Genomic DNA, 288,358 nt, shown 5'->3' on the forward strand with positions numbered 1-288,358 from the left:
CAGTCTTAGTTATGACAAAAGTATGGCACACCTGAAGCCATCTTGATTGGAATAAAGTGGTAACACTTAAAGCATTTAATTTACAAAGGAACAAAATGAGGGGGTTCCTTTTGCCATAGAAATTATGATTAGTGCTGCAGAAAGAAAAATTAGAGCACATTTTGACTTCTCAAATCCTCTTCTATTTCATAAAAAACTTCTGACATGCAGACTGAAACATGCACTTTGGATACCAGCAGCAGACTTCCCTGGTGAGCAGTAGCTTTACTACAGTGATCTAATGAGCAACTAGAGTGCTAACATTCAGAATGTATGGCACATGTGTGACACATCTGAATGCCTTCTTGATGGAACCAAAGTAAAAAACTGAAAGTATTTCCTACTGAGGAGACTGCAGTAAATGAGGAAATTAGGAAACTTCATAACAAATAAATCGCCCAAGATGGCCACCAGAGACAAAAGAGCCCAAATGTAGCCCAAATATCACCCAGATGTAGCCCAAGTATAGCCCAATGACAGAATATCCCAGAATGTTCTTAAGAACAACTAGAGCGCTTACTGTCTTACTTATGACAAAAGTATGGCACACCTGAAGCCATCTTGATTGGAATAAACTGGTAACACTTAAAACATTTCATTTGAAAAGGAACACAATGAGGGAGTTCATTTTGCCATAGAAGTTATGATTAGTGCTAAAGAAAGAAAAATTAGGGCACATTTTGAGTGACTTCTCAAATACTCTTCTATTTCATTAAAAAACTCTGATAAGCAGACTGAAACATGCACTTTTAATACCAGCAGCAGACTTCCGCGGTGAGCAGTAGCTTTACTAGAGCGATCTAATGAGCAACTAGAGTGCTAACATTCAGAATTTATGGCAAATGTGTGACATATCTGAATACCTTCTTGATGGAATCAAAGTAAAAAACTGAAAGCATTTCCTACTGAGGAGACTGCAGTAAATGAGGAAATTAGGAAACTTCATAACAAATAAATCTCCCAAGATGGCCACCAGAGACAAATGAGCCCAAATGCAGCACAAATATCCCCCAGATGTAGCCCACATGTAGCCCAATGACAGAAGTGTGCAAAACACTTATTTTTTGTGTATTTTATATGGTGCAGACTTGTCAGGTATTGGAGTGCTTTACATGAGCATTGGTTACATCACACAAGATCAAATTCATTTTGGTTGTAGACATGGGGAGATTAAGTCATTTGCTCACAATCACAGAATGTTGAGCTGAAGCAGAAACTCCAACCTGGTTCCCCAGTTGCAAAGTCTGCAGCTCTGGAAGTAACACCACATCCTCTCCCCTAAGTGCAACATGTAATCAAGTGGTCAACTGGATAAAAAACCATAACGATTACAAATAATTTAAAAGTTCTTTGTCGCTATTTGAAAACTCAGAAAATATGTCCTCATTTTTGTTTTTTAGAGCATTAACCATAATTTTGATGCAAATAAGACCCTCTCATATATGTAATTTCTATAGGAAATGCTCTAGGTATTACAATTTTGATTACATCAAGATGACATCAGGCGTTCCACACTTTTGTAATAAATATAGCATGTTAGCAATCTAGTTGTTCATTGGGATACTGTTGAGAGGCAGAGGCCAGGGGCACGGACTCTGAAAATTGAAGGCAGGTAGGAGAGTGCAGAGGCAACAATTTGACCACACTGGGCAGGCAGGAAGGGCAGTGGCAGCACAACAGACTATGGAAGGCAGTGGAAAGGGGGGCAGGGGCAACGACCAACAATACAGGACTGGCAAGAGAGGCTGTGGCAATATAATAGACCATTGTGGGCAGAAGGAAGAGTTCAGAATGTTCGCAAGTATGGTACATTGGATCATGGTAGGCAGGAGGAATTGGGGTAGGGACATGGACTCGGATAACAGAGGACAGGAGGGACATGGAGAGGTGCACCAAACTGACCCTACAGGGCAGGCATCAGGGTTTGGAGCAGCACAATACACCACACAGGGCATGCGGGACGGGAGTGTAGCACAACAATCCATAGAAAGCAATAGGGAGGGGACAGGACCATGCACATGGACAACAGAGAACAGAGGGGAAAGAGGCAATGGTAGCTAGCTGACCATAATGGACAGACAGGAGAGAAAGCTGCAGCATAACAGACCATAAAGGGCAGGAGGGACGGATCAGGGGCATTACAATGGAACAGACAAGCCAGGAGGGAGGGAATAAGGGTTTGCCCATGGAAACAGAGGGCTGGGGGCAAGGGGGCAGGAGCAGCAAGATGACCATGGAGGTCAGGCAGGATGGGCACTAAAAACAAGACACACCATGGAGAGCATCAGTGAGACTATGATGGCATACACACGGACCATGGAGGGAAGGTGGGAGGTGGTCAGGGGCAGCTAGCTGGACACACAGGGAAGGTGGGAGGGGCCATGGCAGCACAGAAGACCATGCATGGCAAGCGGGAGGGTTAGTGGCAGCACAATGGCTATGATGGGCAAGAAGGAGGGTGCAGGAGCATGCACAAAGGACTATGGAGGATAGAAGGGAGGGTCAGGACCTGGGCACAGACAAGAGTGTTCAGGGGAAGGTGCCTCAAAACAGACCGCGCGGGGCAGGGAGGAGGAGCAGTTGCAGCACAACAGACCAGAGAGGGCAGAAGGGTGTGGCAGTAAAATGGACCATGGAGGACAGGAGGAAGGGGATAGGGGCATGACATGTGGACAGGCAGGGTGGAGGTGGCAGGGACAGGTTACATTCATATGACAATGCTAGGCAGGTGGGAGGGGAGTGGCAGCTCAACAGAACACTCAGAGTAGATAGGAGTGCCAGGTCCATGGAACAAGGTGGGCTAAAAGGACGGAGCAGGGGCATGCACAAAGACATCGGAGGGCAGGGGCAGCAAGCTAAGCACAGAGGCTAAGCAGGAGGTCAATGATGGGCCATAGAATTGGGCAATGGAGGGCAGGAGGAGTGGACATCATGCTAAATGGAGGGCAGTGGCAGCACATCAGACCATGCATGGCAGGAGGGAGTAGGCTAGTCCATGGATTGAGACAACAGAGGATAGGAGGAAGTGGATGGGGCAGCAAGCTAACTGTTCAGAGAAGGTGGGTATTAGGAATTTTATTGTTTTTAAAATGTGGGTCTGTGCAAACTACTTAAAATATGAACAAGTATGCAGCATAATCTCACTTTTATTCAGGAAGAAGAGGACGTTTGTGACTGTGACTCTGGGCTCACTTGGCAGAAATACCCCCTCACCCTCCACCCCCATCGCAAAATGTAATGCCCTTGAACGGGTAGGTGGACGCAGTGTTATATAGAACATAGTCCTGAGAGCACGATTGAAAATGAAAACTAGATATAGTATATGGTATAAACTATGCACCAAAAAGTGTGATATAAGATGAACCGGGGCGTGAAATATAATATGCAATAAATTGTGCGCAATGACAGATTCATTGGAGAGCGTGAGATAGCACAGGCACTAGCGCGTGCTATGCGATATGCGCCTTGGAGTGTAATATACACAGGGCAGTGTTGTGTAACCTAACTAGGCTCTAAAGTTGTAATATAAAATATGTGCTGGGGAGTGTAACGTTGCATATGCACTGTGACAAAGATATGGATCCCAGATTGTAATATGTATGGCATAGCGCTGTGCGTTATAACATAGGCATCGAGGAAGGCACGTTAGATGGGGCAATATAACCTGTGCAAAGGCAAGTGTGGCATGACATATTCACGGGGTGGTGTTACAGTGCACATGGGCTAGAGAGTGTCATAGCATACGCACTAGCTGGTGGAATACAACACAGAGGTGTGTGGCACTCGGCAGGCACTGGTGGGTGTAACACAGCATTGGGCTCAGCCAGGAGCACCCTGTGACTCTCAAGTGAGGTTTGTCTCCTTTCCAGAAAGTAAAATAAAAAGTATTACACATTCGGCGGTGGATGTGTGTTTTATTAACCGTGAGGGGGGTTTCTTGCATAGTTTAGTTGAATTTTTGTTGAATCCCCTTTGAATGGCTTGGTGTGCGTGTGTATTAAATGTGCCCGTCAATAGCTACTCATGTTTGTATAAATAAACGACAAGGGTGTCTACTTGGAGGGTACCCACCGGCGGGGGCACCAGGATTAGGCACGGTAGGGCGTCAGACACGTCAGAGCTTCACTAGTGATGTAAATACATTCCACGTGGATTCATTGTATGCATAGTCACCTTTTAATGAATTACACGCAAATCGTCATGGTGATAGGTACATACGGTTTGTCCAGAATGTCCTAGGTGTTTCTATAAATATATATATTTTTTAAATATTAAAAAACAAAGGCCGGCCCCGGGGGATGTGGTCCCCGGGGCCATAAGTGGCCTGAGGAGGGGGGCAATGTAGCCCCCCTCCTAAAGAATTTAAAAAAAAGGCCATGACCCGGGGGTTGGGGTCCCCGGGGCCGATTAAGGCCTTGGGAGGGGGGGCCACGTGGCCCCCTTCCAAATTTTATTTTTTTCAACAAAAAAAATTAGGGTGCAGGCCCTTGTGGATGGTGTCCCCAGTACCAATACATTTGAAAAAGAACTGGGCTACACAGCCCTCCTTCTTAAATAAATAAAATAAATAAAAGACCGGCATCGCGCCGGAAGCCATGCCCCCTCCTTGCAGCACTCTGCAAACGTGCCCCCTGGCCAGTTGGAGAATTAATTCCCCTTCAATACTGAGGGCCCCTGAGGGCCAACTAGCCCAACAGGTATCTCCAGTATGCGTCAGGGAGCTGCGTTGCAGACAGGTGTTCTGAGGCCATGCGCCTTTTTACACCTCTATGCTACGCAGCTCTGTGGCGCTTACTGGAGGTACCTAGTGGGCTAGTTTGACCCTAGGGACCCTTAGGATTCAAGGGGACTTAATCTCTCAATTTAGAACAGCCACAGGGCGCGTTTACACAGTGGTGAAGGGAGGGGACGGGGCCTGAGGTGACGTGTGCAAACACGCCCTGTGGCATGTTTTAAGTTGGGGAAATAATTCCCTTTCAAACCTGAGGGACCCTGGGGGCCAACTAGCCCACTATGTGCTTCCAGTAAGCGCCACTGCTCTGCGTTGCAGAGAGGTGGTGCAGGCCGTGCCCCTTTTTACACCTCTATGCAATGGCACTTACTGGACGTACCTAGTGGGCTATTTTGCCCCTAGGGACCCTCAGGATTCAAGGGGATTTAATCTCCCAACTTAAAACGGCCACAGGGCGTGTTTACACAGTGGGGAAGGGAGGGGACGGGGCCTGAGGTGCAGTGTGCAAACACGTTCTATGGCGCGTTTTAAATTGGGGAAATAATTCCCCTTCAATCCTGAGGGACCCTGGGGGCTAACTAGCCCACCAGGTGCTTCCAGTAAGTGACACTGAGCTGCGTTGCAGAGAGGTGGTCCAGGCCGTGCCACTTTTTACACCTCTCTGCAACGCAGCTCTGTGGCACTTACTGGAGGTACCTAGTGGTCCAGTTGGACCCTAGGGACCCTCAGGATTCAAGGGGACTTAATTTCCCAACTTAAAACAGCCACAGGGTGTGTTTACACAGTGGGGAAGGGAGGGGACGGGGCCTGAGGTGACGTGTGCAAACACGCCCTGTGGCGCGTTTTAAGAGGTAGTTTTAATCCCCTGCCCTATTATATACTAGGGGCTTACAGAGGAGGTCATGCTAATCACAGGGGGACCCCAACGCATAGTGTTCCCTAGTGTAAGTAGGTGTTTGCACTGTATTCTGAGTGTCTTTTAACATAGCACTGGCTCTAGGACTGTTTAGTCAGACTCAGTTACCACCAGTATCCGTCTGAATAAGATGAGGGTACAGGATGATTTTGCAACAAGGCTTCTTTCTGCTCTTCTGTTTGTCCTTTCTGCACGTTATCCTTCTTCCTGCACTTTTCTTTGTCTTTGCACTGCTGATGACGTCACATATTACATCACTCATGACATGGTCAGTGACATCACTCATGACATCACTGATGACATCTCAAATGACATCACTGATGACATCACTGTTGGCATCATCCTTGTGATAGAGTGGCAGACCTCCTCTCCCCCTAATATAACCTTTGATACACACATTCAAAAATAGAAATCTAAAATGTTCAAAACCATGGACATACCAATACCAGTTACAATAACCTATTCAGAAATTCTAAGATCACATACACATCCACTCATTCACCAACAGTCCTATACAGACACTCATACATGTACTCACTCATCATATGTACTCATACACCTATACATCCTGTTACACAACACCACTCATCCATAGAGTTACTCACACACATAGTCACTCATGCTAATAAAGAATCAAACATCCATTTACTTGCATATACAGTTATACACACACCACCACACTTACTTCTACAGAAACTTACACATACTTAGTCTTTTAAACAATCACTTATAGAAACACATACTTATTCATACAGGTACTCTCCCTATCTCTCACTCTCACATATACTCACTTATATACACCAATAGTCACATTTACTAGTTTAAAACATATGTAGTTACTCATAAAGACACTATTGAGACAGTCATTCACTCACTAACACACCCATGCACACACTCATCCACCCATACAGTCCTGCACACATACTGTCTTTAACACATAAAAACAGTGAGTCACTCATTCATGCACCTATGCGCCTCCATAATACCCCCACCGAACCATACAGACACTCAGACACTCATACTGATACTCAAAAAACCAACTAATAACCTATATAGACACTCATGTATCTACTCAGCAACCCATGCAGCCACTTATACACAAAGTGAGAGACTGATACAGATATTTACATATTTAAACATTACTCACTAAGCCATGTATTCACTAAGATACACTTAATCAGTCAGTTATACAATCAATTTTTCAAAAACAAATCATCCATTTAGACATTTATATACCCATGTATTCTTCCATCGACCTTGAGATATACATATTTAAAACATATGTAATTTTCAGAAAAACACACATTCACTGGATGATGTCATCAGTGATATCATCAGTGATGTCATTTGAGATGTCATCAGTGATGTCATGAGTGATGTCACTGACCATGTCATGAGTGATGTAATATGTGATGTCATCAGCAGTGCATTGCGGGTGAGTTATAGTTAGCTGAACTAACGATAACGGGGGAATTTCAATGGTTTTGTATGAGTGAAAAGTCCAGCTAACTATAACGCCAATGAAACCTATGGTTTTTTCAGTGAATTTTTAAGGTTTTTTTAGATGCTAATTCCTAACTATAACGTGCCTGAAACCTATGGTTTTTTCAGTGAATATATATATATTTATATTATACTCACCTCTGACCAGAGGTGTTTGACAGATGTAACAGTATGTTACATTTGCAAATTGGCCATTGGGGAAAAAATGTGAATGAAAACATTGTCTCCTATTAAAATTTATTTCGTACTTAATTTAATTGGTTTTTGAGTTTAATTCATGATTTCTTTGGGAACTCCGTGAACGATTTGCACAAATAACTCCTTGTTGAATGCTGAGTATTGTTACTTACACATGCAAGTTATTGCCAGTTTTAAAAGCATGTGGTAACACATTTTTTATAGAGGCAAGATTTCAGAAATTCATGTTGAAAATGAATACAAGATACCATGTCAGCCTCTTTTTCATAAACAACAGAAATGTATCAGAGTGTACCACAGGCAAATTAGGCATTGCAATGCTGCAGTGATGTCAATGATTCAAATTGGTTTCTTAAAAAGCAGGCATGTAGCAATATTCTTAGATAAATTGCTCAGAATAAGCATTAGAGCATGTGTTATAAGAGCCGTTGACAGCGAGGCTGTGGTGCGGTTAAAGGGTGAACTGATGCTAGTATATTAGCGGGCAGTTGTACCAATATTTCATGCAGCATGGCAACTTGTTCGATTGCGTGAAGGGGAGAGATCAGAAATGTGCCATATCTTCTAAGATACTGTGGGGGATATTCAGAAAGAAGAGGCGGTGAGAAGCATTAGCCTCCTTGGCTTAACGCCTCTCACCGCCACTTTGGAAACGCCAGGCTGCCTCCTATTCACAAGAATGTGGTGCAGCCTGGCGTTTCCCCCTTCGATGGCACTAAGTCTCACGACTTAACGCCAGAACAGGCACCCTTGCACCAGGGCGTAAGGGAAGGTGTCCCTTCCTGTGCATTAACAAACCGAAAATGGCAGTTTGCTTTTTTCATGTGTGTTGCTACATGCAAAAACGAGGAGAAATAAAGGATTTCTCCTCGTTTAGCCACATTAAGACCTGATTTTTCTAGGTCTTAAGTTTGGCGCTGCCACCTATTATAACCGCACTTGATAATAGGCAATAGCTTCAAACTCAATGGGTGTTGCGGTGGTACGTCCACCGCAACACCCACTGCAAGCCCCCTTTCACGCTAAGTTTAGCGTAAAAGTGGCCCGATTCTCAAGGCAGCGTTAAGCCACTTAACGTGGCTTTAAGCCATATTGTGTGGGTTAACGCTGCCTTGAGAATAGGGCTCTGGCCCTATCGCCACGGGAACGTAAAAAAAAGTGATGTTCTTGTGGCGATAGGGTCTTGTGAATATACCCCTGGGTATTTCAGCTCTCTCCTAGTGCTGCCTCCATGCTGCAATGGTGCCTTTCTTACAAGCAGTATTTTTTATCCAAGAAGGGATATCTTCCAGCACAAAAACTACCCTAAGAGGCAATTTCCTATATGTGATGCAGAAAAAAGTTGACTCAATTTGTGTGTCTCACAAATCATGCGAACAAGTGAAAAGACAACTATAAATGTCATGGTCATTATTTAATTTGTGTTGTCTCCTAATAGAAAATCTATGACAAGCGTAAGGGAGATTGTGTAGGAAGGAATACAACCTTTAAGCTTATATAACTGCATTTTGCTATCAGGTGTAGATAACTTTTTCCAGATATATCAGATGTACCAATTATTAACAATTATCTGTTCATTGATTATACTAATATTATTCACAGGGCAGGGAGTGATTTTTTTTAGCTCAGAATCCTATCCATTGGCAGTCTAGGTGTGGTGGCAGAAAGGTGGTGGAGACATGAGGGGTGGAGTATGACATCAACATGTACATTTTTGCTTTAAAATCTCTGTAGCAAAGGCATTGGAAATAAGAGGAATTGTGAGAGTAAATCTCTTCTGGCTCGCCTAATTGATCACTTACAGGCTGCACTTTGAATAATCTGATTGGGTTAAGGATCCTGTTGCAAAGCTCTTTGTGCAACCCAGCAACTTTCAGTGGATAATAATAACAGCTCTATAAGTGAGGCCTTTGTGTTAGGACAGCTGAAACTGAAAATTATAACCCCCCTCACACCCTGCAGGTTGCTGCTCTGAGCAGAAAGCTGAAAACGTGTGGATGCTGATGAAAGTTCACAGTGTCTGCAAATTGCAAAAAGAAAAGGTCTGTTTATCCCTCTTGGGGCATTCCAGATCCCAGATCATTTCCAATAATTGCTGTCAGATGGATCTCCCAGATTTCCTGCCCTTATTGTTCAATATTTAAAAGGCAGATCTTGTAAGTAAGACTCGAAGAAACTACAGAGGTTAGACAATGTCACTGCGCTCATCTGCATGTGCAATACCTCATATTTTTAAAGTATTCATTAAATACAGATTAACATTGATGATTCAGATAACCTCACTGCCAATAGAATCCCTAGTGGAAATTGCAAGAACTGACATTATTGAGTTGCAGCTCTCCTTCCTGGCATGGCTTTAAAAATTCACACTTTCATCAATTGATTAACTTTTAATTTGACATATTTCATAAGATTTACTTGACTAGTCGACAGGCGTAATTACTTCTGTCCCCAATTTGTTGATGTTACTTTATTTTAATCTCTTTTAAAGTGAAATGTGGTTTACATTTATATAGCCTGAATTACAATTTACAAGCTCATTATGGAAATATTTTACACATTTCTTTTTTTTTCTCTGCATATGATTGAAAATGTTTTATTTTGGTTCGTCGAAACAATTGTTCTTGTCCTGCCTGATGCAAAATGCAGACAGTCCACTCAGCATGCCAGTAAAAATATGGAACTATTCTAAGTTCTAACATCACAGAATAAACTGGTTACACAAATCCAACTGCACAGTCTAGAAGCCACACAGCATGGATATTCATGGACACATTTAGGTTTCTGATTATGATCATGTCCAGAAAATACTGCAGAAAGAGCTGAGCATGAAGTACCTATATCAGCAGCCATTTTGACTGGCTGACATATCTGGAATGAAAGAAATTAGAAAGGCTGGTAGTACCACTGGTCACCACAGAAGCAAAACAGGTGCTGAAGACATGTTGGATTCTTACCTGTGGTGTGATGTATGGGGAACAGTCGGAACACCGTGGTCTGAACCACAAGTGTTCCAAATACGCAAGTTCTACTACGCATGTGCATGGTGAAGGCAATGCGCGGCAGGGCTTGCATATGAATGGAAGCAGGAAGAGATCGTGGTGAGGTAAGTGGGGCTGGGGTGGGAGTTGATTTGTGGGCTGGCGGTGGGTTGGGGTTGTTTTAAGTGGGGCTGGGGGATCGGGGTTGTTTTGTGGGCTGGGGTAGGTCAGGGTTATTTAAAGTGGGGCTTGGGGTACTTTTGTGAGCTGGGGGGTCGGGATAGTTTTGTGGGCTGAGGTGGTGGACAGGGGTATTTTTGTAGCCTGGGGTTCAGGTAGTTTTCTAGGCCCGGGGGGTGGGTTGGGTTTAGTTTTCTGGGCTTTGGTAGTTTTCTGGGCATGGGGAAATCAGGGTTAGTCTTCAGGGCTAGGGGTTGGAGGTAGTTTTTAGGGCTGGGGGTTGGAGGTAGTTTTTGTAGTTTTCATGGCTGAAGGTGTGACTAGTTATCAGGGCTAAAGGGGGTGGGGCATGTTTTTAAGGCTGGGGTCAGGTGTAGTTTTCAAGTCTGGGGGGTCAGAGTAGTTTTTAGGGCTGCAGGAGTGCTGGGGTCGTTTTATAAATTGGGGGTTAGGAAATTTGGCCTCAGGGCAGGGGGAGGGGAATGGGTAGTTGGTGTAGTTTTTAGGACTTAGGGGAGGACGGGGTAGTTTTTAGGACTGGGTCAGGGCTGGCCAGGGTCAGGGTCAGGTTAAAGGACAGGGTTAAGGGACAGGGTCTTGGGAATTTGGGCAGGGGTAGGACACATCATGAAGGTTGCGCCTCATGAAAATTTGTGGTAAAGGCATGTGTGGTAAAGCAATGGGTGGTTAAGACGTGGTCATTATTCAGACCCCATGGTTTAGGCATGCAGGGTTGTGGAATATGGTGTTTCGTCATACAACCATGAAGTATTACTACCTCTTCTACTGGTATAATGACTGTAGCAGCAGGACATTTCCGGAGGTATTTGAATGTCCAGACACGTAATATATTTGACAGTTTGTCCATGTTCCATAGGTACAGAGCAGTTCACAATGAGGATTCTAGATGTAAAATGATAATATCCAACTATTTTAAAATATATGTCCCTATTAGAATGGCTCATGGAGCATTTTTACAGGATAATTCAGAACATACAGAGTTAGTTTGAATTTCATAGATGTCTCATAATGGTCTTAACAGCCAAGATGTTGGCACTTCACAGTAGTATTTCCCCCTTGGTTAAGGAGGATGATTACCCTTTGAAATGCAAAGATCATGCTAGAGTAAAAAGTGATTTTTAATCATGTGAATTCATGCTGCATGCATACTATGGGGCCTATTCACGAATGTGTCACTTGTTGCAGTGCTCACCGCCTGACAGGTAAAAGGCAGGAATACATTGTATTTTAGGCACTATGGCACATTCCTTCCTTTTCCCCTGCGCCGGCGCCCTTTCGGCAGCTTAACACCAATGCAGGCACCCTAGCACCATGGTGAGGAGTGCCTGCATTGTATGATGGATTGTTTTAGTGCGAGGGGCGCTAGTGGCGCATGACCAAGATGGCCGCACCCCTGTGAGGCCCCGGCAACCTGGCTCTAATATTCTTCATTAATCCTCTGCCTCTGCTGTGCTTTCTGCGGGCGGACACTGGGCAACCGGCAATTTACATCTCCCGCAAGCTGCGGTGCCGCTTTCAGCTGACAGCCTACGCTCGGTGCGGTGATTGGAGCTGTGGAGGACGGATAGCAGTGTGCCCCTGTGTCCCACTCGGAGCCCGGCTCGGCGGTGCTGCAAACTCTAGTGCTGCGGTTCCCCACGTGGGTGGTAGGCCCTGAGGCACCCGATCGTGGATCAACGGGGAAAGCAAAATACAGCCTCACTGAACATTCCATCCATAAGTGTGTGGACCACCGACTGCGGCCGGCGGTGAGAGATGGAGGTACGGGCGGGTGTCCCCTGTGTTGCCCGCTCTTCAAAGAATTAACGACCCTGAGTGACGGCACATCGTTGAGCCGGGCCCAGCCAGCTTCCCTTTGGTGACCGGATTTCTGAGGGAAGGTGGTAGGTGTGAACCGCGAGCTGCAGCCCCGGAGTCTCCGCAGCCTCGGAGTGTAGCCGACTCATGGTGTTGTGGGGACAGGCTGGGACATACTGCGGCCCCACTTGGACTGCTGGCACTATCATCTGTGCGCCTCATCTCTCTCTCCTGGCGCGCTGGCCCTTATTGAGCCCTGTGGGTGCATGGAGACTGGTCGCTCAAGGGAACACTATTCGCTGACCCCCCCAGAGACGGCACGATTGGGTGATACTCCCACATACTGCGTGAACGGCTCTCGTGCAGAGACTGACGAGACACTGGCTGATGCTATCCCCTATAAGGAGGGCCAGGCTATTTTGTTCCACATCAGAGTTGGGCAGGGGGCAGCAGCGCATTCCTTGGCGCCCTTCTCCTGGGCTGGCTGCCGGAGAAGCGGTGGGAGACCCCGGTAGAGAGTGAGATTCTGCGACTGCCTGCACTGTGCTGCGCCCCGCTCCCCCTCCACCATCCTTGAGCCCGACAGGGTGCAGCTCCCCTGGACACTCGACTGGGATGATTCATATGACTCCGGCGTCCGACATGGGCAAGCCAGATGGTCGGCAGACGCGGCTGCTGTTTGACGCAAAGAGAGCGGCCACGTGCTCCAATTCAGAAGGCTCCAACTCAGCAACAGGAGATATGGCACAGGCACAGCGTCCAGTGCAGGGAGATGAGGTCAAGTTTCTGCTCTTAGCCCTATAACACAGCATGACCGATCTGTCCGGGAAGATGGGCACCATGAATACGCGTCTGGACTTTCTGGTCCAGAAGGTTGACAAACACGATGGGCAGCTAAAAGAAGCGGAGAGGAGCATTCCGGATAACAAAGATTCCACCTTGAAGTTACAGCAACAGACCTCGCACATGGACAAGCTGTTCGAGGTCATCGCAGCAAAGAATGAGGATTTGGAGTCCCGCAGTCGCCGCAATACCATCAGAATCATGGGAATTCCGGAGAGCACAAACACGGGCCGTATGGAGGAATATGTGGAACGCTTATTACTTGGTGAGAGTTAAGGAAATCTGTTTTCCCCACAGTTCATAGTTGAGCGAGTGTATCGCTCCCTGGGACCCTGGCCTCCCCCTGGAGTGCCCCCCAGACCAATCGGGGCCCGTCTCCTGAATTATCGAGACCGGGACGCCGCTCTGAGGCTGGCTAGGGAACACAAGAACCTGCAATATGATGGGGTGGAATTCACCATCTTTCCGGACTTCACTGTGGCACTGCAGGGGGCAAGGCGTAAGTTCATGGGAGTTAAACAGAAGCTCCGGAAAGTTCAGATCGAATACGCCCTCCTGTACCCGGCGCACCTACAGGTCTCTCATCGAGGGAGGAGCAACATCTTCACCAATCCACAACAGGTGGAAGAATTCCTTAAATCCATCCAGTGTCACTCTCCCGGAGGTGCTTCAGAGGATCGAGTTTCTCGGTCTCCCTCCCCTCAAACTGGTCACTGACTCTCTCTGGCGCCCTCGGCAGATCTCGCTATGCATGATCCGTGTGAGCCCCCCTGATGTACTTTGTTTGTAACCCTTCTGCAGCATGGCAAATGGTAAAAACTCTCTGTTGAGCCAGGGGACCCCCCTCCTCCCCCCTGGTCAATTCTTTCCCGCTGGGACTCTGTATACAACCCGGCCCGGGTGGTAAGAGGAGTGATTTCTGTGCTCCCCTAGTGACCCCCCCTATGGGAAATCCCCCTCGCCAATGGTTGGTTCTATTTGTTTTAACTCTTCAAAATGTCTTCAATTGCTTTGCAAGCTTCTTGCTGACTTGGGATGTGGGTGGGCGGGCTATTCCCGGCACAATTTGGGTACTGTGGTGGGTGGGGGTGGGGAGAGGTTTGTTATTGTACTTCAACGGTTCCAACATGATACATCACCAACTGCATATCCTGACACATATGACACAGCTTATAGGCAGATCTTCGCATAGGGCATCAATTATCACCTTTTCACATCAGGACCATGGCATCCAACACTGACTCCTGGCAGATCAATCTACTCACGTGGAATGTCAGAGGCCTGGGAGACCCCCATAAACGCAGACAACTCTTAGCCTACCTAGAATGACACCAAATACACATAGCCGCATTTCAGGAAACTCACACCACCCCCCACAAATTGCCGTGCTTTGGAAGTTGGTCGGCGCCGATAAGGATAGTCTCATCGTACTCGTCTTACTCCAGGGGCACACTACTACTGATTAAAAAAAACACTCCCTTTGTCTTGGGCGGCTCAGCAGGTGACCCCTCTGGTAGGCATTGCCTGCTGTGGGGTAGTCTAGGAGGACAATCAATCACTTTGGTCTGTTGCTACGGCCCTAACACAGATGACCCCAATTATTAAACCTCGCTTTGGGGGCAAATCCTGGGAGTGGGCTCCATGCATATATGTTGGGGAGGGGATTTTAACATGACACTTTGCCCCACACTAGACCGTTCTCACCCTCAGCCATACCACTACACACGAACACAAGAAACTTTGTCACAGCTCCTCCAAACTCATGGTCTGGTGGATACCTGGTGTCATGGTCACCCGGGGCAGAGAGAAGGTACAAATTACACCACCGCTCTGGCCGCCTGGTCACGCCTGGTCACACCTGGACTATTGGTTTGTCTCCCGGGGGTGCTTCCTTGGATAACCTCCGTGACCCATATGGCTAGAACATTCTCTGACCATTCACCCGTGCTTTTGCGGTTGACCCTCTGCTGCTCCGCTGCTCCTCCTTTCAGCTGGAGGGTGGTGCCTGAGGCACTCCTGGACATGCCTGGACACGGTCTTTCTGGCTGAAATGGGAATGAAGATCTCAGATTTTTTTAGCCGTAACAAGGGATCTGTTTCTATCATTGGCACACTCTGGGAGGCTTTTAAGGTTACTATTCGTGGCTTCTGTGTTGCTAAAAGCTTCGCAGTGCTTCGGGACATTTGGCGCAGCTTGCGCAGACTGGAGACTTTTAGAAATGGATATGTGGTGCGATCCAACGGGCACCCGGAGAGCCGACCTTAGGACCAAACTCACCGAAAATATGGATATTGCAGAGCGGGAGGCTCGCTTTAGAGAGAAATATTTTACTGCCCGTCGCTATGGGGAAGGTGAGAGGCCAGGTAGGGCACTCGCCGTGACTCTACAAAAGCCAAGATTTCCTAATTATATTTTAGAGGTGCATGATGCGTCCGGAACATGCCACAGGGATAGTCGTGCAGTTCTTGATACGTTTACCACCTTCTATGAGACACTGTATGCCACCCGGCGCTCCACGCCCCCAGATTTCAACCCCTTCCTGAAAGATATTGCTTTGGGGTGGTTGGGAGATCACCGCCGGGAATTTCTAGCCACACCCTTTGAGACAGACGAATTTAGAGAAGCGATTATGAAAATGAAATCGGGCAAGGGCCCGGGATCTGCTGGTCGAATTCTCTAAGTCCTACATCGAACAGTTCATCCCCATATTAAGGCAAGTTTATGACGAATCACTGGAATCTCAGGTCTTGCCGGCTTCGCTAAGGGAGGCCCTCATTGTATCGCTACTAAAACCATACAAGCCTGCTGATCGATGCGATCTGTACGAGCCGCTATCCTTGATCAACACGGACGCGAAGATCCTGGCCAAGATTTTGGCGAATATACTTCGGCTCCTAATGGAGAACCTGGTGCTGCCAGATCAGGCGGGCTTCATACCGGGGAGGGAGACTTCTCATAATTTGCGTACACTGTTCCCAGTTATGCACAGCGTTGACCTGCAACTAGTGCTTGTGGCAGCTTTTTTGGATGCCACAAAAGCCTTTGACTAAGTAGAATGGGATTACCTGCTTACCATACTACAGTGCATGGGCCTCCCGGATGGGTTTATCTCGTGGATCCATCTTCTTTATGCCTCCCCCACAGCTTGTGTGCATATAAATGGATATGTTTTGTCCTCCATCATGCTCACAAGGGGTACTCAGCAGGGATGTCCCCTCTCCCCGTTATTGTTTGCCCTTGCAATTGAACCCCTCGTGGCGAGACTCCGGCAACATCATCCGGAAAAGGGCCTTTGGTGCTTCCAACATCCCATATTGGTCCCATTATACGCGGACCATGTTACTTTATATGTAAAAAACCCGATCCAAAATCTCAACCCACTTTTGCGGGAATTCATATGCTTCGGTGGCCTGTCCGGAATCACCATCAACTGGACTAAGTCACAGGTGTTCCCACTCACTACCGCTGCGGAGCCTTTCCCCAAAGACTACGCCATGGAATGGTGTCTTGACACTGTGAGATATCTGAGGGTACAGATCACTAATGATCATGAAGAACTCCTACGCTGCAATTATGAAGGTACACTGGAGCATGTCACCACCTGCATCACTACATGGATAGCCCTCCCTCTTACGATGGCTAGATGCATTTTGCTTATTAAAATGATCATCCTCCCTAAATTCTTATATTTATTTTTAAAGATCCCGCTTTACCCCGGACGGCCCTTCTTTAACATGCTCCGATCGGAGCTCATAATATTGGTCTGGGGGGTAAGCAGCCCTGGTTACAGTGGGTGATACTCACACAGCCTTATTCACAGGGCGGTTTCGATGTTCCCAATCTCGAATTGTACTACTTATGTGCCCAGGCGCACTTCGCGCATTATTGGTTTCACCCCCCCAGATACACACCCAAGGTCGCCACAGAACATTTGCTGGCGCATCCCATCCCGCTGGACGGGATTATTCTGTCTGACCCGGAGAGCAGGCCTGGAGGGCCTTCTTCCGTAGACTGCACTATTAAGGCCTGGCAACATATACTTAAGGCACCAATGCTTTATTCTCCAAGGCTCCCATTGACCTATCCTCTGAGGATGCCCCTTCTCTCAGAGGGAATATTCTTCAAGACCGAATCCAAATTCCAGATCACTACCTGGGGGGACCTTTATCTAAACGGCAAATTTAAAGATATGTCACAACTGTTTCACAAAGCACAGGCGTCCTCAATGGATATTTTTTTGTACATGCGACTGAGGCAGGGTATTAGGGAATATACACCGTCATACCCTAGAGAACCCCCCACAGTTGCCCCGCTCCATAATACGCTACGCACCACTGAGGCCTCCCATCTGGTCTCGACCTTATACCATAGCCTTTACACAGATATTGCCTACAAGCGCTGCCAGGCCCGAAATAATTGGGGCATGGAGCTGGGTTATGATATTACAGACCAGCAGTGGGACTACTGCTGCAAGCAGAGATTGTCTCCTCAAATAGCGAGCTCCGTATCACACACTATAAATTCTTGCATCGTACATATTACACTCCTGCCCGGCTGCATTGCTATGGGCTCAGGGATGATGCACACTGCGATAGATGCAAGGCAGATAATGCTGATTTCTTACATCTGGCATGGTCCTGTTCGGCAGTACAGTTATATTGGGAGCAGATATTCGAAGCCCTGGCACACATGACACTGCTGGAAATATAAATCTCCCCATTGTTGGCGTTGTTGGGGTACATCAAGATGATTCCAGCTCCCCAGCGTGAATTTGTCTCCTTCAGCATACTTGTGGCCAAGCGCAGGGTGGCCTGTAGGTGGGGCAGGGGTAGGGCGCCAAAATGTAAGGAATGGCTAGGTGATCTGATCCTGTGGTAAGAGCAACTGAACACTTACGCTGAGTCCCTCCATGTATCATCCAGACCTCGAGATATATGGGCCCCTCTAACAGTGTACTTAATAGAACACCCACTCACAGCGTCTACTGAAACGAACTCAACACCGCCTACAATGTTTGTTCTCGCACACGCACAACTGGGGTAAGCTGTTCTGTGTTATGTACAAGAATTTATCGATTGCATATTTGATTTGTCCCCTATGGCTGCGTATCTGGACTGTCCTTCCAGGATGTCGCCACTTCTTCCTTCACAAACATGGACATGACCGTGCTAATGCCCTTGGCTGAAACTAAGAAGCCCAGAAGAAAAGGTCTTTAAGTCTATCACCAATAATGCATACATCATCTTCTTTGTATTGTGTATTGTCGTGCTCAAGTGTCTGTACAAATGCTGGAACCAAATGTTTTTTGACATATTTATTTGTCATTGTATAAAACATAAATAAATTCCCCCCCCCCCCAAAAAAAAGAATTGTTTTGGTGCAGAAAGGGACACCTTCACCTTCCTGCACAAAAACATTCATGAGAGTCAGATTCCTCCTTCTATGTGTGCTGCCGAATGCAGCATAAGTAGGTAGAGGAAATAATGAGGTGAAACAAAGTTCCCTATCCTTGTTATTCCTCACCTGAAAAGGCCATGCTTTTTGGCACATTCCCAGGTCTATCAGTTTTTGTAAATCTAGGAATATGTCAAACACCATGGGAGTTGCATGGGAACACCCACTCAATGCCCATGGAATGCCTTCCCGGGACAGAATAAGCCAATGCAGTAATTTGCAATGTGTTGCCTTACTCCAGATTTATGGAGCCACTTAGGGCCACAAAAAACATGCCTGATATGTTCTTTGGACATGTGTTCTGAAATTGGACTCTACTGCACATGGCTGAGCCATTAACAGTGAGTGGCAACTCTTGGCATGGTGCCTAGGTGAAGGGCATTAACAAAGGCTGTGAAATTTGGCCCCACCTGATTAAATCGACAAATGTCCATGCACAGTGTTTCATTGCTATGACAAGAGACTGAAAATATCATTACAAATCTAAAATTTTTAAAGGTAATCACTGATTGAGTATTCAGTAGCAAAAAACTTTTTTTATTAAAACCATGATAATTTCCTTAACAAACTCCAGTTGAAAGTTACAATATAAAACCTAAAAAAACACTAACATTCTGGAACACACGGCAAACATACGTTTAAGAAGACACTCTGAATTTTTAACAAATATCAGAATAAAAATTGCTTAAGACAGATCTTTTATTGTACGAAAAATTGAAAAAAAATGTATTGATGTAGTATGAAAACAGTGTATATATAAAATGTTTCAAACGTGTATGCAGAAAAGCAAAGCAAAATAATTAAACAGTATTAGGCAATACTAAGTATGGGAATTTTCAAATTATTTCTCAAGTTAAACTGAAAAAGCCACACAAAAATAAAAACATGTTCTTAAGATTCACGTAACAATAAAAAATACTTCAATACAATAAACGTCAAAAGAAAAAACTCCACACATAGATATTGAAAATTTTCCTTAATCAATGATTACTTTAATTAGTAACTGAGGCACTTGTGCCTTTGAACTTATCAATTTTGAGTCACATAGCAGAACTTTGATGCAAAAGCTGTATTCATTTTGCATTGTATGACCTACATAAGAGAATTAAGTAAATAAAATGTTTCTTGTCACCAACCAATCAGTATCTTTCTTATTCAGCTTCTTGTTAATGACGTCAGTTATTAAAACAAGCAACTCTATCACAAATTAATACAAATCTCAAGTCATCTCTTATTTATGTATCCATAATTTACAGCCAAAACATTTATTAACGGATACTGTTTTGGTGTACTACCAGTATTTTGTCAGGTTAATGTCTCAAAATAGTATCACCCCATTGGAATTAGTAATATAGTATCTAGATCCAATGGGGCAATGTTTTTCTAAAAGGTATTTATGACATGCTATACATGTAAAGGGTATTTCTTTATATGATATTCTGACACACAACCAAGATTTCTATCTACAGAAAGTAGAATATAAATACAAATGTTGCTCTAAGAAATAAGAATAATATATATGCAAACAGTAATGATGCTTAAAAATGCAAAATTATGAAAAAGAATCAAAACATTATTTGATAAACCTTATTTTAAATGTCATTCTCATAAAACTGTAAGTGAAATCATCAATGATACATTTTTTACATTATGTATGCTTCTTAAAAACAGCCTCTAGCAAAAATAACACATTTAAAATCTGGTTATTTGCTGCTATCAGGTACCAACCGGGGGAAACAGAAGTTGCTTCCCATTATTGTTACAGCATAACAGGAAGTGCTTCATGAGGGTCTCTTAAGACCTGAGCTAAATAGAGACTGCTGGCAGGCGGTCTCAATTCCCTTCTTCTCTCTCCCTTGGGTCTCTATATACTCAAAGGAGAGGGTTTGTGTCAGGCTTCGCATCCAGCACGGCCCGCTGCAGAGCTCCTGTTCCCGCCCCCTGCCTCTTATGCGAGCCCCGCCTACTGACTCTCATCAGCTGGCAAAGGTGGCGAGTGAGGCAGATAAAAGGGAGGGGCCCGCAAGGGAAACACGCTTTGCGTTCCATCACGGACCCCGCCAGGCCCCCCTTATGGTTTTTCTGTCTTACCTGCAGTCTCTTGTTTCCTCTGATTGGGTACGCAGTGTAGGGATGCATTAGGGATTTCTCTCCCAGCGCCCTTCTGTGCTCTGTTTCTTCCAGGTTTCCTTCTCTGCTTCCGGGGCTTTGTTTAGCTTGTCGGCCAGTCAGTTTGTTTTTTCCAGCGGTGTTGCGAGTTCCATGCTGATGTATCCCGGTTCCTGTGTTTTTTTAGAAAGGACAAAGGAGGTATTCACAAAGAATCCCAGTCCTGAATTATAGTAGCATGTTTAGTAGTAGTAGTATAACTTTATTCGGTTGAATAACCATCGATGTACACACAACAAATAAAAGAAAAAGCACAAACAATCAATTCACAGGGGAAAAAAGAGACTGGGGGCCTGTATTCACCCAATACAGCATAATCACAAGTGCCATACAATATTTCAGTCAATTCATTAAAGCATTCATAATATCAATAAATATTCATAATTCCATAATTTCCCTCCAGGCAGTCGAAGTACACAGAAAAATGCAGTAAAAATATCTCATAAAAAAGTGCAAAACAAGCTAAAATATGTATTGCTTCAGATATCAATAACTAGGGCCTCAAGGTTCACTTTTTGATTATTTATAAAAACAACAGCAATTTGTCTCCTATACATATGCAGATTCTGTCCTCACCTATAATGTGAGGACTACGCAAAACTGTAGGAAAGTGTCTGTGCATAGTGCATAATGCAATATAAAATTAAACTACAGAACATAATGGAAAAAGTCAACCAGTAAGGCACATCATTCCAAAGCCTTTAAAATTATGGATCTCACATTGCTTCTAGAAATTGACTTACAGCAAAATACTATTTTTTGTGATGTATCACTTTTTAGGATCCTAAAGGCTTCTAGGTGACTGCCTGTGGCCATGCTCCAACAGATAGGAACTAGCCATTTGCGGCGTAAATAAAAATACTCCTTACAGAAAAACAATATATGTTTCTCATCTTCAGTAGCCAGATCACAAATGGGGCAGGTTTTAATTTCTTGATTTGCGGACCATTTACGTCTAAGGGTCCTCAGTGGTAGAATTCCATAACAAAATCTTATGTACAGAATCCTAGTTGAAGATGGAAAGAATAAATCTAGGAAATCTTCAGATAATGGAGTATTCTTATGGGCCAAGAGTATCATGGATACAGGGCCATTGTGGGTATTTATATTGGTCATCTATATAAGCCCAATACCAGATTGTTAGCAATTGATTATCATATTTTGAGATAAAGTTGGGCTCATCCCACAGGTTCTGCATTCCGAGTTTAGAACACCAACCAGAGACGGATTTAACCCAAGGGATTTCCCTTCTTCCTAGAAGATTCAGTACCTCTACCAGTGAGTCTTTAAAAACTACGGGGCAAATTTATAAGCCCCTTACGCCAGATTTGCGCCGCCGTTGCGTCACTTTTGTGACGCAACAGCGGCGCAAAGCCAGCACCATTCTGCGGGCTATTTACAATGTGACGCATCTAGGGAGATGCGTCACGTTGTAAAGCCCTGCGCCACATGTGGGCTTTCCATGCACGGGGCGCATCCATGCATCTATGCGCCACGGTGCACCGCATTGTAAATGCGGCGCATCAGTGGTGGTGCACGGGTAGGTAGATGCATCACAACTCTTCTGGCACATCCCTGCTGATTAGCAGAGATGCGCCAGAAGTAGTAAATCTGCCCCTACAAGTTCAGGTGTAGACCAAAGTTGGATCCAATATACTAAAGTTTTTAAGATAGCCAGGTCAGCAACTCTTTTTATCCCGATATCGAGGTAAGGTACATCAGGATTAGTGGAGAACTGGGTAGTAAACCTAATAGCCTTCTAAAAAACTGTTCTTGACAATAGTTAACAAGTGTAAATTCCCTGGGCTGTTGCTCGGTAAACTTCCGCAGCAGAGGAAATAGCACGCGACTTGGCTTGATTATAAAACCTTAAAATAGCATTGGATCTTTGTTCAATAATAATTTGGATTTCTCTAATTTGTTTGTCCACCTTATATTGTCCTTAAGTCTGACCCCCAAATAGTCAAAACTATGTACTCAACCAAGGGCTTCACCCCCTGCATGGAAACTGTGACTTACCTTTTTTCTCATTCCAAAGACCGTAAACGTAGTTTTGTTTATATTTAGTTCTAGGCCTCTTGAGTTAAAAAAAAATTAAAACGTGTCAATTAAAATTTGGAGGCCCATTGGAGATTTAGATATGAGAAGTGAATCGTCAGCAAAAAGTAAAATAGGTACCTTTTTTTTGTTCAAAATTGGAGAGTCATTTCTACAATGTTCTAATGTGTCCACAACATCATTAGTATACAATATAAATAGGGTAGGCACTAACACGCAGCCCTGGTGAACTGCTCTCTAGGGGAATATGATCCGTCAGTTCGCCATTTGGGCCCCAGCGAACTTGTACAAAGTTATTCATATGTAGTCTATTTATTAGATGCACTAAGTTAGCTGGGCCCCCATGTTTATCAGGTCTTGTAAGATAGGAGGACCATATCAAAGGCTCAGATTTATATAAATCCCCACGTATTATATCTGTGCCAGGGGCTTTGGCAGATTTCTGTGAATCAATCGATCTAATTGTTTTTTCTAAGGTAAAGACGATGAGAGGGGTGGAATACAGTATAGGCCGTACGTTTAAAGTGCTAGTGCTGTTAGGGGCCTGAGATTCACCAGAAGCATAAAGAGTAGAAAAATGAGACACCAATTTGTCCGGGGGAATATTATAGTGATGTAGATTCGTTTTCTCTGACTTAGTTTGGGTAACAAGGCGCCAGAATAGTCTAATGTCAATAATTTTTCCTGCTTACAAAATATTTTGCCATAAGTTATTTTCCCAAATCCTCTTGGCTTTCATCAAAGTAGATTTATAATGAAATCTTGCTGCTTTGACATTGACACTGTTCCCCACTAGTATAGCCTTCCTCAGAGCTGACTTGACTTACTTACAAGCCTGATTAAACCATTTCTCTACCTTCAAGGAATTAGAAGTCCTAATAGTACTATTTTGTTACAAGATTTCCCGTAGGCCATTAAACAGGCTAACATGTATGTCTAAAATAGGAATTACATCCTCACTCAGTCCTACATATGCTTAAAAAAACATGACATGAAGTTTATAAAGCTGTAAAAACAAATTCTTATTAGACATAACATTCGGCCATGAGACGTAGCGGCGATTGTTTTATTTATTTATTTACGTAATTTTTATAGCGCAACAAATACCCTAGGGTGTCTCGGCGCTGTGGAGCTACTGGGGTCAGTCATCCTCTCACTGGTTAAATAACCACGTTTTTAAGAGCCTGCGGAAGCTCATCAGATTCGGGGCAGTTTTGATGGAATGTGGCAAAAGATTCCAGAGTTTTGGGGTGGCCACCAAGAAACGTCTATCTCCCCAGGTGGCCGTTCTTGTGCGTGGAACAGTGAGGAGGTTGGTATTGGCCGATCTTAATTGCCGTCTAGGAGTGTATGGCTGAAAGGCTTCCGTCAGGAACCTGGGTCCTATGCCGTGTACTGCCTTATATGCAATGCAGAGGGCCTTGAATTTATTGCGGCTCTCTACTCTCAGCCAGTGGAGTTGACGAATGCCAAGAGTGGTGGAGTTGCGGCGAGGAATGCTCAGGAGAATCCTGGCTGCCGCATTCTGGATGGATTGCAGCTTTGTTATGACACGCTTCTGGGTATGGAGAAAGAGAGCGTTTCCATAATCCATTTTGGAGAAGACTAAGGTAGATACCAGAGTCTTCCCAGCTGAGGGAGGGAGATAAGGGAGCAGCTTCTTAATCTTTTTCAGAATAAAGAATGAAGACGACACAACCTTGTTTGTATGAAGGTCAAATACCAACTTGCTGTCAAAAATGACTCCCAGGTTTCTGGCTTTTTCCACTGGGACAGGTGGGTAGCCGAGCTTTTCCGGCCACCAGTTAGAAGACCATTCTGGAGAGAGTTTTCCAAAGGTCATAACCTCGGTCTTGTCCGAGTTGAGCCTAAGACAATTAGAGGCCATCCAGGTACTGACCTCAAGCATAGCTCTCTGGAAGTTGGCTGCCACAGTGCAGCCGTCCTTATGGATGCCCAGGACCATCTGGGTGTCATCTGCATAGGATGTTAGCCGTACTCCATGTGCCTTTATTACCCTCGCTAAGTCCGCTACATAAATGTTAAATAGCATGGGACTTAGCGAGGAACCTTGTGGAACTCCACAAGGGAGTGCAGAGGTGGGTGAATAGAAATCTCCCAGCCTTACAGTCTGGGTACGGTCTGCCAGGAAAGATGAAATGAGATCCTTGGCCAGACCGCTTATGCCCAGAGCTGTGACACGGTCGACTAAGGTGGCATGGTCGACCGTGTCAAAGGCCGCTGACAAATCCAAAAGGATGAGGACAGCCGCCCCCCCCGATCCATGATTGCCCTGATCTCGTCAGAGGCCTTAATCAGGGCGGTCTCTGTCCCATGCCCTTTCCTAAAGCCAAACTGCGTTTCATCGAGAAGTTGGTGGGTCTCGACGAACTGTGAAAGCTGTCTATTCATCATGGATTCGCATACTTTGGCGGCAAAGGGTAGACACGCAATGGGTCTATAGCTGGTGACGGCTGTGGGGTCTAGGGAGGGTTTTTTCAGAAGGGGTTTTATAACAGCCTTCTTCCATATACTAGGAAATTGGGCTGTCTGAAATGCAGTGTTGCAGATCTCCATAAGGGGGCTTGAAATCCCCTCTGTGAGTTTTTGCATCACAGAAGGAGGGCAAGGGTCCAAAGGGGAACCCGATTTAGTGGATGAGATGAGGGTGATAACGTCATCAAGTGAGGCAGGTGAAAAACATAAGAAAAAGTCATAATTATGATGAGAAGGTACCTCATTCACACTACCGCCTCTGTGTTCAGTTTTGGTATCCCCTTCAAATGAAGCATATATATCTGCCACCTTTGTGGAGAAGAAGGTGGATAAATCATTACAAAAGGTCTGTGAGGGCTCTACCCCAGGGCCAGAGGGGGGGGGTGGACAGGGTCGTAACAACGGAGAACAGCTCTCTGGCAGAGTTGGCAGCGGTTTCAATTTGTGCCGAAAAAAAGACTGTTTTTCGGGCCACAATTGCCTTTTTGTAAATCATAAGGGCATCTTTATAAATTAGTCTGGCTGTGGGGCAGTAAGCTTTTCTCCATCGCCTTTCTAGATTCCTACAGTGTTGGCGATGGACTCTTAAATCTTCATTATACCAGGCAGCCGAAGGAGATGCTCTGTTAGGTCTTGTGAGTTTTTCTGGGGCCACTAGATCGGCGGCACTTCGGATCCAATCTTGGAAATCTATAGCTGATAATGCTGAAGAATTTCCTCCCTGAGGATGGGAGGAGGCAAGGGAGTCTAGCATCTGAGGAATGTCAGCGTTTTTCCAAGCACGTGTCCCCACCCTAGTTCGGGGTCTCGGAAGAGAAGAATGTAGGGCCCGTATATTTTGCTGAAATATAATAGCCCTGTGGTCTGACCACGTGATGGGAATAATGTCCAACACAGAGATGTCAGGATCATTGGTGAACAGACCATCAAGGGTATGTCCAGCTTGATGTGTAATGCCCTTAACTAATTGGTGAAGTCCTAAATTAGCGAGGTCAGTCGTTAGTTGAATTGTATCAAGATTATTCTTCTCTTCCAAATGAAAATTAAAGTCCCCAAGTATCGTGTAATTTTCTGAGCCGACAACATTGTCATTTAGGTCAGAGAGAGTGGAGAGGAAGGCGCTACGAGGGCCAGGGGGTCGGTATAATATTATACCCTTTAGGGCTTGTTTGGGGTTAATGCTGATCGCAAAGGCAGCTGACTCACAATTAGCAGAGTTTATAGGATCGAGTGTGGTCCGGTATTTGTCCTTGTAGATAATTGCAAGGCCACCGCCTCTTCCTATGGGCCTATCATGTCTAGCAACGCTATATCCATCTGGGATAGCGTCGCAAAAATCCGGACCAGAGCCGGCATCTGCCCATGTCTCGGTAGCGAACAGTAAATCTAGGTTATGAGCGATGATAAACTCCTTGATGTGAAAACTGTGGCAAGGAAGTGAGCGCGTGTTGATAAGCGCGGCTCGACAGCCATGCGAAGGAGCATTGTCTGGAACGTGTGACGAGATATAATTAAGATCTAGATGGGCTAGAGGGTGGGAATGAGGAAGTTGGTAGCCACAGCCTGGACATGGGGGGTGGCTAGTGTCCCTCCCAACAGTGAGAGAGACGGGGGTACAATCCTTATGAGTTTTACCAGGATTCAGCTCTCTTAAATACAGAGATGAGTACAGCAGTCGGGGACCAGGGGTTATGGCCCTGGGCCGTGTCCGGCCGCGGACGGGCGCAGACGGGCTTGGCTTTGGCGCGGCTTCGGCGCGCGCCCGCTGCGCCAGCCCGCTGCGCCGTCTGTTATTAGTGCCCATTTATAGGCTGTGAGGAGGGTGGGAGGCCAGCGCGCCTAGAGCGCAGCCCCAGCCCTGACCCAAGATGGCGCCCGCCGCCGCCTGCAATCAATGAAAGCGGCTGGCTAGCGAAGGAAAGGTAGGATAGCGTGGAGAGGGGTGTTAGAGTGCCTCTGACTAATTCCCAGTTAATCTAATACAATAAAAATGCCCCCACAAAGATTTTCAGCACGATTTAAAAATGATGATAAAAACGAGTGCAGTCACGTTTAAAAGCAGCAATGACAGGTACTGGTCTCAGGTAGCTCGCAGCCCTAGTGCTCACACAGGGAGAGCTCAAAAAGGCAGCGAACGACTGAAAACGGCCAGCTAAATAGTCTGGGAGGGCGGGAGGCCAGCGCGACTAGAGCGCAGCCCCAGCCCTGACCCAAGATGGCGCCCGCCGCCGCCTGCAATCAATGAAAGCGGCTGGCTAGCGAAGGAAAGGTAGGATAGCGTGGAGAGGGGTGTTAGAGTGCCTCTGACTAATTCCCAGTTAATCTAATACAATAAAAATGCCCCCACAAAGATTTTCACCACGATTTAAAAATGATGATAAAAACGAGTGCAGTCACGTTTAAAAGCAGCAATGACAGGTACTGGTCTCAGGTAGCTCGCAGCCCTAGTGCTCACACAGGGAGAGCTCAAAAAGGCAGCGAACGACTGAAAACGGCCAGCTAAATAGTCTGGGAGGGCGGGAGGCCAGCGCGACTAGAGCGCAGCCCCAGCCCTGACCCAAGATGGCGCCCGCCGCCGCCTGCAATCAATGAAAGGGGCTGGCTAGCGTAGGAAAGGTAGGATAGCGTGGAGAGGGGTGTTAGAGTGCCTCTGACTAATTCCCAGTTAATCTAATACAATAAAAATGCCCCCACAAAGATTTTCAGCACGATTTAAAAATGATGATAAAAACGAGTGCAGTCACGTTTAAAAGCAGCAATGACAGGTACTGGTCTCAGGTAGCTCGCAGCCCTAGTGCTCACACAGGGAGAGCTCAAAAAGGCTAGGTTAGGTTAGATACCACAGGGACAGGTACAATAGTTATCTGGTATTTTTTGTCTTGCTTTAACGAGTCGCCAATCAAAGTTACTTCAAGGGGTTTATGCTCACTATCCAGGCGCGCCACAACTTTCATATCATACATAAGTGGCCATAAACTTACATCAACCAAAACATAGTCAATAGTACTGGTACATACCCCTATTTTGAATGTGACTGCCCTAGCTGGATCAGAGCGAGTAGGCCCATTACATGCTTTAAGACCCTTGCTTTATGTGAACGAGGCCAGTTCTAAAGCAGCATTTGAAAACCTTTTCAAGGGGGGTCTGTCAGGGGTGGTATGCCTAAACTTCATCCTCCTCTTTTGTTATCTCATTTAGATATAGTGAAGGTTCAAAGCTTATATTGAAATCACCTGCTACTATGATTTTTGCATTAGGATCCAAATTATCTATAAGTCCCTCCAAGAAGGATAGTGTAGGTGATCAGTCCAGTCCCTGGAACTCCTAAGGTAAATGGTAAAAATAGACAGACAGAGACCCGATAAAAAAGTCATGGTAATCCCCATCAAATCTAAATTATCAATCGCCATCAAGGTAGAGCTGCTGACACAGCCATTCTTACTTAAAATCATAAGCCCTCCTATGGCTCTCCCAAAGTGGGCTGCAGGTTTAGCTTCCACACTATAAGTAGTGAACCCATCAAGGAACACTTTTTCTGCCTCTCATGTCTCTTGCAGCAAGCAATTATCTTGATTGGCTATATATGCCATCCAATCTAGATCAACTAATTTTGGTCCCAAGCCAACTATATTCCAAGATAATCGCTTAAAAGGGGGAAAAGTATTGTTTCCAGACGAGGCAACTAATATTTCTGCTTGGTAGCATGTTTATAATAGAAGTATCTATTATTGCATGATACTGCATGAATGGGGACCCCCTCTAAGAAAAATTCATTTAAGGCCAGGGAGGAGAGGGGAAAAGACACAACATACAATAAGAACACTCCCTCAGGGCCTATATTTCTGTTATCATAAGAACTGAATAATGTATGGGCTCAATAAACAATTAAATCATTTCAATGACACTAACATATATGATTTGATTATCATTGTTTATTTTATTTTTTTATATATTTTATAACAATTCATTTTTTTCCTTATTTTATCTTTAAAACTTTTTGGGGATGTATATATTACAATACAAAATTGATACTGTTATCACATCAAATACAAAAACATATATAATGTACTACTAAACAAGGAAACCCCCAGAGAAAATCACATCAATACATCAAAAATACAAAACTCATTCAAACACATACAGACTCATACAACAATCATACAAAGTGCATCTGGGAAAAGAGGGGAGACTGTAGATAGCAAGATCTCCAAGACCAGGTTGAATAAATATGTTCAAAACAGTCTGAATATAGGGTCGACGCGCGTTTCGGTGGTGTATGAAGACTAGTAAGACCACCTTCTTCAGGACCTTTCCAGATAACCACACAAATCTCACAAAACCCAGGGGAAAAGAAATGAGATTGGCCACAAAGACAGCTGGCAGAATCGTACAGCGGCGTCTTATAAAAATGATATTTAATCTAAAGATCTTTTCTTGTTGTGCCCAAATTATGAGGCAACCGTAGTATCCGCAAACCAGCTTCCTCTGCAAAAAGGGGACCAGCAACGGGCCCCCGAAGGCAATCCCCACCAGCCTTTCCATGGCAGGTGAACAGCCATGGAAACGCTGATGGGGAGCCAGCATTGTAATCTGACTGGCAGTGCCTGCTAGGCACCACCGGCATGCATTACATGCTGAGAGCCTCTGTACTACCGGCGGGATAAAGGAGCCCACTGGATACGTGGCAGTCGGTGTTTCCGACCTCCACGGTACCGCTCCCCATCATAAAATGCTGGGCGGAAAATGGCCTCGCAATGGCGGTGAACCCGCCACTGACAGCCTCCATCGTAATGATCCCCAAGATTTTTTATTTGATGTTCGCCTAATTGCTGAGGGTTGTGTGTGCAGGCAGCAAAATACCAGTTTAACTTTTATAATATTTGTGAGGTGTGGGAATAGTAAGGCTGAAGGATGTGTAGGAGAGAGTTTGAATATGTTTTGTCAAATGTAAATGAAGTGGTGGAAGGAAGGGAAGGGTGGGTGCTGTTTTAATACAAGGCAGTGGGTGGGGCTAGTTGAAGCATTAATGTGTGTGGTTTTCCATGACTCTTTTCCCCCTGCAAAGTTCATAGAATTGGAATGGGATGAGATGAAGGGGGTATGGGCATTTGCATAGCAGGTGGGCTATTTCTGGTTTGGGAAGCTAACAGTATGTGGGGAATTTCATGGGTTTTTGATTTTCATTTCATAATCACAACTGATCTTTAACTATACATGTTGAACATTGCCCTTTTCAAAAGGTCATCCTCAAGCTTTTTGCCCTAACCCTACTGTTTGAATCCATTTTTGTTGGCTTTTAAGACTCTGCGTACTTTATAACTCTGCTAGTGCTCAAGTGCTTAAGTCTCCTTTAACCCCTTCCCCGCTCATGACGGAACCGCTCCGTCATGAGCCACGGTTGCCGTGTGCTCATGACGGAGCGGTTCCGTCATGCCACAACCGTTGGCGGCCGCTCCGCCCACGCGGCGCTGTTTCCCCGCCTGTGCGATGAAGTGGATGAAGTACAGCAGGGTAAAGGGATTGAAAGTAAGAGAAGTGGAGTGATGGTGAGATAAGGGGTATGAGGATTAGAAAAGGGGATAAGGGAAAGTGAGAGATGGGGAGTGAGGGGATGGAGGGATTTAGGAAACTGGAGTGAGAGAAAGGGAGTCAGGATTTCAATGAGGAAAGGAGAGTGAGGGAGAGTGAAGGAAAGAATGCGAAAAGATGAAGGGGTGTGAGATACAGACAGGAGGAAGTGAAGTAGGAGAATAGGAGTGACTATGAGTAAAGGATAGTGACAGTTAGGGAAGGTGAGGGAAGGAGAATGACAGAGAAGGTTAAAAAATTAACATAGATGGAAAATGAGTGAGGGAGAGAGGAGGAGTGGTAGAAACAGAGATGTTAAGGAAATTAAGGGTAAGACAGACAAAGGAAGATAGACAGAAACAGAGACAGAGAGCAAGGAACTGAAAAGGAGTAAGGCAGTTGGAATGACTGTGACATGTGGAGACAGAGAGAGAAACATGGTTGAAAAAAATAGTGATGGAGGCAGTAAACCTAGGGGAGTAGTAGAGAAGGAGTGAGGGAGTTACGAAAGAGCAGTAAAGGAAGAAGAGAGAGGGAAGGGGAATGAGAAAAGCAGAGTGAGGAGAAGTGAAGAAAAGGGATCATAAAAGTGAAGGGGTGAGAAATACAGATATTTTAAACTTACCTGACCAACAAAATAACGTAATTAGAAATAAATGGGTTTTTTTAATTACAAGAAAAATGGATTCAATTTCCTACATTTTCTTTCTAGATCTGAAAAAAAAGAAAAAAGGTAGTAATATTTAACAATACATTTTAGAATATAGTACACATACTTTCATATTTAACAAAGTAATTTTTTGCCCTTTTTTTGCTGTTTTCAGAATATATTGAATTTCACTGAAAATAGCGATATCAATTGTATTCATCACTTAACAGCGGGCAAAAAAATAAACAATCTGAAAGATTGTTTAAAAAAGCCCTGAATCTATCCTCAGTAAAACATACCTTGATAGAAATGTAACATATATATTAAAAATATCTTCTAAGAACAATAACTATTTGCAATAAATAACGTCTGTAAATCTTGTTGCTTAAGCACATACACCAAAAGAATATCTGTCAAAGAAGTCCACAATAGAAACATTTACCTTTCCATGAGGCCAAATGGTAATTTTTAAATCCTTTTTAGGTGAAATATCCAATGGTAATCCTATAAAATTGAAATAATGGTTTCTTCAGATGCTGCAATTTGTATCTAAAATTTTGGTTTTAGAAAAATTAAGTAGGAATGTGGTAATTCTGCAGGCAAACGTTGCTTAAAAATCAATTGAGAATCATTACACAGTGTCCAGCCTTTTCACATTTTAGATAAACTGTGTAATGACCAAAAGTTATAGAAGCTCCATCATGGAAAATTATTGCAACTGCAACAAAAGTCTTTCCTGATATTGATAATTGATTTCCTACAAACTTTTTTATTAAAGTGTCCAATTTTGTTCCATCAGCTCTACAACGCTGCATCATTAAAATTATATACTGTCCATATTTCTATAAAAATAACGTTGATAACATTTCTGATTTACATTGAGAACATTCCATGTTGTGATTTGCATCTTTAACTAATTTACTAAAAGTCACTAATTTACTCTCTGGTAATGTTAAATGTATGAACCTTTCAGAATCAACATTAGTGCTGCATGTGTTCATACAGTTTTCACAACAATGTTCCCATTTATAAGAGAGACCAAACATATTTTCTATTTCTACCCCTTCATCGTCCAGTACCATAAGCATATACATTAAGAATTCCTGTGCATCTTGCTGGACATTTTGTGTAAACTGTGTACATCCAGAACATACATCTAAAAGACTTCTATCATCAGAAGCACTTTCTATTTTAGTTTTATCATTACTAAACTTCTCATAAAGGAAACTCAGCAGAGAACAAAATCTTTTTTCATGATTTAGTATTATCTGCTCTTGCAAACTTTCAAGATAAAATACAACATTCAGCACTACATTAGCGTAGCAGTTGACACCAGAGCTATTTTCAAAATGACAACCAACAACCTCTTCAACATTGTCCTTTTTCTTTTTGCTTGCAATCACATCGTTCTCTTTTTGTTTTCTCTTCTGTACATCCTCATTACAGATATTCTCAATTTTCCTTTTCCGACAAACAACACGTTTTTCAAACACAGGATACTGACCTAAATGAGGAGCATAGCTTCTTCTTAATCTATTATACTCCTTTACACAATTTGCATCAGCACTAACTCTTGAGTCATCAAAGTCTATCATGAATAAACCAGATAATTTTTTCACTCGTGACAAAGCAACATATGCCATACCTTCTTTAAACACACTAGACCCAATGTTTACAAAAGCAATATCTACAGTTGATCCTTGAGATTTGTGAATAGTTACAGCAAATGCTAGAGAAAACGGAAACTGCTTCCTACGTACATATAAGTCTTTCACAAGCAAAAAACGAACTGAACAACGACTAATGTCTTTAACCTCTTCAATCTGATCAAATTTTATTTTTAAAAATTCAATTCCATCTTTTTTCTGGTAATTAACAAAACCCACAACTTTACCCATAGCTCCATTCACTAAACCTTTTTCTACATTCAAATTACGTCTTAAAATTACTCGACAGTTCATACATACATACAGATTCTTTTCTAAACCAGCTGTTTTCGATATGTTTTTCTCTAGAGAATCCAATTTAGTTTTCATTTTGCCTGTCAATATAATAGTTATTCCTTCATGCTGTATTTTATCCACGGCTTCCATTTTCATAATCTCTTCATTTTCCAATTTCAAAAGTTCTTCATTAAATATATAGCATTCATGTAGTGTTGGCATTAAGCAGATTACAGTATTTTTTTCTGCAATTTTCTTGTATATTTTCTCTGGAACTATTTGTTCTGTTGGAAACAAATTACATAGCAATCAACTCTGTAAAGCTTTTCTGCCATGTTCTGTGAGTAGTCCAATTCTGATATCTTTGAGAATACTTGCATAATCATCATCATTTGCTTGCCGCATATTGGTAATGATTTCTTTGTACTCAAAGTATGACCAAATATTCACATTACCTATACTTCCTAATGACTTTTTCGTGTCTTCATGTGCAAGAGTATTAAATACTGGTTGTCCTTTAACTGGAGTGAGCTGCAGTAGATCCCCAAAAACTATAACGTTTCCCTCCAAATAATACGTCATAGTCTGTCTTTAGAATTTGCTGCATTCTTAAATGCACAAAGGCAAGCATTAAGATGGTTACCATGCTTACCTCATCAATAATGAGAACTTTAATTTTCTTCAACACTCTTGAAACTTCAAAACATGCTTCTCTTGTTAGCTTGTGGTATTCTATTTTGTTCTCATGCTCTACTGGTAACATTAGCAAACGATGTAAGGTAATTCCTTTTATGATATATGCTGCTAACCCAGTTGGAGCAGTAACAACACAAGACAAAGTTGAATCAGTTTTTTTCTGTAGGTAGCTTCTAATTACTTTAATTAAGAAACTTTTTCCAGTTCCAGCTTGTCCACTCATATACATTCTGATTGGTTCAAATGATGTGCATGAGCACTCTTTATTTTCATGTAGTAATCCATGATCAATTTGTTTTGTGACTTCTTCATATATTTGTTGTTGTTCATCATTCAAATGTTGTTCCAAATTTGGTAAGTCTTTTAAATCTTCCTGAGCTTGATTCATAGCTGTTTCCACTTCAGTCATGGCTATTGCAGCTTCATTTTCTACGATTTGTTGTCCTAGGGGATCTTGACTAGGCCTGGGCGGTAAATTCCGTTCCGCTCGCGGAATTTGCGAAATTTGCGTAATTTCGCGTTCCGCGGAGAACGCGAAATTGCTCAAAAGTCTGCTTTCCGCGATTTCGCGACATTTTTGTTTGTTCGCGTTCTCAAAATGCGTGTTCGCGAGATATTTCTCCCCGAGCACGCAAACAGCAATTGTGAACAGGAAAAAAGCATCGCGAAAAAACAATTCCGCGTGCTCACGAAATTTCTGCGTGTTCGCGGAGATTTTTTACCATTTCGCGGAGATTTGCGTAACGCAATTACGCAAATTCCGCCCACCCCTAATCTTGACTGAGCGTACCAGAACTTTGATTGTCTTGAGAACTGTCTCTAGCTACTTCAGCTGCAATTTTAGCTTCTTGTTCAATTTCTTCATTTAACACTTGTACATAATTTGTGAAAGTACTGCATGCTATGCTATCTTTACATGCATTAAAGGAATCTTCATAGCTCTGAAAATCTCCAAGTAATTCATCCTCTGAACGCCATGGTTTAAACAGCTGTAAAAGTGCTAAGTAGTAAAATTCCTTTTTGTCAGTAGTGTCGCAACTCAGCTTCCTGTGATTAATCAAACTTCCTTTTGTTTGTTTCACCAAACATCCTTCCTCACCAATGACTTTATATTTTCCGTTGTTGATGTCTTCTGTGGCATTCCGTGTAAAAATGTAGTTCTGCAGCACTTCATAGAGACACATGTTCTCAAGATGATGACTTCTGTTTGGGTAATATGTGTCCAACATATTTGTTTTCAAAATGTCTGTACTTTCTGGTTCGTTCTCTACTAAATATTCAATTTCTCGAATAGATTTCAGTACCCGATTTCGCATTCCTGCAAGGCCTAAACTTACCCAAATTATTCTTCTGGATTTGGAGTACAGACTTGCAGATGATAACCTATCTGAGCATTCGTATGACCCAATTTCTCGATGCGATTACATCTTTAAACTGAAACTGTATAGCTTTTTACTGACAGTCTTCTCGTGAGCCTTCTCTTCCCACATTTCTTTCAATTCCGTTTTCTCAGATTTAGTGATGTAATATGTGACATACTGAGCAACAGCAATAGAATTGTCAGCTACATACTGAATATCCATGTTAGCATTCCACATGGATAAAATGACTGGGTTGTAGTCATTTATATATTTTGACTCTTCTTTTCTTCTTAGGCTGTAGGTATTTTTTGGAGATTTTCTTGTAATGGTATGTCGCACAGCTGACATAAAACTGTTTACTCTTCCTTTTGAAAGAACAGGTCGTGGAAATCCAAATCGACATTTTGTGTAGAATTTATCTTTACTCTTGTACTTTCGTCAACAGTATTTTCCACACCGATGACTTTGAAAACGTAAAACTTGCTCTTTTAAGTTTTTTTCTTCTGTGCTTTTAGGTATAGCACATGTTGCATATTCTTCAATGGAAGATAAAACTGCATCATCAGAATCTGTTCCAAATTTTGGGGCATCCTTGATCCACAACAGCATATGAATATGAGACGCACCTCTTGCTTGGTACTCTTTTCTCCAAAAGAAATCCACAACTTCTCCAAGAGGTGGATTTTTTTTTATTGCAGTTGAAGGACATCATAGCTTCAAATCTATGATTGAAATATCTGCAAACATTAACCGGATCCAATGAGCACAATTCTCCTGCTGTCTTGTATTGTATGTTTTCAATATTTGAATTTGCCTCTCGAAGAAAATCTAGTAAATCATCCCAAGCGTACTCAGCACAGCTTAGGGTAAGGAACCATGTCGGAGTTCCTAAATTCCGTAACATACATTTCAATTCTCCATGGCGTCGGTACCAATATTAATTAGTTCCACGCTGACAAGCCATCAGATTAATCAATTGAGATTCCAAATGATCATCTCGCTGTTGCACTTTGTTCATAAAATCCTTTGCAGACACATTATGTAGATGTACTCCAGTTTTTAAAATGTGATATACTGCATAAGATAGTGCAGACAAGTCACTTTCAAATAAAAGATGGAACAAATAAGGAATACTTTGACGAAATCTTGAATCTTCTGCATATAATCTTGTAGTCCGATACTCAGAAGCAGGAATCTGTACTGGATGTTCATCATATCGTCCACCTTTTCCTGTAGGAAACAGCTGGGGAATACAAGGAGCTTCCAAGCTCTCCTCCCATACACTCACGGGAGTTCCTTTTGCTTTTTTCATCTGAAAGAGATCAATAGTGTTTCCCATAACTTCTTTAGAATGAAGAGGATGTATGCTGAAATGTTCATAAATTTTTTCTTCTTTTGACTTATCCACTTTTTCAATTTGCCCAGTTGGTATTCCTGTGTCTGCTAGTAAAACTTCTTCATCTTCATCCAAACAAATTGATTCATAGTACTTATTATTTCTTTTCAAATATAAATTTGCTCTTTGTACTTTTCGTACATCTACCAGCTCCTGCCAAATTTTCTTATTCTTTGTAGGTACACCATTAACCAGAATAACTAATGGTTCAGTTTCCAAACTATCTGCATAAATTGTTTCAATATTTTTTTTCAAATCTAATGGCAAATAGACAACTCTTCCTTTTAAACTTCTTTGTAAATCTGAAGGAGGTAATTGACCTGTTTTGGGCTCCATAAAAACTATAGTCTGAAACGGATGGACACATTGAATGAGTATAGACTCATACTGATTTAAATCACTAAGTTCTGCAGGAATATCAACCAATTCTAAATTATTATGTGCAGCTCTAGCTGGCATTTTATTTTCTTCTAACTTGTTATAACAGTATTTACAAATACGCTGATCTTCACCCAAATCAAAACAATTTTCCAGAAACAAATATGTAGCAAAATCCTTCCACTCATAATTATTTTCTTTTTCACTTTTTTTATAGAGATCAACATTCCTTGTTTGAGTTTTATAATGGCTTCTCCGGCAACAAATACAAGTAATATTTGGTCTTTCATTAGAGATGATAGTAAATGTTGTCATTTGATCTTCAAAATTTTTACTAACAGTGGGTTCAACATTCTCTTCCACGTTTTCTTCAATAACTGTGTCATTTCCACCACTTTATTGTTCTGGACCAAAGTAACAAAACTGAATATCATCAGTAACCTTCTCTACATCTGATACAGATCCACGCAACAGAGCACTATTCCACTCATTTAACTTTAGTGCTGGTCTTTTAGCAAAATACAATCTTTTCACAAACTTTCTCATTTCAGTATGATGTACTGCCAGCATCCTAAAATGGTGAAAAACACTTTGACAAACTTTCCTAGAAAGACAAGCCAGGGAATGTCCTTGCAAACCAGTATTCTTTCTCACTCTGCATGGATCTAGTCTTTGAAGCACCTTAATCTTCTGTTTAACACTTTTTTTACTATATTCTCTTAGAAAGTCACGTAATTTATCAATAGATTCTTGTCGTACAGTACAAATACTACTGCAATTCCAAGTGTACACTGGGGCTTTAGGACGTTTCCCCATAACCTCATCAGCTAACACTTCTTCCTCATTTCTTGGAACCATTTTCTCCTTTTCCATTACACAACCATCTTTAACTTCATAACTTCGACCACTGGTATCAACTGCATGCAGCAAACTATTACTTTGAAGATAACTCTGTTCATTAAAAAATGGTTCAGTACTTGAACTATGCTTCCATTCTCCTAAGAACACAATACAAAAGGTATTTTGTTTCACTACTCTTTTCCTTTTGCTTTTTGACTTCATTACATTGACTATTTTATCTAATGTACGGATCCTGTTCAAAATTAAAATGAATAGTTTTCTTTTTAATTCCAAAGCCTTTGCAACAATTGATTCAATATGTTTCTTTTTCTTATAAAATATTGCTTTCTTCCTATATTTTTTCACATCCTTTAGCAAATTGAACACCACTCTTCTCTGAAACATTTTTTTACGAATGTTTTGAAATTCTGTTTTTCTTTTTAAGTCATTCTTTCTTGCTTCTGATTGTACATTAGCATTTAGTATTTTCTTTCTATTGTCTTGTTGTTTTCTTCTTGAAACACTATTTGCAGTGGATATACTTTGTACATTTTTTCTATGTTTGAGGATATTTTTTTAAAAATCCTTAATCTGCTTACCAGAAGACTTTTTCTTTTTTCCAACATGAGGTTCTTCAACTAATTTCTGTTGTCCAGTTGTCTTCAAATATAGATGTTTTTGCTGTTCTTTTCTCTTTCTTGATTTTATAGGCGTGTTTAATTTATTTCAGTGTTGTTCAGCAATACCTAAAGGAAACTAAAAAAAAATACCTTTATGTAATTTAAATATATTACTATATTTTTTTGAGCTTTTCAAATCCTATCACATGAGCTGCCCCTTTCCTACGAGTGCAAGTCTTACAGAACAAGAGCAATACGAATTAAATCTCTGACAACAATTCCTGTGTGCAGACAGACTCATGGTGTGATTCTAGGCAGAAAACGATATTTGATTGGCAATTTCAAAGCACATTTACTACTGGGGTAGAGCAAGTGATAATTACTGTAACAGCCTGACACATTTTCCTTATAGTTTAGAGAGGCAGAAAAGAGCACATGTCCTAACAGCTACTTGAGACCATGAGCATGTGGAACCTGGGTAAGTGATTAGACTAGAGCAAAGGAAATGAGCCTTGTTGATGTTGAATGTGTTAGCGTTACACACTGCTATCTGAAATACCACACAGTGCTGAAAAGTAAGCATGGGAATGCAGGAAAAGCAGCTGCCTGTGTGCTAAAATTGTGTTTCTGGAGACTGTGTATTGCAGGTGCAAGAGAGATCTGCATTGACACTTACACAACTGCATGAAGACTGCAGAGATATATGAAAGATCACCTGTGGTAAGGGTTAATTGGAGTTTTGAACATGTAGGAACTACCTCACCCATTGCAGGAGTGGAAGGAAAATCTACCCTGTTGTTTTCAAATGTGTTACCATTTGCCTCTCATCTGTGAGATAGTGATTTGTGCTGAATGTTAACCATCACAGTTCAAGAAAACAAGCTGCCCTTTTCCTACGAGTGCAAGTCTTACAGAACAAGAGCAACACGAATTAAATCTCTGACAACAATTCATGTGTGCACACAGACTCATAGTGTGATTCTAGGCAGGAAACGATATTTGTTTGGCAATTTTAAAGCACATTTACTACTGTGGTAGAGCAAGTGATAATTACTGTAACAGCCTGACACATTTTCCTTATAGTTTAGAGAGGCAGAAAAGAGCACATGTCCTAACAGCTACTTGAGACCATGAGCATGTGGAACCTGGGTAAGTGATTAGACTACAGCAAAGGAAATGAGCCTTGGTGATGTTGAATGTGTTAGCGTTACACACTGCTATCTGAAATACCACACATTGCTGAATAGTAAGCATGGGAGTGCAGGAGAAACAGCTGCCTGTGTGCTAAGAGTGTGTTTCTGGAGACTGTGTATTGTCAGATGCAAGAGAGATCTGCATGGACGCTTGCACAACTGCATGAAGACTGCAGAGATGTATGTAAGATCACCTGTGGTAAGGGTTAATTGGAGTTTTGAACATATAGGAACTACCTCACCCGTTGCAGGAGTGGAAGGAAAATCTACCCTGTTGTTTTCAAATGTGTTAGCATTTGCCTCTCATCTGTGAGATAGTGATTTGTGCTGAATGCTAACCATCACAGTTCAAGAAAACAAGCTGTCCCTTTCCTACGAGTGCAAGTCTTACAGAACAAGAGCAACACAAATTAAATCTCTGAAAACAATTCCTGTGTGCACACAGACTCATGGTGTGATTCTAGGCAGAAAACGATATTTGATTGGCAATTTCAAAGCACATTTACTACTGTGGAAGAGCAAGTGATAATTACTGTAACAGCCTGACACATTTTCCTCATAGTTTAGAGAGGCAGAAAAGAGCACATGTCCTAACAGCTACTTGAGACCATGAGCATGTGGAACCTGGGTGAGTGATTAGACTAGAGCAAAGGAAATGAGCCTTGGTGATATTGAATGTGTTAGCGTTACACACTGCTATCTGAAATACCACACAGTGCTGAATAGTAAGCATGGGAGTGCAGGAGAAACAGCTGCCTGTATGCTAAGAGTGTGTTTCTGGAGACTGTGTATTGTCAGGTGCAAGAGAGATCTGCATGGACGCTTGCACAACTGCATGAAGACTGCAGAGATATATGTAAGATCACCTGTGGTAAGGGTTAATTGGAGTTTTGAACATGTAGGAACTACCTCATCCCATTGCAGGAGTGGAAGGAAAATTTCCCCTTTTGTTTTCAAATGTATTAGCATTTGCCTCTCATCTGTGAGATGGTGATGTGTGCTGTATGCTAACCATCACAGTTCAAGAAAACAAGTTGCCCCTTTCCTACGAGTGCAAGTCTTACAGAACAAGAGCAACACAAATTATATCTCTGACAACAATTCCTGTGTGCACACAGACTCATGGTGTGATTCTAGGCAGAAAACGATATTTGATTGGCAATTTCAAAGCACATTTACTACTGTGGTAGAGCAAGGGATAATTACTGTAACAGCCTGACACATTTTCCTTATAGTTTAGAGAGGCAGAAAAGAGCACATGTCCTAACAGCTACTTGAGACCATGAGCATGAGGAACCTGGGTGAGTGATTAGACTAGAGCAAAGGAAATGAGCCTTGGTGATGTTGAATGTGTTAGCGTTACACACTGCTATCTGAAATACCACACAGTGCTGAATAGTAAGCATGGGAGGGCAGGAGATACAGCTGCCTGTGTGCTAAGAGTGTGTTTCTGGAGACTGTGTATTGTCAGGTGCAAGAGAGATCTGCATCGACGCTTGCACAACTGCATGAAGACTGCAGAGATGTATGTAAGTTCACCTGTGGTAAGGGTTAATTTGAGTTTTGAACATGTAGGAACTACCTCACCCATTGCAGGAGTGGAAGGAAACTCTACCCTGTTGTTTTCAAATGTGTTAGCATTTGCCTCTCATCTGTGAGATAGTGATTTGTGCTGAATGCTAACCATCACAGTTCAAGAAAACAAGCTGCCCCTTTCCTACGAGTGCAAGTCTTACAGAACAAGAGCAACACGAATTAAATTTCTGACAACAATTCCTGTGTGCACACAGACTCATGGTGTGATTCTAGGCAGAAAACGATATTTGATTGGCAATTTCAAAGCACATTTACTACTGTGGTAGAGCAAGTGATAATTACTGTAACAGCCTGACACATTTTCCTTATAGTTTAGAGAGGCAGAAAAGAGCACATGTCCTAACAGCTACTTGAGACCATGAGCATGTGGAACCTGGGTGAGTGATTACACTAGAACAAAGGAAATAAGCCTTGGTGATGTTGAATGTATTAGCGTTACACACTGCTATCTGAAATACCACACAGTGCTGAATAGTAAGCATGGGAGTGCAGGAGAAACAGCTGCCTGTGTGCTAATAGTGTGTTTCTGGAGACTGTGTATTGTCAGGTGCAAGAGAGATCTGCATGGACGCTTGCACAACTGCATGAAGACTGCAGAGATGTATGTAAGATCACCTGTGGTAAGGGTTAATTGGAGTTTTGAACATGTAGGAACTACCTCACCCATTGCAGGAGTGGAAGGAAAATCTACCCTGTTGTTTTCAAATGTGTTAGCATTTGCCTCTCATCTGTGAGATAGTGATTTGTGCTGAATGCTAACCATCACAGTTCAAGAAAACAAGCTGCCGCTTTCCTACGAGTGCAAGTCTTACAGAACAAGAGCAACACAAATTAAATCTCTGACAACAATTCCTGTGTGCACACAGACTCGTGGTGTGATTCTAGGCAGAAAACCATATTTGATTGGCAATTTCAAAGCACATTTACTACTGCGGTAGAGCAAGTGATAATTACTGCAACAGCCCGACACATTTTCCTTATAGTTTAGAGAGGCAGAAAAGAGCACATGTCCTAACAGCTACTTGAGACCATGAGCATGTGGAACCTGGGTGAGTGATTAGACTAGAGCAAAGAAAATGAGCCTTGGTGATGTTGAATGTGTTAGCGTTACACACTGATATCTGAAATACCACACAGTGCTGAATAGTAAGCATGGGAGTGCAGGAGAAACAGCTGCCTGTGTGCTAATAGTGTGTTTCTGGAGACTGTGTATTGTCAGGTGCAAGAGAGATCTGCATGGACGCTTGCACAACTGCATGAAGACTGCAGAGATGTATGTAAGATCACCTGTGGTAAGGGTTAATTGGAGTTTTGAACATGTAGGAACTACCTCACCCATTGCAGGAGTGGAAGGAAAATCTACCCTGTTGTTTTCAAATGTGTTAGCATTTGCCTCTCATCTGTGAGATAGTGATTTGTGCTGAATGCTAACCATCACAGTTCAAGAAAACAAGCTGCCCCTTTCCTACGAGTGCAAGTCTTACAGAACAAGAGCAACACAAATTAAATCTCTGACAACAATTCCTGTGTGCACACAGACTCGTGGTGTGATTCTAGGCAGAAAACCATATTTGATTGGCAATTTCAAAGCACATTTACTACTGCGGTAGAGCAAGTGATAATTACTGCAACAGCCCGACACATTTTCCTTATAGTTTAGAGAGGCAGAAAAGAGCACATGTCCTAACAGCTACTTGAGACCATGAGCATGTGGAACCTGGGTGAGTGATTAGACTAGAGCAAAGAAAATGAGCCTTGGTGATGTTGAATGTGTTAGCGTTACACACTGATATCTGAAATACCACACAGTGCTGAATAGTAAGCATGGGAGTGCAGGAGAAGCAGCTGGCTGTGTGCTAAGAGTGTGTTTCTGGAGACTGTGTATTGTCAGGTGAAAGAGAGATCTGAATGGACGCTTGCACAACTGCATGAAGAGTGCAGAGATGTATGTAAGATCGCATGTGGTAAGGGTTAATTGGAGTTTTGAACATGTAGGAACTACCTCCCCCATTGCAGGAGTGGAAGGAAAATCTACCCTGTTGTTTTCATCACAGTTCAAGAAAACAAGCTGCCCCTTTCCTACGAGTGCGAGTCTTACAGAACAAGAGCAACACAAATTAAATCTCTGACAACAATTCCTGTGTGCACACAGACTCATGGTGTGATTTTAGGCACAAAACAGTATTCCTGGGTGATACCAGTACACCTTAACTTATGGTAAAGACATACTCCATAATATCTTACAAGTTCAAGGCAGTTAAATATCTTCCAAAACATAAAATGTAAAACACAACTTTAAAAGAAGAAACGCATTTCTATTATTTATATCAAAATACACCACATACATCCCCTCTCAAATTCATAACTCCCCTTTAAAAGTAGTTAGTTGAGAAAGAAATGTGCCACTCACACAGCAGTTTATCAGAGCCAGAATCTCTGAGCTGTACTCCTCTCACCAAAACCACTAAATGGCAAAATGTCCCTCTCTTTTTTCACACATATACATGTTTACTTCAAATCACATTGCTTCCCACATTTTTTTAAATGGAAAAACACATTTCTATTGGTTGCAAATTTCAACCCTTTTCCAAATGATTCCTACCCCCAACATGACTTCTGCCTGCTACCATAGCAACAGATCATGGAACACTGGTGTGAGCAGAGAGGTCAAAAGTTCAGCACACAATGTTTCTAATCCAAAGAGCAAGAGTGCTTGACTTTTCAAACCTAACAGCATATCCAAAGTAATCTTCTGTGGAAACACATTTTTCTGAACCAATACAAAACATGCTTTTAAAAATTTAAACATACAGCCTAGTTTTTAGTGTTGAATGGTCTGAAACAGCCAATGAGTTCTTTTCATTAAAAAAAAGTATGTAAGCCTCCATTTTACAACTATCTTTCTTTTCATATTGCCATTCTACTGAAAGACACCTTCTGAGTGCATCCAGATCTCCTTGAAAGATGTTCACAGTGTGGATTGTAGGTCATAGCTATGTCTACTGGAGTGAAAAGTATGCAGACAAAAGAGGTATTGTGAAAAACCTTGCTTTGCCAAATGTAGACATTAAATGGATTGGTCAGAGAGGGTTAAAGTGGCACCAATTAATGCCTTTGGTGAAATCCTTTCTACATCTCCCACAGCCTGACCTTATAATTGTGCACTGTGGTGGAAATGACCTAGGCACTTTAACTGGGGTAGGTCTGGAAATGATTGTTAAGGACACCTTTGTGCAATTGATGTCACTTTTTCCACAAACTACCTTTGTATATTCTAATATATGCCAAAGGCAAAAGTGGAACTGGTCCAACCAATATTGTCCGCAGTTTGAGAAAGCAAAAAAGCACGTCAATAAGTCTGTTTCTGCTTTCCTCAGAGACTATGGTATGGGTTCTCTATACCACAACAACTTGCGTTTCAACATGCAAGGCATTTATAGAGGAGACGGTGTTCATTTCACAGATGAAGGGAACAGAGTCTTCCTCTTGAACTTTAGACTCTGCATCGGTACTTAATTGTAGGTACAAAAAAACACTCAATGAACACAACGGCTCTTTTTAGAGCCAACCAACATCTAAACACTTAAACTTGATTTTTGATTCTATTTTTTTACTGAATTTTTCGTCTCTATATAGAAAAAATGTAGAAATTATATCCACTGCAAATATTGTTTCAAGAAGAAAACAACAAGACAATAGAAAGAAAATACTAAATGCTAATGTACAATCAGAAGCAAGAAAGAATGACTTAAAAAGAAAAACAGAATTTCAAAACATTCATAAAAAAATGTTTCAGAGAAGAGTGGTGTTCAATTTGCTAAAGGATGTGAAAAAATATAGGAAGAAAGCAATATTTTATAAGAAAAAGAAACATATTGAATCAATTGTTACAAAGGCTTTGGAATTAAAATGAAAACTATTCATTTTAATTTTGAACAAGATCCGTACATTAGATAAAATAGTCAATGTAATGAAGTCAAAAAGCAAAAGGAAAAGAGTAGTGAAAAAAAATAACTTATGTAATGTGTTCTTAGGAGAATGGAAGCATAGTTCAAGTACTGAACCATTTTTTAATGAAGAGAGTTATCTTCAAAGTAATAGTTTGCTGCATGTAGTTGACGCCAGTGGTCGAAGTTATGAAGTTAAAGATGGTTGTGTAATGGAAAAGGAGAAAATGGTTCCAAGAAATGAGGAAGAAGAGTTAGCTGATGAGGTTATGGGGAAACGTCCTAAAGCCCCAGTGTACACTTGGAATTGTAGTAGTATTTGTACTGTACGACAAGAATCTATTGATAAATTACGTGACTTTCTGAGAGTAAAAAAAGTGTTAAACAGAAGATTAAGGTGCTTCAAAGACTAGATCCATGCAGAGTGAGAAAGAATACTGGTTTGCAAGGACATTCTCTGGCTTGTCTTTCTAGGAAAGTTTGTCAAAATGTTTTTCACCATTTTAGGATGCTGGCAGTACATCATACTGAAATGAGAAAGTTTGTGAGAAGATTGTATTTTGCTAAAAGTCCAGCACTAAAGTTAAATGAGTTGAATAGTGCTCTGTTGCGTGAATCTGTATCAAATGTAGAGAAGGTTACTGATGATATTCAGTTTTGTTACTTTGGTCCAGAACAAGAAAGTGCAGGAAATGACACAGTTATTGAAGAAAATGGGGAAGAGAATGTAGAACCCACTGTTAGTAAAAATTTTGAAGGACAAATGACAATATTTACTATCATCTCTAATGAAAGACCAAATATTACTTGTATTTGTTGCCGGAGAAGCCATTATAAAACTCAAACAAGGAATGTTGATCTCTATAAAAAAGTGAAAAAGAAAATAATTATGAGTGGAAGGATTTTGCTACATATTTGTTTCTGGAAAATTGTTTTGATTTGGGTGAAGATCAGCGTATTTGTAAATACTGTTATAACAAGTTAGAAGAAAATAAAATACCAGCTAGAGCTGTACATAATAATTTACAATTGGTTGATATTCCTGCAGAACTTAGTGATTTAAATACGTATGAGTCTATACTCATTCAATTTGTCCATCCGTTTCAGACTATAGTTCGTATGGATCCCAAAACAGGTAAATTACCTCCTTCAGATTTCCAAAGAGGTTTAAAAGGAAGAGTTGTCTATTTGCCATTAGATTTGAAAAAAAATATTGAAACAATTGATGCAGATAGTTTGGAAACTGAACCATTAGTTATTCTGGTTAACGGTGTACCTACAAACAATAAGAAAATTTGTCAGGAGCTAGTAGATGTACAAAAAGTACAAAGAGCAAATTTATATTTGAAAAGAAATAATAAGTACTATGAATCAATTTATATGGATGAAGATGAAGACGTTTTACTAGCAGACACAGGAATTCCAACTGGGCAAATTGAAAAAGTGGATAAGTCAAAAGAAGAAGAAATTTATGAACATTTCAGCCTACATCCTCTTCATTCTAAATAGGTTATGGGAAACACTATTGATCTGTTTCAGATGAAAAAAGCAAAAGGAACTCCCATGAGTGTATGGGAGGAGAGCTTGGAAGCTCGTTGTTTTCCCCAGCTGTTTCCTACAGGAAAAGGTGGACGATATGATGAACGTCCAGTACAGATTCCTGCTTCTGAGTATCGGACTACAAGATTATATGCAGAAGATCCTAGATTTCGTCAAAGTATTCCTTATTTGTTCCATCTTTTATTTGAAAGTGACTTGTCTGCACTATCTTATGCAGTAAATCACATTTTAAAAACTGAAGTACATCTACATAATGTGTCTGCAAAGGATTTTATGAACAAAGTGCAACAGCGAGATGATCATTTGGAATCTCAATTGATTAATCTGATGGCTTGTCAGCGTGGAACTAATGAATATTGGTACCGACGCCGTGGAGAATTGAAATGTATGTTACGGAATTTAGGAACTCCTACATGGTTCCTTACCCTAAGCTGTGCTGAGTACGCTTGGGATGATTTACTGGATTTTCTTCGAGAGGCAAATTCAAATATTGAAAACATCCAATACAAGACAGCAGGAGAATTGTGCTCATTGGATCCGGTTAATGTTTGCAGATATTTCAATCATAGATTTGAGGCTATGATGTCCTTCATCTGCAATAAAAAAAATTCACCTCTTGGAGAAGTTGTGGATTTCTTTTGGAGAAAAGAGTACCAAGCAAGAGGTGCTCCTCATATTCATATGCTGTTGTGGATCAAGGATGCCCCAAAATTTAGAACAGATTCTGATGATGCAGTTTTATCTTTCATTGAAGAATATGCAACATGTGCTATACCTAAAAGCACAGAATAAAAAAACTTAAAAGATCAAGTTTTACGTTTCCAAAGTCATCGGTGTGGAAAATACTGTCGACGAAAGTACAAGAGTAAAGATAAACGCTACACAAAATGTCGATTTGGATTTACACGACCTGTTCTTTCAAAAGGAAGAGTAAACAGTTTTATGTCAGCTGTGCGACATACCATTACAAGAAAATCTCTGAAAAATACCTACAACCTAAGAAGAAAAGAAGAGTTAAAATATATAAATGACTACAACCCAGTCATTTTATCCATGTGGAATGCTAACATGGATATTCAGTATGTAGCTGACAATTCTATTGCTGTTGCTCGGTATGTCACATCTTACATCACTAAATCTGAGAAAACGGAATTGAAAGAAATGTGGGAAGAGATTTCTCACGAGAAGACTGTCAGTAAAAAGCTATACAGTTTCAGTTTAAAGATGTCATCGCATCGAGAAATTGGGTCATACGAATGCTCAGATAGGTTATCATCTGCAAGTCTGTACTCCAAATCCAGAAGAATAATTTGGGTAAGTTTAGGCCTTGCAGGAATGCGAAATTGGGTACTGAAATCTATGCGAGAAATTGAATATTTAGCAGAGAACGAACCAGAAAGTACAGACATTTTGAAAACAAATATGTTGGACACATATTACCCAAACAGAAGTCATCATCTTGAGAACATGTGTCTCTATGAAGTGCTGCAGAACTACATTTTTACACGGAATGCCACAGAAGACATCAACAATGGAAAATATAAAGTCATTGGTGAGGAAGGATGTTTGGTGAAACAAACAAAAGGAAGTTTGATTAATCACAGGAAGCTGAGTTGCGACACTACTGACAAAAAGGAATTTTACTACTTAGCACTTTTACAGCTCTTTAAACCATGGCGTTCAGATGATGAATTACTTGGAGATTTTCAGAGCTATGAAGATTCCTTTAATGCATGTAAAGATAGCATAGAATGCAGTACTTTCACAAATTATGTACACATGTTAAATGAAGAAATTGAACAAGAAGCTGCAATTGCAGTTGAAGTAGCTAGAGATAGTTCTCAAGACAGTCAAAGTTCTGGTACGCTCAGTCAAGATCCCCTAGGACAAACAATCGTTGAAAATGAAGCTGCAATAGCCATGACTGAAGTGGAAACAGCTATGAATCAAGCTCAGGAAGATTTAATAGACTTACCAAATTTGGAACAACAACTGAATGATGAACAACAACAAATTTATGAAGAAGTCACAAAACAAATTGATCATGGATTACTACATGAAAATAAAGAGTGCTCATGCACATCATTTGAAACCAAACGTTTCTTAATTAAAGTAATTAGAAGCTACCTACAGAAAAAAACTGATTCAACTTTGTCTTGTGTTGTTGCTGCACCAACTGGGTTAGCAGCATATAACATAAAAGGAATTACCTTACATCGTTTGCTAATGTTACCAGTAGAGCATGAGAACAAAATAGAATACCACAAGCTAACAGGAGAAGCATGTTTTGAAGTGTCAAGAGTGTTGAAGAAAATGAAAGTTCTCATTATTGATGAGGTAAGCATGGTATCAAACTTAATGCTTGCCTTTGTGCATTTAAGAATGCAGCAAATTCTAAAGACAGACTATGACATGTTATTTGGAGGAAAACATGTTTTAGTTTTTGGGGATCTACTGCAGCTCACTCCAGTTAAAGGACAACCAGTTTTTAATACTCTTGCACATGTAGACACGAAAAAGTCATTAGGAAGTATAGGTAATGTGAATATTTGGTCATACTTTGAGTACAAAGAACTCATTACCAATATGCGGCAAGCAAATGATGATGATTATGCAAGTATTCTCAAAGATATCAGAATTGGACTACTCACAGAACATGGCAGAAAAGCCTTACAGAGTCGATTGCTATGTAATTTGTTTCCGACAGAACAAATAGTTCCAGAGAAAATATACAAGGAAATTGCAGAAAAAATACTGTAATCTGCTTAATGCCAACACTACATGAATGCTCTATATTCAATGAAGAACTTTTGAAATTGGAGAATGAAGAGATTATGAAAATGGAAGCCGCTGATAAAATACAGCATGAAGGAATAACTATTATATTGACAGGCAAATTGAAAACTAAATTGGATTCTCTAGAGAAAAACATATCGAAAACAGCTGGTTCAGAAAAGAATCTTTATGTATGTATGAACTGTTGAGTAATTTTAAGACGTAATTTGAATGTAGAAAAAGGTTTAATGAATGGAGCTATGGGTAAAGTTGTGGGTTTTGTTAATTACCAGAAAAAAGATGGAATTGAATTTTTAAAAATAAAATTTGATCAGATTGAAGGGGTTAAAGACATTAGTCGCTGTTCAGTTTGTTTTTTGCTTTTGAAAGACATATATGTACGTAGGAAGCAGTTTCCGTTTTCTCTAGCATATGCTGTAACTATTCACAAATCTCAAGGATTAACTGTAGATTGTGCTTTTGTAAACATTGGATCTAGTGTGTTTAACCCCTTGTGTGCCCCACCCTTTCCACGCCCTGTGCCGGGCGTTGAATTAGCGGGCGGGGTTCATGACGAGATAGTCTCGTCATGGGCACAGCGCAACCGCGGCCCATGACGAGACCATCTCGTCATGGGCACTCAAGGGGTTAAAGAAGGTATGGCATATGTTGCTTTGTCACGAGTGAAAAAATTATCTGGTTTATTCATGATAGACTTTGATGACTCAAAAGTTAGTGCTGATGCAAATTGTGTAAAGGAGTATAATAGATTAAGAAGAAGCTATGCTCCTCATTTAGGTCAGTATCCTGTGTTTGAAAAACGTGTTGTTTGTCGGAAAAGGAGAATTGAGAATATCTGTAATGAGGATGTACAGAAGAGAAAACAAAAGGAGAGTGATGTGATTACAAGCAAATAGAAAAAGGACAATGTTGAAGAGGTTGTTGGTTGTCATTTTGAAAATAGCTCTGGTGTCAACTGCTACGCTAATGTAGTACTGAATGTTGTATTTTATCTTGAAAGTTTGCAAGAGCAGATAATACTAAATCATGAAAAAAGATTTTGTTCTCTGCTTAGTTTCCTTTATGAGAAGTTGAGTAATTATAAAACTAAAATAGAAAGTGCTTCTGATATTAGAAATCTTTTAGATGTATGTTCTGGATGTACACAGTTTACTCAAAATGTCCAGCAAGATGCACAGGAATTCTCAATGTATATGCTTATGGTACTGGAAGATGAAGGGGTAGAAATAGAAAATATGTTTGGTCTCTCTTATAAATGGGAACATTGTTGTGAAAACTGTATGAACAGCCACGAGGTTTGAAACTTCAGAAGTGGAAGAAGAAGCAGGTGCGAATGGTTGTTGCTGGATAAAGGGTGGATAAAGGGTGGTCGGTCCAGGGACGTGAAGACTACTGGCAGACTACCCGAGCAGAGAAGCACACCGGAAGGGATCCACAGCAGCCAGAACCCGACTGTGAGATACGGACTTGAGAGCCAGGAGGCCAACGACTCCACGAGCCACCCAGCCGTGTTCCTGGGGTAGCGTGGTTCTCACAGGTGCATGCCCGGTTCCTGGGAAGAAGGAGATAGAGACACAAACACAGCCAAGGATACTCAGTGTAATTGGAGCTCTTGGACCACAGACTTCCGGTGGCGCTCCAACGGAGCAGCGGAGCTTAGTTGCAGCAGGAGGAGCAGCGGCTCGGTAAACGGAGCCGGAGCGGGAGCCGGAACCGGAGCCACAGCGACGCGCGGGGTGCAGCACAGAGCGGAGTGGAAGGCACTGTCTGTGGTCACTGTGACTTTTAGACTTGCAGGACTCCTAGACCTCCTGTGACCTCCAGAGACGCATACATTGAGGCCGCCGCCACTGCCGAGAGCCCCGGTGAGCCACGGGAGGACGGCCGCAGTGATCCGGTGAGAGCCACGGGGGGATTGATTTACCGAGCGGCTAGAAAAAAAAAAGTGATACAGAGACCTTCAGCAGCGATAGTCGGGAGGGTGTCACTGCTACCTCCCGCTCCTGACCTTCTTCTCCCCTGCTGCCGCCAGCCACTACATAGCCACAGCCATTACACTCTGCACCGAGACTGCAAGGACTCTCCCTCCTAGTCACACGAGGGGACGGGCGGCTACAGGTATTGGGGAGAAGTGGTGGCGGAGGTTAATGCCAGTCAGGGCTATCATTAGCCCACACAAAGCCGGTCAGAGCTCCCCTCCACCTCACATCTGGTCCACAGTCTGCCCCTGCTCCCCCCCTGACAGCAGTAGCCCTACCGTGCGGGAGTCGGCGGGCTTGGGAGGGTGAGCGGAGGTGGAATAGAAACCCGGAGCATTATCGGACGAAGGGCTGAAAACGGAGAGGATGCATAAGTCATTTGGCAACACCAGGGGAAACGCATTTTCTGAACCTGGGATTCACGGCCAGTTTTGAGTGCCAGTTCGAGAGTGAGTTGTGCAAGGAAACCAGAGGAGGCAGGTTTTGTGTTGGTGTGAGTGCTGAGTCCAGCCCTGCGTGAACACCACCGTCGCTGACCACAGCCCGTCGCTAATAGCGAAAATCTAAAAAAAAAAAAAAAAAATTGCTGGACTTAGCGGTGAAGCTGCGAGACTCAAGCCGTGTGTGTTCCAGCCCTTTCCGGCCTAAACATGAGGTCTGGCAAAGTTAGAAAAGCCCCAGGTGAGAAGTTAACAACTCTTAAGGGTACAGCCAAACGGAGAAGAATTGAAAAAACAACTGGAAACAAGGTAAACAACACCTTAAAAAACCCCTTAATTTCGCCAATTGCCACCTTGTTTGAAAAGTCAATAGCGAGCAAAAACCCCTCACAGGATATTCGACTCCAGTTCCTGAAAGATCCGGGCTCAGCACTGTTTTCTTCAACAGCAGACGCCGTGGGATTATTGACCCCAATGGTCCCAGTAAAAGAACTTGAAGCAAACGTCTGGCCGGTGAAATCACCCTTGAATCATGATGCACAATCCAGTAAAGATTGCCTGATTACTATTGCTCAAGACCACCAACTAAACGGTGAGCACAAAAAAATGTCAAGCTTCACTATATCAGCATTAATACATACAGCAAGCAAGGAGGACCTAGACACCTCAGAACAACAAAACTCTCAAGAAAACCAAATAAGTGGACCTCCTAGATTATGTATGGAAAGTGGGGAAATATTACAACAAAATCATACCCATTTACCCCACTCAAGCTTTGACGAGCCCCTTCAATCACGGTCAAACACTGGCCCATCTCAAGTCAGAGATCTATTGGTTGAAAAAGGCCCTGCCCATTGGATGAGCCAGGGACTACCTAATGCTGAGACCACAAAGCTTAAGGCGAATGAGGCTTTACATTCACTAGATCTGAGTAAAAACAGATCCTTATCCGGATTAACGGATCTTGCTGGAGAACATGCCTCAACAGACAATGAAACGCCGTATATTAAATCGTCAATAAATGAAGCAGACATGAATTCACATAAGGGCGAAGGATCCCCGATTCTCGTTGCCCCCCTTCTGCAAGCACTACAAACAGCGACGGCTACGTTAATTATGCAATCCGACAAATTGGATATCCAAATTGATCTAATGAACATAATCGCTTCCTACATAGCTGGGATAAACACAAAATTAGATAATCTTAACACCCTAATCAAAAGAGCCCAAGCTAACACCACCGACTTGCAACTATCTTGTCCTTGCGGCTCTATTCTTGACAAAATGAGCACCCTACCAATGGTCCTGGAACAGATCATTAATTTAAATAAACAAGCCATTAGCCGCGAAAGAGACCCTGACGGCCCAAAAATCACCATAACTGAGCCTCTACAAATAGGCAACAACAAGTCCTGCGCAAAAATGACTGAAGTACAGCCAGCTAAGTCCGTGATCAATATAGAGTCTAATGACATCATGGAAAAATCAATGACCGAGTCCATTATTGCTGAGCCGACAAAACAAATATTAACAAAAAGACAAAAGAAAAAAGAACGGAAAGCGAGAAACAAAAAAAAAGAGGACTCTTTTTCACGTACTAGCATGTATCCAATATTTACAAACCAACAAACACAAAAAACGACAGAGGGCTGCCAAAAGAGAAACAGTCATGAGGAAACTGGAGAAGTCAGTAGGCACTTTATTACAAATACTTCGACAAAAAAGGAACCCACGGCCTCACGTTTATCAGAAAGTCCTACAAACCACCCATTAACGCCAAAAACGAAGATAAATGACGCTGTAAAATTGATTAGCCTACCGCCAACGGGCACAGAACAAAAAACTTCCGTAGAAAGGGATAACATCAATACTACTGATCAAGAGGTAACTGAGCAGTCTAAAACTGCCTTAAACAGGTCAACTTTTCAAGTCACGGTGCCAGTCTTGGTAAATCGGAGCATACCAAGAGGGATATAAAGAAGCCCAAGAACGTGCTAGTAGTCAACCAGATAAGGTCTTCCTGGGTGAAGCCGAAAAGCTGGCTTCAATAGTTAATAATTCAAAAATAGCTCACCCAAAGGGAACACAAGATATTGCACAAAATTCTGGGCCAATACGTCATAATCTAACATCAGTCACCCAGCGTAATGTGGTTCAGACAAAACTGAGCTTTAGCATTGTGAATAAAGAAAACACGCAGTTAAAGCATGAGGCGGTAATGAAGCCAACGTCAGACAGCATGAAGCCACACGACGTCTGTTTGCAAATCATTTTTACCCCGGAGTACGTTACTCAAGGGAGTCATGATATTCTAAATAGAAGTAATATTTTAAAATTGATTAAGGAAATTAAGGATTTGACTCCCATTAAATCTTCTGACCTAGATCGAGTACAATTTTTAAGTAGCACAAAAGAATTAACAAATGAACAAACAATGACAACTTGGAAAACCGCCTCGATAGTACAATTAATACTAGGGAAATCGGAAATATTCCAATCGTGGGGTATCCAATTATCGCAACCAATCACTCCAAGATACCCGCTTCCCCTAAAGATAAAGAGTTGCCAACAATTTACAAGGAGCGTGGCGGACCTTGCATCGAAAAAACCAGTTTATTCTATTTTATATAACGCCAATGGCAGAAGTGAGGCAGATCCCATATGCGAAGGAACTGACATCGATAGAATGGGAGATTTGGTAGCGTCATCCGACGATTGGAAATGGCTTCCCGGTATGTTGAATAATCAGAAGAATTGACCGAACCATTCAGAAATAAATAAAGTAGTAAATAAAAACATACACATAATCTCATGGAATATAGCCGGAGCAAAAAGATTGTTGGAGGACGGTCTTGCCCCGGACGAATGGGACAATGCCGACATAATTGCTCTCCAAGAGACCTGGCTCCAGGAAGACATTGGATTGGCTGGATTTATTCACTATACGGTACCTGCGAAAAAAGGTAAAACGTTTGGCCGAGCAATTGGTGGTCTTTCAGTTTACGTGTCTACAAATCTAAAAATCAATTCAGAACAACTTAAATCTCCAGATCCAAGCATTCAGGTCGTAAAATTATCTGGGAAAAACGCACACGACCATAAAACATCAATCAAATCATCAAGCAAAAAAGATAAAAAATGATATGCTATGTAAGGAAATACTAAATCTACGAAGTACAGAGCCAACCTGAAACATTATATTAACAGGAGATTTTAATTCCAACCTGATATATACTCCTGAGGAAGACGAGATACTAACTGAAGAGAACACGCATTGGAATGTCCCTCAGCAGCTAAATGAAGCAACAAAGAGCCGAAAGGATACCCTAGCCAAACATCTGGTAACGGAAGTGGAGTACCTAGGCATGCGAGTTTTGAATGGAAGGACAGAGGATGATAGACCTCCGAAAAAAACATATTATGGGACATACACCCAATCAACATTGGACTTTACCATTGTTAGCCTTCAATTGTTCCCCCAATTACTTACCTTCTATATAGAATATACACCTATGAGTGATCACGGGATGCAACATCTTAAACTCAACTCCGTTGCAGAAAGACTTCAACGTGTCTGTTTTCTACAGGGCCAATTAGGTACACTTAACCTAAAGCGTATATATTGGAACAGCTTGAACGAAGAGAACTGGATCGCAATAATAGAGGTCATACTGAAAGAGTTGGAAAGTGTAACAATGGATAAAATTCAAATCTGGTCCCTTTTTTTAGAGAAATTACAGACAAAAATGAAACCACTTAAAATAGGGGCTAAGAGAAAGAACCCAAGAAAGAACTTGCCGCTGGAGCAACAAGAACTAAGAAGGGTTTTGCGAAGAAGTCAAAAAAACCTGCAACTAAACACTTACGACCAGAGCTATTTGGAAACCTTTTTTGCTCAAAGAAAGTTATATAAAAAAAAGATTTGGGAGCATAAAAAGGAGTCGAATGACAAATTCTGGATTAATTTGTTGGCTCCAGGACTCAAATAAATTTTGGAAAATCATAAACCAGCTAATAAGACCGCGAAATGTATTAACATCAAAAATCCAAGAAACTGAATGGGTAACTTTTTTGTCGTTAAAATTTAAAGAAAACCCAACGAAGGCTCTTGGGCAGCAATTAGTTTCCAGGGATCCTTATATGAATATTAGTAAAAATCAATGCCGTACTTATCCAACGACAACGGTCCCAAGGAATTCGGTACACTTCGCGACCACAGTTGGCTCCTACTCAGTTGAGGAGATAATCACCATTATTAGAAAGGGTAAAAATAACGGGGCACCAGAACCAAACGGTATCCCGCAAACTGCCTTTAAACAAGCACCTGAATTTTGGGCTCCAACGCTAGAAAAACGTTTTTCAGATGTTCAAAACTGTAATCGCATTCCTGAAAGTTGGAAAGGCTCTATCATCACGCCCATATATAAAGGAGGAGACAGAGCTAATCCTCTAAATTATCGTCTAATAACACTCCAGGACATAGAAGCTAAATATTTCTCATCACTCCTTCTTAAAGATCTGGTAAATTGGGCAGAAGACAAACTAAGGATCCCAATTAACCAGACTGGATTTAGAGCGGGAATTGGAACTATGTCAAACATACTGTCAATAACCATGATAGCAGGACCTTAACCTCTGTTTTATTGACCTTCAGGCGGCATTTGACAGTGTTGATCGTAAGCTACTATGGGCGAAGTTAAGAAGATGGGCCATACCGTAAGCGATACTTAGGGGCCTACTCTTGTTCTACTCTGAGACCTGGACACAAATAAAGCTAGGGGATGGGTCACATCTATCAAGAAATGTTTATACATCGATCAGATTAAAACAGGGTTGCGTCCTAGCACCACAACTATTTAACTTATTCATCTCTGACCTTTCAGACAAATTAAACAACTGTAATGCTCATGCACCGAAACTTGGCAACCTCCAACTTACTCATATGGCTTATGCCGATGACATTGTGCTTCTGAGCCTAACCAAAGTAGGCCTGTCTAGATTACTAGCAGTGACATCGGAATTCCTGGAGGCAAATAATTTAGCTCTTAATCTGTCCAAGACAAAAACAATGTTAATAACCAACCGCAGATCTGCGCATCTGAATATCATGCTTGAAGGAAAACTCCTGGAAAGAGTATCAAATTACAAATACTTAGGATATTACATCGACGACAAACTGAACTTAAACGCTCAAAAAAAATACATGACGCAAAGAGCAGGTGCCTTAATATTTGCTTTAAGTATACTTGCAAAAAAGCTGGAAGGTCCTTCGTTTACACCCTTATTGACAGTGATGGCCACCAAAGTTCTTCCTACCCTAGCGTATGCTAGTGTAGCAATGCATGGAAAGGACGCTGTTATTTTAAACAACCTCAGCACAAAAATCTATAAGAAGGTCTTAAAACTACCAAGCTCAGCTTCACCTGCTCAGGTGCATCTAGAATTTGGCGTAATGAATGAGTCACTGGGACGACTTTACACAAGTATTAGAGTATGGTATCGAATTAAAATGAATTCCACAAATAATACTATGAACCGATTTCTGTGGCAGTAATTAGAAAGCCAACAGAATTCAGCTGCTAATAAATATTTGACTTGTGCTTTGGAGCAAACATGCACCGCCAAACTTTGGGACAAAGATCTGCCATATATCTCCTTTAAACAGGCACTAAATAAGGGGGCTACATTTCACTCATTAATTACAGACAAAGCCATCTTTTCAGACCGCTCCCATTCTTGGTCTGTGATTAATAGTGATAAAAAACTTACCCCGGCTGCCTATCTGGAAACAACATATTCGGTCTTCATCAAAAAGAGGCTGATGGCCCTGAGACTCGGTAAATTACCAACCCTGGCAGACGAACCGGTCTGGAAACGACCAGACTCAGATGTCTGTCGTCTATGCGGCACTACAAAAGAAAATGTAATCCATATTGTATGCCACTGTAAGACTCTGAACCAGGAGCGTACGTACTTTTTAAAACACATTTTTAGGGTCAAGAGTCTACGTACCTGCAGGTCTGCCGTTATTGGTGCTTTGGACTCAACATCCCCCATAATTAACTGCAAGCTGATAAAGTCCCTGATAGCTTTTGAAAAGCGTTTGAAAGCAATATGAAATCTTAAAACAAAAAGGCTTTTTTATATTATTAATTGTTTTACTGACGTATAGTTGTTAAAAAACTTTTGTTATCCTTAGAAATTTTGCCTTTTAAATCATACCTTGGAAAAAAACAATGTTTATTTGTTTTATGTAAAGGACAATTTTTCTTTTAATTGTTTGTTACGGTCTTAATTAACTAAACAATAAACGTTTTATCACAGTATGAACACATGCAGCACCAATGTTGATTCTGAAAGGTTCATACATTTAACATTACCAGAGAGTAAATCAGTGACTTTTAGTAAATTAGTTAAAGATGCAAATCACAACATGGAATGTTCTCAATGTAAATCAGAAATGTTATCAACGTTATTTTTAAAGAAATATGGACAGTATATAATTTTAATGATGCAACGTTGTAGAGCTGATGGAACAAAATTGGACACTTTAATAAAGAAGTTTGTAGGAAATCAATTATCAATATCAGGAAAGACTTTTGTTGCAGTTGCAATAATTTTCCATGATGGACCTTCTATAACTTCTGGTCATTACACAGTTTATCTAAAATGTGAAAAAGGCTGGACACTGTGTAATGATTCTCAATTGATTTTCAAGCAACGTTTGCCTGCAGAATTACCAAATTCCTACTTAATTTTTCTAAAACCAGAATTTCAGATACAAATTGCAGCATCTGAAGAAACCATTATTTCGATTTTATAGGATTATCATTGGATATTTCACCAAAAAAGGATTTAAAAATTACCATTTGGCCTCATGGAAAGGTAAATGTTTCAATTGTGGACTTCTTTGACAGATATTTTTTTGGTGTATGTGCTTAAGCAACAAGATTTACAGACGTTATTTATTGCAAATAGTTATTGTTCTTAGAAGATATTTTTAATATATATGTTACATTTCTATCAAGGTATGTTTTACTGAGGATAGATTCAGGGCTTTTTTAAACGATCTTTCAGATTGTTTATTTTTTTGCCCGCTGTTAAGTGATGAATGCAATTGATATCACTATTTTCAGGGAAATTCAAAATATTCTGAAAACAGCAAAAAAGGGCAAGAAATGACTTTGTTAAATATGAAAATATGTGTACTGTATTCTAAAATGTATTGTTAAATATTACTACTTTTTTTCTTTTTTTTCAGATCGAGAAAGAAAATTTAGGAAATTGAATCCATTTTTCTTGCAATTAAAAAAACCCATTTATTTTTAATTAAGTTATTTTGTTGGTCAGGTAAGTTTAAAATATCTGTATTTCTCATCCCTTCACTTTCATGCTCCCTTTTCTTCACTTCTCCTCACTCAGCTTTTCTCATTCCCCTTCCCTCTCTCTTCTTCCTTTACTGCTCTTTCATAACTCCCTCACTCCTTCTCTACTACTCCCCTAGGTTTACTGCCTCCATCACTATTTTTTCAACCATGTTTCTCTCCCTGTCTCCATATGTCTCAGTCATTCTAACTGCCTTACTCCTTCTCAGTTCCTTGCTCTCTGTCTCTGTTTCTGTCTCTCTCCCTTTGTCTGTCTTACCCTTAATTTCCTTAACATCTCTAGGGCAGATTTATATTTCCTGGCGCATCCCTGCAAATCAGCAGGGATGCACCAGGAAAGATGCGTCACGCAAGTTTACCCTTGCGCCACCACAGATGCGCCGCATTTACAATGCAGCGCATCATGGCGCAAGGATAAACAGATGTGTGACGCATCTGATGGCGTAAGGGCGGCACATTGCTGGAGTCGTGTCGCAAGCACGAAGCAACTCCAGCAATGTTTAGGGGCTGCCCATATCTAACATGCTGCGTCATGCCTTACGCCCGCTTCAAGCAGGCGCAAGGTTTTGATGCAGCAGCGTCGGAAAAGTGACTGAGTGAAATCTTGTAGATTTCACTACGTCACTTTTCCGAGGCTTTTTCCGCTGGAACGCCCACCCTGCATACATTAAACCTGATGCAGGTTTAATGTGGCGCAGGGCTTTACACCGTGACGCATCTCCATAGATGCGTCATGATGTAAATAGGGCGCAACGTGGTGTAAAAGTGGCGCAAGTCTAACATAAATCTGCCCCTTTGTTTCTACCACTCCTCCTCTCTCCATCACTCATTTACCATCTATGTTAATTTTTTAACCTTCTCCGTCATTCTCCTTCCCTCACCTTCCCTAACTGTCACTATCCTTTACTCATAGTCACTCCTATTCTCCTACTTCACTTCCTCCTGTCTGTATCTCACACCCCTTCATCTTTTTGCATTCTTTCCTTCACTCTCCCTCACTCTACTTTGCTCATTGAAATCCTGACTCCCTTTCTCTCACTCCAGTTTCCTAAATCCCTCCATCCCCTCACTCCCCATCTCTCACTTTCCCTTACCCCCTTTTCTAATCCTCATACCCCTTATCTCACCATCACTCCACTTCTCTTACTTTCAATCCCTTTACCCTGCTGTACTTCATCCGCTTCATCTGTTACTCCCTTTTCCTATCTCAGTCCCTTACTCCCCTTTTCTCACTTCCCCTCCATCACTCTCCATTACTCCCTGCCATTCCCTTATTCATTCACTCTTCTTACCAGTATCCTCTACCCTTAGTCCTTTTGTTGCAGTCAGTCTTTCACTTCCCTTTCATGACTGATCATACTTTCCTTTTCTCACTCATTCCTTCTGTCCTTTCCTCCTCTTCACTCAGTCATTTCAATCATTTCAATCATTCATGTATACAATACACATTCATTCAATAAAATTACAACACAGTATATTAGGAATATAGCTCTTCTTGGAGAAGTGAAATGAGTTCTGAAAAGAACTGTTTTTTTTGTTTTGTATTTTTTTTTAGTTTTTTAACAATTTTGTATTTTTTTTTTATTTTTTTAGAGCACCAAAAAAAAAATGGTAATGAAAAACTGTTCAACAGGAACAAAAAAAAATGACAAAATTATTGGGCTGGAGCATGTGTGCTGCTGTATTCTGTTTTCAATCAAGTTTATGCTGCTCTCACCGTAGCAAATAACAGCATTGCACACATTGCAATGTATGTGCACCTTCTGGAAAAGGGGGCGGATGTCCAGTGGCCTGGTGCACGGTGAATCTGCGGCCGCAGATGATGTGCTCGGCTGAGCAGGTGGAGGATTGTCCCTTAGGGCTCTAGTTGTTTCTCGAGCATAGCGTATAGGATGCACTGTTTTGAAGTGCCTCAGCATTGAATAAATACTAAAGGAGTATTTCTTGCTCGGATCTCCTCTAGATAAGACACTTCCGCAAATAGTGCATGTCACCTTCGGCGCATTCACCTTCTTTTGGCCCTCTGGAAAGGTGAAATAATTCCAGATGAAAGAGTGTTTTTGTTTGCTCTTCATTGGTGGTTCCACAAAGGTCTCCTCCTCACTCCCTGAAGTTGGCTGCTGTTCTGCCATTTTCAAGTAAGATTTCACTCGAGTAGCTGTTCAGCAACCTTCTCCCAGGAAATAAGAAGAAATAGTGAGGGGAGTGGGTGTGGTGTTTGAAGATTCTGGAACAGACACTACTATGAACCAATGAAAAGTGTTGTTTCGTAATCACATGACTTGCCGTGCGCGCACGGTGCACGCACGTATGCGTGCACCAAGCACGCACGCATGAGTGCACGGTGCTCACACGCATGCGCGCACAGTGCATGCACGCATCAGAAATGAATTACTTTTAACCCGATTTCTAAAACATGAAAAGGAGGCAGGGAAGACACTCCCTGACCCCCTAGACCTTCTTAGGGGGTCCCTAAAGGACCTCGTAAATCAAAAAAAACATTTCCTTTAATAAAAAAAAATTGCCGGTGCAAAACACTTAAAAAAAAAACATTTTAAACTTTATAAGTTTATAGAAGATATTAACTATGCTGTTCAACTTTATCCAAATAAAAAAAAAAGAGCAGAGCCATTCCATATTACAGGATACAGTCATCTATAACTATATACATAGGTAGTTTATTGTAAAATAAATATATAAAAAATATAATAATACATAGATAAATTAGCATTTAAAAAACCTTACAAATTCACTTAAAAAACCATAGGTTTCACACACGTTATAGTTAGGAATTAGCATTTAAAAAGACCTTACAAATTCACTGAAAAAACCATAGGTTTCACACATGTTATAGTTAGGAATTAGCATTTAAAAAACCTTGCAAATTCACTGAAAAAACCATAGGTTTCACACACGTTATAGTTAGGAATTAGCATTTAAAAAACCTTGCAAATTCACTGAAAAAACCATAGGTTTCACACATGTTATAGTTAGCTGGACATTTCACTCGTACAAAACCATTGAAATTCCCCCGTTATTATTAGTTCAGCTAACTATAACTCGCGCGACCGCAATCCACTGCTGATGACGTCACATATTACATCACTCATGACATGGTCAGTGACATCACTCATGATATCACTGATGACATCTCAAATGACATCACTGATGACATCACTGATGACATCATCCTTGTGTAAGAGTGGCAGACCTCCTCTTATCCGAATATAAACTTTGATACACACATTGAAACATACAAACTAAAGTTTTGAAAACTATAGAGATACCAATACCAGTTAGAACAACCTATTCAGTAATTCCCAAATCTACATACACATCCACTCATTCATCAACATTTCTATATAGTCACTCATACATGTACTCAGTCATCATATGTACTCATACACCTATACATCCTGTTACACACCTACACTCATACATAGAGTTACTCACACACATACTCACACATGCAAATAAACATCCATTTACTGGCATATACAGCTATACACACACCAGTACACTTACTTCTACAGAAACATACACATACTTACTCTCTTAAACAATCACTTATAGAAACACATACTTATTTATACAGGATCTCTTCCAAACTCTCACTCTCATATATCCTCACTTATATACATCAATACTCACATATACTAGTTCGACACATATGGACTTACTCATAAAGACACTATTGAGACAGTCATTCACTCTCTTACTCACCCATACACACACTAATCCACCCATACTGTCCTGCTCACATACTGTCTTCAAAATACATACAAACAGTGAGTCACTCATTCATGCATCCATACGCTAAGTAACATCCCCCACATAAATCATACAGACACTCATACTGATACTCTAAAAACAAACTAATATCCCATATACACACTCATGTAGCTACTTACCAACCCATGCAGCCACTTATACACAAAGTGAGACACTGATACAGATATTTAAATATTTAAACATTACTCACTTATACTTGTATTCACTAAGGTACTGTTAATAAGTCAGTTATACAATTAATTTTACAAAAAAAACATCCATTTAGACACTTATTTACCCATTTATTCTTCCATTAACCTTTAGATATACATATATAAAAAATATTTATTTTTCAGAAAGTCACATATTCACTGGATGATGTCATCAGTGATGTCATGAGTGATGTCATTTGAGATGTCATCAGTGATGTCATGAGTGATGTCACTGACCATGTCATGAGTGATGTAATATGTGACGTCATCAGCAGTGGATTGCGGTTGCACGAGTTATAGTTAGTTGAACTAACTATAACGGGGGAATTTCAATGGTTTTGTACGAGTGAAATGTCCACCTAACTATAACATGTGTGAAACCTATGGTTTTTTCAGTGAATATATATATATATATATATATATATATATATATATATATATATATATACATATATATTACCTACTGGCGGTCGCCAGTAGGTAGTTATAGTTAGGACCCCTTTTCCATAGGAAATCCGCAACATTCTATTTTGAATAACTTTGGCGCCGGTCGACGAATCCTCACGAATTTTTCAAAATAGGTGGGGCGCTACGCTCCGCTCCTACCCTGAAAGTCTCGGGGGGATTCGTCAAGCGGGGGCTGAGATAAAAGGGGGGTCCCAAAACGCGTTTTTCCCATGCATTTTTCCATAGGACCTTTAGACAGGGCTACAGCCGGAACGGCTGAACAGATTTACTTGAAATTTGGCAGAGAGGTAGTCCTCAGGTCAAGGAAGTGCCTTTTGTAGGTTTGGTGTAAATCTGTTCAGTATTTCCTGAGAAAATAGCATTTAAAAGCATATATATATGTGGGCGGAGCCTAACCACACATCTCATCCTGAGATCTGATTGGCTGTCAGCACTTCATCCAAGAAGTGTTGGCAGCCATCTTGGGACCAATATACATGATAGCACCTCATTAAAAAGCATTGCAGTTAATAGAAGGTTTTAAGACTTTAGTTACATTATAAATCATTTGTTGATGGTACCATACTCATTTTAGGAATTGTGGTATGTTCTAAGGTGATTTCACCATGTGAAAAAGCCTTCTGCTGGGATATCATGATTGAGAGAAAAATATTTTCTCATGCTTTTACCACAGAGGTTTGGAAGGTGATCTATAAGCTAAACTGAGAGCTTATTTTCTGTAAATTCACATTATCTTTCTCAGTCATGTGAGAATGAAGTCTGACATTCTCAGTAAAACATGTACATCCAACAAGGGCAGAGACTGTCAGTTGATTCCTTTGTGTTCTACTGCAGCTTCCCAGAGTGTTCCAAAGAACTACTAGAGCGCTAACAGTCCAACGTATCACAAATGTATGGCACTCCTGAAGCCATCTTGATTGGAATAAAGTGGTAACTCTTAAAACATTTAATTTCAAAAGGAACAAAATGAGGGGGTTCATTTTTCCATAAAAAGTATGATTAGTGCTGCAGAAAGAAAAATTAGGGCACATTTTGAGTGACTTCTCAAATCCTCTTCTATTTCATTAAAAAATTCTGACATGCAGACTGAAACATGAACTTTCAATACCAGCAGCAGTTTTCCCTGGTGAGCAGTAGCTTTACTACAGTGATCTAATGAGCAAACAGAGTGCTAACATTCTGAATTTATGGCAAATGTGTGACACATCTGAATGCCTTCTTGATGGAATCAAAGTAAAAAACTGAAAGTATTTCCTACTGAGGAGACTGCAGTAAATGAGGAAATTAGGAAACTTCATAACAAATAAGTCTCCCAAGATTGCCACCAGAGACAAAAGAGCCCAAATGTAGCCCAAATATCACCCAGATGTAGCCCAAGTATAGCCCAATGACAGAATGTCCCAGAATGTTCTTAAAAACAACTAGAGCGCTTACTGTCTTCATTATGACAAAAGTATGGCACACCTGAAGCCATCTTGATTGGAATAAACTGGTAACACTTAAAACATTTAATTTAAAAAGGAACACAATGAGGGGGTTCATTTTGCCATAGAAATTATCATTAATGCTGAAGAAAGAAAATGAGGGCACATTTTGAGTGACTTCTCAAATCCTCTTCTATTTCATTAAAAAATTCTGACAGGCAGACTGAAACATGCACTTTTAATACCAGGAGCAGACTTCCATGGTGAACAGTAGTTTTACTACAGTGATCTAATGAGCAACTAGAGTGCTAACATTCAGAATTTATGGCAAATGTGTGACATATCTGAATACCTTCATGATGGAATCAACGTAAAAAACTGAAAGCATTTCCTACTGAGGAGACTGCAGTACATGAGGAAATTAGGAAACTTCATAACAAATAAATCTCCCAAGATGGCCACCGGAGACAAAAGAGCCCAAATGTAGCCCAAAATCACCCAGATGTAGCCCAAATATAGCCCAATGACAGAAGTGTGCAAAACACTTATTATTTAGTGTTTTTGCAGTGTTATATAGTGCAGACTTGTCAGGTATTGGAGTGCTTTACATGAGCATTGGTTACATCACACAAGCACATATTCATTTTGGTTGTAGACATGGGGAGACTAAGTGATTTGACCAGAATCACAGAATGTCGAGCTGAAGCAGAAACTTCAACCTGGTTCCCCAGTTGCAAAGTCTGCAGTTCTGGAAGTAACACCACATCCTCTCCCCTAAGTGCAACATTTAATCAAGTGGTCAACTGGATAAAAAAACATAAAGATAACAAATAATTTAAAAGTGCTTTGTCGCTATTTGAAAACTCAGACAAAATGTCCTTATTTTAGTCTTTTAGAGCACTAACCATAATTTTGATGCCAATAAGACCCTCTCATATATGTAATTTCTAAAGGAAATGCGCTAGGTATTACAGTTTTGATTACATCAAGATGATGTCAGGCGTTCCACACTTTTGTAATAAATATAGAATGTTAGCAATCTAGTTGTTCATTGGGATACTGTTGAGAGGCAAAGGCCAGGGGCACGGACTCTGAAAATTGAAGGCAGGTAGGAGAGTGCAAAGGCAACAATTTAACCACACTGAGCAGGCAGGAAGGGCCGTGGAAGCACAACAGACTATGGAGGGCAGTGGAAAGGGGGGCAGGGGCAACAAACCAACAATACAGGACTTGCAAGAGAGGCTGTTGGAGGGAAGATCTATTACGGGTCAAGGAAGCTAGAGGCGGTCCCCAGAGCCCCGGGAGCCACCACAGAACTGAGCAGGAGAGTGAGTCAGGGACAAAAGGGGCACCTTAATTTGAGCCGGGGTGCCTAGGAACGCTTGCTCCAAAAATGAAGAAAACAGACATATGAGACATGGAATTGGTGGCAGAATACAATGGCAGTTTAATGAGAAGATACAACTTCAAAGAAACCGCAGAATAGAGACATAAAGTACAAAATACAGAATCCAGATAATCATACAGCTGTCATGATATTCTCTGTATCTCAATTAATGTACTGACAGAGAGAGAGAGAAAACACATCTATAAATGCATCATGAGAAACAAGTTACACCAAGGAAAATGTTACCTAGGAACACTCATGTTTACTCTTAGAGCAAGCATTCCTGCAATTACAATACAAAATCTTTTAAATGCAAAAGTAAAGAGAACAATGGTTAAACATAACATGACATTTCATATAGGTAAAATAGAATAAGATACTTCAAGCAAAGCAGAGCAAGACATTTTAAGCAAAAGAAGACAAGAGCTCCCAGCTCTTGGGGAAAACCTGCACAGCCTGTTAACCTACATACAGACGGCGAGGTAGTCCGTCGATATCTGTGGGTGCTCCCTTTTTATATCATTTTGTGGGCTCCTTTGCACGCTACATCTACCTACGTATGCTACCCAAAAGCTTCGTCTGCAGATTTTACCAGACATTTCGTCATTTACCCACTTAATGCTGACAATGGACTGGGTGAAAAGGTCAGTCTCTCAGGCCAATCGCTTATCGTAAGTTCCATAGAGCAAGCAGAAAATAATGGGTATTGTACGGGAATTCAATATATTCATGTACAAAATCTCCTCAGTTCTCCTGACTTGACGCTCTGCGGTTGCCACTTCCTTAAAAGCGGGAAACCTGCCCAGTAAGCAAGTACCAGTCCAGGATGCAGCCTACTGTATGTCGACAGCTTCAGTGGGATGTTGAACTTTGATACCGAGCACGGAGCACTCGGGTAGGGTGGGGGCTACTAGTTTGGAGCAGAAGGCCTCGCAGACCTGCCTTCAGACTGCTATACACTAAAATTGCAGAGCTATGGTCAATTTAACAAAGAGGCCTACATATTGAACAGAAGGGCCTACACAGGGGTTTTATGCTGGCTGAGTGGTAAGGATGTCTCAGGATAATTATATAGCAACACAGGACCCGCTGGTCAATTTAATACGGCCTACAAATGCGGCTGGCAGGGCAAGGACAAGGGTCTCATACTTCAGGTGTGGACAGAACGGGCCAGGGGCCCCCTGTGATACAAAATCTACCCTCCTTCAAGGCTGTGGCAATGTAATAGACCATTGTGGGCAGAAGGAAGAGGCAATGGTAGTACAACCATACATGCCAACAGACCCGATTCAGCCAGGAAACGTCCAATGTTTTTACGCTCAAATGGGCTTTATTTGATCTGTCTCCTGTCTACAATATCCTCTTTTTCAATGTAACTCAAAGGGGAAAATCAATACCCCAGTTTTTTTTCAAAATCTCCCTCTTACCAAGTTCAAAATGTTCGCAAGTATGGTACATTGGATCATGGAAGGAAATGGGATAGGGACATGGACTTGGATAACAGAGGACAAGAGGGACATGGAGAGGTGCACCAAACTGACCCTGCAGGGCAGGCATCAGGGTTTGCAGCAGCACAATACACCACACAGGGCATGCAGGACGGGAGTGCAGCACAACAATCCATAGAAAGCAAGAGGGAGGGGACAGGACCATGCACATGGACAACAGAGAACAGAGGGGCAAGAGGCAATGGTAGCTAGCTGACCATAATGGACAGACAGGAGAGAAAGCTGCAGCATTACAGACCATAAAGGGCAGTAGGGACGGATCAGGGGCATTACAATGGAACAGACAAGCCAGGAGGGAGGGAGTAGGGGTCTTCACATGTAAACAGAGGGCTGGGGGCAAGGGGGCAGGGCAGGAGCAGCAAGATAGCCATGGAGGTCAGGCAGGATGGGCACTAGAAGCAAGACACACCATGAAGAGCAACAGTGAGACTGTGATGGCATACACACAGACCATGGAGGGAAGGTGGGAGGGGGTCAGGGGCAGCTAACTGACCACACAGGGAAGGTGGGAGGGGCCATGGCAGCACAGAAGACCAATGGCTATGATGGGCAAGAAGGAGGGTGCAGGGGCATGCACAAAGGACGATGGAGGATAGAAGGGAGGGTCAGGACCTGTGCACAGACAAGAAAGTTCAGGGGAAGGGACCTCACAACAGACCACACGGGGCAGGCAGGAGGAGCAGTTGCAGCACAACAGACCAGGGAGGGCAGAAGGGTGTGGCAGTACAATGGACCATGTAGGACAGGAGGAAGAGGATAGGGGCATGGCATGTGGACAGGCAGGGTGGAGGTGGCAGGGACAGTTTACAGTCATCTGACAATGCTAGGCAGGTGGGAGGGGAGTGGCAGCTCAACAGAACACTCAGAGTAGATAGGAGTGGCAGGTCCATGGGACATGGTGGGCAAAAAGGATGGAGCAGGGGCATGCACAAAGACATCGGAGGGCAGGGGGAAGGAGAATAGGGGCAGCAAGCTAAGCACAGAGTTTAAGCAGGAGGTCAATGATGGGGCATAGAATTGGGCAATGGAGGGCAGGAGGAGTGGACTGGTACATCATACTAAATTGAGGGCAGTGGCAGCACATCAGACCATGCATGGCAGGAGGGAGGAGGCTATTCCATGGATTCACACAACAGAGGATAGGGAGGAAGGGGATGGGGCAGCAAGCTAACTGTTCAGAGAAGGCGGGTATTAGGAACTTTATTGTTTTTAAAACATTGAGTCTGTGCGAACTACTTAAAATATGAACAAGTATGCAGCATAATCTCACTTTTATTCAGGAAGAAGAGGACGTTTGTGACTGTGACTCCGGGCTCACTTGGCAGAAACACCCCTGACCCTCCACCCCCTATCTGAGAGCACGATTGAAAATGAAAACTAGATATAGTGTATGGTATAAACTATGCACCAAAAAGTGTGATATAAGATGAACCGGGCGTGAAATATAATATGCAATACATTGTGCGCAATGACAGATTCATTGGAGAGCGCGAGATAGCACAGGCACTAGCGCGTGCTATGCGATATGCGCCTTGGAGTGTAATATGCACAGGGCAGTGTTGTGTAACCTAACTAGTCTCTAAAGTTGTAATATAAAATATGTGCTGGGGAGTGTAACGTTGCATATGCACTGTGACACAGATATGGATCGCAGATTGTAATATGTATGGCATAGCACTGTGCGTTATAACATAGGCATCGAGGAAGGCACGTTAGATGGGGCAATATAACCCGTGCGAAGACAAGTGTGGCATGACATATTCACGGGGTGGTGTTACAGTGCACATGGGCTAGAGAGTGTCATAGCATATGCACTAGCTAGTGGAATACAACACAGAGGTGTGTGGCACTCGGCAGGCAATGGTGGGTGTAACACAGCATTGGGCTCTGTCAGGAGCGCGCTGTGACTCTCAAGTGATGTTCGTCCCCTTTCCAGAGAGTAAAATAAAAAGTATTACACATCCGGCAGTGGATGTGTGTTTTATTAACCGTGAGGGGGGTTTCTTGCATAGTTTTGGTCGAATTTTTGTTGAATCCCCTTTAAATGGCTTGGTGTGCATGTGTATTAAATGTGCCCGTCAATAGCTACCCATGTTTGTATAAATAAACGACAAGGGTGTCTACCGGGATTAGGCACGGTAGGGCATCAGACATGTCAGAGCTTCACTAGTAGTGTAAATACATTCCACGTGGATTCATTGCATGCATAGTCGCCTTTTAATGAATATCCCGCAAATCGTCATGGTGATAGGTACGTACGGTTTGTCCAGCATGTCCTAGGTGTGTCTATAAATAAATATTTTTTTAAAATAATAAAAAACAGTGGCCGGCCCTAGGGATTGGGGTCAAAAAAATATAATTAGGAGACAGGCCCTGGGGGATGGGGTCATCAGGGCCAATAAATTAGAATAAGAAGGGGAACCACACAGCCCCCCTTCTTAAAAAATTAAAATAAATAAAAGACTGGCATCGTGCCGGAGGCCATGCCCCCTCCGTGCAGCACTCTGCAAACGCGCCCCCAACAGGCATCTCCAGTATGCGCCGGGGAGCTGCGCTGCAGACAGGTGTTCTGAGGCCAAGCCCCTTTTTACACCTCTCTGCAACGCAGCTCTGTGGCGCTTACTGGAGGTACCTAGTGGTCTAGTTTGACCCTAGGGACCCTTAGGATTCAAGGGGACTTAATCTCGCAACTTAGAACAGCCACAGGGCGCGTTTACACAGTGGTGAAGGGAGGGGACGGGGCCTGAGGTGACGTGTGCAAACACGCACTATGGCACGTTTTAAATTGGGGATATAATTTCCCTTCAATACTGAGGGCCCCTGGGGGCTAACTAGCCCACCAAGTGCTTCCAGTAAGCGCCACTGAGCTGCATTGCAAGGAGGTGGTCCAGGCCGTGCCACTTTTTACACCTCTCTGCAACACAGCTCTGTGGCATTTACTGGAGGTACCTAGTGGGCTAGTTGGACCCTAGGGACCCTCAGGATTCAAATGAACTTAATCTCCCAACTAAAAATGGACACAGGGCGTGTTTACACAGTGGTGAAGGGAGGGGACGGGGCCTGAGTTAACGTGTGCAAAAACGTCCTGTGGCCTGTTTTAAGAGGTAGTTTTAATCCCCATGCCCTATTATGTACTAGGGGCTTACAGAGGAGGTCATGCTAATCACAGGGGGACCCCAACGCATAATGTTCCCTAGTGTATGTAGGTGTTTTCACTGTATTCTAAGTGTCTTTTAACATAGCACTGGCTCTAGGACTGGCTAGTCAGACTCAGTTACCACCAGTATCCGTCTGAAAAAGTTGAGGGTACAGGATGATTTTGCAACAAGGCTTCTTTCTGCTCTTCTTTTTGTTCTTTCTGCACGTTATCCTTCTTCCTGCACTTATCTTCGTATTTGAGGACTTCTGTTGGTCCTTTCTGCACTTCTTTTGTTTCTTTCTGTGCATTTTTCTTCTTTCTTCACATGTCCTATCTCTGTAGGCATAGTTAGAAATTAGCATTTAAAAAACCTTTGAAATTCACAGAAAAAACCATAGGTTTCAGGCACGTTATAGTTAGGAATTAGCATTTAAAAAACCTCAGAAATTCACTGAAAAAACCATAGGTTTCAGGGGTGTTATAGTTAGCTGGACTTTTCACTTGTACAAAACCATTGAAATTCCCCCGTTATAGTTAGTTCAGCTAACTATAACTCGCGCGCCCGCAATGCACTGCTGATGACGTCACATATTACATCACTCATGACATGGTCAGTGACATCACTCATGACATCACTGATGACATCTCAAATGACATCACTGATGACATCACTGATGACATCATCCTTGTGATAGAGTGGCAGACCTCCTCTCACCCTAATATAACCTTTGATACACACATTCAAAAATAGAGACTAAAATTTTCAAAACAATGGACATACCAATACCAGTTACAACAACCTCTTCAGTAATTCTAAGATCCACATACACATCCACTCATTCACCAACAGTCCTATACAGTCACTCATACATGTACTCACTCATCATGTGTACTCATGCACCTATACATCCTGTTACACAATGCCACTCATCCATAGAGTTACTCACACACATAGTCACTCATGCTAATAAAGAATCAAACATACATTTACTTGCATATACAGTTATACACACACCACCACACTTACTTCTACGGAAACGTACACATACTTAGTCTTTTAAACAATCACTTATAGAAACACATACTTATTCATACAGGAACTCTTTCAATCTCTCACTCTCACATATACTCACATATATACACCAATAGTCACATATACTAGTTTAAAACATATGTAGTTACTCATAAAGACACTATTGAGACAGTCATTCACTCACTAACACACCCATACACACACTCATCCACCCATACAGTCCTGCACACATGCTGTGTTCAACACATACAAACAGTGAGTCACTCATTCATGCACCTATGCACTACGTAATACCCCCCACCGAACCATGCAGACACTCAGACTGATACTCAAAAAACCAACTAATAACCTATATAGACACCCATGTAGCTACTCACCAACCCATGCAGCCACTTATACACAAAGTGAGAGACTGATACAGATATTTACATATTTAAACATTACTCACTAAGCCATGTATTCACTATGATACACTTAATCAGTCAGTTACACAATCAATTTTTCAAAAACAAATCATCCATTTAGACACTTATATACCCATTTATTCTTCCATCGACCTTGAGATATACATATATAAAACATATTTAATTTTCAGAAAAACACACATTCACTGGATGATGTCATCAGTGATGTCATCAGTGATGTCATTTGAGATGTCATCAGTGATGTCATGAGTGATGTCACTGACCATGTCATGAGTGATGTAATATGTGACGTCATCAGCAGTGCATTGCGGGCGCGCGAGTTATAGTTAGCTGAACTAACTATAACGGGGGAATTTCAATGGTTTTGTACAAGTGAAAAGTCCAGCTAACTATAACACCCCTGAAACCTATGGTTTTTTCAGTGAATATAGATATATACACACACAAACACATACATAGACTATATATATTACATAAACGCTAAGGGACCGATTACGATGTCGTGTGGAAGCTTTTCTGCTCGACACTATCTTGCAATCTTTTCCAACTGACTCGCGGTGAACGGCTACGCCCGACCCGTCACAAGTCTAATTGTTTCCTATGGGAGCCCGTGTTCTGACCAACAACACAGGGGAAAGTGGGTGTTTGCAGAAATCCCTGCACTTTATCATGGGCACCCCATTGTGCCAGCCACACAGTGCAGGGTTTTACAGGGGGAGCCCTTAGGTACCCCTTCTGTCCCCAACTAGAGGCCATAGGGCGAAGGGGGCCCTTCTAGGGGCCCCCAAAGTCAGTTTCCAACAGCCTTTTTGTGTCAGACAGGCTGACTACGGAAGGCTGTTAGAAACTGACATCATAATCACTTGGTCGGAAACGCTGTCTGTAGAGCTGTACAATATCTGTCCGACCGACATGGATTCTCCGAGAGCCAGTCGGAACCGATTTGAGAAGACCATCTGGTTTACAATCTGCCGCGAACATCTAATCGGTCGGTGGGATTGTAACCGATCAAGTTGGTCGTAAGGTTTGTGACACGGTCTAGGGGATTCCGACTGTCAGTCAGAGCCTTTCAGCATGGCATCGTAATCGGCCCCTAATTTTCAAAAGTATGTTTATTTGATATGAAGACAGAAGTAAACTATATAAAATAATAATGTACATATAAGTGTAGTTATGAGATAAAAACCATGATCTAAGTAGAAGGTGGATTAGACATAGTGTAAAAGAGAGAAGGTCTGGAAAAACATATCTAGATTTATAATACAATATAACTTATTAAGAATAATCAAGTAATCATAGTATTAGAATGAGGTATGTGGGGGAGGTTGTAAAACTGCTTGTTGTAGAGGAGTACGCATAAAAGGACATTTTGCATTATCATCAATAAACTTTGTGACAGGGTACCAGAAAAGCAAATGTTTCATAGTAAGAGTGATAGAATATACATATGTTGTATCTAATCCATGGTTATGGCAAACTGCATACCACCAAGGTTCGAAAGCTAATTTATTTGAACCCTTCCAAGTTTTAGTAATTTGTTGAAATGCAAATGCTATGAGTAAGTCCAAAATTTGTACATTGTAAAAACAAATAAGCTAGTCATCGGATAAACTACCTAAAAAGATATTAGTAATAGAAAAAGGAGCTGTGAAAAGGAAAAATATTGAGGTAATCTGAGCCCAAATGCATTTTCAAACATCATGAACAAAAGGACAAGTAAAATATTAAGTGCTTCAAATCAGATTGTATTGAGGAGCATGTCCAGCAAGTATCAGAAAGACCAATATTCATCTTATGTAGATCTATAGGGGAAAGGAAAAGTCTATTATATATGAAAAGAGTGTTTGTGTTGTATGCAGCTCTAGACATTTTCAAAGATGTGGTACATCATTTATTCCATTTGGGAATAGACCATTCTAAACTTAAAACTTGAACCCACTGGTTTTGTCTCTATTAATACTGGGTACGCGCAAATGGCATTAGTGGAGTCACTCTTGTGAAGCAGCAGTGGGGCAGACAGGGAGGAAGGGGGGACAGGTTTAAAAAACAACAACAAAAAGAACACTTACCTGCCGGACGGACGGCTGGCTGGTCAACGCTTCTCCTCTGTCCTCTTCCTGGCTTCAGTGCGAGCTGGAATCACCCAGTCTCCCCTAAGCTAATCACAATGCTGCAATGCAGCTTTGTGATTGGTCTAAGTGTTGTGGCTTGGCGCTCAGACAGGCAATGGGAGTCTGGGCATGTTCTCAACCCAGGCTGTAATGCAGCCTGGGTGGAGAACATGCAAAGTGCGCATGACTGTTTGGCCAGCCCAAGACAGCCGGCCAAACAGTCATGGGCACAACTCATCTCCCCTGTGTTGCCCAGCCCAGCCCTACCCTGCCCGCTCCGCAAAACTGCCTCAGTACAGAAAAATAGAATGATAATAACCTTTTTTACAGTGTTGAAAGGCAGTGGGCGACACTCCTTCGCCTTTAGGGGAAGAGCTGCCCATGGAAAAAGGAAATATACACTGGAAGCTTTAGGGTGAGTGTGAAGAAGATCACGTAACTGTTTAACATGTGCTGGAGTAGTGAGGGGATGTGAGTTGAATTGGGCATATTCGAGACATAGGGCATTTTGTAAGAGTTGATATTTATTCAGAAAAGAGGAAGGGAAGTAAAATAAAAGGCGGGAATGAGAAAATGATATAACAGTACTATTATCAAATAATTGATTCATCCAAATTAGACCTTTTTGTCTCCAAGAATTCCAGTAAAAAGGTTTACAATTAATGAATTTATTGTGCCAAATAGTAGACTTAAGAAAGGTTTCAGAATCCTTAGGCAGATAGGGCAAAACAGATTCTTGTAACTTACTTGAGCCCTTAAGAATGGGAGTAGATAGAGTTTTTTGGTTAATGAGTAAATTATAAATATTCATGAAAGGAGAAAGAAGAAAGGTAGGATTGTTCAAGCTCAACCCAAAGTAGACAATCTAATGAGGAATGTAAAATCCATTGAGAAGACTGGCATAACACACACTCCTTGTGATAGTTAGATAAATCAGGTACGTTTACCCCTCCTTCTGATTTTGGACACATGAGATATTATAGAATTAATTTTCTTTAAAGATTGGAAATGTATAGCTGTTGGTATGCTAGAAATAATATAAAGTATGAAGGGGGTCAACATAATCTTGATAGTATCTAAACACCCCCACATGGAGAGATAAAGAGGGTGCTACTTCTTAGTTAATGTGGACAGCTTCAGTGAACACTTTTCTATGTTTAAAGAAATTGAGGTTTTAATGGATGAGGTAAAGTATAAACCCAAAAAACTTATATGTTGGAGACTCCACATGACATTGGAGTTGGTAATATTATCCTTGAAAGGAAATTTAGTTGAAAGCAATATTTCCCACTTATCCTTATTCAATTTATCACCAGATACCAATGAGTATGAAGTTATTTATTGTAAAAAGTCAGGGAGAGATGATTGGGGTTGTGAAAGGAATAAGAAAATATCATCAGCATATGGCGCCAATTTAATTTGAAAATAATTGGGCTCATAACCATGAATATCTGGATTCTGACCTATTTTAGATAAAAAGGGTTCCAATGCTAAATTGAAGAGAAAAGGGGAGAGAGGGAAGCCTTGTCAGACACCTCTTCTTAATGTAAAATATAAAGAGGTAAGGTCATTAGAAAAACTGCTGCTTTAGGGGTCAATTCTGATTCCGGACGTAAAACGTACTGACCGACACAGACCGGGAACGGAGACCGACTGACACGTACCGGCGCCGTACGCCCCGTGCAGGACGATGCAATGCGTGTGAATTACAACCGACACGTGTGGAATACAAGCGGTACAACCGAGCTGTAGGGAAACCAGTGATTCGCCCGGAAACCGGCCGCGATTCGCACCGACCGACACGCACCACGAATGAACCCGACCGACACGTACCCGCGATGTCCGATCCGTGCAGTACGATGCAATGCGTGCAAAACCAGACCAACTCGCATGGAGCCCAAGCCGCAAGACCAACACGCACAGAAAACAGGGACCTGAAGCAATAGAGATGAACTTAGTATTTAGAGGCCGATTCAGATTCCGGTCGCAAAACGTACCGACCAACACGGACCCGGATCGGAGACCGACCGACATGGACCAGCACCGTACAACCCGTGCAGTACGATGCAACGCGTGTGAATTACAACAGACACGTACGGAATACAAGCCGTACGACCGAGCCGTAGGGAAAATAGTGATTCGGCCGGAAAACCAATGTGAGTTTCACCGACCGACATAAACCCGGAATGAACCCGACCTACACATACCCACGATGTCCGATCCGCGCAGTACGATGCAATGCGTGTAAAATCAGACCGACTCGCACGGAGCCCAAGCCGCATGACCAACACGCACAGAAAACAGGGACCTGAAGCAATAGAGATCTCCGCGACCAACGTGTATGAAACACAGAAGAAAGTCAGCATGAAAGACCTGGAGAAGCCTGCACGAGCCAACATCAGCATCTGTCTCAGTCAGAAGAACGTCTCCTTCATGCCTAGAAAACCCAAAGGAAAAAATACAAAAAAAGGACCAAACAAGCAATGACAAAGTCAATAAATATCAAAGAAAAAAACTTGGAACAAAGACACAACCACAACTCCACCTATATAAAGGACACCAATCACTACCATGATCCTTTGCAAATTCAAGAGAACAGCCAGCAGAGAACACCATCAGACAGCAACCACAGACACACTCACAACTCACCCATCACACAACTTTCACACCATTAGCACCTCACCAAAAGCACTCACACATACACCTAGCAAAACTGACACTCACCCACCCTCACTTGCACCCTCACACACACATCACTCACCACCACCACCCATCACCATGCCCCCAAAGAAGAATCCAAAGTTCACAGATAGTGAGTTAGAAGTGCTGGTAGTTGAAATCTTCAGAGTAGTGCCACATTTGTTTGGTACATTGGTCCAAAGGACCCCCATATCACAGAAAACAAAGATGTGGGCGAGGATTGTGGACAAGGTGAACGCACAAGCACCAATGTTGCGCACAAAGGATGATATCCAGAACAGGTGGTATGACGTGCGCCGGAGGGTCAAGAAACTCATTGAGAAGGATCACGCCTTGAGTCAGCACACTGGTAGTGGCCCTCCTGCAAAACCAGTATACTTCAGGTCCTGGGAGGAGAAGGTGCGGGACATCCTACCACCAGAGAGCGTCCATGGTCTATCAGACATACCAGAGCCTGGTGAGTACACAACCAATATATTCAATATTGTGTGGCAAGGGGACAGTAAAACCATGCACCGATAGCAAAGCCACAGTAACCAATAGATAATCATCCCAAGATGTGTGTGCTAGTCAGACAAACACAATACCTGCCATCTCATAGTGACTTGTAACTGTGTCACGACATGTATAAACCTACCAACAAATAGAGCAAGGAAGTGGCACAAATCTAATTAAACACTGTCAGACAGTTTGCCACCACAGACTCACTACCTCACAGTGCAGCTGACTGACAGGAAGGAATAGTGGGTATGCAGGTGAAGTGAGTGTATCCAAAAGCATGATGGGGTTTGTAGTCACAGATAATGCTCCCCCTTCCAATTGGCCCATTAAGACCTCTCTGAACCATGCCCACATCACAGAGAATGGAAAATGACTGACAAGATGGCTGACACTGGGTCCTGCTGTGGTGAGCACAAGGCCCTGGTAGAGGTTGTGCGCAAATCAAAAGCAGGACACCACTGCCTGACATCCTGAAAGACAACTTGCATGCCCTCCAATGGAAGCACGTTTCATGGTGGGATGTCTGGCCGGGTGGGAAGGAGGACTGACAGCTCTGACCATACTTACCAGCATGTGTAGACACACACACACCCCTCAACACAAACTCCACACAGCTCACCGGGTATAATGCATTGACTCACACTGTAGTGAAATATCACCCAAAGATACACCGCACTGGGTTCTGCCGTGTGAAGCACAGGGGCTCTCTTTGGACTTGTAGCCAAACAAACCCCAGGACTTCACAGTCAGCCATCGTGCCATTGCTGTCACACTCTCTCAGAGGGAAGCAGAGACAAAATGAAGGAAGTATGGGCATTCTGGGAAGGGGGTGTAGCCAAAAGCATGATGGGATTTGCAGTCACAGACAATCCCCACCCCCGACATGGCCCAGCAAGCTCACAGTGAACCATGCTCACCTCACAGGGAGTGGAAATGGACTGACAAGATGTCTGACACTGGGCTCTCTTGTGGGGAGCACAAGGCCCTGCTGGGAACTGGGCACTGGGCACCAACAAACACCAGGACTGCACTGATTGACATCCTGAAAGTTAACCTGCACCCACTGCAATGGTTTCACGCGTCATGATAGGATAACTGGCCTGGGGGAGAAGGAGGTCCTGACTTGAAAACAAATAACACCGACACACATTCCATGCTAAAACACTTTGCACACATGGTACCAGTCACTCACAAAGATAATGCCCAGGCAAGATGTCTGACACATGGGCCTGATAAATGATGTGGCTGAAAATAACACATATGCACTGGCCAACCCAAACACGGTCGCACACACAGCCATTGCAACCGTATGTTCAAACTCACTGTCTGGGGATGCAGTGTCCAGGGGTGCCCCCTGGCCTGGCTGTGGAGTTGTGTTTTGCAGATGAAAAGTGGATGGAATGGAATGGACACACCAAAATAGCCGACACCATTGCATGGTCTCATTCACACTCGGTGCTGTTGTGAGCTGCATTCCACTTCTACATCATTCTGAAACATATGCATTCTTCACACAACACACCACTCACTGTCATATGCACTGTAGACACAAGGTCTAACCTGGACTGCATTGGAGGAGACATGCTACTCACAGCAGACAAACCGCAACACACACAACACTGGCTCTCACTGTCATGAGCATTGCAAAGCCAGAGAGCTGCCTTGCTCAATCCATGTCACCATGGAGAACATTGACAAGTCAAATCACATATGCACGTACAAAACTCAGCACCAGGCTCATTAACAATGGAGACATCATCACTTGTATGAAATGAGATGGGAACTAGGAACACAGGAAAAAAACACTTTCTCCCAAGAGATCACAGGCATACTGGACTGTGCCCATGTCATACCAATACACCAATGTGACACACAAAGACTTGCAAAATCTGCTACCACACATGCCCCAATCTTACAACATATCCTCAGTGGAATTGCACGTATGTCCTTGTTAAATTTCAAATGTGTACAGGGATGACACACCTGTGTCAGCAACGTGATGGCCCTTGAGTAGTAATGGCCATGAACAGTCAAATCTATACATGAGCTGGTCATGCATACACTTCGACATGCACTTTGAAATGCTTCATGTTGGCTGGACAATGTGCTACAACAATATCAATCTCTGTCTGTGACAACTTTGGACAAAGCAGTCTACAGGCACACATCCTGACGTACAGTAGCAAATGTCATGTATGTGAACCATTGATACCTGCAGAAACATAACTTACATTGTGTGTCTCTTCCAAACACAGGTGGTGCTGGGGACACAGCAGCAAATGAAGAGGAATCCCTGTCCCAGACAATGGTGGACCCTCAGCTCTCTGGTGTGGATCAGTCTCTGTCCTCTTCGGATGGCGAAGAACAACCTGGCACCTCTGGTGTGAGTCATTATGCAGCACCAGCAGTACAAACATCTGCACCCCCTGCACCCACGCCTCCAACATCTGGCAACAGACAGGCCACCCCCGCCAACACGGACAGACCAAGGACACAGAATACCGACAGCACAGGGACACAGGCCCCCCAGGAAGCTACGGACAACACCACCAGTAACAACACCCAAGAAGGCCCAGTGTCACCTGTGCTTGCCGCCGCAGGTCCTGCACGTGTGGCTAGGGGTGGTGGGCAGGGTGGTAGGCAGAGGTCGCAGCTTGTAGAGGGGTCTGGACTGCATGATGACCACCAACTGGCACGCATCATAGATGCGTACCAGAATAGCACCGGAAGATTTGGCCAGGTAGTGGGGATCCTCAAGGACATTCAACAGGAGCAGGCTGCCCATCATGCTCGCATGGAGTCCAAGTGGGATGCACAAACTGTGGTGCATAGGGACATACTCACATGCCTCTGCCAGATAAGCACCAACATGTCCACACCTCCCTGTGTGGCTACAACATCTGTTGCCGCAAGATCTGCCAGTGCCACAGGGAGGGAGGATGACTCTGGCGTAGAGTCCTCTGCATCGCTGACGCCTTCACCTGAGGTCCCCCCCGAAGAAGAAGAGGGGTCGTCCGAAGAAGGACAAGTGAGTCGCAGATGGTCATGCATATCCCCCAGGGCCTCAAAACCTGTTCTTGAAAATGTTCTTTGTGTGCAAACCGTTCACCTTTTCGTATCTAAGTCAACTCGCCTACATTCCATGGAGGGTTTATGTTGGTCTAATGTAGCAGATGACTGTGGACTTTCCTCTGGACATTTCAGCTACCAACACTTCCAACTCTTCTATGAACTTTGGATTCAAAACCCAATGTACAGCACCCACCATCCTGTGCACTATCCTCACATGTTTGTAAATAAACTCACCACTACACTATACTTGCCTCTGTTGTGATTCCAGCTTGTTATGTGTCATGGAGATGACGATCTGCTAAAGAACACAGTGCATGTCAAATACTACAGCAATGTGATCACCGTTATGTGAGTCATGGTGATGTGACACATGTGAGGGAGACACACCACTATGGCACCACAACACATACTCACCATGGCCATGTTACTCATTGTTAGACCTGGCATCTTTTGGCGTGGTTACCCCTGACTTTTTGCCTCTACCTCCTGTATTTTTGATGCTATGCTGGATGTCGTTTTTACTGGTATAGATGCTTTGGGCACTTTGCCACTGCTGATCAGTGTCAAGGTGCAAGTGCTCCCTAGGGAAATTGTGATGTAATTGGCTATACATGTTTGGCATATTTGTTCTACCTGCAAGGCCCTAGAAAAGTGCACTGAGAGTGCCAGTGCTGGTAGTACAAATGCTACTAGTGGGCTGCAGCACTGATTATGCCACCCACAGGAGTAGCACTAACATGATGTCTTAGGCCTGCTTGCAGTGCCTATGTGCAGTCCAGGGCTGCCATGTCGACCTGGCCAGTGCACCCACTGACCAGGCCTTATCCTTCCCTTTCTGTACATGTCAGGCATCCCTATGGTGGCCCTAGGTACCCCCCTGGGCTGGGTGCAGTGTATCTGAAAGGTAGGGCATGTACTGAGAAGTGTAACATGCCCTGGTAGTGAATTACAGCCATTTTCGTTTTTCACTGCTGAGAGGCTATCTTGCCCATAGGACGGAATGGGGGAGGCTGGTTACCTGCCTATCTGCCCCTAAAGGCAAGATAGAAAATCCAAGTTTGGTATCTTTGTGTTCAGAATTTAATTATACATCTTTTTAGCAAGATGGTTTTTAAATTCACTGTGTGAGAATAGCACTTTTTAGAAAGTAGCTATTCTCCTGTTTAACCTTCCTGTGTGCCTGTGTGCAGATTGGCTGACTGGTGTCATGTGATGGGCTAGGTGGCTCCAGGAGTCTGGATGAGTCAGTAGCAGGGTGAATAGGGAGATCTGCTCTAAATGGGTGGGAGGAGTTGCCCCTGCGTTTGAGTAGGGCTGCCTCTGCCAGCACAATGCCGGCTCCACCCCCTGCTGGCCAGGCTGAGGACTCTGCCTCTGCCAGCACAAAGAAGGCTCCACCTCCTGCTGAGCGTCTAACGACCCTGCCCCTCACTCTGAAAGGAACCAGGTGCTCCAGGACAGAGCACACCCAGGAACCGGTTTGAGAAGGGGAATCCCCCCACTGAAACAAAGAGAGACAAAGACTTGGAGGGGTATAAGAAGAGGACCCCAGACACCTAAACTTTAGATCACTGTGGAACTAAGAAGGAACCTCTGCCAAGGAGAAAGCTGGAAGGAACTGAAGAGGAGAAGACTGTCTGCTTGCTGTTTTGCTTTGCTGCCAAGGAGAGGGGAAGGACTTTGCTGTGTCCCCTTCTTTTGATTCTGATCTCCAAGGGCCTGAGGAGAGCTGGCTCCCTGTTAAGAAGTCCCAGGAACAAAAGGACTTCACCACCAGCTCCCCTGGAACTCTGCTAAGGGAGTTCTGACCTGCCTTGGAGTGCTTGCCTAGTCTGGGGGCCTCAGGAGGTTGTTTTGCTGTGTTTGGGAGCTGGAAAGCAGAATCGTGAACAAGAGTAACTGGTACCCATCGCATCATCCATTTGAGGGCCGCATCATCCGGTTGCGAGTCGCAAGAGCGAGAGTGCGAGGAGAATTTCATTGCGGCGTCATCGCAGCACCCGGAGTCACCACATCGGCGAGTGCGTCGAGCATCGTCCCGGTGCGTGAAGATTTCTGACGCTGCGAGGGTCGTCGCAGAACCAGTTTGCGGGTCGCACTACTGCCGGTGCGCGAAAGTATCCTGTTGCTGCGTGTGTCGACGCAGAGTCCCGTCCCGTGACGCATCAAGGGTTGCGGTGCCAGAAGTCAGCGCTGCGCCGCGCCGCACCGAAGATCGTCGCATCGTACCTGTGCGTGAAGCTTCCCCCTAAGAAACCTACGCAATGAAAGCTAAAGTCATCGCATCCTCCCCCTACAGATCGGAGCCGGCGCATCCACCTCTGCTGCGTGAAGCAGGGCTGCTGCAAAGCCTCCCCAAGGTCTCAGGAGTATCGCATCGCCTTTGCCATCTTCATTGTTATAGCTTTTGGGAACCTTAGAGCAACTAAAGGTACTGTTGGGCACGAGAGTGTCACATTTTGTGCATTGAGAGTCGCATTGTGCAGGACACTGATTTTTACATCCTGGAGTACTTTCTACAAACTCTTGAACTATCTTTAAAGTAACCTTTTTAATTGTATGTTGGTTTTTCTGTAGTATTTGGTCTTGTGAAGTTTTTAGTAAAGATACCTTATTTTTCTAAAACTGGTGTAGAGTAAATCTGTGGTGTTTTCACTGTGTTACTGTGAGTGTTGGTACAAATACTTTACACATTGCCTTTGATAGCCTAGACTGCTCAGGCCAAGCTACCTAGAGGGCGAGCAGGGGTTATCTTAACAGTGTATCCCCCTTTCCCTGACTAGAAGCAAGGGTCCCCACTCAGACAGTGGTACATACCCTGCCAACTAGAGACCCCCAAATCTAACACTCATCCCATACAATGCTGTTGACCTGAAATACAATGGAATGCATAGACACCACACCTATCCACAGTCAGTGGTAACAAGCCCACAGTTGAGGTAAGCAAATGTCAGTCAGATGTGGGAAGACAGACAACGCACATGAAAAAGCGTAGCACAGGTTCATTACACATCAGCAACATGTTTATTCCACAGCAGTTGCAAGGTAATTCTACGTGACTGTGGACACACGTCCACAAAGTGTCGGAGAATTGAAGTCCAGGGGTGTGTGGTACATCACTTGATGGCAATCAACAACTTCCACCCTGGGGTTGGATTCTGGGTGTTGGGGGTCAGAGTTGACCAAACAACAGGCAAAGTACCCTGGGAAGGACAGGCATAAGACACAGTCAAAAGCACAGCAGAACAGGACAGAAATGCAATACAAATGCACAAAACATGTCACAAGAAACCTACACAGACACAAGTTAGCATGTCAACACTATTGTGGAGTACAGACTACGTGAAAGGACACATCACTGCACTCATCCAGTCAAGAAGCACACAGACACCCTCAAACAGCAACAGAGCAGCCCCAACACATTTCAGGCTAACTCAATACAGTGACATAACAACCCTGTAAACTCACATTCAGGTGAAGAAGTTGTTGATGAGCTGTGTGCGGACGTCACTCACATCATCATCATCACTGGAATCGTGGCCTAGGCCTGGATCCTCCACAGGTGGCGGATGTAGGTCATCGTCATCCTGGATGAGAGTCAACTTCTTCCGCACTGCCATGTTGTGTAGCATGCAGCATACAAGGATAATTTTGCACACCTTTGCAGGGTCATATGGGAGGGCCCCTCCGGTCTTGTCCAGGCAGCAGAAGCGGCTTTTCAGGAGACCAAATGACCGCTCAATCACCCTCCTGGTCCGACTATGTGCGTCATTGTCGCGCATCTCGGCTTGTGTCACGGGGTTCCTGAAGGGTGTCAGCAACCACGGCATGTTGGGGTATCTGTAGTCACCTACATACAAACAATTGAACAATTAGCTGAGTTTTGAAAGAGAGTGGAATGCGAATTGCCAAACACACAGAATGGAAAACAGTCAGTACAAACCGACAAGCCAGGCATGCTGGTTTGGCATCTGTGACATCAGCGTTGCAATGCAACTACTCCTCATGATGTAGGCATCGTGCGCAGAACCGGGGAAACGTGCACACACATGTGTGATACACATGTCCGCAAGACATACCACCAGAGCATTGATGGAGTGGAAATGTTTCCTGTTCTGGTATGTCTGCTCACGTGCCCGTGGTTTTACCAGGGCCACATGTGTACCATCAATAGATCCGATGATGTTCAGCATACTCCCCAGTGTATAAAAGCATCCTTTATTTCAGTGAGTTGACCTGGGCTAGGAAACTTGATGTACAGGTCAAGGAAATGCAACATCCCCTCCAAGACATCGCGTAGCACACGACTGAACATAGTTTGCGACATACCACCAGCAGTAGCCACAGTGTACTGGAAGGTACCAGTAGCAAAGAAGTGCAGGGCAGTCATCACCTTCACCTCTGTGGTCAGTGCTGTAGGGTATGTCCGGCCAGGTAGCAGATGTGGTGCCAACTGCTCCGCCAACTCCTCAATCAGTGGCCTGGTGAAGCGTGACCATCAGATGCAGTCGCGTTCCTGCATGGTTTCATGGTCTTGGAACGGTCTATAGACAGCTGGTGCCCTGCAGTACAGAGATGAACAAAGGAAGGTTGTCGATTCATTCACCCATGTGGCTATGACCAATCAAAATATCCCATGATACATCATGACACTACACAATGTACTGAGGTGTGTGCTGTTGGGTATGGACACATATGTCACCTACATGCCCATCACACCACATCTCAAGTCCACATGTCTACATAAGTTCCATGTAGTGCAATGGCCAATCATTGAGCTGTGTCACAGTACCTATGTACTGTTGTCACGTTCCAAACACACACCACAGTGACAAGTGAGGCCTGATGTCTCCCAGGCATCACAGCTCTTTGACAGGCAGACACCCAGGGTCCCTGTATTAGAACAAGGACACTGGCATGACATGGTCGTATCATGTACATGCCACAAAACAACCATGAGTCCCACAGGTAGTGGCCCCTGTTGTCTCTGCAGGCCCTACATGGACGCCTCATAGACACACACACAACATCAATGTTGATGCACAAACCACATGGATGTGGAGATTGTCTCTCATTGGGCACATTTGATCAGACACATCTGTGACACAACATGCACACAGACTGTGGGTGTACATCAGAATTGTGGCTATGGGTCTCACTGTGACGTACATACCATTCCACCCAGGACTCAGGGTGTATGTGACATGTCCTAAACATATCCAACCTGCAACTGTGTCCATGACTCATGCCCAAAACTGTACAGTTGCACATCACAGTGGTGATGTGCACAACACACAAAGGATTCTGTCCCCATGAACACGTGCACAGCCTGGGAGTGGCTGCACCAATGTGCCACACAACAAACCAAATGTTGCCCCCCCTACACACACAGGTAATGCAGCCTTACATGCCATGGGACACAGTGTGGCACATGCTGTAGTGTGGTAGGTGTGCACCTGAGTCCCTGGTAAGTAATTGTGTGTGGAAGCCATCAAAAAGTCCCACCAATGTCAACCGACGCGGGTGACTTCTACAGAGACGCATTGACAGTTCAGGACCGAGCCGTGCGCACTTGGCCATTGACTGCAATGAGAACCGATGCGAGTGACTATCATGCATATGCATTGCACAGTTCTGGACCGAGCCTTGCGCACGCTTAGCCATTGACTACAATGAGAACCGATGCGGGTGACTATCATGCATATGCGTCGTGCAGGCATGGACCGAGCCCTGCACACGCCTTGGCCATTGACTGCAATGTGAACCGATGCGGGTGACTATCATGCATACGCATTGCACAGTTCTGGACCGATGTTGCAATTTCTAGGGTGTCATGAAGGTGAAGATTTGAACGATGCGGAAGACGTGTACAAGTCGTACAATTCCATGGATTGGCCAGATTCATAGATTGCAACCGTGTTGGACCTATCACTTGACTTTAAACAAAAAACAAGGGAACCCAAATAAGTACACAAGGACCTTGGGTATCAATTATTATCGTGGAAAATGGTCCTTGTAACAATAATGTGAGGTAAATAAATATAGAATGCAATCAAAACTATATTTCAACTATCCAGCCGGATAGGGAATTAATCCGATTTATTCAAAAATTAGCAAAGCAACGAATTTGAACCGAGTGGGGTACAATCCTGTACCAACAAACATAAAAGTGAGGTAATGGGTAACATTAGGACACATGAAACAAAGACATTTAAGGCAAACCAAAACAAAGAAGATTGTCGTAATAATTGGGCATGAAACAAGCATAATAGTGAACACAACCGTGGCACTTAGTATGAACAATTTTAGTAAGTGTACACGTAGTTGAAAAAAGGTCGACGACGTTTCGATCCCATTTACAAAAATAGAGGGATCATCATCACAATATTGCCTAAGGGTTTACATATAATGGAACAAGGGAAAAACAATAATTGAAGGAAGGAAGAGAGAAAAAGTAGAAAAATAGAGTAGATTCAACATGACCAAAAACGCTTATTAATTTGCGCACAATGACGAAAAATTATAGTGCCTATTAAGCTAAAAAGAAGAAGGCCCATGTGGATGACTAACGGTGAAGAATTGAATTAGCCGTGAAAGCAATTGAACCGTGCCAATAGATCAATATAAATGACTAACCATAGAATTAAACGTGAAAGAAGCAATTCGGCCGTGCCAATAGATCAATGTGGATGACTAACAGTGGATTTTAATCAGCCATGAAGGAAGCAATTAACAACCATTGGGAGGAGTAGAGAGAGGTGAGGTAACGTGATAAAACCAAGGGAGCAGTGCATATGTGAACCACTGAAATTACATTAGTTTGGACAATGTATTATAGCAAGTCTAATTACGTGCCAATGATGCGGAGAAGAAGGGAAATGAACCATGCCTAGGCCCAGATAAAATAGGAGTGGTATGTGGTAGTAACCAAGGAATGGATAAGGGATCGCCGGGACCTGTAAGGGAGAATTAATTAGTGGTAAGGATTGGAAACAGGAACCAGTGAGGGAGGGGACATGCGTGTAGGCTTAAACCATACCTATGATAGGACCCTCCGTCACGGAGCCGTGTGATGGGAGGCGGCAAGGGGGGAAGACTAGTGGTTCCAATTGTAGTCGTGGGAGAAGGGTCCCAATTAATTAAGGACCGCCGAAAACCTATCAGGGAGAGTAACAAGGGTAGTAAGGTTGGGATTGGGAATGATGGACGCGCGTGTAGAAATGAAGCATACCTTCAGTCAAGTCCAAGGACACGAAACACTGGGTAGGGACGGCAGGGCAGGTTCACCACAGCTAATAGGCAGTGCGGGTTCACACCGTGGGTTGTGAATCGAACCTGAAACTAGAGGGGTATCAAAGGATGAGGGATGGTCGGGTAAAACCATGGGAGCAAGGGCCACAGGATTGGAGCATCCACTTACCGAAGGGACGGCAATTAACCAGGATAATTTCAATGATCCGTACTGCTGAGGAGCTCAGTGTCTCTCATCCTTGGTCGGTAGAGGCGGGCGTGTATCATCAGTAAAGATCCCGCAAGACTACTAACGTGTACACAGGGTAACCTAGTGCGCAACCTGAGGAGGCCATCTTGAGTGAGTGCGATGCAGTCAAGGGGCAAAGGATCTAGGAAGGCATGGATTGACTTCCTAATTAAAGGGGACACGTACTCGTACGTTTGGAACGGTTGTCTGGGAACCCAAGGGACAGAATGCAATAAGGGTCTTAGAAAAAGGGCGTTGTGAAGGAAACCAAATGGGACAGATTGTAACTAAGAAGAAAGACTCAGTGATGTGCTCAAGCAGAAACAATAAAAGATAGAGCAAAAGAAAGACTCAAAGAGGAATATAAAGATCCATCTAAGGCATATTTAAAAGTTACCAAAACAATCAAAGGATGACAGTTTAGTTAGAAACCAGTAAAAAACAGCAAAAAACAGTTAAAACCACTTTGAGAAAGATCTATAATAAGGTCATAGTAGTAGCAACCATTGTAATTACAACCATGAATTAATTCCAGTACAGAATTGGAGTCCATAGGTAGAATTACAAGTTAACAGTTATTGATTGGTTGGGAACACAAACAGTTGCATAAAACGGGGTATAGAAGTTATAAAAGCAATGTCCAATCCTCATTTCGGTTCAATCCATTCTTTATGCTTTGAGTGCGCAAAATCCATTTCAGCTCTTCTTTATTCAAAAGGGTACCAATGTCACCACCTCTTGGGTGTGGTTTGATCTGACTGATTATAGTCCATTTGAGATCATCCTCGCTATGTCCAGCATTAAGAAAATGTTCAACCAAAGGTGTGTTGGTAATTTGGCAACGAATCCTGCTACGATGTTGGCTAATCCTTAGACGAGCCTTCTGTGTAGTTTGCCCGATGTAGATTTTAGGGCATGGGCATTGGATCACATAGATGACATTACAAGAATTACAATTGGTAAGGCATTTTGATGTGATTTTGACATTATTAAATACAAAATCTTTGCCCTCGATAGTGTAATCACACACGCTACACATACTACATTTGACATGTCCAAGAATAGGGTCAAGGCCCCACAGTTCAGTGAGAGTAGCCGGAGGTTTTGGAATAGGAAGTGCTGCTCTAACTAGATGGTCTTTTATGTTGTGGCTTTTTCGGAATGCAAAAAGAGGACGTTCAATGCTGAGCATGCCTGCATTCAAAACAGACCAGTGTTTTAGGACAGATTTACGCACAATGTTAGACACAGGGGAAAATGTTATTACGCATACCATGCGGTCGGAGTCAGTCTTAAGTTTGGGAAAAAGGAGAACTTCTCTAGGACAGTACCAAGCTCTTTTGAGTGCGTTTTGTACGAGCCTTTTGGGATATCCTCGATTGTGGAGTTTGGAGGATAGGGTACCAGCTTCACGGAAGCAGTCCTCCCTACGGTAACAATTCCTTCGAATCCGTAAAAACTGGGAATATGGAAGTGAATCGCGCAGCGCTCGGGGGTGATTACTATTGTACTTTAGCAATGTATTGCGTTCGGTTGGTTTCCTATAGAGACTGGTAATCAACTCACCATTGAGATGATGGACTGTGAGGTCCAGAAAGGGAAGGGACATTTTACTGTGTGTGAGAGTAAAGGTCAGACCATGACAATTGTTGTTGAGCCAGTGAAGTAAATGATTGAGATTATTTTTGTCATTATGCCAGATTAGGAAAAGATTGTCTATGTAACGCTTCCAAAGGGTAATGCCTGTATTGAAAGGGTTGTGAGGTGTGAGGATAGTGGACATTTCAAGATGGTCCATGTATAGTATGGCTAGATTAGGTGCAAAAATTGCACCCATCGAAGTACCCTTTACTTGTTGGTAAAAATCATTGTTGAACATGAAGAAATTTCTAGCAAGACAAAGTTCCAGTAATTGAAGTATAAATGTGGTGGGTACATTGTGAGGACGCGGTCTTCGGTTCAGAGTTTGTTCTATGACTAACATTGCCTCTATTTGGGGTATGTTTGTATAGAGCGATTCCACGTCAAGGGTGCATAGAGTGTCATACCTAGGGTCAAAGGGGTAGTGTTCTACTAGGTTGATCATACTCATACTGTCTCTTACATAGCACTCTGTATTGGGTACAAAGTTCTTAATAAAATAATTCACATATTGACCTAGAGGTTCGAGGACGGACCCACAACCAGAGACTATGGGACGTCCGGGTGGTGCCTTCTCATTTTTATGAATCTTTGGAAGGGTGTAGATCACCGGGGTTCGTGGTGATTTGATATTCAAAAATAGAAATTCCTTAGAGCTAAGGAAACCCTCCGTCTTGGCAACTGTGGTTACCTGTAGAATAAGTTGTTGTAGCTCTTTGGTTGGATTAGTTGGTAACCTACAGTAATGGTCAGTGTTGGTAATTTGTCTAAGAATTTCATCTCTATAAAGGTCTCTGTCCTGTAGGACTATGCCGCCGCCTTTATCAGCGGACTTGATAACAAGAGACTAGTTGCTTTTAAGTGTGTCTATTGCCCTTTTCTCTTCCAGTGAGAGATTGTATGGGATAAATCTCCTCTTGTTTTCAAGTAAAGCTACGTCCTTAAGTACCATTTTCTCAAAAGTGAGTATTTCATTAGGAATCATGTTGGCACTAGGTAAAAAAGTAGATGGAGGGCGAAAGGGGGTATTAGCAACAGTGGTAGGAGATGGATTGAGTGAGAAAAAAGCATAAAGTCTTATCCGCCGAAAAAACCTCAGCAGTCCAGTTTGTAATTCCAAAAAATTGGTTTGATCGTGGGAACGAAAGACAGTCCTTTGCTAAGAATAGAAAGTTCAGAATCAACAAGGTTATGTTTGGAAAGGTTGAAAATGGGGATGGTTTGTAGGGCAGTGGAAGCACTCACCATTGGTAAAATCTCTGGCGGGTTTGCCTCTCACCCGGAGGGTTGAACTATTGTCGTTTGTTGCGTCTTCGTCTGGAGGGTTCGCTCTGGCCTCTGCCTAAAAAAGTCTGGTTGGGTGGTCGGCTAGAGGTACTTGGAGTTTCTCCTTGATCTGAATTGTCAGAAGAGTCAGCTGATGTGTCAGAGGAACCAACAAGATTGTTACGCCGATTAAATCTTCTCCAGGTGTTCTGGGGATTAGAGTATGTGTGATTAGTATAAAAATCTTTTTGGAGATAAGGATAAGTTCTTTCTAGGGCGTAGGATTTAATATCCTTTTTAACCTTGAGAGATTTTTTATTTTGCTCTAACCTGTAAAATTCTTCAGTGGATTTCTGTTCTTGCTCAAGTAATTTTTTGCATTCAGATACTGAGCTAGTGTCTTTAATGTGTTTCTCTATTTCATTGATTTCCTGTTGTAAGGTTATCAATGTTTCAGTAGCCTATCACTTGAGACACATGGCACAGATTCTGCCTCTGCAGCACAGATATAAGGCTGGCTGGCCCCCAGGGAGCTCACTTGCCTGCACTACATGCTACTGGACCACATCTCTGCTACCACTGCTGCTGTCTCTGCATCCTCTGGCTACTGCTATGGCACGTACTCTGGAGAGGGCCCCAGCCTTCACTGACGAGGAGAACAAGGCCCTGTTGGACGGGCTCCTTCCACAGTACTGTAAGCTGTATGGGAAATCAGGGGAGCAGGTGAGTGTGCAGATCACTGCCTTCCTAATTGTGAATGTTGTCTGACTAGCAGTACTAGCAGTGTGTACACCAGTGGCAAGCGTACTCACTGAGTACTTTCAACCCCCAAAGTGTGTAGGTACATGTGATGAACAGGTGTTCTGCAGCAAAGCTGCATTTGTGCAAGCTTTAACTTCCCAGGCAATGTTAACATGTCATACATGGAGGGCATTTGTCCATTTCCATGGGTGCACTACCTGTGTTACAAAAAGGGAGGAACCAAGAGCTTTTGTACTGAGGTCCTGCACAGTGCTCCAAATGTATGATAAACATACCAGGAGTGCAGTTCCTCTGGGAGAGAGGGGGGAAAGGGGGGAGAGCGATTAGTCTCTATAGAATGCCCACACACACCAAGCAAGGTGTCATGCTTCATCATAGGGCTGTGCTCCTCGTCGGGCCGGCGCTGCAATGCCCGACGGGCTCCCGCGAAGGGGCTCTTTTTCGGAGATCTTTTTAGAGACAGCCGTATGGGTGCGTGGGGGTAGGTGCAACAAGTGTAGTGAGTGGTGGTGTGGTGGGTTAAAATAGGTATGGTATTGCCAATCAAGGAACAATTTTATTCTGGTGGTATACCAGCCTAATTAAAATAGGTGACCCCCAAGGGGATTACGATGCTCCCCTTCCATTTTTACACCCACCTCTGCCATGGTGCCGCCAGAAATTCTGGCTTTCGAAAAAGCAGTCATCAAAGACATTAGTGCTATGAAAGTGAAAAAAACCTTCCATAATAATTCCCGCCTGGAAAATCTGGCAATAACTAATCTCAGCAATGATACGACGATCACCATCAAAGAGGGAGCTATAGTCATTATGTCCACCTCAGACTATAGAACAGAATGCCTAAGACAACTCAGTGACACACGGTACTACGCCCAAATCAAAGAGGATCCCTTCAAGAAACTGATCATTACAATAAGAACTCTAGTGACTAGTGCACTAGCACAAGGCTGGATATCGAAAAATGAATCAGAATTCCTTATGAACAATAATCCCCGTATACCGTATTTTTATACATTACCCAAAGACCTATTGTGTCAGGAATCAACTCTGCTCTGGAACCTCTTTCACGGTTCTGTGACCATTTTTTACACCCTCTGGTACAAAAGACCCCAACCTTCCTACTCGACACCAGGGATGTCCTCAACATCATTAAACAGTTCAATGAAACTGGTACCATTGTGGACGCACTGATAACCCTGGACGTAGAGGCCCTCTATACTAACATCCCCCAGAGGACCACCCTGGAGGTTGTGGAAGAAGTACTCCGAGCACAAACATGGGATTCGCCCACACCCATTTCTTTTATTATGGAGTGTGCAGAGATTGCCCTAACAAAAAATTACTTCCAATTCGAAGACCTTATTTACCATCAAGTCCAGGGCACTTCGATGGGGAGCACCTTTGCTCCCAGCCTGGCATGCCTCTCCGATAAAGAGCCCCTTCGCGGGAGCCCGTCGGGCATTGCAGCGCCGGCCCGACGAGGAGCACAGCCCTATGATGAAGCATGACACCTTGCTAGGTGTGTGAGGGCATTCTATAGAGACTAATCGCTCTTCCCCCTTCCCCCCTCTCTCCCAGAGGAACTGCACTCCTGGTTTTGTTGGTTGCACTACCTGTGTACCTCATTTTCCTTTGTGATGACTACATGTATATCCAACTGTGTGAAGCACAAATATGTGGCATGTGTGGTAAAGGACTTTTCACTTTGTCATCCTCACAGGTTGATGCCCACCAGAAGCAGGAGATCTGGCTGACCATCGCCCGGGCAGTTAGATCCGTGGGTATCTACAAGCGCCGGATTCGCAACTGCCAGAAGAGGTGGCAGGACCTTCGGGGCTGGACCCGGAGGATCGCAAGGGTCCAGCTGAAGCTGTCACCTCCTCGCAGGAGGGGCGTACACCGGACCCTGACCCCCCACATGCTCAGGATTCTGGTGGTGGTTTTCCCGGACCTGGATGGGCAGCTGAAGGCTAGACTGCAGCAAGGAGGGGGTAAGTCCAGGCCTAATCTGTGTACTATGTCTGACATGCTATTTGCAGTCTTTTGGCCTGGTCCCACTTCCACATTTCGTAGGTCTTGTAGTCCAGGACTCATGTCCCTCAATTGTGTGATGCACCCTCCTCATCTGATCCACAGGTGTGACCCCTACAGTCTGTGGCTTGTGTCACTAGGGCACTGTGTCCCTGCAGTCAGCTATGCTTCAGTTTCCGGACAGCATCTGTTACTGTGACTCCGTTGTGTGTTTTATGGGTGGGTCAATTGTTTACACAATGCCTGAGATCTGACATGTGATCTGTGTGTGCCCTTGATAAGTGTTCCAATTGCTGGTCTGACTCGCCACATGTGCCTGGGGTATTTCAAACACACCCATGCAGCAGGGGACTCCTAATTTTGGGCCTCAGGAGTATGTATATCAAGTGTGTCACACTTGCTTAGCCACCTGACCAGGGCTATACACTGTTCACGTAGACCTGGGCATTTAGAAACACTCTGTACTCCCACTCCTGTGTATCAACTTACAGGTTGTGTTTAGTGACATGTGCCTTCAGGTGTCTGCCTCTGTGTCATTGTGGTGTGGCTTCCTTTTCAGGACAACTGGGGTGTTCATGAGTTTGAGGGTCAGCAGGACATCTGAGATGTGACTATAGGAGACGAGACCCATGTGACATAGAGGTGTGTGATCACTTGACAGTGCACAATGGTGTATGTAACTGTGAAGTTCAGGCAGCTGTGTTTCATGCACAGCAGACTGTGAGGTGCTCATGTTCAGGGAGTTGTGCTCGCAGACACTCATATGTCTGTTTTGTATGATGTGGGGTCATCTGGGTCCGGGATATGTTGTTTGCAGGGGATGGACAAGTGCACTTGTCAGCTGCAGAGTTTGCTTTACACATGACCTATGATTGTGACACAGTGCATACTGTTGTTGTCTAGATGCCCTGTCCCTGTGACAGGAGACAGTGATGACTGACTTTCCAGGCATGCCTGTGCCATGGCATTTAACTTGCTATGAGTGAGCCTGCATTGGGGTCAAATGTGTTCCATGCACCCCATTGTGGCATTGACTATCAGGACAAGAGAACATCATAGTGTGTGTTGCTGGTATGCATCACAAGCATGTGAAATGAGACTCTGGCCATCCCTTCCTCCTGACACCTGTACTGAGTCAGTGGCTGGAGATGTGATGTGTGTATAGTGACATACTTCTATATGTTCACTTGCATGTCCAACAACTGTGTAGGTGGTGCATGTCTGCACATTAGGGTATTAGCATCCAACATGCAATAGACATATGGGTGCAAGTCCAGGAGGAATATGAGTGCCATGGTTGATGGTGAGACTGACAATTGGCTTATTCAAAACAGTGTGAGCACTTTGAGCAGTGTTCAGATGATGATGCCAGGGCTTGCCCTGTGATGTCCTGTACTCACTGTGGTGTATGCCGTCAGTGCAGGTGACTAATGTTGTTCTGTGTTTCCTAATTCTATCCAGATACATCTACAGCCACAGGAGGGGACAGCACCATGAACCAGGAGGAGCCACAAAGCCAGACTGTGACAGAAAGCGAGGAGTTGGAGGGATCCAGTGGCACGGAGGGCGAGTGGAGCCACCCCGAGGAGTCCTCAGCACCATCCACCCCAGCTGAGGGCCAAAGCAGCTTGGAGGATGACTCCCTTGTGAAGGTGGGTGTCAGCAGCCAACAAACCCCAGCTAGTGAGGCTGTCCCCGCCACCACCACCACCACCACCATCACCATCCTCCCATCCAAGATGTCCGTGGAGGCTCCTGTGTTCTGGAGCATGTCTCCTTTGTTCCAGGCACCGCACCCCCTGCCACTGTGTCCTCTGCTGCCCTGAGTGTGGAGTCTGTGGACTTGCTTCGACAGATCCATGTAGGGCAGACATCAATGCTCAGAGTCCTCCATGCACACGCCAGTCTGTTGTCACAACTGGTGTCATTCATGCAGGGCATTTCATCAGACATGTCTGCCCTACAGAAGACCAATCAGTCCATGGCCTCCTCCCTGACGGCAGCAGTGTCCCTCCTCCAACAGTCCCTCACCCCTCCTACCCCTGCCCCATCCACAATTCCTAGCACCCTGCCTGTCCCAAGCACACACACACCAGCACATTCACCCAAACCCACAGACTGGGCAGCACACAAACACCCAAACCAAGGTCTAGACGTGCACACAAGCAACCTCAGGGGACTGATACCACACTCACAGGGGATGGATTGCAAACACACACACAGGCATCCACAACCACTCCACAGTCCTCCAATACCTCTCCCTCCAAGAACCCTTCCCTTGCCTCACCTGCAACCCCATCTCCCAAGAAGCTCTTCCTCTCCTCTGTAACCTGGCCTCTTCCCCACCGATACAGCAGATCCAGCTTACAAGGGGAAGAGGAAGTCCCCGCACACAGAGGGGAGTGCCCCTCACACCCGGACACGCTCCCCCAGGTGCAGTCAGACTGAGGCCCCCACCTGCAAGTCCCCCCGGAGCCAGAAAAGCAAGACCCCAAACCCCGCCCCTCAGCTCCACAACACAGTCTCCGCCCTTCATCCCCATGCTACCACTCCACTGGTTCTCCTGCCACACCCTGTCCCAGGTTCCCCCACCCACAGATACACCATCCCCAAAATGCTCAGGCCCTACCACTTGCTCTTCCACCCCCACCCCCCGGTCATACTGTTTGTGCCACTGGTGTGGGGACCGTGGCCCCCTTCTGTCCTGCCGACCTCACCTGATCCCATTCCTCTTCCATGGAGTTGGGCACTGCAGTGTAGTCCACAACCACCCTGTCTGACTTGGGCACTGCAGTGAGGACCCAGTCCACTCCATCTGATCTGCCCACTGCATTTTGTCCGGCACCCACCCCATCTGACTTGTGCCCCAGAGTTGTGACTGCACCCACTATGTCAGACACATCCACTGCAGTTGCCAGTGACTCTCCTGCATCCACCTCCCCTTCACTGCCTCCTGCTCAGCCCTGATCCTGTCCCTGCGGTGCCTGGCCTGCCCCCATGTATGCCCCTCCAAGTGGATGTCCCCTGTCCTTACCAGTGCATGCAAGCAACGTGTGACAGTTGTCACTCAAATCACATTTTTGACATTTGGAAATGGACTGGCCATTGGCCTTTGTTTTGAAAGGACTTTGCATTTGCATTTCAAATTTGCTGAATAAAGCATTTGTATTTCTCCTTGTGAATTTGATTTAGCTGTATGTCAGGATCCCTAGCTTAAGTCCCAAAGAGGTTCGCGATCAGATAGACTCTTGCGGGGCCACAGGGTTCACAGGGTCCAAATCTAGGCATCAGTGGTCGAGTTGGTGGCATGTCCGCAACTCCAAGATGGCCGCTAAGGTGCTGGGGTCAGTGGTCTAGTTGATTTGCAAATCTAGAGTGGGCTGATTTGACGCGCGCACACCTGAAGTATTGCGCACTTCACAAACGTGCTATCTCAGAGGAGGTTGATAATTAGAGCGCCTGTAGTGTTTTGAAGTTAAAAACCCCTAGAGTCCGAAGTATTGAGAGCCTTAACCTTAGCGACCTTTCCCTAGTCACAGAACCGCAATAAATATTTAGTTAAAGAAAGAAGAAACACTCGGAATTCCGTGCAGAAGAAAATACCGGAGCCGTGCTCGGAGCTTCATTTCTCTTCACGTCGGAGCCGAGCAGAGATTCATTTGGCACCTGAAAAGAAACGGAAAAAAGAGCTAAGTGACTTACAGAGAGAGAGTTTAAGGAATTGTAAATGATGACAAGTAAATGTTAAAGAATACGATATCGTGAGAGCAGATAATCTTACCGTTGACAGCAGCTGTAAAATACACTGGAACCTGTAAAGAAAGTAAGAGAAAATTAACGACTTTTGTGAGCAAGTTTTAAGAGGCACAAATCAAAAAAAAAACTGTTTAAAGAGTGAGAAATACGACTTGTGGAGAAAACTTACCAGAGTCATATCTGTGCAGAGAATTCCTGTGGAGAGAAAGTGAACAATAAAATATTAAGGGCATAAGGAAACAACTTAAGTAGACAATCGCTATATGTAAAAAAATACCGACGAGGTTAAAAGAAGTTAGTCAATAAAACCACACCTGGTAGGTTACAGAGTAGAGAAGTCATATAATAAGAGCTAAGGAATAGAATTGGTGATTAATCTATGTAAATGTTTTACAGGTGTTAAAAGTCACATTCTAACAAGAAAAAAGGTTACGTCAGGCCAAGAAGAGAGGCAAGGTGTTTAAGGATCTTGAGTAGGTAGCTAATCACAAGAAATAATAAGGAATGAGAAGTAGGATAGAGTAGAGAAGGGAAAACATATAATTGTTGTGTGTTTAGTTTTCCTAGGAGACTTCGGTAGGCTGATCAAAGGCAGAAGAAGATCCCCAGACAGAAAACCAGAAGGTTCAGGACCGGTCTTTTCTTATTGTTTGTTATTTTATCCACTTTTCCCCCTTCCCCCTCACTGATCAGTTAGCGCCAAGTATTCTTTCTGGAGCTGAATGGTTGGTAGTGGGAGTTGGGAAGTTAGCGACTTCTGTTCCTGTGCAAGACTACAGAAACCAGCGAGAAGCTGAAGGTGAGCTCTGACTGAGTGAAGTGCCCACGTCCTAAATGTTGCACCCGAACAGAAAAATGGTTGAGGGAATACATTTGCAGACCTTAGGGTCGGTCCTAGAGGCAATACAAAAGGAACTGGTAGCGGTTAAAGAAGAGAATCAAAGCCTAAGGCAGGAGGTCATGAAATCACAGAAAGAGACGGCAGAACTAGCACAGAGAATAAGGCAACCATACTCTGCTGGAAGGGAGGGTCCAACCACATCTATAGGAGACACAAATAAGCTAACAACACAAGTTATACATTCCTTGTCACCAGTTATACCTTTGGCAGCACCCGAGAGATTCAGTGGGGACCCACAAAAAGCGCAGGGGTTTATCACGCAATGCTCACTTCATTTCATGTGTCGTCCTTCTATCTTCCCTGATGCGCAATCTAAGGTAGCCTTTATTTTGTCGTACTTAAGCGGAGATGCGGCGGCATGGTCTATGCCGATAGTCTCACGAGATGATCCATTGTTGCAGAATTTTGACGAGTTCAAGAAAGAATTTCTGAGAATCTTTGACCGAAGACGGATCTCTCAAGCAGCGGATAATGAACTATTGGAGCTGAAGCAGGGAAATAGAGACTTAGTGGCTTACCTGGTCCAGTTCAATAAACTTACAATGGAAACTGATTGGCCAGAAAGTAAGAGGACAGCAATTTTCTATTGAGGCCTGCGCGGAGAACTAAAAGACGGTTTGGCTCAGATACCGAACCGTCCAACTGAAATTTCCGCCCTTATAGACCTGGTTTTAGAATTGGATTTCCGGCAAGGGGAGCGGAGAGGAGAGAAAAAGCGAGAGTTCAGGGGTACGGTTCCACGTTTCGACAGAGCAAAGACGGAAGCTTGGAAGGGCTCAGAAAGTTCCTCTGGATCAGAACCAATGCAAATAGGAACTATTCGGGGCCCACTTACAAAAGAAGAAAAAGAGAAAAGACGAGTCAGCAACTTATGTATGTACTGTGGTTCAAGTGGGCATTTTGTGCGGAATTGTCCAAAGAAGCCAAAGGGTTCATTTAAGCCGAAGGAAAACTCGCAGCACCACCTGTAGAAGGAATTGTGCAGGTGGATGCGAATCAGAAATCAACTCCCCAGGAACATCGGTTGGCGAATACCTTGCAGTCATCTTCACCGCATTTGATTCAATCCATGGCAATCCGATTCCGTCAAGAAACAATGAATGGAGTAGCGGTTATGGTGGACTCAGGAGCCACGGGCAATTTCTGCGACCTAAAATTCGCGGCAAAGATTGGGTTGCAAGCAATCGCCAAGGCAAACAGTGAACCAGTTAGAGCAATTGATGGTACCAATCTATCCTCAGGGCCAATAATAAGTCACACTGGAATGGTAGAGTTGATTCGAGAAGATGGGCATAGAGAAGCTATTCACTTTAATTTAATCGTTGCCCCTCAGTTTCAACTCATTTTGGGGCTTCCATGGCTTACTGAGCATAATCCCTCTATAAATTGGAATGACAGGACAATCGAAATGAATTCAGCGTATTGTAGAGAGAACTGTTTTGGAACTTTAAAGGAAATGAGTAAACAGAACCTGGCTCACGCCTTATGTTCGGCAGAAGTCTCAGTGTGCGTAATCACCGGAATATCAAGCTTCGAAGATGTTTTCAACGAACAGGAAGCCGAGCAATTGCCGCCTCATCGTGTTTACGATTGCAAGATAGACCTGGAACCAGGGGCGAATTTGCCTTACAGTCCGGTGTACGCTTTGACAGAACAAGAGAATCATCACCTGAGAGAGTATATCGACAAGTATTTGGCTAATGGATTTTTACGTCCTTCCCAATCCCCTGTGTCCTCGCCACTATTTTTCGTGCCTAAGAAGGAGCGGAGCGAGCTGAGGACGTGTATCGACTATAGAGCCATCAATCGAATAACAAAAAAGAACAGATATCCTCTTCCTCTTATCTCCGTCTTGTTGGACCAAATCAAGGGAGCGCAGATATTTACGAAGTTGGACTTAAGAGGAGCGTATCACCTTATTCGAGTAAGAGAGGGAGATGAGTGGAATACGGCCTTCAGGATTCGTTTGGGGCTGTTCGAATACCAGGTGATGCCCTACGGGTTGTGTAAGGCTCCTGCAGCGTTCCAGCACTTTATAAATGATGTACTCAGTGAATTCATTGATCAATGCGCTATTGTGTATATTGAAGACATACTGATTTACTCAGTAGATACACAGGAGCACCAGACCCAAGTTCGAGGAGTCCTACAGAAACTTCGAGAGAACAGATTATTTGTCAAGTTGGAAAAATGTGCTTTTGGAGTTTCGCAGGTGGAATTTCTGGGCTTCGTGATCTCGCCAACAGTAATTCATATGGACAGACGGAAGATTCAGGTAGTTCTTGAATGGAAGTCACCTACCAGTGTCGAAGAAGTCCAAGCGTTTATTGGATGTGCAAACTTTTATCGGAGATTTATTGGAGATTTTTCTCGACGAATACTACCCTTGAAGCGATTACTGAAGAAAGGGACACGATTCGAATGGTCTGAAGAAGGGTGAGTTCACCACTGCGCCCATCCTCCTTCATGCCGATCCGATGGAGCCCTTTTATGTTGAGACGGATGCCTCTGATTTTGCGGTTGGTTGAGTACTTTCTCAAAGGAATAAAGAAACCGGCCAATTACATCCAGTGGCCTATCGATCTAGAAAGTTGACGCCAGCTGAAATTAACTATAAAATTACGGAAAAAGAATTGTTGGCAATAAAAGACGCTTTCAAGGAGTGGAGACATTATCTTATGGGAGCTCACCATGTGGTAACAGTTTACTCGGACCATCGCAATCTAAAATTCCTGAAGTCCGCCAGAACTCTGACACCTTGCCAACTTCGTTGGTCACTGTATTTTGCTGATTATGATTTTGTGATAACTTACCGGCCGGGTACGCAAAATGGAAAGGCGGATGCCTTGTCCAGAATGGGAACCGGAGAAGAAAAGAATCCAATCAGTGCTCAAGCGATCATACCAGATACTAAAATTATCTGTGCCACAGATATTCTGAATTTCAAGGAGCAGGTGATCCAAGCTTTGACCCCTGAAGAAATGCTGGATTGGGCTCAACACGAGGATGGAAGAGAAGTTCGAGATGAATTACCTTACAAAGAAGGTGCATTGTATTTGCCAACTACAGCGTTGCAGAAGCAAGCCTTGCGGGAATGTCATGATCATCTGTTAGCTGGGCACAAGGGAGAGTTCAAGACGGCAGATTTAATCAAAAGAAAATATTGGTGGAGAAGAACCAGAACCTTTTGGACCTGGCGGCGCAGGGTACGCCTTAATCTCCTGGGTTCTCCTGCTTAGCTACACAGAGACACAGGGACACTCTGTCGGCATAAAAGATTAGATTTATTAGCTGCAGCTAGTACAGTTGTCCCAGAAGTACACGAGGTAGGTTCTCAGGAGACTGCCACTTCACTCCGTGGCGCACAATCTTATATACCACATATGTAAAATATACATTAACTAAATACGCACCCAGAACATATAGAAAAGAGCCAATAAGAAAAGTTTGAAAACAGGACAGCACCAATAGGAAAGGTTTGAAAACAAAGTATCAGATGACTCGAAGAAACCTCTCCTCCAACTGTGTTTGTCACCCCTCCCTCAAACTAATTCATTAACAGATCCACAACTAATTTGCATGTGGCGAGATACGTTTGTGTGTGTTGGAGGACAGTTGTGAAATGAGAGAATGCTAGCAGAGGACAGCGAAGGCCAGACGATAAGATAAAGTCAGAGGAGAATAGTGTGAACCAACAGATAGTTGAGACGAGGATTAGAAAAACCAGACAGGGATTAGTGTACTCGGCCAATCCTAACACCAGCTTTGCAAATAGAGGCAGAAGACTTATTTTGACAAGTAGCTGCAGAAAAAGGAGAAAAAGACTTCGATCGTCGTGCTGCCTGAGTAAGGGCAACACAAGATGCCGGCGGAGCACAAAATGGCGGGTCGATACGATCACAATCGAAAATCGAAGTTCCTCAGACCCTCCTTTTGCCAGAACTCAGGCAAGATACTTAGACTCACACTAATCTGAGTCAATGTCGGTGGCCATGAGGTCATCGAGCTGTTGCTGTAGCATCATTCTGATATTTTCTGTTCTTTGTGACTTGGGTTTAGGGATGCACATAGTAGCACAGAGGTCGCAGATGGCGGGGCCACAGTGCATACGAAGGCAACAAGAGAATACGATGGCTAAAACTACTCCAAGGAATGTCAATATTTTCCAACCCCATTTGGACAGTAGTCCCCAAAACCACTCCAATAATGACCAATCTCCTTCGTCCTGATGAATCGACTCAGAGATTATGTGTAACTTAGAGATAGCTTGGTATACTGTCGGAGCGTCATTTGGTATGAAAATACAGCAACTTGACCCGATCAATTTGCATACTCCACCACGGTCTGCAAGAACAAAGTCTAAGGCAACTTGTAAAGTCATAAGACGATCTGCCTGTAGTTCTGCCGTGATATTACTTAACGGTACAAAAGGGGGTGGTGATGGACGGAGCATCAGAACCAATCAAACACTCACACCCAGTCAACAGATCTGGGTTTGATCCATCACCGTTCTTTAGCCCACTCTGCCACCCCAGTTCAGACATGGCCATATGCAAATCAGTCTGACCCTGTGCCTCATGGGAACAGTCCAGCCCGAACTGCCAAACCATGCCTTCCCTGGACCGGAAACAAGCTTCCTAGGACCGGTTTCTGGCATTTCACCCGTCTTCAGCCAGGCTTGCTTGAATCCAGTGGCAAAGTGAGCAAGGGACTCACGTCTGAGCATACCCTGCCAACTTATGGCGAACAAAGCGGTACAAAAGGGGGTGGTGATGGACGGAGCATCAGAACCAATCAAACACTCACACCCAGTCAACAGATCTGGGTTTGATCCATCACCGTTCTTTAGCCCACTCTGCCACCCCAGTTCAGACATGGCCATATGCAAATCAGTCTGACCCTGTGCCTCATGGGAACAGTCCAGCCTGAACTGCCAAACCATGCCTTCCCTGGACCGGAAACAAGCTTCCTAGGACCGGTTTCTGGCATTTCAGCCGTCTTCAGCCAGGCTTGCTTGAATCCAGTGGCAAAGTGAGCAAGGGACTCACGTCTGAGCATACCCTGCCAACTTATGGCGAACAAAGCGGTACAAAAGGGGGTGGTGATGGACGGAGCATCAGAACCAATCAAACACTCACACCCAGTCAACAGATCTGGGTTTGATCCATCACCGTTCTTTAGCCCACTCTGCCACCCCAGTTCAGACATGGCCATATGCAAATCAGTCTGACCCTGTGCCTCATGTGAACAGTCCAGCCCGAACTGCCAAACCATGCCTTCCCTGGACCGGAAACAAGCTTCCTAGGACCGGTTTCTGGCATTTCAGCCGTCTTCAGCCAGGCTTGCTTGAATCCAGTGGCAAAGTGAGCAAGGGACTCACGTCTGAGCATACCCTGCCAACTTATGGCGAACAAAGCGGTACAAAAGGGGGTGGTGATGGACGGAGCATCAGAACCAATCAAACACTCACACCCAGTCAACAGATCTGGGTTTGATCCATCACCGTTCTTTAGCCCACTCTGCCACCCCAGTTCAGACATGGCCATATGCAAATCAGTCTGACCCTGTGCCTCATGGGAACAGTCCAGCCCGAACTGCCAAACCATGCCTTCCCTGGACCGGAAACAAGCTTCCTAGGACCGGTTTCTGGCATTTCAGCCATCTTCAGCCAGGCTTGCTTGAATCCAGTGGCAAAGCGAGCAAGGGACTCACGTCTGAGCATACCCTGCCAACTTATGGCGAACAAAGCGGTACAAAAGGGGGTGGTGATGGACGGAGCATCAGAACCAATCAAACACTCACACCCAGTCAACAGATCTGGGTTTGATCCATCACCGTTCTTTAGCCCACTCTGCCACCCCAGTTCAGACATGGCCATATGCAAATCAGTCTGACCCTGTGCCTCATGGGAACAGTCCAGCCCGAACTGCCAAACCATGCCTTCCCTGGACCGGAAACAAGCTTCCTAGGACCGGTTTCTGGCATTTCAGCCGTCTTCAGCCAGGCTTGCTTGAATCCAGTGGCAAAGTGAGCAAGGGACTCACGTCTGAGCATACCCTGCCAACTTATGGCGAACAAAGCGGTACAAAAGGGGGTGGTGATGGACGGAGCATCAGAACCAATCAAACACTCACACCCAGTCAACAGATCTGGGTTTGATCCATCACCGTTCTTTAGCCCACTCTGCCACCCCAGTTCAGACATGGGCATATGCAAATCAGTCTGACCCTGTGCCTCATGTGAACAGTCCAGCCCGAACTGCCAAACCATGCCTTCCCTGGACCGGAAACAAGCTTCCTAGGACCGGTTTCTGGCATTTCAGCCGTCTTCAGCCAGGCTTGCTTGAATCCAGTGGCAAAGTGAGCAAGGGACTCACGTCTGAGCATACCCTGCCAACTTATGGCGAACAAAGCGGTACACAAGGGGGTGGTGATGGACGGAGCATCAGAACCAATCAAACACTCACACCCAGTCAACAGATCTGGGTTTGATCCATCACCGTTCTTTAGCCCACTCTGCCACCCCAGTTCAGACATGGCCATATGCAAATCAGTCTGACCCTGTGCCTCATGGGAACAGTCCAGCCCGAACTGCCAAACCATGCCTTCCCTGGACCGGAAACAAGCTTCCTAGGACCGGTTTCTGGCATTTCAGCCGTCTTCAGCCAGGCTTGCTTGAATCCAGTGGCAAAGTGAGCAAGGGACTCACGTCTGAGCATACCCTGCCAACTTATGGCGAACAAAGCGGTACAAAAGGGGGTGGTGATGGATGGAGCATCAGAACCAATCAAACACTCACACCCAGTCAACAGATCTGGGTTTGATCCATCACCGTTCTTTAGCCCACTCTGCCACCCCAGTTCAGACATGGCCATATGCAAATCAGTCTGACCCTGTGCCTCATGGGAACAGTCCAGCCCGAACTGCCAAACCATGCCTTCCCTGGACCGGAAACAAGCTTCCTAGGACCGGTTTCTGGCATTTCAGCCGTCTTCAGCCAGGCTTGCTTGAATCCAGTGGCAAAGTGAGCAAGGGACTCACGTCTGAGCATACCCTGCTAACTTATGGCGAACAAAGCGGTACAAAAGGGGGTGGTGATGGACGGAGCATCAGAACCAATCAAACACTCACACCCAGTCAACAGATCTGGGTTTGATCCATCACCGTTCTTTAGCCCACTCTGCCACCCCAGTTCAGACATGGCCATATGCAAATCAGTCTGACCCTGTGCCTCATGGGAACAGTCCAGCCCGAACTGCCAAACCATGCCTTCCCTGGACCGGAAACAAGCTTCCTAGGACCGGTTTCTGGCATTTCAGCCGTCTTCAGCCAGGCTTGCTTGAATCCAGTGGCAAAGTGAGCAAGGGACTCACGTCTGAGCATACCCTGCCAACTTATGGCGAACAAAGCGGTACAAAAGGGGGTGGTGATGGACGGAGCATCAGAACCAATCAAACACTCACACCCAGTCAACAGATCTGGGTTTGATCCATCACCGTTCTTTAGCCCACTCTGCCACCCCAGTTCAGACATGGCCATATGCAAATCAGTCTGACCCTGTGCCTCATGGGAACAGTCCAGACCGAACTGCCAAACCATGCCTTCCCTGGACCGGAAACAAGCTTCCTAGGACCGGTTTCTGGCATTTCAGCCGTCTTCAGCCAGGCTTGCTTGAATCCAGTGGCAAAGTGAGCAAGGGACTCACGTCTGAGCATGCCCTGCCAACTTATGGCGAACAAAGCGGTGCAAAAGGGGGTGGTGATGGATGGAGCATCAGAACCAATCAAACACTCACACCCAGTCAACAGATCTGGGTTTGATCCATCACCGTTCTTTAGCCCACTCTGCCAACCCAGTTCAGACATGGCCATATGCAAATCAGTCTGACCCTGTGCCTCATGGGAACAGTCCAGCCCGAACTGCCAAACCATGCCTTCCCTGGACCGGAAACAAGCTTCCTAGGACCGGTTTCTGGCATTTCACCCGTCTTCAGCCAGGCTTGCTTGAATCCAGTGGCAAAGTGAGCAAGGGACTCACGTCTGAGCATACCCTGCCAACTTATGGCGAACAAAGCGGTACAAAAGGGGGTGGTGATGGACGGAGCATCAGAACCAATCAAACACTCACACCCAGTCAAAAGATCTGGGTTTGATCCATCACCGTTCTTTAGCCCACTCTGCTACCCCAGTTCAGACATGGCCATATGCAAATCAGTCTGACCCTGTGCCTCATGGGAACAGTCCAGCCCGAACTGCCAAACCATGCCTTCCCTGGACCGGAAACAAGCTTCCTAGGACCGGTTTCTGGTATTTCAGCCGTCTTCAGCCAGGCTTGCTTGAATCCAGTGGCAAAGTGAGCAAGGGACTCACGTCTGAGCATACCCTGCCAACTTATGGTGAACAAAGCGGTACAAAAGGGGGTGGTGATGGACGGAGCATCAGAACCAATCAAACACTCACACCCAGTCAACAGATCTGGGTTTGATCCATCACCGTTCTTTAGCCCACTCTGCCACCCCAGTTCAGACATGGCCATATACAAATCAGTCTGACCCTGTGCCTCATGGGAACAGTCCAGCCCGAACTGCCAAACCATGCCTTCCCTGGACCGGAAACAAGCTTCCTAGGACCGGTTTCTGGCATTTCAGCCATCTTCAGCCAGCCTTGCTTGAATCCAGTGGCAAAGTGAGCAAGGGACTCACGTCTGAGCATACCCTGCCAACTTATGGCGAACAAAGCGGTACAAAAGGGGGTGGTGATGGACGGAGCATCAGAACCAATCAAGCACTCATACCCAGTCAACAGATCTGGGTTTGATCCATCACCGTTCTTTAGCCCACTCTGCCACCCCAGTTCAGACATGGCTATATGCAAATCAGTCTGACCCTGTGCCTCTTGGGAACAGTCCAGCCCGAACTGCCAAACCATGCCTTCCCTGGACCGGAAACAAGCTTCCTAGGACCGGTTTCTGGCATTTCAGCCGTCTTCAGCCAGGCTTGCTTGAATCCAGTGGCTGTTGATGGAGAACACGCAATTTAGGTCATGCAAGTAGTCAATTAACATTGGATATGGCAAGTCTGAGTATTTCTTAGGGTGAGGGACTCCCCATACATTTGCCGGGCGTCCAAAAACCACTTCGTAAGGGGTAAGTCCGAAACGAGAGTGTACTGCAGTTCTGGTGGACAGAAGAGCCAATGGTAAAGCATCGGGCCAATTGAGTCCTGTACTAGCCTGAACTTTCGCTAGTTTTAACTTTAAAGTTCCGTTGTAGAATTCTACTAAACCCGCTGACTGTGGATGATTTGCCGCATGAAACTTTTGCTTGATACCAAGACCCGCACAGACTTTTTGCATGACAAATTCGCTCCCATTGTCACTCCAGACAATGCGCGGCAAACCAAACCTATGGAAAAATTCTTTTAGTAGAAATTTAGCTGTGGATAAGGCTGTGTTGTCTTTTAGAGGGTATGCTTCTATCCATCTTGAAAAGGCGCATACTACCACCAGAACATATTTGAGGTTGTTGCATCGCTCCATATGAATATAATCGATCTGCAACACCTCAAAAGGATATGTCGGAGGAGCAAAGTGACCTGCTGGAGTTGGGGTTCCCTTTCCCGGATTGAACATCAAACAAACAATACAATGTTTCACTACATTGTCTGCACACTTTGGGATTCCTTCATTTTGCCACACTGGAGCCAGAAGTTTGCATATACCTTTTGCACTTAAGTGGGCTGGACCATGCGCCATAGTGACTACTGGCAGCACATAGGCGTCTGGTAACAGCCAACGTTGGTGCTCAGACAATTCCACCCAACATCCCATCTCATCCAACATTCCTGTACTTTCTTTCCACTTACTCAACTCTTTCTCTGTAGCCTCTTTCTGAATCGCTCTTACACTTTACACTGTATCCTCATACATTCCTCTCTCTGTAACCCAATTCGCAGGTCCTGCGACATACATTCGACTCGTAGTATCTCTTGCTGTCTTTTTCGCTACTCCATCTGCAAATGCATTTCCTCGACCAACATCGTCTGTAATATTCTTGTGCGCATTACACTTCACAATTGCTATCTGGGCAGGCAAAGAAAGTGACTCAAGAAGATCAGTCACTAATTGACCATGTTGTATTTTTGTGCCATGTGAAGTAAAGAAACCCCTCTCTTTCCAAAGACGCCCAAAATTAAACGCTACACCAAAGGCGTATTGACTGTCAGTGTACACGTTTACTCATTTTCCTTTGGACAACACACATGCTCTTGTTAAAGCTATCAATTCTGCTGCTTGAGCTGAATTGTGTCTGATACGTGCGGTTTCCACAACTGTCTGTAAAGTAGTAACAGCATAGGCTGAAACTGTAAATCCATTAGGAAGCTTAAAACAAGAACCATCCACCCATAGAATTCCATCCGGATTCTCTAGCGGCGTGTCTTTCAGATCAATTCTTCCTTTTGTCTCTTCCTCAGTACGGAGGAAACAATCATGTTGTTCTTGGTCATCTTTGTCTACTGGAAGAGGCAACAAAGTAGCTGGATTTAAAGTATTACATCGTTTGATGTGTACATGACTAGCCAAAAGTGTCAACTCATATTCAGACAAACGAGCACTCGTAAGATGCTGCGTTTTTGTTCGGTTTAGTAAGGTATCCACTGCATGCGGCACCATAACAATAAGTGTGTTATCTAACACTATTCCAGCAGACTGTCGAATAGAAATCGCTGCTGCTGCTGTTGCTTTGAGACAACTAAGCAATGCTTTAGCTACTGGGTCTAACGTAGCCAAAAAATATTCACATAGCCGCTGTTTGTCTCCAAATCGCTGCGTTAAAACTGACAACGCACACCCTTCTCTTTCATAAACGTAGAGCGTGAAAGGCTTACTGTAATCGGGAGTACCCAATACAGGAGCAGAACATAGTGCAGTACGCAAATCAATGAAACTCCTCTGACATTCGTCAGTCCATGGAAGGGGCTGAGGCGTATCTTTCAAAGTGAGTGCCAATAAAGGCTTGGCCAACAAAGAGAAGTTAGGGGTCCACTGCCTACAATAAGAAGTAATACCCAGAAAGGCACGCACCTCCCTTTGTGTGGATGGCACAGACATTTGCGCAATCGCCTGAATTCTTTCTGGGGTTAATCGTCGTCCCTCCTTTGATAGGAGATGACCCAAATAGGTAACCTCTCTACGAACGTATTGTAGTTTTGAAGGTGAAACCTTATGATTCAGATTAAACAGATGGCGTAACAATGCAACAGTCACATCTTTGCAAATATCTTCTGAATCAGCGGCAATCAACAAGTCATCCATGTATTGAATAAGAGCAGCACCAGACGGCAAATGAAAGGCATCAAGATGACGTTTTAAAGCTTAACTGTAAATAGAGGGACTTTCACAATAGCCCTGAGGTGCGCGCTTAAACCGGAAGCTTCGGCCTCCAAGAGAGAAGCCAAAAATATCCCTACTCTCTTCAGCAATGGGAATACTAAAGAAGGCATTCTTTAGATCGATAACAGAGAACCAAGTCGCTGTGGAAGGTATCATTGTCAACAGAGCAGTGATATCTGGGACTACGGGAAATTGTGGTACAACAATTTTGTTTACTTCCCGGAGATCAATCAAGAAACGATATACAGGAGGCTGAGAAGGATCAGTGTGTTTAAGAACAGGAAGAATAGGACTGTTGAATTTGAATTTGAATTTAAAAATATTTATTGAGCGCTCGGACACCAAGCGGTTTCATGGCGCTGTAGAGGAAATGATACCTGAGTGAGAGGGTGATGCGGCTTAGATTTTAAAAACCTGTGCAAACAAATTGGTTTTCAGGGTGCTCCGGAACTCCAGGTACGAGGGTGTTGATCTCATTTGGAAAGGTAGAGAATTCCAAAATTGTGGAGCAAGAATGGAGAACATTGAGCCTCCCATTCTGCTCTTCTTGAATCTGGGCACCACCAGTAGGGACAGAGAGGAGGATCGGAGTTGTCTGCTGGGGGTATAGGGGACGATTTTTGACGTGATAAAAGATGGGGCTGTTCCCGCAAGAGCCTGGAACGTGATACATCCCATCTTAAAGAGGGCCCTTTCTCTAATTGAGAGCCAATGGAGGGATCTGAGAAGGGGAGTGGTATGGTGTGACTTGGGTAGACCATAGGCCAGGCGGGCAGCTTGGTTTTGCACCTGTTGGAGCCTCCGGATGGCGTAAGTGGGGGCGCCGTTGTGTAGGGCATTCCCATAATCCAACCGGGAGAGGACCATAGCCATCAAGATCAATTTAACGGCTGAAAAGGAAAAAAAAACGTGAGATCTTGCGAATGGTGCACAAAGTAAAAAAACAGGAAGAGACCACTGTGCTGATCTGAGAGTGTAGGGTCAGTTGTTGGTTGAGGGTGATTCCCAATGTCTTAACGGCGGGAGAGGGAGAAGGAGGGGGACTAAAGGAAGGGGGCCAGAAGAAGGGGGACGAAGGGTTGAGTTTCCTGCCAGTGAGAAGAAGCTCGGTCTTATCAGGGTTGAGCTTGAGGTGGTGAAAGCACATCCAATCCCTGATAAAGACCATCACCGACTGGAAATTAGAAATAGAATCAGGGGAGCTAGAGAGGTTAAAAATGAGTTGGAGGTCATCGGCGTAGTTAAACACAGTGACCTCCATCCTCTGCAGAGCACAAATGAGCGGGCAGACGTATAAATTAAAAAGAAGGGAGGAGAGAGAGGAGCCCTGAGGGACGCCACAAAGCAGTTTGCGGGCCTCGGAGGTAAAATTTGCCAGGTGGACTGCCTGTGAGCGGTCGCTCAGGAACGAGCTGATCCAGGCCAGGGTAGAACCTCTGATGCCTGCCGCCTCGACACAGGAAAGGAGAATGGTGTGATCGACCGTGTCGAAGGCGGCCGACAAATCGAGGAGAACCAATGCCTGAGAGAGATTAGCATCTTGCCCCGCTCTGAGTGTGTCAATGACGGAGAGCACCACTTTTTCGGTGGAATGGAGAGGGCGGAACCCTGCTTGGCATGGTGATAGATAGCCGCTGTCCTCTATAAAAGAGCTAAGGACTTTGGTTACGTGGCGTTCGAGGACTTTAGCCAGATATGGGAGGAGGGAAATGGGCCGATAATTTGCTAGCGCTGTGGGGTCGGAGCCTGGTTTTTTCAAGATTGGAATGATGGTGGCTGATTTATGACATGAAGGGACAGTGCCTGATTTGAGGGTCTCATTGAGAAAGGTGAGGGGGGGAAGTGGGCAAGTGAGGAAGATATCGCGCAAGATGTAGGCCGGGCAGATGTCAGCGGGGGATCCCGACTTGACGCATGGGAGCAAGGAGAGGAAGGTTTCTTTAGACAGTGGGGCGATGGAGTCAAGGTGGCAGACATTGGGTTGTGGGTCGGGGTTTAGGAAAGCTTGGAAGGGTGGAGGTATATTGGCCTTAATATCTGCAATTTTATTGATGAAGAAGTTGTTCAGGGAGTCACACAAGTGCTGGGAAGGTACCGGCTTGGATGAAGTCCTGTCCGAAGAGGCTAATTCGAGGACTGTGGCAAAGATTTCTCTGGGTTGGTTCTCTGCCCGGAGGATCTTGTTTGAGAAGTAGCAGGTTTTGGCATCAAGGATGGCTTTCTTGTACTCTGCCTGGGTGGAGGAGTACAGTGATTTGGAGGCTGTGCAGTAAGTGCGTCTCCACGCACGTTCTGCGCGGCGGGCGGACAGTTTTTTCTCCTTAAGTTCTGGGGTGAACCATTTGTTGACGTCATGGGCGCGTCTTACCCTAATGCGTCTTAGGGGTGCCACCTGATCGCAGGCGTTGGACAGCCAATTATTTAGTATTGCTGCCTGAAGGGGTGGGGCCTGTTCCTCTATAGCTGGACTGGAGGATAGTAGAGAAGAACACAGCAGTGGGATGTCAACTTTGCCCCAGTTGCGAGCCCAAGTGTTTTTGGGCAGGGGGGGTTTTGTGGTCGAACTTGAGTCCAGGGAGAAAGAGATCAAGTGGTGGTCTGACCACAAGCAAGGGGAAACAGTAGGCTCAAGGATAGGGATGTTAAGGGACCAAACTTGATCTAGTATGTGGCCCTGAACATGGGTGGGGGTGTGAATATGGGATATAAAATTCAGGTTTTGAAGTAATTCCGTGAAATCTCTGGAGGGGGCATCTTCTGCTGGGTTCCATGGCCAGAAATTGAAGTCCCCCAGTACCAGGACTGCTGAGTTGTTCACGGCTAATGTGGCTAGCAGGTCCTGGAAAGCTGGAAGGAAATGCGGCATATTTTTGGGGGGCCGATACATCAGGACACATGTGATAGGGATCTGGAAGGAGTTCGAGCGTGCAACTAAGTAGTCCACTTCTGGGATAGGGGTGTGAGGTAGTGATTGGAAGTGTAGATCTGAGTGAATGATCAGAGCCACTCCCCCCCCGTTTTGCCAGGGGGTCGATCTGCTCGAAGGGCATATTAGGAGGAGGGCAGAGCCGCAAGCAAGTTGGGCAGGGAGTGAAACCAGGTTTCCGTGAGGAACAGTAGGTTAGGTTTCTGAGTGTCTAGGAGAATAAACAGATCAAGGTGGTGTTTTACTGCCGACCGAGTGTTAAGTAGGAGGGCAGAACTGTTACATATATTACCTCTCGTTTCCTCAACCACACCCTTCTGAATCAAATCTTGAATGATTTCCAAGAGCGCTTTTTCACCTTCAGTAGAAATGCTATACTGCGGAATACGTGGCAATTCAACATTAGGCTAAAGAGTGACAACATAAGGTGGAATCTCAAGACAACCCACATCGTTCGTACCCGTGGCCCAAAGCGTTGCCGGAAGAGAAAGCAATTCAGGTGGAAACTGATCTCTGGACAAATACATTGGAGAGATCAGTTGTTGTCCTAAAGTAAGATGTACACCTGAGGGAGAACAATATATCGTAGCATGCATTCTTTTCAATAAGTCCAAACCCAACAGATTCTCACCGCAACCATTCGTCAAAAGAAGTGAAGCTTCCAAATCATAAGGGCCAATTGAAATAGGCAAAGGGCAGGAAACCGGATTACGAACAGGGGCACCAGAAAATCCTACAGAAACATTCGTTAAGCCAGACAAAGGTGCCCCAGGGAGTTTGGAATGAATGATAGAACTTCTCATCGCCCCAGTATCTAGGAGAAAAGGCTCTGAAATACCCATTGTAGTGACATTAACATAGGGTCCATTCTGATCTACTGGAATCAACACAACTCCCTTACTTTGTCCATGGCTGTCCTAGTTAGCATGAAGACTTTCATTCTCGCTTTCAACATAACAATCCTCATTATAATACTGTGTAGACCTAACATTTTGCTGATCAAAATAATTCACAGAATTGGGAAGAGGAAGGGAACGTTGTTCTTGAGTTGACATACCTCGACCTCTACCTCTGTTTGCTGACTGGAGGCCACCACGACCTTGTGGAGCAGATAATGCTCCATTGCGCTGCAATAAAACCGGACAACTAATTTTAAAATGACCTTCTTCTCTACAATAGGCACATTGATTAGGACCTAACAAAGGTCGCGGAATATATGGCTCAGGTTTTTGATACAACCTCTGAAACTGCGGAGGCTGTTGAAACTGAGGCTGAACATAGCGAGGAGGATAAGCTTGTTGCAAGAGAACCTTTGTTTTCAGTTCTTTCGTCTTTTTCTCTTGCTTTTCTCTTTCTTTCTTATCTCTATTTTCATAATATTGTGCAGTAGCCAATATCTGGGCAGAAGAAGAAACAGCCCATGAACTTTCAGAATCTTTTAATTTGTGTGACAGCTCGGGAAGCAAATTAAATACGAATTTGTCCACAAATAATCGCTGACCACCCTCTGTAGCCATATCTTGACCACTGTGATCAATAAATGTCTCCTCGAAATGAGTAAAGAAAACTGAGACACTCTCATCTTTCTTTTGTTTGCATGCTGCTAATTTATCCCAGTTGACTCTCAATGCAGGCATCATCGTTTTCATTAATGTCATAATCCTACCAGGGAGTTCCGAAATCAAAGCGTCAGGTTTTGCACCACCCACTTGGTCTCTATCTGTGGCAGTTATAACATCCCAATTAGCACCTAATTCATGTACGTGATTCTCCTTACGAATCCTAGCCCATTTTGTCTGTGGGACTACATTTCCCATCAACATATCGATATCAGCTAGGTTCATGATGCAAGCGTCAACTTTCTGTAATAATTCTTTATAATAACCTGCAGGGTTTTTACGAGGATCCGGTAGAGTCTGCTTAAGAGCCAAAACTTCAGATCGTTTCCATGGAACATGTACCCATATACGTTGAAAATGAGCAGGAATAGCTGGATTATTACCTTGAGCCGCAACCTCTTCCTTCCATACTGGAGGAACCTCTCTCATAGGATACTTTTTCAGTGTCAGTCTAACCGATGGATCGGAATCAAAGAAAGTCTGAGAGGACAACAAGGATCTATAAGAAATAAGTGTCCTTACAGCTTTCTCAACCTTAAAACCCACAATAAGTCCTTTATCAAAATCAGTCTGAACATCTAACAGATCCTGTGGGATCGGACTCGAATTCACATCCTCCCATTCTTTAATGAGAGTATCGCACATTACATTAAAAACATATCTTTGGGAGGAGGAGCCAAGATGGCGACCGGGAAGGCAGCGTAGACTCCCGGCTCCGTGAACCTCCGCATCCCGCACGGATATCCTGCACGAGATCCTCAACCTGTGCTACGCGGTCGTGTTTCTGAAGGAGAGTGGCACCCGACTGTGTGACTCCGAGGTTTCTGGCTGCGGTATCGCCGGAGAAACTTTCATTTGAACTTTGCGGCCTGTGCGGCCCTGGAGCCGGGACCTCAAGTGGACGCCGTGGCCGGGTGGCAGTTCAACAACAGCGGCCTGTTGTGACTGGGCGGAGGCGGTCCACCGGAGCGGTGCCAAACTCGGCCTACATTTCGTCGTGGTCGTTTCTACTTCAGGTGTAGCGGACCGAGTGCATGCCCGTGGGTGCACTTCTCAGATCCTCCGGTGGCTGCCCCTGCCTTTGATGGTGAGCTGCCCGGCCGCCGCCCGTATCCTGCCCTGATCATTGCGGGCCGCCCCCGGATTTTTACGGGAGCGGGTCCGTAGTGGGGACGACTATTGCCCGTGACCACGCAACGGATAACTTTTCGCCTGCCCCCGGAACCCGGTCACCAGCGACGTGGCCATCGAGACGCTTGTCCCAGGGTCCCGGCCCCGGTGAGGGTCGGGCATACTTGGCGGCCATCTTGTTGCGATGAAGCCTACCATCCTGTCCGCTGGGTCGCAGCGGGCTTGTGAGAGTGCGACTTTTGGGAGTGTGGCGGCGCGATCGCAGAGATCTGTGCTGGGGTACGGCGACCTCCTCGAGGCCCTTGGTGCTCTTCACTCCTCCTTGATTCATGGTGTCCGGGTCTTGGGGGGTAAGCTCGACGGTGTGGCGTCGGCGTTGGGGCAATGGCGGCCCGCCTGTCCGCACGTACACAGGGACTACCCACACTGCGCACAGGAGGACACTTTGGCGGCCACCCCTGAGGTTAGTGCACGGCTGGACACTCAGGCCAGTATGCTACAGTGTGTTCGTCCGGCTGAGGGCCTGATCTGTCCTGGAGGCATTGGACCTGAGTGGGATGTGGTAGCCTCGTCCCGTACGTGCCCTCCTGCGACCCAGGGACAACTCCAGCAACTATTGTCTGCTTTGGCTGCTTCTGCCTTCCTGGACCTTGAGTGCAGTGCATATCCTGGGGCAGCACTGGGAAGCCTGTTTCTCCACGCTGCGGACTGTGTTGATGCTCAGAGACTTCCACCCCACCTGTGTGCATCGCTTCTCGGACGTTTTTGGACAATCCTCTACCTTGGAACGTCGGATATGGTGCTGGGTCGAGGGGTAGGCATGGGCAGAATTCCAAAGAGTGGTCAGGGATAAGGCTGATCCTTCAGGGGTGGTCATCTAGTGGACGGGCGGGCTCAGGGATTGCGTGCTCTCCTGGCATAGCTAACAGCATAATAGGTGCATAATGCTCCCCATCTTTCTTTGAGAAGATCGCTTTTGTGCTGTTTATTGTTCACTTTGGGGGAAACTTACCGTGCGGGAGGGAGAAGCCCTTGTTTTGTATGTTTTGTAGGCCCTCCTCCAGTTTATTAATACTTTCTCTACCCCCCCGTCTGGTGGGGTTCTTTTCCTACTTCTTTTTCCCTATTCTCCTATATTTCGGGTCTGGTTCCAGGGCGACAGGCACACTGCTGGGGGGGGGGCCGTACTCATTTGCAGAGGTGCAGGGTGGGGGGTTGGGGGAGGGGATTCTTTTGTCTTTTATCTCTTTTTCTATGGCCTCCTTTTTCTTCTCTGATTCTTTTTGTTTTTCTTTTTCTGGGATCAGTGTGATACACCTCCTTTACTATGACTCGTTGCCGCTCCATGTGTACCACAATTTCCGGGGTGCTCTCCGGGAGTTCTGGCGGGGGACTGCTGGCGCAACTGCTTATGATATTCTTCCTCATCCTGATGTTCTTGTGTTTGCGCCATTGACCTCATAGATTGCTGTAAATCGTTTCTGCATACCTGTAATTGCTGTTTGAAAATTGTCTGGCACCTGATCCTTCTGCCTCGTTTCATCATAAAACGAAAACCTTTTTCTCCTGGTGCCCTACCTACGCTGTTCACAGTATTAGCATCACGATTCTGCTACCCGATGTGCTGCCTGTGTTTACACTTGCCTGTTATTGCTCTGATTGCTTAGCGGCCGGCCCCGGGGGGTTGTAGGCCCATACTTGTTCTCTATTGAACTGTCAATAAAGGTTTTCAAAAAAAAAAAAAAAAAAAAACATATCTTTGCGTAGGCGCATTCCATTGTGAGAAAGTAGACATAATATCAGGGACACTATACTGAGGACCCTTCTTGACCCATTTATGTGCGAGAGAGTCCAACCTTTCTCGTTCTTCAGAATCTGGAAACTGACTACGAGATTGTCTTCGAGCAAAAGCCGGAGACACATTTAAAGCTTCAAAGAAAGGAGATAGAATACCAGTGACGGTGTCCGTGAGACGCTTACGCACAGACGGAGAATTGGACATAAGAATAGGGGACAAGGTATTAGGCGAATTAGTGGAAGGAGAACCGGTAATTGCAGGAGGAGCAGAAGGCAAAGGAAATCAAAGATCAGGAGATGAGGGCAAGGAAGTTGAAGTTAAAGGCAACACTGGTAGTGGCGGAGATACTAAAAGGGGCAAAGGCGGAAGAGCCGGAACAGGCGGAGGTACTGCTGGCAGCTGAACAGGCTGTAACAACTGAGGTGCATTAGTACCTTGTGCATAGGGCGGAGGCAACCTCAATAAATGGGACATTAGGGGATCTTCTTCTAAATCTTTCTTTTTATCGGAAGGGGAAACAGGCAATACCGGATAACATTTATCTATCGCCATACGATGCTGTCCTTCTGAAATTTCCATTGCATTATTAATTTCATCATCTTTGAATTGTTGGGCAGCCTGTATTATAGTCATACCCTGTGCTTTCCTATCTCGTTTTGCTTGCTTAATTTCTCTCTGTTTGGCTTCCTTACGCCAAAGGCGGAAAGAGTCAAACATTGCCGGCCGGGCTTTTCTTTTGAATAAAACTGCTTCCAAATTATCTAGCACATCAGAATCAAAGCTACCATTTTCTGGCCATTTTAAAACACCATCTTTCTTCGTGTATCGGGTCCATGTCTCGTTAAAGGCAATGGGGCCAATACCATGTTTTGAATAGAGCTCATATGTGGGAGTTCCAACCGAAGGAATCGGACAAGAGTCCTCAAGTCGGGAATCCCTATTACAACCAAAGCAACAAAGTTTTCCAAACTTAGTCAGACCAGGCATCTCGTGATTTCACCTGACTGTTCACAAACTTCAAGGGGGTAAAACTCAGTTTAGGCAGCACAAATGCACTTACCCTCGGCTTCGGCTATTGCAATAGTCGAATCTAAGATCCAGAGGGACTAAGGACAAAAAATGTGGGCGCGACCCACGAAATACTTAACTAAGGACGTCTTCTTACACCAACAGAGGCCCGTCTTATCGTCTCGCCTTACCATACATCAACAAAGGAAGGGCCAAGGCAGGGCGGCAGTCAGGGCAGCAGTCGTTAGTAGCCGTCAGGAAGGAGTAACCGCGCTGCAAAAGACTTTCGGACCACTTTCGACATACAGGGGTCGCTTGATGTGGCTCGCGATTCCTCCAGAATTTTCTTGCGGGGTTCCTCACGACCTTTGGGCAGAACCGGTACTACTGAAGCCGCCCCACGTTGGGCGCCAGTTGAAGAACCAGAACCTTTTGGACCTGGGGGCGCAGGGTACACCTTAATCTCCTGGGTTCTCCTGCTTAGCTATACAGAGACACGGGGACACTCTATCGGCATAAAAGATTAGATTTATTAGCTGCAGCTAGTACAGTTGTCCCAGAAGTACACGAGGTAGGTTCTCAGGAGACTGCCACTTCACTCCGTGGCGCACAATCTTATATACCACATATGTAAAATATACATTAACTAAATACACACCCAGAACATATAGAAAAGAGCCAATAAGAAAAGTTGGAAAACAGGACAGCACCAATAGGAAAGGTTTGAAAACAAAGTATCAGATGACTCGAAGAAACCTCTTCTCCAACTGTGTTTGTCACCCCTCCCTCAAACTAATTCATTAACAGATCCACAACTAATTTGCAGGTGGCGAGATACGTTTGTGTGTGTTGGAGGACAGTTGTGAAACGAGAGAATGCTAGCAGAGGACAGCGAAGGCCAGACGATAAGATAAAGTCAGAGGAGAATAGTGTGAACCAACAGATAGTTGAGACGAGGATTAGAAAAACCAGACAGGGATTAGTGTACTCGGCCAATCCTAACACCAGCTTTGCAAATAGAGGCAGAAGACTTATTTTGACACGTAGCTGCAGAAAAAGCAGAAAAAGACTTCGATCGTCTTGCTGCCTGAGTGAGGGCAACACAAGATGGCGGCGGAGCACAAAATGGTGGGTCAATACGATCACAATCGAAAATCGAAGTTCCTCAGTGGCCACTAATGAATAAGGATATAGAGCAATATGTGAAAACCTGTGAGATATGCGCTCAGGGGAAATCAGAACGGCACGCTCCCCAGGGGCTGTTGCAACCCCTGCCCATTCCTCCCCATCCTTGGCACACAATCACCTTAGACTTAATTACAGATTTACCATCATGTCATGGAATAAACACAATTCTAATAGTAGTAGATGCATACACGAAAATGACACATTTTTTGGCCTTAAAAGGAATTCCTACAGCGAAACAGTTAGCAAGTCATTTTAGTACACAGATTGTAAGGTTGCATGGAATACCCAAGGTCATAATATCGGACCGGGGAACTCAATTTGTCTCACATTTCTGGAAAGCTTTTATGAAAGGTTTAGGAGTAGAAACTCGGTATTCCACCAGTTTCCATCCGGAAACGGATGGGCAAACAGAAAGAGTGAACCAGGAATTGGAGCAATATCTACGATTGTTCTCCTTGAAACAGGATGGGGAATGGCCTGACTACTTGTGGACAGCAGAATTTGCTCACAACAACGCGAAGAATGTGTCCACTGGGTACTCTCCGTTTTATTTAAATTACGGGAGACATCCAAATTCCACAGTACAAGATGTTGAGCTTTCAGTCCCAGCTGTTAAGGACTTGGTGTCTCATTTAAGTTCAGTACATGAATTAGCATCAAAGAACCTAGAACAGGCTAAGGAAAAGTATAAGATGTACGCAGACAAGAAAAGAAAGAAACCCCACCTTTAGAAATAGGAGACGAAGTCTGGTTGAATACTAAAAATATAAGATTAAAAGGGAACCTAAAATTCCAACCCCGATTCATCTGTGCCCTCCAAATTCAAAATTCACCCAGTGTTTCACGTTTCTCTATTGAAGAAAGCAGTTCCAAATCTGAGAAAAGAATCAATTCCACACCCAATTCAGCTAGACACAGGAGTGGAGTTTGAGGTAAAAGAGATTCTAGACTCAAAACTAGTTAGAGGAAAACTGTATTATCTAGATGATTGGAAAGGCTACGGTCCAGAGGAGCGGTCTTGGGAACTAGATTCGGATGTACATGCTCCTAGCTTAATAAAACTTTTTTATCAACGCTATCCAACCAAACCCAGAGTGGGAGGACCATCTTTGGTGGGGGGTACTGTCAGGATCCCTAGCTTAAGTCCCAAAGAGGTTCGCGATCAGATCGACCCTTGCGGGGCCACAGGGTTCACAGGGTCAAAAAACAGGCATCAGTGGTCGAGTTGGTGGCATGTCCGCAACTCCAAGATGGCCGCTAAGGTGCTGGGGTCAGTGGTCTATTTGATTTGCAAATCTAGAGTGGGCTGATGTGACGCGCGCACACCTGAAGTATTGCGCACTTCACTAACGTGTTTTCTCAGAGGAGGTTGATAATTAGAGCGTCGTAGTGTTTTGAAGTTAAAAACCCCTAGAGTCCGAAGTATTGAGAGCCTTAACCTTAGCGACCTTTCCCTAGTCACAGAACCGCAATAAATATTTAGTTAAAGAAAGAAGAAGCACTCGGAATTCCGTGCAAAAGAAAATACCGGAGCCGTGCTCGGAGCTTCATTTCTCTTCACGTCGGAGCCGAGCAGAGATTCATTTGGCACCTGAACATAAACGAAAAAAAGAGCTAAGTGACTTACAGAGAGAGAGTTTAAGGAATTGTAAATGATGACAAGTAAATGTTAAAGAATACGATATTGTGAGAGCAGATAAACTTACCGTTGACAGCAGTTGTAAAATACACTGGAACCTGTAAAGAAAGTAAGAGAAGATTAACGACTTTTGTGAGCAAGTTTCAAGAGGCACAAATCAAAAAAAAAACTGTTTAAAGAGTGAGAAGTACGACTTGTGGAGAAAACTTACCAGAGTCATATCTGTGCAGAGAATTCCTGTGGAGAGAAAGTGAACAATAAAATAGTAAGAGCATAAGGAAACAACTTAAGTAGACAATCGCTATATGTAAAAAAATACCGACGAGGTTAAAAGAAGTTAGCCAATAAAACCACACCTGGTAGGTTACAGAGTAGAGAAGTCATATAATAAGAGCTATGGAATAGAATTGGTGATTAATCTATGTAAATGTTTTACAGATGTTAAAAGACACATTCTAACAAGAAAAAAGGGTACATCAGGCCAAGAAGAGAGGCAAGGTGTTTAAGGATCTTGGGTAGGTAGCTAATCACAAGAAATAATAAGGAATGAGAAGTAGGATAGAGTAGAGAAGGGAAAACATATAATTGTTGTGTGTTTAGTTTTCCTAGGAGACTTCGGTAGGCTGATCAAAGGCAGAAGAAGATCCCCAGACAGAAAACCAGAAGGTTCAGGACCAGTCTCTTCTTATTGTTTGTTATTTTATCCACTTTTCCCCCTTCCCCCCCACTGATCAGTTAGCGCCAAGTATTCTTTCTGGAGCTGAATGGTTGGTAGTGGGAGTTGGGAAGTTAGCGACTTCAGTTCCTGTGCAAGACTACAGAAACCAGCGAGAAGCTGAAGGTGAGCTCTGACAGAGTACATTACGTTGATGATGTTTACCATGACCTTGCAGTTATAATGCTGAATTTTCAATGATGAACACTGAGGTGTTGATGTGATGTACTTCATGTGGTACATGAGATATGTATCCTATTCTGGTCGGTATCCATGTCATCCTTTGCAGCTAACTGGGTGTGTCCTGATTAACAATTTGTGAACATCTCTGTAAACATTTCATTTGCATGGTCACATCTGTGGCTTGCACACATGCACATGTGATGTGCTTCCCATTGTCCAATTTGTCTATTTCCCTGACTGTGGACGCATCTCCACCGGACCTGCAGGTGTGGGCATCATTGGTGTAGGAGCAACTGGGTCCTCTGTGCAACTTGCTGGACATATGTATTGAGTATGTGCAGATGACTTAAGGGACACTCCCGTACCCAGGCTGATGTGACCAGAGCCTTCATTGGGTGGTAACTGATGGCTGACTGACCAAGTGTTCTGATGACATGACTGAGACCTGCTGGGACTATGTTTGGCACAGCTGAGCTTCCACAGGAGTTGAGTCCCCTCAAGTAAGTGTGTTGTTCCGTGACATCGCCTGGGCTCATGGTGTGTGTTGTGTGAGCATGTGTGTGTGTGTCCACATCCCTTTTTATTCCCTTGATATGTTCCTGTTGTTGATGCTTGCTGAGTTGTACTGTGTTCATCCCACATCCACGACATCTACCTTTGTCATCACAGTGGACGTATCATGCATGCTTGACTCACCCCAATGTATGGTCCCTGGGGGTAGTGCTGTTGTGTGTCAGTCTCTTGCTGTTTTAGTTGCTGTTCATTCCAGCTTGTGTCACATGTGTCTGTTGGGCTTTCTCTCATCTCACAATGCCTGATTGCCCACTAAGGGGAGCCCAATGATAGGTTACTTTTGTATGGCACTGTGTCCACATCTGTGTCACTGTGGTACAGCCCCCCTCATGTGTTGTGTAGTTGCCTGTGGATAATGAGACACACACACACATGTTTTGTCAGATGTGCAGTGTGAGGTTGCCTGTTTGAGTTTGTTCATCTGCACCAGTGCATTGGTATTGCTGTTGTGGGCCATTGTCTGGATGTTGTTTTGGTGATTTTCCCTGCTTTCCCTGTGAGTCATATCACATCATTCTGCACATTCATCCTGGTTGTTAGGTCCCATTGCTGCCATGCAATGGGAGTTTGTGGCCTGACACCTACAGTCTACACAGGATGTATTGATTTGTGTGGCTATTTTCGAGATGTGTGTATGCATTATGATGGTAACTTCTGCTTTTGTGTCATTGTACACTGTATGCAATGTTAGTCCCCATGGGTGGTGCTTGTCTGCACTGTTAGCCTCACCACATCTCTGTGGGTATGGAACACAACTACTACTTTGCCACAAAAGTGTTTCATGTGTTGGAACCAGGAATCATACATGCTGTTTGGTATTTGGAGATTTTACCACGATGACACTTACCTTTTGGTCACTGTGATGAGGGGGTTTTTAGACCCCATCACCACAATGCTCAACATTTGCTGCAGTTTGGAACCCCGCACTTAACTTTTGTTCTACACAGTGAGGGAGAGTTAGTGCACATTGACACAGTGCTATTGTGATGCTTGCCTTGTGTAGCCCACACACAGTTTTTGGTCACACATGTGATGGTAGTTACATTGTATGTTCAAAGTCATATTCACTGTTGTGGGCATTTGTCACAGACTACACACTGTTGTCGTGATGTTAGGGGGGATGTATTTTGCTGACAAACCTAATGTTGGTGTGTGATGGATGTGGGGTGTTGATATTGATAGTCACACCGCACCCTATGAGTGGGGGTGGCAGTCGTGATGGGCAACATAACCCCTATGAGTGGGGGTGGCAGTAGCGATGGGCAGCAGGTCCCCTATGGGTGGGGGTGGCAGTAGTGATGGGCAACATAACCCCTATGAGTGGGGGTGGCAGTAGTGATGGGCAACATAACCCCTATGAGTGGGGGTGGCAGTCGTGATGGGCAACATAGTCCCTATGGGTGGGGGTGGCAGTAGTGATGGGCAACATAACCCCTATGGGTGAGGGTGGCAGGAGTGATGGTTAACATAGTACCTATGGGTGGGGGTGGCAGTAGTGATGGGCACCAAGTCCCCTATGGGTGGGGGTGGCAGAAGTGATAGGAAACAGGTCCCCTATGAGTGGGGGTGGCAGTAGTGATGGGCAACAGGTCCCCTATGGGTGGGGGTGGCAGTAGTGATGGGCAACATAACCCCTATGAGTGGGGGTGGCAATAGTGATGGGCAACATAACCCCTATGAGTGAGGCTGGTAGTGGTGATGGCCATGCAACCCCTATGGTGGCCTGTTGCTAGTGGACAGGATATGGATCCTCTGGGTGTGTGTGAAATTTGGCAGGTACGTGTCATTTGTTTGTGGGGTGGGCGTCTGACTTACCGTCTGCGCCGTCTGCGTCTGTTCCTGATCCGGTCATAGATGTACAGTACTGGTATGACCTGCGCGATGGGATTCATGATGTGTTCGTCTCCTCGTACATGCTGCTTGTTGCTCCATCTCGTACCCGTTGCTAGCTGGTCCGTCTCGTAGCCGTGGATTGTGTTCTGGCACGAATCGTACCTGATATGCTGATTTCCCGGATGCTGTGACGTGCTGTACATGGTGACCCGTCCGGCGCGTATGATTTGCGCATCGTACTTGTCCAGCCAGAAACTTCTGTGGGAACTGCTTCAGGGTGACTCGGTTCGGTGATCGGAGGTACGGCTCGTACGGAAAATGAAGCTTGAATCGCAGCCTACGTGACGGTCAGATTTGTGTCAGTTATGCGCATCGTACTTCATTGCACGGACGGACAGGCTCCCGGAACGTGTCGGTTGCAAGGTAAGGCTACGAACAGCTCTAGGAGAGCTGTCCGACCCGGATTGGAATCGACCCTTTAGTGTTTGAGTAAAGAAGAGAAATCAAAATTATAATTTTGGGACCAAAACCAAACCATTTAATTGATTGAAAAATGAAAGGCTAATATGCCCTGTCAAACACTTTTTCTGCATCTAGGGCAATTGCTGCAAGAGTGGCATACCAAAGGGAAGTTTTGGATAGAATGTCAAAAAATAAATGTGATATCTGTAATACAAAACCTGATTCCTTACCAAGTAGCTAACGGGAGACATGACTCTAGACGAAAAAGCTAAGGCTTTGGAAAAAATCATATAATCAATATTCACCAAAGATATTGGCCTATATTTTCTGCAATAATGTAAATCCTTTCCTTCTTTGGGGATGAGACAAAAAGCCTTGTGCTTTATATTTTTTGAGTGCATGTTAGTACAGTGCGTAATTCTACTTGTGAGACATCAGATTCTAATTGTGCAACATCAATTTGAGTATCAAGGAGCTTTTGAATAGTACAAAGATAGTGTATAATGTCAGTATCCGAAGGTATGGTCTCCGGCACATGTAAAGACTTGTAAAACTAAAGAAATTCCTTTAAGATGTCTAAATCTTTACATGTCAGTCTTTGTTGAGCAGCTATAATTGATTAAATATTACATTTATTTTGTTTGACCTTAAGATAACTTGCCTGATTTATTCTGGCCCCCATAACATTTTGCACTAGATTTCAATAAATATAGTGACGCATTGGCAGTAGACTCCTTGATGAATTGAAACTTAGGGCCTGATTAGAATGGCGGTCAGACTTATGTACGACTGACATCCTGGTGGAGAACGGGACCGCCCTACAAGCTGTCTGCAGTCCCACACCCTGAATCACGATGAAGTGTATATTTTGTATTCCAGTGGGTGCTGCGGGCTGCAGCACATGCCGCAGTACAAAATATGCACCCCATGCATATCCCATGCATATCCCTGCACTATGTGGCAGGCACCATGTGGTGCCTGCCACATGGTACAGAGATATGTTTGGGGGCACCATATGTGCCCTTCAGAGGCCATGTTACGGGCCCCCAATGTCCCTTTCTGCCGGCCTTTTCATCATGGGTAAGCCGCCATGAAATGGCCGAAAGGAAGGGACATTGTAATCCCTATGACGGTGCCTGTTGTAGGGGTACAAGTACCTCCGCCGGACCCACAGGCTCTCCGTCAGATCCGTGGCAGTCGGTCTCTCCGACCACCAACCATCCACAAACCATCCTAATGTGGCGGGTGGTAATCAGTATTACGATGGCGGTGGGACCGCCACCGACAGGCTGTTGGTGGCGGTCCCACCATCATCGTAATCAGGCCCTTACTATCCATAGGTACAGAGTAATAGGAATGTCCCAGACTCTTTATTTTTGCAAAACGTTCTGTGGCATGCTTGCAGGCATTAATACATTTTTTAGAGATGTTACTAAAATTGTCGGATGCCTCATTGAAAGCTTCCCAAATAATATGAAAATATATGTTTTCAGTTTGATTAAAATTACAATATTTATTAAAAAAGGAAGTAAAAGAAGAGTTAAATACAGGATCCAGAAGTAGTAAATTATTGAAACACGAGCGTTTACGTATATTAGGTTTATTAAGTATATCTAAATAATTGAAATAGGAGCATAATCTGATATTAGTATCGAACCTATATCAGCAGATTGCAAGGATTTAGTAATATTATGTGAGACAAAAAATAATCTTTTCTTGATTGAGTCTGATATACAGTGGAAAAGTAAGTAAATTCTCTCAAGGTGGGATTATACAGTCTCCAGGCATCTATTAACTTGTGTTGTTTAATGGTTTGTACAAATAGCTTATGAGCTTTATTCAGTGTGATTGAAATTAAGGACATACAATCAATAAAAGGATCAATAATCTGATTGCAATCAGCTGCTAGGATAAGGTTGTCATCAGAACACTGTACAAGTTTCTTGGTGAGGTTAGACCAAAAAGAAGAATCTCCTGAAGGTTGGGCATATAAATTAAATAAAGAGACTGGAATCTTGCCAACCTACATCTCAGTAAACAACCAGTGACCGATAGCATCGGAATCTTGAGAAATTAAGTCAGCACAGAGAGATTTATGACAAAGTGTAGCAACGCCGTTTCTTTTACCAACCCCAATCCCTTTTTTAATTTTAAAGAATCTTTTTTCGTAAGATGCTATTCCTGGATTAAAGCTAGATCAGCTTTTAATTTAGATAAGTGCACCAAACCAAGTTGCCTATCAATAGGAGAGTTCAAGCCCCTGACCTTCCATGAAATAATTAATAATGACAAAAACCTTTCCAAAGAAAAAACATACAGTAAGCCAGACATCTTATAAAAGTAACAAACTGCAAACCATATAACCACTAACATAAACATGAATGTAACAGAGAATATTAAGAACAAAAGGAGAAGTAAATGAGGATAAAGAAACAGGAACATGTACTGAGTGTAGAAATGCAGCAAGAAAAGAAAGGAAAGAGGAAATCCCCACAAAGTTAGAGGGAAGAACAAAAAGGAAAGAACAGGAAGGGGATAGAACATACCTAAGAAATTCCAAAACAGAAGGGAGAGATGAAACTACATGGAACAGATGACACATCCAGACTCGGCAGAAAGGACACCTGGACAATCGTAGCTTGTGAGACGTGAGACAAGGGCAAGCACATACAATAGGATACCTAAAAGGAGAAAAAAAACAAATTAGTTAGGGATAACAACAATATTTAATCTGAAAAGTCAATTCTTTACGTGGCTAAGTAATAACATAGTAATATATAAAAACTCAAACACAGTCATGGTCATCAAAGAGGATCCAAACTTTAAATAGATTGAGATGTTGAAGCTCAGGAAGTGTCCACGTTTTCTATCTTGAAAGAGTTTATGAAGCTCTTCATTTTAACAGGACCCGTTTAAGTGGTTGTCTTATTCTTATATGTGACTTTGAATAAGCAAGGATGAAAAAAAACATAATGAGCACTAAGAGAACAAATGTCTGGTCTCATGCTAAAGAATTATCTGCATCTGTCATCCGTGCTACTAGCGTAGTCTTGAGAGAAGAACAGTGTTGTGACCAAGATATACATTTTGGAGATTTAAATGCTGAGAGAAATTTAAGTAGATCAATATATTCCAGAAAATACAAGATCGCTCCTCTTGGACGCCTTGAAGTAGAAACATTAGCTGGTTCATGACCTAATCTGTGTGCACGCTGAATGTTAAGATAGGCATCTTCTGACAAACGTAATAACTTGGGATGCAAAGTTTTGAAAAAAGTAAGAGGTTGCCAAGCGCTCTGTGCCCTCCGGTAATCCATATATGTGAAGGTTGTGTCTTCTATTTCTATTTTAAGGGTCCTTCACTTGTTTCTGAAGTGAGGACACTTGAGGTTGAAGGAAGCTCACTTTAATGTCAGTTATTCCAGAAGAAGAAATATTCTGTTCTATAGCATTCAGTCGTTCATCCATCTGAGACCATCTATCGGTAAAGTGGTGTTATTTGGCATCTGTTTCCTCCCTATAAGGGCATAAAGCGCAGACTTCCTCAAGCAATAAATCCATAGAAACAGAATGTGGTGACTTTGCGGGAGAAGGAGGTTTTTTTTCCAAGCGTTTAGTAGAACATTTCCCAGGAGTCATTGGAGCAGACGCCATGGTAGTAGACAAGCCACTTTTAGATGTACATGCTAGAGTCCTCCATTGCTGCAAACTTTGAAAAAATTGTAGAATTTTTAATAAATCTGTGTGTTGAAGATGACACAGAGGACTCCATTTTTTTTCAATTTTCCAATACGTAAAGTAACAACTTTGAAGAACCTCCAAAGTTAGTAATATGACCTATACTAAATCCACTGAACAGGCCGTTCTCCGCATCCCCAGCAGAGAGCGGAGTTCGCCACCCACCCTTAGTCAGAGGTACAGAGGCTAACAAAAAGCTGCGTCCATCCCACACTGATCTGACAGGAGTCACATGGATGCTGCTATCTTCCTAAGGCGTCAAGCCATGCCCCAAATACATACACACAATACATACACACTAAAGCCATACAAATCTAAACAATTCAATAACAAACAATATATTCATTAATTTAGGCAATACATAATATGTTAAGCATTTAAATCCACAAAAGATCACATTTACTAAAAATGCAATAAACATACAAATAAAAACAAATAGTATAAAACAACAATGCTATAAAATGTATATAATAAATACTGTGAAATCTATTAGAGTCTAAAATATTAACTATACTATTGCTACTCAAATGTATGCAACAGTAGGGAAAGTTTTGGACTTCAGAGGGGTTAAATTTATGATTCGTACTCCGTCACCACAATAGTAGGGAAGCTTTGGACTTTGGAGGGCTTAGATTTGCTATTCCCATTCCAGTCAATGCAACCGTAATGAAAGCATTGGATTACGGAGGGGCAAATTCCCAATGCAGTTTGTACGACATTAGGGAAAGTATTGGACTTTGGAGCGGTAAAACTTACTATTCCTAATGCCGTCTGAGCAAGAGTAGGGAAAGTACAACACTTCAAAAACATAACATATATGAGTAACCCCATGACTGTAGAAAAAATAGAAAACTTATATTTTAAAAAACGATTGATGGCATGAAATATATTTGTATGTACAAGCATATCATTACATAACTACTAGTCAATATTTTTTTTATAAATGAATAAATAATTGTTATTCCATTGATAATGAAATAATGTCCCACCCTATACCCTTACAAACCTAAAAGCATCCACCCAAAATGTAAGTATAAAAATTGGTATTTCTAAATTTACACATTTAAAGTCAAATAAATGGTTAATTAACAATTAATAATGAACTGCTAATTAATTAATACTTAATTTACTTTCCACCCTAGGCCCCTACAAACCTAGCATCCCACAACTACAATATAAATAAAATAAATAATAAATCCATATTTTACATAATCAAAAATCAATTAAACAACTAATTTACTAATTATAAATAATTGTTAATGAGTTAGAAACTCATTAAGTTCCCACCCTAGACCTATAAAAACCTTGCAGCCAACAACTTAATAAAAGTAGCATAAATCAGTATTTCATTGATTGCATTATTAAATACCAAATGAATAATTAATTAACGATTAATAGGTAATTGTTAATTAACAAATAATTAAATATTGTCCCACTATATACTACTATACATAATTAAACACTTACAGTTACAAGCTATATTTTAAAACAGTTAATAACATTTATATAAACAACTGTAACATATAAAATTAATAAATCAATTAGAACACATTAAAATAAATAAAAGACAAAATTTTTAACAACCATGTTATTCATAAATATATTTACAACATTGATATTCTTAAAAATGATGTTACCTCAAAAAACTATATATTTGTCAATGATACTAGTTCATCATCATATTTGTGTGACAGGATATTTAATTTCCCACATTTTTGTTTCCCGATATTTTAAACTCAACATTTTGTCTAAACACTCTTCTTCCATTGGCAGCAAGGGTTGACTGCATGGACAGTCTGCAGACAACATCATTCGCTGTGGTCAACCACCAGCTGTGAATGCATTTTGCATGTTAAGTACCTCAATCATGCAAGTCAGTCAAATGGTGCAGATATTACTAGGATGCAAAACCTTTGACCCCCTCCAATGTAACATTTAGAACCCTTGACATATCTGTGTGAAATCTTGTATTCTGCACTGACCTTAACTTTTAATACCAACAGAAAACTAAACATGTCAAATCCTGTTCTGTTGTGTGTGTGTTTGGTGGGTTCGACAAAGGGCACTAAAGGTTTTCACAAATGGACACTTTTTGTCTCCCTATAACTGGACCCCCTTTAAGGTTCTGTATGAAACTCAACATACTAGGAGTAGGTCACACATGTCTAGACCTTTCCTAATTTTGTACAGATCCTTGAAACAGCATCACAAATATTAGTAAAAGAAAATAGTTTTGACCCTGGAATCTATTGTTCAAAAATCCAGTTAACAGTGATTGATCATACAACCTACTCCTCATACTTAAGGGGCTGCGCGCAAAAAGTTATATTCAACAAAATTCAATGGGTGTGTTTAAAGATACAGACAATTCTTAAAGAAGGTGATGTATAAGATATACCTAGGGACTGATTATGATGTCGGTCGGAGTTGCCTCTGACCGACACCGTTGTGGTCTCAGGGCCGATCGACCTCAGGTCGGCGGTTTCGACCACCTGATTACAATGCGATGAACACTGCTTGGTCGCATACTCCCATTTCTGTATGGGAGCTTTGCTACAGCCATAACCCCACCATAATACAGGCTCCACTAAAGAAATGTGTGTATGTGTAAAACCCTGCAACCTGTGGCAAGCACCCCATGGTGCATGCCACACAGCGCAGGGATTCATAGAGGTGCACCCTAGGTACCCCCTCGGCCACCGACCATAGGCCGTGGAGGCAAGTGGGCTGTGTTAGGGGTCCCCAAATTCACTTTGTGAAAGCCTTTCAATGTTCTTAAAGGGCGGTACGGAAAGGCGGTCGGAAACCGCATCACAATCCTGATGGCGGAAACACCGTCCATAAGGGAATACGGTGCGGGTCCAACTGGCAGGAAGACTCTTGGAGCTGGTCGAAGCAGTGTGGGAATGACCGGCCGGTTTATGTTCTGACCGCCGACATCATAATTCGGTGGTCGGACTGCAAACCGACAGTGTCGGTCTGAAAGCCTTCGACCCGGGCAGAAGCTTCCAACTAGTAGTCGAAGGCTTTCCAAGTGACTTTGTAATTGGCCCCTAGTCTTTGACACTCCAAGAACATTGTCACCGTTGCTAAATCTGTTGGGGATAGTGGATGCCCTTGAAATGATGCCATTTAAGAAATTAATAGGTATATTTACTGACACTTTGCATCATGTTTGCATCACATAGTGACACAAATTGGCACATGTTAATTTGAAATTTACTTTCCAGAGTGAAACCTTTTTTGCCTGAAAATATCACCTGAACAAAACACAAAGTAACACCTAGTGTTGCTTTGCATTACTTTGCATCAAGAGGGTGTTTCATGGAGGTTCCATGGGGGTGCCCATGCAAACCGATCTACTAAAATAGTAGACAGCGATTTGCATTAAACAATAGCGTTGTTTTGACATTGGTGTTAAAGAGGACCTCATTTTGGACTTTCCATGTGTGCTGCACTGCACAGCATGCATAGAAAGTAGGAACATTTTAAATGCAAGTCCAAGGTACCCTTCAAAGTAGAAAAATTAGGTTAGACTTGACACACACACCTCTGAACCTAGATGTAGAGCTGTGTACTCAGCACTGGCAACCTGCATGTGCACCAGCACTGGGGAGAGAGCAGGACATCACCATATATCTGACAATAAAGCAATGTTCTGCATTTTCCCTCTCACACAATGCATCACAGCAACTTTGATTTTTGTACTGTGTTGCAAGGCATTTTAGTAAATCTACCCTCATCTGTGGTAATCGCGATTGAAGTGTTGAAATGTGTACAGGTGCATGGAAGCAAAGCAAGGGATATATGAGAGCCAGTGATGGGGTAGTTACTCCACCTTCCACCAAGTGGGTGATAGATTGTATACATGAGCTATAATGAATACATGTGGGGAAAACAAAACCAAAAGGAGCACATGAATAATCCATACTATTAGAAATGGGATGCTAAAATTGGTGGATTCAGGTAAATGAAGGTGATTCAACATTTATGAACATGAATGCTTCGAGTTAAATAAAAAACCAGGAGCAGCCCGTGCAGGTAAGAGCGGTAGGGTGGCGGGGGTGGGTTGGGGAGGCATTTGACAGACGACCACGAGGTAAAATTAAATAAATAATTAATGTTCCCTCGTTGTCGTCTGTCGAAATCCCCGCCACCCAGCCCCATTGCCCTCCCGCTATTACCTGCACGAGCCGCTCCTGTAAACAACACAAAGCACAGACATAGTGCAATGTATTGTTATGAAATATTTGTAAAGCATACAGATGCGTAAACCTAATGGCACTGGAATGCTCACCTAAGATTTTCAGACTGATCCTTTGGGACACCTTGGTTTCAGAATTCGAGGGAGTAGGTTAAATGCCAATTGTCAGAAGTTCTGTTGCTCAGAAGAATTTCTATTGGTCAGTAAAATATAAAGATGTATAAAAATAAATAAATACAATACATAAATAAATGATTGAACTGTATCTGTGTACACATATCAACTTTTCTCATTTGTTTTTACTCCTCCCCCTTTCATTTCACCCCTCTCCCCTGGAAAAGTGAGGTTCTAGTTTGCTAACAGCCTGCCGAATTTCATGAACAGTGCCAAACTTATTAGCACATGAAAACATATTACTCCCTTTAATTTGTCTCTGCTTGACGGATCTGGATTTTTTTACCTACCATCAGAAAACAAACTATGCTAAATACCAGATTTTGAATTCATTCATCAAAGGGTGACCGGGTTATAAGCAAATTAGCTACCATTTCCGAAATATATACACATTTTAAAATTGTATTAATAAGCTAAACTTGATGCCTATCTGAAAAATGTCATACGAATCCACAAAGGCTTTCCAAAGCCATAGGTAAATCAGAAAAAGCTCAAGACATTTCTATATGTTGACATCTGTCCAACACCTTTTACAATTGCAAATATCTCAGAAACTACAGAATCAATTGTTATCAATACACAATAAGGACAATGTCTGAGTAAAGGTCTACTTTTATGCTAAATTTGACATATATCCATGCAGCATTTTTTGATGTCGTAGAGAGCAAAGATTCTTTCTAAAGCTTACCCACTGCCCTTTTTGTCCTGTACAGATCATCATAAACATTGGCATGCTGAAAATTAGCCCTTATGTTAAGAGTATGGCAAATGCTTTTCAGATTGGTGATACTGTGCCGTAGTCATTAGAAGAACAAAAAGTGAATGTTTGGGTGTTTTTTTAGCACAAAATGCAATGGCATAAAAACTCCCAAATTCACATGGATGTTTGAAATATAGAAAATATTGCATAGCTCCTTCATATATAAAACACTCGGAATATGCTGCAATGGAGGACAACATTATGTGGCATGTGGCATCTAAATTATGAAGCAATTAAATGCAAAATATGCACCACATTTTCTAAAGGTGTTAATTCGATGCATGTCAGCAGGTAACAGCATTTTTGATTCTGTCAACATGTTATGCAATAACTTACATGGTAAGTGTAGTAAATCCATTATTATGCAGCAAACGCAACAGCCACGGAATCGGATAAATCCACTGTTCCTTATCATTGCTCAATATTTTCTCTACCGTCTGTTCAGGAACGGTAAACATAATTTAAGAATTCCATTTTCAATCAGCACCCGTTGTTATTCCACACCAACCAAATAAATGCTTCAGCAATCTCACCCTTCTACAGACAGAATGTTTTAAATAGTGTGTTTTTTCTTAAAGGTCTTAGGGCCCGATTCACAGAACTAACTTAAGACAAAATCCTAAACTTGCTACCATTTTGGTATTCACAGAAGGCACTTACTCATTTTGGTATTCACAGAAGGCACTTACTCATTTCGGTATTCACAGAAGTTAGGAGTCCTAACTTTAGGACTCCTAAATGCCTTCTGTGAATACCGAAAGTCTTAAAATTAGGATTTTTCGCAGTTTAGTAGTAGTATAGTTAGGACTCCTAACTTTAGGACTCCTAAATGCTTTCTGTGAATACCGAAAGTCTTAAAATTAGGATTTTTCTCAATTTAGTAGTCCTAAGTTTAGACTTAGGACTACTAAATTGAGAAAAATCCTAATTTTAAGACTTTCGGTATTCACAGAAGGCATTTAGGAGTCCTAAAGTTAGGAGTCCTAACTATACTACTACTAAACTGAGAAAAATCCTAATTTTAAGGCTTTCGGTAGTCACAGAAGGCATTTAGGAGTCCTAAAGTTAGGAGTCCTAAATTTAGGAATACTAAATTGAGAAAAATCCTAATTTTAAGAATTTCGGTATTCACAGAAGGCATTTAGGAGTCCTAAAGTTAGGAGTCCTAACTATACTACTACTAAACTGAGAAAAATCCTAATTTTAAGACTTTCGGTATTCATAGAAGGCATTTAGGAGTCCTAAAGTTAGGACTCCTAACTTCTGTGAATACCGAAATGAGTAAGTGCCTTCTGTGAATACCAAAATGAGTAAGTGCCTTCTGTGAATACGAAAATGGTAGTAAGTTTAGGATTTTGTCTTAAGTTAGTTCTGTGAATCGGGCCCTTAATTCTTAACTACCTAATTAGACATTTTCTCTTCTTTTTAGCGAAGAGAGTCAATGAGAACAATTGCACACTTTACTTTGGCCCTTATTATGAGTCTGGCGATACATGAATAAGCCTGGGCGAAGCACTACGCTACGCTTGCGTAGTTTGCGAAGTTCGCGCTACTTCGCACTACGCGAACTGCACGTAGCACAGTGCGAACACGCGTAGCGTAGTGTGGTGTAGTGCTGCGGTCATTTTTTGCTTGCTCGCGGTCCTCAACGTCAAGTTGGCGACCGCGAGCAAGCAAAATGACATCCCGGCGAGACTTTTTCCTTGTTCGCGATCAGCAACATCAAGTTGGCGATCGCGAGCATGGAAAATAAACCTCCCGGCGAGATTCCCAACGCGAGGAGGTCAGGTTTCTCATTGCGAGGGGTCGCGTATGCTCGCGACCACTCGCGATGAGAAACTACCAGTTCGCGTTGAGAAAGCTGCCGCTCGAGTAAAAATCTACTCGAGCAGCAGAAAACTACAGCTCGCACTGTGCAAGATGCCATTTTCGATGATTGCACAGTGCCGGTTGCTTGTCCGCACTGTGCCATCATTGAAAACAACATCTTGCACAGTGCGAACATGTTACTACGCAGTTCGCGAAGTGCGAACTTCACTTTGCGTAGCTTCGCGAAGTGCTACTTCGCGGACTACGCCCACCCTTATACATGAACTGCCAGACTCACGGTGGCAGTGTTGTGGCTGCCCTATTACTACTAGGGGGGTTGTGCCACACTGGGACAACCGCAACTCTCCCAACCGCCATACCCTGGTGGCTGTGCGGCAGTCCTGAGGCCACCTTATGCCTTGCCAAACATCCTATGGGTTTTTTCACCACCACACGTTTCATGAAAGTGGCCCCCTGGTGCCTCAAACAATGTCGATGCACACAGGAGGACACAACATGTGCCCCACCTGTGTGTATGCACAGCAGTACCTACATTGCATGGACTGCAGCAGTCCATGCTGTGCTGGTACTGTCTTTGACGTTCCCATTGTGGTGCCTATTTCATAGGCACCATGCTAGGAATGCCAAAGAACCACCGTCCAGACCAAGAGAAAAACCCTGATCTAGCGGACGGTTCCTAAATGGGCTTGGCAGTGCAGGAGTGGGGCAGTCCCACTCATGCACCATCAAACTCACAATACGGCCCTTAACATTTTCAGTGAACATTTCCCTTTTTGTAAACTGTCTTTTTCAAGCTAACACCCGCCAAAATAAATATGAAAAATATCTAACAGGTAACGTTTAATACAATCTTATATTGCTGTCTTGGGCGTCTGGTGACATATACAAACTGCACAGACTTGTGGTTATGATGTAATCAGAACCTCACACTGTCAATACTGGATTATATTACATGGTTACCCATTGTGCAGCCTCTAAATCATACATGTTTACCTGCTTTTAATGCACTAAATGCAGTCATATAAAACCAATATGAGTGTGGGAGTAAGGCAAATAATTGTTTGCATGTTATATGTTGACCTATGATGGTGTATGTAAAGATGTATGATAATGGGTATATGGCATATGATTGAAGGTATGTTTGTGTATCACCTTGTTTGGGTGGACACATAAAGGCATGTGTGTTGATTTGTAATGTTGGGTATTTTTGTGTAATATGTTAGGGTTATGGATAATATGATGAGTGTGTTGATATATGATGTTCATAGTGTGGTGGTACTGAGATGGTATGTTGGTGTATGATTGGGTTGTCTCGTCATATGATGGAAGTTGTGCTGATATATTATGTAGTGTGGACACATGATGTTACTTGTGTTGACATGCACTGATGTGAGTGTTCATGTATAGCGTGTTTGTTTGATGTAGGATGTTGGCTTTGGAGATGTATGGTGGTGGGGTATCACTGTGTGATGCAGATAATTGTGTTTAAGAATGTGTAGTGTTCAATGCCTTGTTTGAGAAAAGAGCATGCTCTTGCAAAGTCTATATGGTGGATATTGGAGACAGAGCAGGTGAAGAGCACACTTTAACTTGGATATTTCGTGACTTTCTAGTTTTTATAGCGAATCAAGTTTACATTTGTCAACCCTAACTCCCTTTTAACATACTTTAATTTTTTTGATATGTTAGATTTTATGTAATACTGAATGTGTACTTTGGAATGTGCATGTATCCACAAGTGTATAGTTTGTAGTAAGTGTGAAGGTATGACTGTGTATATGTAGTTGACTGTGTTTGGCCAGGAAGTGTATAGTCATGAGTGAAAGTCATATGTATGTGCACTCTTTAGGCTTTAAACAGTGGCAGCTGGTGGATTTTCAGAGTGGTGAGGAGGTGAGGCAAAACATTTTGTAGACAAGTATAATGAGCAAGCAAGAGCAAACAAGCGAACCAGAAGTGCAAACGGAGGGTGCAAGGGGTTCTCCCCCTGCAAGAAATGTTTTAAAACAAATTGGTTCAAATGGTGGCTTTTGCACCACATATTTACTGTAACTTGTGACCCAATTACCTAAGGCTGTCACTCAAACATTTAAGTTAAAACACTGATCTTAATATAATGTGCCAACCAACTATTTTGCTTTCTCGTTCTGTTATTGCATCCAGATATATAACAACTGGCATTACCCCTAAAACAAGCCAGGAACTACTTTCGCCACATGCACCGTGTCACAAGCCCTACTCCACCCTATGATGCATATCTCCTAGTCTTACTGCTGATGGCCACGAGGCACTCTTCCATCAAAAGCCATGCTACAACTTACTATAGACAAAACGTGAAAAGACCCCCGATTCACCCTCATTCGAAGATGGCACAGCACAGTTTCCGGTCTTGGTGTCTGCCTAGAGTGGACGTTAGCTTATATATTTCATGAGTTTCTAGTGAAATAAACACTCCTCCTTTTGTGTGTTGCTTGAAGCCAGGAGAAAGTTCTCCACCCCAACTGGACTCGCCATAACCGTGGCACCACTGCCTGCCTCTGATAATTCTCATCCCCTGCTCTCTGTACCCACCTGCGTGGAGTTTACCACATCTGAAGCCCCTGGCTCGCTCGTACATGCCACCCCAGTAAACCTCATTAGCGCTCTGGAGGGGGGGTACAAACTGGGTGGGTACACAAAGACAGCACAGCAGACTGTCGAGGAATACACTTTTTCTCAAGGCAAGGTGCAGCCTGGCAGGTGGCTGAGGCAGGCTTAGGGTCTGGCGGTGAAGGAGGCCAGGGACGGGATGCTGAGTGGGCGAGTTGCAGGAGGTGCAGCATCCAGAGTCACACTACAAGCTTCTAGGGGTGACAACACTGACTGTGTGAATGCTGAAGGAAAACCACAGGATTTTGAGGCGGTAGACTTGACGGGAGGAATAGGTTGTCTGACCACTATATGGAGAGGCTGTGCCACAATAGTGTAACACAAAATTGAGTAGCCCCGTGAGGAATGGGATGAGAAGCCCCCTCAGCCTTTCATACCTCAGCAATATTCATTGGTGTTGAGCTGAAAGGGCCCCCTCTGCGCTACAGTGACTGAGGGGGCCTGTGTGATGCCTCTTGGGAAGGGGTGAGCAACCTCTGGGTACAATAGGAGACAACCTGTAGGAGCCCCTCTTTTATGTGTATACCTGGGGCTAGGGGGTTTCTTTGCAGTTTTTTTTTATATAGGGCGAACTGAAACCGAAGGTTCTAGAGGGGAAGGTTTTGCTTTTGATTAAGAGAACATTTTCATGATGCGCAGGTTTAAGAAAAACAGTAAGCACATTACCTTCAACTTGATTGTAACCCAATAATTACTACAGTAGTGAACATTCCAGACTTAAATAGTTAGTCAGTGAGTATTGGACTCATTTAATAGCAAAGATTAATTTAATGTATCACTTTGTATGGCTATGCATGGTTTACCATTTACAATAAACCATCCAAAGTTGGCATTGTATGTATGAACCAGGACACTATGCACATACAATTTCACTAGAAAACACAGAATTACATCTCTATGTAAAACACTGTCTTCACAAGTTTATGGCCCTGCAGATAATCTAGAGATGAAACGTATACATTGTAACCTTTTTCTACTGTTCATGATCAGGTTGTATTTTACAATTGTCTTATTATTCTTGAAAGCACATCATGAATTCATTCACATTCATTTACCTCCTGGTTTTCTTCCTCTTCTGCCAATTTAGGAAACTGTGCTTTGCCAAATGTTGTCACTTTGCTTTTTCTTAGTAAAGTTCTTTTAGGAATAATTCCTGTTTTGTTGTCCAAATATTCTTCATGAAATCTTTTTGTTGAGTCTAATTAAATGAATTTAGAAAAGAGAACCGCTCAACTTGAGCATTTTATTTTTTATTACATCGCACACTGCACAATATTTAGACACAAAACAAAGGAAGGGGAAAGAAAAAAGAAGAGGAGAAAAAACACGTGTCAAACACAGAACATCCATCTTTTCATAAATCCGCAAAAGCCAATAATAGGTATTCCTGTTGGATTATCTTGATGAGAAGCACGCAGGACTGGAAGCCCGAGTATAGTGCACACAAGCTTCAGCGCCAGGTCTCCAGTCATATGCCACGCCCAGATACAAGAGCGCATTTGTAATCACTTTTAACCAGTGACACCCGGTCCCTCCCCTCCAGGGGGTTAATTTTGCTAGCCAGGGTCCCACGAAGATCTCCCCACAGGGATGATGGTGAAAATGAAATTTCAAACCTGCACAGCCACAGACTCGAAGTAACAATGGCTGCTATTTCACCCCACCCTTTCCCCACTCTGTGACATGGCTAAGTGGAATGTATCCATGGGCATTTCAGGGCTTAAGCCTGCAGCGCCCATGGCTACCTTGATCTGGGATGCTTTAAATGTCACAGATGGGGGAGGCACTGAGGCATGCCAGGGGCCTGAGGCTAGGGCTTGGAGCTTCACCAGCCCTGGATAATCACTATAATGACTGTGCACACATAGTTGTATGCCAGCATCAGCCATCAAATAGTGCTACACAAGCTGCCTTAGGCAGCTGCTGGACCTGTACAACATTTCTTTTGTATTGTACCAAAAATGAATAATAGATTATTAGTCACTATTGGTATAATAAAAATGAAAATGGTCTAGAAAACAAGGAAGGTGTAGCCCCTGGAGCCCTTAAAGGAGAATCGCCCCTGGCTTTAAGTGCTTGGATTTGTATTGTCAAGAGTTGTGAAGTGGAGTGAAATTGTGAGTGTGTATAATTGGAAGTGTACATATTTGGGCATGTATAACCCATGCTGTGGGTACTGGCTCAGTCCTCTTAGCCTGGGTTAACCTTGTCAGAATCAGACAAACACTATCTTTGTGAGGACCGTTGCATTGTGAGGACTGGTCCCCATAGTGTTTATGTATTTTCCTCTATCCGCTTATATCCTATCCTACTTTTAACGTGGAGTTAGATTAGTTAGAATAGTAATTACACACTTCATCACTTCATTACGGTGAATGGTGGGTCCTCATAATAATGCATTACTTCATTAAGGTCAATGGCGGGTCCTCATAATAATGGTTCACTGACAAAATTTTAACCCTCAAAATATCTCTATACAAAAATATTGTGACAGAAATATTGACATCAGAACTATCCTTTTCCTACACTTAATATATAAAAAATATAAAAATATCAAACAGCAATCGCTATCGCTAATGTCGCTATATTTTTTTTATGTATATAAATTTTAATAGTAAACATTCAATATATATCAAATAATTACAACTATTATAATAAAAAGAAATCATATACCTATTAGAATGATATCTTAAAAGTAAAACACACATATATTTAAAAATAAAATACATATATATGGTGCAAACCAGCCATTGTCACCTACTGCACACCATTTTCAAAGTTATTTATATACTCTTTTTTTGCATGAACATAGAAAAAATACTCAATAGTTTCTCGCAAGCAATATATTTTACCTCATTCTTTGACCCTTCAGGATATTTAAGGTAAAATGAAACATTTAACTCTCTGGGGTAATTATAGAAAAAACTGTGATAACAGTTGATAAGTTTGAAATATGCTCGGAACAAGTGAATGAAATACAAGGTCATTACATCGACATGAAGGAGATGAACTTGTTATTTTTGGGGCAACTTGTTAAAGCACTACCTTTTTATGACTACCCCTAATTCTAATAATTATAACTTTTATTTTAAATAAACAAATCCTAATAATGTAGCTTTAAACAATATAAAGTAAACTATAACATTTTACAATTGATACATATACTATACCCACTACAATTTATACAAGAATAGGCAACGTGTTGGACTCAGGAAGGGTAACATTTATTATTCCTACTACACAGGGGCAGCAGTAGGGAAACTGTTGGATTACACAGGGCTCAAATTTACTATTCCCACTACAGTTAGTGCAACTAAATGGAAACTGCTGTATTGCAGATGGGTAAAATGTAGTATTCCCACTCCAGTTAGTGCTATTAGTGCTAGAGTAGGGAAAGTGTTGGATTGCGGCTGGATAGAATTTACTATTCCCACTCCAGTCAGTGCAACAGTAGGGAAAGTGTTTGATTGTGGAATTGTATAATTTACGATTCCCACTCTAGCCAGTGCAAGATTAGGTAAAGTGTTGTATTGTGGAGTCGCAAAAGTTAGTATACCCACTCCAGCCAGTGCCAAATTAAGGAAAGTGTTGTATTGCACGGGGGTAAAATGTACTATTCCATCTCCAGTCAGTACAAGAGAAGGGAAAGTGTTGGATTGAGGAGGGGTACAATTTACTATTCCCACTCCAGTCAGTGCAGAAGTAGGGAAAGTTTTGGATTGCGGAGGGTAAAATTGACTATTCCAAATCCAATCAGTGCAAGAGTCGGGAAATAGTTTGACTGCGGAGGGGTAACATTTAATATTCCCACTCCAGTCAGTGTATAATTAGAAACAGACTAATTAACTTAAATAAAATAAAATTATTTCAAAAACATACCAAATAACAAAACATATATGTAAATATAAAAACTTTAAATAAAACTTGCTAAATAATATCAAGTAAATTGATTATGCATTACAATGTTTAATACTTATCATAAATTACTGCAAATAATATTATAATTAAAATACCAAACTATGGGGGATGGACTTCAGTCCATCTGCCATCTTATCAGGGAGTGGGACTGCCCACCTACAAGGCGGCGGGCCCACAGGGCTGATTACAATGTGACCGCTACCATGGCAGTTGCACTTCCTATATTTTACATTACAGCGGGTGCTGCTGGCAGCAGCGCCCACCACGATGTAAAAAAGGCACATTTTAAATTTCCCAGCACTATGTGGCAGGCACCATGCGGTGCCTGCCACATGGTGCATGGAAATGTTGGGGGCATCTATACCCCCACCCGCAAACGAAAGGGTCCGGGGTGAAGGGGAAGCCCGCTATGGGCCAACCAATGTCCATCCCCGCCAACCTTTCAATGGTGGGTGAAGCGCCAGCGGAAAGGCAGACAGGGATAGACCCTCGTAATCCCTAAGGCAGTGCCTGGTAGGCACCTCCACCATTTCAGGGATTGGGAGGCCTCCACAGCAACGGCGGGCTCAAGGATACCGTCAGATGCATGATGGTTCGAGTTTCCGACCGCCACAGACCTGCTTGGCATTATAATATGGTGGGCAGGAAATGGCCTCAAAATAGGGGTGAACCAGCCAACAACAGCCTGTCGGTGGCGTGTTTATCATCGTAATCAGCCCCTATATTTTGATTTATACTCCTATGTATTGGATTTGAAAGAGGTTTTTGAAAAAAAGTTTGCAAACAGTAAAAAAATTACAAACATTAACCCCTTCTGTGCCCATGACGTGCTGGACACGTCATGGAGCACAGTCGCGCTGTGCCCATGACGTGTCCAGCACGTCATGAGGCATTCCCTGGGGAATCCCTCTGGTGCGGGCACCAGAGGGATTCCCTTTCAATCAAAATAGCCTCGGGAGCTGGGGAAGAGCTCCCGAGCTCCCAGCTCCCCAGGCTCCCCCCCTTGCACTGTAATGACGATCGGCGCGCACGTCGCGCCGACATCATTACAGTGAAAGTGAAACTGAAATGAGCCAAGAGGCTCATTTCAGTTTCACTTTCTACGTGCTCAGGGGGCTATCTCAGCCCCCTGAGCATGTAGAAAGACGGGAGAGATATCGTTGGAAAGGGGAGAATCTCCCCTTTCCAATGGTACCCCTCCCCAGTGGATCCCTGCTTGGGGATCACCACAGGAGGGCAATCCCCAAGCAGGGATCCACCCACTAGACACAAGGGAGGGGGGAGCGGCCCCTTGGGCAAGGGCCTTTGCTCCCCCCAATTAATTTTGGCAACATTTAGTCTTTTTGCCCCCCCTGGGGGGCAGATGGGGGCAGTAGCCCCCAATATACCCCCCGGGGGGGGGCAAAAAGCCCACTAGACACCAGGGAATATTTTTAAAAATAAAAATAGGGGTGGGGGCTGCCCAAAACGGACAGGCCCATGCCCCTACCCTACCCCCAATTACTACAGTCTTTCTGCCCCCCCAGGGGGCAGATGGAGCATTGGCCCCTAATCTGCCCCTTCGGGGGGGCAGAAAGCCCACTAAAAACCAGGAATTCGTTTTTAGTTTTTTTTTAGGGTGGGGGCTGCCCGCAGCGGGCACGCCAATGCCCCCACCCACCCGCCACCATTACAGACTTTCTGCCCTGGAGGGGCATTGGCCCCCAATCTGCCCCCCGGGGGGGGCAAAAAGCCCTTTAGACACCAGAGAATTAAAAAAAGAAAAAAATAGGGGTGAAGGCTGCCCAAAACGGGCAGGCCCATGCCCCCACCCCCCAATTACTTCAGTCTTTTTGCCCCCCTGGGGGGCAGATGGGGCATTGGCCCCTAATCTGCCCCTTCAGGGGGGCAGAAATCCCACTATACACCAGGGATTTGTTTTCATTTTATTTTAGGGTGGGGGCTGCACGAAACGGGCACGCCAATGCCCCCACCCACCCGCCACCATTACAGCCTTTCTGCCCAAAATGGTCATACCAATGCCCCCACCCCCACAAAAAATAGCCACAGTATTTCTGCCCCTTTAGGGGCATATCGGGATGAAACCCCCTTCCCCGATTCCCCCCCAGGGCGGCAGAAAGCCCACTGGGCTCCGATTTTTTTTTAGCAATGTGCATATCTGTGGATTTTGGGCCCTAGCGCAGTTGGGACGTAGGCAAACCTAGCAAACCTGTACATTTTTGAAAACTAGACACCGAGGGGAATCCAGGATGGGGTGACTTCACTGGCTCTTACCAGGTTCTGTTACCCAGAATCCATTGCAAACCTAAAAATGTGTTCAAAATAACACATTTTCCTCATATTTCTGTGGTGGAAAGTTCTGGAATCTGCGTGGGTCCACAAAATTCCACCCACCCTGCATTCCCCAAAGTCTTCAGAGAAAAATGGTACCTCACTTGCGTGAGGTACCATTTTTCTTGGAAGACTTTGGGGAACGCGGGGTGGGTGGAAATTTGTGGATCCACGCAGATTCCAGAGCTTTCCACCAGAGAAATGTGGGGAAAATGTGTTTTTTTGGGAATATTTTAGGTTTGCAAGGGATTCTGGGTAACAGAACCTGGTGAGAGGCAGTCAAGTCACCCTATCCTGGATTCCCCTGGGTGTCTAGTTTTCAAAAATATACAGGTTTGCTAGGTTTCCCTAGGTGCCGGCGGCGCTATGGTTAAAAAACTACAGCTAGGCACTTTGCCGAAAAAGGGTCATTTTTTCACAGCGAAATTGAGGTGTGTCCACGTTGCGTTTTGCGCCGTTTCCTGTCGCGGGCACTAGGCTGACCCACACAAGTGAGGTACCATTTTTCTCGGAAGACTTTGGGGAACACTGGGTGGGTGGAAATTTGGGGATCCAAGTAGATTCCAGAACTTTCCACCACAGAAATATGGAGAAAATGTGTTTTTTTGGCAATTTTTGAGGTTTGCAAGGGATTCTGGGTAACAGAACCTGGTGGGAGGCAGTCAAGTCACCCCATCCTGGATTCCCCTGGGTGTCTAGTTTTCAAAAATTTATAGATTTTCCAGGTTTCCTTAGGTCCCGGCAGAGCTATGGTTCAAAAACTACAGCTAGGCACTTAGCCAAAAAAGGGTCATTTTTCGCTACGAAATTGAGGTGTGTCCATGTTAAGTTTTGCACCGTTTCCTGTCGCGGGCACTAGGCTGACCCACATAAGTGAGGTACCATTTTTCACGGAAGCCTTTGGGGAACGCGGGGTGAGTGGAAATTTGTGGATCCACGCAGATTCCAGAACCTTCCACCAGATAAATGTGGGGAAAATTCTTTAGGTTTGCAAGGGATTCTGGGTAACAGAACCTGGTAGGAGGCAGTCAAGTCACCCCATCCTGGATTCCCCTGGGTGTCTAGTTTTCAAAAATGTATAGGTTTGTTAGGTTTCCCTAGGTGCCGGCAGAGCTAGGGTTAAAAAACTACAGCTAGGCACTTTGCTAAAAAAGGGTAATTTTGCATTGTGAAAATGTGGTGTGTTCACGTTGGGTTTTGAGCCATTTCCTGTTGTGGGCACTATGCCTACCCCTACAAGTGAGGTACCATTTTTATCGGGAGACTTAGGGTAATTCAGATTTGTAAAGGAACTGTTATTACCTATTGACATTCGATGCATTTCTGCCTTCCAAATGAAAGACATTGTGAAAAAAAGAAGTCATATCTACTGTTTCTAAACTCTATATTTTGTTCCCATTTCATAAATACATAGGTGTCTTCAATACCAATTTTTCCATGTACACATTTTTACAGAATAATTACTATATACCCGGTACATAATAAAAAACCATTGCAAGTTGCTGCTCAGTTTTTGGCTCTGGGTTCGTCCTATTTATCCCCACAACCAGAAATGTCCAGCGGATGTAACGGTATATTGCTTTCAAAGAGCTGTCATAATTAAAAGAAGTTACAGGTGAAAACGTTGACACAAAAGTCTTTTTTATTCAAAAAAGTTTCAATTTATCCTATATTTAACTGTTTCCATAAAAAAACCTTGATGGATCTACACAAATGACCCCTTGCTGAATTCAGAATTTTGTCTGATTCTCTAAAATGTATAGCTTTCCAGGATCCATTATTGCTTTTGTACCCATTTCTACCATTAACCGAAAGGAGGTCGAAAGCACAAAAAATTGCAAAAATAGGCTATGTCCCAGAAAAATGCCAAAATTGTGTAAAACATTTTGGGTTTCTGACAAAAGTCTGGTATCCCCTAAAAGCTGGGAAAATGGTGATTTCAGACCCACAACCCGTTTTTTGATAACACTTGCAGGGAAAAACCCAGAAGCTTTCATTTGCAGCCCGTTTTTCCCATTTTCCCCCCAAAAAACTAAATTTTGCTGTATTTTGGCTCATTTCTGTGACCCCTCCAGGGGAATCCACAAACCCTGAGTACCTTCAGAATCCCCATTATGTTGGAAGAAAACGACGCAAATTTGACGTGGATACCTTATGTGGTCAAAAAGTTACAGGGGCCTCAGCGCGCACTACCCCAAATAGCCAAAAAAGGGTGTGGCACAGGAGGGGAAAAGGCCTGGCAGCGAAGGGGTTAAAGAAAAGGTCAAGAAAATTGTTCCAATTGAAAATGTAAAAACAACAGTTGATGGATAGAATACAGAACAATGTCATACATTCACCCCAGTACAGAGATCTGGGCCTAAATCCATCATTTTTTTGCTCACCATGCCATTCCAGTTTGAACCCAGCCATATGCAAATCAGTCTTGACCCTGGGCCTCATGGGAACAGTCCAGCCCAAACTGCCAAGCCAGGTCCTCCCTGGACTGGAAACAAGCATCCTAGGACCAGTTTCGGGGTTTCACCCCTCTTCAGCCAGGATAGTTTGATTCCAGTGGCATGGAGAGCACAGGATCCACATCTGGGCATACCCTTCCCACTCGGGGAGACAAATGCAAAAACAACAGTTGATGGACAGAATGCAGAACAATCTCATACATTCAACCGAGTACAGAGATCTGGGCCTAAATCCATCATTTTTTTGCCCACCATGCCATTCCAGTTTGAACCCAGCCATATGCAAATCAGTCTTGACCTTGTGCCTCATGGGTACAGTCCAGCATGAACTGCCAAGCCAGGTCCTCCCTTGACTGGAAACAAGCATCCTAGGAACAGTTTCAGGGTTTCACCCCTCTTCAGCCAGGATATCTTGACTCCAGTGGTATGGAGAGCACGGCACCCACGTCTGGGCATACCCTTCCCACTCGGGGTGACAAATACAAAAACAACAGTTGATAGACAGCATGCCGAACAATGTCATACATTCACCCCAGTACAGAGATTTTCATCCTATGCATTATCTCCAAAAATAGCTATTGTGCAATGTCAGGTCCAAATGAAGTGAGAATCAGCTTCCTAGTTCTCACAAAGAGTTGTGACTCTTGGTTAATCTGTTAAGAATGAGAGCTAAATAAAAATGTGCTCTCAATTTTAAAGACTTGTCTCTCAATTGTGAAAGTGAATGATGTTTCAGATTGTCATGCACTGTTGCTGAGTGGGGGGTGTTAGAGGCTATAGGTATCAGAACTATAATTTAATATAAAACAATTGAATTACACATTTGTTGTTTTTACTACAGCTTCACTTGCAAATCAATCAATCAAAAGTGTTTCAGTTTTGCATGTAAAATTAAACTTTAGTTAGTCTGGTTTGGAGCCAATTTCAATTAGCATCATTGCTTTCATTTTGGCATGTATAAAATGGAATGTTTCATAATAAGTTAATTTAAACAAATAGCAGTTTGAGTCTTAAATTAAAAAACTAAAACGTATGTTTGAAGCAAAATCAAATTGATTCCTTTTAATTCATATGAAACACACCTGAAGTTTAATCATATTATTTTTCGTATTGAACTGGTCATTTTCTACATAGCTTCTTTTTAAATATGCACTTCGATAAGGACATTTTATTTATTTTCTTTATGCAGGTTTTTATCAGAAAGAGCAAATATTTTAGGGACACTGATTTGCTTGGTGTGGAGTTTGTCTTGAAGAAGAACACTGTTTGACAGTTTTCAAAGCCATGTTTTAATCTTTTTAGCAGAATCTTAGAATGCATGAGAAAACAGCTTTTCCCAATGTGTTTTCATCTGACACCTTACTTATGTCCTACTTGAAAAGAATTATCAGTTTAAAAAACTGTTTGTAAACCCACCAGTTTAGGGAACTGTTGTGAACTATCTGAACTCCTACTTTGTAATTACTGGTAGCTGTCGGTTGCACTGAGGAGGCTTATTCATACAACCTAAGCTGTAATGCTAACTTACTATCTCTATGTTTTACTCAATGAATGACCTTCCTAGATATGTGGCTGCTGGAAACATGAATAGCAACGAAGCTGGATCCAACCATCCAATGGCTGTGAACAGAGGTGGTGAATAGCATACTTTTGGCTCCACCCTTCTGCATTTGGCTAGGCCACATATATATTCACATTTGACATTATGTACTCTTGTGACACAATAATAATAATGAGATACAGTGCACTGACAGTATAGAAGTGCATCTATTGTGTGGTTTGATATATATTTGTGTGCACATTAATGTTTTTCCTTTCCAGAAACATCTGGATTGCTGATATTCTTCTTCTTTAGGCTTAGATTGTAAGGTAGTGTGCTAAAATGCATTTAATGCAGTCCATTCACTAGAGATTAGTGATAGTGAGAATGAATCACGTGTTTAATGTTTTCTTTATAAATTTAGCAATTGACATTTTTACTTAACATTACATGTATAGGTTATTGCATATATAACCTGCATGGTATAGCTTGACTCATAATTAAAGATTTCATTTATTGGATTATATGTAGGTCATAGAACTAAAATATTTTAAAGTGAGATGTTAAGTTTGCATGATTGTGGGCCTCACGCTTGCAGTCAAGACATTTAACCTTAAAGTGAAAGTTGTTTTTCTGGATCAAGTCAGTGACGAAGGCTTTGCTGTATGGGGGTCGAAACATCTGGGCTAGCACCCACCCCGGCCTCTCGCCTTCCCCGTACAGCTTAGCAGTTTGGTATCTGCCCATAAAAAGTATCTCCCAGTCAGCAGTGTCTCTATAATCTGTAAGAAGGGCCAGGCGTTTCCCCTCCATTTCAGGGTTGCGGGCATGTATCTGGGTGCTGTCTAAGTCAGCCAGGTCACACTCTAAGTGGGACAGTGTGGAGCGCAGGTCTCTGAGTACTCCAGCATGTTTAGCAATACATACATTATTTATGCATTGAATCCCTCCCACAGTACCTCCCAAGTGTCCACTGAGCCAGTGTTGATAGCAAAGTAGTCTTCAATTGCCTCGCGGACCTCGTTTTGAAACAGGTCATCTGAAAGGGTGCAACTGGGGAAGCGCCATTGTCTTCAAACCCTTCCGGGCAGGGGACTCTGAGAAGTAGCAATACAGGAGAATGGTCTGAGTAGGTCCTCAAGAGAGTCCTAATTACGTGATACCAACTGGCGACGCCGGGAGAGAGCAGCCAATAATCAATTCTAGTCCAGATGTTGTGTTAGCCTGCATAATGAGTATATTCAGTTAGGGAGGGGTTGCGTGTGTGCCAGATGTCTAGCAGGGAGATTTGTTCGCATAGGGACAAGAGATTAAGGCCTGCGCGGTGTTTAGAATCTGAGGAGGTGGAGGTGCTATCTAGGACCGGATCTGGGAGAATATTGAAGTCCCCCCCACCAGAAAATGCAAGGGACCCAATGTTATGAGCTGAGTGAGCAATGAGTGATAAAAGTCCGGAGAGTCAGTGTTTGGGCCATACACGCATACCAGCGCCACCTTGTGTCACATTAGTGTCCCAACCACAGCTGTATACCTGCCCTCGCCGTCGTTTACAACCGTGCGGGGGCTGAAAGGGACCTGTTTGTGAATCAGAATGGCTGTGCCTCTGGCGTAGTTGCTAAAATTGGCAAAATATCTATGCGCACCCCAGCTGGAGGCAAGTGGGCAGAATTGGATGAGGGCAAATGCTTTTCTTGTAGAAAGGCAACGTCGACATTATACTGCAGCAGATAGTGTATTATGTGTTGTTTCTTGTGATTGTCATTAAGGCCCCGGACGTTCCAGTACATCAAGGTTAGGCCCGAAGGGCCTACAACGCAACCTAGCTGGGCCATCTAGTAGACTTAATAGAGATGGTAAATGTGTCTAGTAGCAATGCACTGTGGACTGTGACTGTAAACAAACAGATAAACAACCAAACATGGCTAAATAATCGCAATTGCCCCCCCTCCCCTCCCCACCCAGCCTCACTCCCAAACAAGTAAGGCACATCCAAAAGTGACAAAGATACCAAGAGTACCATTCGACTTAACAAGGAAATGCAAAAACCCCTGAATAGGATCATTCGCAAAATCAAAAACAAAACCACGGTGTACATCAGTGGGGGGTGGCAACGCCACGCCAGATAACCAGTTATGTGAAACGCTAAATGTTAAAGAGTAACATCCCAAAGTTCTCATAGACCAATGGAAAGAAAGCGGTAGGATTGGATCAGCCAGTGCCATTCTCAGAGAAGAGCTCCATACTCGGATCAGAGCCGCTATGTGGTGGAGAGGGTCGAATGCCGTCTGCAACTGTCTGAGTGTTTTGCTTGTGTGTGCTGCAGAATTCCTGGACCTCCGTAGGGCTGTCAAAAATGCGGGCCCTGCCGTTGACTTCCACACACAGTCTGGTGGGATACAACATGCCGTATTTGAAGCCGAGGTTCCTTAGAGTGGCTTTAACTCCATTGTATTTGCGGCGGGCCTCCTTGACCATGATGGCCAAGTCTGGGTAGAGCGATAACTTTGAGCCCTGCCATGTGGTGTCACATCGTTCTCGAGCGAGGCGCAGAGCAGTGTCCCGGTCCCTAAACTTCATTACACGTGCAATGATGGGTCTTGGCGGACAACCAGGATTGAGCTGGGGGCCCAGAGTGCGGTGGGCCCGCTCTATCATGAACCCAGGAGTGAAGGAGTCCCTCCCGAACATGTCAGCCAGCAGTGTCTCTACAAAGACGACTAGGCGGCCCGTGGCGGTGGATTCTGGCACGCCCAGAATGCAAATGTTGTTTCTCCGACTGCGCGCCTCCAAGTCTTCATTTTTGATAGCCACGTCTTTGAGGATACGTTCTATGGGCTCAAGTCTTTTAAGGGATTGAGCTGTGCCATCTTCGATGTCGGAAATGCGGGCTTCTGCAACATCAAGGTGCCGGTCATTCAATTGGATTTTGGCACCCAGATCTGCGAGGCACCTGTCCAGAGCGTCAAATCTACCGTCCAACTCTGAATCCCGCTCTCATCTCACGCAGCAGCAAACCAGCCTGACCCATGGGGTCGTCTAGCCTCTCCGTTTCTTGTCCACCCTCCGCCATGCCTGAACCGCTCTCCAGCGCTGTTTCAACAAGCTTCTCAAAGGGCAGTGTTCTCTGTTGAGGGTCTTTGCGACCCATGCCACACGCCAGTGCCAGAGACAAGCGGCAGCAGCACAGCCCAGGGCGAAACTGCAATCCAAGGGCAGGGACCAGAGCACCTCACCCCACAGAATGAACCCAAGACAGGAGGGAGAGACGCACCAGGATCCCCACCTAGTGAGCAAGCGATGCAAGCTGTCTGTGTAGAAAATCCGCCAGATGCATGGGGAAGCGGGATGCAAAAGAGCGAGTGTGTATAAGAGCAGTTCAGCAGGAGTAGTAGTGCTGGGCGCCAATGGCAGTTGCGGCAACTGTGTGGGGCTAACAATAGAGATCCTCGTGGCAGCCGGTTAGAGACATTGGGTGCCTGTGGCGTGATGGGGCCCACCTTTGTGGTTGCGAGGATTGCACGGATAGTAGGGCAAAAATGCTGCGGCTGTAGCAGAAGTATGTCATTGTGTGAGGTTCTCGGCTGCTGAGGAGGCACTGTGGTAGTAACCGTTTGTCAGGCCGCAGGCACTGCAGTGACTGTGGGAGGGGGATGTAACCGGGCGTGGGCCGCAAGGCTACCCCAGCCAATCTCTCGCCATGAGCCCTCGAGCCCCCCAAAGGCCGCCACTCGGGGACACCTGCGGGCCTATTCCCATGGCGTCAAGGAAAATGCAAAGGGGCTCACAGCTCGACTCGCGAGCAGCCAAACGGGCCGTCGCTCAGTCAGGACAAAGTTTGAGCAAAGGGAGCAGCGCAATGACAAGCCCGGCGCACTCACCATCCACGCGTCCTCCCCGTCTCGTCCGAGCGCACTTCCTGAGCCCACTCTCCTCCTACAGTCGCCGGATATTACTGGCTATACCTGCCGCCAGTACGCCGATCGTGCTCCGCTCATCCCACGTCGAGATCTTCACAGCGACGGCTCCATTCTTCAAGCGGGCAAGTTCTCTGGGCGCAGTAGTCGCTCAGGGATCAAGCGGCGGCAGGATCACGGTGATCCAACCGTCCTACATGGGGGATGTGAGCAACATAACTGGAAAGGCTAGCGGCGCTTCAATGCCGCGTGGCCATCTTGGTCCACGGCTTGGCCAAGCCCCTTAACAAGTTATTTTTGATTACGACACTCAGTGGTCTTGTCAACCTCGTCTCGCAGTGTCTAGTCATAGTAAATGACATGCAAGTAAAAAAAAGACCTTTCGTAAACAGTATCGCTTTAAACTGTGCCAAACACTGGATAAGGGTCAAAGAAACAAATTATCTCTCTTACTAAAATTAGGTCATTTTCCTCTCAAATTAAAATAGTGGAAACGTTTAGTGGAACTTTGACCTGAGTCTGGGCGCGCTGAATGTATGATCACACAAGTTATTCCTTTTTATGTAACTTGTAGAATTTATTTCTCTTAACCGGTACACTATATTTTTTCTGATGTGCATGCTTAGTTGGTTCTGTTTTAGTTTTGCCATTATATTTTGCAATGTTTGATTTGTGCATTTCCAACTGAAACAGTAACATATTTATTTTATCATAACTCACTTGTTTGTATAGCAGATTCATTGATTAGTACTCCCTGTTTTTGTGACGGTTATTTTCGCTCTGGTGTTTTTTCGGTACCAAGGGGCATATGTATGAAACCAAAATTTAGTCGCAAACGCTGCGAATCGCAAAAAACAGCATTTGCGACAAAATTTTCGCAATTTCACATGTATGACACACATTCCTACTGAAAATTAAGAAATCGCTAAAATAGCGATTTCTTAGCCTGCGAAACTCAAAATTTGCGATTAAGTTTGCGATTTCTAAAATTGGGATATTCTTAATTTGCGAAAATCGCAATAAGGATATCGCAAATTAAGAAATCGCTAACAAATGTATGAAAAACTCGCTAATTGCGATTTTACGAAATTCGCAAAATAAGAAATCGCAATTAACACCAATTGCATGCAGTTGGTAAACTGGTGCAAGGTACTTAAACCACCCCACAATGCAACAGAACCAACTACAATGGCAGCACTGTTTGTGATAGCCAGGAGGCTGCGTATTCGGGCTCTTGCACAGAGGAGAATAAGACAGGAACGTATATTCATGCTGCGCATCACTCTGTTCCAGCACACTGAAGAGGACATCTATGACAAGTACAGGCTGCACCCACAGACCATAATGGACCTGATTGAGGAGCTGAAACCCTACTTGGAACACCCTACACACAGGACACAAACAATTCCCACACATGTGCAGGTCCGGTGCTCCCTGCACCTCCTGGCGTCAGGGAGTTTTCAACGGGTAATAGCAGAGGTTGGTGGGGTGTCACAGAGTGCACTTTCGCGCTTCTTACATGCCTTTCTAGATGCAATGCTACAGAGGCTCCCACATCACATATACTTCCCAAACACCCAACAGGCATTACAGCAAACAAAACTGGACTTCTACCAGATTGCACGTTTCCCCCACGTCATTGGCTGCATCGATGGGACCCATGTGGCCATCACACCCCCATGAGCAACTGAATATGTCTACAGAAACCGTAAATGCTACCATTCCCTGAATATACAGATTGTGTGCAACGCAAAGTATATCATTACTGACATTGTACCCAAATACCCCGGCAGTACACATGACTCTTTCATCTTCAGACACAGTGGAATACACAGACGTCTGAGTGCTGGAGGGTTTGGGGAGGGATACCTGCTAGGTAAATACACAGCACACATCCATACATCCACTACATCACTGGAGGGTGTGGACATTGACTTACCTATTGTGTCTAACCCTGCAGGTGACAGTGCCTATGCAGTGCGGGACTTCATCCTGACCCCATATCTGGATCCAGCAAATGCAAGTGAGAGGAGATACAACAGGGCACACAGATCTACACGCTGTGTCATTGAGCGCACGTTTGGAATCCTAAAGAGCCGCTTCCGGTGCCTGCATAAAAGTGGAGGCGCACTGCAATACAGCCCTGAGACCTGCTGTAAAATCGTGGCAAGCTGTGCAATGCTACATAACATGGCAATGAGGGAAGGCACCACAATTGATGTGATCGATACAGACACATCGGATGACGATTCGCCCTGCTCCCCCTGGCAGACCTGCGTCAGGAGTCGGGGCAGCTGCTGGACGCCAGAGACGGACTGAGATCACACAAAACTACTTCTAGGTGAGCAATGATGACATGAGACAAAAAAGCTTTATAATGTGTGCAGTGTTTATTCACACTTCACAAGCATTAAAAGTGTTGCTGTACCCAGCACATGTTATGCACACAGTGCAGGTAAGGCACAAGTAACTGTGCAATCTGCATAGTTGGGTTACTTCACCCTTTTTGGATTAATTGTCACCAGACAGTTCACCTCCTTCGGTGACGCATTGGTGGGGTTTGGCCTCCAGGCTGAGTGCCCTCCATGGTGTTCCTGGATCCTGCACCCTGTCTGGAACTGCGCCGTCTTTCTCCAGGCAATGTAGGAGTGATGCTGCTCCTACTGGAGGTTTCTTCACTCTCTCCAGAGGCCATGAGAGCGCTGCCACCTGCGTTGGCCGTCTGCAGCTGCTGCACTGCACTGGTGACCTGTGCAAGTCCTCTGGCTATGTCCTGGCAGCAGTGCGCCATATCCACCTGCATTGTGACGCTTCTGCGTGTCAGAGTGCTGGTGGTGGTGCAGAGGCGGTTCACGGCCTTCGTATATGTGTGAAGGCGTGCATTGGCACGTCGGCCAGCCCTCTCACTGGTGGCTTGGTTGTGCCTCAGAGTGTCACACAGGTCACGGATGGCACCTGCCATGGCCATGATGCCCTCCCCCATGTTTTTCTGATCTTTGTGGATACGGCATAGCTGCCTATTAATTGACCTCAGGGATTTACTTTGCAGGCGCTGTTCCTGCAGCATGCTGTGTTCCATCCCAGAAAATACTGTTTCTTCCGCTTCAGTGGCAGTGCTGCTCCTGGGCCTGGACCTGCGCGTGTCCTGTGGTGGAATCCTTGGCCTTGGTGTGTCCTGACTGGGCATGTGTGACACACCCTGACTCCCCTCTCTTTTGTCACTGTCCTCCCCTGTGGCCGGTATTTCATCCTCAAATGGAGGCAGTGGGGGCACATGTGTGCGCTTCCTGCACTGGATTGATATGTGCTCCATATCGTCACGGAGTCCTCAGGATGTGCAGACTCCTCTCCCTCTGCACTGTCTTCACGTGCCCTGGATTGTGCTGTGGATGTAAAGGGGACTACATGAGTTTGTGTCTTTGTCTGCAATTAGCAATCAATAAAGTTCCTACAGTTTGTATCGGCTAACCTCTGACACTGTATCATTCACTTATCCCCAACCCACATGTTACATTAGATTTCCTTTGTCTCATGGACACACTGTCAGACATAGTACTACAAGTTCCATGATACATTGCTGGGTGTGCTGTAAGACTTGGACTGGAATGACATTTTGTGAGGATATTTAGCGCATTTGGGGAATTGTGCATGGGATGGGGATCAGTGCAGATTGATTTTGCATGCATCTTACCTTGGCTGCTGGATGCAGGGTCGGAGCTGTCAATGTCAGCCACACCACCGACGCTCTCAGGCAGGAGAGTCGACTCCACAAGCTCCTCGTGGGGTGTTGGCTGTGCTGCTGTGGATGGTCCTCCCCCAGTCTGGTTTGCATCCTTCAGTCTGGCTGCCACCCTCTCCTTCGACCTCTGGCGCATATCATACCATCACTTGAGCAATTCCTCGATGGTGCGATTGGTCACTCCCACTGCATTCACCTTTTGTTGGATGTCCAGCTAGATTTTGCGTTGCCTTGCCTCTGGGACACGCAGTGCCTTCTTACCAAAAAGGAGCTCATGGCTGCAAACCATCTCCTCTATGAGGACCTCCTGCTCCTTGTTAGAAAACTTGTGTTTCCTCTTCCTCTTCTCTGCATCCATGCCCTCAGGTTGCTTGTTGGACTCCATTGGTGTTTGCTCTCTGCTGGGATGCCTCCTCACACTCTCCAAACAGCCTCTGGGTGTGGCTCAGGTGAGCAGGTGCAGGAAATCACTCCAACTTCCTGTTTGTGATGTCATCAGGCTGCACCTGTATTGCAGATTCCCTTTTTTGCGATTTCTTAGTTTGCGAATTTCGCAATTAAGGAATCGCAAATGAGAATTCTGATACTTTTTTGCGATTATTAAGAAATCGCAAAACATTTGCGATTTTTTTTTTACATCCCGTTTTGCGAATCTCAAACTGCAAATCGCAAAATATCGCAATTTTAGAATCGCAAAACGGGAGTTTCATACATATGCCCCCTAGTCGCATAGATATGTCAGGTAAACAATCCCACGTGCCGGCGTTGTCAGAAGGACTTCACTCTTTGTTGTTTTGTGCCTAGCAACAGTGTCAATGAACGATTCTGGAAAATAAGGGAACGGTTTCAACAGAAAACTAGGTTTTGGTAAACTCCTTTATTTCACTTGTGTCCCACCTTGTTAATTCAAATAATCACAGAAATTGCTTATTTGTGAAAAATATGATGTGGGCTAAACATGTGCTGAAAGTATGCATTAGGCATAGTACAGAACCTGCTGGCATAGCCTGCAGTCCGATTTAAAGAAAGACTCATTTAAGTTAACAGTAAGGCAGAGGTGACACATTCGTGAGATGTTTGCAGTCACAAAGTCTGGAGCTCTGGTGAGCCTTCTGCAGTGGCACTATACAGCTCCAGACCTTTGGGGGACAACACAAGCTGTACATACTGCACTTGCCTTGTATTGCGAAGCTACACAAGCAAAGTTTGGGAGGCGATTTCACAATTAGAGTGCTGGGACTGAAACCACTGCGGTCTAGCAGGAGGGCAAAGGGACTGCCAGTGGCAGTGCATGGATGTGTCTGGGTAAAAGAGTGGGAGCGTGCCACCGACCTAATCCCTGAAGCATCTAGTAAGCCCATCCCCTATGTACTGAGTCATCTATGCATGATGGGACAAACCCGTACTTACTAGGAACCTCTCTTATAGTAGTGATAGCAAGTTTCCCATATTGCGGTTTCCCTAGTCATGTTGGTACTTCAGGCATAATTCAGGACCTGGCGTTATGGTTGCCATAATTGTTATTTTGTGGGCATCATTGTCATTATAGTACCCACAACTGATACAAATATGTGTTGGCATAACCGTAGTACTTTTTGGCATATTATGGGCACACTAAATTCACACTGACATAATGCTGGCAATGACGTGTTGTCTATACTTGCCTCATTTTTGCCCTCCAATCATGTAGGGCCCTTCCTAATGCTGCCACCTCCATAATGGGGGTACTGCACTGCATATTGTGGACATCTGTGACTATATTGCACCCTCATCACCATAATGTTTGCACCTGTGCAATGGTTGTAATATTGCCACATTGTGGCCATTCTTGGCATAATGATTCTCTTGCCTGGCACAATGCTTTCTCTGCCATATGGGAGGTAATTTTTGGCATATTGTGGTCGTCCTTGATAAGATGATGCTCTCTGTGGCATATTGTGGTAAGCGTTCTTGATATTTTGTTTTTATCTAGCATTTTAGAATGCATTTCTGCTGTTCTTAAGCACTGTGAATAACAAATGCTACTGTTACCCAATTCAGTGACACTCAGATTACAGCCTGCCATGTTTTGCCAGTATTCAAACTTGTGGCTGTGTGATCATTGCAGATCAATCAATCAATCAATCATAGCATTTGTAAAGTGCACTACTTACCCGTGAGGGTCTCAAGGCGCTGGGGGATGGGGAATGCTGCTACTGCTCGAAAAGCCAGGTCTTGAGGAGTCTTCTGAAGGTCAGCTGGTCTTGGGTCTGCCGTAGGTGGATGGGGAGAGTATTCCAGGTCTTGGCGGCGAGGTGGGAGAACAATCTGCTGCCGGAGGTCGCTCTTCGGATGTGGGGGACTGTGGCGAGGGCGAGGTCGGTGGAGCGGAGCCGGCAGGTGGGGGTGTAGAAGCTGTGTCGTCTGTTGAGGTATGCTGGTCCGGTGTTGTGGAGTGCCTTATGTGCGTGGGTGAGGAGCTTGAAGGTTATCCTCTTGTTGATGGGGAGCCAGTGCAGGTCTCTCAGGTGGGGTGTGATGTGGCTGCGGTGGGGGATGTCGAGGGTCAGGCATGCAGAGGCGTTCTGGATGCGTTGAAGCCGCTTCAGGAGTTTGGCCGAGGTTCCTGCGTAGAGGGCGTTTCTCCAGTCCAGCCTGCTGCTGACGAGGGCCTGGGTGACTGTTCTTCTCGTTTCGGTGGGGACCCACTTGTAGATCTTGCGTAGCATGCAGAGGGTGTTGAAGCAGGAGGAAGAGACGGCGTTGACATGCTTAGTCATGGAGAGGGTGGAGTCGAGGATGACCCCTAGGTTGCGTGCATGGTCGGTGGGTGTTGGAGCTGTTCCCGATGTTTCAGATGTAATTGGAAAGCTTTTACCCATGGAGCCATGCAACTCTTGTTGGATATGTGCCGTCCCTGCCAAGTATCCCCTTTATTTTTTTACTGAACCCTGTGTTTGTTGGCTGTAGACACTGAGCACTTTACTCCTGTGGCGAACTGCTTGTGCTCTCCCTTTTAAAAATATTAAAATTGGTATACCCCGATTGGCACATTTGCATTGCTTGTAACGTCCTAGTATGTGGTGCTCTCTGTACCCAAGGCCTGTAAATTAAATGCTACAAGCAAGCTGCACCACTCATTGTACCACCCACTAAAATAAAAGGAACAAATTATGAACAGAATGCTTAACAATGTAAACATTCACCCCCATGGTTCAATCCATCGTTCTTTTGCTCACCACGCCACCCTAGTTTGGACCCAGCCATATGCAAATCAGTCTTGACTGTGCTCCTCATGGAAACAGTCCAGCCCAAACTGTCAGGCCAGGTCTTCCCTGGACAGGAAACAAGCATCCTGGGACCGGTTTCAGAGCATCACCCCTCATCATACCGGCTAGCTAGACTCCAGTGGCATGGTGAGTGCAGGACCCATGTCTGGCATACCATTCCCACTTAGGGTGACACAAGCAAAAGGAACAAATGATGGACGGAATGCTTAACAATGCAAACATCCACCCCCTGTCACAAAGATCTGAGTATAATCCATTGTTCTTTTGCTTACCATGCCACCCTAGTTTGGACAGCCATATGCAGATCAGTCTTAACCCTGCTCCTCATGGGAACAGTCCAGCCCAAACTGCCTAGCCAGGTCCTCCCTGGACCAGAAAAAAGCATCCTGGGACCGGTTTTGGGGCATTACCCCATATCAGCCAGGCTAGCTTGACTCCAGGGACCCACGTCTGGTCATACCCTTCCCACTTAGGGCGACACAAGCAAATACAATATGCACTGTTTTTCTCTGCAGGCTTGAGAATCCAGGTGGAGGGAAACCTTCTTTACGGCACCAGTGGTAGCACATTATTGGTTGAATACTAACAAAGTCGGGAGCAGGGGCTTCCTGACCCTTCCTGGCCACACACCCAGAAAAGACGATGCATAAGAAAAAGAAAAGGACTCCTTCCATCATAGCAAGAGGCAAGAGCCAAGAGGTAGGGTGCGCTGGATGTGGCTGCCCTACGGCGGCTCTGGGAAAAAGATGTGGCATGACCTCAGTCCTGCGTGATATGGAGGCAAAGAGCAGCTCAGGATACGAACACAGTGGAGTTTGACTTATGGTCACCCCTTGCGCAGTAGACAAAATGATAAAATTGAATGATAAAGCACAGCCCCCTTGCCACCCCTGTTGTCATGAGCTGCTGTGCCAAGTCTTTATCCCTATGAATTTTTCAATTGCAGTATTGGGGTGGCCGGAGACAGGTGAGTCATATGGAAGATGCACAGCTCTGTTTGTTCTATCATCTTACTCCTCCCTCAGCACTTCCTGTCTTTTTCTAGCAACAGACTGCCAGGTCTTCTTAGTCTTCATCTTCATGCATGATATTGAATAGCAACATCAGAACACCTTTGACCTTCCTTCATGTATGCACCTTTTTAAACATATTTGTGGCTTGTTGTGGCATTCCAGAATAACCCCATCCAGGCCAAGTTATCTGATGTTCTGTTATCTGTTCTATCTCTTGCCTGCTGAGACTTTGCTCCGGACAGTTGCCAGATCAGCCCATTTTGTTAAAGTCACTGATTGTGATGCAATTTTTTAAAGCGCTGCAACACGTTTCCCCCTTTTCTTCTTGTTATTCTACATCGGACCTTAATCTAGTCCTGACTTAGTTGCTCTCCGTTCAAGCTGCTTCACAGCTTTCCTTTATTGTTCCTTACAATCAAGACTGTGTTCCTCTTTGCCATCACCGTGGCATGGCTTGTGAGTGAGCTTTGGGCTCTCTGTGTCAATCTACCATACACTTCCTTCTTCTAAACAAACTCGTTCTGTGGATGTGGGCATCCTTCCTGTCGAAAGTTGTGACGCCTTCCCACGTTGGTTAATCCATCACCCTGCCAGCCTTCCATGCTCCTCTTCAGTGCTCCAAGGAGGAGGAGAGATTTCATGTCTTATACCCAAGAGAGTGCTGAGCTTCTAAATAGATCATACCAAAGACCACTAGGTGGATGTTCAGCACTTTGTGGGGGTCTATGGAGCGAAAAAAGCAAGGCAGTGCAGAAGGTAACCATCTCCCACTGGATCAGTCGCTGCATTATGATCTGCTACACACCGGACAAAAAGCAGCCTCCGGAAGCTCTGCATACTCATTCTACAACTGCCAAAGCTGCTACCACTGCATTGGCATGTGGAGTCCCTGTCCTAGACATTTGCCAGGTGGCTACTTAAGCATCCCTCCATATGTTCTCGAAGTATTATTGCCTGGACAGTCATCTTCACTGAGAGGGGCATTTTGAACGCTTGGTCCTGCGGTACTCTCTCTATCAGAAGAGCAAGTTATTTACCTTCAGTGACCTTTCCATCCTCCCCATCCTGTGATGACTCCATCCATAAATATGATCCCAAGTATAGGAATATGCACACTGTCTATCAATTTGCTTTTTGAGCTCCCTGTCTGGAGGCGTGGACAGTCTCGAAAGCAGCTGACATCAGCTTGCCAGAATGGTGCCTGTATAAGCCCTGAATGTTATTTCCGGAGCAGAAAGGCATCGGTGCTGAGCCACAAGGTACCTCATTCTTGGGCACAGAGGTACTGCTGAAAGGTTTTTAAGTCCAGTTTGATGCCTGGGGAATAATCAAAAGGTGAGGAGTATGCAGGTAGATAGAGCCTCTACTAGAAAGAGCATAACTGAAGGGAAGTAATTTGTTCAGTATGCATCAAAAATGTGTGCATTTCTTAAAAGTTGATTGTTTTACCCGACTGTGGGCTATAGAGCGATAAATGGGACTTTCCCTAGCCATGTACAAGTCGTCCATATTAATACATTGGTGAGATTATGCTTGTGCCAGGGAACCAATTTATGGCCTGATTGCCTAGGCATAATTCTCGGACAGTGTCAGGGGATCTCTTTTAGGAGGTCTCTAACATGGTTTTATGTCCGTATCTGAGTTGACCCTCCTCTTTGGTTTGGGAGCTTAGAGTAACTTTTTGAAAATGAGATAGGTCCCCTCACAGTTATGTCAAAAGTTCGATCTCTATCATGCAGGAGTGGCAATTGGTTAGTCACTCCAGTGTCTAATTTGATAGGACTTAAGAAGGCTATGCAATAGGAATTTGTCTAGTTAGGTCGAGCATTTGACACCTCTTGTAAATACTTTAGTATATACTTATATGTGTATGTACTTTGTTGGCTCTGGAGATTAGCCCTAGGACCTGTCTTCTTCCGCTTAGGGACTTTTTTAATGTTCAACTGACTCTATTTAACTGTCTTGATAGAAATTGACCCGTGGAGGTCAGTAAAATACCAGAATAGTGTTCTGCTTGTTCAACTGCCTCCATTTAACTGTCTTGATAGAAAACGACCAGTAGAGGTCAGTAAAATACCAGAATTGCTTTCTTCCTAGGGACTTTCATCTTTACAGTTTTCTGGCAACTGCCTCTATTTAACTTTCTTGATAGAAAACAACCAGATTCCAGTCCATAGAAACTGTCTTCCACGAGCACCCGTAGATAATAATATTTTATTCAAATCTTGTATTTTCAGTGATTTGACCGCCGAAGGACCTGATTTTATATGAAAAACAGAGCTTTGGACTACACCATTTCCTGCTGAACGGCATGTGCTCCCATACCTAGTGTGTCACACAGTTTGGTGCTTACTTACCCTCCATGCTAAAGAAAAGTAGATATTTTAGCACCCACGCTAATGTGCTGCTTAGCTAAATACATATAAGGTCCCAAAGGCGAGACCAATTGCATTACAAATGCTTGTTTTGTATTGCTGTTACTGAGATCTTTGATGTTGAGGACCAATATTGCAAGACGCATTGGTCTCCCTTTGGTCAGTTTATAATTTTATGCAATGTTGATTTATATTATTCTGGCTTTGAGTTTGTAATAATCCTTTTTAATGTCAAGTTGCTGACTCAGGCCTGATTATGATGTCGGGAAGACATCGCTGGGGTCTCAGGACTGAACGACCTCCGGTTGGCAGTCCCGACACTGCCATTACAAAGCCACTGTACATGGTGCAGTTGCATACTCCCATTTCATACCCGGCCATAGCATGAGCTACCATGGAGAAATGGGAGCCTGTGTAAATTCCTGCACCATGTGCCAGGCATCTCATGGTGCCTGCCACACTGTGCAGGGATTTACAGGGGGGGCATCATTGGTGCCCCCCAGGCTTCCAACCAGAGCCTGCAGAGACATGGAGGCCCTGTTAGGGATCCCCAAAGTCGCTTTCTGACAGGCTACTCATGTCGTAAAGCCTGACATGAAAAGCCTGTTGGAAAACAACATAATTATCCCACGGCGTAAACACCATACATTGGGGATTATGACTGGCCTCCAACTCCGTCGAAAGCCAATCGGTCCGACTGAATGGTTTTAACTCCAACAGCCTTTATCAAAATAAGGCTGTCGGATTTGAAACCTATGTTGTGAGTCAGAAAGACTCTGCCCTGTGGTCTGAGGCTTTCCAAATAACATCATAATAGGCCCCTCAGTATTTTATTGTTTGGTCCTAATGGTCACTCTGTACTTTGAGATTTTAATTGCTGTTAAGCCTTCTTCGTCTCAGGCTACAATAAATGTCAATTGACCAGAACTGAATTGGAAGAAACTGCCCAGAATGTTGTCAGGTGCAAATCCTGTAGTATCTGACATTGATGGTGCATGTGGTAATTGTGAAACACATCCTGAATGTGTTTTGAATCTACCTGTGGTAGTTCCATGAAAATGTCCTCTCATGTCATGGGTCCTGATTCAAACCACTCACAAACATTGAATGGTGATAATGACTTATAATGTTTGTGATGATGAGGTAAAGGATGATGATGTGCTATCATGTGAATATCACCACCATGCTACAACACATGCAGTTGCAGCACAAGCTGTCCAATCCACACTGTGTGCATCAAAAACTTACAATTGGTCTAAGTGTATTCAGTCTGGATTGTGTAGTGGTGTTATGTGATGTGTGAGGATTGTGCGTTTGAGTTATGAGTATATAGATGAGAGAGGGTTTATAGCAAAGAATGTTTAGAGAGTGTGTATTCAGTAGTCAGGAATGTGAGTAGAGTTGGATTTGTGCAGTTTAGAGTATACGTAGAGTGAATACTGTTGGAGGAGTCTGGAGCATTTATATCTTTTAGAGGTGTTTAGTGTGTGTAAAATTATGAAGGGGAACAGTTAGAAATCTATTGTTCGGTGTGTGTTGAGAGAGCATGCAGTATAGGTGTGTACTAGGATATCAAACCAGTAAGGCAGTTGTTTGAACTTGTTTGTGAACTGTTCTGAAATATAAAAAAAAATACAAACAATAAAGATCACTACCCAAAGTAGCTGAGTCGAGCAGTTGTGTGGCTAGAGTCTGCAGTGTGTGGTTAAAATCTGTAAATGACAGGCTATTTAGGCCATAGCGATGGAGCACAATCCATTGACAAAGGTGACATCTTTTGACCATAGCCTGGTGGCCATGTGCAGTGGGCTCTGATGTTTCAGGCTCTAGGGTCACATGGACAAGGGCAAGGCTTGACCAAAGGTTCTAGGGTATCAAGACTAGGAGACAAGTGTGACTGAATGCCAAGCACTGAGACTTCAACCTGCTGCACATAGCTAAAGACCATGCTACACAGATCAGGTTTTACTCTGCATTGGCAGAGGACATCGATATAAGACCACACTTTGCGAACAAAGAGCAGTGCCGGCTCATCCGCTAAGTCAGAGGAGCATCACACCACTGATTTGTGCAGTGTCAAAAAAGGAAAAATAAAATGACAATAACCTGTGGTATATTATCATTTTAGTTTTCCCTGTTGCGGTATCTTTTTGGGGGGGCTGCTCTCAGAGCAGGGGGAGGAGTGGTTTGCACTCCCTATGTGAGCATGAGTGCTTGGCCAGCCCTCTCAGGCCGCACAAAACAGTAATGCGCACAACTGTGTTCTCCTTGCAGGCTGCATTACAGCCTGTGTGGAGAACACGCCCACTCCTCCAGCTCCTGGCTGAGCGCTGTGTCATGGCACTCAGAACAATCACAATGCTGCATTGCAGCATTGTGATTGGCTGCACAGAACCTGGGAGCCCTGGTGCTTCCTGCATTCTGTCTCCCCAAGAAGCCAGGAAGAGGACGTCGGAGAGACGGCAGCAAGTCTGCCAGGAGGTAAGTGATTTTTTTTACTTATTTCCCCCCACCTCGCCCCACTGCTGCTAAAGGGCAGCAACCCCCACTGACAAAGAGTGCTACTGTTGGTCAAAGGCCAAGCACACAGTGGCTTAACAACACAGAGACTAGGTGCAGGGAACGCTCGGAGGCAACACTTTAAACAGAGATCCAACTGCACTTGGCTGCAGCCTGTGTGCTTGTGTGCTGCAGACTCTGGTGGATCGGCTCAAGGCTTTAGAGAACACCATATCTCAATCCCATGTGTGCTGCTGCCTCTTGAAGCTGCACTCGGCGCAGACAATTGCCAAATACCAAACACTGCAACATGCTCCTGCTGCACATGGACAAAATCTATTGCTTTCTTTCTCAGGGCCAGCACCTTATCCAGCACACATCATGGTAACACCATATTACGCTCAACACTCCTGGCGCTGTTTCATGATTTCTCCTGTTTTTTTTTTTATCACATCAGCCTAATCTAGCATCATTTTGGTAATTTTGCCTTACTCTTGCTACGTGAAATTCCTGAAATCATGCTATTGCACTACATTGCAAAATTATGCACTGTTCGCAGTAAACATTTACCACAATAAAATGAAGAAAATCTCAAATGGTAACGCAAGCTGCCGTTGTTCACAGTACTTTTTTTTGTACTATGTTATAGCGGAAAATGCTCCAGAAGTGGAAACAAGGACGCATTTCATACTGCAATAGAGAATCAAATGCCAGTTTAGCAACATACGCAAATTTAGTTATAGTTCAGAACTTTTTCTAGTTAATGCTTGAACTATAGAACAAGTGAGAAACAAAGTCAATCACTGCTCAGTGACTCCTGCCTATTCTGTTAACTTCCATGCGCTTAACTCGCAAAAAATCACAGTTAGATGTATGAACTTTAAACTCCTTACATACACGGAACAGGCGCTCCTCTCCGTCTGCGCAGACCCATCAAAACCCGGGCCGGGAAGGCGAAGCCGAACCCGATGGGGGCCTCGGTAAAACGCCGTCCATAAGCGGGAGGCCATCCCCCCTCCCCTCCCCATTTCCATGCCGGCTAGGCCGGCGGGGGCCAGGATTGGTCCCTAAAAAACAAGTTGCTTCCCCAGAATCAGGGGGCAAACTAGTTAGGGCAAGGTGGGATAAAAGAGGGGCAACGGTCCGAAGTAAGCACATTCACTCCCCCCTCGCAAAAGGGAGAAGAAGGATCCCACCCACCCACACCTAAAAGATGAACATGGCAATCGCAAGGGTAAAGGGGAAGCGGAACAAAAACAAGAAAGGTGGTAAAAAGAGAAAACTTACTAGAAGGTAGATGGAAGGCTCTCACAGTGTCCTTGGGATGCCTCACGGCAGAGGCACTGAGGGAGCCAAGGGGCGGAGTGCCGCCATAGAAAGTGTAGATGTGATGCTCCCGCAGGACCCTTGGGATGCCTCACGGCAGGGATACTGAGGGAGAAGATGGCAAATACTCAGCCTCTGGAAAGGTACAGAAGATGCTCAAGTAAGGTCCTTGTGATTCCACACAACAGGGACCCCTGGGAGAAGGGAGGGCCCATGAAAGGGTTAGAGTGTGAGCGGGACGGCACGTGCAGCCCGGGCAGGTCCAGACGGATACCCTCCGAGTCGGTAGCAAGCTGAAGGCTAGCTCCCGCAGGACCCTTGGGATGCCTCACGGCAGGGATACTGAGGGAGAAGATGGCAAATACTCAGCCTCTGGAAAGGTAGAGAAGATGCTCAAGTAAGGTCCTTGTGATTCCACACAACAGGGACCCCTGGGAGAAGGGAGGGCCCATGAAAGGGTTAGAGGGTGAGCGGGACGGCACGTGCAGCCCGGGCAGGTCCAGACGGATACCCTCCAAGTCGGTAGCAAGCTGAAGGCTAGACCCGGTAATCGGAAACCCAGAAAAATGGCCCCTTCCAGGAATTTGAGGAGGCTGGGTCTATAATGCAAGAGAAATAGATTAATGACCAGTAGATGAAAATAGATAACATGGACAATAAATGTTGATATGACCATGAACGGTTGAAATGTATAAAGTGATGTTGATGAATAAACTGCGACCTTTTCAGGCACCAAAGCACATTGTCAGTGGTGACCTAAGGTAAAAGAGCGCAGGTGGTTGAAACAGTTAAGGAGGGCAGGGCGGGGCAACTCGCCGTCTGGAGGGGGTTTTAATACAGCTCTCAATTTGCATACATTCATCTGTGTGCATTGCATTTCAGCCGTGAGAAATATGCTAATCATTTAGAATGGGAATATAAAAGGTGGAGCTGTTACATGTTTAAGAAAGGTGTACAAATAAATAAAAACAAAAAAATGACACCTTGGCAGGCCGTTTGTAGTCTGCAAGTCTCAGATGTGAGTGATAATATTTTGTTTCGTGTCAACAGTACAAGACACATTCTGTATTGTGTTGTGTTTCTGAGCAAGCAAATGTCATGATATTTTACGCTGTACGCAGGCAGGCGTCGCTTCTAACAAACCTATGGGGCATATTATCAAGCACGGCGTTAAAATTATCGCTGCTTTAGCGGCAGAAAAGTGGGCTTGATAATATGCCGCAGAGAAATCCAATAGAAGCCCATGTTTACACCAGAACATGGGCTTCGATGGGAATTCTTAAGGGCATATTATCAAGCCCATTATCGCCGCATTAGCGGCAGTTTTCTGCCGCTAAAGCAGCGATTATTTTTACGCTTTTTCTTGATAATATGCCCCTTAGGAGAGTGTTAAAATAGGAAAAAGCAAGCTTGTGTGACCGGCACTACTGAATGGCTCTTTGGAGAACAGCACTGAAGGGCCTGGGGGAGTCTGCACGTCTAAAAAACTCAACAAATAATCAAAGGCACTAATAAGAAGGCGCAGTACATCTTCCTCAGCCATCTATTCCCAGCATTGTCCATTTGATTCCTGGGCCTTCCAAAATGCCTGGCAGGTATGGAATGCAATTACAATGCTAACAAGCCCCCGTGTGCATACTGTTCAGGGAACACTGCAAAAGCTTAAGTAATGGGGACTCAGAATCAGAGTTATTATCCTATCATTATTGGGACTATAACAATCCCTTGCCAACGATAAACCAACAATTTGAGAAAGAGCATGCCTGCCCAGAGAAAAATAAACAAGGTTTTTTTTATGGATGCATAAAAGAGGAAGCCTTCAACACTGAGAGGCACGGTAAAAAAGTAATACATACTTAAATCAAAATTTGACTTTCATAATGTTCTGTGAAGGTGCCCCAGTGGAGTGAAAAATGATTACAGCAGTGTTTCTTTGATTGCATTCATTGTCGATATGGTGGCCTTCTTACAAGTTTCTTTTTTGACTGTGAAATTAATGAAAGCAACGTTTTCATATTTGTTTACTACATTTAAACCAACCAGTGTTTTTTAGAAGGCCCTCCTTGATATGTCAAAGAATGGCACATGCATTTTCCTAGTTTGTGTAGCAAAACCTTTCTTTTGAGGCAATTTCGAAAGTACAAATAGAATTTAAATTAACTTATTTGCAAATGTTTTAAAGGCTGATCTGCAATGCAAATTCAAGTTTAAGCTGGTTCCTCATTACGAAAAAGTATCAGTTACCCAGACTGCACCACAGCACACTCTATCCTAGAGTGTGCCTGAAGCGGTACAGCCGATTCACCCAAAAATGCACTATGCCTAGTGTAGGTGTTAACTCGTGCTTTCTCTGAGGAAAACAGAGTACTCCATCTTTCTATGCAGGCGGGCTAACCTGCCTTGAGAGTGGGAAGGGTTTACACAGGAGTGGGCCATATGTAATTATATCACATTTTTGAATGTGGAGATGGGGACCACTTGGCACTCTTGTGGGTGCGCTAACTGTATGCCATTTCTCTTAACTCATTCACATCAGAAATCTAGTACAAGGATAATGGTAAGGTGTTACCTTATTTACATGGGCCTTACCTTATGTAATTGAGGAAATGGCCACCTAACATTGCATGGGCGTGAACTATGCATCTAGACAGTGAGCATTATAGAATGGTCACACAAGTGTCTACATACCCATCTGTAACGCTGAAGTATTACTGGGGTGCACACAAGTCAGCAAAAATGTTTCCTGTAACCCAATCACTTTAGTATTCCTGATATACTTTGTGTATCTTTATCTCAATGGTTTTGTGAACAAAACTTTATATAAGGAATATATGAAATATATCATATTAGAAATTATATATGTGTATTGCCTTTGTCAATACACCTATACATTGTGTTTCTGCTATTAGATTGCATTTCCAACTTTCGTATTTTCTAAATAGCACATACAAAGTACATATCAAATGATCTGCTAAGCAAGTAGCACGTAACAGTATAGGTTAAGAATTTTTGTTAGGCTCCACGGAACTTCACCAAAATAGAAAGTCATGTGTGAAATAATCAGAATGTGGCCAGAGGAATACATAACATATGCAAGACTGAGGAAAAGGACACTATTAATTGTTAGAAAGGTTCTGGCAACAAAGAGTTAACAAATAAATGAAGAAGAGCTGAGGTTTGCATGTCCTTTGAGTTGTATTGCCGAGCACAAAATGTATTTTTATTGCACCTTGTATGATTTTCTCTTGGTTCAGCAGTCTGAGGGGCTCATTGTAACTCATGAGTTAACTGTTGCAGCAATCCAGCATTAGGAGGCACATTATTAAAAAGTATTGCAACGTAGAACAGCAATCAAAGTTGTTGCACTACGTTGTGTAAGAGGGAGACAGCAGGACAGTGCAATAGTTATATAGATGTGCCACTGCTGCTCTCGTCCCAAGTGCTGGTGGACAACTAGTTGCCTTCAGGCGCTGCTGCTCTCTTCTACAGTGCTGACCCACAATAAGACTGCCTTGCCCAAAGCCCTATCTGACAGGGTTTTGAATCATAAACCATGGATGGTTTCAAGGGAATGCACTCAAATCACACATGGAATGCCCCCTTAAGGCAAAGTAGTGCTAGTGATATATTGCTACTTTAGGCAGTTTACAATACTTTTAGTGGCTTTAAACTAGACCAAAGTGTTGATAAATTTGCTGAAGGTATTCTGAAGATCTAAACTCAGAATTTTGTACTTTTCCCCTCACTAATTCTGACATTAGAATTGCAATTCTTTAGACACCAAACTCGAGTTTCCTATCTGTTCTTAAAAGAAAGTTATCACTTACTAAATGTAATAAGGTAACCCAATGTCATCCTATGGGGAAGGCAGGCCTTTCAGTGGTGAAAAAACAGATTTAAGAGTTTTTCACTACCAGGACATGTAAAACTAAAAAATACACATACAGTTTTTTAAATACACTGCACCCTGCCCTATGCATTATTTAGGGCCTACCCTAGGGGTGACAAATACGTATTAAAAAGGAAGGTTTAGACCTTGCAAAAGATTTACTTTCCAAGGTCCAAATGGCAGTTTTAAACTGCACAGACAGGCTGCAAAGGCAGGCCTGAAACATGTTGATACTTAGGTAGGTGGCACAATCAGTGTTGCAGGCCAACTAGTAGCATTTAATGTACAGGTCATGAGCACAGGCAGTGCCAGTTTACTAGGGACTTACAAGTAAATTAAATACACCAGTTGTGAATGAGCCAGTCTAGTGCAAAAGCACTCGAAAACTGCATAGCAGTGGTAAAGTATGCAGAATTGTTCATGGGTTTGTAGCAAAAGATGATCCTGCCCCTAAGAAATAATGTCCTTAACCCTTAGTTGCCAAGCCTTTCCCCCAGTGCCACTGCCTTTTTTGACTATTTGGGGTACATAACCCCCATAACATTTGGACCACATAAGGTATCCACTCTAAATTTGCATCCTTTTCTTTCAACATCCAAAGGATTCTAAAGGTTCCAGAGGTTTGAGGATTCCCCAGGGCAGGACCAAGAAAGTATGCAATATACAGCTAAATATGGGCCTTTTTGGGAAAAATGGGAAAAAGTGTTGTTTTTTTCCCGTGCAGATGGTATCAACGAAGGGTGTGTGGTGCTGAAATTACCATCTTCCCAGCTTTCAGGAACATTCAGACTTTTTTCAGAATGCCAAAATGTTCTACACAGTTTTGAAATGTTAGTGGGACATAGCCTATTTGTCCTATTTTTTGTGCTTTCAACCTCCTTCCAGTTAGTGGTAGAAAGTGTTGAGAAACCAATTATGGATCCAGGAAAGCTATACATATCTGACAAGTAGATACAATTCTAAATTCAGCAAAGAGTCATTTGTGTGGATCCTTCAAGGTTTCCTTATAGAAACTTACAGCTGAAATAAAAAGAATATTGAAATTAAGTTGCCAAAAACAGCCACATGTGCCTACATTTTCATGTGTAACGTCTTCTAACTATGACAGACTTTTGAAAGCAATAAACTGTTTTGTCCAAAGGACAATTCTGAATGCGAGGATATATAGGACTTGTAGGTTCACCAAGAACCCGACGTACCCAGAGCCAATAACTGAGCTGCACCTTGGAATGGTTTTTCATTCTGTATACGGCAATTCATTTGGTAAAATATAAAGAGTGAAAGATAGGCACCAAGGAAACCTATGTATTTCCGAATAGGGAACAAGATATGGAGTTTAGAAGCAGTGGTTATTTGCACATCTCTGAATTTGAGGGTAGCCATACCAGCATGTTAATTAGAGGGCATTTTTCAAAGTGTCTTCATTTTTACACACTGTCTTCCATTTGGAAGGTAGAAATGCATATAAAGAGGCCTGGTGATAACACTTTTTGCACTATTTTGTGTTCCCCTAGGTCTCTCGATAAAAACGGTGTCTCCCTAGTGTGGGTCGGGCTAGTGCCCGCAACAGGAAATGGGTCAAAACGCAGCATGGACACATAACATTTTTCCACGGAAAACGTACCGTTTTTTTGCAATGTGCCTGGCTGTGGATTTTGAGCCCTAGCTGAGCCGGCACCTGGTGAAACCTAGTAAACCTCTACATTTAAAAAATCGAGACACCCAGGGGAATCCAGGATGGGGTGACTTGTGTGACTCTCACCAGGTTATGTTATCAGAATCCCTTACAAACCTTTAAATTGGTCTAAGAAACATGTTTTTCTCACATTTCTGTGATGGAAAGTTCTAAAATCTGCAGGGACCCACAAACTTCCAACCACCCAACATTTCACCTAGGTCTCTCGATACAAATGGTGTCTCTCTTGTATGGGTGGGCCTAGTGCCCCTGACAGGAAACGGGTCAAAACACAACATGGACCCATCACATTTTTCCACAGAAAACTGATCCTTTTTTTGCAAAGTGCCTAGCTGTGAATTTTGGGCCCTAGCTCAGCCGGCACCTAGGGAAACCTAACAAAACTGTACAGTTTTTAAATGTAGACACCAAGGGGACTCCAGGATGTGGTGACTTGTGTGGTTCTCACCAGGTACAGTTACCCAGAAACCTGCGTGAAGCTCAAACTTTGTCAAAAAAACATGTTTTCCTCACATTTCTGTGCTGGAAAGTTCTGGAATATGTGGGGAGCCACAAATGTCCACCCACCCAGCACACCCCCAAATCTCCAGATAGAAATGGTACCCCACTAGTGTGGGTAGGCCTAGTGCCTGTGACAGAAAACGGCCCAATAGGCAACGTGGACCCATCAAGTTTTTTCACCGAAAACAGGCCCTTTTTTTGCAAAGTGCCTAGCTGTGGATGTTGGGCCCTAACTCAACCGGCACATAGGTAAACCTAGCAAACCTGTGCATTTTTGAAAACAAGACTCCCACAGGATTTCAGGATCGGGTGTCTTATGTGGCCCCCTCCAGGTATTTTTGTGATGGAAAGTTCTGTAATCTGTGGGGAGCCACTAACTTCCACCCACCCAGCATTTTCCCAAGTCTCCATTGAAAATGCTACCTCACTTGTAGGGGTAGGCCTAGTGCCCGTGACAGGAAACGGCCCAAAACACAACATGGACACATCACTTTTTTCAGCTGAAAACTGACCCTTATTTTTGCAATTTGCCTAGCTGTGGATTTGATCTGCTGGCACCTAGGAAAACCTAGGGTACCTGTACATTTTGGAAAACTAGACTAACAGGGGAATCGGGATGGGGTGACTTTGTGGCTCTCACCAGGTTATGCTACCCAGAAATCCCTTGCAAACCTAAAAATAAAAAAATAAAAAAATTCTCACATTTCTGTAATCGATAGGAGAGTGCACCAGGAATAAATCCACATCCAATGTAATTTTCAGATTGTCTTCTTTATTGTTATTGTACAATATAAGGACAACAAGGAGAGAGCGAGGAAGAAATGAGAAAAAAGTGGGTTTGTCCTTTTCCCCTGAGTTTTATAAATAAAGAACAACGTGGACGGACCCACTAATGAATCCACATACAGAGATGACTCAGTATCATACACTGGAATACAGAAAAACACAATGGGTTTTTTAGAAGAACCCTCACCCACCAACCTAGTTGGTGGCATGCTTCATCATTGGGTTCCCAGCTGGGCTGTCCGAGTGCAACCCAGCTGTGCTTCGACGCCTGAATTACAGCAGAGCGGGTATGTTTTTGTTGGGCGTGAGGGGTGCGCCATAGTGTGATTTAAAAATGCCTCTTGGATACCCCAATGGTGGTGTTTATTCCAGGGGTCCTAGGGCACAGTTAAAAACAAAGCGGGGATATTGTGAAGATAAAATTGGTCTTGGTTATCCCCATTAAATGGTCAACATGCTTCAGCCTTGACTAAAGTAATGAGGCTTTCTTCAGGACCAAAGAGAGGTGAAGAGTGGCAAGGGAGAATGTGGCCATGTGAATTATTCAGCACACTTGCTAAGGTGCAGTGGTGTAGCTGTACTTGCGGTCCCCACCGTCTGGTTAAAATACCGGCTTTGTGAATTAAGTAGCTAATATGGATCCCGGAGGGGGCAGACTCCTGTAGTCACACATTCGTCAAGGCTATCCACCAGCCTGCGTTACCCAATCTGGTCCCATCAGATATCTATCTATCTATCTATCTATCTATCTATCTATCTATCTATCTATCTATCTATCTATCTATCTATCTATCTATCTATCTATCTATCTATCTATCTATCTATCTATCTATCTATCTATCTATCTATCTTTATATGTATATAAATATTTTAACAAACGGTTTATCTGGAGACAAAGGTTTAAGCTTATCCATCAACAGAGAAGCAAAAAGCAATTAAAGCACCTGTGTGTTGAGAGAAAAATCCATCTATCAGTTTGTACTATTACATTCACCCTAATGAGAATTAAATGTCAAAAGGAGGGAGTGAAGAGTGGAGGATCATCAAACTTCAGCAGAGTCAAACATCAACAGCAACATAAAAGTACTATGTTAAAAAGTGTACCCTTCTCTAACTCCTATGCAGGGAGGTGATAAAGCTACAGTATCTGAATAACCCCAGTCCAAACCCTGGGGATTTCCATAGAAGGGAATGGTATTACAATCATAAATGAAGGCGTGACACGGTAACAGTCATGCACAGAAAATAAATTAAAAATAAAAACGAATATACCTTAGTTTTGCACACTGTTAAAGGGCTTTTGCATACAACGCTCTGATGAGTCCCCAGATATGGAAAAACTCTGGAATAAATTAATGAGAGGTCAAACTGAAAGGCAAAGGCACAGATCAGAAGTCTAGTCGTAGTTGCAGCATCCAAATAAAAAAACCGACAAATAATGTATAATATAAAGATTAATTTGCTAAATGCACAACTAACAGAACATTTGCCATTTTTCTAATGGAGTATTTTGTCAGCCAAATTCAAAATGAGGATAATGAGGATTATCAGGAAGCACTTTTTGAGCATTCACAAGCATTTTGCGGGTAGAGACGCCAGAGTGCCTGTAAAATGGCCCTCTTTGATATCTGTAAGAAATATATATACATAGTTCATAGCGGAAGATTTGCATACTGGTCGTTCTATTTTCGGTAGTAATATTAAGAGGTATAAATTAAGGCAGTTGTTTGGTGCAGTGATTTTATGCAGGCAAACTTAAGAAACATTCATTTGACAATGCTGTCCTTGTTTTGCTAGTCTTTCTAAACCAATTACTGTGATTTCTAAGTTCTTTATCCCACTATCAGTTCAATTGCACTTCCACATTTAGAAACAAAAAATAGATTTTGGATTCCATCCAGTCTATTTTTCCAGGAAGTGATAAACTGTGTGTGCCTTTGAGATTAGGTGAAAAGTATCTGAATATGAAACAAGGCAAGTCATTGCAAAGATGAGCCTTTTCTTTGCACTTCACTCGCTTTAGATAAGATGGCTCATGCTTCTTCGAGGTTTCATGCCTTTTGTATATTTGATCAATATACATTTCCCATATTTTATGCATTGTCTGGGTTCTATTAAGTATTGCAAATGATTTTACATTGCTGTTGCTATTTTTTATAATAATACATCCTATCTTTATATAATTAAAATGTCTATTTAAACAAACTCAAGAGGCATAATTCACGAAGATTTATGTATGAGTAAATGTGACTTACTCTTGTAGTACTTCCACCTTTTCCATGAATTTCTAGAATAAGATCCTTACTACTGATTTGCTTCTAGAATTCAGGATTACAAAGTAAGAGCAAACTGATGTTTTTGTAAATCAAGCCCAGTATCTAAAGCACATAATTGTATCCAATTTGTGCAATAATAAAAAACATCCATGCTATACAATATAGCCTTATAGCCCACTGTTGAGTGCTATACCAGTTGTTAAAGGCCCTGCACCGGAGTTATAGGCCCGAGCTGCATGCAAAAGCCTATAACGATGAAGAAGGACTTTGGAGGGCTATAAAGCTAATACAACACTCACCCACCTAGGGTAGAATGTTCTAAATTAAAAAGAGGGAAGCATAAAGACAAACATTGATTGTTGGAGTTCCAGGCTTATAACAGCCATTATAAGCCAAGAGCTACTACGTTGTCTTCAATGGAGCTCACAACATTTTAGTGTTCTAATATTGTGTTATAACAGTCATCAAGTAACAAAAACTGCATTGGATGTACAGATGTAATGTATAGGAAATACTTACCAAAGTCGTAACAGGTAAGAAACACACTAACTCCAAGCTTTCCCCATAGGTGCTAATATTATTTAAAATTGAAACAATTAATCATTATAATTTGCATTTTCCCCCTCAATCTCGTATGTTAAACACATGTCTTCACACCATATCGCATGGCTAACCTTTTAAACATATTTCAATGGTTGAAATGATTAGCCTTTTAGGCCTTTTATCGTGCGGCACGATAACTGCCAATGTGGGACCTTTATTTGTTGGTTGAGGCACCAACTACAACATAATATTGTTTACAATGTTAGCAGTAAAAACACATCAGTAATTCTGTTTATTTCCTACTGCATTCTGATCCAAAACTTGAATATATACTTCCACTCATATATATTATCAGAAATTAATCATTTCATATATTTTACAATAGTAATATGTGTGGAACATCTGTTCACAGATATACTTGATAATTTGGTATCCACAAGAGTGTTTGTATGTGGAAAACCCAGTTAAATAAACCAGAACATCTATTCTAATGATTTCCCCAGAAATTACGATCAAATGAAAATCTAAATGTATCTTGGGGTTTTGCTGCAACCTTCTCATTAATTAACCTATATGAATCTGATGGTTTCAGGACTCTCATTTGGTAGGTAACTGGTCAAAGTCTTTTGACACTTCCATTGTCCCAACGGAAAAAGGCAAAATGTGTAATTCAGTGAAATACCAATTCTGCATGAGTTATTTCTAAGCTAAAAATTCAGTATAACAGATATGTACCAGATCTGCTAAACACCTCAGCCTGGGGTAATGATTTTCACTGGTGTTGTAAATACCCAGCTGCATTCTTCTTAACTTGCAATCAGGACTTTAGAGCAGTCCTTGTTGGTTATCCCAATACTGAAGGAATTATTGTTTTCTACATGCTAGACAATATTGGAAATGTGCTCCAAAGTTAATTGTTTAGTTAATTTGACTTTGGATTTATTTTTGAATAGATTAGAATATAAACCCTTTTGTGCGGATGCAATTTGTGATGTAATCTATGTACGAATAGATTGCATCCCAAATGGTTTATTTGCAGGGTAATCCAAAGTTCAAAATGACATGTCTAGTTCTAGTGCTTAATTTGTACAAAACAAATGTCCTCGTCAGGAGGCCACCACAGTTTGCACCAGCCATTGCCCTCCCAGCACTGCAATTACAGTACCTACACAACTACCAGTGATCAAACTATTGCAAGTCCAACAATTCAGACTGTGTGAGACCCCTAAAGCTATAAGAATGACCTGGGTGGCAGGTATTAGTTGTTTTTAATGTATATTAAATTAATTTAAAAAACTGTTGTTCTGCTCATCTCTAAATTACAGAAGCAGTGCCACCACATAGCAGGTATCATAAGTGTCGGTGTCAACAATTAAGTGCTGGTGCCGAGCACTGGAACTCACTGGCTTCGATTAAGCACTGCCTAGTTCATAATTTACTACGGCTGTGCATTGCTGCAAATGCAGAGCCAGAAGCCCGCAAGGCATAGTAAACCTTCATCAATGCATTAGCATTTCTAAATACAGAGCATTGTTTCAAAGCAGTCCATATCCAATAAAGGGGCAGGGGCCACTTTTAAGGAAAATGTTTCACATTTGGAAACACATTAGGGAGAGCCAGCAGTGATCCTCTCAACTGTCACCTGCTCATCTGAGACCAGAGTAGACCATTCCCAAGAGGGAAGCTGTCACACAAGGAAAACTTCCCAGTTGTGAATCAGTTACTGACCTAACTCAGTGGTCAGTAAATAACTGGTGGTTTGTGTACCAAACTGGGCTTCTTTGCAGAAGCCCCTCCACTTTTGCACCTTTTTAGACTGCTAGATGCTGGGTTTTGACTCTGACAATGTACTCGGACCTGATAGCCAGGCCCAAGTGCAAGAGCTCTTTTCCCTAAAGTAATGTTAATTGGTACCCCCAACTGGCAAGGTATTTATCACCCCTATAAGTCCCTAGTATATGGTACCAGTAGTACCTAGGGAAAGGTTGATAAAGGGGTCACCAGGGCTGCAGAACTATTTTGTGCCCACCAGTGTGACCCAAGTGAAAGTGTGATTGCAGCCCTGCACAATGAACCTGTCTGTTTGAGAATGACTCTGCACACACCATGTGCTGCTGAGCCATACCACTTCCTTAATGTAAGTAAGTTCCTCTTATAGTTGCCCCTCTAAAGCCCAGGAGGTAGAGTGCATTATATTAAATGTGTGGATATATATGTTTATACTTATATATCCCTACAGTAACCCTTTGCCCTTCCAAAGCCCAGGAGGTAGAGTGCATTATATTTAAGGTGTGGATATATATGTTTATACTTATATATCCCTACAGTAACCCTTTAAAGCAAAGTTTTACTGTAAGTGACCAGCGGCCAATAGGATAACATGAACAGGCTACAGAGCAAACTCGAGCTCCATTATGGTACTACAGAATTGTGTCATATTTGGGTTGAAATGCCATGCTTTTTCACCTCGAGTCAAGGGTGAGCTGGAATGCATAAGGGTGCCCCCCTAAAATAAAGAAACCCAGGGCCTTGGTGGGCTCCCCAAACTGTTTGTCACCAAGACAAGTGTCTGCCCTTCGGCTGGTTGTTCTAGCACATCCACAGGATGGTAGACAAAGGAGCTGGGAAGGACGGACGTCACACCTCCGCCCTCCCAGGATGGCTAGTGAAAGAGTAATCAAGGCGGTAAGCCTCAAAGGCTTCACCATCCTTGATATGTAAATTCTTGTCTTCTACTCGTGAACAAAGCCTTTCCCGCTCTGTCCAGCCAGACATGTGGGAATATTAGGTAGCCAGAAGGTGTACACCTGCAAAAGACTAGCTATACCTTTAGGGTGGGCTGAGAGGTCTGACTGACAAGGAAGGCTTACTCTAAAGCTATAAGAATTCTAAAATAGTGGGTTCCGTGTAGGCCTGGCTAGAATTCCCAGAGCTTTACTCCACGGAACTCTGTGAAGCCAGAAAAACTCTGCTGCACTCTGCAGCATTCCTTCAGCAGTGAAGTCTGTTAAGTCACACTGCTTGCACTGATTTTATGCACTGGGAGTTTGTACCATGATATAAAATCAGAGTGAATGGCACAACGGATTGCGCCAGCCAGAGCGGATGCTTTCTGCCGCTTGAGCAAACATTCTGCTCGAGCAGCAGCTTCCTCAATGCAAGCAACAGAGTTCTCAAAATGAGCAGTCGCAACCTGCCACAACCACCCGTGTTGAGAAATTAAACCGGGAGGTCTAGCACATGTTTTTTTTCACGAGCGCTCTCCCACCTAATGGAGGTGAGCTGCTCGAGAGAAAAAACTCCGCTCTGTGTCACGCTAGTGGGGAAACTCCATGAACTCTGCTGGTGGAGCGGAATCTTCACCCACCCCTAGATGTGGGTATTCGGGTGATGTGCACCCACAGAATGTTCTCACCCGAGGGCCTGGTTAGCCGCATGGACCAGTAGACCAGTAGCCCATTGCCCGCTGTCCCTTATGCACATTATCTAGGATTTAAGGGGCTTCCTTGGCACCAGACCCATAGTTCTGTTTAATTTATTCAAGAAGAGGCATCAACATAATGGAAACACTGGCAAAAGGATTTGGACACTGCCGCCATGCAAAGGAGACCATGTACTGGAATTGCATGACTGACTTGTATCCTTGGCACCAACGTATTGCTCCCTGCAAGAGAGGCTCCTGTGGATGCCAAAAATCAAGGCATAAGCTCCTGGACTGGTAGGACTAGTCTCCTGCTTATTTGCAGGACAATCGTTGTGCTGGGTCACAAGATGTGCATTCCATCCGACCCATCTATAGTGATCCCAAAGATGGTGAAGTGCATGTTGGGAGTTGTAGTCAGGCTCATACCAAGCTTGGAGTTGCTACTGTAAATCCCCTGACCTCCAGCTGTTGAAATAGCTGTGGACGACTTTTGCTGCAGCCAAGGCTTGTTAATCATCAGCCTGGTGGCCAACCCCTGCAAGGACATCTACACTTTGAGGGCACTTCCCAGCAACAACGAAAGACATTGGCAAAGGCCTGTTGCTGTGATCCTGCATCCTCAACGTGACGACATAGAGTGTGTGGCAAAGCATATTTGGCATGAATCTCCCGTGATTTACAGTTGCAAGGCTACCTCTGCACCTGGAGCCGCTGAATGAGGTAGCAAAGTCCCAGCTGTGGAATCTAGGTCCTGGGACGCCAAAGGCCTCTACTCCCGAAGGGTAGAGAGTAGCTCCATCGCTAAGTGTAGTTTTGCAGAGTGCTGCATCTTTTGATTGATGCATCCCAAAAAAACAATTGATGGATGGAATGCTGGACAATACAAACATTCACCCCCAGTCACAATGATCTGGATTAAATCCATCATTCTTTTGCTCACCACACCATCCCAGTTTGGACCCAACCATATGCAAATCAGTCTTGACCCTGTTCCTTGTGGAAACAGTCCAGCCCTAACTGCCAAGCCAGGTCCTCCCTGGACCGGAAACAAGCATCCTGGGACCGGTTTCAGGTCATCACCCTTCTTCAGCCAGGCTAGCTTGAAGCCAGTGGTGTAGTGAGCACGGGACCCATGTTTGGGCATACCCTCCCTACTTAGGGCGACATATGCAAAAGAAACAATTGATGGACGGAATACTGGACAATACAATCATTCACCCCCAGTCACAAGGATCTGGGTTAAATCCATCATTCTTTTGCTCACCACACCACCCCAGGTTTGACCCATCCATGTGCATATCAGTCTTGACCCTGTTCATTGTGCGAACAGTCCAGCCCGAACTGCCAAGCCAGGTCCTCCCTGGACCAGAAACAAGCATCCTGGGACCGGTTTCAGGGCATCACCCTTCTTCACCCTTCTTTGAACCCAGCCATGTGCACTGATTTGCATATGGCTGGGTTCAAACTGGAATGGCATGGGGAGCAGAAAAACGATGGATTTGGGCCCAGATCTCTGTACTGGGGTGAATGTATGACAAAATTCTAAATTCTGTCCATCAATTGCTCTTTTTGCATCTTTGATTACAGCACTCGCTGTTCAAGGTGATTTCCGAGGACAGCAAGACCACTTCTGCATCCGGACTCCCTGGTCAAGATAAGAAGGTTCTGTCTTTAGGAAGTTGGTCCAGGGACCCGCTAGGACCTTAAACACAAGAGGGTTCTTCAGAACTAACATTTCAAGTGACTTAATGCCATATGTGCTTTCCCTCATTGACAGTAATGGTAAATGTTTGACAGTGTTATCCATTATCCAAGCGTCATCCCTCCATTGACCACTGTGGTAAAAGTTTTGAAGGTCTTGCCTGCCAACTAAGTGCATTGCAATTGCTTAATGTTGAATGTCTTACCGTGACTTACTGTTTTCTCCATTGCCCGTCATGGGTTAAAAAATATTTATTGCATTTTTACTGCATTATTTCAAAGTCCATAACTACAGTTATATGTACATTATCTATTTCGTTCTGGTGTCAATATATATATATATATATATATATAAAAACACAATCTATTTTATAAATTGATGTCAAAATTTCTTTTGAGTCATGTCACTTACTTATTGTCTATGCTGGTGCTGTGAAATGCTTAACACATGTTTCTTCAAGTACAGGAGACTGCTCTGTGCCATGGTACCATGGCCGAGCTAAGGGTACTGTGAGTGAATCAGAGGTCCATCTCTGTGTATTATGTTAGTATTACATGACAAGGTTCCCCCAGCCATATCACATTATACTTCCACCTTGCAACAGTTTGCAATTGTGTAAACATGCCATAGATACATATCTCTGGGACTCACACATTGAAAGCGAATGCTGTTTTCATGCACCTTACCATTTGTAAGTCAGAAATGACCACAAAAGCCCTTTTACAAGTCAGAAAAACTGTTTAATTCATAAGAGGGACATTGTGAAATCATATTTTTAAACATCAGTCCAAAAGTGCTGAATTTGTATTACATAATCTTGCAAGCAAATCTCTTCAAGCATTTTTAGACAGTGGAGCAGTCATAGAGAAAAAACATCAGCTACATAGTAAGAGCAGGTCACTGCTATCACCATTCTTCATTGGCAAGCTATTCAAGTAGGCTCCATATCGGTCAAGTTCAACCTAAACCAAAATGTCCTCTTCCACCTCCTTCCTTGGAATTCTCAGGACTCTGCAATCCCAAAGCACCATGGACACCTTTCACAGGAGAAAGCAAAGGAGAGTTCCAGTTGCATGTGGTCCATTGGTCTTCTCTCAGGCTACAGATGTTTCTGCTTTAGGACATTCTGAAATCTCCAGACACAGGATAGGAGCCCAGGGAGCCAAACAGACGTCACTGGCTTAGAAGACAGTTCTATTTCATAAACAAAAGTGTCATGGAATCCTGGGCCCATTTTCTGTCGATAATAAGGCTACTGTGTAGGATAACTGAAATGAAACAGGTCCCAGGAGAGATCTGCTGTGAATGGCAAGAGGTCTGTCAGGAGCACATATTGCCTCTTGCTAAACACAGTAGTTGAACTTCAGAGAAAAATATGTGATAATTCAGAACTGGATACATACTCATAAGTCTTTAATTCAATTGTGTCGTTTCACCGAATGATTGGCAGCATAGTTGCAGTGAGGATTAACATATTACACCACCTGGTATCTGTTTAGATGCAAATGGAAAAATGCCAATTTACTCCTACACCACATATCTGGCCTTTGTACAATTATGCAATTTTTGCTTAGAAAATATATTGATTACAAAACTTTCAGTCACTGGATGCCTTCGCAGTGCAACGTCAGCGCATCCTGCACTTGTTCAACGCAGAGTATAATGGCATTGGGGGCATATTATCAAGAACGGCGTTAAAAGTATCGCCGCTTTAGCGGCAGGAAACTGTCGCTAAAGCGGCGATAATGGGCTTGATAACATACCCTTGAGAATTCCAATAGAAGCATATGTTCTGGTGTGAACCTGGGCTTCTATTGGAATTCTCAAGGGCTTATTATCAAGCCCATAATTTTAACGCCGTTCTTGATAATATGCCCCTTGGTATTTAAGGTGCTCATTTTAAAGCACAGCAAGCTAGGAACAAAATGGGTTCAGGACATGGGGTGCAAGCACAATATTTTTTTCTTTCATACTGTATGTTTGGACACATGCTGCTGCAGACGTAGTTCAAGTACATAATATTTTTGAGTTTGGAATTTTGTTTTTGCATTGAGTGTTGATGTTAGCAAATTATCAGTAAGATTCTCACATCTGTATGTGAAAGCCTCTTTCTGCCCTCTCCTCTTGTGGACTGTTTTATCCTCAACTGCCTTCAAGAAAAAATCATAAATCAAGAATAATTATTTTGTATTTCACATAACTACCTAGTATCACTAAAGCATAGATACAATCAGCCCGTCCTGACTTTGCAGCCAATAGTAATTTTGCTTTTAACACTTTGTCATTATGGACTCATATCCACAGCATGCAGAGTGCTGTAGGACAAAATGTCAGAATGGGCTTAATGTGTTATACGTGAAATGGAGCCACTTGTCAGCTGTGTTTTAACATTTTACAAAGTGATCAAGCCATTTTAAAATATTTGTTCCATATGTAAAATCAAGGATAAACTGTGCTCACATATTTAATTGAGGGTTTGTAATTACATTCACATCACTCAATAAAACAAACATTGGCAATGTGAACAGTTTCATATTTTGGTGCCGATCACAATCCGGCAAAAAATTCCCCTGTGCGACTCGTATCGGGTCTTTTTACCGTACGAATCGTACAAGTGCCGTACGAACTGGCAATCACGATTCGCATGGTAAAAAGTCCATACGAACCGCACTGGGAATATTTCCCCACACGTCCTCGGGTCGGAAAATGTGTCCGACACGTCCTCGGACGATTTACCTTACAAACGTGAAAAGCCAAGTCCGACCGAGGAATCACGATCCATCCCGTGCGTCCGAGCGTACAACCGTATGGAAAAAACACCGTCCGCACCGAACACCTATAGCAACCATGGAGACATGTGCCCGCATACGCGCCCAACACTCCCCCCAGCCCCCGTACGTCCGACACGTACCCCCCGTGTATGTATACCCCCACCCGTCTAGGTACACCCCAGTACGTTCCAGTCGTACCCCCACCCCAGTACGTGTCGTACCACCGTCAATGTACACCCCCCCACCCCAGTACGTGTCGTACCACCGTCAATGTACACCCCCCACCCCTGTACGTGTCGTACCCCCCGTGTACCCACACCCCAGTACGTTCCAGTCGTACCCCCACCCCAGTACGTGTCGTACCCCCCGTGTACCCACACCCCAGTACGTTCCAGTCGTACCCCCACCCCTGGACGTGTCGTACCACCGTGAACCTACACCCCAGTACGTTCCAGTCGTACCCCCACCCCAGTACGTGTCGTACCACCGTCAATGTACACCCCCCCACCCCAGTACGTGTCGTACCACCGTCAATGTACACCCCCCACCCCTGGACGTGTCGTACCCCCCGTGTACCTACACCCCAGTACGTTCCAGTGGTACCCCCACCCCAGTACGTGTCGTACCACCGTCAATGTACACCCCCCCACCCCAGTACGTGTCGTACCACCGTCAATGTACACCCCCCACCCCTGGACGTGTCGTACCCCCCGTGTACCCACACCCCAGTACGTTCCAGTCGTACCCCCACCCCTGGACGTGTCGTACCACCGTCAATGTACACCCCCCCACCCCAGTACGTGTCGTACCCCCCGTGTACCCACACCCCAGTACGTTCCAGTCGTACCCCCACCCCTGGACGTGTCGTACCACCGTGAACCTACACCCCAGTACGTTCCAGTCGTACCCCCACCCCAGTACGTGTCGTACCACCGTCAATGTACACCCCCCCACCCCAGTACGTGTCGTACCACCGTCAATGTACACCCCCCACCCCTGGACGTGTCGTACCCCCCGTGTACCTACACCCCAGTACGTTCCAGTCGTACCCCCACCCCAGTACGTGTCGTACCACCGTCAATGTACACCCCCCCACCCCAGTACGTGTCGTACCACCGTCAATGTACACCCCCCACCCCTGGACGTGTCGTACCCCCCGTGTACCCACACCCCAGTACGTTCCAGTCGTACCCCCACCCCTGGACGTGTCGTACCACCGTCAATGTACACCCCCCCACCCCAGTACGTGTCGTACCCCCCGTGTACCCACACCCCAGTACGTTCCAGTCGTACCCCCACCCCAGTACGTGTCGTACCACCGTCAATGTACACCCCCCCACCCCAGTACGTGTCGTACCACCGTCAATGTACACCCCCCACCCCTGGACGTGTCGTACCCCCCGTGTACCCACACCCCAGTACGTTCCAGTCGTACCCCCACCCCTGGACGTGTCGTACCACCGTCAATGTACACCCCCCCACCCCAGTACGTGTCGTACCCCCGTGTACCCACACCCCAGTACGTTCCAGTCGTACCCCCACCCCTGGACGTGTCGTACCACCGTGAACCTACACCCCAGTACGTTCGAGTCGTACCCCCACCCCAGTACGTGTCGTACCACTGTCAATGTACACCCCCCCACCCCAGTACGTGTCGTACCACCGTCAATGTACACCCCCCACCCCTGGACGTGTCGTACCACCGTGAACCTACACCCCAGTACGTTCGAGTCGTACCCCCACCCCAGGACGTGTCATACCACCGTCAATGTACACCCCCCCACCCCAGTACGTGTCGTACCACCGTCAATGTACACCCCCCACCCCTGTACGTGTCGTACCCCCCATGTACCCACACCCCAGTACGTTCCAGTCGTACCCCCACCCCAGGACGTGTCGTACCACCGTCAATGTACACCCCCCACCCCTGTACGTGTCGTACCCCCCGTGTACCCACACCCCAGTACGTTCCAGTCGTACCCCCACCCCTGGACGTTCCTGGCGCACCCCCAACACAACCTCCTAAGTACGGAGCGCACCCCATGCCCCAACATCACAACCGCATGTACGAGTCTTACAAAGCCACACACAAGGACAAAATCGTACAACCAAATGGCCCATGTACACACCGTACACACGCTCAAAACGCACGTACACAACCAGGACAAAATAAAACAACACAAGAATACACCAGTCGAAAGGCACACAGCCACTAAACATGGTCAACAACCACTTAAATAACACAATCACTGACCTGCAACTGCCAAAAACAAACAGAGGCCCAATACACCACCACTCCTTATAACACACCCACCCAAAATTCAAAAACTGCCACACCCACCCATGGACCAATAAAAAGGGCCCACACACACAAACCATGAGCCTTTCCAACAGACTCACTGCTGCCAGACACCACAGAACCAGACTACAAGCTACACCACACCTTACACTTGCACACCTTCAAACGACCACCCTCACAAACACCCTCTCATCACATTCACACACACACACAACCATCCACACCCCCCCCCAACATCCACACCCCCCCCACACCCACACTATCCCCACCCACACCCCTCACCATGCCCACTACCAAGAATCCAAAGTTCAGTCACCGAGAGTTGGAGGTCCTTGTTGATCAAATCCTCAGAGTCGAGCCACAGATCTTTGGAACATTGGTCAGAAGCACCAGCCAGGCAGCCAAAACAGCCATGTGGCAGACCATCGTCGATGCTGTGAATGCTGTTGCGGACACCAGGAGGACCAAGCAGGATTGCCAGAACAGGTGGTACGATCTGCGGAGGAGGGTCAGAGCCAAGAGGCAGGAGGAACACGACCAGGCCAACGCCACCGGAGGAGGGCCCTCCCGCAGAGCCGTACAGTACCATCCCTGGGAGGAGAGGGTGATGGCCATACTGCCGGTGGAGGCAGTTGAAGGAGTAGAAGGACTCCGAGACCCGGGTGAGTACACAAACAACGCACCTCACATGGGGGGAACTGCAACCACAACCAAAATTAATAACAGGCACGCAACCACCACAAGCCATCGCATTACTCAACCACACTCCATGAGCAGGCACATGCCACTGCTGCCACCATGCCCCATGCACCCAGCTGGACAATGTCAAGTCACAGGCCACAGAAGACAACAACACATGACACGGTAACCCGGATGGCGGGAGGCTGGGCACCAAGAATCACATAGTGCGACTCCAAAGCAGACAACAATGCCCTCTGCCCATATGGCCTAGGTCACAGCCAGACAAACACTGTGTCCCAACACAGGAATGACTTGCCAGCAAATGGCGGACGCCTTGCATCAACACATGGGGGTGAAGGCACTGTTTTGCACATGCCAGCAGCTAATGAACAGCCAACAGTGTGAAAGAGTGGCAGCACACACCACCACAGCAGCAGCGCACAGACACACAGCAGACAAAATGGGTGCCTGGAGATCAGAAACAAACTCACATCAACAGGCCAAGGGCCACTCAAAGATCTGCTAACAGTGTGTGCCCAGGAAGCTGGGCCAAGGTGACAGAGGGTGACACACGGAGGGAGGGAGAGGGGGACACATAGGGTGGGAGAGGGGGACAGGGAGGGAGGGAGAGGGGGACTGAGAGGGAGGGAGACGGACAGAGGGAGGAGGCTGACACACGGAGGGAGGGAGAGGGGGACAGAGAGGGAGGGAGAGGGGGACAGAGAGGGAGGGAGAGGGGGACTGAGAGGGAGGGAGATGGACAGAGGGAGGAGGCTGACACACGGAGGGAGGGAGAGGGGGACACAGAGGGTGGGAGAGGGGGACAGAGAGGGAGGGAGAGGGGGACTGAGAGGGAGGGAGACGGACAGAGGGAGGAGGCTGACACACAGAGGGAGGGAGAGGGGGACAGAGAGGGAGGGAGAGGGGGACAGAGAGGGAGGGAGAGGGGGACTGAGAGGGAGGGAGACGGACAGAGGGAGGAGGCTGACACACAGAGGGAGGGAGAGGGGGACAGAGAGGGTGGGAGAGGGGGACAGAGAGAGAGGGAGAGGGGGACTGAGAGGGAGGGAGACGGACAGAGGGAGGAGGCTGACACACAGAGGGTGGGAGAGGGGGACAGAGAGGGAGGGAGAGGGGGACTGAGAGGGAGGGAGACGGACAGAGGGAGGAGGCTGACACACAGAGGGAGGGAGAGGGGGACAGAGAGGGAGGGAGAGGGGGACAGAGAGGGAGGGAGAGGGGGACTGAGAGGGAGGGAGACGGACAGAGGGAGGAGGCTGACACACGGAGGGAGGGAGAGGGGGACACAGAGGGTGGGAGAGGGGGACAGAGAGGGAGGGAGAGGGGGACTGAGAGGGAGGGAGACGGACAGAGGGAGGAGGCTGACACACAGAGGGAGGGAGAGGGGGACAGAGAGGGAGGGAGAGGGGAACAGAGAGAGAGGGAGACACAGGAAGATGGACAGAGGGAGGAGGCTGACACACAGAGGGAGGGAGAGGGGGACAGAGAGGGAGGGAGAGGGGGACAGAGAAGGAGGGAGACACAGGGAGAGCAAATCAGTCCTTTGGTGTGTGGGAATGTCTGCTCGTCAGCAGGTGGACTGCGTGCATGTAGACAAGGGTGGCCAGTGCCAGAACCCCCCCTCTTCATCATGGCAAAACGCAGGGCCATGTTACAACCTGTACACGAGCACAAGGACAGCCACCTGCATCATATGAGTGTGTGGATCCACTCCATGTGCACATGTACAGTGCTACAAGGAAGGCGCAAATGCATAGCTCGGCACACATGCACACTCCACTGCTGACTGCAGTCACACTTGACGCAGCAAGTAAGACTGTGCCACACATAGTTAAAGGGGCCAAATTGGTGCCCAAGGGACACACACATGCACAAGTGCACTGTGAGTGGAATGCAAGACAGATCCTAATTCCAAGAGGAAATGTGCCAACTTTGTAACGGATGAAACATGGATGTTGCATGGATCAAAATTAACATTGTCTCTCTCACACACAGGTCAACGTCGTGCTGCACCCCCCAACACTGGGGGGGAACACTCACAGGACCCGGATCTGCAGGAGACCGATCCCACCGGCAGCGACCACTCTCACCACTCTGCGGACGACCCCGACCGACCTGGCCCCTCTGGTGTCCAACCACCTGCAGCACCTGCGTCAGGTACAACCGTGCCAACCACCACCCCCACTCCTGCCACATCCCAGGAGACACCCAGGATCCCTGCCCCAACACCACAATGCAGCCAGGCTCGCCAGGAGGGACACGGTGTCCCGGGCACCCAGGAGGAGGCAGGCGACAACGCCAATGCCACCCCTCAGGGGTCCCGGAGACCCCATGTGCCCACAAGTGCAGGCCAGACGCAAGTGGGCAGGGGTGGTGGGAGTGGAGAACGGCGGAGGCGCGAGCCTGACCAGTTGGCTGGGGATCCGGTATTTTCCCATGTCCGTAACATCCTGGACTCATACCGGCAGGACACCACGGGCATGGCCCAGGTTGTGTCCGTCCTCGAGGGGATCAAGGTCCAGCAGGCCCAGCAACATGCGGAGCTAATAGCCTGTCTACAGCTACACCAACGGAGGATGGAGGACAGACAGGCTCAGCAAGTGACGGCGTCCCAGGGGATTCACGCTGAACTTCGTCGGATGGCCGACACCATGGCCGACCCTCCCTGTGCCAGAAGGCGGAGAACATCACCACCCACATGGAGGGATCATGAGGAGGAGGAGGAAACATCCGACGGAGCATCCCAGACGTCGTCACGGCCTGCTGCTGAGGTTCCCCGCAGGAAGCCGGGTCGTCCACGGAAAGGACCGTGAGGGTGGCTGCTACATCACCATCTCCCAGGACACCTGGCCTGGCACCTGGCCCACTGGAGCAACAGCATCACAGCATCAAGAGACATTCTCTGCCACATGGCCCTGCTGGTCACTGGCTGACCAATGTTGACAAAGACTGTGGCATGGACTCTGAGGATTTCCAATGGCAAGGACACCAACTCCCCTACTGAACTTTGGATTCCCTAATCCCGGAAAGGCCCTCACTTGGCCCCCCCCCCCCCCAATAATAAATCACACTATTAAGAGTAGATGCCTGCTGGTAGCATTATTACCTAACATGTGTCTTGTACAGTCTAAACATGCCTGAGTCATCTGTTCACTTCAACCATCCACACCCTGGGGCCTGAGTCTGGCACAGGACACATGGGTCACAGTTTTCTAGGCAAGACAGACATGGAGCACCATACACACCCGTGATGGTCAGAACCAGCTGAGGGGGTGGCCGAACAACCGTGCTGACAGACACATTGAGTACAGCAACAGTCATGCGCAGAGGTCAGGGATCCTGGCCCGTGTCCTGGGGGGCACCCAGGTACGTGTAGACAGGTGGCAGAACCATGTCCTGCAAGCTTGAGTCCGGTGGATGCAGAGAATGGGGTCATGGACAACGTTGGATGCATGGGGATGGCACATGTCACAATACCCACACAGTCATGGACATCATGCCCATTACACAGTCTCAGCACACACACACAGCTTGCATCTTGCCACTCGACACATTGACACATAGCCACAATCAGGGAATACCATGCCAGACATGCAGGATGCACCGTGCCAACACACCAGCATTGACTGAGAAGAGGCACCTTGGAGGCATAGGGACACCTTTAATAGTCATGTGTTTGGGATTGCAGAGGCAACTTGAAGTACACATGAACACATCATGTGGAGTAACATGTGGCTCCAACACTGGCACCCCCCTTCTGCAGCACAAATGCGTGATAGCCATGGAACTGGCACACAAGTGTCGGATAACAGCTAAATACCCACAGCTGCTCACGGAGAGACTGCCATACACCATACATCCGCTGATGTGGAAGTCCCACGCCATGTCAAGACAATGTTAACCGTATGTGTCCGAGGGCAGTGTCACACACATTGATGCCTTCATCACAATCCACTATCCCATCACTGATGACTGACAACCAGGCAGCCCATCTATTCAGGTGTACCCAGCTGCATGTCGTGTCCCATGGGGATGCCACATGTCTGCAGAGGACCCAAACCCCGACCGGGGCAGTGTGCACACATCGTGAACAACTGCCACACCCAATACACCCCAGATGCATCCCTTACCCCATGGAGACTTCCAAACGTGTCCGTGCCTGTAACGCTGAGTCAGCCCACGATGCCATGTCCATGAGGAATAGCAGTGCCACAACAATGCAACCAGCAAACGGCATGCGCAGGTACCTGGGGAAGAGAGACACACAAGAAGTCAGCCACAAGAAGCACAGCCACTTGCATGTGCATTTACTCGACACATGTATGTATGACAACATGCTAGGTCACAATTATGCCTGGGGAAATACTACCATCACTGCCACCATCACTCCAGTGACACACCCACACACACCTCTGACCCACGTGCCATACATGCAGGTGGAGACACACATCACAACGCATGCCACACGGGGACCAATGCGTGCACACTCAGACCCTGGTACTCACCACTAAGCAAAGAAGTCGCGTATGAGCCGAGTCCGGATGTCCTCTTGCGGCTCCACATCCTCCACATCACTAGCCCCATTGCCAAGCCCTTCGTCCTCCACGGGTGGATGGTCCTCGTCATCTTGATCCAGGATGAGTGGCACAGCTCTCTCAACTGCCATGTTGTGCAGCATGCAGCAGACCATGAAGATTTTGCAGACCTTCGCAGGGGCATATGGGAGCGCGCCGCCGGTCTTGTGGAGGCACCTGAATCGGCTCTTCAGCATGCCAAACGTCCTCTCTATCACTCGCCTTGTCCGGCCATGGGCGGTGTTGTAGCGGAGCTGGGCCGGCGTGATGGGGTTGCGGAGAGGTGTCAGCAGCCAAGGCATGTTGGGATAGCCAGCGTCCCCTAAATGGAAAGCACATGGATATCGTTAGAACTGGCGAAGCGGTAGTGCTGCTCGGCCAAACAGAATACAGGACAGACAGACTGTACCCACCAACAACACATGCCCGTTCGTTGCGCAGCTGCATCATCATATCAGGCATCCCGCTACGCCTCATGATGTAGGCATCGTGTGCTGATCCTGGAAAACGAGCACAGACATGCGAAATCACCATGTTGGACAGACACACCACAAGGGCATTGATGGAGTGGTAGTGCTTCCGATTGCGGTACGCCACCTCCCGTGCGTGTGGTGGTACCAAACCTACATGTGTCCCATCTATGGACCCAATGACATGGGGCATCCCTCCCAGGGCATAGAAACCACGCTTGACCTCAGTCATCTGTTCAGGGGTTGGGAACTTGATGAAGTCATCCAGGTGAATCAACATGGCCTCCAAGAAATCATGCAGCACACCGCTGAACATGCTCTGGGACATGCCACCAACATGAGCTATGGTATATTGGAAGGTACCCGTGGCAAGGAAATGTAGGGCAGCCATTACCTTCAGCTGGGGTGTCAGTGCCGTAGGATACCTGTGCTGCGGTTGCAGGTGTGGTGCCAGTCTCGCCGTCAGCTCCAGAATCAACGGTTGGGTGAAGCGGTAGAGCCGGATCGTGTCATTCTCCTGCATGGTGGCCAAGTCTGGAATTCTTCGGGCAACAGGAGGCGCTCTGCAGTAATTTGGAAGTGACAAGGAAGAGTGAGTGCACTACGAGAACAACTCATGTCTACTGAGCACATGTAAATCTGGCAATACACACATGCCACATAGGGAGTCAGGCATGTGCTACATGCCCAGGACACGTATGGATGCAAGGTGACACTCCTTCCAAGACCCAGCTACACACGGTGATTGAGAACCTCCCCATGCCACGCCATGAAAATAGCTGTGTCCCAGTGCAAGTGCACTGCCCGACGCAAGACAGGAGTGACATACACCCACACAACAGCAGAAGTGTGATGCTGATTGCAGAGACTGGCAGCGGAACACTTGAGCCACAGGTCACATGACATTACACTAGTCCAGCCCACACACCTTGCCATGAAGGTGCACATGTCATGACTCCCCACACATTCCTTGTGAGTTTGCTGACATGGCCTTGTCACGCTACTCCGTGTCCCTTGCATACATGTGCACCTCACATCCGGTAACACATGTGGCATGGTGTTGGGAACAGTGTGCAATGACAATCTACACACAGCCACATGTTGGTTGCTGCAACGGCTGCAGCTTTTGAGGGTGCTACAACATCAACCCGATGTAAATCCCGGACACATATATGGCATAGTCACATTGTGCACTGTGGGTAGTGATGAGTCATGTGTCATGACCCCTGTACCGGGCATCATGGGACACTTCCGTGTGTTGGTGTCCGTGCCATGCCAGTGACGCTCACCCCAAGTGCGCAGTCCCACATGCACACATGTCAAAGGAGTCAAGGGCATGCCTGGCACACATTGCACCCTCACACAGTACACATGTACACATCTCATCATACATCTGGTGCCTTCTCCACTCAGGAGGCATGTTCCACATCACAGCCTGTGACACCTGTGCCCCACACATGTGGTAATGCACAGACGATGCCTTGGTGTCCATTCCTGGACAAGTATGTCCATCCATGGACAAGTATGTCCGCCCTATTCCGACATGTGTGTCGCCTATCACCACAGTGATGTGTAAAATCCGCCGTACTGCTGCTGAGAGGGCCTGTGCATGTTCCCAAATCACTGTGGGAGTGCTGCCGTATGTGTACCCATCGTGATGGCGAGCGTAGATGCGAGTGTACGGTCCGTACCACTACGGGTACGCATACGCGTGCAGACCCATAGTGATAGAGAGCGTAGATGCGAGTGTACGGCCCTATCACTATGGGTCTGCACGCGTATGCGTACCCGTAGTGTTACGGACCGTACACTCGCATCTACGCTCACTATCACTACGGGTACGCATACGCGTGCAGACCCATAGTGATAGAGAGCGTAGATGCGAGTGTACGGCCCTATCACTATGGGTCTGCACGCGTATGCGTACCCGTAGTGGTACGGACCGTACACTCGCATCTACGCTCACTATCACTATGGGTCTGCACGCGTATGCGTACCCGTAGTGTTACGGACCGTACACTCGCATCTACGCTCACTATCACTATGGGTCTGCACGCGTATGCGTACCCGTAGTGGTACGGAACGTACACTCGCATCTACGCTCACTATCACTATGGGTCTGCACGCGTATGCGTACCCGTAGTGGTACGGACCGTACACTCGCATCTACGCTCACTATCACTATGGGTCTGCACGCGTATGCGTACCCGTAGTGGTACGGACCGTACACTCGCATCTACGCTCACTATCACTATGGGTCTGCACGCGTATGCGTACCCGTAGTGGTACGGACCGTACACTCGCATCTACGCTCACTATCACTATGGGTCTGCACGCGTATGCGTACCCGTAGTGGTACGGACCGTACACTCGCATCTACGCTCACTATCACTATGGGTCTGCACGCGTATGCGTACCCGTAGTGATAGTGAGCGTAGATGCGAGTGTTCGGTCCGTACCACTACGGGTACGCATACGCGTGCAGACCAAAAGTGATGGAGAGCGTAGGCATGCATGTACGGGCCGTTGCCATGCATTTGGGGTGCCCTAGGGCCCCCACACGCACCGTACCTGTGTGTGATGCTCCAAATTACATAGGGGACAAGTATTAAGGCCTACATGCATGCTGGTTGTCATGGAGACCAAGTTCAAAATCCGAAATTGTTCTGGAAGGTGCACAGCAGAAGTCAGTTGGGATTTGTCTACTTTGTTGCAATGTGTTTGTGGGGCTGACATCATGCAGGAGAATGAAACCGATAGAGAACACACAGACTGCTAGGTTTGAAGGGATTGGTGGAAACATAGGATGCAAATGTGAGTGACCAATCTCTCTGTACTCCTGTGCATGAGACTGGGCAGAAGGGCACATATAAGGCAGCCAGGTCCCATGAGGGAGCACTTGCCTGCACATCTTTGCATTTGTCGACCCAGCTGCTGCTACTGATTCCCTGGAACCATGTCAAGGGCTGTGGAGAGGACACAGCCATTCACCCTGGAGGAGAACATGGCTCTGCTGGATGTGATCCTCCCACAGTACTCCATGCTGTATGGGCGACCAGGTTATCAGGTGAGTGCATAGGCCACTGCCACAGACTGTCCCTATGTGGTGACTGTGACTTCTGCCATTGCGTCCAGGTGTAACACACATGCCATGTACTGTCGGGGGGGTCCCAGGGGGGGGGGGTGCCTGATGTCTCCCAGCAGTGCCCTGAGACAGGAGGGGTGGGTGCAGAGTCCTCCCAGCAGTGCCCTGAGACAGGAGGGGTGGGTGTGGAGTCCTCACAGCAGTGCCCTGAGACAGGTGGGGTGGGTGCCCATCACTCCCAGCAGTGCCCTGAGACAGGAGGGGTGTGTGCAGAGTCCTCCCAGCATTGCCCTGAGACAGGAGGGGTGGGTGCAGAGTCCTCCCAGCAGTGCCCTGAGACAGGAGGGGTGGGTGCAGAGTCCTCCCAGCAGTGCCCTGAGACAGGAGGGGTGGGTGCAGAGTCCTCCCAGCAGTGCCCTGAGACAGGAGGGGTGGGTGCAGAGTCCTCCCAGCAGTGCCCTGAGACAGGAGGGGTGGGTGCAGAGTCCTCCCAGCAGTGCCCTGAGACAGGAGGGGTGGGTGTGGAGTCCTCACAGCAGTGCCCTGAGCCAGGAGGGGTGGGTGTGATGCACAGTGTGAGCCTAGATCATTGATTGTGACATTGCCATCATTCCACCTGTGTACCCACTGTGGCACGTAGTGCTTTTCCCCTCACCAGGGGATGATGTCCCTATGACAAAGGTGCAATGCGTTGGCTGCATGACATGCCTTGTTGTTACCAGCTAATTTGTACCCATATGTCTCTCTGTGACATGTGGCTGGTGTATTGATGTGGTGTCACTTGTTCCTCCTCACAGGTAGGCGCCACTGCCAAGGAGCAGATCTGGCTGACCGCCGTCAGTGCCGTGAGGGGTGTGGATGGTCGGAGGCGGCGCCTGGCCCAGGTGAGGAAACGCTGGCAGGATATCCGGTGCTGGACGCGGGGGATTGCACGGCTCCTGCTGGGGGACTCACCTGAGAGCCACAAGAACCGCGGCCGCCGCCGTCTGAGCCACCTCCACAGGCGTGTGCTGCCGGTGGTCTTTCCAGACCTTGAGAGGCGCTTACAGGCGATGCAGCAGCCGGAAGGGGGTAGGTACATGTGTGTTTGTTGTGTGTCACCGGCATTTGTAAGGGCACAGTAGCATGAATCCACTGGCAGGGTTTAAAGGTGCTGTGCAGATCCTGTTTGCCCCAGTATAGCGCTGTGCCCCTGCCACCCTTCCCCTCCTTGCAATGTGTTCCCTGGTCTGTGTGTAGTCACTCCTTTACAGGGTAATGTAGGCTGGCGCTTTGTCCACGGGAACAATGTCTGTAGCATCATGTGTGGGGGTGGTGTGTAACAGGTTGTGGGACCTTGCCTGTGCACTGTCAAGTTCACTGCATGTGGGTTCCATGTCAGTTGGCACTGATGCTGACTCCAGACATGGGAGTTGGTCTCTCATGTGTCATGCCTTACAGCGCGCATGTCCTATGTAGTGGCCTGTGACATGATGTGCATGACTGTGCGATACACATAGTGCAGGGATGGTGACGTGTGTTGCTGTCATTACCATTCAGTAGCATGTAGTTGCGTGCCCACTACTGTCCCCTGGGGCACCTTTTCCTCAGTGGTGTATGTGTCATCATGAACGTGGCCACTGTCAGTGTCTACAGCGTAAGTTGTGCTCTGTGCCATTGTCCCCTGTCACCATGTATATAGACGTGCTAATTTGTACAGGTGTCCACTGTGCAGCCTGACCTGATTGTCCTTCTTCATACTCACAGTTGCCAGTGCCTGTGTGTCTTGTTATACTCATCTGAGGATGGGCACTGGTACCTCATTATTTGTACAGGCGCACCTTGGCTGTTTGGCGTCCAATCTTGCTTTTTGCCTGCCCCTGTGTGTATCACCCAGACCATGAGATGTTGGTGCCACCTGTGTCTCCACAATTTGCCTCGTGTAGGGTCTTGTTGGGGCGGGCAATGCCTATGTGTTAAATCCTGATTACCACTTGCTGGGTCTGGGCAGTGTGTGATGTGCCTGGACACACACGCAATGTGCAGTGACCGAGTCATGTTGTGCATGTTTTCAGCATTACCTATGCAGCATGTGTCTCAAGTTCATGGATATGGTCCCTGGTCATCGGTATTTTCGCCAACGCTGTGTGGTGCAGATGCAGTGCTGGATTGTCCCCAGGACCTGGGTGCTATGTCAGACTCCTTTTCCTGTGTTTAGCTATTGTCTCATGCTCTCCATGGTATTTCAGTGGCATGGTGGCTCAGCCAACTGTGTGTTTCATGCCCTACATCGGTACCCTGTTCAGTAGATGTTAGGGATCTTCCTTTTCAGGCCATGCAATGTTACCTATGTAGATTGGACTCATGTGACAGATGTGTACAGGTGTCTGAATAATTTCTGTCTCTCCACCCTGCCCACAGCATCGTCGGGGGACACAGAGGGAGACATGGACACAGACCAGGCGGAGGGACCGAGCACCAGTGCCAGCCGTGACATCGGGTCTGGCACATCGAGTGGGACAGAGGCGGAGGAGAGTGTGGCCGAGGACCTGTCGACTGGCACATCAGACTACGAAGCTGACAGGTCCGGGGACGATGTCGCCGAGTGGGCGGAGGCTGCACCAGCAGCTGACAGCGGAACAACACCTCGCACCGCCCCCTCAGTTTCCACCAGCCGCCTCCCACTTGCTCGTGTCCCTTCCCAGCGTGCCCGGTCACAGCATGTCTCCTTCCTGCCAGGCACCGCGCCCCCTGCCCCTGTCTCCACTGCTGCCGCCAATGCAGAGTCTGTGGACATCCAGCGGCAACTGCAGGTTGGTCAGGCTGCGATCCTTAATGTCCTCCATGCCCACGGCAAAACCCTCACCAACATCGAGGCTTTCTTGGAGGGCATTCATTCATCGCAGGCTGACCAACGCAACTTGCTGAGGTCCATCGACTCCACACTGACTGCAGCAGTGGGTCTCCTGCAGCGCGACCTCCCCCCACCTACCCCTGCCCCATCCACACTTCCCACTCCCATGCCTGTCACACGTACACCCAGACGTCGGCATGCACCCACATCAACGGACACGGGCACCACACCAGCAGGGAAGGTCCACCGCACTCCTCCTGACACGCACACACAGGGTGAGGTAGGCACACCCACTGGGTCGGGGGGCAAACGTGTGACACGCAGCCATAGTGGGAGTCCGCATTCCACCCAGTCCACTCCCTCCAAATCCCCTCCCCTCAGCTCTCCTGGCCACATCTCCCCCAAGGACTCCTTCATGGCCGCTCTGTCCCTGAGCCCCACAGTTACAACACCACGCAAGCGGTCACGGAGGTCCCCGGTCAGGGTGGTTGAGTCTCCCCCCCTGTCTCCACCCTCCCCCGGTGGCGCTGCGACCCATCCCTCTGACCCCCCCCCCCCTCCTTGGGGCCTGAGGTCCCTACGGGTGCAGGGGACTCCCTGGAGGACCTTGCAAAGGTGTGTAGTGCCATCCTGGCCTCCGCCTTTGGCACTGACCCACCCCCTGTGGTGGACTCCTCCATCCCTGCACCCACAACGCCGCCCCTTTGCCCTGATGTCCCTGCGGTGCCTGTTGCTCCCCCCCCCCTGATGCCCTCACCAGTGTGGAAGACGATGCCATTTGACTGTGCAGGCAAGGTAGGGGACACGCATCCCACTGTGTCCCCCATCCAGCTGAGAATCATTGACTGCCCTATGGGCTTTGTGAAGATTGAACTGCCTGCGATCCACGGACATTGTGCTCCTGCTGAATAAAGCTTAATTTTGTTTTCATTATCACACTACTGCTATGCTGGTATTGGTGTTGGTGGGGCTGCTACATGGTTTTGGGTGGTGTGTAAGGGTTTGGGTGTGTGGGATATGTAGTAGTGTACTGCTCATTGGTGGGACCCTGTGATCTGTGTGCCATCACAAGGTGTTGGCTAACTTTCTTTGTTCATGTAGGCAGTTACTGCATGGTGCACTTGTCCAAGGGTGTATTCCTTCCTCTGTGTACCCAGCTTTCTTCCCTGCAGGGTGTTCCCAATGTTTAGCGCAGAGCTGTGTCTACATGAGCTGTGTGTGTGACGGAGCCCTTCTACTTTGGCCATGCATGCAGGGCCATGTCTCCACCTGCGACAATCGTGGCATCCTTGGTGATCACTGTACTTGTGTGTGGAGTCTGTTGACATGAGTTCATGGGGACATGTTCCCTTGTAGCCAGTATGCATGTGGATAATTCTGGCCTCACACACATGTGTTACACCCCTCCAGTCTCAGGGCACTGCTGGGAGTGATGGGCACCCACCCCTCCTGTCTCAGGGCACTGCTGGGAGGACTCCACACCCACCCCTCCTGTCTCAGGGCACTGCTGGGAGGACTCTGCACACACCCCTCCTGTCTCTGGGCACTGCTGGGAGTGATGGGCACCCACCCCTCCTGTCTCAGGGCACTGCTGGGAGGACTCCACACCCACCCCTCCTGTCTCAGGGCACTGCTGGGAGGACTCTGCACACACCCCTCCTGTCTCTGGGCACTGCTGGGAGTGATGGGCACCCACCCCTCCTGTCTCAGGGCACTGCTGGGAGGACTCCACACCCACCCCTCCTGTCTCAGGGCACTGCTGGGAGGACTCTGCACACACCCCTCCTGTCTCTGGGCACTGCTGGGAGGACTCTGCACCCACCCCTCCTGTCTCAGGGCACTGCTGGGAGGACTCTGCACCCACCCCTCCTGTCTCAGGGCACTGCTGGGAGGACTCTGCACCCACCCCTCCTGTGTCAGGGCACTGCTGGGAGGACTCCACACCCACCCCTCCTGTCTCAGGGCACTGCTGGGAGGACTCTGCACACACCCCTCCTGTCTCTGGGCACTGCTGGGAGTGATAGGCACCCACCCCTCCTGTCTCAGGGCACTGCTGGGAGGACTCTGCACCCACCCCTCCTGTGTCTGGGCACTGCTGGGAGGACTCTGCACCCACCCCTCCTGTGTCTGGGCACTGCTGGGAGGACTCCACACCCACCCCTCCTGTGTCAGGGCACTGCTGGGAGGACTCCACACCCACCCCTCCTGTCTCTGGGCACTGCTGGGAGTGATAGGCACCCACCCCTCCTGTCTCAGAGCACTGCTGGGAGGACTCTGCACCCACCCCTCCTGTCTTAGGGCACTGCTGGGAGGACTCCACACCCACCACTCCTGTCTCAGGGCACTGCTGGGTGGACTCTGCACACACACCTCCGATTTCTGGATATGTGCGCTTGGCACATACACGGTGGGGGTACGCACACTGCATTCGAGGTGAGGGTACGAGTCTACTGACACTGGTGTGGTGGGGGTACGCTCCGTACGTCCGCGGGTGTGGGTACGGGTCGTACTTACACTGTTGGGCAGGGGGGTACGCTCCTTGCATTCGCGGGTGGGGGTACGGGTCGTACTTACACTGTTGGGCTGGGGGTACGCTCCGTACGTCCACGGGTGGGGGTACGGGTCGTTCTTACACTGTTGGGCAGGGGGGTACGCTCCTTGCATTCGCGGGTGGGGGTACGGGTCGTACTTACACTGTTGGGCAGGGGGGTACGCTCCTTGCATTCGCGGGTGGGGGTACGGGTCGTACTTACACTGTTGGGCAGGGGGGTACGCTCCTTGCATTCGCGGGTGGGGGTACGGGTCGTACTTACACTGTTGGGCTGGGGGGTACGCTCCTTGCATTCGTGGGTGGGGGTTCGAGTCGTACTTACACTGTTGGCATGGGGGGTACGCTCCGTACGTCCACGGGTGGGGGTACGGGTCGTTCTTACACTGTTGGCATGGGGGGTACGCTCCGTACGTCCGCGGGTGGGGGTACGGGTCGTTCTTACACTGTTGGCATGGGGGGTACGCTCCATGCATACGCGGGTGGGGGTACGGGTCGTACTTACACTGTTGGGCAGGGGGGTACGCTCCTTGCATTCGCGGGTGGGGGTACGGGTCGTACTTACACTGTTGGGCTGGGGGGTACGCTCCTTGCATTCGTGGGTGGGGGTTCCAGTCGTACTTACACTGTTGGCATGGGGGGTACGCTCCGTACGTCCGCGGGTGGGGGTACGGGTCGTACTTACACTGTTGGGCTGGGGGGTACGCTCCTTGCATTCGTGGGTGGGGGTTCGAGTCGTACTTACACTGTTGGCATGGGGGGTACGCTCCATGCATACGCGGGTGGGGGTACGGGTCGTACTTTCACTGTTGGGGTGGGGGGTACGCTCCTTGCATACGGGGTGGGGGTAGGGTCCGTACATATCCGTCCCCACGCTATGTGATGTTTGTGCGGCCCGTACCCAGGCCTTTGCCACGTGGGTGCGATCCGTCCCGCCATTGTTGGGGTGACGTGTGTGGGCGTGGTCCGACTCGTACCCACGCTCTTCAGGCGTGGGTACGGGACGTACCTGTCTGGTTGTGTTGCCGGTTTGCGTGGTGACGGACTTCCGTTGTGGCGGTCGCTGGCTTATCAGGATACGCCCCCACCCCCTCGTGGTGACCAGGGCATGGGAGTCAGGTATGTCCAGGCCATGTGTAGTGTGTCACTCATGTGGTTGTTTTGTGGCCTGCCCTGGTGGTGCCACCCCCACCCCACCCCACTTTCCCCCCTCCCTTAGTTATTCTGACCTTCTGCGGCGTCTGCGTCGTAACCTGTAGAGGAGGTGGACTGCTATGAGGGCAGGGATGACTCGTAGGTTCGGGTCCATGTCTGTCCGTCACGTACTGGTCCTCCTTGTTCGCGGCGTCGTCTGTCCGTCGCGTACTGGTGGTCCTTGTTCGCGTCGTCCTGATTTCCCGGCAGTTTTTGGCTGCCGCAAAATATTCACCGTGCGGGGTGACGTCGGTGCGAATCGTGATTCCTGGGTCGTGAATGGCTGGCTGCGTGCGTCCCGACGTCAGGTCGGCGCTTTCCCGGATCGCATTGGTAGGTGTTTTTTGTTCGGTCGGGCTTTTTTACGAATCGTACGGTAATGGTGTACCCGTGCGAATCGTAATTCCTTGTTTGTAAAATTTGACGACCGGGTACGCGTCGGGCGGAGATTATGCTCCGTCCGACGGTTCGTACCCGGTTTTTACCGGATCGTGATCGGCACCTTTGTGTAGTGAAACTTCACTGGTGCAGTGGTCAAAGACTTCTAAATGAAGGTTAACCAAATGTTAATGACATGGCTTGCTTTCCATGATTTGATGCCTTTTCTTGGTGCGGTAAATTTTTGTCCAGCCATTTTTGAGCTTCAAGAAAAAATATGTGTCAGATAAAGTATAGAGTGCTTGTGGTCTCTGAACAAATAAAGTAAAAATTAGAATGAACAATGTAAAAGACAGACACATATGCACAATGCAGATGACAAGCTCTGAAACAAAATCTGAACATTTGATTTTAAAAAGGAAGCGTCAGGGATAGAGTTGATGCTACAATACTCGTCTATTGGCATGCCTTGGTTCTGGAGGAGAACAAAACTGCCTTTTGACAAAGCTTGGGGCCAAGTTCCCTTGCACTTGGCCATTGCCTGATGGGAAATAATAAGTTCCTCCTCACCCTTTGGCATTGTGGGTGGAAATGTCTACCTTAGCCCCTGGGAAGGCAGTTGCTGAGCATAGTATACCCTGTTACACTTGGACATGATAGGGGTGGTGAAGGCTTTATTTCTAGCCATCATGCACTTGCGTAAAGAGGAAGGGAGGTGGAAATCATCACTGCCCACCCATGATCAAGGTGGGGCATGCAAAATTAATTTCAGCATGGCAGGGGGTTGTAAGGGTAGATTGCCATGTCCTTTTGGTTTTAACTCCTCTTTTGGCCCTCTGCCTCACACTTTTGTGAAGATGAATAAAGGCTAGACCAGCTTACAGCTGTATCATTACAGTGTCAGATGTACTGCAGTTGTGAATTTAGTTCTGCCCAACCCTGAAAGAGTTATTATAAGAAAACAGTGGTTCTGTCGGGTATAGGTAAAACAATTGCTTTATCGAAAGGATGAGTCAAGGAGAGAAAGGGAATCAATCAAGTTGACCACACAATCTTAGAATGCAAATCAAAGATCAGGCTTGTTTTGAAGAATATAATGTCATTTTTTATATATAAATTACATCATTTATATAGCCGAGCACAAATGACATTAGAAATGCAGGATTACCAAGATAGTAGACTGTAAAGTGAGTCAGTGAATTTGTGACAGAGTGACATAGGTGATCAAATTGTGCATAATATATACAGTGAACAAATGCAGAACTTTGTTATATGTACAGTATGTAAAGAAAGGGCCAGTATCGAGGGCAAACAATGACACTGTTTCATGGATAAATCAGAAATTATATGAAAAGCAGGTCTCGCACTGGTCCTAGCATTTTCCGTCGACGTTTCAACCCAATAAGTGCGACTTTGAATCGTCACGCAGGGTCTTCATCAGGACATCAGCTCCTGTCAGAGTTCTCCCGACTCTGACAGGAGCTGCTGCAGCGTGATTCATTACCGCTTTCCCAAAACCAAATGTAAATCTTTGAACGGCTCCGACGCGTTTTTTCACCGGAGTTGTCCTCACTTATTTGATCTAAGCCTCCTAAGAGACCACATTTGATGAGGAGCTCTGCGCCTCTGAACAATTCCTTACCAGGCCCTCCTAGACCGCCGGCTAGGTTACCTACTTGTATTTTAATGTCCTGATGAAGACCCTGCGTGACGATTCAAAGTCGCACTTATTGGGTTGAAACGTCGACGGAAAATGCTAGGACCAGTGCGAGACCTGCTTTTCATATAATTTCTGATTTATCCATGAAACAGTGTCATTGTTTGCCCTCGATACTGGCCCTTTCTTTACATACTGTACATATAACAAAGTTCTGCATTTGTTCACTGTATATATTATGCACAATTTGATCACCTATGTCACTCTGTCACAAATTCACTGACTCACTTTACAGTCTACTATCTTGGTAATCCTGCATTTCTAATGTCATTTGTGCTCGGCTATATAAATGATGTAATTTATATATAAAAAATGACATTATATTCTTCAAAACAAGCCTGATCTTTGATTTGCATTCTAAGATTGTGTGGTCAACTTGATTGATTCCCTTTCTCTCCTTGACTCATCCTTTCGATAAAGCAATTGTTTTACCTATACCCGACAGAACCACTGTTTTCTTATAATAATCCTACCCAGGTTCTGAGGGACACAGGGTCACCCCATTGTTTATATACAACCCTGAAAGAGGGCATGGAGGAATGGGTACAATTATAAAACCACCCACCATTGGACAAAACAGTGAGTTGCTGATTAATATTGTACCCACAAACTTGGGCAGTTGTTAATAAGCATTCATCAGGACTTTAGCCAATATAAGTGGGAAAAGTTGTTTTAAGAAATTAGCGGGGGCAAGGTAGGAGAGGTGATGTAAACTATCCCCCCTTTTGTCGGCATCAGGGATATAACACCCATCACTATTAGTCAAAGCAGGTGGCAAAAAGTGTCACCCATTAAAGTAAAAGAAAATATAGCCCCTCTGCTATTTGTCCAGACAGGGGCAATACATCTGTCCACACGCCTATTTGTTTCTTTTAATCACTCAAAATAACCAGAAATTTTGAAGAGATTAAAAAAATTGTTTCAGAAAAGGTTGTCAAAATATCATACTACCTTCCTGCCTTCCCTACTTTCCAACCCACAAATGTGTCAAAAGAAGTGCCCTTTGAGTGGTACCTACTTTTTGATATTGGCTTCCCATCCTCCAAATGGGGATAAAAGTACTCCCTAGGGTGTGGAAGAGGTGCCACACTAAGTTGTGCTAAAGGTGCAACGACCTGATCACACTCAGACACCTTTAGCGCGACTGAGCGCCGCACCTCTGCCACCCCCTAGGGAGTACTTTTATCTCCAGTTGTAGGTTGGAAAGCCAACATCAAAAAGAAAGTACCACTCAAAGGGCACCACCTTTGACACATTTGTGGGGTAGGAAGATTCACTAACTATTCCTGTCCTGTTAAAGAGCTAAGGATCCTCTTGACCATTAGGGGCGCGGAACATGTTGACTGACTAGAGTTGGACCCTAAAGAGGGAACTCACATCAGACTACCAGGTTACTTTATGACTGACAGGGCGGTTCAGGTATTAAAAGTAGTTGGTGACCTCCCTGACAGTTTTAGCCCACATCATCACACATGGGATACAACCCCACCTAGAGTCTACCTTGCATTCATCATACAGCATACCAAAAAACATCTCTGTCAAAGTGGCCCTTCGGGGGACCCGTTGGGCTTTGGATTTCCACACTAACCTGGCTCCTCGAGACGCAATCCTTATGTCAGCTGCAGTCCGTCGCTTCGGTTCCAGTGTGCCTCGCCTGCATTCCAAGGCCCCTTAGTTCCTGTAAAGAGAAAGTGAAAAGCGAATATGGCGGTTAACAGGTATTCTGGCCAATGATATCGAGGAAGCCCGACATTACAACAAAACACAGACAAGGTAAAATCGATTCCTTTTCTTGCTAAAAAAACAGACAAATACACAGGTTCTAAAGACTCATTCTTGTAGGTACTCTAACATGTGCAATACACAGGAAATACATTATTTCTTGTGAATCTTGGCATTTTACTGTACAACACAGTTGCAATTTATTGGACAATAATTTTATTGACATTGAACTCTATTAGAGAGCACTATTGTAGCACAATTGTTTGTTGTATTTTGAACATTAACGGTTCATGAAGCGCTCTCATGTATGTGATGCTGATAATCACTGTACACTTTTAAGATGTAAGATGCACATGCAAGAACCAAGATAGAGATCTTGCTCAATATAGTTTATGGTATGTGTAATTATTGAAAAGGTGACTGTCACACACTTGTGATCTATATAAGTGAACCATAACATTAATAGTGTCTAATTTCACAGATAATATCATCCTTGAGACCCCTGAGTGCTTAGCACCCTTGAGCCATTTAACCCTGTGGACAATGTCCTTCTGGTATCCTGAAAACCAATGGTGCTGAACAGAACCTATAAGAAGCACCCAGTATTTCTCTCTCTCTCTCTCCTCTCAACCACCTTTCCCTTTGAGGACTACTGTGGGAGCAGTGTTGGTATCATTGCTACCTGGGCTAGTCCTTAAGGGGATTTGGGGCTGTCATCCCCCCATCAGTACCATCTGGAGTTCAGATGAGTAGCTTGTAACAGACTGCTATAGAGGGACAAAAATACCTGCAGAGGTTTTTTTTACATATGAAATGTTGGCAAATGTTTGGCTTTATGCTTGTACCTGGATTCGCAATTGGCATGAATATATCTTTGGAGATAGGGGATTGCAGTTACTTTTAGAGGGTATCTTCAACATTAGAAAGCTGGATTTCTTAAGGCAAACAATGATTGAGAGAATGCCTTTACATAGACCTACCCAGTCTGAGGCATTGAATACATAGGATTGAATGGTCACAGAGGAGGAGAAGAAGAAAATGAAAAAGAAGGTAAAGGGTTAATTTAGATAATGTTTAGAAAGCAAGTGGGATAATTATGAGATATGGTGGAGAGTGGATATGGGAGAAGAAGTAGTAGGTTTCACTGCAATAGAAACATAAATGGCATACAAATGAAAGCTTGATGAAGGAGACAGAGAGAAGCAGAGTCGAGAACAGGATTCAGATGAGGAGAGACCTTTTTTAATTATATTTTGAGTTCCAGACCTCCTTCATATACTGATGCTATGCAGAGATGTGCAGGTTTCTACAGTACATGATACGAGTGGAGCAGGAGAGGGTACAAGTGTAGAGGCACTGGGATTGGCATAGGTACATCCATGAGTGCCTCACCTGAGAATACCTTGATAACCTTGCCAAGTACAAGCAGAGATACTACTGTGGTCTTCACCTACAGAAACGGAAATTAACATTGGGCTTTTAGAATTTGAGATTGGAGAAACTTTACAGGAAAAAGTTGATTTATATAGATGTATTTCTTATAATGTGAATGAAATGAAATATTTGTTCAGAGAAGCCACAAATGTGCAACTGATGCTCATGATAAACTTAAAGAATTAACTGAAGAATGTGATGTGGAAATTAGCAGAATGAGAAATATACAAAGGGTCACTTGTGCTCTTTGCTCTCAGAGACATATACAGAGAATACACAGTGAGACATTTTTTATATATTTATTCAACCATTGTTATTCTTGTATAGAATACATGTACCGTGATAATCAGTAGACAGAAAATGAAAGTGATTACAAGCACCCAAAAAGAGTGAATAGTAGATAGAGTTTTACCATGGTGCTAAAACAGCCTATATATGCAAGCATATAAACAAGGCAGTAGTCAGGCATGCCCCTACTGTGCAAACCCTAGTCTAAAAGTATCTGGAGTGCATGTAGGTGTGAAGCTAAGAATCCCCTCAAGGGATGATCCAACCCCATCACCTGATAGGAGAGAATGTAGTAGTCCATCTTGGTCACAAACTATACACCCCCACACGGAGATGTCAGACCGATGTGTGGCGAAGTCTCAAAAAGCAGTGACCCTCAGTGTCAGCTGAAGTGCCTCCTCTACTAATCTATTGGGATGCTCATTATTGATAATAGAAAGCATCCTTGTGATGTACGTATAGATTGGCAATGTTATGGATGAAGATAGAATGACATTTGTACATAGTGCATAAAGAGGCCTTGTACATGATGATTGAGGCATTATGATAATGCTATGCGAAGCTAGATGTGTAAACAAAGTAGTTTCCGAGAAACTAATCCAACATTGTTGTGCATGCCAATATGCGCAAATGTTCACAGCAGAAATGCTATTGTGAAAAGAGAACAATGTAAGAAATGAGCAGCTTCGCAACATGGGCCTAACGCTGGCACATAACAAAAGGGCAGCCTTTGTTTAAAACACTGCTTCATAATGAAACTCTGAATTCTTTGGGAAGCAATAGAAATGTTCATATTTGGTTAAACGTCTAATACAAAGAATTATTTCGGAATAAGCAACAAGAATCTGCTTTGAATACAGGAATATTCTGAAGGATATCAACGTAGGTGTTCTTTCTAAAGAGGGAAAGCATCTGCTAGAAAGCCATCTTCTTAAAAAAACTGTTTCCAATGTACAAGACAGTAGCAAAGATAATTTTCACTTTCATTAAATAAGGAAAAAAATTGTTTGCCTAATGCCTACACTAGTGAGTGCGCCTCTTTCAACAAAGAATTTCTGGAATAGGGAAGCAAGCTATTTTGGAACCTAGAGCAATAGACCAAACGGAACACTAGAATGTCACAGTATTTCTAAATGAAAAATTTCAAGCAAAGATGAATTCATTGGAAAAATCTGTTTTAAGAACAGCAGGACTGGAGAAATGTTCACATGTTATCAAAAACTGTAGAGTAATTTTGCATCAAAATCTATATGTTGAAGAAGGATTAGCTAATGGTGCTATGGGTAAAATTATTGATTTCATTGGCTTTCATAAAGGGAGTGTGATAGAGTACCGAGCAATTACATTTACCTTTACATTTACATTTACATTGGATAATGTAAATGAGATTGGAAGGTACTTTGAATGTTTTTTGCTTGTGAAAATGACATATTTGCAATTTAAACCGTTTCCAGTTTCTCCAGTATACATTGTAACTATCCATAAAAATCAAGGTTTAAGTGTAGATGCAGCATTTGTTAATTTTGGGAGTACTATGTTTGAGGAAGGTATGTCATATGTAGCCTCATCTCGAGTTAGGACATTGTCTGGTTTGTATGTAGTTGCATTTGATGACAGTAAAGTAAGTACTGATCCATGTTGTGTTAAATAATACAATTGATTAAGAAGACTTTCTGCTCCTCATTTAAGACAGTATACCATTTATGACAAACGCACCATCTGTCCAAAGCAAAAACCATCAACGGAGTGCACCGATGTTAGTGGAAGGAAAGAAATAATACAGAACCAAAAAGTTGTTAAAGAACAATTGGGAATGAGGAATACATTGTTGGTTACCAGTTGTCAAACCCATCTGGTGTCAAATGCTATGCAAATATTGTTCTGAATGGACTCTTTCAGTTATCTCATCTTGTACAATCAATTGAACAGAAACAACTGAAAAGGTTGTGTTCACTATTGTGTGCTTTGTTTCAAACTTTACGTAGTGATAGGGCTATAACGCAATGTGCTTCACAAATTCAAGACCTTGTAGACATATGTAGTGGATCAGTACAGTTTACTCCAAACAATCAACAAGATGCACAGGAGTTTCTAATTGCAATGTTTGCAGTTTTAGAAGAAGAAGAAATATGCATTGAAGAGTCATTTGGACTTACTTAGTCATGGAACCATGAATGTGAAGATTGCTCATTCACATCAAGTACAGAAATAGATTTGGAGTGATCTCTTTATTTAACACTACCAGATTACACACCTGTGTCTTTTGACCAATTGTTCAAACAAGCTACACATACCAATTCCTGCCCAAATTGTCAATAAGATCTTGTGTCACCATTAATTGTATGTAGAAGTTGGAAGTATCTTATTTTAATGCTACAACGATGCAGACCAGATGGAAGTAAATTGGAAATAGAGATTACAAACTTCAAAGCAAGACACATATCTTTGTGGAAGAACATATGCTATCCTGGCTATTATATTTCATGAAGGACTTCCTGTCACATCTGATCACTGCACTGTCTATGTAAAAAGTAAGAGTAAATGGAAAGAATGTCATGATAGCAACTTCAATTCAAAGACTGCGTTTCAAGCTTCTGAATTCTTACCTTTTGTTTCTGGAACAAAGTTCTAAGCTGGAATACCGACCTAAAGGTGGAATAGTCTAGTTGTAGTAGCTACATTATCAGGATTTATGACATCATGTGGCCTACCAAGGGTGATATTGTTATAAGGCTTCCCATATGCTAGTTTGCCTTATATATTTAGAAATAGTTATAATTCTAAAGGTCTCATTTACAACATATATTTCCTTACATTAGTAGAGGAAGTATAGGTAAAATTATTGCTTTAAAATCTGTAGTGAGTGCAATGCACAGTATTGCTTAATTGCAGTGACATTGATTATTTTTTCCTCAGTGTTCAATGATAATTCTTATCACAGTAAATCATTTATGGTGTATAACTACAGAATCTGAGAACAGTAAACATGGGAAAATAAATGCTTATTTGTATTATAAGATAGCATTACAGCATAAAAACCTGTAGTGATTTGCTACAGTTATAAAGTTATGTTTTGTTAAAATGTGTAAATTACATTTCTCATTTTATAAATTGTCAAACTAATGAATATTCGTTTTTTCCTTTTGATACAGATCAATGGCACCATCTGCAAGAGGAGTCTGGTTTGCTACTTATTTTACTACTGTTCCATAATCATATGTTCTCATATACCTAGCCACACATTGATACAGCTAACTATATGCCCACTAACTAGTTCATAAAAGTACTTACGGATCTAGTCCCTCACCCATACAGCCACTCACACAGTGCTCTTTCACCCATACGTCCACTAAAACATTCAGTCACTCGCCCATAAAGACATTCACACTGCCACATACTCAGCTATACAGCCAATCATGCAGCCATCACCCACCCTCACAGCCAATCATACAACCAGTCACTCACCCATACAGCCACTCACTCAGCTAAACATCCACTCACACACCCAGTTACTCACACATACAATCACTCGCAGAGCCATTCACTCACTCATATAATCACTCATACAGTCAGGCACTAATCCATACAGCCACTTATACAAGAATTCACTCACCCATACAGGCACTCACACAGCCATACATTAAGCTTTACAGCAACTCACACAGCCACTCACACACTCATATAGTTGCTCAGATACCCACTCAGTCACCCATACAGCCACTCATACTCCCACATATGAGCCCATATGAGCCCTTATGAGCCCATACAGCCACTCACACACCACTCACACACTGAGTCACCCACCCAAATGGTCCCTCACACAGCTACAATATGGTCCTAACTATAACTACCCAAAGATGACTGACATACATATATCAAGCAAAAGAGATAGAGAGAGAGACATTGTATACACATAGAGGATAACAGAGTGCATGTCGGGATCAATATCAAATAAAAATATTTAGACAAGAAGACCATTGGGTACATGTAAAATTGTGAACATGGAGGTTAGGAACATGAGTGGGACACCGTAGATACAGGGAAGATGCAACTTGAGACAGTAGAGTTGCACTGATTACTTTTACCTTTTGGGATCCACAGTGGGAACCACGGAAGAGAAATAGTCTGCCCTCAAGAGCACTACGTTTCATGACCAGTGTGTTGCACTAGTGCACTCTGCAGATGGTCCCATCAATACTTTGGCATCCAAAACAGCTGCACTGAGAAACATCTGTACCTTTCAGAAGAGTACAGCGTGCTTCCATCACTCACTCATCCATCATTCCATTGACAACAATGCACACCAATGGCGTCACCAGTGGGGTTAAAGAAGAAAGGTTGATGGGAGCATTAATTAATTATTAATTGGGGATATAGGGGATGTGTGTGTGTGTGTACTTGTATCTCTTAATAATTAGGGATAGAGGGGACATGTGTGTGTGTGTGTGTGTGTGGGTGTGTGTGTGTGTGTGTGTGTGTGTGTGTGTGTGCGTGTGTGTGTGTCTGTGTGTGTGTGTACTTGTATCTCTTAATCAGGCCCTTTATGCTAAAAAAAACCTCCAGATCTATTTACATTGACTATGCTTATTTTGAACTGTGTGATGTTCTCAACCCTTTGTCATGATGCTATGTATTCAGCATCCATTCAGTTTTTATTCAATTCATGTATCCTGTTTCCATTAGAGGCTTCTTGTTTTAGGAAAACATAGGTTCTCTGAATTTGGCCATGTTACAAAGGAAAGTCTCACTACTACTTATATTTTTGGAGTACTTTGTTGTCTGATTTGTATTTCATGTTTAGAAATGTGCTCAATCCATTTTGAATCATCTAGAGCCTTGCGCATGGGCATGTGATGATCATCAGTCATATATACGCTCACTAGATGCAGACCAGAACCCACATTTAATAGTGTGTCTCTATTTAGTGATGAACCTATGCAAAGGTTAATAGCATAATCAAGGAGAGCTGGAAAATAGTCAGCAACGTCAATATGAAATGATGGAAGAATCTTTGCTATTCATCTAATCTAAGGTGCTCTGATAGCTGATATCCTTGGGTCTAGTTCGCGCTATATAAAATTCACGCAAAAAAAAAAGGAAAAAAATCTAATGGGAACATAACAGATACACTTCTTTTGTACATTACTGAAACATTCGGCCAAATAAACTACATGCATTTTATTTAAAAATATGAATTAAGAAACATTACAAATCAAATAATAACATTGGTGCTTGGGAGGAATATGCAAAGTTGCATTCCACCGCATATAGACCAACGTAGTGATGCTACTATGGAGATGTTGGTCTTTAGGATAGATTCTCTTCTGCAGGCTAGCTGGAAAGGGGCGTTAATTTATCGCCCCCCAGGACCCCTAGCAGACTTCTCCCTGCAATTGGTCGAATTATTAGCCCCGTATGTGAATGTATGTAATAATTTCCTACTGTTAGGAGATTTCAATAGCCACAGTGAGTGTCTTTCTAACTTAGATGCTCAGAAACTTTTGGCTGACCTATCCCTCTTAGGCCTATCTCAGCTTAATGAAGGCCGGACTCACGTAGCTGGTCATACGTTGGACATTATATTTTTGAACTCGTCTAAGATTCAGTGCAAACCCCCCCAACAACTTACCTGGTCAGATCATTCAGTTATTGAATTTCGTATTCAGGACCTCACAGACTCTAACATTTCTAAACCAGCCACATTCTATTCTTGCAGGCAGTGGCAGAAAGTCTCTGCGGAAAACTTTCAAACTGTTTTTTTGAGACCTCAAAACTCTGCATCGGACAATATTGAGAAGGCACTGTCCAAATATAATTCAGCTGTTTTATTAGCCATCAATCACATTGTACCTCTGAAATCCTCCTTGAGTCATTCCAAGCGCTCAGAGGCAGTCTGGTTCTCGACTCATCTGCGTGTTCAAAAACAACTCTGCAGAAAGTTGGAGAGAATCTGGCGTGCTTCTCATAATGAGGCAGACAGAGATCGGTTTTACTCCACTCTGTCCAGCTATCATAAAAACATAAAAACAGTGCGGAAAACCCACATAACTTCTCAGTTAACCCAGGCCGGCAACTCCTCAAAAATCCTGCACCAAATTCTTCAGTCCTTCATTAATCCCAAGGCATGTGAAAGCTCAGAGGCCCCCTCCCAACAGCTGTGTAATGATATTGCTCTATACTTTTCACAAAAGATAGAGCTTATCTATGGAAAAATTACTGCAGCAGGAAATATGCTTCAGATCCCTTTGGCCTTGGAACAATTGAATATAACAAACGCTCAGCTGTTAGAAAACTTCCCCGCTATTTCTTCGGTAGAGGTTGAATCACTAATCCATAAGATAAAGTCTGGGTACCCATCTAACCACATTCCAGCTAAAGTCATTCCGTCTCTAGCAAAACATCTGTCCCCTGGGTACAATCTCTCATCAACCTTTCCCTAACAGAGGGTCATGTACCGCGGGAGTGGAAAGTTGCCCAGGTTATACCAATCCGTAAGAATACTAAAACTCGGTGGACGGACCTCTCTAACCTACGTCCCATTTCACTTCTTCCATTTCTGAGCAAATTAATGGAAAAACATGTTAACACCCATCTCTCCAACTATGTCGAACTGACTGGATGTTTAGATCCATCCCAGTCCGGTTTTAGGCCCAAATACAGCACCGAATCAGCATTACTAGTAGTCACAGATAACATCAGGATGACTCTAGATAAGGGCCACTCTATGATTCTGGTGCTGTTGATCCTATCCGCAGCGTTTGACACAGTTTCCCATAGTATCTTGATCAAAAGATTGGAAGAGTTTGGGCTAAGAAAATCAGCCTTACAATGGATGAGGAGCTTTCTGTCAGATCGCTCCCAGGTTTTCAACCTAGGCCCCTATCGTTCGGCCCCTATGGAACTGACCAAGGGAGTACCTCAGGGCTCATGTTCGAGCCCTACATTATTCAACATCTATGTTGCTCCCTTGGCCAATCTTCTGAGGACCCATGGGTTCATCCCCATATCATATACCGACGATATTCAGTTACTTTTCCCATTTAACAAATTCACTTTGTCTGTGCGGCTGGCCTTATCTAATGGGATGAGAGCCATATCCTCCAGTGTAATGTGGGAAAGACAGAGATAATGCTCTTCGGAGAGGCCCCCCTCCTATGGACACCAGATTGGTGGCCGACCGGCCTAGGTCCCCATCCCTCCCCCAAGCTTACAGTTAAAAACCTTGGTATCCGTCTAGATCTAGCTCTCAATCTGAAGGAGCACGTTGCTCAGACATCTGGTTCATGTTTTCATGTAGTAGGCATGCTCCATCGAGTCTTCCCTCTGCTTTTTTATTCTACCCGCTAAACCTTAGTCCAGGCACTGGTATTAAGTCACCTGGACTACTGTAATGGCCTGCTGGTTTCTGCTAATGATGCTTCACTTAGCAGATTGCAGGTAGTTCAGAACACGGCGGCACTGTTGGTCCTTAATGCCCCCTTCAGGACCCCCTCCCGCCCTCTCCTCGTGAAGCGGCACTGGCTCCCTATCCGCCAACGGGACAAATTTAAAATCTGCTGCACCATTCATAAGGCACTGTTGAACCTGGCCCCATCCTACCTCTCTGAGAAATTCTTGGCCTGTGTACCATCAAGATCCCTCCGTTCGAGTGCTAAACATCTCCTGGTGGTACCTCGGGTAAGAAAAGCAAGAGTAGGAGGAAGAGCACTTTCCCATCTCGGCCCCCATTATTGGAACGAGCTCCCCTTGTCTTTGAGACAGTGTCCAGATCACCTACAATTCAGGAAGCTGCTTAAGACCACCCTGTTCTGCACTTGCTGATATATGCTAGAACTGTCACATACCCTCACAGTCCGCTTTAAGCGCAGAGATACCCCTTCGGGGGTCGATTCTAGCGCTACATAAACAAATAAATATATTTAATTTAGTCAATTATTAATGTGGTAATTTTCTAATAAATATGCCTGCATATCACAATAGAACTGTTTTTAAAGGTTGCTAATAATGCTGAGTGCAGGCTTGGACCACAAACATGCTGCTGTAGAAAGAACATACAAAAAAGAACAAACAAACTTTCTTTCAGCCTCTTTTTAAGTTAAGGTCAAAATTTATACTCCATCAGCAATATTTATTTTCAAATAGTTCATACTGAACCGCTGTGATGAATCCATTTCAAAAGTTAAATCCCCCTTGACTGCCGCACGTCACGTTTTTTTTTATGTTTTGACTGTTACTTATGAGGTTTAGATTCCCACTACTTCAACTTAATTAGAGGCTAGAGCGGCTTAGACGTTTATAGAACATGGGAATTAGATTCCAGGTCACGCCAGATAGACACTAAAGTGAAGTTGCAAACTAAAATGCCGAAAAATAAATCGTATTGAGGTTTGCAACAGAAAACATCACTACACTGAAGGTCTCAAGTACACAGATTATTTGAAGTCACAAAAACTGCAGTTTAGAAAAAAGCAGGCCCATATTTAATAGGACTTTGCGTCAGGGTTGTGTCACTTTTGTGCATTTACTAAGCCACGCAAGGTCTGTTTGTGTAGTTTTATTTGGTTTAGTAAATGTAAAGTAGCACAACGCATTGCAGCTTTGTGTTACTTTGCATGGAATAGGCCTTACATGGGTGGAGCTTGGGTGTTCCCATGCATCCATTCATGTATTTTGACGCAACTCCAGATTTACAAAGACTTGCAATGCTGGGTTTGCACCAAAATGGATTACCGACCCGAGAGAAGCGTAAGCTGGAGAAATATTTTTATTTCTACTCTTTACTCCCTCTTTCCATGTGTGCTGCAAAATAGGAAAATGCTTCTAAGGATTGTTTTTGCGCAAGAAGATTTCCAGGCAAGGGTGCCTGTGCTGGCGCTAGGTTGCCTGATGGATGCCAATGCCATGAGAAAGCAGAAGTGTGCCATAACTCAGGGGCAGATTTACAACTTCTGGCGCATCTCTGCAAATCAGCAGGGATGTGCCAGAACAGATGGATCACGTAATCCCCCCCTTGAGCCACCACGGATGCGTCGCATTTACAATGCGGCTTTCCATAGTGCAAGGAGGGGAAGATGCGTGACGCATCTTGTGGCGTACGGGTGGCGCATTGCTGGAGTCGCGTCGCAAGCGCAACGCAACCCCTGCAATGCACAGGGGCCGCCCATTCTTAACGTGGTGTGTCACTCCTTATGCCTGCTTCAAGCAGGCATAAGGATTTGATGCAGCAGCGTCGTAAAACTGACTCAGTGGAATCTTGTAGATTTCACTGCCTCAGTTTTATTAGGCTTTCCTGTGAGCGAACGTCCACCCTGTGACAGAACGCCCACATGAAACCTGACGCAGGTTTCATGTGGTGCAGGGCTTTACAACGTGACGCATCTGCCTAGATGTGTCACGTAAATAAGTCGCAACGTGGCGCATGGGTTACGCCGCCACTGCGTCACAAAAGTGATGCAACGGCGGCGTAAAAGTGACGCAAGGGGCTTGTAAATCTGCCCCACAGAAGGTATGGCTGCATTTTTACTCCATCCCTTGCAGTGCACTAAATTGCCGTGCTGCTTTGAGCTGTGTGAAAAAAAAGTAATTCTGCCCTATAGGGTATCATAGAGGTGTGCTAGACCTTTCATGAGTCAGATTTGTTTTTCGACTAGCGAAAAGGCTTTTGTAACCCATTATGACTCACAGTAAAAGTGAGTGTAAAAGTGGAGTTCCCCTCCTATTTGGGAGGCATTATGGAATTCATATTCTTATTATTCTGTTTTGTAAAGGGCACCATTACCCAATAGGGCTTCTTAGTGCTAAGCCAACATACAGTAGTCAAACCCCAGCTAACCTTTAAATACCAAGAAAACATAATCTAAAAAACAGTTCTGAGTTTAAAGTTGGGTGGTTAGAACTGAGACACAGCTGGAAGGGCAAATAGTTACATAGTTTGAAAACTTGGGGGCATATCAGCAACAACCGGCGATAATTATCGCTCAGCGCTCTTAGCGTGAGAATAATTATCGCCGGGTAACGTGGATTTTTATCGCTGAGATAGCGTGCTATTAGCAACGCTTATCTCCTCAGCGATAAAAATCCTCACGCTAACTGCCTAACGTGAGATTATCGCTGGAAACCCAGCGATAATCTCACGCAATGTGCCGTTAGCTTGCTGATAGGGACTCACAAACTTAGCCATGATATCCACCCACTATAGGATATCATAGCTAAGTCAGTCCTGAAGCAGGCGTAAGGAAAGTAGCGATAACAGGGGTTGCAATTAATTAGAGATGCAAAGCTGGGCGTAAAGAATTCCCACGCTAAAGATATGTTTCACGCGTTAGCATGGCCTTGCTAATTAGGCGATAATTTTTTATCGCCTGATTGTAAATATGCCCCTCTATAAGTAACAGAGCGCCCACCAGCCATTACTTTACGAAATTTGGGTAAGACCAAAAGACAAGAAACAGCAGACCACAAATTGCCTGTAGGATGATACAAAGAAAAGAGCTGACGAACTAAGAGGCATATTATCAAGCAAGGCGATAAAATTATCGCCACTTTAGCGGCAGAAAACTGCCGCTTAAACGGCGATAATGGGCTTGATAATATGCTCTATGGAATTCCAATTGAAGCCCATGTTAAATGTGAAGGACGTCTAACATGGGCTTCAATTGGAATTCCATAGAGCATATTATCAAGCCCATTATCGCCGTTTTAGCTGAAGTTTTCTGCCGCTAAAGCGGCGATAATTTTATCGCCTGGCTTGATAATATGCCCCGTAGTTTCGACTTTCACTGTATGTGGCTTTGTGACAAATGCAAAGGCTCTTAATCATACCCTTTAGTTGCTAGGAGAAGTGCAGGAGTTAAGATTTTTTATTAAAAAGAAATCCTTCCAAAAAGGCCAAAACAGGGTCTGGTTCATAAATTTTGGACAGGCTGTAACTCATGCGTTGATATTCAGGGACTGATATATATTGAGAGTGCATTGCAGTAGTCGAGGCGAGAAATGGCTATTACAGGAATAACCATGGAATGAATATTAAACAGCAGATAGGAAAAACTACTAAAAACCCTTGGATGAATAAAAAAAACAAATAGAAATGTTAAGAATTTTGGGCTGAGCAATTGAGCTTGTCATCTCAAATAAACTACAGCTGAGGACACAAGATTATGGGTGCCTAAAGAGCTTAGCCATCATTTTTGGAACCACAAAGAGGCAAGGCTCCAAGAAGCAAAGCCTCTGTCTTATCATAGTTCAATTTCAAGAATTGTTCACTCCTCCATGAAGGCAGATAGACAGGACTAAAATTTACAATGCACCATCAACAGTCAACACCCAACATATCTATTATTTGAGTTTTTACTGCATAGATAATAACATAGAGATGGAAAGATTTAAAAAGTTGCATTAAGGGAGCCACAGAAATGTTAAACAGAATGGGGCTCAGAGCAGATTCCTGTGAAACGCTGCACAAAAGGTGGTAGAAGAGGTAATAAATAGAAGAATGGAGACCATTTGGACATGGTCTAATGGAGAAGATTTAATCAGTCAATAGCTTTGGCTCTGACAGAGGCTTCACGTAGCCGATCCAACAAGATTGCATGAGACACAGCATCAAAGATGCTAACACATCTAATACAATACATGCATCTGCACCCCTAGCTTCTTGTATTAAACACTGTTAGTCCATAGCCCTTCAGCATAGCCATGTCAGTACCATGAACCCGGTGATTAATTTGTGAAAAAAAAAGTAATGCAAGCGCCCTCATCAGTAGGCCACTTCCGCTTGCACAGCTCATTGCCACTGTCAGTTCTGCTAAATGCAATAACAACCAAACTTCAAACCATCACACTGGTACAAGAGAACAATTCTTACTATTCCGGGTCCCGAAACCTATAAGATTGGATTTGGCGGCAGATATGTCATTTTTAATGAATATTGAATTAATAAACAACTGTTGTTTTGCTGGTCACCAAATTAGACAAACAACTATACCATTTGGCTGACTGTCATAAGTGTGAGTTTTGCTAATTAAATTTCAGGTGCCAAGCGCTGGAACCTACCTGCTCAAATTAAGCACTGCTTAAAACACACAAAACCTTTCTGATGCTACTAAAACATGAAGTGGGCATTTAAAAAAGCAGTTGGTTGTTTATGGGCCTTCTTTTCGGTAAATTTGACCATAAAGGTGGCAGCAAATGTTGCTGGAATGGTATGGTTGGCATCAGGCTTTTTTTAAGAGTAAGATCACTATGGTGAATATTCTCAAGAACGTGTCATAACTATCGCAAAATTTGCTTAACGCAACTTTGCACATCGCAGTCTAACTATCGCGGGAAAATAACACTGTGTTAACATTGTATTCTCAACCTGGCTGCACCATGCGATAGTCCCACGATAACGTGCCAAATGACCGCGTTAAAACGAATGCAACACCGAAAAACACGAAACACAAACGCAAAAAAGTTGCAATGTGGCCAATCGCGTTACAAAAATCAGAGATAACCAGCGACATGCCTGCAATTCCCACGTGTCATGCGGGAAAATGCACTATAAATACATCGAAAAACACAATCAAAATAATACAAACTGCGTAGGACCATGGAGGTAGCCGGAGCAAGTAAAGAGGACGACCAGAACCCTACAAGCCTTCAGGAGGACCTGCCTGGGACCTCGGGATCACGGAAGGGCAAGGAGAAGAAGACGAGGAAGATGAGGTTCAGTCCGCAGGAAAACAGGATCATCATCACGGAGGTGATAGAACACCACCAACAACTGTTGGTCACCTCCAACGTGTCATTGGCAAATAAAAATGCAATATGGCAGGCCATTCTGGACAAGGTGAATGCAGTCGGAGTGAGGAAGAGGACAATTGCAGAGTTCAAGAGGCGCTGGAATGATGCGAAGCGCAAAACCAAGAAGAAACTCGCTGACAACCACCAGGCAGCAATGCAGACTGGAGGTAGCAGTCCAGCGGAACACCAGGAGCTGGATGAGATGGGGAGATGGTGGCAGGAGTTGGAGGTCTGGACACTGCTTGACATGACCTGACACAAAAGCACCAGGGTGAATACAGAACAGGGACTGGGGACGGGGGAGATGGGCACGATGGCACACATGCACAATTAAGTTGAGCACACCCACAATGACTCTGGCACACTGCAGCACACATAAAAACAGCAAGTAGGCCCACGTCCACTATAGGCATAAAGGTGTCCCCCCAGCACCAATCCCACAACCAACCCATGCACACGTGTGAAATCCAGCAAATCTGCGTGCCTGTGAGTCACACTGACAATGCAAGTGACACAGCATGATGAATAGCATGGCTGCAGTCCAATAATCATGACATGCTTAGCGCCATGACTCTGAGGTGTCCGAGTGTGGAACACATCCGGAAAGGAGCAGGTCACACCCTGACGGCAACAACACATCTGCGGATAGACCATGCCCAAGAGTCCAAATCAGCCAAGTCTGCAACATCTCATCACTGTAGAAGCACAAAAGTCAAAGGCACACTGCCTCAAAGGGATAAGGGGCAGCCAAATCACAGCTGCAGGGGCGACTTACCCACAATGCAGCACATACACATAGCAACAACAGCACATCAAGATTGACGACAATGTGGTACGCAGTGCAACACTTTCACTGCAGAACAGAGGACACAACTGGCTCTCCTTGTGCGTAGAAACTGGTCAATCAGAACTGGCATAGCAGGAAACTCTGAGATGAGAGTGTAAGCGTACAACCTCACATCCCTGCTGTAGTTCAAATGTCCACTGTCCAGCATGAAATAGTCAGCTCCTCCCAAACAGTCACAATGTACATTGTCATGCAGTCTGTATGTAAACATGTACAATGCGTCAACATACATGGAACACACTGTCAACCAGCATCTCCCCTTTACATTGCAGAGGGACAATCAACACCTCCTTCAGAGCAGACCAGAGATCTCTTCAGTGATGATGAAAAGGACCCCCTGGACATTTGCCCCGACACCCTCCAATGGCAGTGGACAGCCTCCGCACCCCACCACCAAGAGCAGTGCAGGCCAGCTGCATCGAGGTGACCACACCCCCTGCACAGACCACACAACAGGAAGCACCCACCACCAATGCAGGCTCCCAGCACCTCACCAAAGAACACATGGCATTCCAAGGCCAGTTGTTAGACTGCCGGAAGGATGTGGCTGAACATGTGGGGGTGGGGTTCGACAACATGGCAGCCAAACTGGATGACATACGTGGGTGTCTGAGTCACGTCAGGGACCACTTACACTCACTAACGGACACCCACAGTTCGCATCATGATGTTCGACAATCCATGCCCGACACCGCTGGAGATATGCCTCTGAGAGGAGAACAAATGTCCACTCAGAGTGGCCTCAGCAATGTCAGCCGAAAGTTGGCACAGATGATGAGGATAATGGAGAACATGGAGCAGATGCATGAGGAAAGAATGGCTGCCATGGATGCACAGCAGCAAAAAGTTGTTGGTATCTTCCATGCCCTGCAGATCCTCATCATGGCATTGCTGCCACTAAGCAGTCGCAGATGAATAGTACTGGTACTTCCACACACACATCTCCAGCCCCTGATGTGTCAGTGGCACACAGTGCTGCAGACCAAACATCAGCACCCACATGTCAGACAGATGACATAGAGGACGAAGATGCAGGTGATAAGAAGGAGACAGTAGCAATCCTTCCCGCCATATGCCCTGTTTCATCTTGGTGCTGCCCTCTGCATCATGACCTGTAACAACACCTCCCACTGTCCCCCGAAACACTCCGCGACACTCACCTCGGACCTCGACGTGGACTGCCATGTTCTGTTTGCTCTACAATGACCCAGCAATCACACTGTGAACTGTCCTCTACCTCTTCCGATGTACTTGTCAATTCCTAAATAACACTGCCTGGCCCTACCCTGGTCTACAATGTTATGGGGTGTTTGCATGGCCATGTACTGCTCCAGCTCCAACAACCCCACCGAATGTGAATAAAACATTCAAATTCACACAGATGTGTCATGTCCATAATCGATCAAGTTTAAAAGTATGAATGAATGTAAGGATATTGATTGAACAAAAAGTTACACCCTGGGAAATGAAAGCAATGTGCATGTGTGACTGTGACACATATAGGCAGTGAGATGGCTGGGAATGTGTGCACTAGCTGTGGCCTCAATGCACAGAAACAACACTCGCGCACTTTCACAACTTTGCCCCACGCAATGTTAGGAATAGTGCTGTGTCTGTAATGTCTAAGTCACTGGCAGGCCTAAAGTAGTGTCTCCCATCACATTTGACAACAGAACATCTCTTCGCATACCTACTCACACTCATCTGGGTGGACAAAGCCTTTAGTGATGGATCACATTGATACACATGGCAAGAAGTTGGACACCATACTCACATTGCTGAAGACATGTAGGAGCACAGGTCTATCAGCAACTATCCCAACCACAGTGTCTGGCTCACAGAGGTGGAGCTGGCAATAAGGACTCACCCGTCTGTGAAATGCATCAGTCAGTCCCTCACTGTGTACGGACAATGCTTATTGAGGCACACGATTTGTCATTCCAATCAACACTCATCACAATTTAACACTAGTGAAATTGCGAATACTTAATTTGCATGTGCATGTGAGTACGGGGAAGACAAGGGCCACAACATGCAGACCAATGCATCAGACACTATAAGCAGCATTCTGTCACGGTACAGTTCCCCGTGACAGCCGTTGTGCATGTGCCCGGGATGTTTTGACAGTGCGTTGGTGGCTCTCGTATAACCGGCACTCCTCAGGCCTGCGGCAGTTATGTGGATGATATGCCACAGCTCGGAGCAATGAGTCATATGTGTGTGCAACGTTTGGACGAATGGGTAAATGTGTACGTAAGGGTCAAGGGCATTCGATGCAAGAGTACCTCGAGCCAGGACTTCTGTGTGTGTGGTGTGGATACGTTGCTCTTTTATTTGCGATGTGCGTAGTGTGGGAGTCATCATCATCTGCCATGGTATCTCTCTTAGGGGGTGCCGGCAGCATGCAAGACCAAGGTCAGAGGCGCAGATGTCCTTCCGCATTATGTATTGGGACAAAGGTGCTTTTATCCCTGATGTTCGTCTGACAACTGCTTGGCTTTCGCGCTGCAAATGAGGCTAGGCCTTAGACTTATGGTGCACCAATGGCGAAACACACACAACAGTTGCCATCTATGATCCAAGAGCCCGAGCAGTCTTGCGCTCCTTGTACAATCCCTTCGTGCGCGTCTGCCTTCTGGGTGCATGCCAAATTGCAACATTGTCGATTGTGGGCCGTTTGGTGCCGACACTACGACAGAGACACACGCATCAGTTGGTTTCCTGTCCATCCCAGAAATTAACCACGCCCAGAGCCCAGGGATAATTATTCACACCCCTACGCTGGCCTGGCGTACGCCGACCCGGCCCACTTGGCTTACGTATAAAGAGGGGGACAACGTCGCTACGTGTCCCAGTTCTTCCCCATTGCCGGAGGTGACATGGCTGCGTCCACCTGGAATATCACGGGACTCAATCATAAAGGGTCCATGACTTGCACTGCACAGAGTCGGTGGCACCGGATACACTGCCGCCGGCACGGGCCTAACGCCACGGGATGGTGACTTTTGGTGCACTGAGGTAGGGGCACCGTAAGTGCTGAGCGGGTGTGCAGCCTGCGATGATGCGCCGTCCTGGCGGTCTGGACTGGTAAGGATTTGTGTGAGCCCTCGCAGTGTAGGCCTGAGCCAGCGGGCAGCGTGGGTCTACCGCCACGTGGCGTTGCCTCGCGGTTCACAGATTTAGTGGCACCTAAAGAGCTGGGCGGGTGTACAACCTGCAATGATGCCCTGTGCACTTATATAATCTCTGCCATTGTGTAAGCAAGACCCAAAATCAGGTGTGTGACCTTGTGGCCCGCGGTGCGGTTCTGCATGATGTGGAGGCTGCCAAGAACGCGGGACCCGGGCTTGGAGCTTGCACCTGCACGTGGCGGACCCTCTTGGAGACACGCTGGTGGCGGAAGGTGAGCAGTGAGGCCTGGTTGCGCAGGGGCGGCCAATCACCGCTGGGAGGTGGGGGGCTGGTGTGCAGAAGACTGTGTTCGCAGGTGAGGGAAACCGCTGATGGCTTGTGCAATGATGTAGACTCTGCCATTCATGATTCAGGAATCTGATTCAGATAAGGGACCTGGTGGACTGCAGTGTGCACCGGCATGTGGTTGGAGACACACCGGTGGCAGCAGTAGAGCAGTGAGGCCTGGGTCCGCAGTGTCGGCACACTCTCTCCCTCTCCCCCTTTCGCGGTCTTACTCTTTCTCTCTCTTTCTCTCTTTTTTCTCTCTCTCGTTCTCTTTCTTTCTCTTTCTCTCTCTCTCTCTCTCTCTCTCTCTCTCTCTCTTCCTTTCACTCTCTCTCTCTTCCTTTCACTCTCTCTCTCTCCCTTTCATGCTCTCTCTCTTTCTCTTTTTCTCTCTTTCTCTTTCTCTCTCTCTTTCTCTATCTCCTGTGCTCTCTTTCGCTCTCTCTTCTCTTTCTCTTTATCTCTCTTTCTCTCTCTCTCTCTCGCTCGCCTTCTCTTCCTTTCACTCTCTCTCCCTTTCATGCTCTCTCTCTTTCTCTCTCTCTCTCTGTCCTTGGATGAGCGCATGAAACACCTTCTTATCTTTAAATTTTGTCTTGCAGGCTGTCACTTAAAGATTGTCCAGTGAAGACCCGCCATGTCTCATCCACAGAGTTGTATTTAGTTTAATTTGAAGAAATTGTTTTGTTTTGATATTCAATTATGAATGACTGATTTGTTTTTTTCTGACCACACATGATTGTTGATTGTTGTGATTCTGCAACATCAGGCGACTTGTTTTGTTCAGAATTTTGCACAGTTGATGTGATATCTCTTTGTACGGGGGATGCCCAGGGGTGCCCCGGGGGTACTGGTTGCGGTGGGTGTTGTGGCCCTCCTAGGGCTCCGAGCTACATGATCAGTGGCTCCATGGCATCTGTCGTTCTGCAGGTGTGGCTCTGGGCTGGGCTCCCTTTCATGGTGCAGGTTGTTGTCCGACTTAACACCAGGTAAGAGCAGGTGTTAAATCCCTGCTGCTAACGCGCCTTATCGCGTGTTTTGTGAACTTATGGCCGATCTGGCTGGTCGCTGATAATGTTGCGAAATTATGTGTTGTCGCGGCTTTTTGCACAGGAACGCCTACTCTGTATCTCATTAGTGTTAGTTGCCGGTATCATCTGTGGGGATGATTTTGGTGGCTGCTATCGCCAGAAACTGGTGATGACGGCTGTTAGCACCAGCTTGTGAATAGTGCGATGAATTTATCACCACTTTGGCGGTGATAAAGTGTCACTAACTCGACGATAGGTCCTTGAGAATATGCCCGTATGTCTACATGTTTCCGGTAGAAAGAAACAGTGACCATGTCGAATGAGCAATGCTAATAGATGAAAATGTTGAATGAACAAGCTTTTGGGTATTAGACTTGGGTTCTCGCCTCCCTAAATAAGACTGAGACTCAACCAGATAAAAAGTGAAAAATATAACTTCAATCTTAGAAAAAAATTTAAAACAATAGCCTCAGATAATATCAAACATGAAATTATACTCTTACAACACGCTGTCGGGTACTTGAGTTCCTTCACAATTTTAGATATTTCGTAGGCGCTATTGTTCGCTTGGAGCAAGCAGTCTTACCCTAGGGCATATCTACAAGGCGGCGATATAAAATTATCGCCGCTTTTGCGGCCATTTTCGGCCGAAAAGTGGCTATAATTTTATCGCTATATCAGCAAGGTCACGCTATCGCGTGAAACCTTGCCTTAGCGCCTGCATTCCTAATGCCCATCTTTGCATCTCTAATGAGATGTAAAGTGGGCGTACCTCCACAGGATAACGGGAGAAATGCCGTTAAGCGACATTTCTCCTATTATCAAGTCTCACGCAAAGCAGCATAGCGACAAGAAAAGTAGCGATAACCTCTGTTATCGCTACTTTCCTTACGCCTGCTTTGAAACTGACTTTGCCATGATATCCTATGTAAGGTGGATATCATGGCTAAGTATGTGAGGCACTCTCAGTAAGCTATCGCCAAACTTCGTGGGAGTATCGCTGGATTTCCAGCGATAATCTCTTGTTTGGCAGTTAGTGCTAGGATTTTTATCACTTTTGAGATAAGCGTTGCTAATAGCACGCTATCTCAGAGATAAAAATACAGGCTAGCCGGCGATAATTATCCTAGCGCTAAGTGCGCTTAGCAATAATTATCGCCGGTTGTTGCTGATATGCCCCCTAGTTTTTTTTATACTCGTAAACTCTGGCTAGACGTAGTTTCGAGCCCATAATCGTAAGCCTTGTGACAATCTCTTTCGGTTGCTTGCAATTTCTTTTTCGATGCTCTTATAGATATTGTATGCCAGGAGCGAGTGCAGTTTTTCCACATGATTTGAACATCGAAGGCGGGCAATTTGATCAAGGCCAGAAGTAGCAAAAACAAGATCAAAACAATGACTAGCACAAAGAGTGTGGAGATTTAACCAATTGTTACAAGCCCAAAATATCACATTATTCAATAAGTGCACAAGTGGTCAGAGAAATAGAGTCCTCAGCTTTAATACTGAAATCATCTAATATGAGCGGCTTGTGGGTAGCAATAGCCGTAGGGCCAAGGAGATTAGCAAGATCATCAGGTAAATTGCAGGGGCAGGAGGGCAATAAATGAATAACATTATAATAGACACCCCTGCGAATTGGGCATAATCAAAGATCCACAATTTCAGCTTCTAGGGTGCCAGCATGACAGTGTGGTGTGAGGCAGAGTCAGGTAACCACATTTCTCCTTTACGAACCATGGGCATATTATTAAGCCAGGCAATAAAAATGACGCTAAAAAACGGCGATAATGGGCTTGATAATATGCTCTATGCTCTATGGAAATCCCAATTGAAGCCCATGTTAAATGTGAAGGACGTCTAACATGGGCTTCAATTGGAATTCCGTAGAGCATATTATCAATCCCATTATCGCCGTTTTAGCGGCAGTTTTCTGCCGCTAAAGCGGCAATAATTTTATCGCTTGGCTTGATAATATGCCCCCATGTCAGGCTGCCTTGGGAGAGGAAGCAGTGAACCAAAGGACACATGCATGCTCCCACCTAAATGTGTTTCCCAATAAGTAGCGTTAAAAAAAGTAGGCATAATCCTAATTTAAATAAAAGATTCCCGTTTTAGAAAGCAAATGCAAGCAGTGTGGTCCGTTTTTCTATACAGGCCGCTTTACCTGCATTCACAGCCATTCATCAGCCTTTGACCTACCAAGGGGCATATTATCAAGATAGGCGATAAAATTATCGCCGCTTTAGCGGAAGAAAACTGCCGCTAAAACGGCGATAATGGGCTTGATAATATGCTCTATGGAATTCCAATTGAAGCCCATGTTAGATGTGAAGGACATCTAACATGGGCTTCAATTGGAATTCCATAGAGCACATTATCAAGCCCGTTATCGCCGTTTTAGCGGCAGTTTTCTGCCGCTAAAGCGGCGATAATTTTATCACCTGTATTGATAATATGCCCCGTAATCTTTAGAGCGGTCCTTTTGTGATCCTCTACAAATTGACTTTTAGCTTTTAGACCTAAAACTACATGGACCACATTGCATAATGACAAGACATATTTCAAAATGCCAGTATACAATTTGCGCCCACTATTGCAACTTGTTTATATGTACCTAACCCCAGGGTCCCACACATTTAATTCAAAGAACAAATGAGAAAGGAATGAAGACAGTTCCATAGAAACATATTTCCTGATTAAAGATAGACTAGTTGCAACTGCCTGGAGTAAGTACCTGTAATCCGTATTTCCCTAGAGCTATACTTTGATATTACAGTAATGTGCAAATTACTCCTTCAATATAGGACTTTCTCTTAAGTATTACACTTCATTCTGCAATGTTGCTAAGGCTTCGGATCCTAAAACACTACTGAAAATTCAAAGCAGGCAACAAGGACTAAGGTAAGGAAGAATAGAAAAAGGTCTTTGAAGATTACTGGTAGCTATATCAGAGGCCTGAGGTATAAAACCATTTGCATTCACAAACCCTGCTATTAACAAAACCACATGGTTTCCACTTATATTTTTATAAAATCTACTAAACTCATTTTGTAATTCAGAAAAAGCTTTCCCATATTGCAAAAGGGGTTTTGGGACAAATTCCACATCGTAATTAAAGGAGAGTGTGAAATGGGTAGCCCCTTCAATATCAAATTCACAATGAAATGTATCAATTGTTTGTAACATAATTAGGATCACAAATAGCTGAACCACTACTGATACCTCAAAAGGGGGTGGTAACTGTCTCACAAAAGGAAGCTGTTGGAAAACTTCCCCATTTGGGAATTATGTGGCATGCCTAAGGGGGAGTTGGCAGAGGTCCCACAGTGTCTTCCAAAGAGCAACCCACTTTGTTTTAAAAGCAGTTGCTTGAACTTCTTCGAAAAAAGCATTTCCTGTGTCTCTGTGATCTTTTAAGCATCCATCTTGACATGAAGTGACAGCACTGCATTTGTTCCTGTAGCCACCTTTTTAGGAAGATATGTGACTGGTTTCTCTCCAAACAGTCTTTATAAGAAGAAGCAAAAGAAGGCGACCTAATTTGCCATCATTTTTCTACGGAGGAAGTTTATTTTGTATGAGATATGTTTCAGAGTTGGGTAGCATGATGCAGCTATGAGGACGTGTAAATAAAAACATGGCTTCTGGTTTTATGGTATTTACTTTATTTTACATTTCCATCTTTATTTATCCATGTATATATTATTTTAAATAAGCCCAAACTTGTATGCTTCCACATTTATTCAAATAATAAATATACAATTATACTTGAATACCTGCCAATGTTCAATGACATGAATACACATAAATGAGAAATCAGTACTCTGGTATGAATTCTGTTAGAAATGGGGTTTCTGGTTGGCTAGTGTATGCACCTAAGCCAGGAGCAACCCACCACTCTAGTCAGGGTAAGTAAGTTACACAACTAAGATAACCCCTGCTCACCCCCCTTGGTAGCTTGGCACAGAGCAGTCACAAACATGTTTGTACACACACCCACACACAGTAACACAGTGACAACACTACAAAAGGACTCCACACCAGTTTAGAAAAATAAGCAATATTTATCAAAATCAAGTAAGACCAAAATGACAAAAATCCAACATGCACAAGATTTAAATTTTTAAAGATCAAATTGAGTATAGCTCTTAGAAATTAGCAATAGCTCCAACCGGGGCTATTTGGTCACAGTCGATGACTCCACAAAGTCAGTCTGACCTCAATAGAGAGAGGGCTGGTTGCAAAGTTGGGCAGACCCCAGTACAGTGCCTTGGAGGCATCGTGAAAAACAAACTTGATGGAAAACACAGAGGAGGTGTGGAGTTGCGGATGCCGGTTTGGTATCAGTTTCTTACTGTTGCAGGGGAGGTGATGTGTTGGTTTATTACTGCCAGGCAGGGTACATATTGCGTCAGTTCTTTACTGCTGCAGGGGAGGTGACGCTGTGGTTGCCGGAACAGTACCTGAATTCCTTAATGTGGGGCCACATTGACAAGGTCTTGAGAGTCGAGCCACAAGACTTCGGTTTCCACAGCGTAGATGTTGGACCAGACCACAGGCATCAGAGTTAGAGAGATCTGCCACAGACTGCGGTGCTCGAGACTCGTGTAGTGGCGGAGCTTCGAAGGCACAGCGGCATTATAGGAGCCTGCGGTGCAAGTCACGGTTGGTTCATCAAGCAGGACCAGGGCTCCGGTGCAGGCAGCAGCACGGCGACAGAGTTTCAGAGAGGCACCTGTTCCAAAGTTCATCGCCATTGATGCCTTGAGCTCTGTTTAGGAGCACCACAAACTCACTTCCAAGGACCCACTAACTGCAATAGGCACCACTTGGAAAGTAGTAATCATCAACAGTGCGGTCCAGGGGTTGCAAATTAAGTCGTTAATGGCACTGAGACTTCTTAACAGGAGACAAGCTCAACTCAAGCCCTTAGAGAACCTTGGAAGCAAGGATGTAGAAAGCAAAGTCCAGTATTTTTACCCCCAGGACAGAAGTATCAAGCAGCAGCCCAACACAGCAAAGCAAACAGCAAAGTGGCAGTTACTCCCGACAGCTATCCAGCTCCTCTTCCTGGCAGAATGTCCTCAACTCAGAAGTCTTCTAGGTTCGAGGAGTCAGAAGTCCAGTACTTATACCCATTTCAGCCTTTGAAGTAGGCAAACTTCAAATAAAAGTATTTGTAATGCACAAGACCCTGCTTTAGCCTGCCCTGGCTCCAGAGACACTACAGGGGTTGGAAACCTCTTTGTTAGAGGACAGGTACATTACTATTAATGCGTCAGTGTCAACTCCTTCCACCACTCTAGCTTAGGAAGGCCTATCAGCATGGTGATGGGCCAATAGGATATGCAAGAAACACCTAAGCTCTCTTTATGTGACTGTTTAGAGTAAATGCACAAACAGCCCAATTGTCATCATCACCCAGACCTGTATTCAGAGACAAGCAGATGCATATAATGTTTTAAGTAAGAACATGCAAGCTTTCTAAAAGTGCCATTTCAGACCTGCCATTTAAAAAACAACTTCACTAACCACCAACTTCCAGACCCACCAAACTCTAATTTTCTATCAGCTCCCATTTGGCAGATACACTTGTAAGATGTTACAAGGCAACTCCAATACTAACCTATGGGAGAGATTGCTGTAGCTAAAACTAACATTAGCAGAATTTCACTACCAGGACATGTCAAACACAACAGTTCTTGTCCTACCTATTGCATACACTACACCCTTCCCACGTGGCCTCTTTGGGTCTACCTTAGGGGTGCCTTAATTGTAATAAAAGGGAAGGTTTGGGCCTGGCAAGTGGGCGCACTTGTACACAAAAGATGGACACGGAGCTGTCTGAGAGGTCCAGCACCCAAGCTCTTAAGAACATGTATATGATTATTCCTGGCCCTCTTCTGAGCTCTGTTAACAATTTGTAGAGGTTAGTTGTGGGATCAAAGGTCTTTGGTCAATTCACTAGCTTGTTGTTCAAAATCCCAGATGTTTCTGCAGTTGCGGCTGAGGTAAAGAAATTGCCCATATGGGAGGTTGTCATGGAGTGTCTTAGGATTCTCGTAAAGGAGAAGGCTGTTGCAATCCGTCTTCTGGATATATGTTGTGGTAAATAGCATACCATTGTTGAGTTTTATTTTTCAGATCAAATAACAGGAATATCCTGCCAGAAACGGTTTTAGTGAATCTCAAGAAGTGGTTCAGGGAGTTGAAACACTCAGAAAAGGCATCAGAGGTATACATTTCACCCTTTGAAAAGATGATAATATCATAATAATCCTTAACTCTACTGAAGGGTGAGTGTTTACCCATACTTTACCTTGATATTCTCCATTTTCAGAAACATGCTACTATACAGGGCATGCTTACATTTTACAGTGCCAGCATGCTCACTGCATATTATTGCCAACTGTATGGTTTTTAAACACGGTTTCACGTGTGTCAAGTATATAAAATGTATGTTTTATATGGATGTGTGTGTAAAAACCTGAAATGCCAATGCATTGTATGATAATTGGCCACTTTAAGCACTCACTGCACCTATAGGCAGCATAATGCTGATGCATTGTTTTTCAGAGCCTGCCATTCTTGGCATAAGTTATGATGGCCTTTTCATCATCTTCCCCTTCAGAAGTTGGATCATCCTTCTTGCACCACAGCAGGTGCAGGGGAAATAAGTTGGATTGGTAGCCCACAAGTATCCCTTGGTCCCAATCCGTGGTAGGGTAGGTACAGTTACATGGTCTTGAAGAAATGCCATTGATCCTCCTGGCACATTACTCCTACTGATAGACCCACTGTTTTTACTATGTCAAGGGGACCTGTGGAATAAATCATTCTTGTGTTCCTCTTAGACTCTTTCAATTCATTTAAGCACCACCCTACACCCACCCCCTCACTTGAATTCACTATATGGCAAGATCAAGAGTTCTCCGCAGAGAGCCCCCAATGAAGGACCCGCTGAGCGTTGCGGCTCCAGACCGATGAGGAGCGCCCTATGATGAAGCATGACACCCCTTCGAGTGTGTGAGGGCATTCAGATCTGATCATTGGGATTCCTCTCGAGTCCTTCTGTTCAGTTCCCTGGATCCACCCTGTGTGGTTGGGCAGTGTTCCCCCCTTCCCTTGGAACAGCACCTTCTTTTTTGTATAAGTGGGTGCACTTGCCGGGTTAAAATGGCAGGTTAAAACTGCACACATAGAGACTTCAGTAACAGGTCTAAGAATGTCTGCAGCTCATGTGGTGACACAATCACTGCTGCAGTCCCACTAGTAGCATTTGATTTACAGGTCTTGGGTACCAAGGGCTACTAGGGATTTACTAGTGAATCAAATATGCCAATCCTGGAGAAACTAATTAGAATGACATTTTAGAGAGAGAACATATGCACTTTAGCACTGGTCAGCAGTGATGAAGTGCCCAGAGCCCTAAAGCTACCAAAAAGAAGGTCATAAAAATGGATGGAAGAATGCAAAATTTTGGGAATAACCCTGCAAAAAGTGCCGTTTCCACCAAACATTTACATTTTTGTGTCCACCTTGTATACACCAACAGCCATTTAAGCGTCATTAGGAAACTTCCTCTCTTTTTTAGCTCCCTTACCTCTCAATTCACAGAGCGTTCATGACTGAATCATCCAAAATACAACTGGGTTTCCATTTGTATCCATATTTAAAAATACATACAAACAGTAAGATAGATAGTTTTCTGTCTAAATGCATCTGTAAAAATCTGTAAAATATCTGTTAAAAAGGAAACCTGGGAACCTTAAATTTAAATGATTTGCCTTCAATATATAAAATGAAATGTTAGTGTATGTCTAATCCATTCTTGTCATCTGATAACATGTGCAAAGCCTATGGACTGATTTAGAGTTCGCCAGACCGGTTACTCCATCACAAACTTAAGGGATATCCCATCCACCATAGTACAAGAGCATTATAGCCAATGGCACTTCATGTTTGTGATGGAGGAAGACGTCTGGCGAGCTATAAATCGGCCCGTAATCTCTTAACTACCTTAATTATTATCAAATGCAGCCTATAATAGTTGCAGAAAACTACATCAAGGACATAATTCAAAGTCCGTAGAAGACATTTGAGACTGTAATTTCCTTGCCAAAAACATAACTTTAGTTCAATAGAATGTGTTAAGGAACAATACTCACTTTGCCAGTGAAGGATAATAAGATTGGGTCCCCTCAGCAATGAGGGAGCAACCTGGCCAGTCCTAGCAGGCTATACACCCTAGCCAATATTAGCACCACTAAATTCTGCAGGGCTCCGTGCTGTTTACACAGGTCTAGTTAGACTGTACAGATGTTTAACACAATTGCTTGCAAACAATAACAGGAACCACAGTGATGGCTGTTCAAGTTGAGCTGCACTTTTAGCCCAGCTGCAATTAGTCCAGTGGCAGTCAATGCAATTGTGGCCGAAGTTCCCGCTAGATGGGAGGAAATTCCATTCTGGATTGCACAAAAAAAAACAAGCTTGAAGCAGTTCTTCCCTAATAGAGACCCCAAGAGAAACATAAAATTCTCACAATGCGCCTACCACTAGGTGTGGTTCCCCCAGTGGATGAATGTGCAATCTGGGGCACAGTTTTTGATGCAATATATACCATAACACAAGGAACACCATCATTTGCTGTTTTGCCTGACATGCTAAAACAAATTCAAAATTAACACTGGGCTGCCCCTGCCCTGGATTTGGGGATGAATCGCATAGTCAATTAGGCCACAATCGCCTCAATTATTTAAGTAACATAAAAGGGGAAGCAGCAGAATTGACAGTACTCCAACGCCTCGTGCAAGCTCCCTTTGTGTACCAGGAGCGTGAACTAACAAAAATGATTGCAGAAACCAATACCTCTATAGGTCGAGCCCATTTAGGAGCCAGACCAAATATGCCACAGCTTAAGGGTAATTCCAAAAAGGATAATATCAAGCAGGCACCTGAGTCTTCCAAAAAACAATAGGATAAACAAAAATACAAAGAAAAATAAATAACGGGTGGATCTCTGTAACTGGAGTCCAATGAAAAGTGTTGCAACTTCCATAACCTTGAATTAATTAAAGAACCTGAGAGGTATCAATATACCAATACACGCCCTTCTCATTCATTTCAGGACTCACACGACAAATGCTCTAAGAGTAGGGCGATCAGAGCACAGGCAAGAAGATTATGTGAAACCGAGAAAGGACTTGCAAGACTCATCTGACATCATCATCAGAGAAACTTCCACAACAAAAACCCCAATTAAAAAAGAAAAAAGTGGCAGGTAATTCAACTTAATGTGCCACACATATTAAGGACAATACTTCAGAACAAGGAGTGGGCATTGACACTGCTAGACAGTGTGGCAGAGGTCAAAATAGTTTGGCAGAAATTTGTAGAATTTCTGGTTGCATGAGCAACTAATGAATTTATTCGAGTTGAAACACCAGGTCAGCGCATTAACCCTCCCAATATACTGTATTGTTTGGACACCCTTATTGAGGGTGATATATTACGTGCCATTAAAGTCAATGTTTGGGAAAATGCAAGAAATACTTATGGCATTCTCTTGGCTGAAGTGGATTGGCCACCTGAGTTTGTTAAGAAAGCCCCACAAGGGGAAGATATAATCATACCATCTTTCTCCACTTTTGTTCCTGACATTGTCAAACAATCGTATACCATGGAATGGGCCATTGCACAAGCCCTGGCATCATACAGCAAACATGTAGGCTGAGATCAAGACTCACCATATCCTGTTATACCTATAAGTTCCAGCCAATAAGTGCAACCACGATACACAATTAAGCATGAAGTTAAATGCCCAGATAGAGAAATTTTAATACAGCTGGAATATTAAGGTGTAATTGAGCCTTGTATCTCTCCATTGATGATCCTTTGTTTTTAGTAGCAAAACCAGATCATTCATACTGCCCAGTCTCAGACTACAGACATTGAATTAGTCATGCACACGCTTTTTCAGGCCAAAATTCATGCAGCAGCACTTATGAACAAAATAGTGTGCAAAAAATACAAAACCACTTTGGTCATTTCAAATGGCATTTTCTGCCAAAATATAGTGCCTGAAAGGAAGTATCTATCAAGAAAGTGTACTGGGGCATACCCAAATAACCCTCCCACGCCTGGGTAAGGAACATCTAATAAGAACAAAGAAACAAGGCTAAGAGGGATCAATCTCGTTTATTTTAACTCAAGAAACAATTAATTTTCTCGGTACAACTTATTTCTTATAAGGAACTATATTCATCATAATTTATCAGGGACGAATATCTCTTGGTGAACATCAGAGCACTTCAACACAAAATATATACAGATTTGCACAAACATGAAGCAAAACCACAACCTCTATTTACAATTTCATTAATTCATATGAAATACAAATACACATACAATTTATATACACAACAAACTATCAAATATCAATTCCCCTAATCATGGTTCCAAATCAATGTATACTAGTTATTTATAGTAATACATTTGGAGGAAATCCTTTTTGGCATCCGAGGTGTTACTCCTCTCCTATTGTTTTATGTGTCTGCCAAACAAAAGTAATTCTTGAATCAACACATTTAGTGGATTCCTCCTACGTCAAAATGTCGACGCGTTCGCGTTTCAGCCTCCAACTATTTGGCCTCTTCAGGACGGGGATAACAAACTATCTACAAAAGTGGTATGATAAAATGACAATGAATAAATAAATAACAACAACTAATATATGTCACAAGCTGTCCCAGATTAGCCCATGCAGTGCTCGAAAGGGCCACGCGTGAAGGACTCAGCGGAAACACCGGAGCACTACCTTAATCCCAGAAAAAACAGAAATGTGAATTTTACCGGTTCAAACCCGGCTAAGTGCGACAGCGAAAATTTATAAGGAGTTGGGTGCGGGGGCGGTGGTGAAAAACTACCTAGAGAACGCGAGACCCACCACCACTCAAGGCACTCCCAGAATGATTAGTACCTGGTTCAAGTCTGGGCGGATATTGCAGGGGCAGTACGTCAAACGAAGTCTTCTCAGTGTCTCAAAAAAGTTAGAATAATGCCTTGTACAGGTCCGGCTGGACCTCTCATATGGCGTAACGTCACTTCAATATCTTTTACATCTAAAGTGGAGTATACAGTAAAACCACTTGGGTTAGAAGGTGCACTGAGTGCGTAAGAGAGCTTCTAAACTCATGTAGCGTGTGGGAAAGGGAAATGGAGGTTACCTGGTCCATAGCCTCAGTATGAAAAAATCGCCATACGTCTTAATCAACAATTTTCGGGGTCGCTTAAATATTCTTCCACTCGATCCCCTCTCACTCACCCACTGGAGGAAACAACAAAGACAGGTCTAATATCACTGTCTACTCCAAACAACACTGACTCGAAGCTATTCACGGGGTAGTATTATTAAAAATCCACTATCAGTCCTCCTCAGCACGTAGCCAAACGGCAACGGGCATACACACTTGCATGTGTACTCATGACGCTATTGCACTTGTGCTCATGGACACTGACACGAAGCTAATAACGGGGTAATATTATAACAATCAACTATCAGCCCTCCTCCGCACATAACCACACGACAACAGTCATATATATATACACTTAACTGGTACGGGCTCGCGTACACGCCTCTGAATCCGCCGCTTCAGTTTCACCAAATGAGACCGCACAGGTGACTGCGAAGGCGGATTGTTTAAAAGCGTGTGCTTACGTAGGTGCGCCGCGGGCAGCGTGACGGAGACACGAAAGTGAGAGAGGACTGTTCTCCACCCGGGAGTAAATGCGTCCCGTCTACCATCTTGCACTTCTCCGCGCTCATGTCAATTACAAAGTTGGAAGCAAAAGTACAAATCGAAGCGCGTGTCATGGCTCGGAATCTTATAAAAAATGCTGGGAAAAATGCTGGGAAAAGAGGAGAGAGGGGACGGTACACACGTGTTCACTCATTCATAGCCTGTTTGAAAATACACGCCTCACCGTGCTCATAGTTGAAAATACCGAAAAAATGAAAATGAATACAAAAACAGTTCACACTTCGTTTATCTGCCATCATATAGCCAAGTGGCAGCAAGTGTCTCGCAGCGAACGGGGACAGCATAGGGGGGTCCCCATTCCCCTTCCACCTTTAGGTCACTGCATGAGCCAACCAGCAGGCTTACATTCTCAACATGTTTCTAGGTTAACGACACGTGTTATACTTGCTGTTCAAGCTAAGTAAGCATCTTCCTACATCCCACATGTCTAGCTTACCTAACTGGAAATCTTAGATCAGAGCCCATAGTTCATCTCTCTCGTTAAGGCCCTCTATCACAGTGTGGTATCTTTCAATGAGGCGAGCTTCTATTCGGTTCAATCTCATCTCGAGTTCCCCCTTATTGTTTGCCTTAACTACAGCTAAGACTGTCCATTCAATGTCATTCTCGTTGTGACCTGCTTCGACATAGTGCTGTACCAGCGGTGCTCCCTGTGTTCTACACCTAATACGCGATTTGTGTTGTAAAATTCGCGATTTTACCATCTGTGTCGTCTGCCCGATGTACATTTTCCCACACGGACATTTTATCGCATACACCACATTTTTGGTATTGCAATTGGAGAATGTTTGCATCACGTGTTCTTTATCGTTAATCTGCAAACTTTTGGTATCAGTTGTATAGGTGCAGGCCACGCAGTTGTTACAGCGATAGTGACCTGTCACAGCCGGTAAACCCAATAGGGATCTAGTGTCATTTCTCTGCATTGGCTCCCTCATGGCTCTCACAAGATATTGCCGCAGGTTTTTGCCTTTCTTGAAGGCGAAGAGTGGTTTGGGTATGTTGAACTGTTCGATCAGCCTCCAATTTCTCTGAATGATTTTTTTAACTTTATTTGCTTTGGGGTTAAATGTAAGTACACAAGTCATGCATTCCTTATTCTCGTGTTTTTTTGGTATTAGTAGGTTCTCCCTCGGTGTAAACCAAGCCCTTTTAAGAGCTGCTCGGACCAATTTTTTCGGGTATCCTCTCGCACATAATTTCTCCTGTAATGTATTGGCATTCTCAAAATAGTCGTTCTTATTAGTACAGTTTCGTCTAATCCTAAGAAACTGACCATAGGGCAGATTTTCTTTCAGGCTTCTAGGATGACCAGAGGTAAATTCTAAAAGAGTGTTTCTATCTGTAGATTTCGTATACAGACTAACTTCCAGGTCTCCTTCGTTATCATAGATCCATACATCCAAAAAACTAATCTTAGTGTTGTTAACATCTTTTGTGAAATTTAAATCCGGTGTACGATTGTTCAGCCAATTATGGAAACAATCCAATTCTTCTGAGTTCCCACTCCAAATGAGAAAAATGTCGTCAATGAAACGAACCCATTTATTGATGTTATTAAAGAAGGGAGTGGTTTCATTGAAGATATATCGTTTCTCAAATTGGTCCATCACAAGGTTCGCTATTTCGGGCGCAAAACAGCAACCCATAGCCACGCCCTTTATTTGGAGGAACAACTCATTTTTAAAGGCAAAGAAATTGTTTTTCAGACAGAGTTTAGCCAATTCTATTAGAAATTCTGTAGGTACTTGAAATGGTCTAGTTCTTTGATTGAGAATCAATTCCATCACTATGATGGCCTCATCTTGAGGTATGTTCGTGTAAAGGCTTTCTATATCAAAAGAGACCAACAATTGTTGGTCTCTATTGAAGGCCACATGTTCGATTTTAGAGATGAGGTCCATCGTATCCCTGACATACGCCTGCGTAGTACTCACAAATGGTTTGAGGAAGGTGTCTATGTACTTCGCCAGGGGTTCTAATATCGATCCACAAGAGGAGATAATAGGGCGACCTGGAGGGTTAGTGGCATTTTTGTGTACTTTTGGGAGTATATAAATCAAAGGCATTTTTTGTTTAGTGGTATTTAAGTATTCATACTCCTTTTTGCATAAAAACCCGCTTTCTAGGGCTTTGGTCGTAAGATGTAGAATTTTAGCTTTTAGTGCCCTAGTCGGGTTATCAAAGACTTTTCGGTAATGCGAAGCATTGTTAAGTTGTCTATACACTTCACTGTCGTAGTCATCTATATCCCAAACCACAATTCCACCACCCTTATCAGCTGGTTTTATCACTGTTAAGGGATTATTCATAAGGTTTCTAAGTGCCTGATGTTCGAATTTAGAGAAATTATGTTTGAATGTAAGGTGCTTGCTGTTTAAGTTGTCAATTTCTTTAAGTACCTGATTTTCGAAAAAAAGGATCTCATCGGGAATCATCTCACTCTCTGGGCAAAAGGAGGATTTGTTCTTAAGTCCACTAATATTGTATTCCTGCATTTCCTCAGTTTGGGAGAAAAATACTTTCAACCGGATCTTTCGTAAAAATTGTAGTATTTCGGTTTTTGTTTCTACTGGGTCTTGGAGGGCTACTGGAACAAAAGACAATCCCTTTTCCAGAACCCTCATTTCCCAGGATGTTAGCGTGTGTTTAGATAGATTGTAAATAGGCATCAACAAGGTATTAGACTTCTCTACAAAATCATTATTGGTGCCTTCACTACCGTCTAGCGTCTGTACACTCGCTGGCGTGTTCGGAAGAAATTCTGTTCTGGCACTGGCTGATGCATGGGTGCCCTCCATCCCCCTCGAAATCCTCTCCCCCTGCGAGTGCCTCTGTCTAAAAAAGGTTGGGGAGCACTGGGGTATTGGTAGAATGACTGGTAGGGGTGATAGTAAGTTCCTGTTCCTTGGTCTGAGTCAGAAGATGAATCTGAAAACGTTACAAACCTAGTCCGTGACCTCCCCTTATAGGGTAAATTTAAGGAACTTGGATTATTGTTTTTAAAAAAAATCTTCTTTAAGATATGGATATACTGATTCGTGTCTATAGTTTTTTATATCTTTACTCAATTTGGTTGTTTTCAGATTTACTGTGTGTGTTTTGAACTCAGCCAAGGTTTTATTGATATTTTCCAGAAGTGCCTTAGCATCTGTGATAGTCGAATCACTGGCAATTTCTTCTTCTAACCTTTTTATTTCTTTTAACTCCTCTTCACTGATGCGCAATGCAGTATTGATTGATAATACAATCCAGTCTCGTGAACATTTAGTCCCTATACCACTGAAGTCTACAAGATAGGGTTTATCATTAATAAAGATCACCGGGACATTTTTCACATGAAGGCCTACTGGAATTGTGTTGGTCTTTAAATATTCCAGCAGTACCTGTGCGTGCAACTGTGTCCTGGTATTTTTCTTTTTTAATTGAATCAGTTTTTCTCCTTTGTCCGAGTTGGCAATCCTATCACCTATGGAGTCGCCTCCCAAGAGTGAGGGAATTAATTTCAATCTATTGATTTCCTCTTCAGAATAACTCACCATGTGTAATTCCATACTCCGCCTACTCCCACCCACTGTTACCCTTCCGCCACACTGAACAGAACAACTCAGGACAGCTTAGCAAATAAATCAATCAACAAAAACGATAAATCAACAAAATTATTTACTGACACACAACAAGAGATATTCGTCTCTCTGAAATCAGTTTTTTCTTTTATCGGCGACCGACTAAATGCAAAACTGGTCAATCACCCTCACACTTAACAAAGTGTAACAAACTATCAAGAAAGTGTACTGGGGCATACCCAAATAACCCTCCCACGCCTGGGTAAGGAACATCTAATAAGAACAAAGAAACAAGGCTAAGAGGGATCAATCTCGTTTATTTTAACTCAAGAAACAATTAATTTTCTCGGTACAACTTATTTCTTATAAGGAACTATATTCATCATAATTTATCAGGGACGAATATCTCTTGGTGAACATCAGAGCACTTCAACACAAAATATATACAGATTTGCACAAACATGAAGCAAAACCACAACCTCTATTTACAATTTCATTAATTCATATGAAATACAAATACACATACAATTTATATACACAACAAACTATCAAATATCAATTCCCCTAATCATGGTTCCAAATCAATGTATACTAGTTATTTATAGTAATACATTTGGAGGAAATCCTTTTTGGCATCCGAGGTGTTACTCCTCTCCTATTGTTTTATGTGTCTGCCAAACAAAAGTAATTCTTGAATCAACACATTTAGTGGATTCCTCCTACGTCAAAATGTCGACGCGTTCGCGTTTCAGCCTCCAACTATTTGGCCTCTTCAGGACGGGGATAACAAACTATCTACAAAAGTGGTATGATAAAATGACAATGAATAAATAAATAACAACAACTAATATATGTCACAAGCTGTCCCAGATTAGCCCATGCAGTGCTCGAAAGGGCCACGCGTGGAGGACTCAGCGGAAACACCGGAGCACTACCTTAATCCCAGAAAAAACAGAAATGTGAATTTTACCGGTTCAAACCCGGCTAAGTGCGACAGCGAAAATTTATAAGGAGTTGGGTGCGGAAGTATCTAACAGCATTCACTGCATTAGGGATCCAGAAATTATTCTGTTGACATCCTCAAGGGTGGGTGGAATTTGCTAAATTAACTTGCGCAAATTATCGCGAAAATGCTAAAAATCTCCGCAAACACGCCGGAAATATCGCGAAGACGCAGAAGTTTTTTTCCCGCCTGTTTGCGGTAATTTTTGCGTGATCGCGGGTCGCCAACTTACCCATGCGGTTGCTCACGGGCGCGGCCATCTTGTTTTCACTTGTCCCGCCCTCTCGCTATGCTTACTTCCTGTTCTGGGTCGCGCAATGCATGTTCGCGCCCGTTCACGGTAGATATTTCCTGTTTGCGACCGCTTTTACTTGATCGCGTTGCTTTTTGCTTGCTCGGGGTGAAAATATCGCGCAAACTTGTGCACGTGGTCGCAATGGGCGCGGCCATCTTGTTTTTTACTCTATTGCATGGTTCTGGGGCCTGATTTTGAATCCTCCCTACATCTTTTCAATCCTTTGTTTCAACCCACTTTTTTTTTATCTTTCTTATTTATTATTTCTCTAACTATTTTCCTGCTTTTATATTTTTGGTTTTTGTCTCCTTTTTTTCGTTTTTAGCTACTTTTTCTCTTTCTATTGCCTGCTAATATTTATTTCCTTTACTCCTTTAATTTTATTACCTTTTCTTACCCCAGAACCATGTTTAAGGGTAGGGCTGGTCGCAGCCAGAGCCGCGACCGCCTTCCTTGCGGAAGGCGGCACCCACAAGGGACGGGCACGGGCCATATTTGGGGAGGTGGAGTTGGCTGCACTGATTTTCTTTGTGCAGCGCCACCTCCCCTCAACCCTGGCAGCAGGTGGCAGGCCTGGGTCCAGGTACGGCCTCCGGGAGCGTCAGCAGCGGTGGGGTAAGGTGCGCCGGGCAGTGTCGCGCTTCTCTGGGGTCCGGCGCACCCAGGCGCAGCTAACGCACCGGTGGTCCGACATCCTGGACCGTGAGCAGGACCTGCTGGACCTGCTAGGAGTGGAGGTCCCGGGGCTTGGTGAGTAACTATTTAATTATTACTACTTTGTGTCTGTTCTTCTGCTCTGTGTTATATATTGCGAATATCTTTTTTTTCTTCCAACCAGCTAGAATGTTGCTGCTTACATTCCAAGTTAATTACGTTTAAAAGTCTTCTGTGATTATGACACAGGTGCTCTTCTGCGCTACTACTAATCTTACTTGTTTGCAACTTTGCGTTTGCGCTCGCTTAGCGTGATTCATTTTAGAGAAATTAAGTTACGTAATGCTACAGTGGCTCTAGTCCACTCCTTACTTTGTCCTGTCACTAATAGATAGGGGCGGATTGATACTTAGGTTTAGGTACTTTGTATGAGTTTCTAATTTGTTAGTGGTATCCGTGATGCCCCCTCAGTTACGTGACGTGCTGCTAGTACGGCAGTCTTTATTAGAACCTTTTCTAGTTTGTTCAATGAATGGTGGTAATTGGCTTAGCACTAGCAGAACATCAGCATCAATCAATCTACCCAAAATGTGGTGTATACAAAAAATGTAGTCATGTGTCCTCCATTTGACCATATGAATTGTTGAGGAATAAAATAAGTGGAAATGCATACTTAATGTACAATTGGCATGCCTGGAATAGGTGGGCTAGGTTGGGTGGTACGTCGTACTTAGGCTTAGTTGCTTGTAACTTACTATTCTAGAATCAGAATGGAAGACTGGATTACTGTTGATAAATAGTAACTTAAGTAGTCGATCCGCGAATCCCCCGATACTACTGGTTGACCAGATGAGATCGGTCAATTTAGTTATTGCAATTGTTGTTTATATAAGTGTTTTTTTGACCGTTGTTGAAAAATATTGTATTTGTTTGACACCATCCATCAATGTTTGTCTCTTTCTTATATCTTTCCTGTTCATCAGCACCCAGGGGCAGACAGACAGGGAGTGGGGAGTCGGCGGGACAACAGTCCGAACAGCACCACCAGGAGGACACCAATGAGGGCTCCTCTGCTGGCCCCAGTAAGTCTTCTTGTTTTTAATAATATTTCCTATTCCATAACTTTTACTGCACCATATTTTTCATGAACTATTGTTTGTTTCCAAATGCTGTTTTTTTACCAACAATTATCCTTCGATCTGTACGTTTCAAAAATCTTATCCCTGCCTCTGCTATGATGACTCCCAGTACTACTACTACTATCAGTCTGTCTGTACTGTAGTAGCTAAGCTTGCGCAGTTGGCCAGTGCCACTCTTTATGTGAAAGGTTGTAATATAAAACTCATATTCACCAGTAGCTCTGGCCATTGAGTCTAATCCTTTGGGTCGTCCGCTTTTACTACTTCTAGTCTTATTGATCTTGAGTCTTTGTAAATTCACAGCAACAAAACGCCCAACCAGATTTATTACTATTTTGATAGGATAGTCTATAGGACATACTACTACTGTTGTAGGGAAATTGCACATACACAGACCTTTGCACAAGAAAATAGGATGTTGGTGATGGTAGGTTGGACCTTCCTCACACACCTCAATCAGAAATTCAGAACCCACCACAATCCCCTGCTCGACTGTAGTACTGTCTTGTCATAACTATTAGGTCTCCGAACCCTCCCCCAAGATACCCAACAAGTACACAACCCAGAACATAACACACCCAACCTATCACCCTTACTTTAATTTGCTCACTCGTGTAAGTTACTCCACACTGAATATCACCAAGTCTATCTACGTTCAAAATGTTTATTTTGAATTGAGAAGCTCTGTACATTTTTCTATTATAAAATGCAGCACCAACCGGAAAATCAATAACATTAAAACAATAAACATTGTTACACTTACTTACAGTTGGGAATTAAATCATGATAACTGAACAGTGGTGGAAGGCAGCACCACCATCCCCTAGGAATTTAGTTGATATAAATTTATAAATGAAGATGTGAGTGAAGGGACCCCTCACCTTAGATGAACCTAGTACTGGTAGTTGTTGCATCATTCAGAAGCTCTGCAAAGCTCTGGTTCGTAGAAGGGAATCTTCCGTCTGTAATGCGAAAACTGAAATGGTGCGCGTTAGTATATTGCAACTTGCAAGCATTTCTCAGCCGTGCCAAAAAGTGTAGCATTTATTGATAAGCAATATGGACTAACAGTACACCAGTACTTCCTAAAAAAGTGGCTTGTTAATGTTTTTGCTGACCGCTTGTACGCAGCGCGTAGACTAGACAGTAGCAGTGTGAGGCAGGTCATGTGGGCTCAAAGGCGTCTTATACAAAAAGCTGCAAGGTAACGTCACATGTGCAAAAATAAAAGAGACAAAGGTAAAATGGTTTCATGGCTCGGGCTAACTTAGCAAAGGCTAGAATGACCATATATAACTATTAGTTTCTACTCTACTACTACCTGATTTGTACTAGTGATGTATGTTATTATTAACTCATTTTTCAACCTTGCTACTGATCAATACGGGGGAGGTGTATATGACGCCTAATAAATGTGTAATGTTTTCTAGGTGCACTACCGACCACCATTGCCGGGGCCAGCGAAGGCGACACAGAGGGAGAAGATGCGGCAGTTGCAGCAGATACCAACGGAGCGGTAGGGGGAGTGGCAGCACCAGTGGCGGGCGGTGGTAAGTTAGATTCCTTAACCTTAACTATTGTTGAACTTGACAGTACACTCACTGCAAGGGTGTACTGTATGTATATGTATACTGTACTGTTGAGACTTAGGCCCCCGCCGACACCGCAGGGGCAAACCTCCCGCCATCCCTGTAGAAAAGAGTCAGACCCCCACATGTCGACCAGGCGGAAAAGGGTTCAATATGGCTGTGGTGTCTCTCTGAACACACCGCCAGCCATATAATCTACATTTTGGAATGCCTTTGCGTGGCGGCATTGCCGTCCGCCAGGGAAAAGCATGCAGACATTGCAGAGTATGCTTGGGGGCCCCCATGGAGGGTACTACCTACCTATGCTATGGTACCCCCTTGCTTTTCAAAGCAAAACGTGACAGGCTCAGTTCGGGGCCCGTCATGTTGTGCTTGGAAAAGCAGCGCAACATGTATTTTTAGCATTGCTTTCGGCACCGCCAACCAGAATGTAAAAAAAACAGGATGCGCCTGCCACTGTGCCGGGCGCATCATCCTAATTAATCCAAAGTCGTAAGTAAGTATGAGTTGTTGGGAACGTTTGAAGAGTGAAATAGAAGACTAGAATCCCTTTAATTGGCATAGGAGCGGGAGTATTAAGTAATCAATGGCCTCATCTATCTGATTTCAACTCCGCTTTGAAAGTTTTATGGAGAAGAGCACCTGGTGCACTGTTCAACTAAAAAGGGAAAGACGGGTGGAAGGAAGAAGGACGGGCAAAATTTAAAATGTTATGTACTACTGTGCTTTATAGTGCTACTCTACCATGCCACTATGTGTGTAAATAATTAACTTGTCTTACTGTTTTTCTAAGAGTATATTTTTCAATTGTCTTGTTTTTTTCTTTTTGATACACAGCTACTCCTAAACTCAACTGGAAGGAGTTGGCCGCCAAGGCATGGCGCCAGAAGCTGGAGGCAATCCAGCGGGAATACCGGTGGCTGGTGGTCTTAGCAGAGGAGGTGGAGGAGACTGCGGCAGCAATAGAAACCTCCTCCAGTGCCCCGGGCCCCAGCCACCGCCCTCCAACGGTACAGCGCCATCGTCTGGCGGCTGCCCGCCGCCGCCATAGTGCCATCTCTCATGCCCCCCCACTGTGGCTGCAACTGCCTCGCCCTCACACGCTGCGTCGCTTGTTTAGAGGAGCAGATGCGTGTCCTCCTTGAGTCCCGCCCCACACCTTAGTCCCTGTCATCAAGTTCTGCCCCTTTTTTAATTCTTGTTTGGGTGGGTGGGAACTTGTTTGGGCGTTGGGTTTGGGTTTTTGCTTTACGGACTTTTTCTCCTGGACTTTCCTATGGACATTGGTTGGGGTTAGGGAGGGGGGTGGGTCAGCTTTTGTGGGTTTAGTTTATTTTTCTATGTTACATGCAATGTTGTTAATGTTTTATAGGTGGGGTAACTGTTTTACATCACACTGTTTCCTTGCTGGTGCAGGGCCGCCCATAGCCTGTGTTTGATTTAAATAATTGGCTGACTGAGTAAGACACAAACAGATAGATGCGACACACCTCACTGATTGACTTGCCCTTCTAGTACTTTCAGTCTGTCCTCTAGTCTATGCATTCTTTATCTGGACTGCTGTGTGAAATTGAAATCATTGACAACAAGTCCATTATTAATTCTGCCTCCCCCAAACTTCTCTCTTCCCTGTGCTTGATGTTTATGTTTAACTTTGGCACAGCAATGGCTGCATGGTGAAGATGGTTTCCTTTTTCTAACATGCCATGATTGGGGTGGTGGTGGTGGTAGTATAGTAGTAGTAGTAGACACTGGCAGGGTGGCAGCATTTGCAAAAAAAGAAAAGGAGCCAGTCAATCGCCTTTGAGAGACTGTTAGAGTAGTAGAATGAAGTACAGTACCGAGCAACAATAATATGCTAAAATATTTTACAACAAAACATAATGGTGGTTGGGATAGCCTACTGGACAGAGTTACAAACTACAGTTGTGTCAAGTCACTTGACTAGGCCTACAGCCTAACAGTTAGTGCTGTATATGAGGAATGACAACAAACAAATCCAATCAATGCCGGCAATTAATGCTGAGGTAGATGTTCCTTTGTTGAATAAAATAACCACTAAAATATCCTACTCATGGGTGGGGAAGCAGAAGAAGATCATCGCTCTGCTTTGAAATTGAAGTACTGTTGCTTTCAACACATCCGCCCCAGCAAGTGTGTGATTAAGTATTGGTGTACATTTAATTTAGTCACATCTCGACAATAAGTCACACAGCCCGGGGGAAGAGGGTTAGGGTTTGTTGAATGGATGGGAAGGGGGTTTTTAGGAAAGGTTTGACATAGAAAAAAAGTATGCATGGACAAACAAACGACAATCATTGAAGACTACCATATCCATATGTTAAGGGAGAAAAAGGAAATGCATGCATGATGATGAGAGACCCGGATTACATACACTTCTAGTTCTTGTTCTGTTGTTCCGGTATTAATACTTTTACAGATAGCAAATAGAAATTTTAAATATTGGTAGGGAAGAATCGTAAACAGAGAGCAAACCTAATGATGATAATAACAGCTCCAAGAACACACTGTTGTAAAGATTGTATACAAAATATTAATCAAATTATTTAAAAGAAGATAAAAGTGGATACTGTTACTGTGTTATCCTGGTAAAAAATGTGGACTGGATTTGCATCTCGGCATTCCTCTTGGTCCTCCTCTCGTCCATCAATCTTGAGTGTGTCGCCTCGCCACTCGCCACTGCCCGGCTGGAATTTTTTTTCGATTTATTGGTAAGGTAAGTGTGCATTGTAATGTTTTCCAAAGTATAGGGCAAGGCCCGGCCTGTAATTGTAGATGGAAAACCAAAGGGGATATTGAGAAACAAAGTTGAAACAAATGCACAAGTTATGGTGTAGTGCAACAAGAACACTTTCCGAGGTGGCATGTATGCATCATCTCTACTCTAGTCTGTTTCCGGCATTGACCTTCAACAATAACAGGAGAGAGCAGGCCCACAGTGCATAGCAGTAGCGCATCCTACGTTAAGACTTTAGAGTACTTTTTTTTTTTTTTTTTAAAGAGTTGGACAAAGGCAAAGCACATTATCCATTCCAAACATAGCATTTTACAGTTTAAGTTAGTAAATCACTGCAGTCATCCCACCGCTACACTCTATTCCACTTCTACAGACATTTGGGTCTGCTGTGGTTGTTGTTGACGTGTTTACCTTTAGGCTTCTAAGTTTATGCCACTCATGAAACGTCCTCCTGACTTAATCATCATCTCCAATACTTTTACTGACTGACTGTGAAGATCGGCCTGCAGTAGAAGTAAAATTGTTATTACACAACAAGAGTAGAAATATTATTGACTTGAGTCAGTCTTTAGTGTGTACAGAAAGATAGATTACTAGTACACTTTGACTTCACTTTGTGCACAATAAACAAACAACGAAAACACAAAGACCAATCGCTCAGAGTCAGGTGTCCAATGCATGCCATTAATTGTCATTACATGTTCCTTCTCATCTTAAGTTAACGGGCCGTCTATTTCTCCATCATTATGATGGACGGTGCTGTTGTGTCATCATACTCATTGCGCAGATATAGTGAGTCCCCTTCCTGTATTGAATTAAAAGCAATGTATCACCAAGCTGCAGGAGAAGTACAAATTTCTTATTTGCAAGAAGGGGAAAATTGAATTCACCTTGAGTTAAGTTTAGTGTGTTCTGAAGAAAGTTGATTAGTGGCAGTGCACAATTACATAAATTCATGAACAACAAACCCAACAAAATCATTCAGTCTGCGACTCTGCGTCCAATGCATGGCATCAATCATTACCTGTTCCATCTTATTTTCAGTTAATGGCCAGTCTCTCTCGGCCCTGAAAGGAGGATAGCTATAGTAGTCATCTGATTCATGCTCCACTTCTTTTGGCAGGACTAGGAAAGTTTGAATTTTTTCTTGTAGTATTTCACTATCATCCAATCATCATTCATGAGGGCAATGGATTTGGGCGGGAGATTCAGTATGATGGAGCGGAGGAGCTGGATTCGAAGGACTGTACTGTCAAATTGCAGACACCTGAAAATTGTATATTAAATAAGAAGAGTAGAAGACGGTGGTAATGGATTTGTTGTGATTCACAAGTTTGTAACCGGAACGACAGACACACAAATAACGGTGGGAAAAAAGGGAGGAAGACAGTAAGTGCAAGCCTAATTGTCAGGGAAGTATAGCTCGTCCTCAAACTATGGGGGGTCAGCCAGTAGTAGGTAATCATCATGTGACACACTACTTCCGTCACCTGAGCCGCTGTCCTCATCTTCCTCCATTGCTTCATGTATTGTGTAATTCAGTGGTATGAAGTGCTGCTTCATTTTGATCATTGTTAACCTCTCCACGTTTTTGGGCGAGAGACTGGTCCTTCTCAATGTTACAATGGAACCAGCAGCACTGAAAACACATTCGGAAGAGACACTTGCGACAGGGCAAGCCATATAGCTTATCGCCAGCCCGCTGAGCTGTGGCCATTCAGACCTTTTCCTATACCAATACTGCAATGGGTTTTGATCAATGTACACCTCTGTTGGGTCGTCCAGAGAGGCCTGAACCATCCGCTCAATGTTCAGGGTTGCTGCTGGTAAGCTTTCGCGCTCTTTTCTCTGTGCATCAGCACTGTGCTTATTAATGCCTAACTTTACATACCAATCGTGTAATGATTATACTCGGCCTAATGATCCAGTTATTGTTTCTGTGGTCGATAGTGATGGTGAGTGTTGTGATCCAAACGCACTGCCCTCAGCCGACGAAGTTGCACTTGATCCTGCATGGCCTGCTGCAGTACTTCTTGTGGGTTGATCTTGCGGGCTTTTAATTAGCAGCCGTTCGTTTTCCAACTTACTGGCTGCTTCAGCTATACAAGTTTTGTAGCGGGCAACATCAATCTCGGAAAAAGTAAAGAATGTCTTCAGTCCAAATTTTGCACGTGGATCCAGAATTGTGGCACACATGTAATGTTCTTGTGACAAAATTTTATTTTGTATCCTTACATTTTCAGCTAAGCGCCGGGATAAGCTCTCCACCAAGTCATGGGCTTGCCTTTTGTCCTCTACACCTTTGTATGATTCAGACACATTATTCAGCTGATGCTCTAGCATTTGCAATAATGGGATAGCTTGGCCCATTGTACAGTCCTCCTTGCTGACTTCACGTGTGATGACCTCAAAAGGACAAAGCATCTCAGTCAGGCATTTAATTAGGCTCCATTGCTCCAGCTCAAGGTTCATGCCTTTAACAGTAGCATCCCCTCTTCTTTTCCAGACATATTCATGGAGTGACCTGTACTGCTCATACAGACGATCAAGCATGTAATACGTTGAGTCCCAACGTGTTGCCACCTCCTGGATGAGTGCCTTGACTGGCATCCTATGTTCACGTTGGATGATCCCCAGCTGCTTCCGAGCTTTAAAAGAATGGCTGAAATGAGTGCATATTCTTCGGCAGATGGCCAGTAAATTGCTGACTATGGGTTCTTTTTTCAGAAAGTCTTGAACTATAATGTTTATGCAGTGCGCCAAACACGGAACCCTAAAATAGGAACCAAGTTCCATGGCCGTAAGTACATTACTGCCATTGTCTGTGGCAACAAAACCAATACCAAGCCCTCTTGGCCGCAGCCATTCCAAAACCTTGCTGCGAAACTTGTGTAAAATGTTTTCAGCCATATGAGATTTCTCCATGGCGAACATGGCTACAGTTGCATGTTTCCAAGCACCTTCAAAAATCGCAGCTGTGTCAACAGCACCTCGTGCAGATAGCTTATCTCTGACCCCCACAAAAGAGATCCAGTGTGCAGTGATGCACATGTAATCTGTGGCTTGGCAACTGGTCCACATGTCTGTTGTCAGGTGGATATTGTGAACAGCACTCTGCTGCAAAGCTTGTCCCACCAATTCCAGCACATCATGATGTAGTGCCGGAACAGCAATTCTTGCGAAATAGGACCGGCTGGGAACCTTCCATTTAGGGCAGATGGCAGACACAAATTCAAGGAAACCCACCCCTTCCACAAATGAAAAAGGAAGAAGGTCCAGCGCTAACATTTTAGCCAGCTTCGCATTGTACAATCGTGCCGTTGGGTGGTTGCGTTGGAACTGCCCCTCCAACCTAAACATGCTCTCAATGGTAGGCTGGATTACTTTCCTTTGTGGTGCTGTTTTCATTAACCCAATAAGGCTCAACGACACAGATTGTCTCATTGCGGTACTCGGTCGTCTTGGTGTCTCACTCTCAGCCTGACTCAGATTATGGCTCTTACTGCAGTGCCACTCTGATGTTACTGAGGAGGATGTGGGCGTTACCACTGCACTACTGGGGACAGGGCTAGAAATGCCTCCCTCTTCTTTACCTTCCACCGCAATAATATCGCTCCCTGATTCATCCTGACCAACTTCAATGGGTTGAGTTTTTCTACTTTCTTTTAACTTAAGTAGGTGATCCTCCCACACGATAGTGTGGTGTATTCTGAGATGACTTGCTTGTCCTTCGGTACCATAGTTTGTACAAGCTTACCACGCCGAACACCTTGCCGACAAATTGAGCATATAGCAACGTTCTCCTCCTTGGCGCTAACAGAAAAGAAGTCCCAAACTGGGGAGGAGAACTTTCTGGCACTGCTGGATATGCCACTTTCAAAACCAGATGAACTAGAGAGTGTGCTTGAAATGTGACCCTGTGCACCTAGACTGTGACTTTTACTACCACTACCTACTGAGATGGTTGAGCTGGATGTAGTTCCCTGCCGGGCCTTGGACAATATGGCAGCTGGAGGTAGTGGTGGTGTAAACTGTGTTGGTGATATCCGTGCTACATCCCGCTCAGTAGCAGCCTTTCTGGATAGGGTGAGAATGTTGGTCTCCAATCCCTTTGGGGAGGGAGTAATGTGCGTGATGACTGGCTCGTCTTCATCAACATCATCACCCCCTCTTCTACATCTACCTCCATAACTCAAAGTTTTTCTGGGACCTTCCTTTTCAGAAGCATTGTCTTGTGGCGTATATCACTCTCAGACTGAGCTGGTGGGAGCCAAGTGGCATCACGATCATCAGAAGCGGGGCTTGAAGAAGAAGATGATGGATTAAGCCTCCTTTTCCTTGCTGGTGGTCTGGAAGACAATAGATCTTCTGAAACAGTGGTTTGACTTTGCTCCACTTTGTCTGCAGGAAGCTCGATTTCCTGATATGCCCCTACGTCAGGAGCAACAACTACCATGGTGGGCTGTTGCGGCCGCTTCTGTTCTTGTTGCGGCCGCTGCTGTTCTTGTTGCGGCTGCTGCTGTTCTTGTTGCGGCCGTTGCTGTTCTTGTTGCGGCCGCTGCTGTTCTTGTTGCGGCTGCTGCTGTTCTTGTTGAGGCTGCACACTTATCTGCTGAGTTTGCGCCTGCGTTGAACTTGATTGTGTACTACTTTGCGGTAATGCCATTTCTTCAACATCGCTGCTCGTTAGTAGATTGGCTACCTCTGCGACACTAAAGCCCTTGGGCCTAGGTTGGTGGGGTTGGACCGCTGTGCTGCTCCCAGCTAGGTTCCCGGACAACGCTGCTGCAGGCGTAACTTTTTTGGTGGCAAAAAAAATATTGGCTGGCACACCACCAGTCGTGGTTAATGGCACTTCCTTTTTCTGTTCCTTCTTCTCACCGGCAACTTTCTTGGTATTGGACCTGGTACCTTTCTTTGGGGCCATCTTCTTCAGATGTCAGGCAGGATGCAGATGCACAACAAGTTCTGGTCACACGTGGACGTGATGCGCAGCAGGACTTCTGTCTGGCTGACAGTACAACGGGTAGCCGGGTGATGCTGATGACACCTCCTGCTTCAGTGAAATGTTGCATTTGTTGTTGTGGTTCAGTTACTTAGTACTGTACTAGTGCAAACAAAAGATATAGTCCAGCCATTTATGACTTTTTTTTTTAACAACCACTAAAATAAAAATGTAATGGAAGTGGGGTGGACCCTATTTGCCATTAAATTATTTGAGCATCTCAGCATCCATGGAGCTGCTGCTGGCAAAGGGGGTGGATGGATGGAAGCAGTAAGCCAAATAGCCAATAGGAAAATCATGCAGGCCTATGGCAAGAGCAGGACACTAATAACTCCCAGTCCAAACACAAAAAAGGCCATCAGCCACATGGACACTCAGAAATCACAAACAAGCAGGGGGCCTGGGAAACACCAGGAGCTGACAAAAGGCCTATAAAAGCCAGGTAAAGGATGCATGCTAAAGCACACTGGTCTGCCTTTTTAATGCAACAAACTGGAAATATGAACATTCACAGGCCCCAAAAACGTCTGCAGGGTGCATGCATTGCACACCAACACACCAGAGACATACAACAAAAGCATGTCTTTAAAACAACCAACATCAGAAAGGCCACCTAAAAAAAACACACTTCCCCAACTAAATCCAATGCCATCAATGCCCTAAATGATGTCTAAATTCAACAGACCACACAGAAAACACTTGATTAATAAAGCTGTGGCTACCTGCTCTGATCCTAGTGGATGAAAAAGAAGGCCTGTTGGCAGACAAGGCCAGGCAAGCTTGCAGGCCTAGGCTTCAAAATGGCCACCAGCCACATGGCCAGGCCCAACAACATCAGAAAGCCCCCCCCAAAAAAAACACACTTCCCCAACTCAATCCAATGCCATCCATGCCCTAAATGATGTCTAAATTCAACAGACCACACAGAAAACACTTGATTAATAAAGCTGTGGCTACCTGCTCTGATCCTACTGGATGAAAGCCGGCCTGTTAGCAGACAAGGCCAGGCAAGATTGCAGGCCTAGGCTTCAAAATGGCCACCAGCCACATGGCCAGGCCCAACAAAATCAGAAAGGCCACCCCAAAAAAACACACTTCCCCAACTCAATCCAATGCCATCCATGCCCTAAATGATGTCTAATAATTCAACGGACCACACAGAAAACACTTGATTAATAAAGCTGTGGCTACCTGCTCTGATCCTAGTGGATGAAAAAGCAGGCCTGTTGGCAGACAAGGCCAGGCAAGCTTGGAGGCCTAGGCTTCAAAATGGCCACCAGCCACATGGCCAGGTCCAACAACATCAGAAAGGCAACCCAAAAAATCACACTTCCCCAACTCAATCCAATGCCATCCATGCCCTAAATGATGTCTAAATTCAACAGACCACACATAAAACACTTGATTAATAAAGCTGTGGCTACCTGCTCTGACCCTAGTGGATGAAAGCAGGCCTGTTGGCAGACAAGGCCAGGCAAGCTTGCAGGCCTAGGCTTCAAAATGGCCACCAGCCACATGGCCAGGCCCAACAACATCAGAAAGGCCACCCCAAAAAAACACAATTCCCCAACTCAATCCAATGCCATCCATGCCCTAAATGATGTCTAAAAATTCAACAGACCACACAGAAAACACTTGATTAATAAAGCTGTGGCTACCTGCTCTGATCCTAGGGGATGAAAAAGCAGGCCTGTTGGCAGACAAGGCCAGGCAAGCTTGCAGGCCTAGGTTTCAAAATGGCCACCAGCCACATGTCCAGGCCCAACAACATCAGAAAGGCCAACCCAAAAAAAAAACATCCCCAACTCAATCCAATGCCATCCATGCCCTAAATGATGTCTAAATTCAACAGACCACACAGAAAACACTTGATTAATAAAGCTGTGGCTACCTGCTCTGATCCTACTGGATGAAAGCAGGCCTGTTAGCAGACAAGGCCAGGCAAGATTGCAGGCCTAGGCTTCAAAATGGCCACCAGCCACATGGCCAGGCCCAACAAAATCAGAAAAGCCCACCCCAAAAAAACTCACTTCCCCAACTCAATCCAATGCCATCCATGCCCTAAATGATCCTTGAAAATGAAATATATTCAAAAAACACCAAAGGAACAGTTGCTTCATCATGCACACACCCATGAGGCCATGCCCATGACTAGCTCGGGCCTACTACTGACTACTACTACCCACAACATTTTTAAAAAAAGGAATGAAGATAGTTACCAAAAATAAATTGTATTTACAACAACTGCAATGCCCACAATCAAACAGATACAACAACCACTTACTTGTAAAATATCCAAATCAAAAAATCCTCAAATCCAATTGCAATGATGCAGCAGACAAAAAGAGTGATCTTTCCAGCTCAAAATCCAAAGGCAGAATGAGCAGGAGATGGACAAAGCACTGGGATGAGCCTGCTGGACAGGAACAGGAAGTTGGAGATTCTGTGTCACTTCCTCCCGCTCCCCACCTATTTAAAAAAGGACTCCTTGCACAAAAAAGGACAGCTAAATGTCAATCTGAGGAGTTGTTTTCATCCAAAATCATCATTTGCAGAAGGTGTCATGCTGCTAGAGCTGATATTCTTCTCCAAATTGAACATTTTACATGTTCTTGTTCTCGAGCTTCACAATACTTCCGCCGGATGTCGATGGCATGTCCAAAATGACTTGATCGTGTTCTCTCGCTCCCTGTCGCAATGCGATATGACGTGTTTGGGGTCTCTTTCTCCTTTTCGCGTTCGATTAGACGTGCCCGCGTCCTCACTCTCTCACGGTGGAGAATGACGTGTTCGAGATCTCCATCTTCTCATACTCGCACGGTGCATGATCGCGAGAAGAAATGACGTGAGCGCGCGACAAGTGACAATAATGCGAGCGCGAACTGTTGCGAGACAGCGCAAAATGGCTACCAACAATCCAATATCTCGTGGAGAACGTGACCGGGTCGGGAAAACTTGTCAGCGAGCGCGGGAATTCAGGTAAGGCGATCGCGCGCATGCGAGAATGTATTTTTTTACAGCGCGGGCAAGAAACAAATTATCGCTAATCTGCGGATTGGGGAAATTTTGACATTTTCGCGCTTTCCGCACAACGCGAAAATGCCAAATTATCGCAATTTCCGCAAACGGAACGGAATTTTGGCCCAGGCCTATGTATGTTCTCTGTCTGAGTAACATCAATTTTACATGAAATTGACTCAGAAGCATTCTCCTTTCTCAATGATATATACCTTAAGGATGATAAATTAAACACACATCTAGCCAAAGACGATCGGATAGTTTTGGGATTTGTTGAACATGGCTACAAATTCAACTTCCAAAAAGCAAAAATTGCCTTTCTCATATAAGTTGTCAAATGAAAACAAAAGAAGAGCACCACAATTCCTATAGAAATGTGCAATCCTGCCACTACCAAGAACAATAAGAAAGCTGCAATCTTTTGGGCTTTCTCACCTTTGGTAGAACTTACATAGCAAATTATGCACAACGTGTACTTAATTAGAAGGAACCAGATGACACTACCTTTCCAGCAAACACAGGTTTGTGCACATGGGCACCTCCAGGTCCCAAATGATCCCAATCATCTTTGGGATCACCTTGGGTTGCATACTGTTGCATACTGTTTCTTGACACATTCATCTACTACATGGAACCTCTTGGTGCTCTACTCACAGATAACAGCATTATGATTCACCAATATGCCATAAAAACATAACTCTTCCTAAAGGTCACTTCTGCTTCAGGCATCTAGTACCTCAAACAAGGCCTGCTTATCATCCAGACCTGGATGTCTAGCTCCAACCTCAAGTTCAACACAACCAAGAAAGAATTTCTAGTATTTCTCAAGAACTTCAATGTAGAAACTGTACAAACCTGGCTCAATTACATGAACTTTGATGGCCTTGAACCCCAACTTTCACTGACGGCCAAGTCTCTTAGATTCACCATGGACACCAAACTTACTCTCTAGTAACACATTGCCAAAAATCAAAGGTGACCTGCAATCTGCCTGTCTTCTAGGAAAGCAAAAAGCAACTTCAGAACTGCTGTTCAAGGCCATGTACTCCTGCATCTGAATATTGGTAAGGCCCAGTTCCATAACCTCAGTGACTCAACATTGGACACGTTCAAGATCATTGGTGCACACCACAAGACATCTTATCCAGGGCCGGAAGAAATTAGATCACATGATCCCCATCAAGTTAATTCCACTTGCTCCTCTTGCAAGCCAAAACCATCTTCCAAACCAGCTGCATCACTTACAAAGTCATAATGATCAACACCTCCACTTTTCCTATAGACAAGCTTACCATCTCTTGTGGTTCTCAGAACAGCTGTCCCAGGACACCATTAGACTGCAGACAAAGAAGTGTATACAGAAAAACAAAGGCAGTAGGTTTACTTTATCTGTGCACACAGGACCTTGAGCAACATCCCAGTATCAATCAGGACCTCTCCAGCTCTGCTACAGTATAGAAAACAATCGAAGACTTGCCACTTTAAAGAGCACTACATAACAATGCATTATCTATCGACAACAAAGCTACATCTCCTATCACTTGTTGACTTTCTGCTTGCCTTTGACCCTATATGGCATCCACCCTACCTTTTGACTAGGGTGTGACTATAGAACTACCACATACAAACTATAAATAATTTACCTCATGCTAATGGACAACTACCTAAATTAGCCCCTCTGACTAAACTTCTCTTACTCTGACCACACGTAATACATACAGTGTTGATGTTTCTGACAGGAAAGTGGAGTTGTTGCTGAGTGGGCACTATTCCCAAAAATTAACTACACCTCTATGAAGGGTAACTTCAATTTATAAATATGGTGTCCTGTTTTGTGCTGCAGAAGATAATAACGAAAAGGAAATCTATGTATTTTTGGCCAATACACCAAATATGTACTGGGTTAATTTACCCTCTGTGGTAAAGCCTTTCCGTCCACATTCATCCATGATCAAAATAATGCTGACATTGCCGCTTTGTGGATTCCAATTGCTGGCTGAGTACTGAATTATTGCATGTGCTAATCCTTTCTAACAGTTGGTGTTTTCTAATTTCCAGATGTGTTATACTTGTCCAGATGCACATGGAAAGAATGGTTTTTAGACACAGAATGGCAAAAAAATCATAACACAGCTAGTTAGAATTCGTAATTCTACTGCTTATAACCAAGGTAGTAAAAACAAAGTTTCAACACATATTCTTTTACATAAAGGTTCTGACACACAATACGGCTGATGCAGATAAGAATAACAAATTCACTCTGTCTCTGCCATACTGTGACAAATGCTCATTGAGAGCTGGCACCATATCTATGGTTCTTTAGAACGGTGGAAAAATGGCCTATTCAGACTAAGGGGGTTATTAGGAGTACGGCAGTCCTGGGACTGCCATACTCATGTCAGCTGTCTGAGCAACTCCAACCCTCTGAGTCCCCCCACCGTATTCCAAGTTTGGTGCTCAGACAGCCACTGGATTGCTGCCTTCATCAGGATCCTGCAGCTGTCGCGGTGTATAAAGGGGAAGGTATATGCTGGTGGTACAGATGCCTACACTTCCAAGCATTTTCCGAGTTGCATTTCCACTGCCTATTTAATGACGGTGAGCCTGCCATGAAAAGGGTGGCAGACATGCAAGTAGCGGGGGGTCCTAAAAGGGCTCACAAACAATTTGCCCATGGAATGCATGCAGGGGCACATGTAGTGCCCCCCTATATTTGCACCTTTATTCCTGCACTGTGTGTCATGCATGAAAAGGTGCATGTCACTCCTTGCATGAATGTGCAATAGGTGCTGTCATGGTGGAAGTCTGCTTGTTAGGCTTTCCTATGAGCCTAACAGACCACCACCATGACATGCTGCCGCACCACCTGCCTGCCCTGGATTCAACTTGGAATCTGGCAGGCAGGTGTACTACAGGCTTGGCCATCCTCTTCGGAGTGCAGTGATGGTGGTCCTACAGGAGGACTGCCAAACTCACATTCAGCCCCTAAGTTCACAAAGACATCTATAGCTGAGAAATCCTTAATTTGCTAAATTGTAATGGAATCATTGGCTGCTGGGTCTAACATACATTTTTGAATATTGCAAAGGTGCTCAGATGTGGTTGGAGATTGATCTATTTGTCAGAGATCAAACTCCGTTAGGTCCAGAGTGGCATGCCATGTCTTAATGTATTCCTCTGCTGTGTAGTGTCTTGCCAAGCATACAATTGCTCAATCAATGAGCATCTTCATAAAGAGGTATTTTTAGGGGTGGTTTTGTGGTGACATATATCTGGCTTCAAAATAAGCTTGGGAGATTGCATCGCTCTGCCCATGCATTACAGTGTGTTCAGTTCTTATGCAGATAAAGGGAGGTTGTGTTGGGTGAAATGTTATTTGAAATATTTTGGGATGAAACTCTATCAGGGACTGGAAGGAATGGTTAGTGACAATGTTAAGATTAAATACAGCAAGACCTGGGCTTGTCTCTTTGTGATCTAGAGTTCAAATAGCGAAGAGAATGGTGCCACAATGGCAGCAAAATTCTACACACTGAAATTCCTTTCTACAAAATGCGCATGATATCATCTCCTTTAAAGCTATAGAACCAAATTGCCTAGATCTTAAAAAGGTAACATAATATCATCCAGCACAGTAGTACCTTACCTCCCCTAATATAACCAGAATTCCAATATTTTGTATATTTCCAAATTTGGCAACCTATTTGTTTTAAACTGCAAGAATTATCAGCAATGGGGATAATGGGCTTCAATATTACATGTCCCTTCATAAATTCAATTAGTATGACTGGAATTCTTCTTAGTTGATTCTTGTCATTAGATGAGTATATCACAATGTTATATCTTCAGTGATAAAACAATCTTTGATTGATGTGTTAACATGCTACGTCGTAGTATCACCAGTGTAGAATAAACAGAAACAGCTGATCTAAGTATGAGTGGTAAGTCATGATTTTAACAATCCAAACATAATTAGTGACATCTAGATTACATCACAGTTTTAATTCTCTGATAAGAGCATCTCTTAAAGCAAATGTGTGTAAGAATTGAAAAAGACATTTGAATACAGTTATTATGATTTGTATGTGAATTGATATCTTTTCTTTTCCAGGATATGTTCTGAATCTGGAATAAGAACAAGTTGCAATACAGTAACCAAGTTATCTTAATATGTTTGTGTCCTTTATTGTGCATTGATGTTCTTTTGACCGAAACAGTGCCTACAATTATCTGATTGATTTTTAAATGCCCAATGTGAGAGTCATAGACTATATTCAGAATATCAGGGTATTTTGCTCTTGTTCTGTGTAGCTACTGCAGAGCTCTTGGTTTGTATGATTCTTGTCAGACTAAACTTCTTTAACCCCTTCCATGCGGCGCCTATTCCCGCCCAGTGCTGACCGTTTCTTGCGCGGGCGTGGTCATGACGGAACGGTTCCGTCATGAGCACAGCTCAACCGACGCTCATGACGGAACCGTTCCGTCATGAGCACCGAAGGGGTTAAGCGGCTGGGTCTTCTAATTGCAAAACATTATTTTCACAGCATGGTTCTAAGATAAATATATTTGAATCTGATTACCATTTTGTGAATTGGCTACTAATTAATGGTCCTCATCGGATGGCCAACAGCTGGACAGCCTGATTTCTCATCCCTCACTATGACGGAGAAATAGCCATAAGAGGACTATTGCCTCTGAGGTGAAGTATGGAATATAAGTAAACATTGGCAACATCGTATGTATATTTGATCTCAGTTGCACAGGGAAAAACTGAATCAATTAAAGGTGAAATCCCGCTGTTAGAGATTACATTTGAAATGAATGAGAAAATAGGTATAGAAATAAGAATATTTTGTATTACTTTTTGAGAGAGGGACATCTTTCCTTTGGTGGAGCAGGCAGTTTTGTGTTGAAATGCTTGCATATTGTATTTTATATTTGCTTAGGAAATGCACAAAAGAAGGTTGCAAAGGAGGGTGAGCTGTCACAAGGAGCAAGAATAAAGTCACAGTTTGTTATGCTGTAATTGGTCGGTTGGTGTAAAGGTGCACTGAGATTGGTTGACTATATTATAGAAAGTTGTGCTGCTATTGGTTGTGAGTACTGAACAATAGAATTGTGGAAGAATTTCATTTCCTAGTTTTGTGGAAAGAAGTTGTGAAGTACGAAATTGAATAAAGTTTTTAATTTCTTTTTGTTTTTTTAATTTTAATTTGTATTTATTTGATCGTCAGCAAATGTCATGGCAAATAACATATATAGAGATACATTAGGGAAATAGACAAAATAGAAAAAATAAACCAAGAAACATAACACAAGCTTTGAGATCCGTCATAGAGTCTAAAAGAAAAACAAAGATGAAGAGCACAATAGAACAGATACCTATATACCTATGCAGCTGAAATCGGCCGATCCCATCTGTAACAGTTATAATTGACACCATTCTTTGATAGGGTCCCACATTTTAGTACCCATCTCCCGCCTCCTTTTCCCCCTCAAGAGGTACATATTATATAGTGCCACCATCCTAGATCTCCAATTAAAAAAAGTAGGAGCTTCCGGGCCTATTCATTGTGACGTGATACACAACCGAGCCATCGCCATTGCTATAAACAAAAAGGCGGCAGTATATCTAGGTCTTTCGACCATCCCAGTATCCTCATATCCCATTATGACCAACTCTGGGGAGGTTACAGCCGGGAGTTTTAAAACGGTATTTATAAAATACCCAATTTCATGAAAAAATTCCCCCAGACTTGGACACAAATAAAACATATGGATCGCATCAGCCACTTGAAACCCACATCTGCCACATCTATCGCCCTTCCGCCCCCCCCCCACTTGGCAATCTTCGCAGGTGTGTAGTACAAATCAAACACCGCCATATAACATTGAGTCCGAAGGCTGCCAGAAATTAAGATCTGGCTTACCAGTTCTAAGGTACAACCAATATCAACCCCCTTCTTACCAAGTTTTCTCTCCTACTTGATATTCTGATCATCGATATCATCCGGAAACCGAGATAGAAGATATTGATAAATTGTGCCTATTCTCACTTTCCTTCGACCAGATTCAACTATAAGAGATATTTTCAAACACAGAAGTGGCCCCACTACAATGTCTATCAAAAAAACTCCTAATCTGAAGATATTTTAAAAAGTCATAATTATTTAGCTGAAACTTCTGCCTTTAAAAAGAAAAGGATGCCATTTGCCCTTCCTGACACAAATCACTAATGCCCTTCAGACCCGCCCGATGCCATCTAAAGATAACCTGATCCTGAAAAATCGATGGCAATATACCAGCAGCAGAAAACGGTGTGTAAGCATTGATATTCGGAATTTTCCATTTACGCCGAATTTTTCGCCAGATCAAGTACGCAGCGCTGATTACTTTAAACCTCGTTTTCTTAAAATAACTCGGTTCCAATATCCGAACTATGATGCAATTTTCCGCCTCCCAAAGACCTATTTCATAAATAGTCGGACTGTTAGCCAACGGGACCTCAGCCCTATCCCCTACTAAGAGTACTCCAAAATTTTGCAACATGGATGACCAGTAGTACAGCAAAATATTGGGAACCCCCCAGCCACCCCGGTCCCTAGGTAGACACATCCATATGGCAGCCCTGCGCGATCAATGATAGCCCCAAAGAAATCTAAAACAGATCCTCTCAGCCTGAGAAAACTCTAGGGGGATATTTCTAAATAAATACATAAACTTTGGAAGAACCAGCATATTAAGTATATTACAACGGCCGTATAATAAAAGATGCAGATGGTCTAGTCTTTCTAGTTTAGTGTTGATAGATTCAACCACTGGTAAGATGTTCAGATCGGGGATGCTATCAATTGAAGCAGTGATTTTAACCCCCAGATAAGTTGCTTCAGTAACTACAGGAACATCGGCAGGACACAAAAATGCTAAATGTAGGATCTGCGTCTTCTCGATATTCAATTTATACCCTGATGTTGAGCCAAACTGCTCTGCAAGAGTTTTTAAAGTCACAAAGGCCAAGGCAACATCCCTGGTTAAGACCACAATATCGTCCACATAGGCTAGCGTTTTATAGTCTGTATCATTGACCCTAATAAGCAGAATTTTGATTCCCTTCAATTTTACTAAGAAAAGGGTCAATGTACAGAGCAAAAAGCAAGGGGGAACACGGACACCCTTGTCTATTGCCCCTGCTAATGTTAAATGTCCCTGTTTCCTGACCTGAGATATGGATTGTTGTGTCTGGGGAGACATACAATGCCTGTAATGCCTGAATAAATTCAGTACTGATCCCTTTCCAGCGAAGCACTGCCCACAAAAATTGCCAGGAGACCCTGTTGAACGCCTTCTCGGCGTCCAACAGGATCACCCCCAAGGGCTGCGCCCAATCCAGCAAAGCGATGACCCGTCTGACATGGTCAGCCATATCCCTTCAGGGAATAAACCCATGTTGACGTATGGACACTAGCGGGGTGATGACTTTCGCGAGTCTAGTGGCTAGGATTTTTGAGTAAACCTTGCTATCCGTATTAATAAGTGAGATAGGGCAATAGGAGGAGGGATTTAGCTCAGGCTTTCCTTTTTTTCTTAAAAAAAAAGATGGTTGTTCACCTCCAGACTTCGGGTATAACACCCCTTTGTGCCCCCCGAAATACAGATAAAACATCCAGTTGAATCTCTTGAGAGAAAGCCCTATAGAATTCTAACGGGATAGCGTCAGGGCCAGCGGCCTTTCCATTGGCCAAAGATTTTATGGCCGTTTCCACCTCCTCCCATGAAATTGGTACTGCAAGAGCCTCATTCTGTTCTACTGTAGTTTTTATAGTATCAATGTCTTGCAGAAACCCCTCCGTCCAGGACTTACTAAGTATCATAGTCCTTTCTTCCGTATATAGCTGGGTGCAAAATTTTTCAAACACCTCCATGACCCCCTCCTGTGTATCCTGAATCTGACCATACTGTTCTTGGACTTTAAGAATTCTATTTGCAACATTTTTCTGCTGTAACAGTTTAGCAAGAACTCTACCAGTGTTTTCCCCGAATTCATACATCATAGTACAATATTGCATATACTTTGCGGCCAAATCTTCCCCAAAGTGTTTTAATAATTTTGATTTGATAACGGCCACCGCTTGTTGACCTTGATCAGTATCATGACCATCCTTAATATCCTGCATTAGCTCCAACTCTGCTACCCATAGTTGCTCAATGCGCCCCTTAGTCTGCTACTGAGCAGTCTTCCAGCGATAGGCAGCAAAGCTCTTAGTCTCACCCCGTACTGCAGCTTTGAATGTATCCCACACTATACAATCTGAAGCGGACTTTCTGTTAATACTTAAAAATTCCATTATTCATTTAGACATATGGTCCTGATAGGCTTGATCCAGCAGTAATTTCCTTAAAAATGTCCATGGCCTTGGAACTCTATCCATATACCCCCAAGGACAGTCTACTATCAGCAAATTATGGTCGGATAATATTCTTGGGGTAATTTCAATCGAGATTCCCTCTACCAGCTGGTCAGACATAAAAAATAGTCCAGACGGACCATTTTATTATGGGGGGCTGAATAGTAAGTAAAGCCATAATCATCTTTTTTATGCCTAACCCTGGCGTCCACTAATCTGTGTTCACATACTAAAGTTAGAAGATCCTAAAAAACTCTCGTTTCCTCCCCCGATATTCTTGGTTACTTAGAAGATTAAAGTTGCCTGCCAAATGAATATTTAAATTCCCACAGACAATCAGTGGATGCGGCCACAATGCTAGCTCGACATTTAGGAATTTCATAACCTCTGGGTCGTCTAGATTTAAGCAATAAATCGAACAGATAGAAATAAGCCTATTGTTGATCATAATTTCAGCCACTACCCATCGACCTGCTCTATCCTCTTTCACTTTTTTACAGATCCCAGCCCCCCGCCTTACCAATATAGCCACACCTCTGATCATAGATGATTGTTATTAAGTCAAAGCTTAACCCTTTCAGACACTCCTGCTTCCCCCACAGAATATGTGTTTCTTGTAAACACAACACTTCCATCTGCATGGTTTGTAAAACTTGGCATAGGAGCCCCCGCTTCTTGCCGTCATTTAGGCCACAGACGTTTCAGGTACAAACGTGCAACCTACCCCTCATCATTTAATAGAGACATAAATCCTGAGCATACCTCAACAAATAGTAATAATATGTTAACGCCACCATTATTACTCATAATCTCCGTTGCAATACCAACATTGACATTACAATTGCCATGACTACGATAAAAAAACAAAACCAAGCGTGCCCCCTAAGCCCCACCCCCATGACCCCAGTCCTACCCCCACCCCTTACCCCAACCCAACCCCTCACCCACCCCAACACTCCTCCCCCCTTGTGAGGCAACAGGACCATGGTCCTTGTGATGGTATTAACTGGCTTCGCCCGCTCTCCCCTGGATTCTTCCTCCCATTTTACCGAAGAGGGGATCTGAGCTACTGCGAGCCAAAAGAGAACCAAAAAAAAATATTTCATTAGCTCACCTCCACCTCCTTAAATAGACTATGATAATCCCAATGATGGAAAAAAAGATTGATTCATTTGCGCTTTCTAAATTGAATTAAAAAATTCCTTTGCCTGGATTTCAGAAAAAAAAAATCTTGTCTGCCCCTGAAATATTATTTTCAGCTTAGAGGGATAAAGCAAAAAGGCTTGCGCCCCTTCTGCTTGAAATGCTGCAATTAGTTGGCGGAGCTGCCACCTCCACTCAACTGTTGCCTGACAGAAATCGGGTCTGACAAAAAACTCACAGTCCTTCCCTACTCTTTTCCTGCCTGGCCTTGCTAGATCGTAGACTCCCTCTCTGGCTAGGAAATTGTTTAGACAGGCTAGAATCGCCCGAGGTTTATCCATGGCTGAGCCTGACTTCTGCCTTAGTTTAAAAGGAAACCTGTGTGCTCGCTGCACCTCTGCCTGCCAGTCCCACTGCTTCAAGTCCGAGAATGCTTCGGAAAATAGTTCTACAACAAACTGACGGGCATCCGAACCCTCCTTGCCTTCCAGAATTCCTAAGATACGTAAATTATTCCTCCTGGCGTGATTCTCCATGTCCGTCAGTTTCCACAGCATATCGTCCCTTTGTGCTTTAATCAAGTCCGTAAGGTCTTTCTGTACTGCAAGATTGTCTTCTAACATAGTGATCCTCTCTTCAGCCTCAACGATCCTAGCTGCTATATCCGAACACATTTTGGCCACTCTCCAAATCGAATTTGCATCTTACGACACGCACCTTGTGTGCGAGAGCTTTCCTGACGTGTTTCTTCCCGATGTGCCAAAATAATCTGATAAATAGTGAATAATGTTATCTCTGAGGGGGGTCCCTGAGTGACATCTGTAGCACTAGTATCAGCCACGACGGTACTCCCAATGGTTCCAGGCTGGGTAGAAAATGTATAATCCCATGCCATTGATCCGATTATCCCAGAGGTCCTGGACCCCCTTTATCTCTTTGCTTCTTGGGTTTGCGAACCGTTCCCTCATCTCTCAGTGATATTTCTCCCATTTGCCCTTCTCCAAACCGCCAGTCAGTAAAATCGCTATCATCATCCTTCCACTCCTTCTCCGGGCCTTCATCCTCCGATGATCCCGAAGAGTCTGACATTGAATACAATTTGTCTCCCCCTTCAAGCTCCTTTACTCTAAGATCACAAAAATCCCTTGAGCCAGCCCCTTGAGCTTCTGTTCTTATAGGATCATCCCCCTTGCTAAGCGATTTAGCATTTTGTTGTTCTCCTATGGCCTGGAATTCAGATTGAGGGACTACAATTCCCATAATTCCACTGCTTGGGGAGGCCACTATAGTGTTGGATTATCTTTTCCCCTCCAAATCAACTTCAAGCATACTTTTACTTCCCCCAACAAGCGTTATGTCATTAGCTGCCAAGCCCCCATTGTGAGCCGGCGAACTGGCTCGAGCCTGCTCTTTATGTTGCAACTCATTTTTATTACAGACACTCGCTGATTCCCGTGAGGCAGACTCAAAGTGGAGACAGTACCTGTGTTCACCTTTCCTTCCTCTGCATCCAGATTGTTTGGAGATTTATTAACAGATACTAACTCCTGCTTGCTCACTCTCCCGCTCGTGTGAGGCTCAGCTCTTTTGATCTTCCCAGCCTGCGCCTTGAAGAGTGAGGGGAGCATCTGCTTCCCTTTGCCCGCTCCTGCAGCCAGCATCTGAGAGTGTCCACCGGCTCCAACCATTATCTCTGCTGTCCCACGATTGACTTGGGGTTCTCTTTCCCCACTGGGACCTTTTCCGGGGCTGGCAGACTGCATGAGCAGAGTACGAGTCTTTAGACTCTTTGGAGGTGCTTTCGGCGCCATAGCACACTGCAGTCGTAAAAGCGTTCCTGAGAAGCCCACGCAGCCCACGCAGATTGGAAAGAATCTCAACCAGGCTGTGCTGCCAGGTAAATCTTGTCGCAGCTGTGAAAATCTCCAGAGCATATTCAACCAGTTTCAAATTATGTGGATTTCTGTTGCTTTCTGACTTATTTAATCAATTCAATAGGTAAGCTTGGGAGGGATTGTCCATGAGAGCACCCGAATGCCAGCTCACACAGCCGAGTGACCCTGGTCTCTGCTTCCTTGAATAACGTTTTTCAAAGCTTTATGAAAATTAATTTATGGAGATGTGACCATACCTGTTAGAAGAGAAGACGTACCGCCTGAGGGTACGGCAGGATACATCGTATTGATGGATAAAGTAATAAATCCAGGTGTTTGGCTTAAACATTGGCATCAAATTACAGAGAAAGATGAGGCTCTACAGTTTCCTCATTATGGGACATTTAACTTGAGAATCATTGCGAATTTGAAGAGGAGATTACACGAAGTGAGACCAACTCCTACACCAATTAAGTTTGAGTCATTAAATACTTGGAAACACCTAGCTCAACAAAAAGAAAAAGAAGAGTATCAGGGAAGATGCAGAAACTAGATGGGATCCACAACTGAGGGTATGGAGAGCAGATGGTATTCAGGGAACAAGAATGCACTCCTTGATACCTGTTGAAGGAGAGATTATGGGGTAAATGAAAAAAGAAAAGTACATGTACTGAGTCAGAAAAGAGCACTGCTGAAACAGACAGGGAAAATAGTGACATAGATGACGATCTATTGAATGATTTATTGTTGAATTGTTCACCACCATACAATGAATCTCAGAGTGAGAATATGATGAACAGAAATACAGCTGAGAATTGAAATGTCCCTGTTATTCCTGAAGTATCAAAAACAACTACTGTGGTTTCTCCTGCAATTGAATGCTCCAGATGCTTTTACCTTAACTGTTACCATTGGTCCTGTTGTATCTCTCCATAAAGCTGGGTCACATAATTAATTGAAAAGGAACAATTAATTTATAGAGCAAATTAAACCAGAGGGAACCTAAGTGCTATGTCTGAAAAACAAATCTCATAAGCACAGAAAGCAATTGAGTCTATGGTGAGAAAAGCCATGTTTTTACAGATTTCTTGAATGAGACATAGGAGTCAAGTCTAGCAATATAGGCGGCAGGGAATTCCATAACTTGGCAGCAGTCCTGGAAGTGGACCGGCTATCCGATTTGAAACTCCAGAAATTGGGAAGTAAACCTTTCCATGCTGAAGAAGATCTGAGTGACCTGCCTGGGATGTATCAGTTGAGGAGGGAGGAAAGATGTTTTGACCCTTTGTGATGGAGAGCTAGAAAGATTAGTCAATTATCCTTGAAAACAAATATGCTTCCTTACAGGGAGTTAATGCTGTTCTCTAATGTAATCTCTGACTGACACTTGTTTAGGAGTGGTAAGAATAAGGCACACAGCCACATTTTGCACCATTTGCAGCTTGTTCAGTGAAGAGGCATTAATGTTCAAATAGAACGCATTGCAATTATCAAGTTTGGAGGAGACTAAACCAATGGCCACTGAGTGATGCAATTAAATTGAATAAAAGCAAAAGACCTTCCTAAGAGTCCAAAGTATGTGAAAGCAGGTGCTTGCAATGCGATTGACCTTAAAGTCAAAGTTCACCAAAGTGTTGAAGATTAACCCAAGGTTTTTGGCTGATTTTACATGAGTGGGTAAAGGGCCACATTCCTCATGCCACCAGGTGCGAGACCAAATGTATTCTTGTGCACCAAACACCAGCAACTCAGTTTTTGACAGTGTTCAGTTTAAGAAAGGTTTCTTTCATCCAGATGTTAATCTTCGTCATGCACAAATTAAACTTGTTAGCTAGGCAAGTTGTGAGAGATCTATACGTTAATCTGTGTGTCATCAGCATATGAAATTGCTTGAAAACTGCAAGCGCGTATCAGTTCAGCAAGAGGAGAGACGTACACATTAAAAATAGTGGGGCTGAACAAGGACCCTGAGGGACCCAGGAGGAAGACTAAACACCTTAGCTTTTACTCTGACTATCCTGGCAGATGTAAAGACTGCACATGGTAATCAATTAGATTTGTCAACGAGATTGTTCCTACTCACCACAATGGTTCAGACTAAAAGTAATAATACTGGCACTAAGAGTGCAGGCTCTATTTCAAATCAGACACAAATTTATCTAAGAAGCATAATGGTTCAGAGGTTGCCACATTTTTATGTTATGTTCCTGAACAAGTGAACCTCCAGAAATAAGTTACCATGCTACTGAAATGACAACACTGATAGGAATTTTGGTTCCTGATACCTTGGCATTACATATGCAACCTGGAACAAGCAGAGATTTGACCAAAAGAGATTTACATTCAAATACTTGGAGAGAAGTATCTGGATTTAAGATAAGATGATTGGCTTAAAGCGTTTAGTACCCCAAACAAAAATCAAAGTTTGGAAACTGTTTCAGTCTCAGTGAAGCAAAAAACATTAGATGTGACCAAACTAAAAGTAAAAGATACACAATTGATTGACGGAATGCAGAACAAATCAAAGCATTCACCCCCAGTCAAGAGATCTGGGTTAAATCCATCATTCTTTTTCTCACCATGCCACACCAGTTTAGAACTGGCCATATGAAAATCAATCTTGACCCTGTGCCTCATGGGAACAGTCCAGCCCGAACTGCCAAGTCAGGTCCTCCCTGGACTGGAAACAAGCATCCAAGTCCCGTTTCAGGGTTTCACTCCTCTTCAGCCAGGATAGCTTGATTCCAGTGGCACAGTGAGCCCAGGACCCACGTCTGGGCATACCTGACATACTTAGGGCAGAAAGCAAAAGACATACAATTGATGGATAGAATGCAGAACAAATCAAAACATTCACCCCCAGTCAAGAGACCTGGGTTAAATCCATCATTCTTTTACTCACCATGCCATGCCATGGCATGGTGAGCAAAATGATGGAATGATGGATACTCATGTGATTGACTCAATGATTGAGCAAGGGATCTTGAAGGAGATAATGGGGGTTTCCATGTAACTCTCCCATTATTGTCTTGCAGAAGCCAAATGGCAAATATCGTATTGTGAATGATTTGCGGATAATGAATGCAATTTTTGTCCAGTTTGCCCTATGGTACCGAATCCAGCTGTGATCTTAGTTCAGATTCCATGCAATGCTGAATGGTTTTCAGTCATTGACTTGTGCTAAGCATTCTTTTCCATTTATTTGCATGAGGGTAGTCAGATCCTCTTTGCTGTCCATTTCAGCAATCATGTTTTGACATGGCACCAAGTCCCCAGGGTATACTGAGAGTCCCTTAATTTTCAATCAGATTCTCAAGAAGCATTTTGAGTCTCTAGCAATGCCAAATCACTTAGTAATAGTGAGTACATTGTTTGTGGTATCAAATATTAGGGAAAGCTTGTAAGACTGATACCATTTCCCTTTTGAAACAGCTGGCCAAAAATGTACCTAAAGTATCCCAGACTAAGATGCAATTTTGCCAAACTGAAGTCCTGTACTTAGGACACCATATTGTAAAAGGAGCAAGGAAAGTGTCACAACAAAGAATCTCTGTGATTCTTAACACAAGTCCACCAACTACCCAAAAAGAAGTGTGCATTTCTTAAGAATAGTGAGTTATTGTCGACAATAGATTCCAAACTTTTCTTTGACAGCAAAGCAAAATCTCTCCAGAGGTTTACACACAGAGACATATCTGATCCGGTACCTTGGGATGACAGTTGCATGAGTTCTATCACTGAGCTGTGAGAATGCCTTTGTAGGGCACCAGCTCTGGGAATGCCTGATTACAACAAGTCCTGTGTGTTATTTTGTAGTGAAAGGAAAGGCTGCACGTTTTCAGTACTTACACAGACGCATAAAAGCAATCGCAGACCTGACTTTTTAAGCAACTCTTGATCCTGCGCTGCAGCATTCCCTGGATGTTTGAAAGCGGTTGCATCTGCATGTGTGAAACATGAACAGTGTGAGAGTGTAGTCATAGGTCATATACTGACTGTGTTTGTGCCCCATTCAGTGGAAATACTGTTGACCCGTACTTGGACATAGTATTTAACTAATAGGCAACTTACGAAGTATTAACAAATACTTCTGTGTGCAGAGAGTATACTGAACACATCAACTCTGTTGCCACTGCCTGGAAATTAAACTGATGATGTTAAACATGATTGCTTGGATGTCATTGAGTTATGTAAGACACCCCAACCTGATATACTGGATGAACATTTGTCTGACTCTGATCATGTTTTGTTTGTTGATGGTTCCTGTTTGAGATACAATGAAGTAAATCCGAGAGCTGCTTATGCCGTTTGTACAGTTGCAAGTGTTGTGGAAGTCTCTTGATTGCAAGAAGCGTATTCAGCTCAGGTAGCCAAATGTATTGCCTTGATGAAGGCTTGCAGCATTTCAGAATACCTCGGAGTAACAATGTTTCCGGATAGTCAGTACGGCTTTGGAGTCGTACATGTTTTTGGGCAATTGTGGTCGCAACGAGGGTTCATGACTTCCTCCAGATCGCCAATACAAAATGGAGAAAGCGTAAAGAGCCTTTTGCAGTCCCTATAATTGCCTGCCCAAATTGCAGTAGTTAACTGCGTAGCTCAGAGGCAAGACACTGACTATGTGACTGCTGCCAATAGATATGATGATGAGAGGGCCATATATTGTGCCATAAAGTTCCATACCTTTAATGGGGATATGACAAGCAAAACATCAGATATCACAAATTGCAAGCTGTTGTCAACTGGAATAGATATCTGGGAAGAGGTTAGGTAAAAACAGGAATAAATGAAAGAGACTGAACAGCAACATTGAGTGCGAGTAGATTGTACCAAATTGGAGGATAAAGTATCAGTAATCATAACACGACGGTCAGAATTCAAACTAAGGATGTCGGTCGGAAAGCCTCTGACCTGTGGATGGAGGCTTTCGGAACAACATCCAAATTAGGGCCAAATCTCTACACTAGGTTACTAAATAAACACATTGACACAATGGAAGCTAGTGATTGCTGCATATGTACGCAATTACCTGCATCAGCTGCCAAAGGTGTTACTTACCATAGTTTGCCGTTAACATATGGAATTTATTGCGATGTGTTAACTAGTTTGTTTTATGGAAAAGACTGCTTACAATATTTTTATTCAAATCAAGATTCAATATTTTCTGAACTTCTTGTATTAAAAAGCTTAAACCCACATTCACTCACTGAAACTAAGGCTACATAGCTAGACCAACTCATTCTTTGAACTTTGCTTAAGCACATAGAAATAACCTAGCATGTAAAACAGGGAGAACTGAGAAGAAAATTGTAAAATTAGTAGAAAGTAGAGAAAATAATGTGACAAACAAAATGATGCATCTTTAAATCTAACCCTTTGGATTTTACTATAAGTTGAAAATAAAATGATTGAAAAATGGCTGCTTTCGCATTAGACTGGCAGCGTAAAGGGAAACTTTTTATATATAGACTAAGATCAAATATTAACACAAACTGTGTAGGTTTTTGTGAATGTGAACATACCTTTGATGTTTATGAAAACTAGGGAACATAATGAGAAAGAGATGATTCTATCTTTCATGAAGTGTACTATATTTGTGTTATAGAAGCTATAAAGTGGGAATTGTTTTTCCAAAAATGTTTCATATGAAACAACTTAAAGGAGAATTAGAAAAATTGAACAAGCTGAGAACAAAAGTCTGGAATTGTTCAAAATTGTCAAGGCCCTCTCCTTCCCAAACGTAATTAAGCACCCTTTCACCCCTACAGAAGAATGGAGATGCCGCATGGCACAATATTTTTATAATAAAATTAAATTATCCAGGATGCTTTCGGAACTGGGCCACAAGCCAGCAATGGTATGTTAGCCCCACCCCGCCCGCCTACTCCGACCTAGACCAGACTCTCTTGGAGTTTCCCCCTATTACCCATGACCACGTCCCTTAAAATAATGCAAGCACTGAAATGTGGCTCCCCCTTGGATCCTTGCCCAGCCAGAGTGCTAGCCTTGATTGCGTATGTGATCAATCCTTTAGTGAACCTGGTCCTGAATATTTCTCTATCTGAGGGCTTGATGCCAGATTGTTGCTACTTCTTAAAAAACCCTCGGCAGACCCCTCTATAGTCAGCAACTATAGGCCAATAACTTTGCTGCCATACTTCTCCAAGGCTTTGGAGATGTATGTGAACACTGTGCTCACTGATTTTATAGAGACTACCCATGCACTGCACCCTAGCCAATCTGGGTTCAGAGCCAATTATAGTACGGAGATGGTGCTATTGGAAGTCTTTGACACCATTAAAACCACTCTGGACAGCGGTGGGAAAGTGGTACTGATACTGCTAGACCTTTCGGCAGCTTTTTATACCGTGCCCCACGATCGACTTCTGCACAGACTTCAGAACTGTGGAATCGAGGGCACGGTTCTCAAGTGGTTCGCCTCCTTCCTGGAAAGTCGCCAGCAAACCATATGGACCCCCCCTTTCACCGCCCCTATCCCTTCTATGAGGGTTGAAGTGCCACAAGGTTCGGTTCTGAGCCCAACTTTGTTCAATCTACATATGGGTCCCTTGGCACTCCTGGCAGAGAATCATGGGGCAAAAGTCACATCCTAAGCCGACAATACACAGCTGCTGTTTACCTGAGAGAAAAATGCTCTGTTGAGAGGAGATGATATTAACAATTGCCTGTCCCAGGTGTTTTCCTGGTTCAGGCAAAACCAACTGTTATTCAACTCCGATAAGTACGAAATCATCTGTTTCAACCATAGTCCGGGGTGGATAGCGTAATTGGTGGCCTCAGGACATGTCCCCCCAACTTGCCCAGTTACCACCGTAAACAATCTTGGGGTAAAAATGGATGCGGACATGTCCATGAAGGCACAAGTTCAATCTGTGGCTGCCACTTATTTCGGGCTACTGAAAATGATGAGGAATTGTCTCCCTCTCCTCTCGGTTTCTCATAGGAAAACTGTGGTTCAAGCCTTGATAACATCTAGGCCTGACTACGCCAACATTCTGTACCTCGGCCTCCCTGACTACCTACTGGGACACTTGCAGCTGGTACAGAATGCGGCAGCAAGGGCCGTCCTGTTGGTTGACCTCAGAACTCATATGACGGCTCTTTTGGTGTCCCCGCACTGGCTTCCAGTGCAGAAAAGGGTGATCTTTAAGGCCCTGGTACTAGTCTTCAAAGCCTTGCACAATGTCGGAGCCCCCTACATTAGGAGCAGAATCCAGCCCTATGCTCCAATCAGAACCCTGCGATCCTCAACCCAGAGGCTATCGGTCGTGCCAAAATTCACACGCTCTCGGTTGGGAGGACGCTCATTTCAGGTGACCGCTGCCAAGCTTTAGAATGGCCTGCCGCCTCTCCTGAGACAGGAACAAGTTCTCCTTAGCTTTAGGAGAAAGCCAAAAACCTGGCTGTTTCAATAAGAGTTGAGGCACCGCGTAGCTTCTTCCGACTGTTCTGTCAATGGGGTTAAGTCAGCCCCGGGACACTCTCAGGAGTAGTTGTGCGCTTTACAAATATCCTATAACATAACATAACATATAAACAAGAGAATGAAGAGGTATGTGACTGATGTTGAATAAGCAGGTGATATTTCTGGAGCATTAATACCTCCTGTAAGAGTAGTATTAAACTCACAGAAAATTTGAAAAATGTCTACAATAGTGGATAAATTATCCTCCACTATAGCTGGGGAAATTTCTGTTGTAGATATTGAAATGATTTCAATAGGATGGTGATACAAAATTGACTTGGCATTGACATCCTTTGTGTAATGGAGGGCAGAGTCTGTTGGTTGTTACAGTTCAAACAATTCTTTAATTACATACTGGATAAGAGCAGAGATTTAGAGAGCTATATTCAATATATTACTGACTTGAACAAAGACTTAAAAGGATAAAAATCTGATGGTGCCTGGGAAATAATAGGGAAGGGATTGTCAACTTTTAGCAAGTGGTTAGGTAATTTAGGTAATGGACTAGAGCCTTCAATCTTGAGACCATTAGTGGTAATTTCTTTGTGCATACTACTAATGATATTATCTATCAAATTCTGTAAATATGAAAAGAATACACAAGGAGTGACAAGAACAAGATTGGTGTTTTGATCGATGGCAAAATGACATGTGACTAACTGGCGTCACGCCTACCGCCTCTCTTGATGGATCAACGGCTCGACAAACGACTGTTAAGCCTGGGACTGGACTCGGCAAACTGGCTCCTGAATGCTTTCCTGAAGGTGGAACTGCCGTGGTTTAGGAGTGCGCATTTCCGTCGCTTAGTTTGGAAATACCGGGACTGGGGCTGTCGATGGTTGCTGGGGAAACCTATGATGGTGCCCAGAGGAGGCAAAACGGGGAGAGCACGAACCTCCAGAACCTCCAGCGGCGGTCCAACACTACCGGCGGGTAACCAGCCAGCGGGGACCAATGGAGCTATGGCAGAGATGAAACTACACAGTGATTGCGGTGCAGGGGGAAAAGGAAAATGTGACGCTGGATTTAAGAAGAAAACCGTCAAGCTGGCGACACAGGTAGAGGGGACCCCGGTGTAACCCACTGTAGTCTCCATGTATGCCAGTCTTTCAACTGATTTACATAAAAAAACAATAACAGTGTACAACAAGAAGCTATGACGATTGAGGCTTTGGATGATGATGGGCAGCTGATATAGAACCCTGTGAGCATGTAGGAGGTGCTATTTTCCCTGCTGTTTTGCTGACCTCCTGCCCTGAGATTTTAATTGAAAATGAGGAAAGCAGCCAGCTGGCCACGAAGGAGCCTGGGGTACAAGAGGCAGAGGGTGAAACAACTGATCAAAATAAGGACGGCCTGAGGAAGGCAAGGCTTGAGACCCAGTCCAGTGCTGGGCCCTATAACACAGCCCAACGGTGTAGAGGAGAACTATCTCCTGACTTGGTAGGCCAAAAGTTTTCTCGCTGACAGACGATTCAGAACCCTGGGGACAGGAAGATACTTCATGCAGCAGTGACGGCCTCTCAGAATCCGGCAGTAGTACTTCGATTGACATGGTTCAATTGACACAGAGGAAGAAAGTTACTGGAAAAAAAGGAAAGACAGCTAGAGGAGGAGTGCCGGTAATCAGTTAAAGTGGGATTACTCCGACACCAAGCTTGTATCCCAAGAAGAGGGACCTGAAGAATGCCCAAATGAAGATCTAAATATGGATATACAAGCAAAATAACCCACATTTACAGCAATTTTTATGTCCATCAAGCAGATTCAAGAAGACATTAGAACTGATAGACATAGAGCAAGAGTCGCTACTAAGAAAGTACAAGCCAGAATCCGCAAAATAAATAACAAATGTGGGGACATCATCGAGCAATTGACTTTTGTGGAAACTCAAACAGAGACTTTAGAAGTCAAAGTTGAATCCCTGAAAGCTCAAAACACCGGCCAAGGAGATGCTATGTCAGATGAAATGCTCAATGTGGAAGAACAGGAAAACAGACAGCAAAGACACAACTTACGCCATATGGGGGTTCCGAAGGGCGTTGAAGGTAGTAACCCTAGAACATACGTAGTGAATATTTTGAAGAACGCTTTCCCCCAGCGATTGAAGTTAGACTGGGATAGCGACCTTCAACAAGCTCATCGAGTTCCATTAATGATGAATAAGCAACCTCAAGAAAGACCCAGGGTGATATTGATATTTTTTGGGAACTTCCTGCTGAAGCAACTGATGTACGATCAAGCCCACCCCAACGCTCCGAAATCTTGCAATGGGGTGGTGTTTTTTGTTAAACTGGACTTTGCACATCCAACGGTGGAAAGACACTGGTGCTGCGACAGTTGTTTTTTGATTTAAGCAGGCATTGGTTTCTGTGGGGTTATCGTCACTGGGTGAGGGTATGGGAGGTCTATGTGGGGTGATAAGGCTTAAAGTGTGGTGCAGCCCTATAGAACCCAAAGATGAGTAAATTAAGGATCACAACAATAAATATATGTGGCTTAAATTTACTGAAAAAGAGGCAAATGCTATCCCAAGGGCTGCAATTATTACAGGCAGATATTGTCTGCCTGCAAGAAACCTATGTAGAGGGTAAACACAAAGACCTTTTAAAACACCTGGGGTATAGTATAGTGGGGGCAATAACACAAAGGACCCGCACACGGGGTGAGGGTAGAAATGTTTGCCCATAATAAAACAACACATTTTTCTTTAGTCCAGACGGACTCATATGTATGCTGGGCGATGGCAAGCGGCAGAATTCCATGACTCCCCAGCTTCACACTAGGCTCCCTTTATGGCAGTAATGCCGATGATACTTCTTTACTAGAGAGGCTATCGAATGAATTGTCGCACTGGCAGCTTCCTATCGTTTTGCGTGGGAATTTTAATATTAACATTGTGGACAGGGGCAAATTTATATGGGAAGAAAACCTAGAGTGTTTCATGCAATATGTAATCTATTCCAGGTGCATGGACTGAGCGACACTTGGGCTAAAATGAGACCCTTAGAACATGGTTTCACATACTGCTCTGCCCCTCACCAGAAACATGTAGGGCTGGATTATTTTTTTGCATCATCTCTGGTTAGGCAGAAGAGCACAATTGAAGGTTTCCCAGATATCTCTCAGATCATAGCCCATTAGTACCAGAGATAGATGGTGATGGCCTTCTGGAAAAGCCCTCTTCCTGGACATTTGAAAGAGCGCTTTTGGTGGATGAGGCCTATGTGGTACATATGAGCGAGTGGATCCTAAATTTTTGTACAAAGGAATCTGGGAATGACCCTGTTGGGAATAGTCTGGGATAAATTAAAGGCAGGCATCCGGGGAGAAACAATCCAATTCTCACTCAGAAAGAAGAAAAAGAAAAAGGCTTGCCTTCGGTCTCTTCAGCTACGGTTGGCCCAGTCTGAAAGTAAATTGATTACTGCCTTGCAGCAGGAAAAAGGAGTAAAGGAAGCCCAAATAGATGTAGCATTTAATAAGGCAGCAATCGGGGAAAAACTACTGAAGAAGTCCATAGACAGAGTGACTGTTCACCCAGAAGAATGCACAAGTGTAGTGAAAAGATTGGCCATTTACTCGCAGTCAGGACAAGGCAGGAACTCACATAGAGTGAAATCAATGCAGTGAAGGATCCCCTCACAGGGTTGGTTTCTGAACCCACTGAAATCTGAGCAGCCTTCTTTAAATGTTATCAGGATTTATACACAGAAGATTGGGGATGTCTAGGGTGTCAGATTGAAGAGCCAACAGTAAGGTACTTGGAATATACAGCAGGGGTATCTTTTTCACTAGAAGAGAGGGAACAACTAGATCGGCCACTAAGCTGGGATGATAGGATGCTGTAGCAATGTCTAGTTTGACAAGAGGGAAAGTGTCAGAACCTGATTTAATCCTCACAGAATGTATTAAGGTCTTTCAAGATCAGCTGAAAGAAATTATTAAAACTATGTTCCTACAGATTGCAGAGGGTTTGACACCACCAATATCATGGACATGTGCAAAGATCACAGTTTTTCCAAAGAAAAACAAACCGATGGACGAATTGGGATCTCATTGTCCAATAACTTAAATAAATAGTTGTGTGAAAATATATTCAAACACCTTAGCTTCCCGCCTATCACAGGTTATTCACAGGTTTGTTTCTATGGGACAACATGGCTTTATCACGGGCAGATGCACCATAGAAGGATTATCACGCTGTCTGATGTCAGGCAGGTGCCAGGAGAGCCTATGGCTGCAATTTTGTTCGATGCTGAAAAAGCTTTCAATAGGGTTTCCTGGCAGTTTCTATGGACCTCTATACAAAAAAAGGGATAGGGAATAACGTTATCGGTGCGGAATCTCCGTATAAAGAACCTAAGGCTAGAGACTATATAAACAGGGCCTTCAAAATAACAATAGGAACCCGACAAGGGTGTCCCTGCTCACCTCTCCTATTTATGCTATATAATGATCCTTTCCTGAAACAGTTAGAGCTGGCAGCAGATATTCCCCCGGTATTTATGTTGGAAAAGAAAGATAAGGTATTAGCTTATGCTGACGACATAGCTCTAGTTACTTCTGATCCAGAAAAGGCAAGAAGGGCAATTGAAGAAGAGTCTCCGAGACATGGTGCACTGTCAGGATATGCCCTCAATAGGGAGAAAACACAGATAGTTATTAACAAATCTGCATATTTTACGGATTAAAGGGTAGTTAAAAAAGCAACATCTCTAGAGGTTACGATAGCCTCTTACTTGGATGAAGTGGCAAAAGAAAATTTAGAGCCATGTGCAGTTGAGATCAAAAAAGTGCTAAAAAGGGTAGATAATTTGCATCTAACATTGATCGGTAGAGGATGTTTAATCAAAATGCCATTCTTTCCTAAAATATTGTATTTTTTAAGAGCAATCCTACTCTTTTTTTCGAACCTCAGTTTAAAGAAGTTTGAAAGCATATTTGCACAATTCATCTGGGCATATTCTAAACCTAGAAAATAGATCAAATATTTGTCTTTACCCAGGAAACGTGGCGGTTTGGTCCTTCCGCACCTTAAATGATATTGGTGGGTGGCCTCAATAGTGCAAAATTCAACACTCTTGAGGGTGGATATAAACGGGGGGCACTTAAATTACCCCTCCCCCTCTGAGATATAGATTGGCCTGAAGCATGGGGGTGTCTTTGGCGGCAACTCGATAATGGTTATTACAAAAGGGTGCGCTTTAAGACACTGCTCACGGCCTTTAAAGTGTGGTCCTTTCTACAGCGCCTACTAAGACTCGGAAAGTTGAATTATTACATGCCACTTTTTCTAAATAATAACCTGCCTGATATTTTTAACGATTTTTACTTTAATATCTGGATAAAAGCAGGAATGGTGTATATAGGCAGCTTTTTTTTTACATCATGTGGCATAATGGCATAATGGCATAATGGCATTAGATGAATTAAGAACGAAATTTGGTTCAACCAATAAAGAAATTTTAAAACATCTACAGATTAGAGAATATTTGCAGAGGAAGGGTGTGGGACTCAGAAATTTGAGAGGTGCGAATTTGTGGATAAAATAATACAGCCCGTCTCACCCCGGATAGGGACACTGTATGAGTTGCTTAATGAATACACAAAAGATGACTTGTGAACATTCTCCACCAATTGGCAAGGGACTCTTAGTATTACAGACACAGATTTCAAAAGCGTCTTCTTAAGCACTCTAAGGATTTTGATGCCTGCCAATTTTCAAGCAAAGTATTATAAAACCTTCTTTGAGTTATATAATACTCCGTATTGGATTGCCAAATGGAGTGAGGGGAAAGGTGTGCACTGCCTAAGCATTGTATAAGGCAGATTACATTCATATGTTCGCCACATGTAACGAGCTTAGTCCACTTATTAGAGAAATTGATGAATTTTTAAGGAAGAAATTGTTACTCCAGGTTAATGTGACTCCTCCGCTAATTATGCTTGGTATAACAAACCTGGAAGTGAAGGATGGAGGGGCCCTTGTTTGCATAGCAATGGCTGTGTATTGATTATGTATAGCCTCGGCGTGGTTGGACCCTAGCCCCCTGATTCCAAAAATGTCTGGCTCGTCTGTTGGGGCTCTATAGTCTTGAGAATGCTATATGTAGGCGGAAGGGGTATAGGGCCGACAAAAAGGGGGCAGGAATTTGGCAATACTTTGTCAACTGGTTGGAACCACTTGACGGATAAATTATATCTATACTGTGTGAATACTCTAAACTGTTGTATATGTAGAAGATGGAGCCAAATGCAGAACCGATAGCCTCTCCAGCATTTTAGCTGCTATATACTTTGCACATTTGCACTTTGAAACCTGCACTTTGCAATATGCTCTTAAAAAAGACCAGATGGTGGCAAGGAATGAAAATCTGGACATGAGTATGCACTTGCACATTCTGGATTGTTGAAGGATAATTTGGCGTAAAATGGGACCTTAAGCTGATTAGCTCCAATTGCACCATGACACTTTCATTTTGCTGTTCAAAGATGGAATGATATAAAAAATGATTTTTTGTTAGCTAAGCGGTTTAGTTATGTACCTAAAAATCTCAGCGAGGTCACAGCGTGGTTCGTGATTTGTTATATTATTAATGAATTGTATTCTGTTTATATACCACACTAATGTATGTGCAACAGAAACCTACAATGACATTTTTGTGATGGCTTGTAAATGATGGGTAGGGTTAGGGTAGACATGGGCACAGGGATATACCCAAAAAAACAGAAGGAAAGAGAAATGGTCTTTCTTTTTCTCACTCAATATTTTTTTATTTTTTTTAAAGGAGTGAAAAGAAAAAGATCCAACCTTGAACTAGAAGAACTATGTAACTATTATTAGGAAGTGGAATTCTAGAAAAGTGTAGAAGAAAAAGGCATGAGACAAAAAAACTGTGATTTGTGACAACCTGATGTAGGTAAGTGTGATGGCTTAATTCACCTTCAGAGGGGGGCTTGACACGACACATAAACTGATATTGACATCAAAAAAGACAAATATGTGCTTTGCACACTCCTAGAAAAAGGACACAGAAGCAGAGAAATGTTGAAGTACCAGCACCATAAAAGTGTGCTTAAATAGGTGGAAACAGTATTATTAATCAAATAGTGAATTACCTTATAATCTTTACAAAGATGTCATGAAAATCCATGAAGAAACTTAACATTTACATTGACTTCATTTTAGAGCTCCATAGCAAACTCAATCGTGGTGCAATTCATTGATCAATATGTTATATGATTAAAACTTTTAGCATAAGTGCTTAGCATTATAAAGGATCATTTATTCATAGCAAATATTAATTTTTATGATTTTTAGAGCCAGTTTACATGTTGCTACTTTTTTTAATTGAGGTAATAGGCCACGATTAAAGTTGACGATTTCGGTGTAACAATCACTGACAACCTTACAAAATGCTCATATATGATATGTGTGATTTACTTTGTTCTACTTGAACTTATTTAGGAGTATATTTTACTAAATGAGAAACGTTAACTTTAAAAAGCATTTGAATTGATTTTCTCCATAGTATACATTATTTCTTAGCCTGTGCAATGGACTTTGATATGTTTCCACAAATGCTGCTTTATTCATTCTTGTTCATATGGCTTTCTTTATGCAACAATTGACTTTCTTGCAGCACCTCTTTGTGTATGAATGATGGGAAAGTGACCTCTGGGCTATATCCATGGAGAGCAACAAAGTAAATAAGCTCTTTGTCAACTAACTTGTGAGGATGGAATGGACAGTCGTTTCTGATGATGAGCATGGTAAATCATGCTGGAGTATCAATTTGTACCTGGAAAATAGAGGAATGATCACATGATCATCGGGTCATTGTGGAACGATAATTGATGTTATAATGCAATAAATCTGAACTATAAAAAATGGCTTTCCTAGGAGGAGGGAGCTCTAGCTCTTTCAGACCAGGCTATGCCTTTTTCACTCTGCTGCATCCTGCCTGCCTGCCAGACTTTCTCTATTATGCCCTTTGCCTTTTTACTGTTGCTGATTAACTTGCCTGTTAGACGATTTGGAGCAGTTTGGTGAGAGTTCAGACTTGAAATGTCCTGATTTATGCTCCATTCTCCTTTCCCATGTCCATGAACATTTCCCTAGGGAACTTTAACTTGACCCCCTTGCCCATGCAAAGAGAACCTTTGTGAAACCATCCTCCTGCCTTTGTTGTAGGCCTGGGCTAAAATTCCGTTCCGCTCGCAGAAATTGCGATAATTTGACATTTTCACGTTCCGCGGAGAGCGCGAAAATGTCAAAATTTCCGCAATCCGCATTTTACCGGAAATGTTTTGCTTGCTTGCGCTGTAAAATAATACATTCTCGCGTGCGCGCGATCGCCTTACCTGAATCCCCGCGTTCGCCGACAAGTTTTCCCGATCCGGTCGCGTTCTCCACGAGATGTTGGATTGTTGGTAGCCATTTGTGCTGTCTCACGACAGTTCGCGCCCGCAGTAACGTCATTCGTCGCGCGATCACGTCTTTCTTCACGCGATCATGCACCGCGAGACAAGTGAAAACAAGATGGGCGCGCCCGCAAGCAACCGCATGGGTAAGTTGGCGAGCCGTGACCACGCAGAAAATACCGCGAACGGGCGGGAAAAAAACTTCCGCATCTTCGCGATATTTCCGCGTGTTTGCGGAGATTTTTAATATTTTCGCGATAATTTGCGAAAGTGAATTTCGCAAATTCCGCCCACCCCTACTTTGTTGGTATCATTTTATAGATGCCTTCATTTAACAATAGATTTACATTGACTAGATGTGTAATTTTATATTTCAAGTTGTGAGACTAATAACTGAGCTTCTTAAAATGTTACTTATATGCATTGATTTTGGATCTCTAATACAATAACCAAATTATCTAAATTTGTCTGAGTCCTTTATTGCATCTTGATGTTCTTTTCACAGAAACTGTGCGTCCAATTATCTGATTGATTTTGAAATGCCTAATACTGAGAGTGATAGATTATTTTCAGAACCTCAGATTGTTTTGCTCTTTTTCTCTGTAGCCGCAGCAGAGCTCTTGGTTTGTATGATTCTTGTCAGACTAAACTTCTTTAGGATATTGGGTCTTCCAATTGCAATACTCTATTTTACTGCATGGTTCCAAGAGTAATATATTTGAATCTGATTACCAATTTGTGAATTGACTACCAATTAATGATCCTCAATGGGTGGCTGACAGATGGACATCCTGATTTACCACCACTTACTACGATGACGAAAAATCCATTGGAAGATCTTTAACTCTGAGGTGAAGTATAGAATCCGAGTAAAAATCCTACCTGTATGGACCCACTGAAAGTGTTAAAATTGAATTTAAGTTTATTGCTTCCACTGCAACATCGTGCATCCCGTAACCCTTTTCTTTGATACCCTAGAAGAGTACTCCATTCTTTACCGGGGTACCCTATGCCCAGTCTTTCTGTCCAGGCAAGCCAAAGATTTGGTGCAACAGGGGCTGAAAACAGATAGCACTTTAAGGGCTGTATATGGCCCTTCTGCACCCACTCCACTTCCTAAGAAAGGAATCAGCCATAGGCCTCGGAAGGTCATAAGGTGGCTGGCCTAGTACTGATTTCCATATGACCTGTAATGGGGTTGCCCCGTGTTTCCTCAGAACCTGGGCATTTACAAAATGAACTGCAAAGGGTTCTGTTGGGTGACCAATCTCTTAGTGTTCCATAACAAATATGTATTTTTTTTATTTATAAAGTTTTATATAGCGCGAACAAGATCCAAGGGATATCAGAGCACTTTACATTAGGATGGGAGGAGCACATACATGCTAAATCGCTAACAAGTAGTCATGAAAAACAAACAGGAATGATCACTGATTCAGGGACAGTTGCACCATGGAAGGTAATACATTAGGCAAATAAAAGCGGGCCCAGATGGGGTCATTGTTAAAGGAAATGAGAAGTAGTAACAAAAGAAGGTACAGTGGAAGTAAGAGCTTGTTTTTATCTTTTTGTATAGGCAAGGCTGTCTTCATTGAAAAGACAAGTGTGTGACTTTTTGGTGAATAAGTGATCGTGAAGTGAGTACAATATATACAGTGCAAGGATTATAAAAAGATATATAAAATGTATGAATCAATTAACAACCGTCCCTATACAGACTAATCTCAAGGTCCCTGATCCGAGTGCTTTTTCAACTTTAGGGCAAGGAGGCAATAGGGCATGGGTTGTTATGAGGCATTGACGTTTTGACCCAGGAACATGCATTCCTAAACCAACATCACAGCGGGCCTTCTTTAGGACAGAGTGGTGGACAGCCTATATGGGCATAAGGATTCAAAGAATGAGTAAGGTGTGCTTCAGGAAGGGAATATTTACAGAACAGTTGGTCAAAAATGACCTATCAATTATGGTGGTGTGGATTTCAACGTGTCGATAGCCGAAGAAAAATCCACCATCAGATTGGATTCTGCAATTAAAGGGAAACAAATTAGAAAGGTAAGCATTAAGAGTAGCCCATTACAAATAGGATCATCAGGGGAAGCGATGCCTACCTTTGCTTGACCAGCATTGGTGTTTATGAGGAGTTTTCGCAATGTGCAAACACCAGCACGTAGAAAGTATGAGCTAGATTCTGTCAGCTAAGGTGTGGTCTACAATCAGATATGATGCAATTTAGTGTGGCAAAGTTGAGTAAGGGGAAAGAAAACGCCACTATCTAACAGCGTTCATCTTACCTTCATTTGGCCTGGGATATGCTACTGGCAGTAGACTTCATTATTAATGCAGAAGATCTGAAATTTTGAAGGGGACTACAATATGTAAAATCGTTTTTGGGACTGTGAGCTGAATTAAGCGATGAATGCGACTTAATTGCAATTACGCATCTTGTTTCAGGACTAAGAACCAAATAACTAGTTTAATTTGTTCAATGACTTAAGGATAATACTGCTTTGTGTAACATAGTTCTCAATACTGAATGTTTTTTAAGTTGCTAAAAAAGATTGGTTGTGCATGGAAAAATGTGTTCACGTTGCATTTTGGATGCTTTCCTGTTGCGGGCAATAGGCTCACCTCCACAAGTGGGATACTATTTTTATTGGGAGACTGGGACAAATAGTGGATAGTAGCAAATGTGTTGCTCACCACAGAATCCAGATCTTTACCTAGAGCCCAAAATAGCTGGACAGCTAGCCAAGTTGCCAAAAAGGGGTCAGTTCGGAGTGAAAAAAACTTGATCACCCTATGTTGCTATTTGTTTGCGTATGTGTCAAGTTCATTAATCATCGGACAACCCCAGTTGTTTAGTTTTCATAAATGCGAGGTTCGTTAGGTTTTCTTGGGTGCTGGCTGCGCTACATCTAACCATGTTGACAAACAAAAGGGTCTGTTATGAATGGAAAAATGTAATCTGTCCATGTTGCACTTTAGACCATATTCTGTTGAAGGCATTAGGCCCACTCACACAAGTAAGGTACAATTTTTTTAGATACTCTGTGGAATGCTACGTGGAAGGAAATTTGTGGCTCTCCCCAGATTTCATAACTGTCCATTACAGATATGTGAGGAAAATTAGCCTAAGTTTGAGGTTTACAAGAGCTTCTGAATAAGAAAACCTCAGGAGAGCCACACAAGTCATACAACCCTGGACTTCCCCAGGTGTCTCGTTTTCAGAAATGTGCTGGTTTGGCAGGTTTCTTTGTCTGCCGGCTGAGCGGGGGCCCAAATTCTACAGCCACCAACATTGCAAAAAAGGGACTATATTTTTGTACAAAAAATGTTCTTTTCTTGCTGTGTTTTGGGTCCTTTCCTGCTGTGGCATAAAGACTCTCTCACACATGTTAAGTACAATTCATATAAGGAGACACGGATGAACACTGAGTGATAGGAAATGTGTGAATCCCCACAGATTCCAGAACTTTCATTCACATAAATATGAGGAAAATGTGTATTCTTACCTGAACTTTGAGGTTTACAAGGGTGTCTTAGTACAAAAACCCAATTATAACCACACCAGTCACACCACACTTTACATCCACAGAGTGTCTAGTTTTGTTAACTCAGAGGGGCATATTATCAAGGGTAGTATCGCTGCTTTAGCAGCACTTTTTGACGCTAAAGCGGTAATATTGTTATCGCCC

The sequence above is a fragment of the Triturus cristatus genome, chromosome 5_2 (genome assembly GCF_964204655.1).
Source record: "Triturus cristatus chromosome 5_2, aTriCri1.1, whole genome shotgun sequence".
Lineage (NCBI taxonomy): Eukaryota > Metazoa > Chordata > Amphibia > Caudata > Salamandridae > Triturus > Triturus cristatus.